Raw genomic sequence first — 288,358 nt, 5'->3', positions numbered from 1 at the left:
ATTTGGTAATGAGGATGCCAAAGGCAATTGCAACAAAAGCAAAAACTGACAAATGGGATCTAATTAAACTAAAGAGCTCTGCACAGCAAAAGAAACTATTAACAGAATAAAGAGACAACCTACAGAATGGAAGAAAATTTTTGCAAATATGCATCCAACAAAGGTCTAATACCCAGCATGTACAGGGAACTTAAACAAAATTACAAGAAAAAAAAAACATTCAAAACTAAGCAAAGGACAAGAATAGGCACTTTTCAAAAGAATACATACATGTGGCCAACAGGCAAATGAAAAAAAAGCTCAATATCACTGACAATTAGAGAAATGCAAATCAAAACCACAATGAGATACAATCTCGCACCAGGCAGAATGGCTATTACTGAAAAATAACTGGTGTGGGAGGAGTTGCAGAGAAAAAGGAATGTTTATACACTGTTGGTGGGAATAAAAATTAGTTCAGCCGTTGTGGAAAGCAGTATGGCGATTCCTCAATGACCTAAATACAGAAATAACATTTGGCCCAGCAATCCCCTTACGGCAAATAAACCCAGAAGAATATAAATTGCTCTATCATAAAGACGCATATACATGTGTTTATTGAAGCACTATTCACAATAGCAAAGACACTGAATCAACCTAAATGCTCATCAATAGTAGACTGGATAAAGAAAATGTGGTAGATATATACCATGGGATACTATGCAGCCATAAAAAAGAACAACATCATGTCCTTTGCAGGAACATGGATGAAGCTGGAAGACATTTTCTTTAACAAACTAATGCAGGAAGAGAAACCCAAATACCGCATGTTCTCACTTATAAATGGGAGTTAAATGATGAGAACACGTGGACACATAAAAAGGAACAACAAACACTAGGGCCTATTGGAGGGTGGAAGGTGGAAAGAGGGAGAAGATCAGAAAAAAATAACTAATGGATACCAGGCTTAATACCTGGGTGATGAAGTAATCTGTACAATAAACCCCTATGACACAAGTTTACCTATATAACACAACTGCACATGTACCCCTAAACTTAAAATAAAATTTTTTTAAAAAAAGAAACATGACAGTAGTCACTAAGTAGTATAAAAGTTAAGTAAATAAGTAAATAGAAACATGACAAGCTGAGTGCAATGGCTCATGCCTGTAATCCCGACACTATGAGAGGCCCAGGTGGGAGGATTACTTGAGGCCAGGAATTTGAGATGAGCCTGTGCAACACAGCAAGACCCCATCTGTAAAGAATAAAGAAAGAACGTAACATACATAGCACAACAATTGCAGTCAATACCCTCAATGTAAAATATGAGAGTGGAGAAGAAAAACATGACAAAATTTTTCTGAAGTTTCTCTGAAAAAACAAATAGAAGATAATGGCTTAAAAATGAAAAAGAGAAAAAAATCTTATGTGTGAAAGCTAGCCTTGTCAGATATTAAAATTTAATGCAACCTACAATGATTAAATTAAAATAACATTGGTACCAGATCAATGGAACAGAACAGACAGTGAAGAAACAGACCTTAGTATAACACTTTAATAGATGGCAAAGAGAGTATAATGCAACAATTGTGAAAGTAAAGATATTTAATAAATAATGCTGGAACAACTGATTGGCTATTTCATAAACAATCCTCTCACATCATATAAAATAAATTCCAGCTGGATAAAAAGTAGTTAAATTTTCTTAATACAAAAAAATCAAATTATAAAAATGTAAAATAGTAGAAAAGAAAAGTTGATTATGCAATAAATTTCAGGATGAGGGGTCACTTTCTAAGTTTAGGAACAATGGGAAATAAATTATAAAATAAAACAATAGATAGGATAGAATTTTATAAACGTCATCATTAAAAACAGCATAAATCAAATTTAAAAAAACAAAATTAGAAAACTTACCTGCAACAAATATTACAGAAATTAATATTTGTTGGTTATAGTCTTAATATGTAAGTAGTTCATACAAATTGATAAGAAAAATACAAAAACTCCAGTATATAAATGAATAAGTAATTAGATGATTCACAGGAGATACAATATAAATGGCTAATGAACAAGTAACATGTTTAATTTCACTAAATCAAAGAATTTCAACTAAAAATAGACAGTAATGATTTTATCTAATCTATTAGAAACATATATATGATGGTTTTGTGATAAAGCACTTTCACACACTACTGGAAGAAATAATAAAATTAGTGGGATGTGGTGGCATACCTTACAAGGTAGTTCCAGCTACTTGAGCAGGAGGATTACTTGGGCCCAGGAGTTCAGGGCTGCAGTATGCTATGATCTTGTCTGTGAATAGCCACTCCACTCCAGCCTGGGTAACATAGTGAGATCTTGTCTCTGAAAAAAATTAGTGGGAGTATAAATTAGTATATTTCTGAAAAGTAATTTGGTATTATTTTTGGAGAGTTTTTTAAAATGTTCATATTAGGCCAGGCACGGTGGCTCACACCTGTAATCCCAGCACTTTGGGAGGCCAAGGTGGTGAATCAATTGAGGTCAGGAGTTCAAGACCAGCATGCCCAACATGGAGAAATCCCATCTCTACTAAAAAATACAAAAACTAGCCAGGCGTGGTGGCGCACCTGTAGTCTCAGCTTCTTGGGAGGCTGAGACAGGAGAATCACTTGAACCTGGAAGGCAGAGGTTGCAGAGAGCCGATCACATCTCTACTCCAGTCTGGGCAACAGAGCAAGACTCCATCTCAAAAAAAAAAAAAAGTTCATATTATTTAACCCAGTAATTAATTTAAGTTTTATGAATCTATCATAAGGACTTAATCCAAAATACAGACAAAGATTAATGCATGATTATGTCTAATAGTGCTTTAGTTATGATAACAAAGGGAAATAAACCAACATAGAATATTAAGCTAAAGTAATTATAGTATGTCCAAACAATGTAATTCTTCACAGCTATTAAAAAAATAATGAATAGTTTTTAATGACATAAGAAAACATTTATGCCATACTGTCAAATGGAACAAGAGCAGAAATCAGATACTTTTGGAAACAAATAAGGCATAATGTCAGGTTGGAAAGAAATGTGACAAAATACTAAGAGTGGTTCTTTCTGAGTGGTGCGATTTTTCTGTTTTTGTGATAGTGTTGAAATACTTTTTTTTTATTATACTTTAAGTTTTAGGGTACATGTGCACAACGTGCAGGTTTGTTACATATGTATACATGTGCCATGTTGGTGTGCTGCACCCATTAACTCATCATTTAACATTAGATATATCTCCTAATGCTATCCCTCCCCCCTCCCCCCACCCCACAACAGGCCCCAGTGTGTGATGTTCCCCTTCCTGTGTCCATGTGTTCTCATTGTTCAATTCCCACCTATGAGTGAGATCATGCGGTGTAACTTATTTTTATATTAAAAGGACAAACATGCTTACTGTTAAAAATATATTTAAAAGTACAGAATATTAAAATTGAAAAGAAAAACTTTTCTTTCCTCATCCCTACTATATCTTAAATATTCTTACTGTATAGCTACCTGTGCATGCTTTCAAGCATTTTAAATATACTGACAAAACTGTATTATTTTATACTAATAAAAATTTTACAAAACACAGGAGTTCTTACACAAATATGTGTCCCTAAAATGGCTGATAAAATATTACCTTACCATAAACAAAATAATACTATTTTTGAGAAAAACTTGTAATGACAATACTGTCTTCATGAAATATTGTGCACCTATGAGCTATTCTACATGCTTAAAATATTACCATATAGAACAGATTATTATTGGTCATTGTTGTTCAGAAGTTTATAATCTATATTTCTATAGCTTCAGAGTACAGTATTTAATTATTTTAGAGCAAGATCTAAAAAATCAGTAATTACTGACAAAAGTAAAAAAGTATTCATTGAATTAATTTGCATAGCCAAGACACCTGGTTTGTCTAGGTTCTGCCACTGTTAATAATTACATGTATGATTTTGAGCACTTAAGAATTTTGACCTCATCTTCATCTGTAAAATGTGAGGGGTTTTGACTAGATCTTTTTTTTTATTTGTTTGTTGTTTGCTTGTTTGAGACAGTCTCACTCTGTCACCAAGGCAGGAGTGCAATGGTGTAATCTCGGCTCACTGCAACCTCCAACTCCTGGGTTCAGGTGATTCTCCTGCCTCAGCCTCCTGAGTAGCTGGGACTACAGGCATGTGCCACCATGCTGGGCTAATTTTTGTACTTTTAGTAGAGATGGGGTTTCGCCATGTTGGCCAGGTTGGTCTCAAACTCCTGACTTCAAATAGTCCACCCGCCCCGGCCTCCCAAAGTGCTAGGATTACAGATGTGAGCCACCGCACCCCTCCAATTAGATCATTTCTAGAATCACACCTAGCTTTACATTTTCTACATTTTATGAATCACACAGCTGAATTCTACCAGAGGTACAAAGAATAGCTGGTACCATTTCTACTGAAACTATTCAAACCATTGAAAAGGAGGGACTCCTCCCTAACTCATTCTATGAGATCAGCATCATCCTGATACCAAAAACTGGCAGAGACACAACAACAAGAAAACTTCAGGCCAATATCCTTGATGAACATTGATGCAAAAACTGTCAATAAAATACTGGCAAATCAAATCCAGCAGCACATCAAAAAGTTTATCGACCACAATAAAGTTGGTTTCATCCCTGGGATACAAGGTTGGTACAACATATGCAAATCAATAAATGTGATTCATCACATAAACAGAACTGAAGACAAAAACCACATGATTATCTCAATAGATGCAGAAAAGGACTTCAATAAAATTCAACATCCCTTCATGTTAAAACCTCTCAATAAACCACATATTGAAGGAACATACCTAAAAATAATAAGAGTTATATATGGCAAATCTACAGTCAGTATCATACTGAATAGGCAAAAGCTAAAAGCACTCCCTTTGAAAACTGGCACAAGACAAGAATGTCCTCTCTCACTACTCCTATTCAACGTAGTATTGGGAGTTCTGGCCAAGGCAATCAGTCAAGAGAAAGAAATAAAGTGTATTCAAATAGGAAAAGAGGAATCCAAACTATCTTTGCATGCAGATGCTATGATTCTATATCTAGAAAACAACATTGTCTCAGCCCACAAGCTTCTTAAGCTGATAAGCAACTTCAGCAAAGTTTCAGGTTACAAAATCATTGTTAAATATTTACTGTCATTCCTATATACTAACAATAGGCAAGCAGAGAGCCAAATCATGAATGAACTTCCATTCATAATTGTTAAAAAAAATAATAAAATACCTAGGAATACAGCTAACAAGGAAAGTAAAGGACCTCTTCAAGGAGAAACAAAAGCTACTGCTCAAAAAAATTAGAGAGGACACAAACAAATGGAAATACATTTCATGCTCATGGATAAGAAGAATCAATATCGTGAAAATGGTAAGACTGCCCAAAGCAATTTATAGATTCAACGTTATTAATTGAATAGTTCCATTAAACTACCATTGACATTCTTCACAAAATTAGAAAAAAAACTACTTTAAAATTCCTATTGAACCAAGAAAAGCCCAAATAGTCAAGACGATCCTAAGCAAAAAAAAAACAACAAAAAAAAACAAACAAACAAAAAAAAAAAAGCTGAAGGAATCACACTACCTGACTTAAAACTATACTACAAGGCTACAGTAACCAAAACAGCATGGTACTAGTACAGGAACAGACACATATACCAATGGTAAAGAATAGAGAACTTAGAAATAATACCACACACCTACAACCATCTGATCCTTCACAAACCTTACATAAAAAAGCAATGGGGAAAGGACTCCTTATTTAATAAATGATGCTGGAAGAACTGGCTAGCCATATGCAGAAAATTGAAACTGGACCCCTTTCTTACACCTTATACAAAAATTAACTGAAGATAGATTAAAGACTTAAACGTAAAACGCAAAACTATAAAAGCCCTAGAAGAAAATCTAGGCAATGCCATTCAGGATATAGGCACGAGCAAAGATTTTAAAAGAAAAATGCCAGAAGCAATTGCAACAAGAGCAAAAATTGACAAATGGGATCTAATTAAACTGAACATCTCTTGCACAGTAAAAGAAACTATCATCAGAGTCAACAGACAACCTAAAAATTGGAGAAAATGTTTGCAATCTATCCATCTGACAAAGGTCTACAAAGAGCATAAACAAATTTACAAGAAAGAAAACAACCCCATTAAAAAGTGGGCAAAGGAAATGAATGGATGCTTCTCAAAAGCAGACATTTATGTGGCCAACAGGCATATGATAAAAAACTCAACATCACTGATCATTAGAGAAATGCAAATCAACTACAATGAGATACCATCTCATGTCAGTTGGAAGACAGTGTGGCAATTCCTCAGAGACCTAGAGGCAGAAATACCATTTGTCCCAGCAATCTCATTACTGAGTATATACACAAAGGAATATAAATAATTGTATTATAAAGATACATGTGCACATATGTTCATTGCAGCACTATTCACAACAGCAAAGACATGGAATCAACTTAAATGCCCATCAATTATAGACTAGATAAAGAAAATGTGGTACATATACACTGTGAAATAGTTCTATAAAAAGAAATGAGATCATGTCATTTGCAGCAACATGGATGCAGTTGGAAGCCATTATCCTCAACAAACTAACGCAGGAACAGATAACCAAACACACATGACAACACTGTAACTGTGGTATGTAAACCACTCTTACCCTAACTAGAAAGACTAAACAATAAACAAGTAAAAAAATAATAACTACAACTTTTGAAACCATAGACATTACAATAAGATATAAATAGAAACAACAAAAAAGTTAAAAAGCAGGGGACAAAGTTAAGGAGAGTTTTTATTAATTTGTTTTTTGCTTGTTTGTTTGTTTATATAAATAGTGTCAAGTTGCTATCAGGTTAAAATAATGAGTAGCAAGATAGTACTTGCAAGACTCATCAGAAGCCCAAACCAAGAAACACAAAAAAAAACACAAAAAATTAAAAGCAAGAAACTAAATAATATCACCAGAGAAAATCACCTTCACTAAATGAAGATAGGAAGAAAAAAAATGAGACTACAAAACAACCAGAGAACAAATAACAAAACGACAGGAGTAAGTTCTTACTTACTAATAACAACACTGAATGTAAACAAACTAAACTCACCAATCAAAAGACACACACTGACTGAACGGATAAAAAAACAAAACCCACTTACCTGTTTCCTGCAAGAAACACACTTTACCTAAAAACATGTACATAGACTGAAAATAAACGGGTGGAAAAAGATATCATATGCGAAGGGAAATTTTAAAAAAAGCAGGAGTATCTACACTTATATCAGATAAAATAGATTTCCAGACAAAAACTATAAGAAGAGACAAAGGCAGTCACTATATAATGATAAAGGGGTCAATTCATCAAGTTCATTAAACAATTTTAAATATATATGCACCCAACACTGGATCTCCCAAATATATAAAGCAAGTATTAATATTATTAGAGCCAAAGAGGGAGATAAGCCCCAGTACAATAATAGCAGCAGACAGCACTGGACAGATCTTCCAAAAAATAAACAAAGAAACATCAGCCTCAGTGTGCAATATAGACCAAGTGCCTCCAATAGATATTTACAGAACATTTCATCCAATGACTGCAGAATACACAATTTTTTTCTCAGTACATGGATCATTCTCAAGGATAGACCATATGTTAAGTCACAAAACAAATATAAAAATATTCAAAAACGGAAATAATATCAAGCATCTCCTCTGTCCACAATGGAATAAAGCTAGAAATGAATAACAAGAAAAATTTTGGAAACTATACAAATACATTGAAGTTAAACAACATGCTCCTCAATGACCAGTGGGTCAATGAAAAATTAATGAAGAAAATTGAAAAAATTTTTGAAACTAATAATAATGGAAACAATACAAAACCAAATTTATGAGATACAGCAAAAGCAATACTCAGAGGGAAGTTTATAGCTAAAAGTGCCTATATAAAAAAAAACTTCAAATAAACTATCTAACAATTCACTTTAAAGAGCTAGAAAAGCTAGAAAAAAAATCAAAACCCAAAGTTAGTAGAAGAAAAGAAATAATAAAGATCATAGCAGAAATAAATGAAATGGAAATGGAGAAACAATACAGAAGATAAATAAAACACAAGGTTGATTTTTTTGAAAAGTTAAACAAAATTGACAAGCCTTTAGTCAGAATATGAAGAACAGAAGTTTCAAATAAATAAAATCAGAAATGAAAAAGGAGACATTACAACTGACACTGCAGCTATTAAAAAGATCATTAGTGGCTATTATAAACAACTATATTTCAATAAATTGGAAAATCTAGAAGACATAGACAAATTCCCAGACACATACAACCTACCAAGAATAAAACAGGGAGAAATCCAAGACTTGGAAAGACCAATAACAGGTAACAAGATTGAAGCCATCATAGTAAGTCTCTCATTAAAGAAAAGCTCAGGAGCCAATGGCTTTGTGCTGAATTCTGCCAAACTTCTAAAGAACTAATACCAATCCTACTCAAACCAGTTTTTAAAAAATAGAGTACAAGGGAATACTTCCAAATTCATTCTGCAAGGCCAGTAGTACCCTGATACCAAAACCAAAGATGCATCATAAAAAGGAAACTACAGGCTAATATCTCTGATGAATATGAATGCAAAAATCCTCAACAAAATGCTAACAAACTGAATTCAACAATAAATTAGAAAGATAATTTATCATGAGCAGTATGATTTATTCCTAGGATGCAAGGAGAGTTTAATATATGCAAATCAATCAGTGTGATACATCACATCAACAGAATGAAGGATAAAAACAATCTGATCGTTTTAATTGATGCTGAAAAACATTTGATAAAATTCAACATCCCTTCATGATAAAAACCCTCAAAAAACTGGGAATAGAAGAAATAAATGTCAACATAATAAAAGCCATATATGACAGACACACAGCTAGTATCCTACTGAATAGAGAAAAACTGAAAGGATTTTCTCTAAGATCTAAACATGACAATAATGCCCATTTTCACCACTGTTATTCAACATAGCACTGGAACTCCTAGTAAGAACAATCAAACAAGAGAAAGATATAAAAGGCATCTAAATTGGAAAGGAAGAAGGTAGGTCACTTGAGCACAGGAGTTTGAGACCAGCCTGGGCAACATAGTGGAACCCCTCTCTACAAAAAATACAAAAATTAGCCAGGCATGGTGGCACGCATATGTAGTCCCAGCTACTCAGGAGGCTGAGGCAGGAGAATTGCTTGAGCCTGGGAGGTGGAGGTTTCAGTGAGCCAAGATTATGCTATTGCACTCCAGCATGGGAGACAGTAGTAGAATTCTGTCTCAAAAAAAAAGGACAAAAGATTTGAATAGACATTTATCAAAGAAAACATACAAATGGCAAACAGACATGAAAATGTGCTCAACATCATGGATCATCAGAAAAATGCAAATCAAAACTACAATGAGATATCATCTTACCCCAGATAAAATGGCTTTTATCCAAAAGTCAGGCAATAGAAAATGCTCACGAGGATGTGGAGAAAAGGGAACCCTTGTACACAATTGGTGGGAATGTAAATGTACAACCACTATGAAGAACAGTTTGGAGATTCCTCAAAACTAAAACTTGAGGTACCATATGATCCAACATCCCCACTGCTGGGTATATACCCCTGCCCCAAAAATAAATATATATATTGAAGAGACATCTGCATTCTTACGTTTGTTGCAGCACTTTTTTAAATAGCTAAGATTTCGAAGCAACCTAAGTGTCCACCAATAGATGAATGGATAAAGAAAATGTGATACATATACACAATGGAGTACTATTCAACCATAAAAAATGAGATCCTGTCAATGTGGGCTCTTTTTTGGTTCCATATGAACTTTAAAGTAGTTTTTTCCAATTCTGTGAAGAAAGTCATTGGTAGCTTGATGGGGATGGCATTGAATCTATAAATTACCTTGGACAGTATGGCCATTTTCACAATATTGATTCTTCCTATCCATGAGCATGGAATGTTCTTCCATTTGTTTGTGTCCTCTTTCATTTCATTGAACAGTGGTTTGTAGTTCTCCTTGAAGAGATCCTTCAAATCCCTTGTAACTTGGATTCCTAGGTATTTTATTCTCTTTGAAGCAATTGTGAATGGGAGTTCACTCATGATTTGGCTCTCTGTTTGTCTGTTATTGGTGTATAAGAGTGTCTGTGATTTCTGCACATTGATTTTGTATCCTGAGGCTTTGCTGAAATTGCTTATCAGCTTAAGGAGATTTTAGGCTGAGATGATGGGGTTTTCTAAATATACAATCATGTCATCTGCAAACAGGGACAATTTGACTTCCTCTTTTCCTAATTGAATACTCTTTATTTCTTTTTCCTGCCTGATTGCCCTGGCCAGACCTTCCAACACTGTGTTGAATAAGAGTGGTGAGAGAGGGCATCCCTGTCAATGAAGCCAAAAGAACAAAGCTGGAGGCATCACACTACCTGACTTCAAACTATACTACAAGGCTACAGTAACCAAAACAGCATGGTACTGGTACCAAAACAGAGATATAGACCAATGGAACAGAACAGAGCCCTCAGAAATACTACCACACATCTACAACCATCTGATCTTTGACAAACCTGACAAAAACAAGAAATGGGGAAAGGATTCCCTATTAATAAATGGTGCTGGGAAAACTGGCTAGCCATATGTAGAAAGCTGAAACTGGGTCCCTTCCTTACACCTTATACAAAAATTAATTGAAGATGCATTAAAGACTTACATGTTAGACCTAAAACCATAAAAACCCTAGAAGAAAACCTAGGCAATACCATTCAGAACATAGGCATGGGCAAGGACTTCATGACTAAAACACCAAAAGCAATGGCAACAAAAGCCAAAATTGACAAATGGGATCTAATTAAACTAAAGAGCTTCTGCACAGCAAAAGAAACTACCATCAGAGTGAACAGGCAACCTACAGAATAGGAGAAAATTTTTGCAATCTACTCATCTGACAAAGGGCTAATATCCAGAATCTACAAAGAACTCAAACAAATTTACAAGAAAAAAAACAAAAAACTCCATCAAAAAGTGGGTGAAGGATACGAACAGACACTTCTCAAAAGAAGACATTTATGCAGCCAAGAGACACATGAAAAACTGCTCATCATCACTGGCCATCAGAGAAATGCAAATCAAAACCACAATGAGATACCATCTCACACCAGTTAGAATGGCGATCATTAAAAAGTCAGGAAACAACAGGTGCTGGAGAGGATATGGAGAAATAGGAACACTTTTACACTGTTGGTGGGAATGTAAACTAGTTCAACCATTGTGGAAGACAGTGTGGTGATTCCTCAAGGATCTAGAACTAGAATGACCATTTGACCCAGCCATCCCATTACTGGGTATATACCCAAAGGACTATAAATCATGCTGCTATAAAGACACATGCACATGTATGTTTATTGTGGCAGTATTCACAATAGCAAACACTTGGAACCAACCCAAATGTCCATCAGTGATAGAGTGGATTAAGAAAATGTGGCACATATACACCATGGAATACTATGCAGCCATAAAAAAGGATGAGTTCATGTCCTTTGTAGGGACATGGATGAAGCTAGAAGCCATCATTCTCAGCAACCTATCACAAGGACAAAAAAAACCAAACACCACATGTTCTCACTCATAGATGGGAATTGAACTATAAGAATGCTTGGACACAGGAAGGGGAACATCACACACCGGGGCCTGTCGTGGGGTGGGGGGAGGGGGGAAGGATAGCATTAGGAGATACACCTAATGTTAAATGACGAGTGAATGGGTACAGCCAACCAACATGGCACATGTATACATATGTAACAAACCTGCATGTTGTGCACATGTACCCTAGAACTTAAAGTATAATAAAAAAAAAAAGAGATCCTGTCATTTGTAACAGCATGGATGAAACTGAATATGATTATGTTAATGAAATAAGCCAGGTGCATAAAGACAAACTTCACATGTTCTTACTTATTTGTGGGATCTAAAAGTTAAAAAAAATAGATTTCATGGACATACAGAGTAGAAGAATGGTTACCAGAGGCTGGGAAGTGTAGTGGGGGGCTAGCAGGGGGTGAGAATTGTTAATGAGTACCAAAAGATAAACATAAAAGAATGGTCTCTCTGTCTGGGTAGGTCCAGCAGTGTTGGCCACACACATCCCACTAGTGGTTGGGGTCACTGGCATTGGTTGAATATCACCCCTGGCTTTGGCCATGGCCATGGGAGAGATTTGGCACCCAGAGCCTCCAGGGGCCTCAGCTCAATGTGCACTGCCCCATGTGCAGCTGTGAAACCCAGGCCCTGATGGGCACTGTGGCCTCTGCCCCATTGTGGCCACTCACATGGTCTAGCCCCTGGGTCTGGCCTCCAACCCCTAACTGTCTTCTCTCTGCAGGAAACTGGTCCTCCCACACCTGAGCCCAACACTGCCAGGTCTGTGGAAAGGGGGAGACTCAGCTGTTTCTGTTTTTCAAATAAAACTGTTTGTCTAAAAGAAAAAATAGAAAAAAATGGATAAAACCTACTATTTGATAACACAACAGGGTGACTATAGTCAATAATAAGTTAATTGTACAGTTTAAAGTAACTTAATGAATGTAATTGGATTGTTTATAACTCAAAAGATAAGTGCTTGAGAAAATGGATGCCCCATTCTTCATGCTGTGCTTATTTTACATTTAATGCCTATATGAAAACATCTCATGTACCCCATAAATATATATGTATACCTACTATGTACTCAAACAAATTAAAAAATAAAATAAAAAGCGTAAACCAAAAATAAAGTTCTAAGCCCCCCAACTATCTAAACAGACCCCTCTTCTTGGTTGAAGGCATTCCAAAATTAACCTGATAAACTGGTTTTGGTCATGATGGGAAGTGAGGGAGGTGTGTAAGACATGCCTCACAGCTGACCAGCGTGCACATCAACAAAAGACCTTAAGAATGATAGAACAGACTCTTTAAGTCTAATCAAACAAATTTACTATCTATTTTCCATGAAGTGTGCTACCTGGGGGCTTCATCTACATGATAAAACCTTGGTCTCCACAACCCCTTATTATAATGCAGACACTCCTTTCTGTTGATTCCAGGTGTTTATATAATAACTCTTTCAACCAATTGCCAATCAGACAATCTTTTAATCCACCTGTCACCTGAAAGCCCAGACTTCCAGTTGTCCCACGTTTCCAGACAAAACCAATGTACATTTTACATGTATTGATTGATGTTTTATGTCTCCCTAGATTGTGTAAAACCAGTTGTAGCCCAACCACCTTGTGCACATGTCGTCAGGACCTCCTGAGGCTGTATCATGAGCATGTCCTTAACTTTGGCAAAATAAACTTCTAAATTGATGGAGACTTGTCTCAGATACTCTTAATTTAACAATTGGTAACCATGAAGGAACTCTGAGTAGAGGTTCCCCTGACCTTTGTCAAATCTATCCGTGCTTGGTAACAGTTTGAGCTATCATTATTGCTCAAACCAATAGAAAAATCTACTGGCCTTGGAGGCCCTCCTACAGAGAATCTCTGGTCTCCCAAAATTTTGTTAAAATCTGAGACTTTGTATGACTCCTTTTCTGGAGTTGTACTTTTTTCCAACAAGGAAGGTGAGTTTTCCTGATTCCATAACAATGGAAAGCAGGCAACTCCCTCTGGAGTTTCAGCTTGCCTCCAACAGGGAAGATGAGTTTGAGGTTTTTTCTGCTTCTAAAATAGTAGAGAGCAGTCTTATGCATGGGCCCCATTCCTAGATAAGTAGCTTAGTTCAGTTTTTCTGTCTTGAAAGTTCTCCTTAATGACTAAATGTTAAAAGTGACAACCAACTGGTTTTAACTTCTTACCATTAGAGTACTCAGTAATCACATTGTTTGTTTTGGTTATTCTCCCATTGGATTTGGTCAACTCTACCCATCTTGGTCAAATCTAAATGAGAATTCCAAATTATGGGGAATAAGTCTTCTGAACTGGCTAAAATTCCTCACAGCTGTAGGATAAAAACAAAAACAAAACATGTACTTGGTTTCTCCATTCACTTCCTTTCTTAAAAAAAATTGTTCTTTCAAGTACTTTTCTTCCACCCTATTCCTCCCTCCAATTTTGCCATCTTCAGGACAAAGTGAAAAATTTAGAGAGGGCTTCTAATGACTCAGACACCTTAAAAAACTCAGAATAAAGGTGCCATTCATGCCCCTTTTGTGGTGTTCAGCTTTCTTTGTGGAGTTGCAAGAGTCATGAGTAGATTCTTAAGTCTTGTATTGCATTAACTGACCTCTTTGTGTTTGGGGGGTATCAGAGATTATCTTGTACTACGAGAGAATTTGACCTTGGTGTGTGTAATGGCAGGTGAGAGCTACAAAGTTAGGGGATGGCTGAAGGTGGTTTTCAGGAAGGGGTCTGTGCTGAGTATTTTCCCCTGGTAAGTTGTTGTTTAGCATCCTAATTCTAGTTTGAAGGTGCATTCTAAAAGGTCTTCTCCATTGCCTTTTTCTAAAGACAAAGAGAGTCATCCCCCTTTTGGGTATCCCATTTGGTTTCTAGTTCAGAGGTGCATTTCAAAGAGTCTTCTCCATTGTTTTTTCCTCCCAAAATTAAGGTCAGTTGGTTTGTCTGCACATTTGCATGAGGAACTGAACTGTAATTTGCATAGACAAATGGGAGACTGAGCTACTTGGCTTCAAAAAGAAAGGGGATTTAGCCCCTCCCAGCCAAAAGGCACCCCTGGGTGACTGGGGGCTGAGTGGGAGTGTCTGAGGGTTGACCCCCCAACGATGTGAAGTGACCCTACAAGGAACCAACAAAATTGGTTTGAAAAGGCCTTGTCCAGAAAATGCATATAAGAGCTGATCACTAGGCATTTTGAGCACTCTTGGAGGTGGTAGAACTCTGGTGAGAGAAACTGAGTCATGTAAGAGGGCAGAAATGACTCAGTGGTGAAACACTGTGGAGTCCCACTCACAATCAGAACACATTAATACACACAAACACACACAGACACACACACACACACACACCCTTAGGCCACAGCTCAGGTCCTCTTTTTTAGAAAAAGAGGTGAGAAACAATCTAAGAATGAAGAAAGAGGCTGGGCATGGTGGCTCACACCTGTAATCCCAACACTTTGGAAGGCTGAGGCAGGCGGATCACTTGAGGTCAGGAGTTCGAGACAATCCTGGCCAACATGGTGAAACCCCATTTCTACTAAATATACAAAAATTAGCCGGGCGTGGTGGTGCATGCTTGGAGTCCCAGCTACTCAGGAGGCTGAGGAAGGAGAATCACTTGAGCCCAAAAGGCAGAGGCTGCAGTGAGCCCAGATCATGCCACTGCACTCCAGCCTGGGTGACAGAGCAAGACTCCACCTCAAAATTAATACATACATAAATACATAAAAATGAAGAAAGAGAAGGAGAATGATCCTCTTTTTGATAACCCATTGGTTTTATGGTGCCTCTACTTGCAAGTGTGTGGGTAAAATGGAAAAGTTTGAGGGCATTCCAGGTTTTTTAGTACTCCACTTGGTTACATATTATGGTCTGCTGTACACATTTTAAACTGATGAGCAAATTACATCCAGGAAAAATTCAAAGCCCAAAGGTCAACCTGCAACTATAGAGTTCCTAAGTTCTCTATTTCTCTGTTTTTTTTTTTTTTCTGCCTGCTATAAATCTGTTGTTAGTTTTCTACTGAGGTAAAAACCACTGTTTGGATCCAACTGTTTTCTTTTTGTTTATTTTTTGTTTTTGCAAAGCAATGAGTTTGTATTAACATATAATGGCTATAGTTCTGAAGTAAAATCTATGAGATCCTTGTATGAGTGTGTATGTGTGTGTTTATGTATACATGCATGTATTTTGTTATGTGTTGTGGCCACAAGGTACCAAATTGGATTAAAGTTAAGGAGTATTCATAAATTAAGTAAGTAGTAATCCCAAATGCTTTTCAAGTTCATGTGACTTAAGTAAAATTTTCTATAAATAAGCCAAATATAATATTATTGGTAAAGTAATATTAGAAATGTCTTAAGAATTGTCAACATTTTTGGCTGTATTTATTGATGAAGCAGTTTCATACTTATGCTTGCCAAATACTATTCAGTATCAAAATTTGGCATAAGGGTTATAAAACCATAAACATACCCCAAACAGAATGATATTTGCTTGTGTGCCGGGATTACGTGTGAGCCCACACCTGGCCTGACTTAATTTTAATGAAAGATGTTTTTAATTTCAAAATTCTTTAATTTGTTATTTTTCTAAATTCTTTAGATTGATATCTTAGAAGTTCAACTTCTGCTGTACCTTGCTGCTTCAGCTCTCCCTTTTGAGAAGGCCTGGGATGGTAAATCACTCCTTCAACTTCTATTGGCTCCTGTAATGCTTTTTTTTTTTTTAATTAATAGTCTAAAGTAAGGGAGGGAATTTTTGAAAACAGGGATATAAAAAATGTTATAAGATCTGCCTTTGTCTATACGTCTGTTATGTCTGTATGTTTTATATGTATCATGTGAAAGTGATATTTCACTACCAAACCATATGAAAGAGCTTTAATCAATTGGCTTAAAGAAAAGTAAGTGCTTATCAGACTAATAAAAACTAGCCCTGATGCCTTTTAGTTCACATGACTTTAGTAATATTTGGTAAGATTAATTTGGTAAATTTAATCTTAAAATTCTCTCCAGTAGTTTAAAATCTTTAAGTCATGTTATGTTAAATTAAGTAATCCTCAATTTTTTGCACTGGGAATCTGGTTTACTAAGAGATAAAATAGGAGAGTAAAAAGTAATTTTGGTGAAGTTTATAAAACACAAGAATGTGGTTTTTGCTAGTTTAGAGGCTAGGGTTTATTTTTCTAGTTTAGAGGCGATTCTAAACTTCTAAAAATATACAGACAGCTGGGCGCTGTGGCTCACACTTGTAATCCCAGCACTTTGGGAGGCCAAGGCGGGCGTATCACCTGAGGTCAGAAGTTCAAGACCAGCCTGCCCAACATGGCGAAAGCCCGTCTCTACTAAAAATACAAAAATTAACCGGGTTTGGTGGCATGCATCTGTAATCCCAGCTAGTTGTAAGGCTGAGGTAAGAGAATCGCTTGAATCCGGGATATGGAGGTTGCAGTGAGCCAAGATCGTGCCACTGCACTCCAGCCTGGGAGACAGAGTGACACTCCATCTCAAAATAAATAAACAAATAAATAAATAAATACACATACATATATATACATACATATACACATACATATATATACATACATATACACACTTATATATACATATATATACACACACATATGTATACATATATATACACTCATACAGACAAAACTAAATGAATAAAGAGAAAATTAAAAGGTGGGAAATTAGAAACCTTTGATTCCTCGGTTATTGTTACCTGTACAACGTAAAATGAAATTAAAGAATAATGCTGAGGCTAGGTGGAGTGGCTCATGCCTGTAATCCCAGCACTTTGGGAGGCTGAGGTGGGCGGATCACCTGAGGTCAGGAGTTTGAGACCAGCCTGACCAACATGGAGAAACGCCGTCTCTACAAAAAATACAAAACTAGCCGGGCGTAGTGGTGCATGCCTGTAACCCCAGCTACTTGGGAGGCTGAGGAAGGAGAATCGCTTGAACCCAGGGGGCTGAGGTTGCAGAAAGCTGAGATTGCACCACTGCACTCCAGCCTGGGCAACAAGAGCGAAACTCTGTCTTAAAAAAAAAAAAAAAGAATAGTGCTGAGTTGGACCTTGATGCTAGACAGAGCTCAGATTTAAGTCAATCTGAGTTTATGCCACCAGCCTGAAAGCTGCACCCCAAGGGCAGAATTACGCAGGGCAACAGAAACTAACTCTAAAATCTGTGGTTACCAAGAAGATAGTCAATGTGAGGGAAGGGCAAAACCAACCATAGAGTATAATGTAAAGAAATTGTTCCATTTTGTAGATTTGTGTCATCCACTTCCTGAGAACCCTTTACTATAACAGAATGTAAAAATAACTACTTTAAGGGCAGTATCTTATATTTTAAATGCTACAGAATGAAAGAGCATGTTTGGGTTGTTACAGAACCCATAGCTTACTATTAGACAATCACTGATGGTTATATGTGATCCAGATGAAGAGCAGTTTATTTGTGAGAGAACAAGCAGCCCAGTGGAATGGATGAATGCCACTGTAAGGTCTCTTTACCCTGAGAAGGGGATTTCCCAACTCTCTCTATAAAATACCAAGTGGAGCATCCCAGATGAAGCAGCTGATATTCCTTATGTGCAAGCCATGTAGGACTGGCTTTATGATAACCAAGATATGTCTCCACTGTATATGCCTATTATCCAGGTCATGGTAAAAGTTGTGGTTAAGGGGGCCCCTTCTATATGGGCACCCTGGATGACATTACTCCTGCAGAATCAAACAACTGTTTGAGAAGCCCTATCAAATTTGCTGTCCTTCACGGGTCTTACAGATGCTAATAGAACATTACAGTAATTAACAACAACAAAAAAGGGAAAGGCAAAAGGGAGTCAAAGGACTCATCCCAGAATGGTGAAAATCATTAAATGTTTATTAAGAAATGAAATGAAATGAAAATTGATGGAGTTAAAGCAAACGTCTTTACAACACTATCAAAGGTTGGGTGAAACGAAGCCCCTGCTGGGTCCCCCTACATTAAAAGTTCCCACATCACTTTCCTACGGTTGTCCCAGGTTGGAGGAATTTAAGAAAACAAAAGGGAAAAGGTATAATGAGCAAGCTAACATTACCTGGGGCAATGTCGAGGTGTGTTAAGGTAAAGATTGACAAAACGGCTTGAGTATCTTGGCTCAACTCCATTCTGGGAACCCAAATCCTTTTCCACCAGAAATGGTAAAATGGTCTGGTAGTAGAGAAGAAAAGTTCCTGGGACCAGAACATAAAAATGTAAAGATTGATAGGATTATGAAATCTGAGATGTTTAAACAGGCTTTCTGTAAGGTAGTTGTGACTCCTTTACCTAAATTTCCTATGAAAATGGGAATTGTATCTCACTAGGGGATGTTTTCCCTATCTAGTACTATAAAACTGAAGGCATGTAAATCTGACCTTTGAGAAATGTTCATTGGACACACTAAATGGGAACTAGTAAGATTGCCTGAGCCTACAGAATATAGGGTGGAAGCTAGAGTGCTGGTCAGGACAAATCCTTCATTTGATAGCTCTCTGTGGAGTGTTTATTGGGGCTTATGGCAAATGCCTGTGAGCACTTTCCAGTGACAACTACTGGAAGTTTGGACTAGAGAATTTCCACTTAAGGTACATTTACTGCCTTGCTATGGAATGCTAACTAAAGCTACCCCTATGCTAATGAAAACAATAGTGCCCCAAAGATTTCCATGATAAAATGAATGTGGTTTTTATAGGATCATGCTATCTGGGGATGCAAGGAGGAGATATTCATTAGCAGGGAACCTCTTTTTCCCTTAGGACTGGCTCTAACAGTGTGAAGAGCTGCTAGATTTTTCAGTGCCAGATAAACAGCTCTCATCTGACAAGAGCTGCTTGGCTTGTGAATGGCAGTTCCAAGGTGAACAAACAACATTTTGTTTGAAAGCCTGCTGATTTGGTTAAAGAGAGTCATGAAAATAGTTTTATTTATTTATTTATGTATTTATTAGTTATTTATAGTTTAGAGCAATTGGGTAAAGTATGTTTTTGTGAGCAAATTTACCTTTCTCTCTATCTGAGGTCTCCAAAATTTGGAAACTGTTCATGCATAGTCTGATTTTATAACAATATAGTTATTTGCATAAGTTTACTAAGAGTCTTTAAAAAAAAAATAAGGCAGTTGGAGACACTGGTTATTTTTCCAAGGCTTTGACTAGAATAACATATTTTTAGGTAAAGTTCAGCAAAGCCAACTTGAAAAGAGCCTATATGGTCAAACAATTCTTGCTGCCCTTTATGTAAATAATCAGGCCAAGTATAATAAGCCTAAAACTTACTTCACACACAAATTGGTCTTACTGTAATTTCTCCTTAGTAGAAAAGGAGTACTAGAGGAGAGAAATTGTTTGAAAGGAAAACTATAACACCTTTTACTTGACTACAGCCTTGACTTATGTTTTTTAGTGAAAATTGAATCATGAATTATTTCTGGGCTACAATAATATTCTAAAGAGTATCAGGTTATAATTTTCTTCATGTCTTTAGTTGGCACCCTAATGGAATAGGTTCCTTTTTCTGTTCTGACACGCACATTCTCTTTCTATTGTCAAACTGTTGTTATTTATCTCTTGTAGTTTTACTTATTCTGAGAAAATCAGAATCATGTATTCAGAAGACTAGAGATGATTTGAAAAAGCCTGCAAATCTTTGTCATTTTGAATCCCACTGGGTCCAGTCAGTTTTTCGTTGCAAATGTCCTGCTGCTAAACCTATACAAGCAACTTTCCTCTAGGCCCAGGGACTATCACAGAAGAAGTGGGTGTATGAGATTATAAGGGCCAGTTTTGAGGAATAGAATTAGTTCAGACCCTGCAAATCAAGGATGGGTATATGGATGCCTAAACAGCTGGCAAAATAAGGGACTTTTCCTTCTGGATAATTACATGCATGGTACCATTTCATCCATCACAACCATAAAGAATTTTCTGCTTTCTGTAGAATTAAAAGAAAATTATTACTGAGAGGATATAAAGATATCCGTCATGAAGCCTCCTGGGTATAATAGTTCCAGTTATGATATTTATGCAGATAGATATATACTTAAAAATTTATCAGCACCTTAGGACAAATTGCTAAAAGAGGGCAAAAAGCATTATGGCACAACTAGTCTCTAAACTCCTTAGCCGAAAAGGTTTTAACAAGGCTTATGTATTGTATAGCTAATTGTTATATGCCTGTAACTAAAACGAAGATCACAGTAGCTCGCCATATAGAAGTTAAAAGTAGGTAAGTCAGTTTTGTAACCTCACCTTTGGCTTTTTGTTTGGTGACTTTTATATTATATACAAAATTTTAAGGGTTAATAAATGCCTGTTGATGTCCATTCCTGTTTGGCCTAGAACATTTAAATTGGCTGTAAATATTTTGGCTCTAAGTGCCTTGGCCCTAGGGGTCCCACTGAGGGAGAAGATGGACCTGGGCCAGGCAGCCATGCCACCTTAGTAATACTATGGAACAAAATAGAGGTTTGGTGGCCATCAGTGTCGCTTCTGGCAAATCTTGGCCAGAAGGGGGAGAATATCAACCAAAAATAAAATTCTAAGCCCCTCAACCATCTGAACAGAACCACTTCTTGGTTAAGAGCATTCCAAAGTTAACCTGAAAAACTAGTTTCAGCCATAATGAAAAGTGAGGGAGAAGTGTCAGACATGCCTCACAGCTGATCAGCATTCACATCAACACAGACACTTTAAACTGATAGAACAAGGCTGAGTGCAGTGGCTCATGCCTGTAATCCCAGCACTTTGGGAGGCCAAGGTGGGTGGATCACCTGAGGTCAGGAGTTCAAGACCAGCCTGGCCAACATGGTGAAACCCTGTCACTACTAAAAATACAAAAATTAGCTGGGCATGGTGGCATGTGCCTATTGTAATCCCAGCTACTTGGGAGGCTGAGGCAGGAGAATTGCTTCAACCTGGGAGGCACAGGTTGCAGTGAGCTGAGACCATGCCATTGCACTCCCACCTGGGCAATAAGAGCGAAACTCAGTCTCAAAAAAAAAAAAAAAATACTGATAGAACAGCCTCTTTAAGTCTAATAAGAAACATTTACTATCTATTTTCTCTGAAGCCTGCTACCTGGGGGCTTAATCTACATGATAAAACCTTGGTCTCCACAACCCCTTATTATAACCCAGATTCCTTTCTATTTATTCCAGGTCTTTAGGTAATAACTCTTTCAACCAATTGCCAATCAGAAAATCTTTGAATCTGTCTATGACCTGGAAGCCCCCACTTTTAGTTGTCCTGCCTTTTCAGAAAGAACCAATGCACAGGTTATGTGTATTGATGTTTTATGTCTCCCTAAAATGTATAAAACCAGTTGTAGCTCAACCACCTTGTGCCCATATTTTCAGGACCTCCTGAGGCTTTGTCACGGGCGTGTCCTTAATTTTGGCAAAATAAACTTCTAAAATGATTGAGACTTGTCTCAGATACTCTTTTGTTTACAAAGAGAATACTAATTTTTAGGCTTTGTACAATAACTTACACTATTACTGAAGATAAAAAATTATGCTTCCTCAGTGACAACAAAGATAAACTAAGTCAGCTAACAAATATAATATAGGCTTTTATTCAGATTACTTCACTTTACATCATTCCCCACCTAACAATTCATTACATTTTTCCTGCTGTCAATGTGTTGAATCCCTGTAATTTGTACTGAATCCCCTCACATGTACTCGAAATCTTCAGAAATCCATCACAAATATCTTCATAAGTTTATTAGGAAACCAGGACTGAGGAGCAAACACAGGTTCCATACAAACTGATAAAATCTTGGGCCTTTAAATTAGAGATTTAGGGTTCTCAAAACAGTCACTACAGACAGGGTTAGCTATAAACGGTGTTAATAACTGTTTCACATAAGCAAATATTGAAGAGATAACTATAATACTTTTCCCCTTGAGAAAGCTCTGGTATATGACTAGGATTATAAAATACTGCAATGACTACTTTACTCAAGACTTACATTATAATTTTACAGAATTAAGATAGTCGTTATTAAGATAGAAAAAGCAATGTGCTAGTTAATTCACCATTTTTAATAATAAAATAAATATTCTATCATACAATGCAGCGTCTGAGAAGAGGTACAAAAATTAAAATGCAGAAATTTGATTTGTAAAAGAACATCAGAATCAGATACATCCCCTCTCCATAGAGGGCTCTGCAGTGAGGCCACGGGTAGGGCAACACTCTCCTGGCATAAACAACTTGCTGGCAGCGTCTCTCAGGACTGTTGTCTGGCCTCTCCCAGGGCACAGGGAGAGATAAATTGCCCTGAAAAAAGAGAGGTCAGCTTGCCAGAATCAGAGTTGCTTTGGGTTGGGTGGTGGTGAAGGCAGATATCAGGCAGAAGTTTTGCAGGGATGGCAGGACACAAACTGCAGCCCAGAGCAGCTGGACGTCCTCAACCATGCAGAGAAATAGACAAGCTTACCATTTTAAGTGATTTCTCCTTACTTAAAACACTTTCATCTAGTTTCCGGGAAAACATAACGAAGGGCTTATAAATTGCTCTCACTTGATGCATAAGACTCAATGTTCTGGGGAGTTAAAAGGAATGTGGTTAACATTGTCCAATGCCTTGAGGAGGCATAATAAATAGGGGAGATGAGGCACAGATAAATGCAATTGACTCTTAAATAACAGTCTACTTTCAAAAAGTAAAATAGCAACTGAGAAATGTTCAGATGATGAAGGCATCTTCAGATGGCTTCCTTTGTCATTCCCTGTTTTGGTTTGCACTTATTTTTCCTTTTGGTATTTTTCAAATTTTTTGTTTCTGTCTTTACAATTGTGAAGATATCTGGAGCCTCCAGTGAACTGAGGACTCTCGGCTATTTAGGCTTTTGTGTGTCTGTTTTTCACCTCAGCAGTCTTCATTCTACTTGACTGCTATCCTCAAGATAAAGCAACAGGTAATTATTAAACATCTCCAGGACCAAACAAGTATTAGTAATAGCTGAGAGGCCGCTAAATACCAGGTACTTGGAGAAGTATATAGAATTCAGTCAAAAAAATCCAATCTCTTCATCAAGGAACTGGCATTCCAGGGTACAATGCTCCTGTAGAAAAATGATGTCAAAAATCAAGCTTTAAATTATGTATATGTCATTACCTTTCGAAGTAGCAATGAAAGACATGTAAAGGAGAAGATTGCAGGCCCATGTAAAAAACCCAGAATACTAAGTATCCTTCCAATCCCACTGTCTTATAGATGAAGACAATTGGCATAAATAGCATTACTTTAATCTATTTATCTAAAACTTTCATATTTAGAGAAGGTAAACATGAGAGCATACCTCACTGAGTATTCCAGCTTTGAAACTGACTGGTTTTCATAATTGTAAAGTTAATTAGGTAGACACAATCTCTTAGTACACCAGTCTTCTGGTGTACAAAAGGAATTAAGTAAAAGGTAAACATGGCAAAGTCATTTGGGGACAGAACACTCTCTGAGTGAAATTAACCCAGTGTATATCACTGGAGGGTGATCAGTTGGTGGATTATGTTTAAGAAAGTCACTATGGCTTACTTCTGCCAGAGAGGGCAGGGAGAGGAAAGGTCCACTTCATATTTAGGTTTACTTTAGTTATCTGAAGGATCCTGATGGAACTGAAGCCTCTGTCTTACTTATTGAATAAATATGGGAACATAAACATAAATAAAAGGGGGTCCCATAATCTCAAAAGCATAAAGGTTTGGAACGGCTGAAAAAAGAGAATGAGTTTGTAAACTAAACCACAAAGCATACAAATTTTCCATAGACTTTTGCCATGATTGCAGCCTTGCTCCCTATGTTTTACTATGCCTGTAGAAATATCCTGGAGGCTTTGGGTGGAAGCAGAGCCATTTCAGGAACATAACCTAGCTATGGATAATCGCTCTACACTGGTGCTACTCTATGCCCATATGGCATTTGAGTGTCCTCAATCTTTTAATTTGTTAGATAGGGTAGTAGTAATGCCAATGTCTACAAAGCAGTTTATTGGTTTTAAAAGATTCTGCTTTATTTATTGTTAGGTTTAATAAATATAACCACAGGTAGTAAATGCTAGAGGGTAACTAAATATGGTGAATCTAGAGAAAGAAGGGTTATACTACAAAAAGTAGTTAAAATATTATTTTAAAAAAAAACTTCAGGCAGAGAGCGGTGGCTCACGCTTATAATCCCTAGCACTTTGGGAGGCCGAGGTGAGTGGATCACCTAAGGTCAAGAGTTCAACACCAGCCTTGCCAACATGGCGAAACTCCATCTCTATTAAAAAATATAAAATTAGCCGGACATGGTGGCAGGCACCTGTAATCCCAGCTACTCAGGAGGCTGAGGCAGGAGAATCGCTTGAACCCGGGAGGCGGAGGTTGCAGTGAGCCAAGATCGTGCCAGGGCACTCCAGCCTGGGCGACAGAGAGAGACTCCGTCTCTTAGTACACTTTGTTATAAGTCACTACAGCAATAAAAGACTGAAGTAGAATCTCCTTTCAGTAGGGCTAATTAACAAACATGCCCCAAAATGAAACTGTTTTCTTTGGAGAGAGGAGAGTTGTAATGATTCGTCTTTGCAGCATATATTCTACAATTGTGACCACATATGTCTGGTCGCATATATTTATACTGTTGGAACAAACTAGAAAAGAACTACAAGAAGATAGGTTCTAGAGAATGGAAAATGACAGGGTAATATTAACACCTTTAATTATTAAACTTAATTTTGCCAATACTTTAAAGAGAGTATGTTTAGTTTCCAAAGCTACTCATTATTTAGTGTGTTAAAGCTAGTAAAAGGCCAAGTGCAGTGGCTCACGCCTGTAATCCCAGCACTTTGGCAGGCCGAGGCAGGTGGATTACTTGAGGTCAGGAGTTCAAGACTAGCCTGAACACAGTGAAACCCCGTCTCTACTAAAAATACAAAAAGTACCCAGGCGTGGTGGCATGCTCCTGTAATCCCAGCTGCTCAGGAGGATGAGGCAGGAGAATCACTTGAACCTGGGAGGTGGAGCCGAGATTGTGCCACTGCACTCCAGCTGTGCGACAGAGCGAGACTCCATTTAAAAAAAAAGCTAGGCCGGGCGCGGTGGCTCACGCCTGTAATCCCAGCACTTTGGGAGGCCGAGACGGGCGGATCACGAGGTCAGGAGATCGAGACCATCCTGGCTAACACAGTGAAACCCCATCTCTACTAAAAATGCAAAAAAATTAGCCGGGCGTAGTGGCGGGTGCCTGCAGTCCCAGCTACTCGGGAGGCTGAGGCAGGAGAATGGCGTGAACCTGGGAGGTGGAGCTTGCAGTGAGCCGAGATTGTGCCACTGCACTCCAGCCTGGGCGACTGAGTGAGACTCCGTCTCAAAAAAAAAAAAAAAAAGTTAGTAAAAATATCCTCCCCTTCAAAGGTTTTGCTATATTCTGTTTCCATCACTTCCGCTCATATACTTCAGCAAATATATTCCTTATATAAATATTTAGCTATTTACTAGTTTTTGAATTTTTATTGAGATATAATTCAGTATCATATACTTAACTTTTTTATTTTTTATTTTATTTACTTATTTATTTATTTATTTTTGAGACGGAGTCTCGCTCCGTCGCCCAGGCCGGAGTCCAGTGGCACGATCTCGGCTCACTGCAAGCTCCGCCTCCTGGGTTCACGCCATTTTCCAGCGTCAGCCTCCCGAATAGCTAGGAATACAGGCGCCCACCACCACGCCCGGCTAATTTTTTGTGTTTTTAGTAGAGACAGGGTTTCACGGTGTTAGCCAGGATGGTCTCGATCTCCTGACCTCGTGATCTGCCCGCCTCGGCCTTCCAAAGTGCTGGGATTACAGGCGTGAGCCACCGCGCCCGGACTTTATTTTTATTTTTTAGACAGGGTCTCACTTTGTCACCCAGGCTGGAGTACGGTGGCATGATCTGGTCTCACTGCAGCCTCAACTTCCTGTGCTAAAGCAACCCTCCTAACTCAGCCTCCCAAGTAGCTGGGACCACAGGCATTCACCACCAAGCCCAGTTATTTTTTTTTTAATTTTTAATTTTTTTATTTTTTGTAGAGACAGGGTTTCACCATGCTACCCAGGCTGGTCTTGAACTCCTGAGTTCAAGTGATCTGCCTGCCTCAGCCTCCCAAAGTGCTGGGATGACAGGTGTGAGCCACTGCACCTGGCCCCTATTTCACTTATTTAAAATACACAACTCGATAGATTTTAGTACATTCACAGAGTTATGCAATCATAACCACAATGTATTTTAATTTTTCATTATATATCTAATTGACATAAAATTTTACATATTTATCATCTATGACATGATATTTTGAAGTCCATATACATCTGTTACCTCACATAGCATTTGTGTGGTGAGAACACTTAACACTCACTCTTTGCATTTTTTAAGAATACAGTATATCTTCATTAACTATAGCAATCATGCTACAAATAGATCTCTTAAACTTATTCCCCCTAATTGTAATTATGTATTCTTTGACCAATATCCTCCCATCCCCTCTCCCGCTTAATCACTCCAGCCTCTAGGAACCACCATTCTACTCACCACATATATGAGTGAAAGCATGTGGTATTTGTCTTCCTGTGCCTGGCTTGTTTCACTTAATATCCTCCAGGTTCATCCATGTTGATGCAAATGGCAGGATTTCCTTCTTTTCAATGAATGAATAGTATTCCACTGTGTATATACCATATTTTCCTTATTCATTTATCTGTTGATGGACAGTTGGGTTGATTCCATATCTTGGCTACTGTAAATAATGCTGCAATAAACATGGGAGTGAAAATACCTTTTGTACATACTGATTTCATTTTGTTTTGATATATAACCAGTAGTAACATCATATAGTAGCTCTTTTTTTAACATTTTTAGGAACCTCCATAAAATTTTCCATAATGGTTGTACTAATTTATATTTCCACTAACAGTGTGCAAGAGTTTCTTTTTCCTTACATGCTTGCCAACACTTGTTATCTTTTGTCTTTTTGACAATAGCTTGTCTTCATTTGCTTGATGTTGCTATAACTAAATATTTGAGAAAAGAAATTTATAAAAAATAAAGGTTTCTTTACCTCATGATTCTGGAGGCTGGGAAGTCCAAGATTGACAGGCTGCATCTGGTGAGAACATTCTTGCCAGGGGGAACTCTGCAGAGTCCCTGATGGTGCAGGAAATCATATGACAAGAGGGCTAACCATGCTAGCTCAGGTGTCACTTTCTCCACTTATAAACCCACTAATGCTCCACCCAAACACCATAGTCAGATTTCCCACCCTCTTAATACTGTTAAAATTAGTGTGAAATTTCAATACGAATTTCAGAAGGCGCAAACAGCCAAAATGTGGCATAGCCATTCTAATGGGAGTGAGGTGACATCTTATTGTGGTTTTGATTTGCATTTTACTGATGATTAGTTTTCTTGAGTATTTTTTCATATACTTGTTGGACATTTGTATGTCTTCTGTTGAGAAATGTCTATTCAGTCCTTCTATTTGTTAATCAGGTTTTCTTGTTACTGAGTTGTTTGAGTTCCTTATATATTTTAAATATTAATCCCTTATATGTATAGATTGCAAATATTTTCTCCTATTCTGTAGGTTGTCTCTTCACTCTGTTGATTGTTTCCTTTGCTGTGCTGGAGCTTTTTAGTTTGATGCAATTCCATTTGACTGTTTTTGTTTTTGCTATCTGTGCTTTTGAGATTTTATCTAAAAAATCATTCTCCAGACCAATGTCATGGAGATTTTTCTCAATGTTAAATTCTAGAAGATTCATGGTTTCAGTTAGTAGTTTTGGGTCTTACATTTAAGTGTTTAATCCATCTTGAGATGCTTTCTGTATATGGTGAGAGATAAGAATCTAATTTTGCAGGTGGATATCTGGTTTTTATGTCACTATACATTAAAAAGCCCCCTTTCCCCATTTTGTGTTTCTGGCACCTTTGTGAAAAATTTGTTTGCTCTAAATGCACAAATTTATTTCTGTGAAGAATGTCATAATTGTCTTGATAGAAATTGCATTAAATCTAGATATTACTTTGTGTAGTATGGACATTTTAACAGTATTAATTCTTCTACTTTATGAACACAGGATAGCTTTCCATTTATTTGTGTCTTCTTTGATTACTTTTCAAAATTTATTATTATTATTTCACTAGTTTTGAGGAACAGGTGGTATTTAGTTACATGGATAAGTTATTTAGGTGAGGTTTCTGATATTTTGGTGCACCCATCACCTGATTAGTGTACATTGCACCCAATGTGTAGTATTTTATTCCTCACTCCCTCCAACCCTTCACCCCAAGTCTCCAGAGTCCATTATGTCATTCTTATGTCTTTGCATCCTCATAGCTTAACTCCCACATACAAGTGAGAAGATATGATGTTTATTTTTCCATTCATAAGTTACTTCACTTAGAATAATGATCTCCAATTCCATCAGGTTGCTGTGAATGCCATCATTTTATTCCTTTGTATGGCTGAGTAGTATTCCATAGTATAACACATTTAGGCCAAGCACAGTAGCTCATGCTTGCAATCCCAGCACTTTGGGAGGCCAAGGCAGGTGGATTGCTTGAAGTCAGGAGTTAGAGACCACCCTGGGCAACATGGAGAAACCCTGTCTCTACTAAAAAATACAAACATTAGCTGGGCATGGTGGCATGCACCTGTAATCCTAGCAACTTGAGTGGCTGAGGCACAAGAATCACTTGAAATAAGGAAGTGGAGGTTTCAGGGAGTCAAGATCACACAACTGCACTCCAGCCTGGGTGACAGAGTGAGACTCTCTCTATCTATATATCTATATCTTTATATATCTATATCTATATAGATATATATGACAGAATGAGACTCTATATATCTATATAGATATAGATACACACACACACACACACACACACACACACACACATATATATATATATAAAATCTTGCATATCACATTACTTTATCCACTCATTGGTTGATGGGCATTTAGGCTGGTTTTATATTTTTGCAATTGCAAATTGTACTGCTTTAAACATTTGTGTGCAAGTGTCTTTTTCATATAATGACTTATTTTTCTCTGGGTAGATACCCAGTAGTGAGATTGCTGGATCAAATGGTAGTTCTACTTTTAGTTCTTTAAGGAATTTCCATACTGTTTTCCATAGTGGTTGTACTAGTTTACATTCTCACAAGCAGTTCCCTTTCCACCATATCCACACCAATATCTAAATTTTTTTTTTATTTTTTACTTACAGTCATTCTTGCACAAGTACAGTGGTATTGCATTGTGGTTTGGATTTGCATTTCCCAGATAATTAGTAATGTTGAGCATTTTTTATATGTTTTTTGGCCACTTGTATATCTTCTTTTGATAATTGTCTATTCATGTCCTTAGCCAACTTTTTTATGGAATTAATTAGGGTTTTTTTTTTTTTTCTTTACTGACTTGTTTGAGTTCCTTGTAGATTCTGGGTATTAGTCCTTTGTCAGATGCATAGTTTGCAAATATTTTCTCCCACTCTGTGGGTTGTCTGTTTATTCTGCTAATTATTTCTTTTGCTGTGCAGAAGCTCTTTAGTTTAATTAGGTCCTATCTATTTATTTTTGTTTTTGTTGCATTTGCTTTTGGGTTTTTGGTCATGAACTCTTTGCCTAGGCCAATGACTAGCATTATTTTTACAATGTTATCTTCTAGAATTTTTATGGTTTGAGGTCTTAGATTTAAGTCTTTGATCCATCTTGATTTGTTTTTTGTATAAGGTGAGAGATGAGCCTACAGTTTCATTCTTCTCCATGTGGCTTGCCAGTTATCCCAGCACCATTTGTTGAATAGGATATCTTTTCCCCACTTTACGTTTTGTTTGCTTTGTCAAAGATCAGTTGGCTGTAAATATTTGGCTTTATTTTCGGATTCACTGTTCTATTGGTCTGCATGCCGGTTTTTATACCACTATCATACTACATTACAAGGTAACTATAGCCTCATAACGTAGTTTGAACTTGGTTAATGTGATGTCTTCAGATTTGTTCTTTTTGCTTAGTCTTGCTTTGGCTATGTGGGCTCTTTTCTGGTTCCATATACATTTTAGGATTTTTTTTCTAGTACTATGAAGAATTATGATGGTATTTTGATGGGGATTGCATTGAATTTATAGATTTCTTTTGGCAGTATGGTCGTTTTAACAATATCGATTCTACCCATCCATGAGCATGGGATGTGTTTCCATTTGTTTCTGTCATCTATGATTTCTTTCAGCATTCTTTTGTAGTTTTCCTTATAGAGACCTTTCACCTCTTTGGTAGGTATGTTCCTAAGTTTTAATTTTTCTAACAGCTGTTATAAAAGGGTTTGAGTTCTCGATTTGACACTCAGCTTGGTCACTATTAGTATATAGCAATGCTACTGATTTGTGTACATTGATTTTGTATCCTGAAACTTTGCTGAATTCATTTATCAGATCTAAGAACTTTTTGGATGAGTCTTTAGGGTTTTCTATTTATATGATCATATCATTGGCAAACAGTGACAGCTTGATGTCCTCATTACCAATTTGGATGCCTTTTATTTCTTTCTCTTTTCAGATTGCTCTGGCTAGGAATTCTAGTACTATGTTGAATAGAAGTGATGTAAGTGGGCATCCTTGTCTTATTCCAGGTCTCAGGGGAATGTTTTCAACTTTTATCTCTTCAGTATAATATTGGCTGTGTGTTTTCCGTAGATCACTTTTATTACCTTAAGGTATGTCCCCTCTATACCATTTTTGCTGAGAGTTTTAATCATAAACGAATGCTGGATTTTGTTAAATGCTTTTTTCTGCATCTATTGAGATGATCATGATTTTTGTTTTTACTTCTATTTATGTGGTGTATCACATGTATTGACTTGCATATGTTACACTCACTCTGCATCCCTGGCATAAAACCCACTTGATCATGGTGTATTATCTCTTTGATATGCATTGAATTCGGTTAGCTAATATTTTGTTGAGAATTTTTGCATCTCTGTTCATCAGGGACATTTGTTCTGTAGTTTTCCTTTTTGTTATGTCCTTTCCTGGTTTTTGTATTAGGGTAATGACTGGCTTCATAGAATGTTTTAAGTAGGATTTCCTCTATCTTTTGAAATAGTTTCTGTAGGATTGGTAGTAATTCTTATTTGAATATCTGATAGAATTCAGCTGTGAATCCATCTGGTCCTGGACTTTTTTTGTTGGCAATTTTTATTACTGTTTCAATGTCGTGAATTGTTATTGGTCTGTTCAGAGTTTCTATTTCTTCCTGGCTTTATTTAGGAGGGTTGTATATTTTCAAGAATGTATCCATCTCCTCTAGGTTTTCAAGTTTGTGCATATAAAGGTGTTCATAGTAGTCTTGAATAATATTTCATATTTCTGTGGTATCAGTTGTAATATCTCCCATTCGTTCCTAATTAAGGTTATTTAGACCTTCTCGCTTCTTTTCTTGGTTAATCTCACTAATTGTCTATCAATTTTGCTTATCATTTCAAAAAACCAGCTTTTTTATCTTTTGTATAATTATATTTCAATTTAATTTAGTTCTGTTCTTATCTTTATTATTTTTTTTTCTTCTGCTAGGTTTGGCTTTGGTTTGTTCTTGTTCCTCTAGTTCTTTGAGGTGTTAGCTTAGACTGTCTGTTTGTACCCTTTCAGACTTTTTGATGTAGGCACTTAATGCTATGAGCATTTCTCTTATCATCACTTTTGCTGTATCCCAGAGGTTTTAACAGGTTTTGTCACTATTATCATTCAGTTCAAATAATTTTTTAATTCCCATTTTGATAACATAGTTGACCCAAGAATTATTTAGGAGCAGATTATTTAATTTCCACGTATTTGTATAGTTCTGAGGGTTCCTTTTGGAGTTTATTTTCAATTTTATTCCACCATGGTCTAAGAAGATACTTAATATAATTTCAATTTTCTGGCTGGGCGTGGTGGCTCACACCTGTAATCCCAGCATTTTGGGAGGTTGAAGCAGGTGGATCACCTGAGGTCACGAATTTGAGACCAGCCTGGCCAACATGGTGAAACCCCATCTCTACTAAAAATACAAAAATTAGCTGGGTGTGGTGGCACACACCTGTAATCCCAGCTACTCAGGAGGTTAAGCCAGGAGAATTGCTTGAACTCAGGAAGTGGAGGTTGTGGTGAGCCGAGATTGTGCCACTGCACTTCAGCCTGGGCAACAGAGGGAGATTTTGTCTCAATAAAAAGAAATAAAATAAAATAAAATAAAATAAAATAAAATAAAACAAATAATTTAGATTTTTAACAATGTACTGAGTCTTAGTGGCCTATCATATGGTCTATCTTGGAGAAAGTTTCATGTGCTGTTGTAAAGAGTGTATACTTTTCAGTTCTTTGGTAGAATGTTTTGTAAATATCTGTTAAGTTCATTTGTTCTAGGGTATAGTTTAAGTCCATTGTTTCTTTGTTCACTTTCTGTCTTGATGACCTGTCTAGTGCTTTCAGTGGAATATTAAAGTCCTCCACTATTTTTGTGTTGCTGTATATCTCATTAATTTGTCTACTAGTAATTGTTATATAAATTTGGGAGCTCCCACGTTAGGTGCATATATATTCAGGATTGTGATATTTTCCTGTTGTACTGATCCTTTTATCATGATATAGTGTCCCTCATTGTCTTTTTTAACTGTTGTTGCTTTAAACTCTGTTTTTTCTAATATAAGAACAGCTATTCCTTCTCAATTTTCTTCATTTGCATGGAATATCTTTTTCCACTCCTTTACCTTAGGTTTATGTGAGTCCTTATGTGTCAGGCGAGTCTCTTAAAGATAGCAGACACTTGATTGGTGAATTTTTATTCATTCTGCCATTCTGTATCTTTTAAGTGAAGCATTTAGATAATTTACATTCAATGTTAGTATTCAGATATAAGATACTGTTTTATTCATCATGCTAGTTGTTGCCTGAATATCTTGTTTTTTTTTCCACTGTGTTATTGTTTTATATGTTCTGTGAGATTTATGCTTTAAGGGGGTTCTATTTTGATGGATTTTGAGGTTTTTTTCAAGATTTAGGATTCCTTTTAGCATTTCTTTTAGTACTGGCTTGGTAATGGCCAGTTCTCTCAGCATTTGTTTGTCTGAAAAAGACTTCATCTCTCCTTCATTTATGAAGCTTAGTTTTGATGGATACAAAACTTGAGGCTGATCATTATTTTAAGGAGGCTAAAGATAGGACCCCAAACTTTTCTGGCTTAAAGAGTTTCTGCTGAGAAATCTGCTCTTAATCTGAGAAGTTTTCCTTCATAAGTTACCTGATGCTATTGCATCACAGCTCTTAAGATTCTTTCCTTCACCTTGACTTTAGATAATATGATGACTATGTGCATAGGTGATGATCTTTTTGCAATGAGTTTCCTGGGTGTTCTTTGAGCTTCTTGTATTTGGATGTCTAGATTTCTAGCAACACTAGGGAAGTTTTCCTCAATTATTCCCTCAAATATGTTTTCCTAACTTTTAGATTTATTCTCTTCTTCAAGAACACCAGTTATTCTTATGTTTGGTCATTTAACATAATACCAAATGTCTTGGAGGCTTTGCTTATTTTTTTAGTCTTCTTTTTTTGTTCTGTTTTGTTGGATTTGGTTAATTTAAAAACCTTGTCTTTGAGCTCTGAAGTTCTTTTTTTCTACTTGTTTGATTCTATTGTTGAAATTTTTCAGTGTATTTCACATTTTTCTCAGTGTGTCTTTTATTTCCAGAAGTTGTGATTGTCTTTTCTTTATGAGATCTATTTCTCTGGAGACTTTTTCATCCATATTCTTTGTTATTTTTAAAATTTCATTAAATTGGTTTTCATCCTTCTCTGGTGCCTCCTTGAGTATCCTGATAATCCATCTTTTGAATTCTTTATCTGGCAATTCAGAGATTTCTTCTTGGTTTGAATCCACTGCAGGAGAGCTAATGTGATCTTTTGGGGGTGTTATAGAACCTTGTTTGGTCATTACTTTTCTGGTTCCTTCTCATTTGGGCAGACTGTTTCAGTGGAAATATCTGGAACTCAAGGGCTGCTGTTCAGATTCTTTTGTCCCATGAGGTGATCCCTCTATGTGGTACTCTCCCCATTCCTTTATGGATAGAACTTCCTGAGAGCCAGACTGCCATGAGTGTTATTGCTCTTCTGGATCTAGCCACCTAGTGGGGCTACCAGTCTCCAGACTGTTGCTGGGGAATGTTTGCAAAGAGACCTGTGATGTGATCCATCTTTAGGTCTCCTAGCCATGGATACCAGCACTTGTTCCAGTGAACGTGGCAGTGGAGTTAAGTCAATTCTGTGGGAGTCCTTGGTTGTAGTTTTGTTTAGTGTCTGGTTTTCTCAAATGCTGGTTATGTTAGCAGTGAAGTTGTCATGTGCAACACTCTGTCTACCCAGGGTGTTGCAGGTGGTGGAATTAGTTGTTTTATCCTTCTTTGGAGCAGGTTTCTTCTGTTATGAGTTGTTGTAATGGCTTGAGTTGTTTGGCTTTTAGCCAGGAGGTGGTGCTTTCAAGGGAGTATTAGCTGCAGGAGTAGAAGAGGAATATAATCTTGTCCTACACTGGCCTGAATGAATACTTGGGTTTCTCAGGTGATGGGCAGGGCCATAGCACTCCCAAGAGAGTATGTTTTTGTCTTCAGGGGTTTTGTCTGTCTTGCAACATTCACAGCGGAAAGCCTCTTCTTTCAAAGGGTCTGTGAATTTTTTTTTTTTTTTGTTATGCTTCTGCAGTGGTTCTTAGAGCAAAAGTTCACAGTGTGAGTGTCCAGATGCTGTTCTGTCCATCTAAGCAGGAGCTGCATGTTAGCCCTGTCTCCCATCTGCCATTTTTTTCTCCTCTCCTCAATTACTTTTATCAGTGTGTTATAGTTTTCAGCATAGAGATCTTTTACCTCCTCGGTTAACTTTATTCCTACGGATTTTTATTTGTGGCTATTATAAATGAGATTGTTTTATTTCTTTTTCAGATAGTTCACTGTCTTATTTCTTTCTCTTTCATAATTGACCTGGATAGGACTTAGGACTATGTTAAATTGAAGTGGCAAAGGTAGGTATTCTTGTCTTGTTCCAGATATCAGAGAAAAAAGCTTTCAGTTTTTCCCTGTGGAATATGAGGTTAGCAGTAGATTTGTCATAGGTGGCATCTATTTTGTTAAGATACATATTTTCTTTTTTATTTTATTTTTTTCATTGAGACAGGGTCTCACTCTGTCATCCAGGCTGGAGTGCAGTGGCACGATCTTGGCTCACTACAAACTCCACCTCCTGGGTGCAAGCAATTCTCCTGTCTCAGACTCCCAAGTAGTTGGGATTACAGGTGTGCACCATCACACCCGGCTATTTTTTGTATTTTTAGTACAGACGGGGTTTCACCATGTTGGCCAGGTTGGTCTAGAACTCCTGACCTCAAGTGATCTGCCTGCCTCAGCCACCCAAAGTGCTGGAATTACAGGTGTGAGCCACCATGCCTGGCTAAGATACATATTTTCTATGCCTAATTTGTTGAGAGTTTTTATCATGAAAAGATGTTGGATTTTTTTCAAATTTTTTTTGCATGTATTGAAATGATCATAACATTTTTACACTTTATTCTGTTACTATGATATATTATGTATATTGATTTGCATATGTTGACCCCACCCTGCATCCCTGGGATGAAATCTCATTTGATCATGATGAATGATTTTTGTAATATGTTACTGAATTCAGTTTGCTCATAATTTTTTGAAAATTTCTACATCTATGTTCATGAATGATACTGACCTACAGTTTTCCTTTTTTGTCTGGTTTTGATATTATGGTAAGGCTGGCTTCATAGAATGAGTTTGGAAGTATTTCCTCCTCTTCAATTTTTTGGAAGAGTTTGAAAAGTATTGGTACTAGTTCTTTAAATCTTTGGTAGAATTCAACAGTGAAGCCATCAGCCCTGTGCTTTCCTTTAATGAGAGATTTTTCATTACTGATTCAATCTTCTTACTTATTATTGCTCTGTTTAGGTTTTCTATTTTTCATAATTCAGTCTTGGTAGGATATGTGTCAAATAAATTATTCATTTATTCTAAGTTATCAAATGTTGGCATGTTATTGTTCATACTAGTCTCTTACAACCCTTTGCATTTCTGTGATATCAGCTTTAATATCTCTTTGTTCATCTCTTATTTTATTTATTTGAGCCTCCTCTCTTTTTTTCTTAGTATGGTTAAAGGTTTGTTGATTTTGTCTATCTTTTCAAAAAAACCAACTCTTCATTTTATTGATCTTTCATATTGTTTTTACAGATTCTGTTTTATTTATCTCTGCTTCAATCTTTATTATTTCTTTTTTCCTACTAATTTTAGGTTTAGTTTGTTCTTGTTTTTCTTATTCCCTGTGATGCAACATTAGGTTGTTTATTTGAGATTCTTCTTCTTCTTCTTTTTTGATATAGGTGTGTATTGCTATTAACTTCCTTCTTAGAATTGCTTTTGCTGTATCTCATAGGTTTTAGTACATTGTGTTTCCATTTTCATGGAATAATGACCTTAAGGGGTAATGCAGGTAATATCTGAAAAATAATTTTAATTTCCCTTTAAACTTCTTTATTGATCCATTGGTTATTCAGGAGCATGTTTTTTAATATACATGTATTTATGTATTTTCTGCAGTTCCTTCTGTTATTGAATCTAGTTTTATACTATTTTTGTCAAAAAGATATTTGAGGCCAGGGAGTGTAGCTCATGCCCGTAATGCCAGCACTTTGGGAGGCTGAGGTGGGAGGGCTGATTGAGCTTAGGAGGTCAAGATCAGCCAGGACAACATAGTGAGATCTTGTCTCCACAAAAAAAAAAAAAAAAAATTAAAAAGTTAGGCAGGCATGGTGGTATATACCTGTAGTCCCAGCAGAGGTGGGAGGATCACTTAAGCCTAGGAGGTGGAGTGTGCAGTAAGACATAATCACAATACTGCACTCCAACCTTGGCAACAGAGTGAGATCCTGTCTCAAAAAAATAAAACAAATACATGATATGATTTCAATTTTCTTAAATTTGTTAAGACTTGTTTTGTGGACTAAAATATATATTTTTTCCCAGAGTGTTCCATGTGCAGTTGAGAAGAATGTGTATTCTACAGCTGTTGCATGGAATATTCTATGAATGTCTGTTAGGTACATTTGTTCTAGAGTACAGTTTAAATCTGATGTTTCTTTGTTGACTTTCTGTCTGGATGATCTTTCCACTGTTGAAAGTGATGAGTTGCAGTCCCATAATATTATTATATTGCAGTCTATCTCTCCCTTCAGATTGATTAATATTTGCACATGTGTGCAGATGCTTCAATGCTGAGTGCATATATATTTACAGTAGTTATATCCTCTTGCTAAATCAACCATTTTATCATTATATAATATTTTTTGTCTCTTTTTACAGTTGTAGTTGGCCATCAGTGATGCAGGCTAAAAGTTGAGTTCATTTTGCAGGGGCTAAGTGTTTTCCTCTGGCAACAAGGCAGGTTTGTAGCCTCAGTCTAAGGCACCAGTCTGGAGTCAGGTACCATGGGGTGTGCCCAGTGCTGGGTTCTACTGTGGCAGGCCCGGTATTGGGATCTAAGGCAAAGTTTCTCTCTTTTCCCAAAAAGGATGGTATGTGTCCCCACTCTGTGTTGCATGAAGTTGTGGGAGAGGTAATGCAGGTAATGTCACACTGTTCTTTCTACCCTCTCCAATGCGTCTTTTTTTTATTATGCTATAACCAACTACTGTGATCTCTCATCTGGTTCTCTTAGATTTTGTGAAGGTATTTTCATGTATGGAGAATTGTTCAAATTATTGTTTCTGCAGGGAGATGACTGCTGAAGAGTCCTATCCCACCATCTTGCTCCAGTTTCTCTATGTCTTACCACAGTCAATTTTAGAACATTTCATCACATCCCCCCCAAAACCCACATCAATTGGCAATCACCCCCATTTTATCCCAAGCCTTTCAGTCCTAGGCAACCAATAATCTACTTTCTATCTTAATAATTATTCTAATCTGGACATGTCATATGTGGTGTTTTGTGAATGAATTCTTTTAGTATAGTATTTTCAAAGTTCATTCATGTTTATACTATGTATCAGTACTTCTTCTCTTTAAATTCTGGAATAATATTTTATTGTGTGGATATGCTATATTTTGTTTACCTATTCATCAGTCGATGGACATTTAAGTTGTCTCCACTTTCTTGCTATTATGAAAATTCATGTACAATTTTTGAGATGGATATGTGTTTTTAATTCTCCTCAGTATATATCCAGAAGTGGAATTGTTGGGTAACTCTGTTTAGATAATTGAGGAACTGCCAAATAATGTTCCAAAGCAGTATATGAAGGTTCCAAATTACATTCCTATCGGTAGCATATGAAGGTTCCAATTTTGCCACATCTGTGTCAACATTCGTTATCTATTTGATAACAGTCATTATACTGTGTATGAAGTAATTTTGATGTGTATTTCTCTTTTGGCTAAAGAGGCTGAGGATCTTTTCATGTAATTATTCAATTTTTTTTGTCTATTTTCTAGTTGGGTTATTTACCTTTTTATTTTTAATTTCTAAGAGATTTTTACATATTGAAGCTCCTTATGTCAGATACATAATTAGCAAATAATTTTCCCATTATGTAGATTTTCTTTCTGTTTTCTTGATAGTGCCTTTTGAGGCACAAAAGTATTTTATTTTGATGAAGTCCAATTTATATACATATATATATATATATATATATATACACATTTTTTTAACTTGAGCTTTTGGCATCATACTTAAGAAACCATTTTCAATTCCGAGATTATGAAGATGTATGTCTATGCTTTCTTCTAATGGTTTCATAGTTTTAGCTCTTACGTTTATGTCTTTGATCCAGTTTGAGTTCATTTTGTATATGGTGTGAAGTAGAGCTCCAAATTCATACTTTTTCATGTGGATATCCAGTTGTTTTAGCACCATTTGTTGAAGAGACTATTCCTTATTCCTTCCCCCATTAAATTCTTTTGACATTCTTGTCAAAAGTCAATTTACTAGAAATGCGAAGGTGTACTTCTATACCCCCAATTATTTTCTATTGATCTATGTCTATCCTTATGCCAATACTTCACTGTCTTAAATACTAAAACATTGTAGTAAGTTTTGATATCAAGAAGTGAGTCCTCCAACTTTGTTCTTTTTCAAGTCTCTTTTGACTATTCTGGTACTTTTCATTTCCAAAATAGTTTTAGGATCAGTTTGCCAGTTTCTGGGGGGGGAAAAACCACCTGGAATTTTTACACACATTGTATCATTAATACGTCTGTAAATTAATGCAATGCCTGTGAAAGTATTGCAGTATTAACAATAGTGAGTCTTCTGATACATAAACATAGGCTCCCTTTCCATTTGTTTAGGTCTTCTTTAACTGCTTTTAACAGGTTTTTGTGGTTTTTAGTGTAGACGCCTTGAATGGCCTTGGTTAAATTTATTCTCAACTATTTGATTCTGTTTGGTGCTACTGTGAATGGAATTGCTTTCTTAATTTTAGTTTCAGAGTGTTCACTGAAAGTATATAAAAATACAACTGATTTTGTACATTGATTTTTTTTATCCTGAAGATTTACATAACTCATTTATTCGTTATAATAGATTTTAATGGATCATTTAGGATGTTCTACATAAAAAATCATGGCATCTATAAATAGAGTTTTTATCTTCCCTTTCTAAACAGGATGTCTTTCATTTCATTTTTCTTGCCTAATTGCCCTTGCTGGAACCTGCCATAAAATGTTGAACAGAAGTGATGAAAAGAGACATCCTTTTTGAGCTTAATCCCTAAGATCAGTTAAGAATAAGCTCAGTCTTTACCCCATGAAGTATTATGTTAGCTGTGGGGTATTTTATAGATGCCTTTTGTCAAGTTGAAGTAGTTCCCTTTTATTCCTAGTTTATTCAGTGTGTGTGTGTGTGTGTGTGTGTATGTGTGTGTGTGTTTATCATGAAGGAGTGTTGGGTTTTGTCAGATGCTTTTTCTGCAACTTTAAGATGGTCAAGGGGTCAAGATGGCCAAATAGGAACAGCTTCGGTCTGCAGCTCCCAGCAAGACCAACACAGAAGGCGAGTGTTTCTGCATTTCCAACTGAGGTACCCATTTCATCTCATTGGGACTGGTTAGGTAGTGGGTCCAACTCATGGAGGGCAAGCAGAAACAGGGTGGGGCATCGCTTCACCCAGGAAGTGCAACGAGCCAGGGACCTCCCTCTCCCCACCCGAGGGAAGCCACGAGGAACTGTGCTACCCAGCCCAGATACTATGCTTTTTTCACAGTTTTTGCAATCTGCAGATCAGGAGATTCCCCTGTGGGCCTAACCACCAGGGCCCTAGGTTTCAAGCAAAAAACTGGGCGGCTGTTTGGGCAGACACCAAGCTAGCTGCAGGAGTTTTTTTGTTTTTTGTACGCTAGTGGCGCCTGGAACCCCAGTGACACAGAAACACTTACTCCCCTGGAAATGGGGCTGAAGCCAGGGAGCCAAGTGGTCTCGCTCAGTGGGTCCTACTTTCCCAGAACCCAGCAAGCTAAGAACCACTGGCTTGAAATTCTCACTCCCAGCACAGCAGTCTGAAGTCTGAGATGATCAAGGTTGGTGGTGGGGTCGGAGGGGGGGGTGGTAGGGTCTGTGTCAGCCATTACTTAGGCTTTAGTAGGCAGTTTTTCCCTGACAGTGCTAAGGAGGCTGGGAGGTCTGGGCTGGGTGCAGCAAAGCGGCTGTGGCCAGACTGCTTCTCTAGATTCCTCCTCACTGGACAGGTCATCTCTGAAGAAAAGGTAACACCCCCAGTCAGAGGCTTACAAACAAAACCCCCATCTCCCTGGGACAGAGCACCTGTGGGAAGGGGTGGCCGTGGGCGCAGCTTCAGTGGATTTTATCATGCCCGCCAGCTGGCTCTTAAGAGAGCAGCTGATCCTGACAAGAGGATTCTCCCAGCACAGCGCACCAGCTCTGATAAGGGACAGATTGCCTCCTCAAGTGGTTCCCTGACCCCCATGCCTCCTAAGTGGGAGACACCTCCCAGCAAGAGCCAACAGACACCTCATACAGGAGAGCTCCAGCTGGCATCCGGTGGGTGCCCCTCTGGGAGGAATCTTCCAGAGGAAGAAACAGGCAGCGATCTTTGCTGTTCTGCAGCCTCTGCTGGTGATACCCAGGCAAACAGGGTCTGGAGTGGACCTCCAGCAAACTCCAGCAGACCTGCAGAAGAGGGGCCTGACTGTTAGAAGACAAACTAACAAACAGAAAGCAACAACATCAATATCAACATCAAGGACCCCCCACCAAAACCCCATCCAAAGGTCATCAGCCTTAAAGATCAAAAGTAGATAAATCCACAAAGATGAGGAAAAACCAGCACAAAAATACTGAAAATTCCGAAAACCAGAATGGCTCTTCTCCTCCAAATTATCATACTCCTCTCCAGCAAGGGCACAAACTGGATGAAGAATGAGACTGGTGAATTGACAGAGTAAGCTTCAGAAGGTGGATAATAACAAACTCCTCTGAGCTACAGGAGCATGTTCTAACCCAATACAAGGAAGTTAAGAACATTGATAAAAGGATATGGGAACTACTAACTACTATAACTACTTTAGAGAGGAACATAAACCTGATGGAGCTGAAAAACACAGCACGAGAACTTCATGAAGCATACACAAGTATCAATAGTTGAATCGATCAAGTGGAAGAAAGGCTATCAGAGACTGAAGATCAACTTACTGAAATAAGGCATGAAGATAAGATTAGAGAAAAAGGAATGAAAAGTGCAAACAAAGCCTCCAAGAAATACGGAACTATGTGAAAAGACCAAACCTACGATTGATTGGGGTCCCAGAAAGTGACGGGGAGAATGGAACCAAGTTGGGAAACACACTTCAGGATATTATCCCAGAGAACTTCCCCACCCTAGCAAGACAGGCCAACATTCAAATTCAGGAAATACAGAGAACACCAATAAGATACTCCTCGAGAAGAACAACCCCAAGACACATAATCATCAGATTCTCCAAGATTGAAACAAAGGAGAAAATGTTAAGGGCAGCCAGAAAGAAAGGTCAGGTTACCTACAAAGGGAAGCCCATCAGACTAAAAGCAGATCTCTCTGCAGAAACCCTACATCCAGAAGGGGGGGGTGCAATATTCAACATCCTTAAAGAAAAGAATTTTCAACCCAGAATTTCATATCCAGCAAAATTAAGCTTCATAGGCGAAGGGGAAATAAAATCCTTCCCAGGCAAGCAAATGCTGAGGGATTTTATCACCTCCAGGCCGGCCTTACAAGAACTCCTGAAGGAAGCACTAAACATGGAAAGGAAAAACCAGTAACAGCCACTGCAAAAACAGGGCAAATTATAATGACCAATGACACTATGAAGAAACTGCATCAACTAATGTGCAAAATAACCAGCTAACATCATGATGACAGCATCAAATTCACACATAACAATATTAACCTTAAATGTAAATGGCTAAATGCCCTAATTAAAAGACACAGACTGGCAAATTGGATAAAGAGTCAAGATCCATCAGTGTGCTGTATTCAGTAGACGCATCTTACGTGAAAAGACACACATAGGATCAAAATAAAAGGATGAAGGAATATTTACCAAGCAAATGGAAAACAAAAAAAGCAGGGGTTGCAATCCTAGTCTCGGATAAAACAGACTTTAAACCAACAAAGATCAAAAAAGACGAAGGGCATTACATAATGGTAAAGGGATCAATGCAAAGAGAAAAGCTAACTATCCTAAATAAATATGCACCCAATACAGGAGCACCCAAATTCATAAAGCAAGTTATTAGAGACCTACAGAGACTGAGACTCCCACACAATAATAGTGGGAGGCTTTAACACCACACTGTCATTATTAGACAGATCAACAAGACAGAAAATTAACAAGGATATTCAGGACTTGAACTCAGCTCTGGACAAAGCAGACATAATAGACATCTACAGAACTCTCCACCCCAAATCAACAGAATATACATTCTTCTCAGTGCCACATAGCACGTATTCTAAAATTGGCCACATAATTGGAAGAAAAACACTCCTCAGCAAACAGAAAAGAACTGAAATCATAACAAACAGTCTCTCAGACTACAGTGCAAGCAAATTAGAACTCGGGATTAAGAAACTCACTCAAAACCACACAACTACATGGAAATTGAACAATTTGCTTCTGAATGATTACTAGGTAAATAACAAAATTAACACAGAAATAAGTAAGTTCTTTGAAACCAACAAGTACAAAGAGACAACGTACCAGAATCTCTGGGATAAAGCTAAAGCAGTGTTAAGAGGGAAATTTATAGCACTAAACGTCCACAACAGAAAGTAGGAAAGATCTAAAATTGACACCCTAACAGCACAATTAAAAGAACTAGAGAAGCAAAAGCAAACAAATTCAAAAGCTAGCAAGAGACAAGAAATAACTAAGATGAGAGCAGAACTGAAGGAGATAGAGACACAAAAAACCCTTCAAAAAATCAATGAATCCAGGGGCTGGTTTTTTGAAAAGATTAACAAAATAGATGGACTACTAGCTAGACAAATAAGGAAGAAAAAAGAGAAGAATCAAATAGATATAATAAAAAATGAAAAAGGGGATATCACAGAAATACAAACTACCATCAGAGAATACTACAAAACCTCTACACAAATAAACTAGAAAATCTAGAAGAAATGGGCAAATTCCTGGATACATACACCCTCCCAAGACTAAACCAGAAATAAGTTGAATCCCTGAATAGACCGATAACAAGTTCTGAAATTGGGGCAGTAATTAATAGTCTACCAACCAAGAAAACCCAGGACAAGACAGATTCACAGCTGAATTCTACCAGAGGTACAAAGAGGAGCTGGTACCATTCCTTCTGAAACTATTCCAAACAATAGAAAAAGAGGGTCTCCTCCCTAACTCATTTTATGAGGCCAGCTGATACCAAAACCTGGCAGAGACACAACAATAAGAGAACATCTCAGGCCAATATCCCTGATGATTGATGCAAAAATCCTCAATAAAATACTGGCAAACCGAATCCAGCAGCACATCAAAAAGTTTATTCACTACAATCAAGTTGGCTTCATCTCTGGGATGCAAGGCTGGTTCAACATATACAAATCAATAAACATAACCCATCACATAAAGAGAACCAATGACAAAAACCAGGATCATCTCAATAGATGCAGAAAAGGCCTTTGATGAAATTCAACATCCCTTCATGCTAAAAACTCTCAATAAACTAGGTATTGACGGAATGTATCTAAAAATAATAAGAGCTATTTATGACAAATCCAAAGCCACTATCATACCAAATGGGCAAAAGCTGGAAACATTCCCTTTGAAAACTGGCACAAGACAAGGATGCCCTCTCTCACCACTCCTATTCAACATAGTTCTGGCCAGGGCAATAAGGCAAGAGAAAGAAACAAAGAGTATTCAAATAAGAAGAGAGGAATTCAAATTTTCTCTGTTTGCAGATGACATGATTGTGTACTTAGAAAACCCCATCATCTCAATCCACAAACTCCTTAAGCTTATAATCGACTTCAGCACAGTCTCAGGATATAAAATCAATGTGTAACAATCACAAGCACTTCTATACACCAACAATAGACAAGCAGAGAGCCAAATCATGAGCAAACCCCCATTCACAACTGCTACAAAGAGAATAAAATAACTAGGAATACAACTTACAAGGGATGTGAAGGAACACTTCAAGAACTACAAACCACTGCTCAATGAGATAAAGTAGGACACAAACAAATGGAAAAGCATTCCATGCTCATGGATAAGAAGAATCAATATAATGAAAATAGCCATAGTGCGCAATGTAATTTATAGATTCAATGCTATTCCCATCAACCTACCATTGACTTTCTTCACAGAATTAAAAACAACTACTTTAAATTTCATATGGAACCAAAAAAGAGCCTGTAAAGCCAAGGCAATCCTAAGGAAAAACAACAAAGCTGGAGGCATCCTGCTACGTGACTTCAAACTATACTACAAGTCTACAGTAACCAAAACAGCATGGTACTGGTACCAAAACAGATATACAGACCAATGGAACAGAACAGAGACCTCAGAAATAACACCACACATCTACAACCATCTGATCTTCCACAAACCTGACAAAAACAAGCAATGGGGAAAGGATTCCCTATTCAGTAAATTGTGCTGGGAAAATTGGCTAGCCATATGCAGAAAACAGAATCCAGACCCCTTCCTTACACCTTATACAAAAATTAACTCAAGATGGGTTAAAGACTTAAATGTAAAACCCCAAACCATAAAAACCCTAGAAGAAAACCTAGGCAATACCCTTCAGGACATAGGCATGGGCAAAGACTTCATTACTGAAACAACAAAAGCAATGGCAACAAAAGCCAAAATTGACAAATGGGATCTAATTAAACCAAAGAGCTTCTGCACAGCAAAAGAAACTATCATCAGAGTGAACAGACAACCTATAGAATGGGAGAAAATTTTTGCAAGCTACCCATCTGACAATGGTCTAATATCCAGAATCTTCAAGGAACTTAAACAAATTTACAAGAAAAAAAAAACCCATCAAAAAGTGGGTGAAGGATATGAACAGACACTTCTCAAAAGAAGACATTTAGGCAGCCAAGAAACATATGAAAAAAGGCTCATCATCACTGATCATTAGAGAAATGCAAATCAAAACCACAATGAGATACCATCTTACACCAGTTACAATGGTGATTATTAAAAAGTCAGGAAAGAACAGATGCTGGTGAGGCTGTGGAGAAATAGGAATGCTTTTACACTGTTGGTGGGAGTGCTAATTAGTTCAACCATTGTGGAAGACAGTGTGGCTATTCTTCAAGGATCTAGAACCAGAAATACCATTTGACCCAGCAATCCCATTACTGAGTATATACCCAAAGGATTATAAATCATTCTACCATAAAGACACATGCACAAGTATGTTTATTCCACCACTATTTACAATAGCAAAGACTTGGAATCAACCCAAATGTCCATCAATGATAGACTGGATAAAGAAAATGTTCCACATATTCACTATGGAATACTATGCAGCCATGAAAAAGAATGAGTGTATGTCCTTTTCAGGGACAAGGATGATGCTAAAAGCCATCATTCTTAGCAAACTAAAACAGGAACAGAAAATCAAACACTGCATGTTCTCATTCATAAGTGGGAGTTAAACAATGAGAACACATGGACACAGGAGTGGAACATCACACATTGGGGCCTGTCAGGGGGTGGGGTGCAAGGGGAGGAAAAGCATTAGGACAAATACTTAATGCATGCAGGTCTTTAAACCTAGATGATGGGTTGACAGTTGCAGAAACCACCATGGCACCTGTATACCTATGTAACAAACTTGCATGTTCTGCCCATGTATTCCAGAACTTAAAGCAAAATTAAAAAGAAAAAAAAGATGGTCATGTGGGTTTTGTCTTGTATTCTATAAATATTGTATATTACATTAATTGTTTTTCACACATTTTACTTACCTTGCATTCCTTAGATAAATCCCATTTGATAATAGTTTATAATCTTTTTTATATGTTTGAATTTATATTACTGGTATTTTGTCAGATTTCTGCATCTATATTCATAAGAGATAAAAATCTACAGGTTTTTTTTTGGCTGGGAGCGGTGGCTCACGCCTGTAATCATAGCACTTTGTAATCACAGCACAGGCTGAGGCTGGCAGATCATGAGGTCAAGAGTTCAAGACCATCCTGGCCAATCTGATGAAACCCCGTCTCTACTAAAAATACAAAAATTAGCCGGGCGTGGTGGCACACACCTGTAGTCCCAGCTACTTGGGAGGCTGAGGCAGGAGAATCGCTTGAACCCGGGAGGCGGAGGTTGTAGTGAGCCGAGATCGTGTCACTGCACTCCAGCCTGGTGACAGAGTGAGACTCCGTCTAAAAAAAAAAAAGACCTACAGGTTTTTTTTTCTTATGATATTTTTGTTTGCTTTTGATATCAGGGTAATATTGGCCTTATAGAATGAGTTGGGAAATGTTCACTTCTCTTTCATGTTTTTGAAGAATTTTAAAGAATTGCCATTAATTCTTATTTATCTATTTATTTATTTATTTATTTATTTATTTATTTAGAGACAGAATCTCACTTTGTCACCCAGGCTGGAGTGCAGTGGTGTGGTCATGGCTCACTGCAGCCTTGATCTCTTGGGCTCAAGCGTTCCTTCCACCTCAGCCTCCCTAGTAGCTGGGACTACAGGCATGTACTACCACACCTAGCTAATTTTTGTATTTTGTCTGTGGACATGAGGTTTCACCATGTTGCCCAGGCTGGCCTCGAACTCCTGGGATGAAGCAATACACCCATGTTGGCCTCTCAAAGTGCTGAGATTACAGGCGTGAGCCACTATGCCCAGCCTATTAATTCTCCTTTAAATATTTGCTATAATTCACCAGTGAAGCCATATATGTGTAGGCTTTATGTGTTGAAAGGGTTATTTTTTTTAAAAATTATTAGCTCAATATTTGTATTATAAATATATTTAGAATTTCTATTTTTTCCTTGAGTCCATTTTGATAGATTATGTATTTCCAATAATTTGTCCATTTCATTTAGGTTATCTAATTGGTTGGCATACAATTCTTCTCAATATTATGTTATAACCCTCTCTCGTTTCTGTGAGTTTGGCAGTAACATCTCTTTTATTCCTGATTTCAGTAATTTGAGCCTTCTCTCTTTTTTTTCCCCTTGGTCAGCCTTTATTGTATTCATCTCAAAGTAATTTTCTAATTTCTCTTTTGATTCCTCTTTGACTGATTATTTAGGAATGTGCTATTTAATTTTCTTTTCTTTTTTTTTTTTTTTTTTTTGTGAGACGGAGTCTCACTGTTGCCCAGGCTGAAGTGCAGTGGCATGATCTCAGCTCACTGCAACCTCCGCCCCCTAGGTGCAAGTGATTCTCCTGCCTCAGCCTCCAAGTAGCTGGGATTACAGGCGCCTGCCACTGCACCAAGCTCATTGTTGTATTTTTAGTAGCGACAGGGTTTCACCATCTTGGCCAGTCTGGTCTTGAACTCCTGACCTCCTGATCCACCTGCCTCGGCCTCCCAAAGTGTTGGGATTACAGGCGTGAGCCACTGTTCCCGGACTTCTGTTTTTTTTTTTTTTTTTTTTGGAGATGGAGTCTCACTCTGTCAGCCAGGCTGGAGTGCAGTGGCGCGATCTTGGCTGACTGCAACCTCCGCCTCCCAGGTTCAAGTGATTCTCCGGCCTCAGCCTCCTGAGTAGCTGGGATTACAGGTACGTGCCACCATGCCGGCTAATTTTTGTATTCTTAGTAGAGACGGGGTTTCACCATGTTGGTAAAGCTGGGCTTGAACTCCTGACCTTGCGACCCACCTGCCTTGGCCTCCCAAAGTGCTGGGATTACAGGCGTGAGCCACCCGCGCCTGGCCTGCTATTTAATTTTCATATATTTGTGAGTTTTTTCAATTTTCTTTCTGTTATTGATGTTTAATTTCTTTCCATTATAGACAGAGAACATATTTTGGATTATTTCTTTTTTCTTTTTCTTTTTTTTTTTTTTTTTTTTTTTTTTGTGAGACGGAGTCTCACTCCCTCTCCAGGCCAAAGTGCAGTGGCGTGATCTCGGCTCACTGCAACCTCTGCCTCCTGGGTTCAAGTGATTCTCCTGCCTCAGCCTCCTGAGTACAGGATGCTGGGACTACAGGCATGCACCACCATGCCCAGCTAATTTTTGTATTTTTAGTAGAGACAGGGTTTCACCATGTTGGCCAGGATGATCTCGAGCTCTTGACCTCATGATCCGCCCACTTTGGCCTCCCAAAGTGGTAGGATTACAGGCATGAGCCACTGCACCCAGCCTCTTTTCTTTTATACATAGAGATAGGGTCTCACTCTGCCCAGCTTGAAGTGCAGTGGCATGATCACAGCTCACTGTAGCCTCAAACTCCTGAGCTTGAACTGTCCTCCCATTTCAGCCTCACAAGTAGCTAGAATTGCAGGCATGCACCACCACAAACAACTTGTATTATTTCTTTTTTTTTTTAAACTGTTTTGTTTTTCTAGAGATGGAATCTTGCTACGTTGCCCAGGCTGGTCTTGAACTCCTGGGCTCAAGTGTTTCTCCCACTTCAGCCTCCTTGGCTTAATAATTTTTTGTATTACTTTTGTTTTTTTAAAATTATTAAGGTTTGTTTTATGGCCTCGCATATGGTATATCCTGGAGAATGTTCCATATGTACTTGAGAAGAACGTATACTCCGTTCTCATTGAGTGGAGTGTCTCTTGATGTCTATTAGGTCCAGTTGTCTCATAGTATGTTCAAGTGTTCTATTTCCTTGTTGATATTTTGCCTAATTGTTCCATTTATTATTGGAAATAAAGTATTGAAACCCTCAACTATTATTGCTGATTTGTCTATTTAAATCTTCCTTTCTATCAGTTTTTGCTTTATGTATTTTAGTACTGTGCTGTTAGGTGTATGTATGTTTATAATCATTATATTGTCCTGGTGTATTGATCCTTCTATCATAATAAAATGTCCCTCTTTATTTTTAATAACTTTTTATTTTAAATTTTATTTTTTCTGATACCAGTATAGCCACTCCAGCTTTCTTGTGCTTGCTGTTTGCATGTTATTAGTTTTTCCATCATTTTAATTTTAACCTATTTGTATCTTTGAATAAAAAGTGTTTCTTCTGGGCCAGACATGGTGGCTTACATCTGTAATCCCAGCACTTTGGGAGGCCAAGATGGGAGGATCACTTGAGGCCAGGAGTTTGAGACCTGTCTGGTCAACATAGCAAGACCCCATCTCTATTAAAAAATAAAGTGTCTCTTCTGTAGATTGCATATAGTTGAATTATGTTGTTGCTGTTTTTTAACCCAGACTGACAATCTGCCTTTTGATTGGATTGTTTAATTCATTTTTTTTTTCTAGAACCAGAGTCTCACTCTGTTGCCCAGGCTGGAGTGGAGTACGGTGCACTATCATAGCTCACTGTAACCTCAAATTCCTGGGCTCAAGCTGTTCTCCCACCTTAGCCTCCCTAAGTGCTAGGATTACAGGCATGAGCCACCACACCCAGCATAATTCATTGATACTTAATGGTATTATTAATATATTTGAATTTATATCTGCCATGTCACTTTTTGTTTTCTTTATGCGTGGTGCTCTGTTTGTTTCTCTATTCCTTCTATACCACCTTCTTTCGGATTAAGTGAATCTTTTCTAATGCAGAATTTTAATTTCTTTAATGATTTTTTACAATACATTTTTGTTATCTCCTTAGCTATTGATCTAGAATTTACCTTATACATCAGAATCAGCTTCCAATTTATACTAATTTAATTCTGTTGGGAGACAAAAATGTTATTTCTGTATTGCTTTACTTTACTTCCTTCCTTTTTGTTTTGTTATTGTTATACAGGTTACATCTATAAATGTTACAAACCAAACAATACATTGTTATAATTATTTATATATATGTATACTTTTAAAGAAGGTAAGAAAAGCTAGTATATATTTATAGCTTTTGTTAAATTATTAATTTTCTTTTTTTTTTTTTTTTTTTAAGACAGAGTCTCACTGTGTCACCCAGGCTGGAGTGCAGTGGCACAATGTGATCTTGGCTCACTGCAACCTCCGCCTCCTGGCTTCAACCCATTCTTCTGCCTCAGCCTCCCGAGTAGCTGGGACTACAGGTGTGTGCCACCATGCCTGGCTAATTTTTTTATTTTTATTTTTAGTAGAGGCAGGGTTTCACCATGTTGGCCAGGCTGTTGTCGAACTCTTGACCTCAGATGAGCTGCCCACTTTGGCCTCCCAAAGTGCTGGGATTACAGGTGTGAGCCACCACACCCAGCCTTGTTATATTAATCCTATTTATCATTTCTTGTTCTCTGCATCTGTTCCTGTGGATTTAAGGTGCCATCTGGAATTACTTCCATACCCCAATACGGCTTTGTTCCAATCCATCTTCTTTTTGCTGTTATTGGCAGATACATAATATTTCTATACGTTATAGGGTGAACTATGCATTACATACACATTGTTTCATAAAATTGTTTTCTAAATAATTTAAGAAAGGAGAATAAATATGCATTTATATTGCTTTTTATAATTACATAACTATCTTTACCATTGCTTTTTGTTTCTCGTGTGGATTTGAATTACTTTCTGGATTCAGTTGCTTTCAGCTTAAATAACTCTCTTTGGTATTTCTTGTAGTGTAGGTCTGCTAGAAACAAATTTTTCTCACTTTATCTGGAAAAGTTTATTTTACCTTCAATTTTAAAGTTAGCTTTGCTGAATATATGACTTTTGTTTAATGAATGGTTTCATTGGGCACATTGAGTATGTTATCACACTGCCTTCTGGCCTCCATTGTTTCTGGTGAGAAGTCAGCTTTTAATCTTCCTTTGTAAGTTTGTAAGTGATGAGTCATTTTTCTCTTGCTGCTTTCAAGATTTTCTCTTTGTCTTCTAGCATTTTTATTATAATATGTCAGCTTGCGGATCTCTGCACTTATCTTACTTGCAGTTCATTGAGCTTTCTGCATGTGTTGATTAATGTTTTTCAATAAATTGGGAAGTTTTTAGCCATTATTTCTTTTTTTTTTCTGCTTCCTTCTCATTCTTTCCTTCTAATAGTCCCCTTACACATATGTTGGTGCATATAATATCCCATAATTCTCTGAGGCCATCTTCATTTTTCTTCATTCTTGTTTTCTCTGCTCTTTAGAGTTAATATGCTCTATTAATCTGTTATCAAGTGTGTTAATTCTTTATTCTCCCAGTTCGAATGGACTCTTTTTCCCTCTAGTGAGTTTTTCATTTCAATTATTGTTCTTTTGAACACCAGAATCTCTATTTCATTTTTAAAAATATTTCCTTTTTATTTATATTCTGTTTGATTTGACATTGACATCGTACCTTCTTTCATTTCTTTAATAATAGTTTCCTTTAGTCCTTCAAATATATTTATCATGGTTACTTTGAAGACTTTGTCTACTAAATCTGACATCTGGTAATTTTCATAGGCAGTTTCTGTTGCCTGCTCTTTTGGTATTGGTGTATAGTGTATAGTTTATACTTTCCTGTTTATTTGCATGCCTCATAATTTTTTGTTAGAAACTAGGTTATTTTAGATAATATATTGTACCAACCCTGGGTACTTGTTCTTCCCACTCCAGGTCTTATTATTTTTGTGTGCTTGTTAACTTCATTGTGTGAAACTGCTGATGTTGTTACTCAGGGGGTACAGCCTTGGGTAGGCACATAATCACCCTGGGATAACACTGATTTTGGCAGGGCTCCCTTTAACTGCCTCTTTCCCTGACCACAGCCAGCTCTTAAATCACGCTAATTACCGGCTGATTGCTCTTTTGTTTTCGACAACACCCTGGGGCACAAATTGCTTCACAGACTGATCCAATCAAATTTGGGCACCTTAGTAGGAATATTTTCTTAGGTTAGTGTTTAAGACTTGCTCTGACTCTTGGAGGACTTTTTTGCTGCCCTTTCTCTCTGTTTTCTCTCCAGCAAACTGGTTGGCCTACAGTTTAGCCTATAATTTTAATAAATTTACCAATTTCCCCCAATTTTCTTTTACCATAACCTTCTTTGTTCTTGAGAGCACCCTTAGGCTTGAATTTTTCCACACTCAGTTGCAAATAAAGTCAGTTATTTTAGGGAGAGATTCAGAGCTCTCTCTTCTAAGACCTACCTTTCCCTTAGGGCAGAATCTCTGAGCCACAATTCTGGTCCTGGAGACTGGAACAATGGCATAATTCTCTCTGATATCTCTGCTTGAGAACATGAGTGCTTGGTGGAGGAAGGAGACAATAGCCCTTAATCTTTTTAGCTTGCCTCTCTTAGAATGCATCTACTGCTCCTCACTCAATCCAGGGTCAGGGAGATCGATGCCCCAGTATGCTCAGTAGCACCAATGCCCAAGATTTAGCTTTGTCCTATGGTTAGGGGCTGGGTGGAAAAAAGGAGCCACCACCTCTTGGCCACACTAAACCAGAACTTAGCCTCAGCAACAGGTAATTGGGGGAAGCATGAGAAATGGTTATGTCCTGCTCCTCCTAGGAAGATAGCCCTCTAACTGAGATCTAGGAGGAATAAGGAGTCTTGTATTTTTGGATGTTTCAGTCTAGAGTAGAGCTCACCTCTTCACTGGGCTTGGAGGCAGGGTTGGAAGAGTGGGTTTTGGTTCATTTACCACAAACTTTCACTGTCCTTAAAATTTTAGTAGCTTTTTCTTGAATAAATGATTTTTCATTTGTTTTATGTCATCAGAAACATTTCCAGAGACTTTAGATGGTTGTTTATATAATTTTCACCAGTTTCACTGTGAGCTGGTTCACAAAGTTCCTCATGCTGTCATGACAGAAGTGGCATATATCCATTTACATGTAATGTTAGTATTGATGTAGGTGGAATTATATCTATATTAATTTGGTTTTGATATCTCATGTCTTTTTTGTTCTATTCCTCCTTTCCTGCTTTCTTTTGTACTAAGTAAATATATCCTAGTAAAATTTTTGATGATTTTTTTCACATTTTAAAAATTTTCTTAGTGGTTGCTCTATGGTTTGCCATATACTTCTTAGCTTATCAGAATATACTTCAATTTTTAAAATTTAATTTAATTTTTTTTAGAGACAAGGTCTTGCTCTTTTTCCCAGAGGTGGAGTGCAGTGGTGCAATCACAGCTCACTGCAACCTCAAAGTCCTGGGCACAAGTGATCTTCCCACCTCGGCCTCCTGAGTAGCTGGACCTACTGGCGTATGCCACCACACCTCACCGTTTTGTTTTTCTTTGCAGAGACAGGGTTCTCACTATGCTGCTTAGGCGGGTCTCAAACTTATAGCCTCAAGCGATCCTCCCACCTTGGCCTCCCAAAGCACTGGGATTACAGGTATGAGGCACCATGCTCAGCCTTATACTTCATGTTTATATCATCTCTTTTGAGGTATACAAATGCTACGCTTTTATAGCTCTATCGTGTCTCTTTTTTCCCATTATTATTATTCATATTACATCCATGCAATATGTTAAAATATGTTAATATATTATGATGTATGTAATATATTAAACATAAGAATACATTATTTTAATTATTACTCTATACAATTTTTTAAAGAAGCTGAAATAATAAAAGGAAGCAACTATTTACTTAGTTTGTTATATTAATCTTATTAACACTTCTGCTCTTCCGTCTCAGTATTTCCTACCATTTTTCTTTTCTTCTGCCTTCCTAGGGAGAACCATTAAGTTTTTAACATTTATATTCCATTGCAATGTGATTTTTTTCTTTTTTTAATTTGAGACAGAGTCTCACTCTGTTGCCCAGGCTGGAGTGTAGGGGTGCGATCTTGGCTCACTGCAACCTCCACTTCTTGGGTTGAAGCAATTCTTCATTCTCTTTTTTTCTTTCTTTCTTTTTTTTTTTTTTTTGAGACGGAGTCTCGCACTCTTGCCCAGGCTGGAGTGCAGTGGTGCCATCTCGTCTCACTGCAAGCTCCGCCTCCCGGGTTCACGCCATTCTCCTGCCTCAGCCTCCCTAGTAGCTGGGACTACAGGCACCCGCCACCACGCCTGGCTAATCTTTTGTATTTTTAGTCGAGATGGGGTTTCATCGTGTTAGCCAGGATGGTCTCGATCTCCTGACCTTGTGATCTGCCCGCCTCGGCCTCCCAAAGTGCTGGGATTACAGGCGTGAGCCAGCGCGCCCGGCATGCCTCAGCCTCACTAGTAGCTGGGATTACAGGAGTGCACTACCATATCCGGCTTTTTTTTTTTTTTTTTTCTGAGATGGAGTCTTGCTCTGTCGCCCAGGCTGGAGTGCAGTGGCGCGATCTCGGCTCACTGCAAGCTCCGCCTCCCGGGTTCATGCCATTCTCCTGCCTCAGCCTCCTGAGTAGCTGGGACTACAGGCGCCCGCCACCACGCCGGGCTAATTTTTTTTTATTTTTAGTAGAGACGGGGTTTCACCGTGTTAGCCAGGATGTTCTCGGTCTCCTGACCTCGTGATCCGCCCGTCTCAGCCTCCCAAAGTGCTGGGATTATAGGCGTGAGTCACCGCGCACGGCCCTAATTTTGGTATTTTTAGTAGAGATAGGGTTTTGCTATGTTGACCAGGCTGGTCGTGAACTCCTGGCCTCAAGTGATCTGCTCGCCTTGGCCTCCCAAAGTGCTGGGATTACATGCATGAGCCACTGAACTCGGCTTATTCTTTTTAAAGACCAAAGTAAAATAAAAATGTGTTGGTGGATTGAATTGTGTCCTCCAAAAAGATGTCCATGTCCTAACCCCAGTACTCGTGAATATGATCTTACTTAGAAATAGGGTCTTTGTGGATGTAATTAAGTTAGGGTTCTGGAGATGAGATCATCCCGGCTTAAGGGTGAGCCTGAAATCCAATGACTGGTGTCCTTATAAGAAAAAGGAGAGGAAGATTTGACATGTCATATGAAAGAAGGCCATATGAAGGTAGAAGCGGACATTAGAATTATGCTCTCACAAACCAAGTAATGCCAGGAGCCACCAGAAGCTGGAAGAAGCAAAGGATTCTCCCCTAGAGCATGGCTTTGGCAAACACCTTGATTTTGGATTTCTGGCCTTTAGAACTGTGAGAGAACAAATTTCTGTTGTTTTAAGCCACCCAGTTTGTAATAACTTGTTATGGCAGCCCTAGGAAACTAGTATACCTACCAAGTAAATACTCCAGATTTATTTTCTATGTAGATCAATTTTTGCTTCAGTTTATAAACATTTTCCTCCCTGTCCATTTAAGACTTTGGCCACAGGGTTAAGAGTGGTGATTCTAATTGTTCCAAAATACTTCAGAACATTAGTCCCCATTTATTAGTATTGATCTTGAACAACAAATAAACACATTTCATGGGAACACATACATTTCAATAACTTTCCTATTCCCTATCTAGGCATTACAATCAAGAAAGTAGCAGGGAAGTTGTGCCAGTTCATCAATTTGTTGCTTATCATCTCCAAATTCACCATTATTGACTGCTCTGTGAAAATGGATCTGATCCATTTAAGTATTTTTCCTTTTGTCAGCTGGCAATGAAGCTTTTCCAGTAGAGGAAACTGGAAAGATGTTGCAGAGAGAAAAGGTTTTGCTCCCTCCTTCTGGCCGGCTTACTGGGTAGGGTGTTCCTGCAGCTTGTGCAGCTCTCTCCAGTGGCTGGCTTCTGTGTTGCAGTTTCAATAGCACCAGGCCACTTCCCCTGGCACCCTCCCTCTTGTGGTTTTTGTAGTAGAGTTCCTCTGCTGAAACATTTCCCTATGAACATCCTTCTCAGGCACTCTAGCAGGCCAATTCCAGAGGGTGGGTTTCCAGCAAGTTCTAGAATGCAGGGTTCCAGTAATTTCCAGAGGTTGGAGTTTCAGCAAGTTCTGCCTGTAAGGCAATACAGAATATTTCCTGCCATAGAGTGACTCTCCACTGGCTGTGTTCTCTCTAAGAAGGTCTGGATCTCAGCTAAGGGAAGAGAATGCTTTATCTCAGTTCCAGGGGTAGTGGCTATCATATCTACTATTATATACCTGCTACATCTGTAGTATTTAGAGTTCTCTTTACTTCTTGCTAGCTAAGCCCTCATTATTCCAATTTCCTGTTATCATTAATAATTGAACTGACTGATACAGAGGTGATCATGGAATAACTGCCACATAAATTTTGAAAGAGTACACAAATACATTTTCACACGAATTTTATAACAATTCCTTGAAGTAGACATGGCAAATACTATTTATTATTCACATTTTACAGGTGAGGAATGAGGTTCACAGGCTGTGAGTGGACCAAATTCATAGTCATTTTTATCATTTGTAAAATGAGAATAACAATTGAACCTATCTCCTAGGGTCATTGTAAAGATTAAATGAGGTAAGCACGTAAAAGTGCTGAGGACATGATAATGGCTTGTTAAGTGTTAACTGTTACATACAGGTCAAACATCCCTAATCTAAAAATCCAAAATTCAAAATGCTCCAAAATCCAAAATTTTTGAGTGTCAACATGATGCCACAAATGGAAAATTCCACATCTGACCTCAAGTGGAGGATCACAGTCAAAAGGCAGTCAAGACTTTGTTTCGTGCACAAAGTTATTGAAAATATTATATAAAATTATCTTCAGTCTATGTGTATAAGGTATAAATGGAACAAATGAAATTCAAATTTAGACTTGGGTCCTATAGCTGAAATATCTCATTATGTATATGCAAATATTCCAAAATCTGAAAAAGTCCAAAATCCAAAACATTTCTGGTCCCAAGCACTTTGGATAAAGAATACTCAACCTGTACATTATACTTCAACTATAAAATTATTCAGTCTGGTATTTTGCTAAACTACTTGCAATGAGTTGTCTAGGTCTCATGTATCTTTTTATATCATTTTGTTGTATCAATTATTCATATTTGTTTTGTCAAGTTCCATGGCAATAACAACCAAAGATAAGCCTATCACTTCACAATTACCTCCTGTGGTTATTGCTTTCTGAGGAAAAAAAAAAATTACAAGTGAGAGCTAATCAACCTAGGCTAAGTTTATGTCAACTTAGAAATTCAAGGCCCACTGTGGTCAGTGGCAGAGCTGAGTGAGGAAACCCAATTCCCAAGAATATAGCCTTAAATTTAGATGAACCTTCAAATTGTAATATTTCAATGTAAATAATACATGCAACTTAAAATGCATTTCTGGTCTCATCAGGTTTAGGTGAGGGAGTGGGGTGGGGACAGGATGTTACGGGAAAGTAGGGAAGAAAAGGACCCGGTTTACTAATCTGTGTCAATTATCATACCAACCCCTTTCATCATTGAAGATTTCAGCAACCAAATACTGAAGGTCAGTGCGGTACCAAGGGTTGGGGTTATATATTAAACAGTGTAGTCCCGAACCTGTAGAAAACTATTGATACCTTGCATAGAGATAGGCAATAATACATAAAGATTATTGAAAACTCTTGGTTAAAGTACTTTAGTAGTATTTGAAAACACAATAGGAAATTACCCTGTAGGAATGGGATGTGTTAGATCCCAGCCGTAGATACGGCACGTGTTAAACTTTCAGAAGGGGAAACATGCTTCACGGCTGATTGCAAATTTCTCATGCAATATTTGTCAGAATCCAGGAGCATTTTAAGTGGTCTTCTAACAATATAAGCCCCGCACTTTGGACTGGTAAGTACAACATTTTCATTTGGTAAATAATAATAATTTTAAACAGAAACAAGTCACGACCAAATAGCGACTCATCCTCCCCCAGGCATAAAACCCTTTAGCCAGCTAGCCGCCTTTCCACGGGGTAGAGTATAAACAGCAAACAAAACCGCTTTGGTACCGGGAGGAAAAAGGGGAAAGGAGTCGAGTCAAAACACCGTCTCTTAAGTTCCTCAAGATCAACCCAGGGGGAAGGGTCCTCCACCGGAAAGGGCCGGATTGCCTTCACAGGAAGGGAAAGTCACTCCGGAGCTCGCAGACGCGAATGCCACCACAGAGTTCCAAGGCGGCTGCCAGAGCGTCGGCCGTCAGTTAGCACCTCCCCCTCCTTCCCAGAGCTGTAGCTAAGCAACCATCGGGCTCCGGGAGAGTCTAGGCTCAGCTGCTGTATTAGTGCCTCTAGCGGGGAACTATGAGCGCTGCAAAACCCTATCACCATTTTTACCCTCCCCTCTCTCCACCCCCTTTGCCCCCGCCCACCTCTTCGCCACTTCGGCTCCTCCCTCTTCTCGCTCCGTCTATCTCTCTCTCTCTCTCTCTCTCCGCCCCCCCACCCCCCGCGTCTCTCTCTCTCTCTCTCTCTCTCTCTCTCTCTCTCTCTCTCTCTTTTTCCTCTCTCTCTCTCTCTCTTCTCTCTCTCTCTCTCACTCACTCACTCTCTCTCTCCCTCTCCCTCTCCTCTCCTTCCTCCTCCGCCTCCTCAGCTCTTGGGCTAGAATATCTATGGGTCGAAACGTGATGCGATGAATTCGAGAGAGAGCGAAACTAGGACGAGGAGTGCGGCGGAAGCGGCGGGACTCCCGGGCATGGGGGCTTCACCACAATAGAGGCAGCGCCCCCACCCGCCCCCGCCAGCCCCTCCGGAGCGAAGCCCCCAAACCCCCTCGGGAAAAGGATGGCGGCAGCACCTACCCAGATCGAAGCCGGTGGGTAGCTGTGTCGGGGGGTGGGGGGGTGCTAAGGGAATGGGGGCTTAGCGCGAAGGCTGTCAGTTTCTTTTGAAAAAGCTTCTATTTCTCTTCTCTACCTCCCTCTGAACCTCTTTTCCCCCCTCTTCCCCAGAGCTGTATTACCTGATCGCTAGGTTCTTGCAGTCTGGACCCTGCAACAAATCCGCTCAGGTAAGGGGAAGAAAGAGATCTGGGAGTCGTGGTGAATGGTCCCAGTGGGGAAATCGAGGCAGCGGGACGAGCAGTTCCGTTGAGGGTGAGGGAAAGGCCGGCCTTGACTAGTCAAACGGTCAGCGGCTGGGCTTTAAGTGTGGAGGGAGGAATGGGTTGATGGCCCGAGCTGCTCCTCATATCTGTGTTTCCCTTTTGCTCAGGTGCTAGTGCAGGAGCTCGAGGAGCATCAGGTACGGAGCCCCTTCGGGAAGGGTGGGGAGGGTTGAGGTGAGACTGGAGGAAGGGGAGGGCAAGTCAGGGGCGGAAGACGGGCTGGGATAGAGGCTTCGATCTGGGTACCCGTAGCTGTTGTCACCGGGGTGAATTGGCTTCTTCCCTCAAAAGGGGCAGACAACGCTGGGGTCTTAACTCGTCCCCGCTTTATGCTTGTGGGAGGCAGTTTTTCAGGATTTCCTTCTCGACCCCCCTTCCCCCCCCCCCCCATATACTTGTCTAGCTCTGAGCCAATAGCTATCAGGCCGAGAGAAATAAAGACGGTAAAGTGTTGAGGACTGGGACACAGGTTGGGTCCAGTTGATGGGGAGCGGAGGCTTTTCCTTCATCATTTGCCTCCGCTTCCCCCTTTCTTTTCGTCCGGCCCCCAGCTGATTCCGCGCCGCTTAGATTGGGAGGGGAAAGAGCACCGAAGAAGCTTCGAGGATCTGGTGAGTAAAGTTTTCATTTCAACTTAACCTAACTCTTTCACCACTCCCTCCCCACCTTGTACCCCCAACCCGCCCCCCACCTCTCAGCCGACGAGGTTCTAGAGCTCGGTGCAGAGCCAAAGAACGACTGCCCCTTCCCCCATCCCTGCTAGTCGGAAAAAGGGTACCTTGCCCTCCCCTTGGCCCTGCTTGTTTCCACCCGAAAACTTTGAAGAATGTGAGTTGATTATCAGAGGTGCCGTGTTGTGGATTATGAATATGTTACAAACATTGGGGAAGGCCCATTGTAGGCGGAAAAGGGAGAGAAACCAAGGGGTTATCTTGGGGCACGTACTAAGGTCTGACGCTGGCCAATGACAGCGTTGGTAACAGCCCGGAGTTCCGGATTAGTGGAAGAAAACTGGTTTCTGGTTGGTCCTGGCCTGAAATACGGGAACTAAGGCCAGGCTTGGTCTTTTTTGGGGGGGGCGGGGGGGCAGGGGGGAGGCGTGGGAGGAAGGGGCTCTGGAGGGGAATTGACGGACCAGGGATTAGGAAAAACGACATAATTAAAAATAATAAGGAGCGTCAAGCCAATTTCAAATTTTGCCGGTTAGGTAATGGTCTACTGAGTAAAAGCATAATCGTTACGTATCTCCGATTTTATAAGCTCATTCAATTATCAGTTAAGTCGCATTTGCATAGACCCGTTTTCACTAAATAGAAACTGAGTTATCACTTTTTGAGAATTGGTGAAACACGATTTTGGGTTTACAAGGAGACAACAATGGACATATTTAAAAATGGAATATACTTTAGTGAAGGACCAAAGGCATTGGTCTATGTTGTTTCTCCTGCAAATATAATTCATAGTATAAATGTACCTTGTGTTCAGCATTGACACACAAAAACAGGTGATCCTTTTTATTTTGCGGGGGAGGTTCCCTTGTGTTAGCTGCTGCCACAGTGCATTGGAGGGTAGTGAAAGGAGAAAGGAATGATGTTACTAAAATCTAAATTCAGCTATCTTTCCTTCAAGTAAGATCCAAGTGGAGGAAAATCGGACAAAGTTAAAGAAAGTTGGCGGTGTATGATAGACTCTAAATATAAATGATTTAAAATTTGCTTGCAATAAGACTATATTTAAATTGCTTCAATGTTCATTTTGTTATTTTTGTTTGTGTTATCTTACAACAGTGAGGCCACATTATTATTATCAAGTCTACCGACTGTATAGTTTTCTTATATTTTGCAAATCACAGAAAATGGTATAATTGTGATAAGGGTAAACTCGACCATCTGTATTATTAATAGTAACAATTTCTCAGATGGAGAAAAATTAGTTTTGAAAAACTTCATGTACTGCCAGGTTAATTTGTAGTCAGTCTTTCTGTTGGACTTAAGTCTTTCCCTCCCCCTAAAAGAGGCAAAAACAACAGTGCCTACTAATATGTTTTAACACTTAATGACTGATACAGGTTTTTATATATAGTTTTAATACTGAGGTGTATTGAAAATGTTTTCCTTTACATTTGTCCTTCTCACAGCCTATATGTGTTATTTTAAGCAAGTGGCAAAGGAGATTAAAAGGAAAAAGCTTTTTTGAAACTAACTTGACAGTGATAAAAAGGAAATGAAAATCAAAGTAATTAAAAAATAGTCTCCTCACCAAAAAAACCCCAACAACCCAGTTTACTAGACTTTTCCTCATATTGTAAAGACATTTTTACATAATTGTGATCAGTGTCCATTTTATGCTTCATATTTTTCTTAACATTTAAAAATGTACTTGTGTATTTGAATAGTCATCATTATTTTAATGGTAAGAAAAAATTCAGTTGTATTTAAGGTACGATATGATTTGAACCAAGCTTCCAGTTGAGCATTTGAGCTACTTCCAGATTTTTACTAATAACTTTGCATAGTTAGGTGGTCTTTTTCTGCTTTTTACTTTCTCCCCTATCCCTTCTGCCCCCAGTTATTTTCCTGGACTTTATTCCCTAAAGTGGAGTTACCAGGTCAAAGGGTCTCATGAGTTTTATAGCTCTTGTCATATATTGTTTGCTCTCCAGAAGATTGTACTAATTTATAATGTCATCATCTAGGTATTTAGAGTGAGTTTTTTAATAGCTTTAAATCATTCAGTTTCTTTAATATTTAATAGATGGCAATAGCTCCTGGTTGACTTAAGTAGCTCTTTTTTTTTCATTACTAGTGAGGCTTAACCTTTAAGGAATTAAATAAAATTGTTAATTCTTACATATACTCAATTTTAACGTATCTTTTAAATATTCTTTTCTGTTTTTATATTTTCTATTTTTTTTACGTACACAGAGTTTGTTCTGTTGTTTGAACATTATAGTTTAGATACCATGGTTTTCTTTTACATGTCTGTTCTCTACCTATGGACTTCTTTGTAAGAGAAGATGGGCAGGGTTGAGTGATAATTTGAACAGAAGTGTAGTGGCTGAGAAGTGAATGTGCAGTGTTGGTTTGATTGCTAAGTTTGTCAGTAATATTTTTGATTAAAATTATTTCACATATGACCTGATTTTGAGTGGCTGCATTGTAGAAGAGATGGGATACTTTTTCTTGGGGTAGGTGTTTTTGTTTTTTTCTTTTTTTTGAGAGGGAGTCTCGCTCTATTGCCAGGCTGGAGTGCAGTGGCGGGATCTCGGCTCACTGCAACCTCCGCCTCCCAGGTTCAAGCGATTCTCCTGCTTCAGCCTCCCAAGTAGCTGGGACTACAGGCACGCGCCACCACGCCCAGCTAATTTTTGTATTTTTTAGTAGAGACGGGGTTTCGCCATGTTGGCCAGGATGGTCTCGATTTCTTGACCTCGTGATTCGTAAACCTCAGCCTCCCAAAGTGCTGGGATTACAGGCATGAGCCACCGCGCCCGGCCTGGGGTAGGTATTTTTTAAATTGTTATTGGAATGATAGATTTATAAAGTGTGGTCTTTGATTTAGCTGCATGTTTTGGATTGAAATTTAGGGCAAAGTATTAATAGTATCATCTTGATTTACCTGGAATATTACATTATATAGCAGCATTACAAACTTAAGGTGTATTGGGGTATGAAAAGGAAAGAGTACAAATGTACAATGAAGTGTTAACTAGGATATCAACATAGTAAATAGGGGTTGCATGGCCACGTATACTGCATATATGAGACAAAAATCCTGCCTTTTTGTTCATATGTATACTTTCATTTGAACTGATTGTCATTAATGCTTAATTTATCAGAATAATATTAAGGTAATGATAAATTGAATTTCTTCAACATTTCATTACTACTGTTAGTAGTAGTAATGAAATCCTTACCTTCTGTTTTCTGAAACAATCATCTGATTCAGTGTTTATACTAAATTACATATTCTAGAAATCCTTGCCTTCTGTTTTCTGAAACGGTCATCTGATTTAGTGTTTAGTGTTTTACTTGTAATTTTGAACACAAGGGAAGGTGCTTTTTTATTAAAGCTGCTTGCAGTTAAGTATTGACGTATCCTGATCTGAAATGTCATTTAAAAAAGAATCTGTACATGATGAAGCATTTTGGTCAGTTTATGTTGAACTGTAAGATTTTTGAATATGGCATTTAAAATATAACACTCTAAATTTTCCAGAATTTTAAGTAATGATAGAGGGAAAATTTTGAAGTTGTGATTGTTTCTGAATTTTCATCTGGGCACTTTATTTTCTGCTTCCTAGTTGGCTGTTACTGACCACATAATAGAATAAGATTTGCTTCTTGCAATTCATCTTAAGGTAGATAATTTAAATAATACAGATGTCCTTTCATTTGTGGTGACCCTATTGAGTTGTTGGCTAATTTATTGCTTCCTCCTTGGAGCTTTACTGGGGACAACAGAGTAATCAAGGTTGTGTGTGTTTAAATGAACAGTTCTTGTTAATCTATAAGTTTTATATATTGAAATGGTGATTTGGAAACTTTTTAAAAACCACATTTTAAGATTTTTAAATCATTTTTAGGAGTCTCGTATCATAAGACTGAACCAGGGCCTGGTGTGGTGGCTCATGCCTGTAATCCCAGCACTTTGAGAGACTGAGGCAGGCGGATCACTTGAGGTCAGGAGTTCAAGACCAGCCTGGCCAACATGGCAAAAGCCCTTTTCTACTAAAAATACAAACATTAGCCGGGTGTGGTAGCTCATGCCTGTAATTCCAGCTACTCAGGAGGCTGAGGCATGAGAATTGCTTGAGCCCTGGAAGCAGAGGTTGCAGTGAGCTGGAATCGCACCACTGCACTTCAGCCTGGGTGACTGAGACTCTGTCTCAAAAAAAAAAAAAAAGACTGAACCAAAGTTATAAATGTGTTTAGGTGTGGTATATAGTTTTACATTTATTTCGCATTTTCATCTCTAAAACTGAAAGCACCAGTTAGCGCTTACATTTGGAATGACATAGATTGTATTACCCTCATTTTATATGCAAAATACTAGAAGTAATTTTATGTTTTTTATGAAAAACTTTTATAAAGATTGTTTGTTATTGTCCTTAAAAAATATACATACATCTATGATTATATGTTGTTATAAGAAGTTGCATCTGCATATAACACATTCAAGTTTAAAAGTGTTTTCACATTATCTCATTTGATCCTCACCAAGTACTTTAAAACACTGTATTTAAATTCCAGACATACCTGTATTCTTTTCTTAACCAGCTGTTGTTCTCCAATTACTAATAATAGCTTAAATTGTCAATTAGAATAGCAGAATGATCTTTGAGTGCTGGTAGCATAGTTATTGCATCTCTAAGTGTGGAAGCAGTTTAAGCATGTTTGATTTATTAACTGCCATGTGGACATAGCCATAGTTAGGAAGAACAGGATGCATCATGGGATATCAAAAAGCATGCTCTGCTCAACCCCAGTGCAGTGTATTGTGCATATAATGCTAACTGATAGGTATTATGACAGAGAGAGGTCAATATCTGGAAATCGGTATTCCTGACTACTCCTGACTACTGACTTGCTTGAGCCACCACGCGCTCTCTGAAATATATTGGCTTTAGCGATTTGTCTAGATTGATCCTTGGCATTTTTTTTTCCACAGATGGGCTCTAAGGAACGTACTTTCAATGATTTAAAATCCTTTTGGAGATTTATCATTAATCTTAGGATAACTGGTATCTCAGTACAAATGAGATACTGTGAAAGTGAAGAGAGCTGGTGTTAGGGACTAATACTTTGGATTCAGTGAACTTGCCTTAATGAAATTTTGTCCTGAGCATCTTTGTCACATTTGAATATTAGTTTTAGTTCCTGTGTTTTAGTTTTTGTTTTACTACTGATGTTGATTACTGATTGATTAATAAACACTTTCCTTTTGGTAGGCAGCAAAATGGTATTCTAAAAAGGTAGTTTAGTGTTTGTGTCATAATTTAGAGATGCCCTTGCTTGACATTTCTTTTTTTTTTTTTTTTTTTTTTTTGAGATGGAGTCTTGCGCTGTCGCCCAGGCTGGAAGGCAGTGGCGCAATCTCGGCTCACTGCAAGCTCCGCCTCCCGGGTTCACGCCATTCTCCTGCCTCAGCCTCCTGAGTAGCTGGGACTACAGGCGCCCGCTACGCCCGGCTAATTTTTTGTATTTTTAGCAGAGACGGGGTTTCTCCGTGTTAGCCAGGATGGTCTCGATCTCCTGACCTCGTGATCTGCCTGCCTCGGCCTCCCAAAGTGCTGAGATTACAGGCGTGAGCCACCGCACCTGGCCTGCTTGACATTTCTTACATGGGATTTTGTGAGTAGTAGAAAAGACCCTAATATTTAGTATGGAATATAGCCTTTACTTGTTGAGTGACCCTAGGGAAATTACTTAAGCTCTCAGAGATTGACTTTCCTCAATTATAAAATGAAAATTTCCCATTTATTGTGGGGAACAAGTGAGTTAAATGTGAAAGAATGCATTTTGTTAATTGTAAAATGCTGTGCAAATGAATTGTTCGCTACATTTTAAAATTAGGATAGAGAGACCGAATAGCCAGCATGGAAATCTGGAGAACTATGACCCCAGATGTTATATTTTCTTAGTCGATGAGATATCATCCCCTAATTTTCTTAATTTTTAATTTTTTTTTTTTTTTTTTTTTTTTTTAAGATGAGAGTCTTGCTCTGTCGCCCAGGCTGGAGTGCAGTGGTGCGATCTTGGCTCACTGCAACCTCCGCCTCCCAGGTACAAGTGATTCTCCTTCCTCAGCCTCCCAAGTAGCTGGGATTATAGGCGTGCGCCACCAGACCTGGGTAATTTTTGTATTTTCAGTAGAGGTGGAGTTTCACCGTGTTGGCCAAGGCTAGTCTTGAACTCCTGACCTCCAGTGATCCGCCCACCTCAACCTCCTAAAGTGTTGGGATTACAGGCGTGAGCCACCATTCCTGGCCCTTAATATTTTTATAAAGTAAGGGGCATATAAAACAGTACTATAAAAAAAGAATATTTAAAATGTTAGTGTCAGAATTGAACTCAGAATGAGTGAGCTGTTTCTGTGTTAACACAAACATGAATGTATGTCAAAAGATATTTAGTGTAATATGCATTTTTTATGAATGCCAGTGTAACACTGGTGTAGTATTCACTTTTTTTTTTAAACAAATGGGAATTTTATTGTGAGTCTTTCATATGTCTTATTGCAGGGATTCTCAACCCTTCTGATTGTATCCTGAATTTATTTTCTATATATTATTGAGATTTATTTACTTATTTATTTGAGACAGAGTTTTGCTCTGTGACCCAGGCTGGAGTGAAGTGGCACTCACTGCAACCTCCACTTCCCGGGCTCAAGCCATTCTCCTGCCCTAGCTTCCAGAGTAGCTGGGATTACAGGCATGCACCACCATGCCCACGTAATTTTTTGTATTTTTAGTAGACGTGGGGTTTCACCATGTTGGTCAGGCTGGTCTTGAATTCCTGACCTCAAGTGATCAGCCCACCTACGCCTCCCAAAATGTTGGGATTACAGGTGTGAGCCACCACACCTGGCCTAATTTCTCGTATTTTAAGTTACCCTGTTTAAAATGTTTTCTCGTCCGGGCGCGGTTGCTCACGCCTGTAATCCCAGCACTTTGGGAGGCCTAGGTGGGTGGATCATGAGGTCAGGAGTTCAAGACCAGCCTGGCCAAGATGGTGAAACCCTGTCTCTACTAAAAATACAAAAAATTAGGCGCGGTGGCAGGCGCCTGTAATCCCAGCTACTCCAGAGGCTGAGGCAGGAGAATCCATTGAATTTGGAGGGCGGAGGTTGCAGTGAGCCCAGATCTCGCCCACTGCCCTCCAGCCTGGGTGACAGAGTGAGACTCCATCTCAAAAAAAAAAAAAAAAAAAAAAAGATGTTTTCTCATGCCCCTTAGTATCCGCCATTGTGTCTTATAGTTAGCTGGGTCTCAATTATTTGTGGTTTTCTTAACTTTTTTTAGAAGCATGATATATATAGATATATATATTTGGTTTATTTTATCTGCTAGTTGGTACTGGGTTCTTTTGTTGGACTTTTCTCTACTGAGCACCTACTAGAATGTGGGTGGGTCCCCTGTCCTTGTCTTAATTTCATCTGCCCTCAGGTTATAGTGCTTTTCAGTGCTTTCTTGAGGCAGTGTAAGCCAGAGAATACTTGACCCTAGGAGGGTCGCTTCTGGTGGTCTCTTTCTTGAGGAAATCTTAAAACTAATAAAAAGAAAAAGAAATGCTATGCATAATGATTAGCATTTTCAAAGGTGAGTGATAGGAAGTTTTAACATTTTGTAAGAGCAACTAGGGAAAGGCCTGCCTGCTGTCTTTTTTTTCTTTTTTTTCCCCTGCCCGGTTTTTCACTTCTCTTTCAAATTCAGCAACCATTAAAACACAGCATTTGATTTAGGTTATTGTAGACATCAAAAAGAGAAAACCCAGTTAATTTTTTATGTTTTCTTTTATGTTCAAAGAGAAAAACCAGTTAATTTATGTTTTCTTCCAGTCTTGTTTTTTTTTTTGTACAAGTATTTGTATTTGTATTTTTTTTTTTTTTGAGACAGCATCTCACTCTGTTACCCAGGCTGGAGTGCAGTGGCTCGATCATGGCTCACTGCAGCCTCCACCTCCCGGGCTCAATCAATCCTCCCACCTCAGCCTCTGATAGCTGGGACTACAGGCATGCACCGTCATGTCTGGCTAATAATTTTACTTTTTATAGAGATGGGATCTCACTTTTTTTTGCCCAGGCTGGTCTTGATTTCTTGGGCTCAAGCGATCCTCCTAGGATTACAGACCTAAGCCACTGTACCCTGGGGTTTTTCATTAAAAAAAAAAAAAAAAGAAGCCCTTCTTAATAAGGAGATATTATGCACTAGTTACCATGCAGAATTGTATTGGGTTGGGGTGCCTTTCTCTTTGCTTGGAATGCCCTTCTTTCCCTTTCTGTCTTGTGAACTTTTCTTATATTTTTCAAGGGTGAAACTGGACATGAACCCTTAAACCTCTAGGCAAAATTAGGTGTACCTTACTTCTTTGCTTCCTTAGTTCTCTACTGACCTCTGGGCACTTGCAGCTTAATTTGTTTCTATTTACTATTTTGTTTGCTCCTCTAAGACTATGGGTTCCCTTAGGGCAGCAATTTAATCTTCTTTCCATTGCTTTCCTATACTTTAAATGGCTGAATGAATGCATGAGTGGATGACTGTCTTTGTCCTAACCGAACTTTAGTAGATAGTTATCATTACTGTTTTACAGATGAGGAAGTTCAGGCTCAGAGAGGCTAAGAAACTTTGCCTAAGGTCATATAAGTAGTAACTGGGATGCTGCAAAGATTCAAATCAGTCTCTCTACTGGATCATACTGCCAAAAAAGAGTAACAGCTAGTAAATTTTAGTTCCAGGCTCTCAGACTTCAAAGTACCCTGTTATCTCTGTAGTACACTTACATTGATATAAAGCTTTGCTGTATTTTTCAAAATCCATTTTGTTTTCTGTCCCTAAAGAGCAAAAGATTACATGACTAACTTTTGTATATGCCTGTTCTGTCCTCTAAATCAATCAACCAATCAGACCCAGGCAAAATGTTACATTTTACTTTTTGAGCATGCAATCTCAGTTTGCTTCTTCATTTAACTTCTGTAGCCATGGTCTTGGAAAACAAATAGCGTATTCTCTGCTATATTTGTTTTTTAGAGTTACTTGTCTGATACTATTATTTTTAAAAGCCAGGGTAAACAAATATTTTTGGTGTTTGAAAGTTAGTATTTAGAATGTAGCTCCTGGTGCAGTCCTGGCCTCCTGAGATTTGCTACCTTTTACATTTTATTCAGTGCCCAGCTGGATTTCTTTTAACTAATTATGATGAATAGTATCATCTCCGTGAGTTTTCTGATTTTCTCAGTTGTCATAATGATTCTGAAGTATGGTAATTCAGTTATTAGATTTGCTCTTCAGGTCAGCCAGTCTAACTATCAAGAAGGTTTATAATCTAGGGTTAATTTAATGTCTTTCAGTTTATTCAGATTTACAGTTTTCATTGCTTTGCAGCTTTGTGTTAATGATTGCTATCATTATAATTTTTCAGCTGCCTTAAGAGGACAGTAGTAGAAAGAGGAGTGGGCAGAGAAACCCAGATTCCTGTATTGTTTCATTGTAACAATTGGACAAGGCACTTCTGGATCTGTTTTCTCTTCTGTAAGGTGTGGGGTTAGGTTGATTATACATAGGGATCCTTACATTTCAGAGATTCTATAATTTAACTTTTAGAGCTGTTTTATAGAATAATATAGAAGTTTGAATTATACTCTTAACAAAAACCTTTTTTGGTAGAGATGGAGGTCTCACTATGTTGCCCAGGATGGTCTTGAACTCTTGGCCTCAAGTGATCCTCCCATCTCTGTCTCTCAAGTGCTGAGATTACAGGCGTGAGCCACCACACCTGGCCTTATATTATACTCTTTTTTTTTTTTCCCCGTATTATACACTTAAACTTTGTTTATAGAGAATGTTTTTCTTCTGCAGGCCTCAGAGCACTTAACTGTTCCGAGTCAGCCATTATATTCCAGAGAGATAAATGTAGTTAAATGACTGAAATTAGAATGTTTGAGCTTTAAACAAAAAGAGTGGTTTATAATATTAAGACATGAATTTTATAGGCTATGATATAACAATATAGATTTATTTAAAAATGTAAAAAAAAAACTATTCGGGGTAAGAGTTCTTATTTTGAAAAGATCACCTTTAAAAATTTCCAGCTTTAATGAAAAGCAAACAGATTCAAGTAAGCAGTTAACTACCCTTATAAGACCTAAAGTTTGATTTAGAAGAAACATTTTAAGAACTACATCGATATAGTTTGGAAGCCTGCTAATGTGGTTTGAAGGAGAAACTAGCATGTTTAAACTCAAAAGATTGTTATTGCCATTATTTTGATCAAATCTGTTTCTCTAGTGTTACAATCATATTTTATTTATTTATTTATTTATTTAATTTATGTTTTTGAGGTGGAGTCTCGCTCTGTCGCCTAGTCTGGAGTGCAGTGGCGTGATCTCGGCTCACTGCAACCTCTGCCTCCCGGGTTCAAGTGATTCTCCTGCCTCAGCCTCCCGAGGAGCTGGGACTACAGGCGCTTACAACCAGACCCAGCTAATTTTTTGTATTTTTAGTAGAGACGGGGTTTCACTGTGTTAGCCAGGATGGTCTCCATCTTCTGACCCTGTGATCCATCCGCCTCGGCCTCCCAAAGTGCTGAGATGACAGGCATGAGCCACTGCACCCGGCCATATAATCAAATTTTTATTGATTTTAGAGCAAAGGACTTTTTCAATGTAACTGCTTAGAAATCGAGCAATTTTCTATTGTATAGAGTGAAAGTCAAACTTGTTTATTGTACAAGTCTTTAAAGGGATAGTTAGGAGTAAGTTGTATTTGCTGAATATATAGACCTCATTTGTAACCATTAATGATTCTGTATTTTTGAATTATTACTGAGTGATTGATAAAACTTTTTATATAATTAGCTGAAAATCAAACATCATTGTTTCTATAAAATGCAATAGCCAGGGAGCTTAAGATATCAGTTTAAGATGTAACTCCAACAAATTTTCTTTCTATAGGAGGGTAACTCTAAAAATTCTAATTATAGAACTCCCATTTTCTGGATTGTATATGCTAAATGTGTTGTATTTCTAGGGTAGTTAAGTGAAGTTTTTATGTAACAACTGAATATCTTGAGTTGGTCCAGAGGATTAAAAAAAATAATTACCAGTAAAAATGTCAACTACTACTCTATGTAAAAGCCCTCTTACAGCATTTACTTGATGAAAAAATAATGGCTGATAACAGAAGCCCAGTTTATCTAAGACAGTTTTGGGAAAAAAGGAATAAGCTGTTACAGTTGTTAATATGCAGCACCTTAAGACTTTTTTTCCAGATACATATTTTAAGGGTACTAATTATATTTGCATGTAGTCATATTTAGGAAATGCCTGAATGTGCAGGGTATGAATTATAAACTAGGATTTTAGGATATCACTCTGTAGATGATAGGAAATGATTTATTCTTATTTTTATTTTTATTTTTTGTAGAGATGAGGGTGGTGCTATGTTTACCAGGCGAGTCTCGAACTCCTAGCTTCAAGCAACCCTCCCTCCTCGGCCTCCCAAAGTACTGGGATTACAGGCATGAGCCACCGTTCCCAGCCATGAAGTATTTTTTAGATTGAATCATCAGCTGCATTGACTTTAATATTACCTCTATATTTTTCTGAAACATAGCTCTGTATAGTTGTTTGCTTGGAAGAAAAACTAAAGATGTGAGAATTAATGGAAAGAATTTACTTAATCCTCTGTCCTGATGCTAAACCCTGGAGATGCAAATCTGAAATAATCTGATTACCATTCTTCCGGAGCATCATGACAGTTGCACAGGCTTCAATTATTTTGGTAGATTCAAATTGTTTTTTTTTGAAGGAACTTACCAAAGATATATAGCAGGATATAATTTAAAACAAAAATAATCACAGGTGATTCACTCATGTTACCAGAATTCTGAATACATGTTGGACTGTGGTTCTTTGACCTGTGTTTCCTAGGAAAACAAAAAAGGCATCCTGATACGAGAATTTGAGATTTTTTCTCCAGGAATTCTTACAATAACATTGATTAGGTTGGGCACGGTGGCTCATGCCTGTAATCCCAGCACTTTGGGAGGCTGAGGCGGGTGGATCACGAGGTCAGGAGTTCGAGACCAGCCTGGCCAACATGGTGAAACCCCGTCTCTACTAAAAATACAGAAATTAGCTGGACATGGTGGCTTGTGCCTCTAATCCCAGCTACTCGTGAGGCTGAGGCAGGAGAATCACTTGAACCCAGGAGGCGGAGGTTGCAGTGAGCCAAGATCGCACCACTGCATTATAGTCTGGGTGACAGAGCGAGACTCCGACTCAAAAAAAAAAAAAAACAAAAACATTGATTATAGTTAGACTTTACTTTGATTTTTATTCATTTATTCAACAAATATTTATTTAGTCCTGCTTTATGCCCAACACTTTTTTGGGTGCAAGGAATACATCATTGAAAAAAAAACACACAAAATATCTTCTCTCATGGTGATCACCAGAGATGCGTTAGAAAATTATTCTTTTGTGTTTTATTGTTGTTCTTTGTTTTTGGAGACAGGGTCACCCACGGGCTGGAGTGCAGTGACATGAACACAGTTCACTGCAGCCTTGACCTCGTGGGCTCAAGCAATCCTCCCACTGCAGTCTCCCGAGTAGCTGGGACTACAGGCGTGCCACCATGCCTGGCTAATTTTTGTTGTTGTTGTTCTTTTTTTTTCACTTATTTTCATTCAGAGCCATAATTTTTACATTTTTTGTAGGGATGAGATCTCGCTATGTTGCCCAGGCTGGTCTCAAACTGCAGGGCTCAAGTGATTCTCCTACCTTTGCCTCCCAAAGTGCTGGGATTACAGGCATGAGCCACCGTTCCCAGCCTATTGTTCTTGATTGACCTGGTGGTAATAGTATTGATGTGTGTCCTATTCAATGGCATATATATACACACATATATGTATATGTATACATACATATACATATATACACATACATGTATAGATATACATAGGTATCTATACATATACACATACATATACGTGTATATATACATATGTGTATATACCACTGAATATACACACATATATGTATATATGTGTGTATATATACACATGTGTGTGTGTGTGTATATATATACACAATTATAGCACTTATAAAAATTGACATTGTAGCCAGAAGTAGATTTTAGGACCTGTTTCAAGATGAGAATGTAGACGTTCACTTTATCTAAAGGTTTTTAATATTCTGGTTTTTCTTTTTATTGTTTTAACAATTAAGTATTTATGAAACACCTCAGGGATTTGTACATTAGCTTAGATTAAAAATGCAACACGATTTTTGTTGTTTTATAGTTTCATTCTTATCTATATATGGTATCTAATGTCCAGAATTGTACTTGTTTTTTTAAAAACAAGTTTTTGTTTCAAGGAATTTTGGCTACATAGCTGAGTTATTTAAAGCATAGTATTTATAACATTGTTAGTTTTATACCCTTTTGGAAACAAGTTAACTTTAATAGGAAAAACAGTTTTGCTTTATTGGTTGTGGGTTTGGTGCAAGTAATACCTTTCACTTGTATTCTTATCATTTGTATAGAATCTAGGTCTTCTGATTTTGGATCAGTTCGTCACTACTGAATGAATCAAGTAATAGAGAGTTTACTCATCACCTGTGTGCTTTTTTGATTTTGGGATGTTAGTTGCTTTGTAACACTTATTTCATAAGATTAACAGCTAAGCAAATGACTTGATTAAGACATTTAAATGTATATTAGAGTGCCATGCCATGTAAATGTTGTCATATCATTTAAATGTGCTGATTTTGTGACTGTTTCTTAAATTTGGTCAATTATTAAATATTTAAAAATTCTCTTCCTGATTCCATATGTATATGGAATATATATATATGGAAAATATATATCTATACACATACATATAGAGATATATATATATTTTTTTATTTATTTTTATTTTTTTGAGTCGAGGTCTCTCTCATTCTCCCAGGCTGGAGTGTGGTGGTGCAATCTCAGCTCACTGCAACCTCTGCCTCTGGGGCTCAAGTGATCCTTTCACCTCAGCCTCCCGAATAGCTGAGATTAGAGGTGCAGCCACCATACCCAGCTAATTTTTGTATTTTTTGTAGAGATGGGGTTTTGTTGTGTGGCCCAGGCTGTTATCAAACTCCTGGGCTCAAGCCATCCACCTGCCTCGGCCTCTAAAAGTGCTGGGATTATCTGCCTGAGCTACTGCACCCGGCTCTGATTCCATATTTTATTTATTTTTATTTTTTTTATTTCTTTTTTTGAGTCAGAGTCTCGCTGTGTTGCCCAGACGGGAGTACAGTGGCACAATCTTGGCTCACTGCAACCTCCACCTCCTGGGTTCAAGTGATTCTCCTGCCTCAGCCTCCTGAGTAACGGGGATTACAGGCGTGCAGCACCACGCCTGGCTAATTTTGTATTTTTAGTGGAGATGGGGTTTCACCATGTTGGCCACGCTGGTCTCGAATTTCTGACCTCAAGTGATGTACCTGCCTCAGCCTCCCAAAGTTTTGGGATTACAGGCGTGAGCCATCGCGCCCAGGCCTGATTCCATATTTTAAAACTGTACTTTGCTCTATAATGAATGGAACAATTTAGTAGTGGAATAGATTTATATTTTTAAACCAAATAAATGTGTTTTTCCTGTGTTTTATTTATACTTTTTTAGGTGGCAGCAAATGCACACATTCCTCCAGACTACCTCCTTAAAATTTGTGAGAGAATTGGTCCTTTACTAGATAAAGAGATCCCTCAGAGTGTTCCTGGGGTACAGACATTATTAGGTGTTGGTCGGCAGTCTCTGCTACGGGATGCCAAAGGTGAGATTTTCAGAATTTAGGACTGTGATATCAGAGGAAGGAGTGGAGAGTAGCTTATTTTTAGATTGAGTAAATGTTCCCATGCTTTTCTAAATACTAGTTTTTCTTATCTTGCCAATGTTGTTTTTGTTTTCTTAGTGTACAAGTAAATTTTTAGAGACCTAAAAAGGAGTCCTTTTGTGTAAAAGTGAATATATATAGGTAAAGAATATAAAATACCTTTGTAATCATGGAATAGAGATCTCAAAGATTCCTGCTTTGATTAATACAGTATAAATACTTACAATATTCTTTCATTATAATGTTCTTACTCTTTATTAGTTTTGATAATGTCATCCTAATGATATTGTACTTTTCGTAACAGGTAAATCAAAATTATATGTACAATTTTAATATTTGAACATATTTAAGCAAAAATATCAACCTATCAGTAATTTTTTTTTTTTTTTTTTTTTTTTTTTGAGACAGAGTCTTGCTCTGTCACCAGGCTGGAGTGCAGTGGCGCGATCTCGGCTCACCACAACCTCCGCCTCCCAGGTTCAAGCAATTCTCCTGCCTTAGCCTCCTGAGTAGCTGGGACTACAGGCGCGTGCCACCTCGCCCAGCTAATTTTTGTATTTTTAGTACAGACAGGGTTTCACCATGTTGGCCAGGATGGTCTTGATCTCTTGACCTCGTGATCCGCCTGCCTCAGCCTCCCAAAGTGCTGGGATTACAGGCGTAAACCACTGCGCCGGGCCTCAGTAATTGTTAAATAAGCTTTTCTACTCAGCTGATTTTCAGTGTTTTACAGATTTTTCCCAAGTTTTACCTGGAACCTCAATATGTCAAACATAAAGTGGTATTTGATAAACATAAAAATGTAAAATTAGGCATTAAAGATGCCTATTGGAGTAATAAATACTTAAGGTATAGCAGCCCATTTATTTCTATGTTTTGTTTAATTAGCATACTATTTTAAAAAATCCTAATTCTCCAAGGTAAATAGTTGTGTAATGATACCAGATTTTAAGCATCTCATTTTATAATTTAAGGAAATTCTTAATTGAGTTTATTTGGAAACTTTCAAGAGAGCTTTTGGGTTTTTGTTTTAAAGCCAAGTTATTAGTAATATTTAATATTTCCTTACATTTTTTGACTTAAACATGAAAGAGAAAAAAACACAGCTATTTATAACCAGTTACCATCTGATATGCAGTGCTGTTATCTGTTATGACACAACTGGCAAGTATTTCATAATACGAACATGTACCCAAGTATAAATATGCCTGAATTTTCCCTGGCATACTTGTGCTATAGTTATATCCTTGCTTATACGGTTTTATATGAATAGACGTGTAAGCCTAAAGATCAAGAAGAACTGATGTAAACTTTAAAGCTTATTAATCTGTGACATATTTATTTAAGATTCAAATATGTGCATAAAAAAAGCTTTAGTTCAAGACTAGCTTAGAAATAAAATATCCAGATGATATGTTAAGGTGTTGGGTGGTTACCAGTTATAAATTTAGTTTATAACATGTTCAAATATATGCCTATTATTTTCATTTTGGTTTAATAATTAAAAATGTATTCCAACAAATTAAATTAAAATCAGACATTTGCTTCTGAGACATGGTTAAAAAAAAAACTGCTCTATTCCTTAGCAACCTTTGTTCTTTTTATATAGACTGTAAGAGTACACTATGGAATGGGTCTGCTTTTGCGGCTCTGCATAGAGGCAGACCTCCAGAACTACCTGTAAATTATGTGAAACCTCCAAATGTGGGTGAGTAATATACCTGTGTGTTATAAACAGATTGTTGATTCTTTCCTTCCTGAACTCATTAGGAAGACAAAAATAGGTACCAAAATTAAATTGGAAGCATAAACAAACTGTTTACATTCCTGAGGAGTTTCATGGCTAGTCCAGATTTTTAAAACATTTTTACTTAAAGCAAATACAATGTTTTATAAAAGGTGATCTTTGTTTTCTTTATTTCATTTCATTTCACTTCTTTCTTAGCAGAAACTTCTTTTTTAATATAGTATAGACGTTTTTAGCCATATGGTTGTCTATTTACATGTCTATGTGCTGAGTTTCCCAAACAAAAGTACATTATTTATATGTGTTGTTTTCCAAAATTATAATGATGTTATACATTTTTATATGTCTGTATTAAGACAAAAAGTCACCTTTCTTGGTTCCAGTTTAATGAAATTCACGTCTCATTCAAATTATTCTTGGGACATCTCTGGCCAGACCATTATGAAGAAATACTAGTAGTGGTTCCCAAAGAGATCTAGATACAAAACTATTTATATTAAAGTTCGCCCTCACAAAGTATGTGCAAAACCAAGGTGCTGGGTGAGTAATTGCTCCTCTGCTCCATTACTTTCTCGCTCTTCTAAAAAATTACGTTATTTTATATATAGTGCCTACAGAATATGCCTATAATTTGAAAGGGATGAATTTCAGATAGAAAAATATGAATACTTTTTTAAAAGGAATACTTCTTATACATTAAGCTTATGTAGTTTAGCCTCAGAGGTTAAGTAAATTGAAGCTAGAAATATTTCTTAAGATATATTTAGACAAAATCATTGATTAGACATACATAGGACTTATTCAGGGAAATTGGATACTCTGAAGTATATTGCTAAAAATACTTTTCCATAGCTTGGATGTTACTTGGAAAAGTTGAGTCTCATTGAACATGGTATTGCTAACTTTTTTTTTTCCAAGAGTTGTTTGTTTATCCACCAGAATTTTCCAGTGTTCACTTTGCCTTAAAGCTTTAGTCATAATTAATATATTGAATTGAGATAACTTTTGTTATTCATGCATTTACTTATTTTCAAAATACAGTATTTTTAGCTATACTGTCAACATTATTTTGTAGTGTGTTATGCTTCATGGGTCACATGTGAAATGCTGAAGAGCAACCATTACAATATTAGGTTTACAGGCTTTCTTTATCCCTTCTTCCCTTCTCTCGCTTTTTTTTTCTTTTAACTAAGCATATACTTTCAAACTTCTGCTGGTTTTGTAAAATAAACTCTTTACACTGATTTGAATCCGTTTGTTATTCTTTTAGTAATTGCTTAGGAATTGTCATGGCCCTGGCACTGATGTTTTTAAATTCATTTTAAATCTGGCATGTTATTTGGGGAGGAGCTTTTAGAACAGAGGCAATTCGATCATGATGTATTTTCATGTAGTAACTGGTACTCAAGATGCTTAAGTTTAAGTTATTTAGAATTCAAAGCCTGACAAAAACTCACTAAGATGGATATGAAATCTTTCCAGTTTGTGATTTGAGGCAGTTTTCTCTTTGTGGGTCATAGTTCTCTATAGCTACTTTCAAACCAATCAGTTTTATAGGTTGCCAATCTAAACAAAATTTAATCATGAAGGTATATCTTTTTTTTTTTTTTTTTTTTTTTTTGAGACAGAGTCTCACTGTTGTCTCTTGTCACTCAGGCTAGAGTGCATCGGCACAATCTCTGCTCACTGCAACCTCCCCACTCCCTCGTTCAAGCGATTCTTCTGCCTCAGCCCCTGAGTAGCTGGGATTACAGGCATGCACCACCACATCCGACTAATTTTTGTATTTTGTATTTTTAGTAGAGATGGGGCTTCATCATGATGGCCAGGCTGGTCTTGAACTCCTGGCCTCAAGTGATCCACCCGCCTTGGTCTCCCAGAGTGCTGGGATTATGGGTGTGAGCCACCACGCCTGCCTGGTATATCCTCTTGAAAGTTCTGTTGAATCTTAGAACTATAAAGAATTGACAGTTTTTCGGAAAAAAAAAAAAAAGGAGTTCCATGGTCAAGTAAATGTGGCAAACAGCTTTTTAAAAATGGGGAAAAGTTAAATGAATGGTGTACTTTTCGTAGCTTTTCATATGTTAAAATGCATTGCTCACCTTATAGGGAGCATTTCCCAAGTAATTTAAGCATGGAGGCCAGGCGGGGTGGCTCACGCCTGTAATCCCAGCACTTTGGGAGGCCGAGGTGGGTGGATCACGAGGTCAGGAGATCGAGACCATCCTGGCTAACATGGTGAAACCCCGTCTCTACTAAAAAATACGAAAAATTAGCTGGGCGTGGTGGCACGCGCCTGTAGTCCCAGCTACTGGGGAGGCTGAGGCAGGAGAATGGCGTGAACCCGGGAGGCGGAGCTTGCAGTGAACCGAGATCGCGCCACTGCACTCCAGCCTGGGCGACAGAGCGAGACTCCGTCTCAAAAAAAAGAAAAAAAAAATTTAAGCATGGAAACTCTTTCCAGAATATCTATTAAGATCCTGGAAACAGATCCAAAGATCCTGTAAGTTCCTGGGAACAGATTTGGGGAACTTGGTTATAAACCCTTCTGTTTGCAGCAGAGAAACCCAAAGCTCAGAGAAGTTATTTGATTGGCCTAAGTTATATTGCTTGTCTTCTAAATAGACTATCTGTCATATTCATGGTCAGATGTCACCATATTTTCTTGGTATGACAGATTTATACCTAGAGAGCTCCAAAGATAGAGTATTAGCCATGGTACTTTTTTTAAGTCAACTGTATTAGGATATTATTGACATAAAAGGCTGTCTTTTTAAGTGTGCAGTTCAATAAGTTTTGACAAATTGTATACATTTTTGTGTAACCACCACTACAATAAAATATGGAACATTTTTATCAGCCTCAGTATCGTTTGCTCAACCCCTGGAAACCACTAATCTTTCTGTGACTGACTATACTTCATGTTATTTAAAATGTCATCTAAATTAAATCAGGTAGTAAGTAGCCTTTTATGTCTGTCTGATTTCACTTAGACCAGTGCTTTTGAAATTCATGCGTGTCATTTCATGTGTCAGTAGTTCATTTCTTTTTATTACCAAGTAGCATTCCATTCTATGAATTTACCATAATCTGTTCAATAATTTTGCCTATTATGGATAAAGCTATTATAAATATTCATGTACAGGTCTTTGCATGAATATCTTTCTTCATTTCTTTGGGTAAATAGGTAGTACAGTTGTTGGATCATATGTTAAATACAACTTTAACTTTATAAGAAACTGCCGAACTGTTGTGAAAGTAGCTATTATATGTTGTATTCCCATCAGCAATATATGAGATTTCTAGTTGTCCCACATTCTCACCATCTTCTGATACTGTCGGTTGGTATCTTTTCATGTGCATATTTGCCAGTCTGTAGATCTTTAGTGAAGTATTCACCCATTTTTTAAATTGAGTTGTTTGCGTTTTTTTATTATTGAGTTTTGAGAGTTCTTTATATATTTTGGGTACAAATCCTTTGTATTTTGCAAATATTTTCTCTCAATGTGCAGTTGTCTCCTCCCCTCCCTGCCCCCATCTTTTTAAATTGAGATGGGGTCTAGCTTTGTTGCCCAGGCTGGTCTCAAACTCCTGGGCTGAAGCAATCACCTGCCTCGGCCTCCCCCTGGGATTACAAGCATGAGCTACTGTCCCTGGCCCTATTTTATTACCAGTGTCTTTATTTATTTATTTATTTATTTATTTATTTATTTATTTATTTATTTATTTTTGAGACAGAGTCTCGCTCTGTCACCCAGGCTGGAGTGCAGTGGCGCAGTCTCGGCTCACTGCAAGCTCCGCCTCCTGTGTTCACGCCATTCTCCTGCCTCAGCCTCCCGAGTAGCTGGGACTACAAGCGCCCGCCACCACGCCCAGCTAATTTTTTGTATTTTTAGTAGAGACAGGGTTTCACCGTGTTAGTCAGGATGGTCTCGATCTCCTGACCTCATGATCCGCCTGCCTCGGCCTCCCAAAGTGCTGGGATTACAGGCGTGAGCCACCACGCCCGGCCTACCAGTGTCTTTCAAAGAACAGAAATTTTTGCTGAAGTCTAATTTATCAATTTTGTCTTTAAGACTGTACTTTTTGTGTTTGAATAAATCTTTGCCTAACTCATGCTCACAGAGATTTTCTCTTATATTCTAGAAGTTTTATAGTTTTGTTGTATATTTAGACTTTTGATCATTTTAATTTTTATATCAGGTGTGTGGTTTAGATTGAATTCATTTTTTTTTTTTTTTTGCATATGGGTGTCTAATTCCAGTATCATTTGTTGAAAAGGCCATCCTTTTCCCCATTGGATTATCGTGGCACATTTGTCAAAAAGCATTTAACCATGTATGTATGAGTCTTTCTGGACTCTGCTGTCTGAGTCTTCCAACTTTGCTCTCATTTTCAAAAAATTGTTTTGGTTTTTCTGTTCCTTAGCATTTCCACCTAAATTTTAGAATCAGCTTCTCAATTTCCCCAAAAAGAAGGTACTGAGTTTTTGCTTGGGATTGCACTGAATGTATAGAGACATTTTAGAATAACTGATATCTTGACAGCATTGAGCCTTCTAATCCAGGAACGTAGTATAGCTCTTTATTTTTGTAAATCTTTAATTTCTCATAGCAGCGTTTTGTAGTTTTCAGTGTTCAGGTCTTAACACATCTATTGTGGAAATTTTCCCTAAGGATTTTATGGTTTTTATATAGTTTTAATTTGTATTTTTAAGATTTTTGATTTTCAGTTTGTTGCTAGTAGATAGAAATGTTTTTTTTTTCTTTTTGTTTTGTTTTGTTTTTCTGTATATTGACCTCAGTACATTTACTTACTAGGTTTAATGACTTTTTTCCCTTGAGATTCTTTGGGATTCTTTATATAGATAACCCTGTTGTCTGCAAATAAAGACAGATTTACTTTTTCCTTTCTGATTTTGTGTGCCTTCTATTTCTTTTTCTTAAATTATTGAGCTGCTAGTGCCTTTACTACAATGGTGGATTAGGCCGGGCACGGTGGATTAGGCTGGGCGCTGTGGCTTACGCCTGTAATTCCAGCACTTTGGGAGGCCGAGACGGGCACATCAGGTCAGGAGTTTGAGACCAGGTTGGCTAACATGGTGAAACCCCCTCTCTACTAAAAATATAAAAATTAGCTTGGCTTGGTGGTGCATGCCTGTAATCCTAGCTACTTGGGAGGCTGAGGCAGGAGAATCACTTGAACCTCGGAGGTGGAGGTGGCTGTGAGCCAAAATTGCACGACTGACTGCATTCCAGCCTGGGCGACAGAGCAAGACTCCATATATATATATATATAGGCAAATTAAAAGGGTGAGAGTGTACAGGTTTGCCTTGTACCTGATCATAGGGTGAAAACAGATCATCTTTCACCATTAAGTATAATGATAAATGCCCTTTTTTCAGTTTGAGGATGTTCCCTTCTCTTGCCACTATGCATAGAATTTGTATAATAAATGGACATGTCCCTCTTTTCATTCTTCCCATTATATTTGGAATTATATCAGTAATTTTTCAGGGCATATTTTAACTGGTATTTTATATAAAACAGTGCTACCCAGTAGAACCTTCTGTGACAATGGAGATGATTGCAACTGAGAAATTAAATATTTATTTTATTTAATTTTAAGTAATTTGACATTCAGCAACCACATGTGGCTAGTGGCCACTATATTGGATAGTGTGGATCTAGAGTAATATGGGAACAGGTAAGCTACTCTGGATAGGTGCATAATTTGATAGTTAATTTACTTATTTTACAAATTTGATTTTCTTTTTTCTTCTTTTGAGACAGAGTCTTGCACTGTTGCACAGGCTGGAGTGCAGTGGCACTATCTTGGCTCACTGCAACCCCCGCTTCTGGGTTCAAGTGATTCTCCTGCGTCAACCTCCCAAGTAACTGGGATTACAGGCTCCTGCCACCATGCCTGGCTAACTTTTTTGTGTTTTTAGTAGAGACAGGGTTTTGCCATGTTGGCTAGGCTGGTCTCAAACTCCAGATCCCAGGTCATCTGCCTGCCTTGGCCTCCCAAAGTGCTAGGATTATAGGTGTGAACTACTGCGCCTGGCCTGATTTTTAAGTTTCCTATTTTTATCCTTAGAAACTACTTTTAGCTGTTCATATCTTGATTTTAGCGACTCACTTTAAAGATTGAATTGTGCCAGTTCTTTTCTATGAAAGTTTTACAACAGACTTTGGCCAAAAACAATAAAATTCTGACCTTATCTGGACTTTGCACTATGTTGGAGTATTTATTCAAATGTTTCCGTCGTTCGTATAGTTAATCAAAAAAGTTATTTAGTAGTTTAATGAAATGAAGGTAAGGGAGCATAAGGAAGGAATTTGAGAGTTAATTCCCAGATTCTATTCTCCACACTAACTACTGTAACACTTTAAAATACATGTGTACTTACATTTACCAAGGGTGAATTTCTAGATTTCTTATGGCAAGAGCAAAAATATCTGTGATATTTACATTATTTTAGTTCTAAGTGCCAGTCATGCCATTTCATTAGCTGTATGCTTGACTAATCAAATTGGTTTTGTATTGTACCAAAATTAAATCAGAAGAAGAAAATTGAGCTAAATTCAAAATAGTGTTAATACTTAATGCCACTCAAGGAAATTCTGAGGCATATGTAATTAATATTTGTGGTATTGTTTGAGGTCTTACACTATCACCTATTACTATTTCTTCGTCATTTTAAAGATTAATATTCATTTTAGAAACTTTGCCATAGTTACACTAGAATTTGAAGTTAAAATTTCACACAGACAGTTCTGCTGCTGAGCTGGCTTGTGAGTACAGAAGTAGTTTTAAAAGTATGTTTTAGTTCAACCATGGTGGAAGACTGTGATGATTCCTCAAGGTTCTAGAACCAGAAATACCATTTGACCCAGCAATCCCATTTCTGGGTATATACCCAAAGGAATACAAATCATTCTATTTTAAAAATACAGGCACACATATGTTTATTGCAGCACTATTCACAATAGCAAAGACATGGAACCAACCCAAATGCCCATCAATGATAGGCAGGATAAAGAAAAGGTACATATACACCATGGAATACTATGCAGCCATATAAAAGGAATGGGATCACGTCCTTTGCAGGGACATGGATGAAGCTGGAAGCTATCATCCTCAGCAAACTAACACAGGAACAGAAAACCAAACACTGCATGTTCTCACTCATAAGTGGGAGCTGAACAATGAGAACATATGGACACAGGGCGGGGGAACAACACACACCAGGGCCTCTTGTGGGGGTGAGGGAAGGGAAAGCATCAGGAGAAATAGCTAATGCATGTGGGACTCAATACCTAGGTGACGGGTTAAGTGCAGCAAACCACCATGGTACATATTTACCTATGTAACAAACCTGCACGTTCTGCACATGTATCCCAGAACTTAAAATAAAAAAAAGTGTGTTTAATGTTTATTTGAAGAACTAGTATTGTTGATACTATCCATCATGGTAACAATTTTAGGAATTTTCCTAATTATCATAATCTAAACAGTTTTTATAAAATTACCTAGAAATGGTAGCAGGATGGCTCATTCATTTGAGACTGATAATCAATTTCTGGTTTTTATAGGTACATAGTAGATGTGTATATTTGTTGGGTATGTGAGATATTTTGTACAGGGATACAATGTGTAATAATCACCTGAAGGTAAATGAGGTGCCCATCACCTCAAGCATTTAGCCTTTCTTTGTGTTATACAGACATTCCAATTATATTTTTAGTTATTTAAAAATGTACAATAAATTATTCTTGACTCTAATCACCCTGTTGTACTATCAAATACTAGATCTTACTCATTGTATCTAACTATATTTTTTTACGCATTAACCATCCCCACTTCCCCGCTCTTTCCCACTATCCTTCCCAGCCTCTGGTAACCATCATTCTGCTATTTCCATGAGTTTAATTGTTTTAATTTTTAGCTCCTACAAATGAGTGAGAAGATGTAAAGTTTGTCTTTCTGTGCTTGGCTTATTTCACTTAATATAACGTTCTCCAGTACTAGCCATGTTGTTATAAATGACAGGATCTCATTTTTTTTTATGTCTGAATAGTATTCCATTGCGTATAAATACCACATTTTCTTTGTCTAGTTGTCTGGTGTTGGATACTTAGGTTACTTCAAAATCTTGGCTACTGTGAATAGTACTGCAATAGACATGGGAGTGCAGATATCTCTTCAATATACTGTTTTGCTTTCTTTTGGGTATATACCTAGCAGTAGGATCACTGAATTATATGGTAGTCCTATTTTTAGTTCTTTGAGGAGCTTCCATACTGTTAACCATAGTGGCTATACTGATGTACATTTCCACCAAGAGTGTACAAGGGTTCCCTTTTCTCCAAAACCTCACCAGCATTTATTATTGCATGTCTTTTGGATTTTTTTTTTTTTTTTTTAGACAGGGTCTCACTCTGTCACCCAGGCTGGAGTGCAGTGGTGCGATCTCATCTCACTGCAACCTCTGCCTCCCGGGTTCAAGTGTTTCTTTCACCTCAGCCTCCTAGTAGCTGGGACTACAGGTGTGCACTACTATGCCTGGCTAATTTTTGTATTTTTTGGTAGAGATGGGGTTTCACCACGTTGGCCAGGCTGGTCTTAGATTCCTGACCTCAGGTGATTTGCCTGCCTCTGCCTCCCAAAGTGCTGGAATTACAGGCATGAGCCACTGCACCCGCCCCTCATAGTTTTGATTTGCATTTCTCTGATGATCCATGATGTTGAGCACCTTTTCATATGCCTGTTTGCCATTTGTATATTTTCTTTTGAGAAATGTCTATTCAGATCTTTTGCCCATTTTTAAATTGGATTATTAGATTTTTTTTTTCTATTGAGTTGTTTGAGCTCCTTTTACATTCTGGTTATTTTTATTTATTTATTTTTAAATAGGGTCTTGCCTTATTCTGTCATCGAGGCTGGAGTGCACTGGTTCAACCATAGCTCACTGCAGCCACGAACTCCTAGTGAGCTTCCTGCCTCGGCTTCCTGATTAGCTGGAACTATAAGCATGCACCACCACTTCTGGATAATTAAAATATATATATTTTTGTAGAGATAGGGTCTCACTGTGTTAACCAGTCTGGTTTCAAACTCCTGGCCTCAAGTGATCCTCCCACCTCTGCCTCCCAAAAGTATTGGAATTACAGGCGTGAGTCACTGTGCCTGGCTATATTCTGGTTATTGATCCTTTGTCAGATGGATACTTTGTAAATATTTTTTCTCATTATTTGGGTTGTCTTTTCATTTTGTTGATTGTTTCCTTTGTTGTGCACAAACTTTTTTTGCTGTGGTTGCCTGTGCTTTTGGGGTATTAGTCAACAAATCAGAAATCCTTACCCAGTCCAATGTCCTGGAGAGTTTCACCGATGTTTTCTTTTAGTGGTTTCATAGGTTGAGGTCTTAAATTTAAGTCTTCAACCCATTTTGATTTGATTCTTGTATATGGCGAGAGATAGGGGGTCTCGTTTCATTCTTCTGCATATGGGTATCCAATTTTCCTAGCACCATTTATTGAAGAGATTGTCCTTTTTCCAATATGTGTTCTTGGGACCTTTGTTGAAAATCAGTTCACTTAAGACATATGGATTTATTTCTCAGTTCTCTAATCTGTTCCATTGGCCTATGTTTCTGTTTTTATGCCAGTACCATACTGTTTTTGGATACAATAGCCCTGTAGTGTAATTTGAAATCAGGTAAGTGATTTCTCCAGTTTTATTATTTTTGCTCAGGATGGTGTCATCTATTCTGGGTCTTTTGTGGTTCCATATACATTTTAGGATTATTTCTTCTATTTCTGTGAAGAATGTCATTGGTATTTTGATCGGGATTGCGTTGAATCTGTAGATTACTTTGAGTAGAATGGACATTTTAACAATAATGATTCTTATAATTCATGAATATGGAATATCTTTCCTTTTTTTGTATCTTCAATTTCTTTCATCAGTGTTTTATAGTTTTCATTGTAGAGATCTTTCTCTTCTTTGGTTAGGTTTATTCCTAGGTATTTTATTTTATTTATAGCTATACTAAATGGGATTACTTTCTTGATTTCCTTTTCATATTGTGCTCTGTTGGCATATAGAAATGCTACTGATTTTTGTATGCATGCTTATATTTCTAAACTGAGGCAAGGGTATGATGCAATAAGACTGTATTTTTAAACATTTTTTTCCCGAGGAAATCTCAACTGCACGACCCCTACTATGCCCCAGTTCAGCAGGAAGCAGTTAGAGCAGTCATCGGCCAACCTCCCCAACAGCACTTGGGTTTTCTTGTTGAGAGGGGGGACTGAGAGACAGGACTAGCTGGATTTCCCAGGCCGACTAAGAATCCCTAAGCCTAGCTGGGAAGGTGACCACATCCACCTTTAAACAAGGGGCTTGCAACTTAGCTCACACGTGACCAATCAGGTAGTAAAAATAGCTCACTCAAATCCTAATTAGGCAAAAACAGAAGATAAAGAAATAGCCACTCATCTATCGCCTGAGAGCACACGGGGAGGGACAATGATCGGGATATACCCAGGCATTCGAGCCAGCAACGGCAACCCCCTTTGGGTCCCCTCCCATTTTATGGGAGCTCTGTTTTCACTCTATTAAATCTTGCAACTTCAAAAAAAAAGAATTTTGTTTTTTATCTTTAGTACAATTGGCATATAGCAATATCCTGTAATTTACATAGTAAGCTTGTAATTTACACTGTATACAGCTCAGGACCCTTGCATTAATTCTAAAGCCAAATTAATATTTACGTGTTGCTCTAAGCTTTTATTTAGCATTGATTGACTCTTGACTTATTGGCCATTGTGTCGTTATATGTCACTCTTCATGCCAGAATTCACTTGGAGGTGAGGAATCTATCTCTTGTTTATATGTAAATGTAAATGGAAAGAAAGTAGTCTAATTTAAACTGTTTATCTGGCTGAGGTGACTGGGTTTCTGCCAGGAATATTTGTCACCCTCTCTAATTTTATGTAGTTCCTATATCTTGCCTATGTATCATACTTTTGCTAGGTTTTGCTTTTTGTGGCCTGCCTCACTCTACTTACCACCTTCCTCCTCTTTGTACTCTCATAATTGTGCCTGAAGTGAGTTGCTTCTGAAGCCATTACTTTTATATACCTGGAGAAGATCAAGAGATTCTTGTCACACCTGCAAGTAATTAAACTGGAATATAAACTCCATCTTTTGTATTTTCCACATTGTAAGTGCTCACTAAATATTAAATAGATGGAAGTGCTATGATTGTTGCCACATGGAAACTGAAGTATCCTTTTAAGATGTGTTTATGGTTTTATATAGCCTATATGTGTTTCTAGCCCCTTATATCCATTTCTGAAATCAGTATTGTAGTAATATTAGGATTAATAATTTAGTATCTTTTTAAAAAATGAAACAGATTTTATTATATGAGGGCTTATTTTATTATATAAAATATAATGAAAAAAGTATTTTCTCCATTTAATCCTAGTATGAACATGTTTTTTCTTTCCTCATTATTATTCCTTTAGATTTTTCTTTCAGTATACACCAAAGTATTAATCTTTTGATATTTGTTCTATATGTTTAACTCAGTACTTTATAGAGATAGAACTTTATGCTTCACAAAGGGAAGAGGTAAAACAGTGCCAGGTTTGTTTAGTTGGAGGAAAAGGCAGTCTGAAACTTCTGTGTATATTAACCAAATTAAGTTAAAAAGTTTAGGAGAGGATTTAAAAAAAATAAAGATTTGGGATGTTTATCATTCCAAATTATATAAGTGAACTTTGCAGAAAGCCTGAAAGGAATTGTAAATAATATTTCTTTGCCATATTTCACTTAATATTACCCTAGCAAAAAGATGTTCAATGGCCATGAATATGAATATCAATAGCCTGTAGAACTTATTAGTGTTATTTAAGTTTTACTGTGGATTGGTGTTATGAGATGTGATTGGCATCAACTTTGGAGACTGTATACTTTTACTATTGCTGGTTAAGGTTTTAGAGACATAATTTGATCCATAGAATCAAATCCATGAAAGAAGTAATTCTATACCTTTGTAATTTTACTAGAATTATCACATTTTATTCATATTCATTTTTGTCGCTTTCGTGGCTTCTTTCAAGATTTTAGTCTATATTAATCTGTTTAGTTGTTGGAGTTATTTTAGGAAACCCCCAACGAAGCTTCACCAAAAACTAGCTGGGACTACAGGCATGTACTGCCATGCCTGGCTAATTTTTTTATTTTTTTTGTAGAGACAGGGTTGCCCAGGCTGGTCTTGAACTTCTGACCTCAAGCGATCTGCTTTGCTTCCCAAAGTGTTGGGATTACAGGCATGAACCGCTCCACCTGGCCACTTTCCAGTGTTTTTGGCAGTATTTTCTTAGTCTATTATTGTCCTCTCTACTTAATAGAAACTAATATGCTTACTACACTTTAACCAATCAGAGGATTGCATACATTCTATTTTCTTACTTTTTTTTTTGAGACAGAATTTCTCCCTTGTTGCCCAGGCTGGAGTGCAGTGGCACAATCTCGACTCACTGCAACCTTCACCTCCTGGGTTCAAGCGATTCTCCTGCCTTAGCCTCCTGAGTAGCTGGGATTGCAGGCATGCGCCACCACGCCCAGCTAATTTTTTGTATTTTTAGTAGAGATGGGGTTTCACCATGTTGACCAAGCTGGTCTTGAACTCCTGACCTAAGTTGATTCACCTGCCTCGGCCTCCCAAAGTGCTGGGATTACAGGCATGAGCCACCATGCCCGACCACGTTCTGTTTTCTAATTAAATTGTTTGTTTTTGAGATGGAGTCTTGCTCTATTGCCCTGGCTGGAGTGCAATGGCACCATCTTGGCTGACTGCAAACTCCACCTCCCAGGTTCAAGCAATTCTCATGCCTCAACCTGCCAAGTAGCTGGGATTACAGGTGTGCACCACCACGCTCAGCTAATTTTTGTGTTTTTAGTAGAGACAGGGTGTCACCATGTTGGCTGGGCTGGTCTCAAACTCCTGACCTCAAGTGATCCACCTGCCTTGGCCTCTCAAAGTGCTGGAATGACAGGTGTGAGCCACCGTGCCTGGCCAAATTTTTTAAAAATAAAACTAATGTTGACCAGGTTATTTTTTTGTAAAAGAGAAAATACGAATCCAAGGTTATTTTAGCTCTGCTTAATTACGTACAGCTTGTTTTCTGAAAAACTCTTTGTATTTGAAGATGAGGATATTGATGATGATAGGTATGGTACAAGAAGCCTGATCTATGAACAGTAGTCCTTTCTGCCCTATGTCTGTACAGCTTTAAGACTATATTTGGTCAGTAGTTATTGGCTGAGCCTTGTACTATTTTTGATTCAGTCTTAATCTTTTGCTGAAGGCACTCCTCTCCTTGCTTCATCCCCCACTGCACCTCCATATTCTTGACTTAAAATTGAGGTAGATGTGCAGCTACTGTTTCTTAGAAGTTTAAAACTTTGTCTTGAAGTTGGTTACAGGATTTTCTTAATCTTGTAAGCATCATATTTGAACATTATTTTGGTAATAATGTTTTTGTCCTAGCCCCCAAAATTCTGGCCTACTAAAGTTGGATTGAGATTATTATTCTTTAAAATAGCTAGATTTTCTATTTTCCAAAGACTTGGTAACAAGGCACTTTTCAACTCTTGAGTTTTTTAAAGCTTAAAACACAATAGGATCTTATTTCTTACCTTGTAGTAGCTGAAATGTGGCTACTATGTTTATGAAGTTAGCTTGACCTATGGCCAAAATAATTTGGTTTCTCTTTCAATGCCATTTATTGAAAAATTGGAAACAATCTATTTTTATATAATTTATATTAAAATTTAAAACTTAGGCTGTGTGTGATGGCTGAAGCCTGTCATCTAGCACTTTGGGAGGCCTAGGATGGAGGACCCATTTAGCCCAGGAATTTAAGACCAGCCTGGGCAACAAAGTGGGATCCCACCTCTAACCAAAAAATTAAAAACTAAAAAAATTAGAAAATTACATAAGGATTTCATATATACTATGGATAACTTTAATGATTGCAGGTAACAGATAAAATTGCCCAAGAGTTATGTTATTCATTTGTATTAAAAAAATCAGAGGCCGGCCATGGTGGCTCGTGCCTGTAATCCCAACAGTTTGGGAGCCAGTGCTGGAGGATCACTTGAGCCCAGGAGTTCGAGACTAGCCTGGGCAGCGTGGTGAGACCCTGTCTCTACAAAAATTAAACAATAAAAAATTAGCCAGGTGTGGTGCTGTGTGCCTATAGTCCCAGCTACTTAGGAGTCTGAGGCAGTAGGATCACTTGAGCCAAGGAGGTTGAGGCTGCAGTGAGCTGTGTTCAGGCCATTGCACTACAGTCAGGGTGACAGAGTGAGACCCTGTCTCAAAAAGAAAAAATAATAATAATACCACTAATTTGTATACTTCTAGTTTTATCTGAACTTGGTGCCAATTTGATGATAAACTCTTTCCCAGCAGATATGATAGTTACCTGGCTTTGGTTAAGTCCTATGTCTCTTAGCATTATTGATCAGAATATTTCCTGTGATAATAAACAGAATTCAGTGAGTTACTCATCTTTCTTGGGAGTAAAATTCTGTCGTGGTTAGTGATTTTCTGGTTTAGGCTCAGGAGGTTTTTCGTGGGGGGGGGTCTTAAGAGTGCTTTTCTTGATAGGAAACTGCTGAATCTGTAGGATAATTCAAAATGCATTTTTTTTTTTTGTTTAAGCATAATCAACTAAGGACCACTAAGAATTAGCCTGTAGTCTGAGAAAATCAGATGTATTTATGTATAGTGAGCGAGTAAACTCCCAAGTAACAATGAAAGGCCTCTGGATAAGAGGGATGAGGGAAGTACTTTTTGTAAAGTTTGTTTTACATTAAAGTATTCTGAGGAGGGTCTGATGGAAGCCAGGATCAGTTCTAGATTGGTGGCTGTTAACTGAGGCAAATTGGAACAAGTGGGAATTAACTACGGATCGGGTACCATCATGAAGCAAGGACAGTTTAGGAACTGGGTATCTCCCTCTGGTAATAAGTGAAAATAGCAAAGCGGGTCCGGGGACATTGTTGGTAAGAAAGCAGTAATCACTCGAGAGGGAGTCTTCATGATATTTTACAACTGCCACATGACCTTAGGAAAAACAATGTTTCCTGTTAATTTTGCAGCTGGTTTTATCTATGTCTGTCCTCCCAAGCCTGATTAATTGCATGGTTGCTTTTTTCTTTTTTCAGTCCTAGCTGATATTCACTCTTTCAGTCCTGGATAGATTTTGACTCTTTAACATGTAGTCTTATAAATGTTTCAAAAGCAGTGGTCAATATATAACATTTTGTTATTAATTTTACTTAAGGACTTTCCTGAATGTTCTTAGTCTGTTGAGTTGAAAATCCTTTATTTTAGCCTAGAAACATTTTTCTGACATCGGTTTGAAGTTTCATGCCTGTGTGAAATAGTTGTAATACAAACATATTTTTTTTCTAATGTAAATAATGACTGGACTAGTTAGTGGTCTAACAACTCTGATGTGACCATCTTGGAATACTCTTTGGATCTTGATGAGCTTTTCAGTAGAACCAAATTTAGTTGAAGCCAGAGCCTTTGCTAATGGTGTTGTCTCTCAGGTGGAGGTAAGATCGAGGGATATTATGTATAATTTTTGCTGTTAAATTATTTCTTATTGCAGGCTCACAGCAGATTACATTTTGTAAAATGTCATTAAATAGACAACATTGAAAAGTGGGAAGACTATTAAACTAGAATCAGGAGACCTAGATTGAGCCTCTGCTATTTTTTGACTCTGTGATGTTAGGCAGCACACTTAGTTTCTTTGGGCCTTAATTTCTTTATTTACAAAGGGAAGAAACTTGCCTTCAAATCTCACAAGACTACTGTGAACTCAAATGAGATGTCTGTGAATACTTTATAAGCTTTAAAATGTTATGAAAATATAATTTGTAATTATGGTATTGGATCACAGATGCTGATAATATTGGTAATGATAATAGTGACTCAGATTAAAAATTCAGTGTTTGTGTTATCTTTATGAAAAGACTATGTAGCTCATATGCAACAATACTGGGACTCTAATATCCAAACTTAAGTATTAGACCTAAGTGCTTTGACTTCAAATCTAGTGCTCTTTGCACAAAAGTATCCTGCCAAAGTAAAAGGTGTTTTTTAGTTGTCATGATAGAACCTCTTGTCAGCTATTTTAAGTGTTCTGCAATCTTTACAATACACATATTTGCTGTCACTTGCCCAAGTAGTTTCCATCCTCTGATTTCTGTTTACAATCATAGGTTTGTATGTGTTTTAAATAAGACATGAGATAATATGATAGGAATTGGTAAAAAGCCATAATTTTATTCAATATACTCTGGGCCCCAATTGTGTCAAGTAAAGCCCCTTGAAAAATAAGTAGTGGTTTTATTAAGAGGAGAATACCCTGTTTGACATAACAAAGGCTTAGAGTTTGTGATGGGAGTTGAGACTGGAAAGGGAGGTAGGGGCCCAATTATTCTACATCCTCTATGCCAGGAGTCTGCAAATTTTTTGTGTAAAGGGCCAGATAGTAAATGTTTTTGGCTTTCTGGAACATTTGGTCTCAGTTGCAATTACTCAACTCTGTTGCTGTGAAAACAGCCATAGATAATATGTAAATGAATGAGCATGGCTGTTTTCCAATAAAATTGCATGTACAAAAAGATGGTGGGTTACATTTGGTCCATGGTCCTTAGTTTGCCAGCCCCTGGTCTACATGAATAATGAGTTTAGATTTTATCCTATTGATAATTGAGGAATCATTGGATGTTTTTGAATAGGAAAATCATATGATGAGAATTTTATTTTGAAAAGGTAACACATAAAGTAGAGTATATGATAAACTGGAGAGGAGAGAAACTGGAGAGGCAGGTAGGGAAACCAGAGGCAAGACTGTTACTATAGATATAGACAGAAAATGAATGTGGAGATGGTAGTGATAGAAATGGAGGTAATTGGATTGATTCAAGCAAGATTTTGGAGGTGGGATTAATAATACAGTTTGGTTGGATACAGGACATAAAAGAGGAAGAATAAAAAATAATCTGTTAGTCCCAAAGTTGAGGAAAGGGAGATTATAGAAAACTTGTGATTGAAGGCTAATAAACTTGATTTGGGAAATCTTCCTTTATGATACATCCAGGTAAGACGGGATGGTTGTCCATTAGGTAGTTGAAAATGTAGGCCTGGAGCTAAGGTTGAAAATAGAGGTTACAGATAAAGATTGGCAGTAATTAGTATGTGAGTAGGTAAGATCACTCAGGAACTGTGTGAGGATGGAGAAGAGAGACCTGGATAGAATCTGAAGGAACCTGGAAGAAAATTAGCTGGGCATGGTGGCACACACCTGTAGTCCCAGAAACTTGGGAAGCTGAGGTAAGATCTCTGGAGCTCAAGAGGTTGAGGCTGCAGTGAGCCGATGTGCCAGTACACTGCAGCCTGGGTGACAGAGCAAGACCCTGTCTCAAAAAAAATAAAAAATAAAAAAATAAAAAAATAAAAAAAATCTGAAGGAACCATCAGCATTTCAATAAAGGTGGGTCAGGATAGAACAAAAATATATATGCGAAACTAAGAAGCAAGGTATAGAGAGGCAGGGGGAATCAGAAATGATATCTTGTAAGTCATAAGAGAATTACAGAGTTGATTAACATTTCCTATAGAACTTACTCTATGGCATTTATATTTATCAATGGTGTTATAAGGTTGAATGATAATATTACTTAACTTTCTAGAAGTAAGTTTTATTCAATTCAGCAAATACGTGAACACCAAATATATGTAAAGCATTTTCCAAAGTGTTCAGGGCAGTTGTTGCTGTGAAGGAATTTACTCTTTGGAGAAGGTTAGGCAGATGCCAGAATGTGATTGTAGTACAGGACTTAAACTAAGTGATTTAAGGAAAGTACAAAGTGTAATGGGCATTGCAAGAAGGAGAGATGAAACGGATTAAGAAAAACATGGGAAGACTTCAAGGAATAAATGACCTTTGAGATAACTTTGAAGGGTTCATTGTAACTTGAGAAATGGAGCATTCCAGGTGAGAAGATACCTGCATAGGATAGAGGAGGAGACCGTCTATTTCAAGTGGAGAATTTATGCCCTGGAAGAGTAGGAATTATGGTTGGATGTTAATACCTGAGTGCCTATCCAAGGGACTGAGCTAGCTTAGTTAGCTTAGTGCTGATAGTTACACATTAATCCTTATTTTCAAATGCTTAAAATCTTAAATCAGAAATATGTAACTAATATAAGATATACCATAGTAAGGGCTAGAACTGAAGCAGGAGAGTTCATGTTTAGCTGACGTGATTGAGAAAGATTTCATGAAAAAGCATGCAATTTTAGCCTATGCCTCCAAGAATAAAAAGGATATTGATAGGTTGAAATGACAGAGGTGGGCATAAGGCTAAAGGAATAGCAGAAACAAAGGTGCTGAGGTTGCCCACCGGGAGATGTTTGGCTTAAGACTCAGGAAATTGCTTGTGGTCATATCAGATGTCCTCAGTTTTACTTGTACTCATTTATGTATATATCTATGTTGCATGCTAAGTTCTGTACACTTTTAGTACTTGCGTATCCACTAACACAGTCAAGATAAAGAAGTTTTAAGTCCACGAGGATTCATCATGTTACTCTTTTATAACCACATCGGCTTCCCTCCTGCGTGACTCCCCTACCCCATCTTGTCAATCACTAATCTGTGTTACATTTCTATAGTTCTGTCATTTCAAGAAAAGTTCTATCAATGGAATTATACACTATGTAACTTTCTCTTGCTCAGCATAATTTCCTGATCATTCATCTTATTTGTTGCAAGTGTCAGTATTCATTCCTTTTCATTGCTGAGTGATATTCTGTGGTATGGATGTCCCACAGTTTGTTTGGTCATTCACCAATTGAAGGACATCTGGGATGATTCCAGTTTTTGGCTATTATAAATAAAGCTGCTATGAACATTTATGTAAGGGTTATTTGTGAACGCAAACTTTCATTTTTCTGGGATAAATGCCCAAGTTTGTAATTGGGGATCATATGGTAATTGAATGTTTTGTGGCTTTTTTTGTTTCTTAGAGTTTTATTATTAATTTCTGTTCTTAATTACTTTCTTCAGGATCATTTATTTTTTTTTAAATTATACTTTAAGTTCTAGGGTACATGTGCACAATGTGCAGGTTTGTTACATACGTATACATGGGCCATGTTGGTTTGCTGCACCCATAAACTCGTCATTTACATTAGGTATTTCTCCTAATGCTATCCCTCCCCTGGCCTCCACCCGACGACAGGCCCCAGGGTGTGATGTTCCCCGCCCTGTGTCCAGGTGTTCTCATTGTTCAATTCCCACCTATGAGTGAGAACATGCGGTGTTCGGTTTTCTGTCCTTATGATAGTTTGCTCAGAATGATGGTTTCCAACTGTATCCATGTCCCTGCAAAAGACATGAACTCATACTTTTTTATGGCTGCATAGTATTCTATGGTATATATGTGCCACATTTTCTTAATCTGGTCTATCATTGATGGACATTTGGGTTGGTTCCAAGTCTTTGCTATTGTGAATAGTGCCGCAATAAACATACGTGTGCGTGTGTCTTTATAGTAGCATGATTTATAATCCTTTGCGTATATACCCAGTAATGGGATTGCTGGGTTAAATGGTATTTCTAGTTCCAGATCGTTTAGGAATCGCCACACTGTCTTCCAGAATGGTTGAACTAGTTTACACTCCCACCAACAGTGTAAAAGCGTTCCTATTTTTCCACATCCTCTCCAGCATCTGTTGTTTCCTGACTTATTAATGATCGCCATTCTAACTGGTGTGAGATGGTATCTCACTGTGGTTTTGATTTGCATTTCTCTGATGGCCAGCGATGATGAGCATTTTTTCATGTGTCTCTTGGCTGCATAAATGTCTTCTTTTGAGAAGTGTCTGTTCATATCCTTTGCCCGCTTTTTGATAGGGTTGTTTGTTTTTCTCTTGTAAATTTGTTTGAGTTCTTTGTTGATTCTGGATATTAGCCCTTTGTCAGATGGGTAGGTTGCAAAAATTTTCTCCTATTCTGTAGGTTGCCTGTTCACTCTGATGGTAGTTTCTTTTGTTGTGCAGAAGCTCTTTAGTTTAATTAGATCCCATTTGTCAATTTTGGCTTTTGTTACCATTGCTTTTGGTGTTTTAGTCATGAAGTTTCAGCTTTCTACATATGGCTAGCCAGTTTTCCCAGCACCATTTATTAAACAGGGAATCCTTTCCCCATCTCATGTTTTTGTCAGATTTGTCAAAGATCAGATGGTTGTAGATGTGTGGTGTTATTTCTGAGGGCTCTGTTCTGTTCCATTGGTCTATATATCTGTTTTGGTACCAGTACTATGCTGTTCTGGTTATTGTAGCCTTGTAGTATAGTTTGAAGCCAGGTAGTGTGATGCCTCCAGCTTTGTTCTTTTTGCTTAGGATTGTCTTGGCATTGCGGGCTCTTTTTTGGTTCCGTATGAACTTTAAAGTAGTTTTTTCCAATTCTGTGAAGAAAGTTATTGGTAGGTTGATGGGGATGGCATTGAATCTATAAATTACCTTGGGCAGTAGGGCCATTTTCACGATACTGATTCTTCGTATTCATGAGCATGGAATGTTCTTTCATTTGTTTGTGTCCTACTTTATTTCGCTGAGCAGGTTTGTAGTTCTCCTAGAAGAGGTCCTTCACATCCCTTATAAGTTGGATTCCTAGGTATTTTATTCTCTTTGTAGCAATTGTAAATGGGAGTTCACTCATGATTTGGCTCTCTGTTTGTCTGTTATTGGTGTATAGGGATGCTTGTGATTTTTGCACATTGATTTTGTATCCTGAGACTTTGCTGAAGTTGCTTATCAGCTTCAGGAGATTTTGGGCTGAGACAGTGGGGTTTTCTAAATACACAGTCATGTCATCTGCAGACAGGGACAATTTGACTTCCTCTTTTCCTAATCGAATACCCTTTATTTCTTTCTCTTGCCTGATTGCCCTGGCCAGAACTTCCAACACTATGGTGAATAGGAGTGGTGAGAGAGGGCATCCCTGTCTTGTCCCAGTTTTCAAAGGGAGTGCCTCCAGTTTTTGCCCATTCAGTATGATATTGGCTGTGGATTTGTCATAAGTAGCTTGTATTGTTTTGAAATACGTTCGATCAGTACCTAGTTTATTGAGAGTTTTTAGCATGAAGCGTTGTTGAATTTTGTCAAAGGCCTTTTCTGCATCTATTGAGATAATCATGTGGTTTTTGTCTTTGGTTCTGTTTATATGCTGGATTATGTTTATTGATTTGCGTATGCTGAACCAGCCTTGCGTCCTAGGGATAAAGCCAACTTTATTGTGGTGTATAAGCTTTTTGAAGTGCTGCTGGATTCGGTTTGCCAGTATTTTATTGAGGATTTTCACTTCGATGTTCATCAGGGATATTGGTCTAAAATTCTCTTTTTTTGTTGTGTCTCTGCCAGGCTTTGGTATCAAGCTGATGTTGGCCTCATAAAATGAGTTGGGGAGGTTTCCCTCTTTTTCTATTGATTGGACTAGTTTCAGAAGGAATGGTACCAGCTCCTCTTAGTACCTCTGGTAGAATTTGGCTGTGAATCTATCTGGTCCTGGACTTTTTTTGGTTGGTAGGCTATTAATTATTGCCTCAATTTTAGAGCCTGTTAGTGGTCTATTCAGGGATTCAAGTTCTTCCTGGTTTAGTCTTGGGAGGGTGTATGTGTCGAGGAATTTATCCATTTCTTCTAGATTTTTCTAGTTTATTTGCATAGAGGTGTTTACTGTATTCTCTGATAGTAGTTTGTATTTCTGTGGGATCAGTGGTGATATCCCCTTTATCATTTTTTATTGCATCTATTTGATTCTTCTCTCTTTTCTTCTTTATTAGTCTTACTAGTGGTCTATCGGTTTTGTTGATCTTGTCAAAAAACCAGCTCCTGGATTCATTGATTTTTTTTTTTTGAAGGTTTTTTTCTCTCTCTATCTCCTTCAGTTCTGCTCTGATCTTAGTTATTTCTTGCCTTCTGCTAACTTTTGAATTTGTTTGCTCTTGGCTTCTCTAGTTCTTTTAATTGTGGTGTTAGGGTGTCAGTTTTAGATCTTTCCTGCTTTCTGTTAGGGGCATTTAGTGCTGTAAGTTTCCCTCTACACACTGCTTTAAATGTGTCCCAGAGATTCTGGTACATTGTATCTTTGTTCTCATTGGTTTCAAAGATCATCTTTTTTTCTGCCTTCATTTCATTATTTACCCAGTAGTCATTGAGCAGCAGGTTGTTCAGTTTCCATGTAGTTTTGTGGTTTTGAGTGAGTTTCTTAATCCTGAGTTGTAGTTTGATTGCACTGTGGTCTGAGAGACAGTTTGTTATAATTTGTGTTCTTTTACATTTGCTGAGGAGTGCTTTACTTCCAACTATGTGGTCAATTTTGGAATAGGTGTGTTGTGGTGCTGAGAAGAATGTATATTCTGTTGATTTGGGGTGGAGAGTTCTGTAGATGTCTATTAGGTCTGCTTGTTGCAGAGCTGAGTTCAGTTCCTGGATATCCTTGTTAACCTTCTGTCTCATTGATCTGTCTAATGTTGACAGTGGGGTGTTAAAGTCTGCCATTCTTATTGCATGGGAGTGTAAGTCTCTTTGTAGGTCTCTAAGGACTTGCTTTATGAATCTGGGTGCTCCTGTATTGGGTGCATATATATTTAGGATAGTTAGATCTTCTTGCTGAATTGATCCCTTTACCATTATGTAATGTCCTTCTTTGTTTCTTTTGATCTTTGTTGATTTAAAGTCTGTTTTATCAGAGACTAGGACTGCAACCCCTGCTTTTTTTTTTCTTTTTTTTGCTTTCCATTTGCTTGGTAGATCTTCCTCCTTCCCTTTATTTTGAGCCTATGTGTGTCTCTGCACCTGAGTTGGGTCTCCTGAATACATCACACTGATTGGTCTTGACTCTTTATACAATTTGCCAGTCTGTGTCTTTCAATTAGGGCATTTAGCCCATTTACATTTAAGGTTAATATTGTTATATGTGAATTTGATCCTGTCATTATGATGTTAGCTGGTTATTTTGCCCTTTAGTTGATGCAGTTTCTTCCTAGCATTGATGGTCTTTACAATTTGGTATGTTTTTGCAGTGGCTGGTACCGGTTGTTTCTTTCCATGTTTAGTGCTTCCTTCAGGAGCTCTTGTAAGGCAGGACTGGTGGTGACAAAATCTCTCAGCGTTTGCTTGTCTGTAAAGTATTTTATTTCTCCTTCACTTATGAAGCTTAGTTTGGCTGGATATGAAATTCTGGGTTGAAAATTCTTTTCTTTAAGAATGTTGAATATTGGCCCCCAATCTCTTCTGGCTTGTAGAGTTTTTGCTGAGAGATCCGCTGTTAATCTGATGGGCTTCTCTTTGTGGGTAACTCGACCTTTCTCTCTCTCTGCCCTTAACATTTTTTCCTTCCTTTCAACCTTGGGGAATCTGACAATTATGTGTCTTGGGGTTGATTTTCTCAAGGAGTATCTTTGTGGTGGTCTCTCTATTTCCTGAATTTGAATGCTCTCCTGCCTTGCTAGGTTGGGGAAGTTCTCCTGGAAAATATCCTGAAGAGTGTTTTCCAACTTGATTCCATTCTCCCTGTCACTTTCAGGTACACTAATCAGACGTAGATTTGGTCTTTTCACATAGTTCCATATTTCTTGGAGTCTTTGTTCATTTCTTTTTACTCTTTTTTTCTCTAAACTTTTCGCTTTATTTCATTAATTTGATCTTCAGTCACTGATAACCACCCTTCCTTCCAATTGATCGAATCGGCTATTGAAGCTTCTGCATGCGTCACGTAGTTCTCATGCCATGGTTTTCAGCTCCATCAGGTCATTTAAGTTTTTCTCTACACTGTTTATTCCAGTTAGCCATTCGTTTAATCTTTTTTCAAAGTTTTTAGCTTCCTTGCAATGGGTTCGAACATCCTCCTTTAGCTCAGAGAAGTTTGTTATTACTGACCTTCTGAAGCCTACTTCTGTCAGCTTGTCAAAGTCATTCTTCATCCAGCTTTGTTCTGTTGCTGGCGAGGAGCTGCAATCCTTTGGAGGAGAAGAGGCTCTCTGGTTTTTATAATTTTCTCTCTGGTTTTTAGAATTTTCAGCTTTTCTGCTCTGGTTTTTCCAAATCTTGGTGGTTTTATCTACCTTTGATGTTTGATGTTGGTGACCTACAGATGGGGTTTTGGTGTGGATGTCCTTTTTGTTGATGTTGATGCTATTCCTTGTTGTTTGTTAGTTTTCCTTCTAACAGTTAGGTCCTCAGCTGCAGGTCTGTTGGTGTTTGCTGGAGGTCCACTCCAGACCCTGTTTGCCTGGGTATCACCAGTGGAGGCTGCAGAACAGCAAAATATTGCTGCCTGATACTTCTTCTAGAAGCTTTGTCCCAGAGGGGCACCGGGCTGTATGAGGTGTTGTTGGCCCCTAATGGGAAGTGTCTCCCAGTTAGGCTACACAGGGGTCAGGGAACCTCTTGAGGAGGCAGTTTGTCGGTTCTTTGTGCTCAAACGCCGTGCTGGGAGAACCACTGCTCTCTTCAGAGCTGTCAGACAGGGAGGTTTACCTGTGCAGAAGTTTCTTGCTGAGCTGAGGTGGGCTCCGCCCAGTTCAAGCTTCCTGTGGCTTTGTTTACCTACTTAAGCCTCAACAATGGTGGATGCCTCTCCCCCTGCCAGGCCACTGCCTTGCAGGTCGATCTCAGACTGCTGAGCTACCAGTAAGCAAGGCTTGGTGGGCTTGGGATTCGCAGAGACAGGTGCGGGCTATAATCTCCTAGTGTGCCATTTGCTAAGACCGTTGGGAAAGCACAGTATTTGGGTGCGAATGTCCCAGTTTTCCAGGTGCTGTCTCTCAAGGCTTCCGTTGGCTAGGAAAGGGAAATCCCCTGACCCCTTGCACTTCCGGCGTGAGGCAGTGCCCCACCCTGCTTCCACTCGCCCTCCGAGGGCTGCACCCACTGTCCAACCAGTGCCAAAGAAATGAACCAGCTACCTCTGTTGGAAATGCAGAAATCACCCATCTTCTGCATCGATCACGCTGGGAGCTGCAGACCGGAGCTGTTCCTATTTGGCCATCTTGGAACAGAATCCACATGTTTTGTGTTTTAAGAGTGGCTGTAGCATTTGATGTTCCCACTAGCCATGCATTAGTGATCTAGTTTCTCTGCATCCTTGCCTGCATTTGGTGTTGTCAAAGTTTTTTATTTTAGCTTTTCTTGTGCATATGTAGTGAAATATCTCATTGTGGTTTTGATTTGCATTTCCTTGCTGGCTCCTGTATAGTCAGGGTACGTCAGAGAAACAGAATCAGTAGGATTGATAGATGTATTTATTATAAGGAAGTCGTTTATGTGATTATGGAGGCTGAGAAGTCCTATGATCTTCCATCTGCAAGCTGAAGACCCAGGAAAGCTGGTGGTATAAGATCCTGTCCAAGTCCAAAAGCCTGAGAATCATTAAAGCTGATGGTGTAAGTTCCAGTCCAGGTGCAGAAGAGAGAGATGTCTCAGCTTGAAAATAGACAGAGAGAGGGAATCCTCCCTTAACCTGCCTTTTGTTCTATTCAGACCTCCAAGGTATTGAATAAAGCCCACCGGATTCATTGGGGAGGGCAATCTGCTTTACTCTGTCTACCAATTCAAATGTTAATCACATCCAAACACCCAGAATAATGGTTAGCCAAATGTTTGGGCATTCTGTGACCCAGTCTAGTTGACACATTAAAACTATCACAAATTCACCCTTTGTCAACTTGGCATCTATACACATTTCCTTAAATTATCTGTATTTGGAGGAATAAGTATTTAATACTTAAATAAATAAATAATCCTCCAAATAAAGATAATTGCAAGGTCATAATTTCACTTGCCATGATATATCTGTTTGCATACAACTGAAATACATTAGACCTCTTCCCCAGGAGAGAAAAGAAAGTCCTTGAGTGGTGTTTACTTTTCTCTGTAGCTTGTAACATAAATACAATGAGGTAAAATTAACATCAATTCATATTATTACATAATATTTAGTTAACATTAAATATAAGTTAGTACATCTTATTTTACATGATAAAGGAAAGCAAAGAAACTGTTTTATACACACACAGACACCTCATTACAAAATAAGGAGGAATAATATTTCATAACACTTACAGTACTCAGTTCTATAACTGGTCACATGGTTGTAGTTGGTATGTATAACTACCCTCTTTTACTACCCAGAATAGTAAAGTAAAGTAAAGTGACCCAAACCTTCATTCCTGAAATGTCTGGGCCATTAGTAGTTCTGCCTGGATTGTATTGTTGTTAATCACCAGCCTTGTATTGACCTTAATCACAGGGCATGGTAATACTATGAGATGCTCTAAAGGAGCTCTTGTATTTCAGACATTCTCTTTCTTACCTCTATTGTGGAGTAGCAGTCCTGTTTCCTCTCAGTAGTCAGTGTCAATCAATATGGTAACTGCCTTCTTTGCCTGTTGACTCAGAGGCATTGGATACTTGCTTTAAGTGATTGGCTGGGCAACAGTCTTAACTTTCAGTTTAATAGAATTATTGTTGTGTCTCCTGGTGGAAGCATTCCTCCTTTTGGAACTAAGACCTCTAGGCCAGCAGAGCAGAAGGTTATTGGAAAAGGAAGCAAAAATTTTGCTAGTGGGGCAACTAAGTAATAGTGGGTGATGTCACTCTGTTTTTACCACTTAATTCCTAGACCCTTGAATCCTGGCTGTGGGAAAAATAGCACCATATATTGTATGCTGATGGCCCAAATTGATATATAAAATTAGCTATCACAGCTACTAATGTTGAACATCTTTTTGTATGCTTATTTACCATATGTATATCCTTTTTGGTGAAGTGTCTATGCCTTTTGCCCATTTTTAATTAGATTATTTTTAATTTCATTGTTGAACTTTAAGAGTTTTTCATGTATTCTAGATACCAGTTTTTTGTCAGATATATTCTCTGCAAATATTTTCTCCTAGTCTGTCTTTTCATTCTTTTCACATGGGCTTTCAAAGTCTGAAATTTAAAAAATTTGATGACACCCTGTTTACCAATTTTCCCTTTTATGGATCTTGCTTTTGTTGTCAAGTTTAAGAATTCTTTGCCTAAGGCTGGGCGCGGTGGCTCACACCTGTAATCCCAGCACTTTGGGAGGCCGAGGCAGGCAGATCACGAGGTCAGGAGATCGAGACCATCCTGGCTAACATGGTGAAACACCGTCTATACTAAAAATACAAAAAAAAAAAAAATTATCCAGGCGTGGTGGCAGGTGCCTGTAGTCCCAGCTACTGGGGAGGCAGAGGCAGGAGAATCACTTGAACCCAGGTGGCGGAGCTTGCAGTGAGCCAAGGTTGCGCCACTGCACTCTAGCCTGGGCAACAGAGCGAGACTCCGTCTCTAAAAAAAAAATTCTTTGCCTAGCCCCATATTCTGAAGATTTTCTCCCATGTCTTTTTTTCTAAACGTTTGATAGTTTAATGCCTTAATTTAATTCTATGATTAATTTTGAGTTTAATTCTGTAAGGTGTAAGGTTTAGGTCAACGTTCATTATTCTTTCACTTCTGTATGTCAAATTGCTTCAGCACCATTTGTTGAAAAGGCTGTTCTTCCTCCACTGAAATTGAGCTGCACCTTTGTTAAAAATCAGTTAAGAAAATTTATGCAAATTTTTTTGGCCCTTTATTCTGTTCCATTGATTTGTGTGTTTATCTCCTCACCAATAGCATGCTGTTTTGATTTCTGTAGCTATGTAGTAAGCCTTAACATTGGGAAGAAGACTCCCTCTCACTTTAGTTTTGTAAAGATTGTTTTCTATATTCTAGGGTCTTTCCCTGTGAATTTTAGAATAAGCTCCTTGATGTCTACAAAAGCCTTTTGAAAGGAATTGTGTTAAACCTGTAAATCATTTGGGGAGAATTGACATGTTACTCTGTCAAACTTTCCAATCCATGAACATAGTATAGTATGTCTCTCCATTTATTGTGGTCTTTGATTTTTTTTCTTCACCATTTTGTAATTTCCAGGATAGAGATACTGTGCATATTCTGTTAAATGTATATTTAAGTTATCATTTTCTTTGGCGTGATCGTAAATAGATTTTGTTTTTAATTTTGGTTTCTAAATGTTCATTTTTAGTATATAGAAATGCAATTGAGTTTTGTGTATTGCTCTTGTTTCTTGTGATCTTGCTGGAACTAATCTCTTATTTCTAGTAGTTTTTAAACATCTTCTTAGGGCCTATTCTATCCCACTTTTGTTGCTTTGGCAGATTTATGTTCTAGGTAGGTTTGAGCTAGAATTTAAGATATGGGATGAAATCTGTTGTAGTCACTGAAACATAGTTAGCTATTGGGGTATATGATGATTTTTTTCATTTTTCTCTCATTTTAAGAAAAGCTGCTATAAAAGCAGCCATAGCAAAGAGATCAGCCTTTGAAACAAGATTGCCTGGGTTTGAATCTTGACTACCACTTAATAGCTAAGGATCTTAGGAAAGTGAGTTAACCCTTCTATGCTTCAATTTCTACATATTTAAAAAGGAGATAATAATAGTACTCACTTCATAGGGTTAAATAAGGTAAACATGTAATGTGCTTAGAATAGTGCCTGGCATATAAAAATCATTAAATATTAACTTTAATTTAAAAGGGGATTTAAAAAATATATCATAGACTCTGGGCAGCAAAGTATAGGTAAAATTTTTGCATTTATTTTATTTTCTTTATAGTAGCGATCACTATTCCTTAGAGTCGCCAGGCTAATACCAAACTTTTGCGTGGTATTCCTAACCTACCCCATTCTGAAATGTGAGACTACTGAGACCCCAGAGAGGAAAGGAAAGGGGAAAGGAACTAAGCTTTAATGAATAAATGCCTACTGTGCTAGACATTCTACAAAATTCACCTCATTTAATTCTTAGATAGGGAATATAACCTGTTTTGTAGATTTTATAGATAAGGAAGAAGCTTTGGCCACTTGTTCTTTTTTCAATACTGTATTGCCTTTTTAGTACATCATTCTACCAAGGTAAGGAGAATTGGTAAAGCCAGAGGCGACTCTGCCAGTGCTTAATTGAGCTATTCATCTGGCCTTTTGATTTTCCCACAAAATTGCTTTGTATTATGGCCTTTATCCCTCTCCTTTCCCCACCCCCCCAACACATACCCTTTTGGTTTATCTCCTGCTATTAAGTAGGCACTTGGCACCCAGAAAAATGAGGAGGAGTTCACCGCTTTAGATCCATTAATATCTTTTATTTGGTGGGAGATAAACATTGCTGATATATTTAAACATGAAGCACTCAGCAGCAGCTGTGGCATATGAAAAAGAACATTTGACCCAAGTTCGTGCCCCTTCTCTGTCACTTATCGCTTTTAGGACTTAGGAAAACTTGCTTCATCAACATGGTCCTTAGTTTTGTTATATGTAAAATGAGAAGTTGCATTAAGAATTTATCTTTAACGTCCATTCAAGGTTTAGCACAATTCTGTAAGAGATTCTAGTTCAAAGAGAGAAAGGCAAAACATGTTTGCTTGTAAACTACTTCCGAGAGCCTCAGAAATGGTGATTATCCCCTCAATCTTAACTATAAAGTTGGTTTGTATCTTTGAGGTTTGCATCTTTTTATTGCCAAAGTCAGCTGTATTTTTTTGTCTCTTGCATTTTTTTATCTTGAGAATTAAAGGACACAAAGCTCAGTTACATTTTAAATGTAAATTCTGATGAAAATTTCATTAGGATATAGTAAATGAGTAGAAATATTGTTTCTAATTGTACCTGTGGGCAAATGTGTCTTCATGTGGTTGAGTCAAATGCTTATGATTTCTACAAAAATGGGCCTTTCTAATGCACTTTAAATTTGGATTCTGCTATTGATATCTGTGTCCCAATAAGAAATGATGTGATGTGGAGTATAGATTTCATAAAAAATACTGATTTTATCTCAGTATGGAACCGTTTTTTGACAGATTGACAAATAGACAAGGAAGACTCTTAAATACCTAAGAAATCTAATTCAAATTTATTCTAATTAAATATGTAAAATATTAAACCTTAAGTTTAGTATAAAATGATAACTGCTTTACACCTGATTATCACTTTTTGTCTTTCCTCAGTACCTAACAATTTTTGGCATCTTTGCCTGCTAATTCAAATTTTTTCTGATTAAATATGTAAAATATTAAACCTTAAGTTTAGTATAAAATGACAGTTGCTTTACACCTGATTACCACTTTTTGCCTTTCCTCAGTATTTAACAATTTTTGACTTCTTTGCCTGTCATATAATTGCTTCAGTGTGTTTCAGCATAGGCTTCTTGTGGGTCTTTTTATTTTGGTCTAATAATCTATTTTTCATGCATGAAGATAATAGAAGGTAATGTGCTTTGAGGTATTTTATGCAGAAGCTATGCATTTGCAGTGATCCTTTTATTTCTTATTACTGACCTTGATGACAATATGATTGACTGGATTTAGGAGAACAAACTGATCTTGAACTGTTACAGGAAGGAATAGGTTGATGCACTAATAAAGTATCGTTAGTATAACCACTCTGTAATAATTTCTTGATTTGGATTCATTGTTATTAAGCATCTTTGTTATTGAGTCTTTTTTTTCTTTGGTTTATCACCAGTTAATATTGAGGGTCTAATACTAAGCTAACCAATAGGTTTTAAGAGATAGAGTCTCACTCTGTCACCCAAGCTGGAGTTCACTGACAAGATCATAGTTCACTGCAACTTTCAACTCCTGGGCTCAAGGGATCCTCCCACCTCAGCCTCCCTAGTAGCTGAGATTATAGGTAGGAATTACCACACTCTGGTACTAAGCTTTTAAGTCAGGATAGTAAATTAGTACATCTTGTATCACACTGGCCAAAACACTTTTTTTCTAATACTAATATTTTAGCAGATTACTGGTAATTTTTTTCTAAAATAATGGGTTGCATTGCTAATGGGTAGGACAATGAAGAAAGAAAGTAAGAAAAGAATCACATCTTTATAATAGATTCAAGATGTCACAGAGTAAGGAAAGCAAATCTATTATTGAAGACTATATGAAGAAAACCACAGTCTGGTTTGAACTTTGTTAATTTGGGTTACAATATTTCATATAATAATTTTGAAGCAAAGCAATTTAAATATGTGAATAATATTCCAGTGCACATTAGACTATCATACACTTCAAATGGCATTTTCCTGTGCCTTTTTTCAAAGTCCATTCAGTGTTCTTAATTTCTAAAGGTAATTCATTAGCATTTAAAGATATTAGTAGAAAAAATTGACCAATTTCAGGAGAACCTTTATTTGAATTGTATTCAGTTTTAATTAATTCTTTGCTATGTTCGTGATATAATTGGAGGCTTTTATGGGATAACTTTATCCCTGTTACTGTTCATTAGCACTTATAATTGATGTTGAGAAAACACAGAAAATTAAGCCCAGATAAGTTTATTTTGCTGTTTATTATGGTCAATGGTAAAATACCCAGTTTAAAAAAATATGATGGATAGCAGGTGTAATAGAAAAGAAATCCACAAAGAAGGAGGTGGTCAGTAATTCACAAGAGAAAACATTAAGGGTTCAGCAGAATACTTACAAATATTAGGTATGAAGTAACAAAGTAAACTAGAAGCTTTAACATGAAGAGTTATAGAAACTTGATGCAGGATTAGTGTTTAATATATAGTAAGAGTGGCTATTCTTGGTCTTAAACAAATAGATTTAATTGGAAGGTGAGGATTAGCAGTGCATGTTAAGTGCATTTAGGAATCTATAGACCAAAATGTGGCTGTGAAATGTGAAAAACACTGGATGGGGTTAAAAGGAGTGAGAAATCTATATGGGATTATACTACAGACTAGACAGTATGGATGATGATTTCCTAATAGGTAAAAAAGCAGGATACCCAGATCAAACTAATGCTCGACACTGCCCTTCCCCTCCACACTCCAATTATAGCTATCATGTTGAGCCATATGAAATCACTGCTTTTGTATGTAGAAAACAATTATTAGCCATTTCATATTGTTTGACCCATATAGAAATGCCCGAAAGGACCATTAAAGTTCTAATTAGCATATGGGGAAAGAACCCATAGATTTTATTTTATGGGAATAATGGTATCACATTCATAGCTAAAACGTAAGAGCTGGAGAGAATAATATTTTGCTTTAATTTTCTCTATCAAGGACACTGATAAATAAACTGCAAAGGGTAGAGCAAGCATAGTTAGAGAAAAGAAAATGCAAGGTAGATTAGTACCTACTTGCTTTAAGAGGCCCAAATTAATTAAAGCCTGTTATACTGAAATAATTTTCACTGGAAGATATTCTTTGTGAAACCAGAGTAGACAGGAGAAACAGAAATGGCCCAGTAGGCAAATATATACAAAAAGGAAAAAAGAATAGATTCTAGAAACTATAGATGGTGAACTCAGCTTTAACCCCAGACAAAATTTTAGACAGGTTTATTCAACAGGTGTTTGTGCACTTTCAGAAGATAGTCAAATTAACTTTATTTTCTCTTTCTTCTGAGCACTAGATACTATAAGGCAGCATTTTAAGAAACCTAATGTAGTCTTTGCAATCTTAACCTTCATTCGTAGAAGTGTAGTTTCCTGATGAAGGAAAATAATACACTGTACTCTGTGCTGATAAGACCACTGGAACATTGTGCTCTTACTATTTTAAAAGGCTCAGACATTGATAAACTAGAGACCTCCCAGAAGAAAGTAACCACAATAATATTTATGGTGAAGGAGTGTTTTTCTTGAGGGGATATTAGGAAAGAGAAGTATCTATAAATTACAGCTGTGAGTAATGTAGAAGGACTTAACATGTCAAAAGAAAACTTAAGGTACAAATGATAGCTATCTTTATTTCATGGATTACCATGTAATAAAGGGAATTGACTTTTTTCTTTTTAGTTTATTTTTTAAAGATGGGATCTCGCTATATTGCCCAGGATGGAGTGCAGTGGCTATTCCCACACAGATCATAGCACATCCTTCTGCCTCAGCCTCTGAGTAGCTGAGACTACAGGCACCACCATATTATATTCTTTTTTTAATGTCGTTCCCAAGGGTAGAACCTGGATAACTCTCTGGAAATTACACAGAGAGAGATAAAGTTCAATTAAAGGTAGAGTCTCCCCTAATTAGAGCAGCTGTACATATGAATTGGCCATTCCTGGAAAAGAAAAACCTTATCTTTACTAGTGTTTAGGCAGAGGTCGGAATGGCCATCTGCCATTTAGGTTATAGAAAGGATAATTTTGTGAGGAGGTAGTTTGGACTAGAATTGATGGCTCCCAAACTTGGCAGAGTATCACCATCACTGCAGAGCTTGTTAGAAAAACATTTTAAGAGTTGTATATATTTTTGTAGATCACTTTTTCCCCAGTGAAGTATTTTACTCATTCCTGAAATTGGATAAGTGATACAAGCTTTGCAGAGTAGAATGTAAATTCCACGAGGACAGAGACCTCGTTTGACTTTTTTATTTTTTATTTTTTATTTTTTTTGAGATGGAGTTTCGCTCTTGTTGCCCTGACTGGAGTGCAATGGCGCGATCTTGGCTCACCACAACCTCCGCCTCCCAGGTTCAAGCAATTCTCCTGCCTCAGCCTCCCGAGTAACTGGGATTACAGTCATGCGCCATCACGCCTGGCTAACTTTGTATTTTTAGTAGAGACGGGGTTTCACCGTGTTGGTCAGGCTGGTCTCGAACTCCCTACCTCAGGTGATCCACTCCCTTGGCCTCCCAAAGTGCTGGGATTACAGGCGTGAGCCACCGCGCCCAGCCTATTTGACTTGTTTATAATCAGTATCTCCAGGATCTATCACAGTGCTTTAGCTTCTAGTAAGAGGTAAACCAATGTTATGCTTTAAAGAAAGCAGCTAAGTCCATTGATGGCTGTTTATTGATCTTATGACTTTATAAATTTGTAAAATATATACAGTAAATCTATTATCCTGTCATTATTTGAATATTTAAGAAGTACGGTCTATCATTGAGTTAGTTCATTTTGTCTTTTGTTAGAGAACAATTTAGAAGCTTATAGTATGGAATTTTAAATACAAATATCTAAGAGACAATGGATTCTGAATAGAATATTTTGTATTCAAATACATTGTATTCAAATCTATATTTGACTAATTTATCTACTAGTGAATTATTCAACATTGCTAAAGAATTGTTTTTCTCAAAAGGAAAGTTCTTCAAATATTTTAAGACAATTTACATGTTTATGTTACCATTCAAGAAAAAACTATAGTTAGTTGATGGTTGGAAACTGACTGTAATCTCAGCTTTCAAAATATAAAGGAGTCATAAGTATTGTTTTTTATAAGTTGCAAATTCTTAACAACAGTGGGTGAAGAAGCACACATTGTTTTCCTGGCTAAAATTATGTTGATTGATTGCCCTGTTTTAATGAGTTTTTAGAAGTGTATTGCCATTTTACTTTTGTGACATAGTGGAGTTAAATTTTTTAGTAAATAGAGCCTGGGATAATGTTACTTAACTTTTAGGGTGCTTTTGAAATAATTAAGTTACTAATCAAAGTAACTAATTATATATACTAAAACTTATTACATAACCTTGAAGTATAGATTTTGAAGTTTAACAGTGAGAATGTAATGATGCCATTATAGTGAATACATCAGGCTAGGAGTATGGGGTTTTTTGATCATTTATTTGTAGTTGTTTCTTACATTTAATACTTCATTCTACTTACAGGGGAAGTTAAATTGCTCATCTCTAGACTTGCATCATGCTTATAATAAAAGTAAAAAGAAACCAGTTCACTCAGTGGCATTTGATAGAGACATTTAGATAGAACACAGTGATAGCCTTGTGCATGTTTGTGTATGTGTGCAAGTGTGTATGTGTGTGTTCATTTTTTAAACTGTTACTTTAGAGAAAAGGAAAAATGGTTTGGAGCATTCTCCTCCCCCCAAGGAAGTGTGTGATATTCATGCTAGAAGAATGAGATCCAGTTCTTCCCAGTAAAATACTCATGAATTGGTCAGAAGTGAACACTTTTCAATTGTATCTGTATAATCAATTATCAACCATTAACATTTGGGGAACATGTTCCTAATAAAGGCTACTGTAGTAAGTAAAGCAAGAATCAGTACTAAAAAATAATGGCTAAATGGAGAATACATGCAAAAGAGAGTGTTGACATTGTTTCTTTTTTTTTTTTTTTTTTTTTTTGAGACAGAGTTTCGCTCTTGTTGCCCAGGCTGGCGTACAATGGTGCGATCTCGGCTCACTGCTACCTCCACCTCCCGGGTTCAAGCAATTCTCCTGCCTCAGCCTCCAGAGTAGCTGGGATTACAGGCATGCACCACCAGGCCCAGCTAATTTTTGTATTTTTAGTAGAGACGGGGTTTCTCCATGTTGATCAGGCTGGTCTTGAACTCCTGACCTCAGGTGATCTGCCCACCTCACCCTCCCAAAGTGCTGGGATTACAGGCATGAGCCGACGTTATTTCTTAATGTATAGAGACTAAGACTTGTTTATATTAACAATCACTGAGAAAAAATATATAGATATCATTTCCAGTGCCAGATGAATAAATAAATAAACCGCTGAACTGGGAGAAGGAACATTTAATGATATATGTCATACCTTATGTTAGATTTTTCTTGAATAGGTATTAGTGACTATTGGGAAGAACCTAATAGAAAATGTATGTTTAAGATAAAAATGTATTTTGAAAAGTATTAAGTGAAATTTTAAAAATTTCCTCATTCTTTTAACACAAAGCAGTTGGCTTCATTTCTCTTGTTTCTTTATGGTCCTTATCCATACATTTGTGCATAAATTTACATAGTTGATAGTGTACACATAATTTTGTATTTTACATTTTTGCTGTGTAACCCCTAATTTTTTTCACATTGCTTTTTATATTATTGATTGCTATGTAATAGTCTATCAAATATTCCATAATTTAATACGTAACCATTCCCTTGATACTGGACTTGTAGGTTGTTTTTAATTCACTGGCTTTATAAATAGTACTACTTTAAATATTTTATATATGTAACTGTTTTTTGCTAATCAGTTATGTCCCCAGGATAGATGCCCAGAGGTGGAGTAATAGATGTGCATGTTTTCATGGCTCTTCAAGTATATTGCCAAGTTATTTTCCTAAGGGATCATCTCACTGTATGGTGCTTTTAGAAATAGAGGTGTATATCAGTTTCAAGTAGTAATAGCTAACATTAGGTTTTTGAATTTTTAGAAATGCTAATTTATTAGGTGTAAATTTATGCCTCATTTTCATTTAAATTTCTTTGATAACTGGCAAAATAGTTGTATCTTTTCTGTGAGTCAGCATATTATTTATATTTCCTATATTGCACCTTATCTGTTAACTTTTTTTTACCAAATCATCTTTTGGGTGTTGATGGTGTTCTTATAGCTCATTAGTTTTATATGTATTTTAAAATATTAAGATTTTTCCATCTTGTAAATATTTTCACTTTTTTCAATTTTTACTTTTTTTTTGTAAAGCGGTTTTTAAAAGTAAACTAACAGCACAGCTAAAAGATAATATACCAGAGATGCAAAGATGGTTCAACATTTACAAATCTGTAAATGAAATACATCACATAAACAGAATCAAGGAAGAAACCATAATCATCTCAGTAGATGGCAGAAAAAGCATTTCTTAAAATTCAGTATTCCTTTTTTTTTTAATTTGAGACGGAGTTTCGCTCTGTTGCCCAGGCTGGAGTCCAGTGGCGCCATCTCGGCTTACTGCAACCTCCGCCTTCTGGGTTCAAGAGATTCTCTGGCCTCAGCCTCCTGAGTAGCTGGGATTACAGGTGCATACCACCACATCTGGCTAATTTTTTGTTATTTTAGTAGAGATGGGGTTTCACCATGTTGGCCAGGCTGGTCTCAAACTCCTGACCTCAAGTGATCTGCCTGCCTCAGCCTCTCAAAGTGCTGGGATAATAGGCGTGAGCCACCATGCCCGGCTTCAGCATTCCTTTTTGGTAAAAATCCTCAACAAATTGGGCATAGAAGGAACATATCTCAAAATAATAAAGGGCATGTATGATAAACCTACAGCTAGTGTCATATTGAATGAGGGAAAGCTGAAAACATTTCTTCTAAGAACTGGAGCAAGACAAGAGAGTGCCTGCTTTCACTCCTATTCAACATAGTAATGGAAATCCTAGCGAGAGTGGTCAGATGAGAGAAGAAATAAAAGGCATCCAAATTGGAAAAGAGGAAGTCAAATTATCTCTGTTTGCTGATGATATGGTCTTATACCTAGAAAATTCTAAAGACTCCTCCAAAGGACTCCTAGATTTTTGATAAATGAATTCAGTAAAGTTTCAGGTTACAAAATCAAAGTACAAAAATTAGTAGCATTTCTGTACACCAAAAGTGAGCAAGCTAAGATAAAATCAAGAAGCCAATAATAGCTACAAAAAAACCCCCAAAATCTAGGAATATATTTAACCAAGGAGGTGAAAGATCTCTACATAGAAAACTACAGAACACTTAGGAAATTGTAGATGACACAAACAAGTAGAAAAATAGCCTGTGCTCATGGACTGTAAAAAACAATATTGTTAAAATGATCATACTGCTGAAAGCAACCTACAGATTCAGTGTAATCTCCATGAAAATACCAATATCATTTTCACAGAAATAAAAAATAATCCTAAAATTCATATGGAACCAAAAAGAGTGCAGATAGCCACAGTAGTCCTGAGCAAAAAGAACAAAGCTGGAGACATCATGTTACCTGATGTAAATTACATTGCAAGGTTCTAGTAACCAAAACAGCATTGTACGGGTATAAAAATAGACAAACAGACCAAAGGAACAGAATAGAAAACCCAGAAATAAATCTACATATTTATAGCCAACTGATCTTTGACAAAGCTGACAAGAACATGCATTGGGAAAAGGACACCCTCTACTATAAACAGTGCTGGGATAAATGAATGTTCATATGCAGCAGAATAAAACTGGACCCGTATCTCTAACCATATAAAAAATCAACTCAAGATGAATTAAAAACTTAAATGTAATACCCACAACTATAAAAATAATAGGGGAAAACAGCAAAAACTCTTTTGGACATTGGTCTAGGCAAAAAATTTATGAGTAAGACCTCAAGGCTGGGTGTGGTGGCTCATGTCTGTTATCCCAGCACTTTGGGAGGTTGAGGTGGGCAGATCACCTGAGGTCAGGAGTTCAAGACCAGCCTGCCCAACATGGCAAAAGCCTGTCTCTACTTAAAATACAAAAAATTAGCTAGACGTGGTGGCAGCCGCCTGTAATCCCAGCTACTCAGGAGGCTGAGGCAGGAGGATTGCTTGAACCTGGGAGGTAGAGGTTGCAGTGAGCCGAGATCACACCACTGCACTCCAGCCTGGGTGACGAGTGAAACTCCATCTAAAAAAAAAAAAAAAAACTGAAAAGCACAGGCAACAATAACAAAAATAGACAAATGGGACTTACTGAAGTCCTAAAGTACTAAAAAGCTTATGCACAACAAAAGAAGCACCAGCAGAGTGAAGAGACAATCTGTAGAATGTGTAGAATTGGAGAAAATAATTGCAAATTATCCATCTGATAGGGGACTAATAACCAAAATATACAAGGAACTCAACTCAACAACAAAACTCAGAAACAATCCCATTAACAAGTGGTTAAAGACATAAATAGGTATTTTTCAAAAGAAGACGTGCAAATGGCCAACAGGTATACAAAAAAATGATCGGCCAGGCGTGGTGGTTCACGCCTATAGTCCCAGCACTTTGGGAGGCTGAGGCTGGTGGATCACCTGAGGTCAGGAGTTTGAGACCAGCCTGGCCAATATGACAAAACCCTGTCTCTACTAAAAATACAAAAATTAGCTGGGTGTGGTGGCGGGCACCTGTAATCCCAGCTACTCAGGAGGCTAAGGCAGGAGCCTGAACCTGGGAGGTGGAGGTTGCAGTGAGCTGATATGGTGCCACTGCACTTCAGCCTGGGTGACAGAGCAAGACTTCATCTCAAGAAAGAAAGAAAAAGAAAAAATGCTCAACATCACTAATTATCACAGAAATTTAAATTAAAACCACAATGAAATATCTTACCTCTGTCAGATTGGCTATTAATAAAAATATATATTTTAAAAAAACATTTTGGTGAGGCTGTGCAGAAAAGAACTCTTAACACACTGTTGGTAGGATTATAAATAAGTACAGCCTCTGTGGTAAATAGTATGGAGATTTCTCAAAGAACTAAAAATAGAATGTCCATTCAATCCAGCAAACCCATTACTGGGTATATACCCCAGAGGAAAATAAATCATTATATCAAAAAGATACTTGCACTAGTATGTTTATAATGGCACTATTCACAATAGCAAAGATATGAAATCAACTTAAGTGTCCATCAGTGGATGAATGGATAAAGAAAATGCTTTGGAAGGCCAACGTGAAAGGATCACTTGAGCCCAGGAATTCAAGACCAGCCTGGGCAACATAGAGAGACCCCATCTCTAAAACAACAGCAAAAGATTAGCTGGGCATGGTGGCACACACCTGTGGTCCCAGCAACTCAGGAGGCTGAGGTGGGAGGATCAGTTGAGCCCAGGAGGTCTTGGCTGCAGTGAGCTGTGATAGTGCCACTGCATTCCAGCCTGGGCGACAAAGCAAGATCGTGTTTAAAATAATAATAATAATAATAATAATAATAATAATAATAATAATAATAATGAAATATGAATAAATTGAAAAAATAAAGGAAAATGTGCTATATATACATAATCAAGTACTATTCAGCCATAAAAAAAATGAAGTCATGTTATTTGCAGCAATACGGATGGAACTGGAGGTCATTATCTTAAGTAAAACAAGCCAGGTACAGAAAGTCAAATATCACATTTTCTCATGAACTCATAAGTGGGTGCTACAAAATGTGGACATCTGGATGTAGAGAGTGGAATGGTAGACAGTGGAGACTCAGAAGGGTGAGGCTGTGGGAGGGGAATGGATGTTGAGAAATTACTTAATGAGTACAGTGTATCATATTTGGGTGTTGTATGCCCTGAAAACCCTGCCTTGACCACTATGCAATCTTTGCATGTAACAAAATTGCACACATAGCCCATGAATTTGTATGAGTAACAAAATAGTTTTAAAAAAATGTATTTTGCTTATGTACTTAGCTGTGTTTCTTTGGCCATTAAGGAACTCAAATATTTGTTAGATGAATGAGTGGATTTTCTTTCTGGTAGTTATTTATTTTCCCCTCTCTTTCTCTGGCTCTTGCTGTCCTTCTCTTTTTGTTTGTTTCATTCATTTATTCATTTTTATTGGCAAATAATTTTGTATATTCAAGGCGTACAATGTCATGTTTTGATCTATGTATACATTACAGAAAGATTAAACCAAACTAATTAGCATATCCATCACCTCACCAACATTTTCTTGTGGTGAGAACATTACAAATCTATTCTTTTAGCAATTTTGAAATACACATTTTATTATTATTAACTGTGGTCACCATGTAGTACAGTAAATCTCAAAACTTGTTGCTCCAGTCTAACTGAAACTTTGTGCCCTTTGATCAGCATCTCCCCTTTCCTCACCCCTCTCCTTTCCTTGTATCCTGTGGTAACTACCTTTCTACTCTGTTTTTATGAAATCAACTTTTTTAGCTTCTACATAAATGATATCAACCAGTATTTGTTTTTCTGTGCTTGGCTTATTTCACTTAGCATAATGTCTTCTAATTTCATCCAAGTTGTTGTGAATGGCATAATTTCCAATTTCTTTCCTTTATAAGACTTAATGATTTTTGCGTGTGTGTGTGTGTGTGTGTGTGTGTGTGTGTGTGTATAAAACACATTGATTCATTCATCTGATGGACACTTAGATTGCAATCATATCTTGGCTATTGTGACTAATGCTGCAACGAACATGAGAGTGCAGACATCTCTTTGACATTGATTTCAATCCCTTTGGATATATATCCAGAAGTAGGATTACTGGATCATATGGTATTTCCATTTTCAATTTCTTGAGGAACCTCCATACTATTTTCCAAAATGTTTCAATTTACATTGCTGCCAACAGTATGCAAGACTTTTCCTTTTCTCTATGTCCTTACCAACACAGATTAGTATTTGTCTTTTTTATAATACCCATTCTAACAGGTGTGAAGTGATATATCATTGTTCCTTTAATTTGCATGTCCCTGATGACTGGAGATGTTGAGCATTTTTTCGTATATCCATTGGCCATTTGTATGTCGTCTTTTGAGAAATGTTTGTTCAGACCTTTTGCCCATTTTTAATTACATTTTTTTTTTGCTATTGAGTTTCTTATATATTTTAGATATTAACCCCTTATCAGATAGATGGTATGCAGGTATTTTCTCCCAATCTGTGAGTTGTATCATCTGTCTGCTAATCATTTCCTTTGCTGTACAGAAGCTTTTTAGTTTGATACTATCCCATTTGTCTATTTGTGATTTTGTTGCCTGTGTTTGGAGTCCTACCCAAGAAATCATTGGCTAGAACAATGTTCTGAAGCTTTTCCCTTATGTTTTCTTCTAGGAACCTTACTGTTTGATATCTTCTGTTTAAATCTTTGATTCATTTTGAGTTGGTTTTTGTACATGTTAGGAGAATAGGGTTCAATTTCATTCTTTTGCATGTAGATATCCAGTTTCCCAGCACCACTTATTGAAGAAACTGTCCTTTCCCCATTGTGTGTTCTTGGAATCTATGTTGAATATTGTTTTATTTTAAATGCTTGGGTGAATTTCTGGACTTTATATCCTGTTCCCTTGGTTGATGTGTCTGTTTCTACGTCAGTATCATGCTGTTTCTATTAAATAAGCTTTATCATACATTTTAAAATCAGGGAGCATGATGCCTCTAGCTTCATTGTTTTTGCATAAGAGTGTTTTAGCTGTTTGGGGTCTTTTCTGGTTTCACTTGAATTTTAGGATTTTTTTTCTATTTATGTGAAAAATGTCATTGAAATTTTCATAGAGATTGCATTAGATCTGTAAATGTTGTTGGGTAGAATGGACATTTTTGACATTGAGCTGCTGAATGGATGAAAAACCATGACCCAATAATATGCTGCCTACAGGAGACTCATCATCTCTAAGGACACCCATAGACTGAAAATGGAGAGATGGAAAATATGTTCCATACAAATGGAATCCAAAAGAGAACAGGAGTAGTTTTCTTTATATCAGATATAAGAGAATTTAAAAAGTGAATAGTGACAAAAAACGTCATATGTAATGATAGAGATGTTAGTTCATCAAGAAGTTTGGCAGTTGTAAATATATATGCACCCAACATTGGAGCACCTAAATATACAAGGCATATATAATAAAAACTGAAGGGAGGGAGGGAGGAAGAGAGAGAGAGACACTGCAACTGCAATACAATAATAGGAGACATCAATACCTCACTTTCAACATCGGACAGATTATGTAGACAGAAAATCAATAAGGAAACATTGTACTTAAACCACATTTCAGACTAATTGGTCCTAATAGACATTTATAGAACATTTCAGCTCAAGTACATGTGGAGTATTCTCCAGGATAGATCGTATTTTAGGACACAAAGCAAGTCTTAACAAATTTAAGAAGATTGAAATAATATTAAGCATCTTTTCTAATTACAATGGCATGAGACTAAAAATAACAGGAGTAATCTTGGAAGGCTCACAGATGTATGCAAATTAAGCAACATACTTTTGAAAAACCATGAGTCAAAGAATAAATTAAAAGGGAAACTGAGGCAAATGAAAATGGAAACACAACCTACCAAAACTTATGGGATGCAGCAAAAACAGCCCGGAGAGGTAAGTTTATAGCAATAAACATTAAAAAAGAGAAAATATTAACATTGAACCTCAAGGAACTAGAAAAAGATGAACAAAGTATGCCCAACCTTAGCAGAAGGAAGGAATAAGGAAGATTGGAGCAGAAATAGACAAGATAGAGACTTGAAAAACAGCAGAAAAGATTAACAAATCTTAAAGTTGGTTTGTTAAAAAGGTAAACAATATTGACAAATTTTTAGGTAGACTTAGGAAAAAAAACAAAAGAAAAGACTCAGAATCAGAGATGAAAGTGGAAACTGAACAGACAAATAACAAGTAATGAGATTGAGTCGGTAATAAAAAGTCTTCCATCAAATAAAAGCTTAGGACCAAATGGCTTTTCTGTTGAATTCTACCAAACATTTAAAGCAGAACTTACACTAATGTTTTTCAAACTCTTCCAAAAAATTGAAGAGGAGAGAATACTTTCAAATTCATTTTATGAGGTGAGCATTACCCTGATACCAAATTCAGGCAGTGTTAATACAGGGAAACTAAAGGCCAATATCCCTTTTGAGAATAGATGCAAAAGGCTGGGTGCAGTGGCTCATGCCTGTAATCCCAGCACTTTGGGAGGCCGAGGTGGGCAGATCACCAAACCTGTGTGATCATTTCAATAGATGCAGAAATAGTATTTGACAAAATTCAACATGTATTCATGATAAAATCTCAACATAAGAGGTATAGAAGGAATGTATCTCGGCTGGGCATGGTGGCTCATGCCTGTAACACCAGCACTTTGGGAGGCTGAGGTGGGCGAATCATCTGAGGTCAGGAGTTCAAGACCAGCGTGACTAACATGTTGAAACTCCATCTCTAATAAAAAGATGCCCATTCTCGCCACTTATATTCAATGTAGCACAGGAAGTCTGAGCCAGTGCATTTAGGCCAGAAAATGAAAGAAACAAATGAAAATGAAAGAAACAAAATGCATCCATATAGTAAAAGAAGGAGTGAAATTTTCTGTTTTCTGATGACATGATCTTATATGTAGAAAACCCTAAAAATCCACCAAAAGAACCCTCTTATAACTGATATACAAATTGAGTAATGTTGCAGATTACAAAATGAACTTGACAATCTACATTGTTTCTATACTCTAACAATGAACTATCCAAAGAACTCAGTGAAACAATTCCATTTACGATAGAATCTAAGAAAGTACTTTGGAGTAAATTTAAGTATAGGTGAAAGAGCTGTATAGTGAAAACTATAAAACATTGATGAAAGAAATTGAAGATTCAAATAAATGGAAAGATATCCCATGTTCATGGATTTGCTTTCTATCTCCTGCAGCTCCCCTTCTCAAAATTGCTTTTCTGTTTTGTTTTTTTTTTCCCCTTCTATTGGTAATGATGTTTTTTGCTTTTATACTGCAAGCAGTGATTTTAATCTGGGGCAGTTTCTTACCCTAGACAACATCTAGAGATATTTTTGTTTGTCACGACTTAGTGTGGGGGGGATCCTACTAGCATGTAGTGGGGACAGGTGAGGGATGCTGCAAAACACCCTGCAATGGAAAGTCCCCACAGCAAAGAATCATTCAACGGAGAATATCAATAGTTTAAAGGTTGAGAAGCCCTGCCTTAAAGTAACCTTTCTCCCCTGCATCTACCTGCAAAGTATGAAGAGACAAAAGCCAAGCAGAAGTAATGGTTGATTGTTTTAAGGAACTCAGAGCAGTAAGAAATGTTTCACTGGAGAAGGAAGATTTCTGAAGTCCCAAATTAGGGTACCAGTCCTTCCTATCTTGGAGTCATGGGATTTTCTTGTGGTTGAGATGGGAACACCTGCCAAAAAGAAATCCTCTTGCCTGATACTGATGCTTATGCAGTTCCTCCCATTATTTACTCAGCATCTTGCAGTATTACATAACTACTCAGGTCTCTTATGTGTTCTAATTGTTTATATTCAACATGTCACTGATTTTGCTATTCATTATTCATTTTTTGTCATTTTGTCAGTTAAAATGGCCAGTGGATCTGCCTTTGCCTGAAAGAAAGACTTCATTGCTCTTAAAATTGTGAGATGTTGAAAGATTTCATATTTTTGATTGTGGCATGGTTCTAATCATACTAATCTAGCTAGAACTCAGTTCTTGCTTTAATCTTGCCCTGCTTGAACATGAAGCTATTTTCATTTTGTACTATATTATTTATGCAGTATGGTAAAATGTCACTTTGCCTCAAGGTGACCTTTGAAGTTATAGGGAGCCTATGTTTTGATTAAAATACATTGTGTGGGGTGTTAAGCACTTTTAGTGTATAAGGGAAGATGAAGGATTTCACAGGGCAAGTGGGTGGCTGTAAATTTTTACATAGAGATCAAGATTTGTTTTTTAGCATGAGCAGAATCCACGTGGTATTTGGAGAAGAATTGTGTAGACTTATGCTATGTTATGGCTTTTTTTTTAAGAAAATGCAGAACAAGGCAAAGCGAACAAGAAAAAAAAATGAGATAGGACTTAAAATGACTTCATAGGAGATGAAGCCTTTAAAGTTCATTGTTAACTACAGGGAGAGCCTCTAAATTCAGAAACCAAAAGGAAAGAACCCATAGACAAACCTAGGTTGTTTGTAACATAAAATATTTGTAACATCATAGATTTCCTTATCTTTTCACTGTATAGTTTTTTTTTACTTGTATTACTCTTGAATTTTTAGGGGCAGTCATACATATGGTGGATAGGTGTGAGGAGGTAGGACAATAATTTATGAAATTCCTGTATAATTTTTTAGAGGAATATACTTAACCAAGTACAGTTTTATTCTAAAATTTCTTCATGTTATAGAAAGATTTACCTATATATTTAAAATGACAGTCTCTTTGACTATAGCGTACCAAGAAAGGCAAAAGGAGAATGTGCTTGAGAAACCACAGTAAGCCAAGCAGAATATCAGTCCCTTGGGATTTAATGGAAGAGTATTCTTGGTGCTTTCTTGTAGTAAACTGGAGTTCATAAAATCATGAACTATGTAAGGGAATTTAGACTTCTCACAGGGCAGAATTGCTATAATATATGTACTCTGTTTTGTCTCATCTTAATATTTATGACTTAATTTCATGAAATCAGTTTCACTTTTAAGTTTTAAGTTAATTTCGTATTTTTTTCAGTGAATATCACCTCTGCCAGGCAATTAACCGGCTGTAGTCGCTTTGGTCATATTTTCCCTTCATCTGCTTACCAGCACATTAAGATGCATAAGAGAATTCTGGGGCACTTGTCATCTGTCTACTGTGTAGCATTTGACCGAAGCGGGAGAAGAATTTTTACAGTGAGTGTAAAATTTATAATATGGTAACATATATAGAATTACAACAATTGAAGCCAGACTGCATGGCATTGCATTGTGCTTTGTAAGCAGTTCACTTTTTTTGGATATATGGGTGCAGAAAAAGATGAGTGGAAATTGAAAAAAGTTTCTCATTTTATATAAGTAAACGAATGAACAAAAATGTTTACTATCTTCTTGGAAGTTTAATTTTAAAAAGTTAAATCTTCAGAAGACCTTATATTCTAGAAGTGGTTAATTTATGTGAAACAAGTGTACTCAATTTCATTTCATTCAGTTTTAACAAACATTTATTAAATGTTTGTTAATGTGTCACTCAGTGTAATTGCTGCCAGTTTTCCCTAAATAATGATTTCATCACTTTTTTTGATTAGATAGTTGAACTACACTGTGATGAAGATTATAGCTATTTTTTATATCTTTTTTTTGGTTTCAGTACTGGTTATTTTTTAAGCTGAATTTTTATTAAGCAGATAATACTGTATGCTTTTGAGTACAAAATTGTAGTACACCAGTATTTCCAAAAGAAAGCTTAATCTCATTGCTTTAGTATTAACATAGAAGTGTGGATAATAGCATAATTTTATTTTTATATTTGTATGCTACAACGAATGAAGTGGAAGTTATTCGGGAAGTTATTACACCTTAGAGTTTATTTTGGACTCTTCCATTAATGACTTAATGGCTCTAAATGCGTCACATAAGTATTTGGATGTTAGTGATCATGATGAGGATGATGAATGCTATGTTTTAATAAATAGATAATTGTTAAGTAACTTTTCTACCATAGTAGAGTAGAATTGCTTTTTACTGTTCACTCTTCTGAAATTCTCAAAAGGAAGTTTAATATATTTTTACCAGAAATTATCATTAACGGGTAGCCTCATGTTTACTGAGAAATGCATGTAGACTTTAGGTTAAATTCTGAATAATTTGTGGAAAAAATATTTAAATAATTTAGAAAAAAGGCTGTCAAGCCTAAAGAAAGAAATGATGGTAAAAATACTTAATGCCAAATCACTAAAAAGTGAGTTTAAAATATTTTGCATTGTCAGTATTGGTGGTAATTTTGAAAAGTTCTTCACAAATGCCATTGTCACTTTGGACAATGCTTTGTTATTGCTATCATTTGGACATCATTTATACTTGCTACTGGATCCCTATTATATGTAGAGAGGAGACTAGAAAGTAAAGGCTTAGAAGTAATTTAATAAAATCTTCTTTTTGGCTATTTTTTGGGTGGGGGTATTGTGAATTTCTGCTTCATTATAAACCTATTGTCCTTTTGTTACTATAGGGTTCAGATGACTGTTTAGTAAAAATTTGGGCTACAGATGATGGACGCCTTCTTGCTACACTTCGTGGACACTCTGCTGAAATTTCTGACATGGCTGTTAACTATGAAAACACTCTTATTGCTGCAGGCAGCTGTGATAAGGTAGTAAGAGTATGGTGTCTTCGAACTTGTGCACCCGTTGCAGTCCTTCAGGGCCATTCAGCTTCTATTACTTCCATACAGGTAAGAAAAGTGATAAAATTTAGCTTGAACATATGTAAAAAAGGTGAGAATTCTCTGATTTCATGTTACATTGTATAGATAATAGCCCAAAGAATAACAAGAGAAAAATGCTCTCTTCTGGACTTTGCTCCTACCCTGCAGCAAGATATTTTTTTAAGTTCCTTTTTCATATGATTATCTTTTTTAATAAATAACTAAAAAGATGATTTAAAAAGTTCTATAAATAGAGTGAGATATCTTATTTGTATTTGTTAAGAAGGGAGAAAACCTGTAAATGCCTTAAGAGCACACTCTTTCCTATTAGGATATAAATGAGTTCTACCATCAGAGAATACCTTAAACACCTCTATGCAAATAAACTAGAAAATCTAGAAGAAATGGATAAATTCCTCGACACATACACCCTCCCAAGACAAAACCAGGAAGAACTTGAATCTCTGAATAGACCAATAACAGGCTCGGAAATTGAGGCAATAATTAATAGCTTACCAACCAAAAAAAGTCCAGGACCAGATGGATTCACAGCCGAATTCTACCAGAGGTGCAAGGAGGAGCTGGTACCATTCCTTCTGAAACTATTCCAATCAATAGAAAAAGAGGGAATCCTCCCTAACTCATTTTATGAGGCCAGCATCATCCTGATATCAAAGCCTGTCAGAGACATAACAAAAAAAGAGAATTTTAGACCAATATCCTTGATGAACATCGATGCAAAAATCCTCAATAAAATACTGGCAAACCAAATCCAGCAGCACATCAAAAAGCTTATCCACCATGATCAAGTGGACTTCATCCCTGGGATGCACGGCTGGTTCAACATATGCAAATCAATAAACATAATCCCGCATATAAACAGAACCAAAGACAAGAACCATATGATTATCTCAATAGATGCAGAAAAGGCCTTTGACAAAATTCAACAACGCTTCATGCTAAAAACTCTCAATAAATTAGGTATTCATGGGATGTATCTCAAAATAATAAGAGCTATCTGTGACAAACCCACAGCCAATATCACACTGAATGGACAAAAACTGGAAGCATTCCCTTTGAAAACTGGCACAAGACAGGGATACCCTCTCTCACCACTCCTATTCAACATAGTGCTGGAAGTTCTGGCCAGGGCAATCAGGCAGGAGAAGGAAATAAAGGGTATTCAATTAGGAAAAGAGGAAGTCAAATTGTCCCTGTTTGCAGATGACATGATTGTATATTTAGAAAACTCCATCGTCTCAGCCCAAAATCTCCTTAAGCTGATAAGCAACTTCAGCAAAGTCTCAGGATACAAAATCAATGTGCAGAAATCAAGCATTCCTATACACCAATAACAGACAAACAGAGAGCCAAATCATGAGTAAACTCCCATTCACAATTGCTTCAAAGAGAATAAAATACCTAGGAATCCAACTTACAAGGGATGTGAAGGACCTCTTCAAGGAGAACTGCAAACCACTGCTCAATGAAATAAAAGAGGATACAAACAAATGGAAGAACATTCCATGCTCATGGGTAGGAAGAATCAGTATCGTGAAAATGGCCATACTGTCCAAGGTAATTTATAGATTCAATGCCATCCCCATCAAGCTACCAATAACTTTCTTCACAGAATTGGAAAAAACTACAGAACCAAAAAAGAGCCCACATTGCCAAGTCAATCCTAAGCCAAAAGAACAAAGCCAGAGGCATCACACTACCTGACTTCAAACTATACTACAAGGCTACAGTAACCAAAACAGCATGGTACTGGTACTAAAACAGAAATATAGACCAATGGAACAGAACAGAGCACTCAGACATAATGCCACATATCTACAACCATCTGATCTTTGGCAAACCTGAGAAAAACAAGCAATGGGGAAAGGATTCCCTATTTAATAAATGGTGCTGGGAAAACTGGCTAGCCATATGTAGAAAGCTGAAGCTGGATCCCTTCCTTATACCTTATACAAAAATTAATTCAAGATGGATTAAAGACTTAAATGTTAGACCTGAAACCATAAAAACCCTAGAAGAAAACCTAGGCAATACCATTCAGGACATAGGCATGGGCAAGGACTTCATGTCTAAAACACCAAAAGCAATGGCAACAAAAGCCAGAATTGACAAATGCGATCTAATTAAACTAAAGAGCTTCTGCACAGCAAAAGAAACCACCATCAGAGTGAACAGGCAACCTACAGAATGGGAGAAAGTTTTTGCAACCTGCTCATCTGACAAAGGGCTAATATCCAGAATCTACAATGAACTCAAACAAATTTACAAGAAAAAAACAAACAACCCCGTCAAAAAGTAGGCGAAGGATATGAAGAGACACTTCTCAAAAGAAGACATTTATGCAGCCAAGAGACACATGAGAAACTGCTCATCATCACTGGCCATCAGAGAAATGCAAATCAAAACCACAGTGAGATACCATCTCACACCAGTTAGAATGGCAATCATTAAAAAGTCAGGAAACAACAGGTGCTGGAGAGGATATGGAGAAATAGGAACACTTTTACACTGTTGGTGGGACTGTAAACTAGTTCAACCATTGTGGAAGTCAGTGTGGCCATTCCTCATGCATTTGGAACTAGAAATACCATTTGACCCAGCCATCCCATTACTGGGTATATACCCAAAGGATTATAAATCATGCTGCTCTAAAGACACACGCACACAGATGTTTATTGCAGTACTATTCACAATAGCAAAGACTTGGAACCAACCCAAATGTCCAACAATGATAGACTGGATTAAGAAAATGTGGCACATATACACCATGGAATACTATGCAGCCATACAAAGTGATGAGTTCATGTCCTTTGCAGGGACATGGATGAAGCTGGAAACCATCATTCTCTGCAAACTATCGCAAGGACAAAAAACCGAACACCGCATGTTCTCACTCATAGGTGGGAATTGAACAATGAGAACACCTGGACACAGGAAGGGGAACATCACACACCAGGGCCTGTTGTGGGGTGGGGGAGGGGGGATGGATAGCAGTAGGAGATATACCTAATGTTAAATGATGAGTTAATGGGTGCAGCACACCAACATGGCACATGTATACGTATGTAACAAACCTGCATGTTGTGCACATGTACTCTAAAACTTAAAGTATAATTTAAAAAAAGAATATAAACAGGTTCTAACTTGAATATTGGCATACCTTGTATTAATATTTAATGCAAGATGTTTGCCAGTCAGAGTTAGTATGTGTGTGTCTGTGTTTAGGTTAATGTGAGGGACATTTTTATTCTTAGTTTCAGTGATTTTTTATTTCAATTTGATGTGTTTTGTTTTGTTTTGTTTTGTTGTCACCCATGCTGGAGTGCAGTGGTGGGATCTCGGCTCACTGCAGCCTCCACCTCCCAGGTTCAAGTGATCTTCCCACCTCCACCTCCTGAGTAGCTGGTACTACCGGCATGCGCCACCACATCCGGCTATATTTTGTATTTTTTTTGTAGAGACAGGGATTCGACATGTTGCCTAGGCTGGTCTCAAAGTCCTGGACTCAAGTGCGATCCTCTGGCTTTGGCTTCCCAAATTGCTGGGATTACAGGCACGTGAGCCACTGCACTCAGCCTCAATTTGATTTTTAATGTGGAATACGTTGGCTTCTTTTAATAATTGTCCACATAGTGGTTTTACCAGATGTTGGTAGTGAAAGTCATGGATAACTTAAAATATTTTTTATTTAATGAAACTAATGAAGATGAGCTTTTGTCCTCTTCTTTCTGTTGAGAGCAAAACAGAGAAATATTAAAATTTTTACACTTTGGAGAAAGAGACCACTTTTGGAGGAGATAATTATACCCATTTACTTTTGTTTATTCTTTAGGAAATAATAAGTATGCCATTTTTTGTGTTATTTAAATAATATATCATCTTTTTATGGGGAGCTAGCAAGAATTGGGTTCAGTGTGTGTTGAATTTGAAAAAAATTCATGTCAACATTTTGATTATTTGAAATTATTTCATGCATTTTGATTTGGGAGATTATCAGTTACTTGTGATCTCACTATCATATCTGACTGATTATTTCTGGAATTGGGACATACTGTCATATGCCATTGAAAAAAATCATTTGATTATCGTAGTCCCCCTTATCTGCGGTTTGGCTTTCCAAGGTTTCAGTTACCCACCATCAGCCATGGTTTGAAAATAGGTGAATGCAGTGCAATGACATACTTTGGGAAAGAGACCACATTCATATAACTTTTATTATAGTATATTGTTATAATTTTATAACATTATTATTAGGTATTATTTGTTAATTTCCTACTGTGCCTAATTTATAAATTAAGCTTATAGGTGTGTAGGCATAGGAAAAAACTTAGGGCTTGGTACTATTCAAGGTTTCAGGCATCCACTGGAGGTCTTGATATGTGTCCTCTGCAGATAAGGAGGGTCTACTAAATAATGAAAAATATTTATGATACTGTTGTTTTTTTCATAGTTTCATTTGCTTGTTTATTTTCTCATTTCTTTTACATATTGTAGTGCCTTAGAGATCTGTAGACCTCTCTATCATACTCTTTCTCTTAGTCATCTCATGGTTTTGAATTTAATCTGTAAACTGATGATTCTCAAACTTCCATCTCCATTTAGGATCTTTTAGCTCCATACTTGTTTATGCAACTATCTTCTTGGCATCATCACATGGATGTCTACTAGGTATTTCAAACTCATTATATTCATTATTGAACTATTTTTTCTTCCTTAGATCTTCTCCCCAAGCCTTTTCATCCAAACAAATGGCAATACCATGCTTTCAACTGCTCAGAGTAGATCATCCCTTTTATCTTTCTCTTATACTTTGTGTCTAACTTGTCAGCAAATCATGTTGGTTCTACCATCAAAGTGTATCTAGAATCTGGCAAATTCTCATGACCTCTGTTATTGCTGTCCTGTTTTAAGGCACTATCACCTGTGGTCTAGATTATTGAAATAGACTTCTAACCGATCTGCCTGCATCTTCCATTCCCTTTCCCCTGCACCCAGTTTAGTCTCTCAGTTTAACAGACAAAGTTATTTTAAAATGGCAGTTAAATTGTGTCACTGGTGCTCAGGACCATCAGTAGCTTCCAATCTCAGAGTTAAAGCTGAAGTCTTCACAGTGACTCACAGTGCTCTGTATTCTCAGCCTCCTTGGCGCTCTTCAATCTCATCTACTGCGTGTTTGTTTGCCTTTTTCACTCTGCTTACTGCTGGCCACTTTGCTTTTCTTGAACATTCTAGGTACATGGCTGCCTTTGCTCTTAACTGTTTCCTGTCTCTGGAGTGGTCTTCCCTGGATATTCACATAGTTTGTTTTCTCAGTTTCTATGTGCTTTGTGCACATGTCACCCTCTCAGGGAGACCTTCTCTGACTACCTTATTGCTCTGATTAAAATTGTAAACCACTGCCCCCCCCACCCCCTCCACTGTGTGCACAGCAACTCTGTATCTTCCCTTCTGTTTCATTTTTTTGTCTGTAGTAATAGTCATCTTTTGGTATTCTTTACATGTTCTTTATTATTTGTGTATTGGCTGTGTTTATTAACATCAGTGATATATTATTCTCCCACGTTTTGTATTTTTTTTAACAAAATATAGTTAAAGTGGTATGATGCTAATAGTGGTTACCACTGAATGGCAGAATTACGTGTTACTTTTTTTCTGTTTTTCCACATTTCCTAAGTTTTGTACAATAGGTATGTATTAAACAGTCCATAACATGTTTTCTCATTTAAAACAATTCTATTAAACAATCCGTAACCTGATTTTATTAAACAATCCATAACACGATTTTTTATTAAACAATCCATAACATGATTTCTCATTAAAACAATTCTATTAAGGCACATTAATGGGCCAGGTCCCCCTTTGTGATAGATGAAGCAATTTAAATGCAATGGAGATAAAGGTTTCAATATTTCTTCACTTTATAAAATTATACTATTTCATATTTAATTGTCTAATTCCTGTAGATCTGAGATCAGCAAATATACAGGCCAGATAGTAAATATTTAGGCTTAGCATGTCATACAATCTCTGTCACAACTGCTCAGCTCTGTTCCCATAGTGCAAAAGCAGCCATAGACAGTGTAAGGCGACTGTGTTCCAATAACACTATATTTACAGAAGCAGGCAATAAGCTGAATTTGGTGTGTTGGCCATAATTTGTGGATTACTGCTGTAGATTTTAGAGTAAGCTTTTGATGTTGTTGTTGAGACAGTCTTGCTGTGTAGCCCAGGCTGGAGTGCGGTGGTACGGTCTCAGCTAACTGCAACCTCTGCCTTCTGGCTTCAAGCAATTCTCATGCCTCAGCATCCTGAGTAGCTGGGATTACAGGCATGTGCCACCATGCCCAGCTAATTTTTTTATTTTTAATAGAGACGGGGTTTTGCCATATCGGCCAGTCTCGTTTCGAACTCCCGACCTCAGGTGATCTGCCTGCCTCGGCCTCCCAAAGTGCTGAGATTACAGGTGTGAGCCACTGCGCCCAGCCAGATTAAGCTTTTTAATGCAAATTTCTCAATCTCAGAAATGAAAATACAGTTTACCCTTTGTATCCGTAGATTCTGCATCTGTGGCTTCAACCAGCTGAGGAACAAAAGTCATTTGAAAAAAATTAACATTCGTACTGAACATGTACAGATTTTTTTCTTGTCATTATCCCTTAAGTAATATAGTATAACAACAAATTACTACAGCATTTACATTGTATTAGGTATTATCAGTAATCTAGAGATGATTTAATTTAAAGTATACAGGAGGATGTACATATGTTATCTGCAAATACCATACCATTTTATATCAGGGACTTGAGCATCTACTGATTTTAGTATCCATGGGAGGTCCTGGAAGCAATGTCTCAATGATACCAACGGAGGACTATATAGGCATGAGTCCTGGTTTCTTTACTGCACATCAGTTGTTAATGAATAATATTAATGAGTAATTTTTGTTTGAATTCATCTCTGTTGTCTTTAGAAGTTCTGTGCTTCCAAAGAAGCTAAGTAAATTACTTCAAATTTCTATAATGATAATTTTCTTTTGATTTGCATTCAAAATGTATTCAAACCCTATATATCTTAATCCTTAGTCATCATCTCAATGGAAATGTTTAATTATCTTCATTTGGGATTTTAAAAACTCACTGACATGCCAGAAACTCTTGTCCAATTTTCAGCTTTTTCCTGTGTCCCAGACATCAGGAGCTCAGTTGTTCTTTTCCCTTTTCTGTGATTCTTTTCTGAGGATATGTAAAATACTGAGAGTAAGAGCCTGAGAAGCCCACATGATAAAGGCCTTGATCCTTCTGACATAGTAGTAGTCCTCTGTATTGACAACTTTTTTTTTTTAACTTGATCTCCGTTTTCCCACAATGATATGATACGAATAACGATTTGAACTATTTTACATTATTTATGGAAACAAATGGCTTACATCTAAAAAAGACAAAATTATATACTTCAATTGAATGGAACTGGATTTTAAAGTGAAATAAATAATAAAACCAAATACTTGGATATTAACTTCCCAAGTGTTTTTAGATTTACTTCTAATCCTCTGCCCATCTGAACTATAAAAATTCCACAGTTGTTTCTATAAGTGTATATATAGCACATTTGTAAAGGTTTAAGTAGTAATGTGCTTGTGAGTTTATTCTCCACCGAAAGTGATTAAAAATCTTAAAGTGTAATGTTAAATAATTTAAAAGTAATTTTTTTATAACTAAAACATTTTACCCTAAGTTCAGTTACTTTTCCTATAGTTTTTTTGATATTTTAAATTTTTTATAAGGTATTTATTAATCTAGGAAAGTTAAATAGTCCCTTGAAACAAAAATTTTTAGCTGAATTTATTGAAATTATATTTGTTAAATGATTACAATTTGAAAATACTCCGTGTTTGATGTTAGGCTGAACATGAAAACTTTTTATTTGAATCAGATTTTTTTTTTTTTAAGTTTTGTCCATCAACTAAAGGCACAAACAGATACCTCACTTCTACTGGTGCTGATGGAACAATCTGTTTCTGGCAATGGCATGTAAAAACAATGAAGTTTAGGTAAGTTTAGAAATTTTGTGAAAAATTAAGCATGTTAATTTTTTATCTATTGCCTTGATTCTTAATAGTCCATGTATTTAAATATATATATTTACATATGTGTATGTGTATTTGTGTATACATATCCATACCTACTTCAATAGGTTGTTAAGAGATTTTAGGATAATTTTTTTTTTTTTTTTTTGAGACAGAGTCTCGCTCTGTTGCCCAGGCTGGAGTGCAGTGGTGTGATCTTGGCTCACTGCAAGCTCCGCCTTCCGGGTTCATGCCATTCTCCTGCCTCAGCCTCCCAAGCAGCTGGGACTACAGGCACCCGCCACTATGCCTGGCTAATTTTTTGTATTTTTAGTAGAGACAGGGTTTCACCGTGTTAGCCAGGATGGTCTCGATCTCCTGACCTTGTCCTTCCCAAGTGCTGGGATTACAGGCGTGAGCCACTGTGCCCAGCCAAAATTTTTTTGATATTAATGTTGAAGAGACAATTTATATAGAAAATCTTGGTAGGATTTTATTTGTTTCATTTCTTACTTTGGTAAGAAGATTTCTCATAATGGTAGTAGTAAGTAATATGGTTAATAAAACTATAGTAATAATACTGATATCATAAAGTATATTTGCAAGGTTAAATGCATTTTTAACCTAATTGATGAGAATAGTACTTATTGACCACGTTCCTTTTGTTTTTTCTATAATATTGATGCTAAATTGATCAGTATCCAGTAGTGCGCTAACATTCTGGCCCATTAGCCAAACATGATGAAACACAAAAACACCTTATTTTTATCTTTAGAGATCGCCCGGTGAAATTTACTGAGAGATCCAGACCTGGAGTCCAGATATCTTGTTCATCTTTCAGTTCTGGTATGTGTAAAACTGGAATGTTTTGAGCATCTAGAATATTTAACGATCCAGTTGTGAAAGTGATTTATGAAGAAAAAAGATACACATTTGAGTGTTAATTGAAGGATATCAAAAATCTGAACCATGTGTTATGATAGATAAACTCTTTTGGACTCTAAGTAATGTGTAAGGTTGATTTTTTTTTCCTTATTCATAATTTAATACATTTTTATATAATGGTGATTTTGCTTGGTAAAAAACAGACCCCCTACTCTAAATACCCACTAACAAAAAAGTTTACTGCCCCGCAATCAACACAAAAATTCTGCCCAGAGTTGACAAAAAAACATGTACTGTTGCTCCATATTGAAAACACTTTTACAGTGCTTTCTCTACTGCTAAGAATCCTACATTAGTTAACCTTTTTTTTTTTCCTTTTTTTGATTGTGGTGAAATATACAGAACCTAAAATTTTATCATTTTAGCCATTCTTAAGTGTACAGTATATTCACATTGGTCTGCATCTGTCACACCATCCATCTCTAAAACTTTTTCATCATCCCAAAAGCAGTTGACTTTTTACACTCAACCACTATAACCACAGTAAAGAGAATTGTAGATAAGTTGTCTTATAAATAATTTTGGAACATTGCATTTCTAAATAAAGAAATGCATTCCTCAGGATGTGTTCTTTAATGTTTATGATCATAGGCGGCCTGTATTCAGTGTATAGTTTGTAGATTTTGTTGGATGAATGATACAGTTTTACATTTTCTCTAAATCGCTAGTATGTCTCCAATAATTAGAAGACAACCTTGTGTTTCTTTAAGCCTTTTTACTAATGCAAGGTAGCATACAACTAAGGAAGTAATGAGAGGGTTTTTAAGGTTCCTTGGTACTATGTTTTGTTTTGTTTTTTAATCTTCTAGGTGGTATGTTCATTACAACTGGTAGTACTGACCATGTGATTAGAATATATTATTTGGGTTCTGAGGTTCCTGAGAAAATTGCTGAATTAGAGTCACATACGGTAAGAGAAAATCAGAAACGGTTGCTTTATTTTTGAACATCCTTGGAAAGCTTATTTCATTTCTTTTCTGATCTGTACCATAGTAACATATACAAATCACAAATTTTGGCTTACACTTTACTCTTGTCATTACTACTATACATACTATACTTGTAAAAGTATGGGTTAATTATTCTAAAAGAAGATTACCTATAGATTGTCAGATGATTCCATTGGAAAATAATTAAATAAATGATGTGGGAAACAGGAAATGATTGATTTATTTTCAAACATTAATAAAATTATGTGTAAAATTTAATGCAACTACTATTAAATTAACTATTTTAAGGTATTCTCTTATATTAGTGTGCTGTCTTATTATGGAGGACATAATAAACTAATATCTATTCAGAACTATTTGTCTCTTGAAATATGGTTTGTGAGGTTTCCCTATGTCTGGTTTGTTTCCTGTTACTGCCAATAGGTATTCCTCAATAGTTAGTACATTGTTTTGGGCTTCATTGAAATTAAAAAAAAAAAAAACTACTTCATGATGTTTTTGCCTATGAATTTGAGAGAAAGAGCACTTAATTCATTTTACAAATAAGTCCATTTTAACGAAAAATCTGTTTCATGTCTTAGGATAAAGTTGTTGCTGTTCAGTTCTGTAACAATGGAGACAGGTAATTATGTAATACATATTTGTGTAAACAAATGTTTGATATATTTTACTACCATTCCCTCAGATGCAGCTACTTCTATGATAGATACCTTATTTCTGTCCAGTTATTTAGGTTCAAAGCCCTTGTTTGTCTTTGATGACATCCTTAGCCATCACTTCCACAATCTCATCCAAGTAGTAACCATAGCCTATCAGGTCGTCCTTTCTGAGTGCTTTCTTCTTTGTTTATTTTGCTCTATTTCTGTTAGCACCCACGTCAGTCAAGTGTTCCATTATTTGACCTGTCCATCTCTGCCAGTGTAACATTGTTCTTTTTTTTTTTTTTTTGAGACGGTGTCTTGCTCTGTTGCCGAGGCTGGAGTGCGGTGGTGCGATCTTGGCTCACTGCAACCTCCATCTCCTGGGTTCAAGCGATTCTCCTGCCTCAGCCTCCCGAATAGCTGGGATTACAGGTGCATGCCACCACACCTGGCTAAGTTTTTGTATTTTTAGTAGAGACGGTGTTTCACCAGGATGGTCTTGATCTCCTGACCTTGTCATCTGCCCGCCTTGGCCTCCCAAAGTGCTGGGATTACAGGCGTGAGCCACCATGCCCGGCCAACATTGTTCTTTATAGAAATCTTTAGTGTTTCCTCTTCTCTGTCTATGGAATATAATTCAAATGTCTTAGCCTGGCATTCACAGCTTTTTACCACATGACTTAGAGCTACATTCTTTGCTACTATTCTCTATATGAATCCTTAGATCCAGCCTAATTGATGTACCCTGCTTCTGTTCACATCTCATCCATTCCTTTGCTTATACTTTTCCTCACATCATTTCTACCAAGAAATGCCACTTCCTACCTTCCCCTAACCTCTTTCTCTCTCTCTCCTACTTTCTTTCTCCTTTATTCTCTTCTCCCTGTCCTTTCTTTTTTTCCCCCTCTTCTTAACTAGGTCTTATCTTCCTTTTACGGTTCATGCCCTACCTGAAACCTTTCCTGAATGTTCCAGCTTTTAGTTGTCTTGACTTTCTCTGAATATCTGCATCACTCATTACTCCTGTATCCCTAAAGTCAGAAATTATATGCAGATATCCTTGCACTCTCTAAAATGTCTAATCCCAAAAAGATGGTGGCCAAAAAGGCTCTAGCCTAAAAGTTTACCTAGCATAATAGATTTAAAATTTTAAGCACCTAGCATAAATTTGTTTCAAATACAGGTTATTTCCTATCCAAAATGCTTGGTATACCGGAAGTGGATATTTTTACAGATTTTGGAATATTTGCATATGTATACTGAGATATGCTGGGAGATGGAACCCAAGTCTAAACACAGTTCATTTATGTTTCATATATACCTTATACACGTAGCCTGAAAGTAATTTTATACAATATTTTAAATAATTTTGTGCATGAAACAAAGTTTTGACTATTGGTGACCCATCACAAGAGGCCAGGTGTGGAATTTTTGACTTGTGTCATGTTGACACTCAAAACACTTTCAGATTTTAGAATTTTGGATTCAGCTAGCTCAACTTGTATGTCTATAAGGACTTTTTTTTTTTTTTTTTTTTTTTTTGAGACAGAGTCTCGCTCTGTCACCCAGGCTGGAGTGCAGTGGTGTGATCTCGGCTCACTGCAAGCTCCGCCTCCCGGGTTCACGCCATTCTCCTGCCTCAGCCTCCCAAGTAGCTGGGACTACAGGCCTCCGCCACCACGCCTGGCTAATTTTTTTGTATTTTTAGTAGAGACGGGGTTTCACCGTGTTAGCCAGGATGGTCTCAATCTCCTGACCTTGTGATCTGCCCGCCTCGGCCTCCCAAAGTGCTAGGATTACAGGCGTGAGCCACTGCGCCCGGCCTATAAGGACTTTATAGGATGATCATGTTTTATTTTTAAATAATTTTTTGACAGCAAATAATTACAGTGATAGAGTTGTTCATTTTTGTCCAATTTGAGAGTAAATAATGATAGTCTACAAACAGTGATGTCTGTATTAGGAATGAAAAAACCACCAAATAAATTTTAAGGTTGACTTGACTGCATTATACTGAGTTAGATGCTTGAACATTAGTATAGCTACTGTTCTTTCATGATGGAAGAACCTAAATTTTTAACTCCCTGTCTTTTTCCATTAAGGAGAAAATACATTATTGTGGTCTTAATTATTCGTGTGGCCAATAAACACATGAGGAGATGTCCAACTTTACTAATAATCAAAGAAATATTAATTAAAATAACAGTCACTTTTTTTTCTTTCAGAATGACAAGATAATGAAAAATGATAATCCCAATATTGCCAAGGGTTTTGGGAAAATGGACACTTCTACAACTTGTGATGAGATTATAAATTATTAAAAAAACTTTTCAGGGAAACAATTTGGCAGTATGTATCAAAAGCTTTAAAAATACACCTACTCTGACTCAGCAAAGATATGTATGAGGTTGTACAAAGATTATATAGAGATGTTCATCACAGCATTATTTATAATGGTGAAGATTGGAAACAACAGTTGATCATTAAGGGATTAATTGAAAAAATTTTGGTACATTCATATAGTTGAACACTTATTAAAAGTGATAGTAGTTTTGTACTTGTAAACATAGAAATAGATCTACGAAATACAGTTAAGCTAGGGAAAAACATATGTAGTTCAATTCAATTTTTTGTAGTAGAAAATATTGAAGTGTGTATGTCTGTATTTTATAAATTCTGAAAATAGAAACTGAAGTGTTAACAGTGACAGAAGTATGGGTGAATATGTATTCTTTTTAAATGACATCTTTATTGAGATATAATTTACATGACATAAAATTCATTGGTTTTTAGTATATTCATAGGGTTGTGCAACCATCACCACAGTCAATTTTAGAACATTTTCATTGGCCCTGAAAGAAAGCTCATACCCTTTAACTGTCAACCTCCAATTCTCCTATCCCTTCACTCCCAGCTCTTGGTAACCATTAATCTACTTTTTGTCTTTATAGGTTTGCCTATTCAAGATTCATCTGTGTTAACTGTGTCTTTCTTTCTTTCTTTCTTTCTTTCTTTCTTTCTTTCTTTCTTTCTTTCTTTCTTTCTTTTGCTAAATAATATTTCATTGTATGAATATGCTACATTTTGTTTATCCATTTATCCCGTTGATGGACATTTGGGTTGTTTCCACTTTTTGACTTATTATGAATAATGCTGCCATGAATATTCATGTACACATTTTTATGTGGACTTATGTTTTCATTACTCTTGGATATATACCCAGGAGTAGAATTTCTGGGTCATATGATAACTCTATGTTTAACATTTTGAAGAACTGCCAAGCTGTTTTCCAAAGTGACTGTACCATTTTACATTCCCCTCAGTAGTATGTGAGGGCTAATGTGTTACTTATATTATCAAAAAAAAGTGATTTACATTTTTGAGAAAATTAATAAAGTTATTTTAACTCTTTCTAGTTTAAGATTTGTTAGTGGAAGTCGAGATGGAACGGCAAGAATTTGGCAGTATCAGCAACAAGAATGGAAGAGTATAGTGCTAGACATGGCTACTAAAATGACTGGGTAAGAATATATGTTAGATGTTTATGTGGTTCTCATGATATATTTTACATTGAGTTTAATAGTGAATATAAAATATCTTTTTACATTAATAAATAGTTTGAAGTTAATTGTAGACATGAAGTTTGCATCTGTACAGCCTCTAAGCAAATCTTCGTTACTGTTGATTGACAGAGTGGATGACAGGAACATTGCTGATTCATTTGATATTCTGGTCTTTTGTGACTCAAAGATCTCTGTGTTCTACTGATGCCTACAGAGCCATTCTCTGCCTTAGTTTTTTATAGGTCATTAAAAAATATATCTATTTTACTTTCTACCTTGAGAGTTGTCCCTATTAAATGTCATCATATGTTTAACTTTTTCTCTAATTTTCTAAGGACACTTTTATAATATTTTTCCTACTCAGTAATAAATATCCACTTAATCAGCATTTAGTTTTGTCATCTTCACTGTTGATTGGAAGATACATAATTACCTCTTTGGGACACTACAGCTTCTTTAGGGTATGGTCCTGAAATCAACTATCTTTCCATTAGTTGCAATATAGAAATGACTTTTTCATCATAGTCGCCCATTGATAATGTCATATTTAATTACATAAAAATGGTACTAAATCTGCTTTTTTATAAGACCTATGGGTTTTTAAAAACATTCATATTTAAGATAATAAATTGGCCATTATGTTTTCATATTTTCTGACAACCAATATAAGTATGAATTTTATTTTTCAAGGTATTTATAGATTTCTTAGTAGTTTTTGGTTCTCAAGGAACTATTTACCAAATTTTTGTCATTTTAGGGTCTTTTTTTCTCCCTGAAATAAGCTAATGGGTATTGCCCTATGCAGATATATTTATTTTTTTCTTTCATGAATACTTAACGGTATAGTTTAGGATTTTTAAATCTAAACAGTTGTATACTCCTGGAGAAATTTTGTCATAATTTGCTATTTAACATGCACCTTTGTCAAAAATTTATAAGATATGAATACTGCAAATTGTTTTGTTTAGCAATAATTTGCCATCTGGAGAAGACAAGATCACTAAACTTAAGGTGACTATGGTGGCCTGGGATCGCTATGATACCACAGTTATTACTGCAGTGAACAATTTTCTTTTGAAAGTGTGGAATTCTATCACAGGACAGCTTCTTCATACATTATCTGTAAGTATTTTATTTTTAGAGTAATTAAAATGGTCAAAAAGCACATTATTTTAAGACACAGGAAATTTAAGTTCCAGGTTCCTTTCTATGATATACTATACTAGTCCTTGGAAAAATGATTTTCTGAGAGGGCTCTGTTGACATATCTGTAAAATAGGGATGACACGCGCTATACCTGCTAAAAGCAAGTATGAAATCTTTTCAAGATCTTTTCTAAGTCTGGTAGTTACTCATCTACTATGTTATTGTATACAATGAGGACATATAAGTTATTTTGTTTTTAGCAGGGGTTGGCATTTTTTCATTGTTACCGTTATAGGGGTAGAGCGTACCTTATTTCAACAAGGGTATCCTACATAGTTTTTTCAAGGAATAGGGGTAAGAGGAAGAAGTAGGAAAAGAAAGGTCTTTTTTCCTCTTTCAGAAAGTGTATTTGTCATTGTAAGAGGCTGTAGTATTTGTTATGTAAAAAGTTGAAAGGATTAATAGCAGAAATCACATGGGTAGTGTTGATGTTTTTCAGTTTATCATAATACTGGTTGACTTCAGATTAAGCTTAATTTAAAAACCTTATTTTTTGTCTGTTTCAACTATCAATTCATAAGCATTTTAAGGAGAGAATGCCAAATGGTTGCCATGTGATTACACGATAGTAAGTGATAAGAATAGAAACCAATTCTTCTGACTCAACTCAGTTGTCTTTATACTATATCATGGTGTTTATGTATCAGAGGGATGTAAAGTTCTTCTATTTTGCAAATGCTGTTTGAGTATCAGCTATGTGCCAGAAGTGGCTTAGGTGTTAGATATAAATGGTAAATTAGACAGAGTCCTGTCATGCTAGAGTTTATAGCCTATTATGAGAAATACCTTTAATCAGATAAGTGCTAAGAAAGAAAAATGCAAGATAGAATGCAAACTTCTAACAGGGTAACCAAATTTGATATGGGAGGCTCAGAGAAAACTTCCTGAGGAAGTGTAGTTTGGGTTAAGTTTTGAAAGATAAGTAGGAATTACCCAATCTCAACTTGTCAACTCCTTGATTAGGCCTTCCCTGATCAAACAATCCAAGGTAGCCTCCTAGTCTTTGTCTTATTATGTCACCTTGCTTTACTTTTATTAGGTTTATCACTATCTGATATTTTATTGTTATGTTTTCTTGTTTATTCCCTGCCTCTACATGGTAGGAAATCAATAAATATTTGGTAAATCAAATATGTGAGGAGGCTGGGGCATGTTTCTAGAAAGAGGGAACGGCATGTGCAAAGGTCCTGAGGTAGATAGGAGCTGAAAGAAAGCCAATTTAGCTATATCACAGAGAGCAGAAACAGATTCTCCCCAGATACAATTGGAAAAGTGGACAGGGGCCAGACTAGGATTTTGTAGGCTCTATTGTAACACCAATAGGAAATCATTAAAGGGTTTAAAGCAAAGGAATGACATGAGAGTTTTGCTTTTGAAAAATACCTTTTAATTCTGGTCACAGAAGAGGGAATAGATTGGAATGGGCTAAGAGTGACTGCAGATAGATTATAGGAGTCTGATAGTAGCCAGAATGAGCCAGGATGATAATTTAGATTTGTGTGGTGGTGGTGGAAATAAAAGTGTGCTTACTAAATACAAATATGGCAGATGATAAATTTTAAGACATTACTGATTCTGACTAGATCTTGTTCCCCATGATCTAGTAACTATGTACTCTCCTAAGGCATGTGACCCAAAAAAAATGAAAATCCCCAGCTTCAAAGTTTTTTTTTTTCCCTAATGTACATTGAAGTAGTCATGTCATTATCATTAGAGTTTAACAAACTAACTTTATGTTTTGCTGGTTAGGAACCTCAGAAAATATTGGCTATATCAGATTGATTCTTTTAGCAAGGGATTTTGTTATAACAAAGAAATAACTTTTTCTGTAGTCACGGGGAAGAATTTTGGTAAACTTTGAGTTGTGATGGTACTTATCATAAGGGGATTTTTCCTACTAATCTTAACACTACATTTTGAGCCAGTCTAAAGTTATATTTTCTTTCAGCAAGGTGTATTTTTGTCCATAATCGTAATATGGTAGGATACTCTATTCTATTTTTTTTAATAGCATGATTTGGGATAAAATGCACTTTTGAGATTTGCAGGATATGATCATTTTTTTAGACGCTCCTGATGTATAATGTGATGGTGTGTTCCTAAGATAAGTGCAGCTTCAGGATGTTCTCTATGCTTTTCTAAGGCTTGGAGCCTGTTCTTAATCATATACTCTCTAGTCAGGAGTTAAGTCCAAAGAAAATCAACAGTGATCTTAAAGCAGATGTTTGTAAACTTTTCCTTTATGAGGCATATAAACATATAACATATGTAAACATGTTATGTTATACAGATATAACATGTAAACATGTTATATGTTATACAGACATAACATGTAAACATGTTATATGTTATACAGACATAACATGTAAACGTGTTATATGTTATACAGACATAACATGTAAACGTGTTATATGTTATACAGACATATAACATGTAAACGTGTTATATGTTATACAGACATATAACATGTAAACGTGTTATATGTTATACAGACATATAACATGTAAACGTGTTATATGTTATACAGACATATGTAAACGTGTTATATGTTATACAGACACATAACATGTAAACATGTTGTTATACAGACAACATGTAAACATGTTGTGTTATATAGACATAACATGTAAACATGTTATATGTTATATAGACATATAACATGTAAACATGTTATGTTATATAGACATATAACATGTAAACATGTTATGTGTTATATAGACATGTAACATGTAAACAAGTTATGTCATATAGGCATGTAACATATGTAAACATGTTATATAGGCATGTAACACATGTAAACATGTTATGTTATATAGGCATGTAACACATGTAAACATGTTATGTTATATAGGCATGTAACACATGTAAACATGTTATACGTTATATAGGCATGTAACACATGTAAACATGTTATATGTTATATAGGCATGTAACACATGTAAACATGTTATATGTTATATAGGCATGTAACACATGTAAACATGTTATATGTTATATAGGCATGTAACACATGTAAACATGTTATATGTTATATAGACATATAACATAAAGCATTGGTTTTCAAACTTAATTTCTTTTTAGCAGGAAATGTATTTTCCAGATAACATCTTAAATGGAACTCCCAAATGTAAAGTAGATATAGAGCAGAGCCACTGTGCTTTATCCTTTGAATGTATCATGGGACCTACTAAAATACAATTTGAATACCAGTAATAGAGAATAGAGTGCTGGATTGTATTTATCACTGTGTCAGAATTGGGTGTTATTGAAAGATTCTGTTTGTCATATTCTGTGGCCTTTTAAATAGCCCAGTCCTAAATTCCACTTCAGAGGCCTGGTTAATGAGCTGTAACTGTTTAGACTATCTTTATTTTAAAAACATTTCTGGGTCTTCTGTTTATTGAATACTTGATAAAATCAGCAGTTTATAAGGAACTCTCACTGACCTATATTGTTCATGTAGTATCCATGTCATAAATGCTGTTAAATTATTCTGCATAAATTCATTTGAACCTAACTGATAGCACACTGAAGACCTTTTTACCAAATGAACCAAACATTTCGTGTTGCTTTCATTGTTAATACTGATTTTTATTATAGGGACATGATGATGAAGTATTCGTTCTAGAAGCCCATCCATTTGATCAAAGGATCATACTTTCAGCAGGTCATGATGGGAACATTTTTATTTGGGACCTTGACCGGGGGACCAAAATTCGGAATTACTTTAACATGGTAAGAGACACCTACCTGTATCTAGTTCACATTAAAACCAACTTCTCTCATATAATAACTTGGTTAATTAAAGTATACCTAGTGCAGAGGAACCTCTTGTCATATGTGTTTAAATTGGTTAAATATTTCAGAGAATAACTCAAGAATTGAGAATAAGGCCAGTTGAGCCTTTCAAGATGACTATTCTTAGGTGTTAGCATTTTCCAAATTCTGTTCCCCAGTCCCAAACTACAGATACTCAAATGTATTAAGCTTTGGAGTTAACACCTAACCAAAATCACAAAAAGATTGATGTTTAAAATGTAATTCTGATTTATGAATTGTAACAGTGACTGTAATACTTGTATCTGCCTCTGGTAAACCTCATATGATTTAGTAATCAGAAAGTTGTTTGGCAAACATGGACTTGGAGATACGGATGTTCTTTAAGATATGTCTCATACAAGCCATGGAAAAATCTGGTGAGCTATCTCTTCTCTCAGAACACCCTTCTATGGTGATGGGACTACTCATATCCACCATTCTATGATGATGGAAATACTAATATCCTCTTAAGAATAATTCTCATTAAACGTTTCTAAATTGTTGGTTGCTCTTTGAGTTTACTTTTATATGCTTTATATAGACCCAAAGCAAAGACAGATCCTCTGTCTTTTATTGGTAAAATTGATTGTGTGCTTTAATTTTAGGATGGTTATTTTAAGACTTCATTGCATTACAACTTAAGATGTGAAGATAGTATCTTGACTTTGCTTAGGTAGTACCTTTGTCATTTTGATTGCATTTAGTTCTTTTTTAATCTTCACAGTCACTCATTTAGTATTTCATGAGGTATGTCCTTGCTAGCAATGATTGATTTCATCCATTGCAATTTGCCTCTCCCTAATTTCTTTCAGGGATTTACTGTATCAGTAGGGTTCTGGCTGCAGAAGCCAGAGAGAGTACTTTGGAATGTTTGTGTATCACAGAGTCCATGGTATTAACAAGGAGAAGTTACCGCCTATCTATTATTTGAAAATTACTCTTAAGATGACTTGAGACTCCTCTGAATTTCAGATTGAAGGCCAAGGCCATGGTGCGGTGTTTGATTGTAAATTTTCACCAGATGGAAACCATTTTGCCTGCACAGATTCTCATGGACATTTGCTGCTTTTTGGTTTTGGATGCAGTAAATACTACGAAAAGGTTAGCATATTTAAATTTTGCTGTAGAGTATAATTTAGGATTGTGTCATTCACAAATTTTGTTTAAAGCCCTCCAGTTAATAAGGGCTGTTATGTGTCAATAGATACAAAATAAAAGAAAGTTGTCTTTCTTAGTAAAGGTTCTCAATTGTGATCTGCACTGCCAGAACCTTAGGTTTGGCTGTGCAGATCACAATAGAGATAAGTTATAGGGTGATGAAGATATAAACATTCCTTAGGAAATCCTTTTGCGTATATTATACCTGCCTTCCAGGTATAATAGGAGAGTAATTCTAACACATCACATCTTCTACTTCTCATGAATTGGGAATAAACCGCTGGTGACTGAATATTTTTATTTTCTTAGGTGGCTGTTTTACTATTTTACTTATTATTGATCCTGTTGAAATACTTTGGGAGCTAACTTAATTGGTCTTTATGTTTTATTAGCTGTGAATTTGAGAAAGATTATAGAATCTTAGAGTTGAAAGAGAACTCAAGCATTGAGGTCAGCTCAATAATTGCATTAATATCAGGTTTGAGTGCCTTTGATGTGATTGATATTTACCTGTTTTACCATATGTATTATACTTCATCTATCTTCATTTGAATAAAAATAAGCAAGAAAAATGTAATTACATAGGTTTGTGTAATTTTTACAACTTCAATACAAACGCCCAACTATATCTACTGGGTTGTTGCTTTAGTTCTTCTTATCATAATAGAAGAAATATGATATGTCTAAAAATTAATACAGATTATAGGATTTTGTGGAGAAAAGAGAATTACCATTTAGGTAATTCAATTCTCTTCTACCTAAAGGGAATACAGGGCAACAAAGGACTAGAAGAGTATGCAAAAGATTCTCTGATTTAAAAAATGAGTGTGCTCAAGGAATGAAAACAAGTATTTACTTATAAATTCCCTGTGTATGTTAACCCACTAAAAATCTGTCATAAAGATTCCAGATCAGATGTTCTTCCACACGGATTATCGTCCTCTTATTCGTGATGCCAATAACTATGTATTGGATGAACAAACCCAACAAGCTCCTCACCTCATGCCTCCTCCATTTTTGGTGGATGTTGATGGAAATCCTCATCCCACAAAATTCCAACGGTTGGTACCAGGACGGGAAAATTGTAAAGATGAACAGCTTATACCACAGCTGGGATATGTGGCTAATGGTATGTTTTCTCTAAAAGTAAATTTAAAACATTTTGCCCAATGTTATACATTACTGCTGTTCTCTCTATGATGTATGCCTCCTGCTAAACTCTGGAGTAGGTTATAATATGTTTCATCTTCTGTTACTGTTTATTTTCAGTTGTTTTTACCTTAGCATAGTACTTTTTCATCGTTTATCTCACCTGGACACAGATAAGTGGGTTAGGACAAACATAAGCATCAAGCAGATAATGTATTGACCTGTTTCTTTAGAAAACCTTATATATGTATGAAGCTGTTGTTTTCTATAGTATGGAGTTGTAGTAAAAGCTTTTATAACTGATGGAATTCCACTGCTTATCGTATTGGTATTTTGGTTTGAGAGTTCATAGTTAATTAAGCTAAGAAGAGGAAACTTTGAAAAACCACAGACTGGCCAGGCGCGGTGGCTCACGCCTGTAATCCCAGCACTTTTGGAGGCCAAGGCGGGTGGATTACTTGAGGTTAGGCATTCAAGACCAGCCTGGCCAACATGGTGAAACCCTGTCTCTACTAAAAAATGCAAAAATTAGCTGGGGGTGTTGGTGCACGGCTGTAATCCCAACTACTTGGGTGGATGAGGCACAAGAACCGCTTGAACCCAGGAGGCAGAGGTTGCGGTGAGCCAAGATTGCGCCACTGCACTCCAGACTGGGCGACAGAGTGAGACTCTTGTCTCAATAAAAAGAAAACAACCCCTACCCCGCAGCTGGAGGTAGCTATTTACCTATCCTCGTGTTTGAAATGCAAAGAGTTATTGGGTGTAGGGTAAGAGGATGTGACTATTTAAATAACACTCAGTCTTGGGAGATATTGGAAAAGCAGAGATGAATGTGATATATGATAGGAAGATAGTAGAATAAAACATTGGAATAAGCTATTTTCTATCAAAGCAATTTATTCTCTTCTGGTTAGCATATTTCCATTATTTATACTGCCCTGTACCCCCACTTAAAATGCCTTCATATCTTACTTTGGTACTTGTAGGTTGTCTTCAGGTATGAGCTAGTAAGTTACTGATTTGCAAGTAGAATTTCATATCATTGCTAGGGAATTAAGGCTTGAATGGAGTGAAATGCTGCACGTCCTTTTATGTTCTTGCTCATAAAGGTTGTAGAGCAGGGAAATGGTATTACACATGTGCTTGTAGTTACTGTGATGATGTCATATTTATTAGCCAAGGAGAAAAGGTGTGAATATTAATTAAATGGGAGATAAACTTGAAAAGAAATGAATAAGAAAGTCTAATTTATCAGACTTTATTTCTTGTACATTTCTTGTAAGATCTGATCACTTGGTTACTCTGTCAAATCTGACTAGAGGACAAGATGAAAACCAGGGCTATGATATACTTAAGAAAGAAAAAGATTTAACATTTTCATTCAGAAATAATCATTAAGTTTCAGTGTATATAAAAATTTTGTACTCATTAAAACACTAAAATGTTATCAAAAGACAGTAATAGTTGAAAGATCATCATTTCGACTTCTTTCAAAAAGGAAATTTTCACAAAAGAAGGAAGCAAAGCATTTTAGGTATCTGTGGTTAAACTTGTTCAAACCTTACTCAAAACTCTTATATGGCATAGCTAGTTGTTCTTAGGCAGCAAACCTGTACAGCATGTAACTGCACTGAATACCATAGACAGTTATACATACAATGGTACATATTTGTATATCTAAGCATATCTAGACAGAAAAGGTACAGAAAAATATGGTATAAAAGATTAAGAATGGTATGACTGTATAAAGCACTTACCATGGAATGGAGCTTAAAGGACTGGAAATTGCTATGGGTGATTCAGTGAGTGAGTGGTTGAATGTGAAGGCCTAGAACATTACTATACAATACTGTACACTTTATCAACACTGTACACTTAGGCTACACTAAATGTATATAAACAATATTTTTCTTTCTTCAGTAACAAATTAACCTTAGCTTACTGGAAACACTTTTTAGGTTTTTTGGTTTTTTGTTTGTTTGTTTGTTTTTTAACTTTTCGACTCTTTTGTAGTAATACTTAGCTTAAAACACAAATACATTGTACAGCTGTATAAAATATTTTTATATCCTTATGCTATAAGGTTTTTCTATTTTTAAAATTTTTATTGTTTTACTTTTTAAACTTTTTAAAAGTTAAGACACAAACATACATTAGCCTAGGTCTACACAGAGTCAAGATTATCAATATCCCTGTCTTCTACCTCCACATCTTGCTTGTCCCACTGGAAGGTCTTCCGGGGCAATATGGAGCTGTTATCTCTTAGGTTAACAATGCCTTTTTCTGGAATACCTCCAGGAGGACCTTCTTGAGGCTGTTTTACAGTGCAATTTTTTTTAATAATTAAAAGGAGTACATTTCAAAATGATACGAAGTATGGTATAGTGCATACATAAAACAGTAATATAGTCATTTATTACCAAATATTATGTACTGTGCATAATTATATGTGCTATGCTTTTATATAACTAGCAGTGCAGTAGGTTTGTTTATGCCAATAACACCACAAACGTGAGTACTGCATTGCACTGTGAAGGCTATGATGTCACTAAACAATAAGAGTTTTTCAGCTTCATTATGATCTTATGAGACTACCGTCGTATATGTGGTTTATCTTTGACTGAAATGTCGTTATGCAGCACTTGATTGTATTTTTAAAGATGAGAAGGCTCTCATAATAATGTCTAATTTGGGAGCATTGGTTAAGTCAGACACATAAGCTAGTACATCAAAAATATTTACAAATGTTTCATTTGATATATACTTTATTTTACGTTTAATGCTGTTTTTAATCATTTGTGTAGAAATTTATAGGTTGTTTTTACTATGTTTAAGGTATACTAAAATGTAAGTAATTTTGTGGCTTTGTATCTGGTCTTATTAAGGTGATGGTGAGGTAGTAGAACAGGTAATTGGGCAGCAAACCAATGACCAAGATGAGAGCATTCTTGATGGAATAATCAGGGAGCTGCAGAGAGAACAAGACCTGAGACTAATTAATGAAGGAGATGTTCCACATTTACCAGTTAATAGAGCATACTCTGTTAATGGTGGTAAGTATTTTTATACTTGTAAAGGGTGTAGTTTATGTACTGTAATTATTTTACTTTTACCAAATAATTACATGGAAAATATTTTACGTTTATAAATAAAAACTTTTTTATTAATTTACAATTTTGATATCAGATATATTGAAGTCTCATAATCTCATCATTTGTGGATAAAATGACTTAAGGTCTCCTGAGAAATACAGGTGATGCATTTTAATACACTGTCTTCTTTTTACTCAGTAATTTATCTGTAATCTTTACATTTGTTTTAAGAAGTGAAGTGCTACGGTAAGTCTAGCCCTTTTGTAGAGGAAACAACCTATATAGTTTTCAAAATTAAAACTACCTTAAGTTTAGAAATTACTACCAATTCCTCTTTTGTGGAGAGGAAAGCAGAATACCATGCTCTTCTCTTGAATAAAAAAAAAAAATACACTGAAGACAAGAAGCACTCTTAGGGAATACAGATACAGCTTCTGAATTAACTTTTATAATAGTTTGATCTTAATACCAGTAGAAGTTATTGTATAATTAATTATCTTAAAATGAATATTCTATCCTTAAATGATATTAAAATGATATTCTATCCTATCTTTTACATTAAACGTGCCAGGGCATCTGAGTTTTATATAAGTTTTAGCTTGTATCAAGAGCTATCAGTTTTATTTTCAAATGTAGTCATCTTATGAGATTTTTCAGATTTATTTCTTTTCATATATTTGTAACTAGAGTCATTTATCTGTGTAACATTGCATTTTAGATTCCATGGAAATGAATAAGGTGATTTAAATTTGTGGTGATTCACAGGGTATTTTACTCATTTCCTGATGTCTTCAATATCTCATAAAATTAAAATAGTTCATTTAGGTTACTTGAACACCTAACTCAGATAAGCTTTTCTGAACCTAGAACAAGATGACAAGTGGGCTGATAATCCTATCTATCCAGGCCCTTTATTCCTGAGACATAAAACTTTCTCAGAACCCTGATTTAAATATCCATTAATGAAATCTGTATTCTGTTGTACCGTCAATACTAGGTTTCTGTGGACAGATTAGAAATGGCATTAGTCAAGAGACCCCACTGACTTCTATTTGTAATATTGATTTGTTTTGAAATTTTTCTGACATTTAACAGTTGGATGTTTCAGTTTCCATTTGTGTTTTATTTGTAAATATAAGAAAAATAACATGAACCTTTCTGGAGTATTAAAAAGTAAAACTTCTGTTACTTTGTTTTCTTTCTTTCGTTGCTCATCAATCTTGAAAATGAAATTTTGATTTAAAAAAATATTTATTTACACTTTGAATCTTAACATTTTTGAAAGTTTTATTGATGTTTTATCTAGAAACACTGTAATGGAGAGAACAAAGATAGAATTTAGATCAAAAAGCTCCTTCCTGAACTAGTACTAATAAACATTTGTAAATCTCCAAATCATGTTGAATACATTTTTTTATATTCATTGAGCATTTAGTAGATGTCAGATGTGAAACTACTTTGAAAAAAATTAAAATAATTATAGAAATTTTAAACATTTCTCAATAAGAGTGCCTGCTTTATTTATAACAATATGAAAAACACAAAGGAGGGTACAGAAAATATAGAACAAAGGGATAGCAATTCTTACAGCAGTACTATATTTGAATCTACTGTTTTATTTAGAGCTCTGTTCTGGAAAACTATGGTGCCTTTGCTCACAAAGTGATAATTTTCCTTGTTTTTGTTTTAGCTCTGAGAAGTCCAAACATGGACATATCTTCTTCCCCAAACATCAGGCTTCGAAGACATAGTAGTCAAATTGAAGGTGTTAGACAAATGCATAACAATGCTCCTCGGAGCCAGATGGCCACTGAAAGAGATCTCATGGCGTGGAGCAGAAGAGTGGTGGTCAATGAACTAAATAATGGGGTTAGTAGGTGAGTCAATAAGGTAACATTTAGAAAAAAATTTAAAGCTTTATTCTTAGGAAGTGAATTGAAATGTACTATGTTAGCCTAGTAAATGAGGAATTTTAAAATATAGTTTAGTCATGCATTAGTTTTTCCATATTATTCCAGTGAGTTCACTTCGTAACAAATAATGATCATCTTCAGCTTTGTGCTGAATGCTTTGGGGAATATTGAAAATGCAAAACATTATCTCTGTTCTGAGTTTATAGCCTAGATTAGAAGAAAAGAATACAAGTAGTATTAAGAACTCATGAGGTCTTACATAATTAAATATGTGAGTGATATATGGACCCTAACATTGGAGCAGCCTGGGAGTACAATTATTTGTTAGATGCTAGTGCTTAGAGTATCTTTAGAAATGTCATTTAGGTAGGCTTCATTGGGTGAAAGAATTTCATTAGGATTAATTTCAAACTTATAATCCCTATTCATATTTGTAAACCCTGACATTTGCTGTAATAATAACTTTCAGATACTCCACAGCAACTGGAAATAGATTTAGAAAAGAGAAAGGACATTTACAGAGAATATGTACAATTCATTTTAATCAAGTATCTTCCTAACCAAGCCTTTTACCAGATCAACCAACAAATAGCAAAATTAATTTGGTTTCTCCTTTTCTTCTGCTTTCTGCTATAAGAAGGCAGCAGTGATAAGAAAAAAAAAAAGACATAATTAATGTCTTTGGAGTAAATGATTATTTACTCAAAACATAGAAAGCAGAATTGAAAGCAGGGACTCAAAGATATTTGTATACCACTGTTAAATGTGGCATTATTCACAATAACCAAATGGTGGAAACAACTCAATTGTCCACCAACAGATGAATAGATAAACAAATTGTGGTATATGTACAAAATGGCATATCATTCAGCTACAGAAAAGAATGATGTTCTGATACCTGCTACAACGTGGATAAACATGCTAAGCAAAAGAAGCCAGAGACAAAAGGACAAATATTATATGATTCCACTTATATGAAATATCTGGACTAGGCAAATTCATAGAGACATACAATAGATTAGAGGTTTTCAGGGGCTAGGAAGAAGGAGAAAATGGGGAGTTATTGCTTAATGGTCACAGAGTTTATCTTTGAAGTGATGAAAAAGTTTTGGAAATGCTGGTAATGGTTGCACAACTTTCTGAATGTAATTGATGCCACTGAATTATATGCTTAAAAATAGTTCAAGTGGCAAATTATATGTTTAAAAGTATTTTTATTATCTGATTCTTAAATGATTGGTTTTCTTCTTGATTTTCTGTTACTTTGACCTTTGACTTGTTATTAGGGTACAGGAAGAATGTCGAACTGCAAAAGGTGACATAGAAATCAGTCTTTATACAGTTGAAAAGAAGAAAAAGCCATCTTACACTACTCAAAGGGTAAGTATAGTTTTACAATACTTTGGGATACACTATTTGCAGATATTTGTAGATAATAGGCTTTTGAGAGGCAGCAGTTGTGTGTTAAGAGACTATTTTAATAGGTATCTGCATATAGGGAACCTACTTTTTGAGCCACAAATTGAGATATATGATTATTATTAATAAGAACAAAGTCACAAGTCGAGTGTCCCCCCAAATCTAGGACATGTGGTCATTGTAGGTGTAAGATATTTGTATTAAAATAACCATTTTTATATGATCAAAGTAGAACCTTAACTATATTACCAGATCACTAATTAGAATGTAAAACAAATGATCCAGATATCCTAGGCCAGAGATTGGCAAACTATAGCCCATGGGCCAAATCAGTTCTGCTACCTATTTCTGTTAATCTTTATTGGAACACAGCCACGTTCACTTATTTATGTCTTGTATGTGGTTGCTTTCAGGCTGTAAGACAGAATTGAATAGTTGTAACAGAGATTGTATGACTTGCAAAGCCAAAAAATGTTTACACTTTGGTCCTTTGCAGAAAAAGTTTGCTGATCCCTACCCTAGACCCATTCCTGGCTTACCAAATCATTTAGGAGCAAAATATGATCTGTATATTGTGATGTACTATAGAAAGAAACTGCTAAGCAGAATACTCTCAGGTACACCAAATGTATAGTTTTGTTCCCAAATTTAACCATAATTTCTGTAGAGTGTGGTAATTTGAAGAGTCTAGGATGATTTTGATGTTGTTAAACAAATCTAGGTAATGGACCCTGAATTTGCATTTTTTTCCATAATTGATAAACAGAAATTTAGGTAAATATCAAATGGATATCTGCAAATATTAGATCATTTTGATGTTTGCTTTCTTAACTTTTATTGTTAAGAAATTAACTTTATTGTTTTGTTAGTTTATTTGCTGTTCTCTGGTAAGTTTTTTTTTTTTTAAGAGATTTTGAATGACTCAGAACACTGATTTTTATTCATGTTTCTTACTAAGCTGATTTTATCAAACATCAGACTTGGCTGAGACTAATGGACAGGGTACTTAGGTCTGTAGATATTTTTACTTAGGTTGAAAATGTGAAACATTTACATACACTTTTAAACTTGTTGGCTCCTGATTACATTCTAGGATTGCAGCTTAGCTAAATGGAATATCAATAGTAATGTTTTATATTTGTAAAGGTTAGAATAAAATAGTTTTCACTTCAAATTTTAATCATTAAAAATTAAATCTCTATTTTGACCTGTTTACTAAATGAACATACTGCCAATTCTTGTTACAACTACAGGTAAGTTATCCATAGTTACTCAATTTCTCTTCTTCTATATTGTCCGCAAATAGTAGAAATAATCCTCAATGGGATATAAGGGATTAAACATGGCATGAATTTGTGTGCGTCTATGTGCCTTTGACGAAGAATCAAATTTTAAAATATTTGAAGAGATTTATTCTGAGCCAAAAATGAGTGACCAATGGTCCGTGGCACAGCCCTCAGGAGATCCTGAGACTCTGTGCCTGAGATGGTCGGGCTACAACTTGGTTTTATACATTTTAGGGATACATAAGACATCAATCAATAGATGTAAAATGTACACTGGTTTGGTGCAGAAAAGCAGGACAACTGGAAGGTGGGTGGTGGGCTTCCAGGTCAGTTTCCAATCCAAGATTTTCTGACTGGAAATTGGTTGAAAGAGTTTTTATCTAAAGACCTGGAATGAAGAGAAAGGAATGTCTGGATTAAGATAAGGGTTTGGGTAGCCAGGTGTGGTGGTGCATGTCTGTAATCCCAGCTACTCGGGAGGCTGAGGCAGGCAGGAGAATCACTTGAACCTTGGAGGCCAAGGTTGCAGTGAGCCCATATCACGCCATTGCATTCTAGCCTGCGCAACTAGAGTGAAACTCCGTCTCAAAAAAAAAAAAAAAAAAAAAAAAAGATGAAGGTTTGTGAAGACCAAGATTCTTATTATGCAGATGAAGCCTCCAGGTAGCAAACTTCAGAGAAAATAGGTTGTAAATGTTTGTTATCGGACTTAAAAAGATGCCAGACTCTTAGTTGATTCTCCCTTGAAGGGGGTCCTCTGCACAATGTAGGTTTTCCCCCACAAGAGACAACTTTGCAGGGCTATTTCAAGATATGGCAAAGAAACATTTGGGTTTAAAATATTCTGATTCCCCTCTTTATCTGTCATGTGATGCTATGCCAAAGTCAGGTTGGAAAAGTAAAGCCATGTTACATAGAGTTAAATAAAACCGCTCTGATGGGACTCTATGGTTTGTAAGGCATGACTCTCCAGACCCTTGAGATAGGAATTTGAGCAAGAGAATAACAAAAGAGCAGAGTTTAGATTTCAGTTCCAAAAATTAAATTGTTACTTTTTGTATGTAGATTGTTTTGAGTCCTTTCCCTTCTGTTGTTAGAAGTAATCTAAGATTTATTATTTGTTTTTTTTATTTTTTATTTTTTTATTGATCATTCTTGGGTGTCTCTCGCAGAGGGGGATTTGGCAGGGTCATAGGACAATAGTGGAGGGAAGGTCAGCAGATAAACAAGTGAACAAAGGTCTCTGGTTTTCCTAGGCAGAGGACCCTGCGGCCTTCCGCAGTGTTTGTGTCCCTGGGTACTTGAGATTAGGGAGTGGTGATGACTCTTAAGGAGCATGCTGCCTTCAAGCATCTGTTTAACAAAGCACATCTTGCACCGCCCTTAATCCATTTAACTCTGAGTGGACACAGCACATGTTTCAGAGAGCACAGGGTTGGGGTTAAGGTCATAGATCAACAGGATCCCAAGGCAGAAGAATTTTTCTTAGTACAGAACAAAACGAAAAGTCTCCCATGTCTACTTCTTTCTACACAGACACAGCAACCATCCGATTTCTCAATCTTTTCCCCACCTTTCCCCCTTTTCTATTCCACAAAACCGCCATTGTCATCATGGCCCGTTCTCAATGAGCTGTTGGGTACACCTCCCAGACGGGGTGGTGGCCGGGCAGAGGGGCTCCTCACTTCCCAGTAGGGGCGGCCGGGCAGAGGTGCCCCTCACCTCCCGGACGGGGCGGCTGGCCGGGCAGGGGGCTGACCCCCCCAACTCCCTCCCAGACGGGGCAGCTGGCCGGGCGGGGGGCTGGCCCCCCCACCTCCCTCCCGGACGGGGTGGCTGCCGGGCGGAGACGCTCCTCACTTCCCAGACGGGGTGGGTGCCGGGCGGAGGAGCTCCTCACTTCTCAGACGGGGCGGCTGCCGGGCGGAGGGGCTCCTCACTTCTCAGACGGGGCAGTTGCCAGGCGGAGGGTCTCCTCACTTCTCAGACGGGGCGGCTGGGCAGAGACGCTCCTCACCTCCCAGACGGGGTCGCGGCCGGGCAGAGATGCTCCTCACATCCCAGACGGGGCGGCAGGGCAGAGGCGCTCCCCACATCTCAGACGATGGGCGGCCGGGAAGAGGCGCTCCTCACTTCCTAGATGGGATGGCGGCTGGGCAGAGACGCTCCTCACTTTCCAGACTGGGCAGCCAGGCAGAGGGGCTCCTCACATCCCAGACGATGGGCAGCCAGGCAGAGACGCTCCTCACTTCCCAGACAGGGTGGCGGCCGGGCAGAGGCTGCAATCTCGGCACTTTGGGAGGCCAAGGCAGGCGGCTGGGAGGTGGAGGTTGTAGCGAGCCGAGATCACGCCACTGCACTCCAGCCTGGGCACCATTGAGCACTGAGTGAACGAGACTCCGTCTGCAATCCCGGCACCTCGGGAGGCCGAGGCTTGCGGATCACTCGCGATTAGGAGCTGGAGACCAGCCCGGCCAACACAGCGAAACCCCGTCTCCACCAAAAAAATACGAAAACCAGTCAGGTGTGGCGGCGCGTGCCTGCAATCACAGGCACTCGGCAGGCTGAGGCAGGAGAATCAGGCAGGGAGGTTGCAGTGAGCCGAGATGGCAGCAGTACAGTCCAGCTTCGGCTCGGCATCAGAGGGATACCGTGGGGAGAGGGGAGAGGGGAGAGCATTTCATTTTTATTTTAAACAACTCTCTCCTGGACCTAGTTTTGTATTTCAGAGGTGGGGGGTTGGAGATTGGACTAAATTTATTCTAAAGATACTTTTTACCTCTTAAGAATCTTAAGAATGCTGTTGATGAAAGAGTCAAACTCTATAAAATATTTGAAGAGATTTATTCTGAGCCATACATGAGTGACCAGTGACTGGATGCACAGTCTCAAGAAGTAGTCCCGAGAACATATGCCTAAGATGGCCAGGCTACTGGTTGGATTTATACAATTTAGAGAGACAAGACATCAATCAGTACATGTAAGACAGTACATTGGTTTAGTACAGAAAGGCAGGACAACTCATGGGGGTGTGACGGAGGAGGTTCCAGGTCATAGGTGGATTCAAAAATTTTCTAATTAGCAATTAGTTGAAAGAGTTATTGTCTAAAGACCTAGAATCAATGGAAGGAAATGTCTGGGTTTAGATAAGGAATTTTAGAGACCGAGATTCTCATTACGCAGAAGAAGCCTCTAGGTAGCTTTTTTCACAGAGAGTAGGTTGCAAATGTTTCTTTTCAGACTTAAATAAAAGTGCCAGACTTTTGGTTGATTCTCTCCTGGATCAGGAAAAAGGCCTGGAAAGAGAAAGGGATTCTCTACAGAATGTTGATTTTAAGACAGCTTTACAGGGCTATTTCAAGATATGACAGAAACATATTTGCGGTTAAAATATTTTGATTTCCTTCTTTCTCTGTTGTATGATGTTATGCCAGAGTCATATTGGAAAGTTAAAACACGTTATATAGGGTTAAGTAAAACCCCTCTGATGAGACTTTGTCGTTTGTGAGGCATGGAACCTCCCCTCCCATGCCCACCTCTGCAGAAGGCCTCTTAGATAGAAATTTGGGCAAGAGAAATAAAAGATCAGAGTTTAGCCCTCAATGTTAATCTAGAATGAACAAAAGTATAGATTATTAAATCCACTTATATATCTTAGCACTTTAAAAAAGTTTTCTAGATTTTTGAGCAGAACTAAATAAACACACATTATATATACACATATGACTGAAATGTCTTGCTTCATCCTATAATAATTCTGAATAATGTGGCATACGTAAATTATGAATGGGCAAATTCTTGCAACCCAGACATTTCTTTTTTTTTTCAGGAGGTGAAACAATTTTATTTTACAGTTGGCTTTAAAATCACAAAGACACTTACTTTTTTCATATAAAAACATTAGTACAGATACCTGTACTTTCTAGAAAGTGATTATATAGACATCTCAAAGAAAAATGTACCCCATTATATGGTTTTAGTGAGGTTGCTTAGAAAAAACTCACATCTGGACTGATTCCTAAAACATACCATTCCACCACCATTCTACTGATGATTAGTATCATCAGTATGTCTTCCAGCATTATTACATATTTGATAATACATACATAGGCTGGCTTATCACTTAATGTTCCATTGGTTCATCAGCCTTTTCTGCTGGTTAATCAGCAGGTTGAGCAGGCTTTGCCTTTCTCTGTGGCCTTTCTTCAAGACCTTCCAGGATTGGAGACACATCATCATCATCATGATAGATTGTAAACTCCAAATTATTACCAGCAATTCCAATGGAAACATTTTTGTAGTTATGTCCTGTTCTGCAGGAATTGTCTCTCTTCAGGCATGCAGACCATGTTTAACCAGTTCATTTAAATTGTATTCCATAAATTTAGACATATGTCTCTCCAAGTAAGTACGAGCTGACTGAGAATGGGCCCCAGTGGACGTAGCTCTGTAGTCAAAATAGTCAGCAGATGACCAGGTTTGGAAAATGTGAGGCCCATATCATTATAACCAGCAGTAAGTAGCCTAACACCATATGGTCTCCAGCCATATTGTTGTGTTGATATTTGGGTCTTGCTTCCAATTAGAGATACAAGAGAAGACACAGGAAGTGGTCTATCAGATACAAATCTGGAATCGAAACACTCCTGGCACATAAAATTACGTAACAGTTTACCATCATCAGTAAGCCCTGCAATTGAGATACCAATATGTTTGTCAATATGGAGAATTTTTTTCTGATGAGCTGCAAGCTCCGATGGTGCCCTTTTCAATGCAACCAATACTGCATGGGTTTTTGATTTCAGACCAACTGTGGCTGAACCTTGTTTAACAGCTTCCATTGCATATTCAGTTTGATGAATCCTGCTCCAGACAATGATATCATTGTCATACTGGTTTCTAAATGTGGTTCCAGCACAGGTCTGGTTGCAGCCTCTGGCAAAACTGAGGATCAAGAAGTTGCTGCCTAAACTATTACTCTGCGTTGTACAGAGAAGTCTGTGGGACTTTGCAACCCAGACTTTTCAGCACTGTCTTTAATTTGATCACAAGGTTTACAAAATAGGAGAGTGATCAATATTAGTGGAAAGTGGATTAAATATGTATAAATATAGTTCTATGTTGACTTTATTTTGGGGAATTTATTCTCATCTCCTACTCACCCCTACCCCCCACCTAATTTGCTTTATATATGTTCCTTGTGTGTTTACTGAGCTTTTCCTTTTTTAAAATTTATTATTCTTCTCTTTTACAGAATGATTATGAGCCTAGCTGTGGGCGTTCTTTACGCAGGACACAGCGCAAACGTCAGCATACTTACCAAACACGGTCCAACATAGAGCATAATTCACAGGCATCATGTCAAAATTCAGGTGTACAGGAAGACTCAGACAGTTCTTCAGAGGTTATATATATACTATTATTTATTTGATGTAGTTTTTTGTTTCCCAGTTTGTATCATCCATTTGGGTTTAAGGGTCACTTCTTTAATAGAAAATTATTTTAATTATATTCTTATAAGAGATTTGTTCATTAATAATACATTTAGTAGGTATATTTGGGCATATTTAATTCATTTAGATGTCTTGGATTTGTACCTCAGATGCTGTCTTGGTGAGGGTATCAAATATGCCAGCAAGAGTTTGACGTTGAGACAGTGAAAAAAAGAGTAAGAGGAAATCAGCCTATAAATGGAAAGGAGCGAAATATAAAGAGCATTAATAAGTTACACAGTTTCAGAACTGGTTGGCTATCTAATCAACATAATGTACACATGTTTTGTTATTATTGACTTCACCCCTCATAGAGATCATTGAATGTTGATTTTTCTCAGACCTACCTTTTTCATGGTAATGAATAAAGAGCATAGCTTCTTTTCATCTTGTTCTTCTGTTCTCCAGTCTTTTTGTTCTCTTAACAGCTTTCATTGTTAAATGCATAATGAAGGTTTAATCATGCATTGACAATATATGGTACTCTCATTCTTGTGCCATTCCCAATTCTTTTTTTTTTTTTTTGAGATGGAGTCTCACTCTGTCCCCAGGCTGGAGTGCAGTGACACGTACTTGGCTCACTGCAACCTCTGCCTCCTGGGTTCAAGAGATTCTCCTGCCTTGGCCTCCCCAGGAGCTGGGATTACAGGCATGCGCCACCATGCATGGCTAATTTTTGTATTTTTAGTAGAGCCAGGGTTTCACCCTGTTGGCCAGGCTGATCTTGAACTCTTGACCTCAGGTGATCTGCCCACCTTGGCCTCCCAAAGTGCTAGGATTACAGGCGTGAGCCACTGCACCTGGCCCCATTCACAGTTCTTAAACTATTATCAAAGATGTCCTACATTCATGCCCCACCCCCACCCATATGAAATCTTGATCTTAAAAGAATTATCACTATTCAGGAACTGATGCTTCCCCCACCCTTTAAAAAAAAAAAAAAAAGACAAGAGTCTTGTTCTGTTGTCCAGGCTGGAGTACAGTGGCTCAATCTCAGCTGTCTACAGCCTCCACCTCCCAAGTTCAAGCAATTCTCCTGTCTCATCCTCCCAAGTAGCTAGGACTACAGGTGCATGCCACCATGCCCTGCTAATTTTTGTGTTTTTAGTAGAGACAGGGTTTCACCATATTGGTCAGGCTGGTCTCGAACTCCTGACCTCAGGTGATCTGCCTGCCTTGGCCTTCCAAAGTGCTGGGATTACAGGGTTGAGCCACTGCACCTGACCTGATGCTCCCTTTTAAATGTAATGTGATAACAGCATTGCGGTTGTACTTTTAAAACAAATCCTAATCTTAGTAAATATTTATGGTTAAAATGGTTTTTTTGGTCATATTGTGCATCAAACTAATGCTAGAGTATAAGGCAGTGGGTGAGGGTATAGATAAAATAGGAAGTGAGTTATTACCTAAACTGGAGATTGTGTACACGGGTTATCTATTCTCTACTGTATTTAAAATTTTACATAAAAAAGATAATTAAAATTTTTAATGGAGAGTAATTATATTAACTCGACAGAGACATATAGGCATTTTGAAAACAATGTTTCTAATGTATTTAAGAGGGTTATATTTGGACTCAAGAAATCTATTGAGTCTTTGAAATCACAAAAAGATGTTTTATATCAATAAGATAATGATGCTAGAAATTTAGAAATACCTAGTAGACTTAGTTGTGAGTTACAGATATACTTAGAACAATAATTATGTGCGTTTTAAGAAGAACATTTTTTGAGGGCAGAATTCAAAAAAATGCTATAAAACAGGTAGTGGTTTTTTAATTAGAAATACATTAGCTGGTAATATCCATATATCTTAATTGCTGGCTCTTTGTTGTAGGAAGATGAAACTGTTGGCACAAGTGACGCTTCGGTAGAGGATCCTGTTGTTGAATGGCAAAGTGAAAGTTCTTCCAGGTAGTTTTAATGGTTTTAATTTGGTCAAAATTATTGAACAGTTTTAATACGAAATTATGTTCTCGTAGGAAATTGGTAAAACCAGAATTAAAATAGTGTTTTATAGTAGAAAAGGTATTGGCTGGAAGCCGAGAGACCTGATGTGATCCTGGCTCTCCCAATACCTTTCTGACGTCACTGTGGGCCTTTTAGTTTCTTCATCTATAAAATAAGATTCTTTTTAAATCCAAGATTCTACATCTTGGCAATTATATTCACCCTCTGCATAATGATGTTTCAGTCAATGATCGAGTGCATATGACTATGGTCCAATAATGAAGCTGAAAAATTCCTGTCACCTAGTGACATCATAGCCATTGTAACACTGTAGCACAAAGTGTTATTCATGTGTTTGTGAGGATGCTGGTGTAAATTAACTTGCTGAACTGTCAGTCATACAAAAGTTTAGCATATACAATTATGTACAGTATATAGTACTTAATAAACAACTATGTTACTGGTTTATTTACTATGCTATACTTTTATATTATTACGGTTTCTTCATTTCATTTTCTATTCTTTTAGAGATGGTGTCTTGCTATGTTGCCCAGGCATGCCTTGAACTCCTGGGCTCAAGCAGTCGTCCCACCTCAGCCTCCTGCGTAGCAGGGTGTACAGGTGCACACCAGTTTGCTCAGTTTATGCTATACTTTTTATTGTTATTTTAGAGTGTACTTGTCCTACTTGTAATAAATTATTAACTGTAAAATAGCCTCTGTCAGGTCCTCAAAGAGATATTCCAGAAGAAGGCATTATTATCATTGGAGATAAAAGCTCCATGTGTTTTTGTCTCTGAATACCTTCCGTTGAACAGGAAAAGATGTGGAGATGGAAGACGGTGATATTGATGATCCTGACCCTCTGTAGGCTTAGGCTAATGTTTGTGTCTTAGTTTTTAAACAAAATTTTAAAATAAAAAAAAATTTTAAACCTTAAAAATAGAAAAAACCTTATAGAGTAAGGATATAAAGAAAAAATTTGCCGAACGTGGTGGCTCACTTCTGTAATCTCAGCACTTTTGGAGGCCGAGGTGGAAGGATCACCTGAGGTCAGGAGTTCGAGACCAGCCTGGCCAACATGGTAAAACCCTGTCTCTACTAAAAATACAAAAATTACCCGGATGTGGTGGCAGAGGCCTGTAATCCCAGCTACTTGGGAGGCTGAGACAGGAGAATTTCTTGAACCCAGAAGGCAGAGATTGCAGTGAGCTGAGATTGCGCCATTGCACTCCAGCCTGTGCGACAAGAGTGAAACTCTGTCTCAAGGAAAAAAAAAAATACGGCTGTACAATGTGTTTGTGTTTTAAGCTAAGTGTTATTACAAAAAAGTCAAAAAGTTAAAAAACACTAAAAAGTATAAAGTAAAAATGTTACAGCAAGCTGATTAATTTCTTGTTGAAGAAAGAAAAATATTTTTTATAAATTCAGTGTAACCTAAGCGTAGTGTTTGTAAAGTCTTCAGTAGTGTACGGTAATGTTCTAGGTCTTCACATTCACTCACCATCACTCACTGACTCACCCACGGCAACTTTCAGTTCTATAAACTCCATTCATGTTAAGTGCCCTGTGTATGTATACATTTTTAAAAATCTTTTACGTCATATTTTTACTGTACCTTTTCTATGTGTAGATATACACTTAGCATTGTGTAGATATATACTTAGCATTGTGTTAAAATTGTTGACAGTATTCAGTACAGTCACATGCTGTACAAATTTGTAGCCTTGGAGCATTAGGTTCTACCTATATAGAATAGCTGTGTAGTAGGCTATACTGTCTAGGTTTGTGTAAGTATACTCTGTATGATATTCACACAATGACAAAATCACCTAATGATGCATTTCTCTGAAAGTATCCCCTTTGTTAACTGACTCATGACTGTATATGACTGTATATGTATTTATTTCAGTTTTAAAACAATCCCACTTCAGCATTTCCAAGAATAAGATGCTTTTTTATTTTAAAGAAGCATTTGTGATTTTGGACAGGGATTTTAATTCCTGTTACAGGAAACTAAGCATTATAATTATAATCCTTGGATAAAGTATACTTCATCCAAGAAGCATTTCATTAAAATTACTTAGATAATGGTCGAAATTCTATATTGATTTTTTTTTTTTTTTGAGATGGAGTCTCACTCTGTCACCCAGGCTGGAGCACAGTGGTACACTCTCGGCTCACTGCAACCTCTGCCTCTTGGATTCAAGTGATTCTTCCCTCTCAGCTTCCTGAGTAGCTGGGACTACAGGCGTGTGCCATCACACCCGGCTAATTTTTGTATTTTTAGTAGAGACGGGGTTTTGCCATGTTGGCCAGGCTGGTCTCGAATTCCTGATCTTGTGATCTGCCCATCTTGGCCTCCCAGAGTGCTGGGATTACAGGTGTGAGCCACCGTGCCTGGATGATATTTTTTCTCTTAAGTTAGAAAAAAATCCAGCCATGTCATTTATAATGCTGTTTGCTTACAGAATGATCTTTCAATTATTAAGTAAAACTACTCCTTTTCTATACTTAGGTATCCATAATTTTGATTTATTTACAGTGACTCATCAAGTGAATATTCTGATTGGACAGCAGATGCTGGAATAAATTTACAACCCCCAAAAAGACAAACCAGACAGACAACACGTAAAATATGCAGCAGCTCTGATGAGGAAAATTTGAAGTCCCTAGAAGAAAGGCAGAAGAAACCTAAGCAGACTAGAAAGAAGGTTTGTAACTTTATAAGTTATTTTGTTTTTGTTATTTTTTGTTTTTTGCCTTTGATAACTTAAATATTTAATTGTAACATTGACTTTTCTCTAAAAATAACATTTCATCTGAGAAAGTAAGTAAAAGTAGTTTGACTTCAAAATGTAAAGAATTTTTGAAATTTTTCTGTTATCAAAGGTAGAGGCTAGAATGTTTCATTATAATTTGTTATTCAAACATATTCACAATCATTTGTTAAAACGTAGCAATGTCCTAAAATAAACTACTGTCTTAGCAAAATTATTATTCTTGTCAGTTTTATCTGACAACATTATTATTCTTGTCATGTGGTATTTTGAGTCCTCATTTTTAACATTTTTAACTTGTAACATGGAAGAGTATGATAAATTGTATAGGACTCTCCCTCCATTCCACTATGTTTTTTGGTGTTTTTTTTAAAGAGATGGGGTCTTATGTTGCCCAGAGTGGAGTGCAGTGGCTATTCACAGGCATGATCATAGCACACTGCAGACTCGAACTGCTAGGCTCAAGCAATACTCCCACCTCAGCCTCCTGGTTGGCTGGGACTACTGGTGTGTACCACTGTGCCTGGCTTACCTTTATGTTTTTATTTCATCCCAATGACAGTTTCTTTTCCCCACTATAGATTCATTTAAATGATTTAAAGACTTGGTGTATGTAGTTATTTTAATTTTAACTTCAAAATTGATTATAGACACATTCTATAGTCTTTTGCTTTAGTAGACAATTATTTTCTTGATTATCACTATTTTATTGGCAAAAACTTATTCTTGCATTTGAATTCACGTGGTAGTCAAGGGACGTATGTAAAAGTTATGGTTTTCAGGTAGTCTATAGTGTCAAGTTATTACTTGTCAGTTAAAATTTAGTAAAGTGATTTTTTATTGGCAGAAAAATTGTATATAATAAAGCAAAATCATTCAAATTTATATACTTTAGGTTTCATTGTAACCTGAAATTTTTAATCTTCTCTACCTACTATTTTTCATACTATTGTTTATGTGTTTTATGTATTGGAGAACTGTGTTTTATACATATACTTTTCGTGTATTTATGTTTTAGAAAGGAGGACTGGTTTCTATAGCAGGTGAGCCTAATGAAGAATGGTTTGCCCCTCAGTGGATCTTGGATACTATACCCCGACGTTCCCCATTTGTCCCACAAATGGGAGATGAGGTAATTATTACCTGTTATAACCTTTTTCTGTGGAGCCTCAAGAGCACTAACTTTAATCAGTCTGAATATATTTATATTCCTAATTCCATTATAATAATATATACAGTGTCTTATCTGCTCTGCTCAATTATATATTTCTTGTGGAAGGGGACTGAACAGTATTAATCTTTGTATCCTTTGTAGGTCCTGGCACAGTAGCTTCAGTCTATTAGATGCTCATTGAATATTGAGATAAATTAATCAGCTTGTGAAGTCATAAAAATAATTGGCTTTATTTTAATCTGAATTGCCACTTAGTAGAATTGAGTGGTATTTTGAGTCCTCATTCATGTTCCAATATTTATTAAAAAAAAACAAAACACGTTCAACCTGATAGAAAGTATACAAGAAGGTATTTACTCCTTTAAATGAGCAGGGGAATGTAGTTTTGCAAACAGGTCTTTCTTTCTGAGTCTGTGATTGATGAGTGTAGCCATATTTATTATTGGCCAGTCAAAAATTAATCAAAATTCTACCTGGTAAAAAACTTTCAGTTTATTATGAAAATTATCGTAACATTGGAACATTAGAACTCTTTTTGGCTTGGATATTGTCTGATATACTAATTTTTTTAATCAATTAAATGTTTTTACACAGTTTTTAATTTAAGAGTGTTAGTAGAAATGTAATATTGTCATTGCAACAGCAGAAGGAACAAAACCTTGCAAGTAGGCTCTAAACATTTTGGGAACAATAAAAGTTTTACCAAACTTTTCTGTAATTGCCTGTTATAGAGATCTTATATCAGAGTAGCTATCAAATAGCCTTACAAATAAATTATTACCTGCTGATTATCTTTAGATATTTTAAGATGTTTCTTTTGATATTTTCATATAGGTATTGGACTTCTGAGTAATGCTTGTTTGCATAGTTATGTTAATAAATATTTTCTGATGAATGCTATACTTAAAAACAGAGAACTTGTAAAATTTTATTGGCATATATCAAATCACTATTTCTTGTAGTTGTTGCCTGTTTTTATTTTCTGGAGGCAGAAGAGGAGTAATGTTTAATTATGTTAGAAAACTTTATAGAACAATATAAGGATCTGTACACTCTAAGACCTAATGAGACTCCTGTCTAAGGACTATTTTTCTCCATTCTTTGGTGGAATTCCTCTTCCTCTATGTTGTTAAACTTACTACATCCTTATATGCTTCAAGACTAATGTGTATGAGGTGAAGACAGTTCTTCAGGTAATGAGGAAGATGTATGTAAACCAGACAATGAATATGTAGAGAATGTTTTTAAAGAAATTATAAAGGCAAACATACACTTTTTATATAATTGATTTCTTAATGGCAACATTACTTTTTACTTCATCTTAATATTAAGCCTTCATTGTCTTGCCTAGATATCCCTACATACAGATCATTGCTTCTTAAAATTATCATTTTCAAGGTCTAATTCAAATACTAACTTTTCCAGGATGTTATCCTTGTTTTTCATTGGCCAGTCCCTCTGTGCTCATGGCTTTTCTACCTAAATTATTTTTCTCTTCTGATATATAATATATTCTACCTTGCATTATAGTTATATATCTACATGAGTTTCCATATCCTAGAGGAAATGGTTTTATGCCTTATCACAGCATCTAGTGCCTACACATAGATGTTCAATGATCAGTATTTGTGGAATTCAGGAATGAATATATAATAAAGGATATCTTAATGACGTGTATTATTGGTTTTTAACCCTTACAATTATTTTATTTACTAATTTTAAACCTTTTTTATTTTCTGCTCAAATTTTTAGCTATTAGAAATTCTGACCTAGTATTGATTGGTAGAGTATGTTAATGTATTTTAGAAATCTCATAATATGGTATTTTTTGTTACTTTCTTCTATTTACTTATCTCTATCACTACTTTTTTTTTTTTTTTTTTTTTTTTTTTGACGAGTCTCGCTCTGTTGCCCAGGCTAGAGTGCAGTGGGGCTATCTCGGCTCACTGCAACCTCTACCTCCTGGGTTCAAAGCGATCCTCCTGCCTCAGTCTCTGGAGTAGCTGGGATTACAGGCGTGCACCACCACGCCCGGTGAATTTTTGTATTTTTAGTAGAGACGGGGTTTCACCATGTTGGCCAGGCTGGTCTCGAACTCCTGACCTCAGGTGATCCACCAATCTCGGCCTCCCAAAGTACTAGGATTACAGGTGTGAGCCACTGTGCCTAGCCTCTATCACTGCTTTTAAACTTGAGGAAAAGAAACTTTTTGTAATAAATATAGAAAATGATAGTAAATGGTGACTTAAAGAGCTGAAGAATTAAGTAATTGAATTCATTTTCCTTCCATAATATGCCAGTTCTGACATGAACTCTTGTAACAGGCAACTTTTAATTTGTCTTGAAATTACTCCATTTAGTAACCTGTGATTTATACTGTTTATATGGAATGTGTAGACTGAATATTAGAATTTTGATAGTTAGAGTGTCAGTTATAATTTGAAGTATAGTACAGTTGTCCTTCGGTATCCACACAGAATTGGCTCTAGGACCCCTTGCAAATAACAGAATCTACAAGGACATTATATAAAAGGCATAGTATTTGCATATAACCTATGTACATCCTCCTATATACTTTAAATTATCTCTATATTACTTATGATACCTAATACAATGTAAATGCTATATTAATTGTTGTTATATGATATTGGTTTTTTATCTGTATTATCATTTATTTATTTATTTATTTATTTATTTTTTGACAGGGAGTTTTGCTCTTATTGCCCAGGCTGGAGTGCAATGTTGCGATCTCGGCTCACTGCAACCTCCGCTTCCCGGGTTCAAGTGATTCTCCTGCGTCAGCCTCCCTAGTAGCTGGGATTACAGGCATGTGTCACCATGCCCAGCTAATTTTTGTATTTTTATTAGAGATGGGGTTTTGCCACATTGGTCAGGCTGGTCTCAAACTCCTGACCTCAGGTGATCCACCTGCCTCAACCTCCCAAAGTGCTGGGATTAAAGGCGTGAGCCACCATGCCCGGCCTAATTGTATTGTTATATATATCAAATATTTTCAATCTGCAGTTGATTGGATTTGTTGATGCAGAAGCTGTGGATATGGAGGGGCACATATACTTTAAAATATGACCAGTTTTGTGTACATTTTCCATGAATCTGCTTCTTCAGCACACTTATGAAGCTGATTGAAGGGAAAGGACTGTGTTTACTGTGTTTATATGATGTGGTACTGAGCACAGGGCTACGTAGGCATGAATACTGAATTAACATCATTTGAAACCTTTATTGTATAAAGTCTTTCAATATTATAATTATTTCTTTCTGCAAACAGAAGAGGATGTTTGTAGGAATGTATATTGGACATACAGAGTTATATAGGATGCTGCTGTTTAATACCTTATGTTTTCTGTTTTAGCTTATCTATTTTAGGCAAGGACATGAAGCTTATGTTCGGGCTGTAAGGAAATCGAAAATATACAGTGTTAATTTACAAAAACAGCCATGGAACAAAATGGATCTCAGGGTAAGTTTGCCAAATTCATAAGCTATGCAATGGAAGTAGCTTTGGAATTAAATTGCTTACCCATGGTTTTTTCCCCTCAGTTTTATGCATATTTCACTGTTGATTGTGTATCCAAGATAAGATGATGATCTATACTCTTGTAGAACTGAATATTATGGATCACATTTTATACGTTTCTCAAAATTTGTATGCTATTTTCTATTGTCTAGTCTATACTAGTCCATAATTAGAGCAAAGCAGGAGTTCCCCTTTGTGGATATTTTCCGTAATCAGCAACTTTTTACCTTCTGGAGCCTCCATAAGCTGAGTGTGTAGACTATAAACACTCTCAAGGTTCTGACAGCTTTGGTATATTTTAAATATGATAAATCACAAGAAGCCCAGAAACTTTTGGTGTTTTGTAAAATAGCTGTTTTGATATATTACCCTTGTAGCTACATATATAATACCCATGTGGCTCCATATTTTATGGAGAATGATTTTGTCAATAAATATTTCATTCATTTGTACCTATATATGTGTATATATATATGCACACATGCACATACAGACAGACATAGGTATACATACACCACCATTTCTACCTAGGTTTATGTGTGTTTCATTTTGGTTTTCTGAATAAGAGACTAAAGGGCCATTTTATGATAGTTTTCCAGGTAAATGAAGAGTTGTGTGATGATTCTTGACAGGAAGGATATAAGAGAGAATATGTATATTTATTTATTTATTTTTTATTTATTTTGCAACGGAGTCTCGCTCTGTTGCCCAGGCTGGAGTGCAGTGGCCCTATCTCGGCTCACTGCAACCTCTGCCTCCTGGGTTCAAGTGATTCTTCTGCCTCAGCCTCCTGAGTAGCTGGGATCGCAGGTACACGCCACCATGCCTAGCTAATTTTTCGTATTTTTATTGGAGACAGGATTTTGCCACATTGACCAGGCTAGTCTCGAAGTCCTGACCTCAGGGTGATCCACCCACCTCGGCCTCCCAAAGTGCTGGGATACAGGCATGAGCCACCGTGCCCAGCTGAGAATATGTATATTTATTAAGATAAAGATTTGATTTAGATGTTTGTAAAACTTTTTATTAATGTCATCAGGTGCTAAAGTAGCTTATCAAGTGAGCTTTACATAATTATCTTCTGGAAGATAGGGACAGCTCCCATCTATTCGTCATCAAGTAAAAGTTGAATCTTTTTTAGAATCAGAGGATTCAATAAAACATGTGATTTCTTACTCTTTTTTTTTTTTTAAGACAGAGTCTCGCTCTGTCACCCAGGCTGGAGTGCAGTAGAGCGATCTCGGCTCACTGCAACCTCCGCCTCCCAGGTTCAAGAAATTCTCCTGCCTCAGCCTCTCGAGTAACTGGGATTACATGCACCCACCACCACGCCTGGCTAATTTTTGCCTTTTTAGTAGAGATGGGGTTTCACCATGTTGGCCAGGCTGGTCTCGAACTCCTGACCTCAGGTGATCCACCCGACTTGGCCTCCAAAAGTGCTGGGATTACAGGAATGAGCTACCTCACCCGGCCAAGTTCTTACTTTTTATCCTAACCTTGTTGTCCTAGGAAATTGTAGGAGCAGCTTATATGTGGTAAAAGAGCTTGGGCTTTGGAATAAGACCTGGATTTCAATTCTAGCTTTGCTATATGCTAATATATAACTTTAAGCAGGACCCTATACCTATGAAGATCAGTTTTGCCATCTGTTAAATGTGATTAATAATCAGTAAATGTGTATGATTATTGTAAGATCATATCCAGAATCTATAAGGAACTTCAATCAACAAGCAAAAAAACAAACAATCTCATTTAAAAATGGCAAAGGACATGAACAGACACTTCTTAAAAGAAAATGTATAAGCGACCAACAAACATATGAAAAAATGCTAAAACATCACTAATCATTAGGGAAATGCAAATCAAAGCCACAAGATACCATCTCACACCAGTCAGAATGGGTATTATTAAAAATTCAAAACAAACAAACAGATGCTTGTGAGGTTGTGGAGAAAGGAGAATGCTTATATACTACTGGTGGGAATGTGAATTAGTTCAGCCACTGCGGAAAGCAATCTGGAGATTTCTCAGGAGACTTAAAGTAGAACTACCCAAATTCCATTACTGGGTATATACCCAAAGGAATATAAATTGTTCTACCATGAAGACACATGCACATGCATGTTCGTCACATCACTATTCACAATAGCAAAGACATGGAATCAATCTAGATGCCCGTCAGTGGTGGACTGGATAAAGAAAATGTACATAGACATCATGGAATACTGTGTACCTATAAAAATTGAGGTCATGGCCTTTACAACAGCATAGATGGAGCTGGAGGCCATTATCGTAAGTAAAACAGCTGAAAAACAGAAAGTCAAATACCACACGCCCTCTCTTACAAATGGGTACTAAACAGTTGGTACAACTGGACATGTAGATGGAAATGATAGACATTGGGGACTCCAAAGGAAGGGAGATTAGGAGGGGGATAGGGGTTAAAAACTTAGCTATTTGTTACAGTGGTTACTATTTGGAGGATGGGTACACTAGAAACTCAAACCCCACCATTATGCAATATATCTCTGTAACAAACCTGCACGTGTACCCCATGAATCTGAAGTAAAACAAAAACAACAAAAAAGATAATGTTGTAGACATTAAAATATATAAGTCTTCACCCCAAACATGTACACGTACATATATACCTGGATGCTTACATACTGTATTTTTGCTAGGGGAGTGATTTTTAACCAGAGCATCATACTGCACTAGGGAGTTTTTCCAAAATAGATATATTACCGAGCTATACCCCAAACAGAATTTGATTCTATAGGTGTAGGATTTCGGATCATTAAATTTGAAGCATTTCCCCAGGTGATGTGGCTGCTCATCCTTGGTTTAGAGCCTTGCACTAAACTACAACCTGCTATTAGGAGTTAAGAGCCATATCTTATTACCTTTAACACTTAGTGTAGTGCCTGGCATTTAGAGAATTTTCAGATAATAAATTGTTCAAGTAATAATGAAATATTATACAAATGTTAAGTAATTATATTGAAAGTAATAATTTATTGGTATTCTCATGAATAGGAGCAAGAGTTTGTTAAGATTGTAGGAATCAAATATGAGGTTGGCCCACCCACACTGTGCTGCTTGAAGCTTGCATTTCTGGACCCAATTTCAGGCAAAATGACTGGAGAATCTTTTTCCATTAAGTGAGTAGTTATCTCTGAGTCTCTGTTTGAGTGTGTGTATTTTAATACCTATTGTATATTTTAGAGTACAGTGCTCAATGGGAGAGAAAACACTATAGCATTCTTTACTACAGGGTTTAGAATTATAAAGACCAGAGTTTAATTCCTAGTTTATTTCTCCGTTTTATTTATATTTGTGTGTGTGTGTGTGTGTGTGTGTGTGTGTGTGTGTGTGTGTGTATTTATGTTATGGATAGTTACATAGATAGGTTCATAAGCAAGTTACTTAACCTCTCTGAATTTATGTCTTCATTTGTAAAATGGAAATGCTAATCTCTTCCTAAAGATTGTTGTGAGGAATCAAAGACAAACCTTTATAATTCCCTAATTGAATGTTTGAAACATGGTGGTTGCTTTTATTTCTGTTAATAATAATAGGAATAATAAGTCAGAGGCTCTTTATGTGAAGTTGAGTTTAAAACGTAAGGAGATTAAAGAACATTAATTCATACTCCTTAATATAAAATACCTCATATTAAGGTTTATAAACCTGTATTGGCATCTTTATATTTTTAAAGTAATATGGCAGTAGGCAGGGCACTCCCAAACAGGTCAGAGAAGGTGATGTTTAAGTAAAGGCATTTCTAGGGACTGTGAGGTTTGCAAACTTTTCTCAATGGGTCTACAATAAACATATATCCTTGGACATTTAGTAACATATATTGTTATATCTCTATATTGATTCATATGTGCTTTATTTTCTGTATAGGTATCATGACATGCCGGATGTCATTGACTTCCTTGTGCTACATCAGTTTTATAATGAAGCCAAAGAAAGGAACTGGCAGATTGGTAAATATAGAATTGTTGTTTAATAACTATTAAGCTTATGTACAGTAAGTAACTTTTTAACTGTGATTTAACAGAAAGAAAGTAGCTTATCATTTAGCTGAAAAAAGCTACCAGAGAAACTAGAAAACTTAAGTTAAAATTTCCTTTTAGTTATTTCTTATGCACATTGTGTGTGGCTTATAATCTCTAAACCTTCTGCAAATACCTACTCTATTAGTATACAAACAGGAATATAAAGAAAATTCTCAAATGTCTGTTGCCCTAAAATAGAGCACTTTACACTTAGGTTCTAAAACACATGATTACTGATTGTGATTTGTTTCCTTTTTTCCTTCCTCCATCCTTGTTTCCCTCCCTGTCACCTTCCCACCCTCTTTTGCTCTTTTACCCTTCTTTCTTTACTTTTTTGATTATAAAAAGCAGTATAGCAATAATGTAAAGGAAAATATTTTATAATTTAAATAAATTTGCTTATAGCTCTATTGTATAACAATACAATACAGAACATAAGGATTTTTAAACTATCAACTTTTTTGCACACTTAATTACTTAGGCCTGAATTTTAAAAATCTAATTGTAGCCATATGTATTAGTTCATTTTCACACTGCTGTAAAGATACTACCTGAGACTGGGTAATTTATAAAGAAAAAATCATTTAATTGATTTCACATTTCCACATGGCTCGGGAGGCCTTAGGACATTTACAATCATGGCAGAAGGCAAAAGGGAAGCAAGACCTTCTTCATATGGCTGCAGGAGACAGAGAGTTAGAAGTGGAAGTGCCACACCTTTAAACCATCAGATCTTGTGAAAACTCACCATCACAAGAACAACATGTGGGAAACTGCCCCCATAATCCAATCAGCTCCCACCAGGTCCCTCCCTGGATGTGAAGGGATTAGACTTCAAGATGAGATTATGGTGGGGACACAGAGCCTAGCCATATCATTCAGCCCCTGGCACCTCCCAAATCTCATGTTCTCATTTCAAAACCAATCAACAGTCCCCCAAAGTCTTAACTCATTCCAGCATTAACTCAAAAGTCCATGTCCAAAGTATCATCTGAGACAAGGCAAGTCACTTCTGCCTATGAACCTGTAAAATCACAAGCAGATTCGTTACTTGCTAGATACAGTGGGGGTACAGGTATTGGATAAATACTCCCATTCCAAATGGGAGAAATTGGCCAAAACAAAGGGACTGAAGGCTCCATGCAAGTCTAAAATCCAGCGGGGCAGTCAAATTTTAAAGCTCCCAAATGATCTCCTTTGACTCCATGTCTCATATCCAGGTCACGCTGATGCAAGAGGTGAGTTCCCATGCTCTTGGGCAGCTCCATCCCTGTGGCTTCGCAGGGTATGTCCCCTTTCCCAGCTGCTTTCACAGGCTGGCGTTGAGTGTCCGCAGCTTTTCCAGGCACACGGCGCACGTTGTCGGTGGATCTGCCATTCTGGGGTCTGGAGGACGGTGACTCTCTTCTCACAACTCTACTAGGCAGTACCCCAGTGGGGGCTCTGTATGGGGGCTCCAACCCCAAATTTCCCTTCTGCACTGCCCTAGCAGAGATTCTCCATGAGGGCTCTGCCCCGGCAGCAGACTTTTGCCTGGATATCCAGGCATTTCCATACATCCTCTGCAATCTAGGTAGAGGTTCCCAAACCTCAATTCTTGACTTCTATGCATCTGTAGGCCCAACACCACATGGAAGCCATCAAGGTTTGGGGCTTACACCCTTTGAAACAACAGCCTGAGCAGTACCTTGGCCCCTTTTAGTCATGGCTGGAGCTGGAGCAGCTGGCAAACAGAACACCAAGTTCCAAGTGTGCGCAGAGCAGGGAGGCAGCCCCAAGAAACCATTTTTTCCTTCTAGGCCCTGGGTCTTGTGATGGGAGGGGCTGCCTTGAAGAGCTCTGACATGCCCTGGAAGACATTTTCCCCCATTTTCTTGGTGACTAACATTTGGCTCCTAGTTACTTATGCAAATTTCTGCAGCTGGCTTGAATTTCTCCTCAGAAAATGGGTTTTTCTTTTTTATCCTATCAGTTATCAGGCTGCAAAAGTTCTGAACTTTAATGCTCTGCTTCACTTTTAAAGATAAGTTCCATTTCCAGACCACATCTTTGTGAATACATAAAACTGAATGCTCTTAACAGCAGCCAAGTCACCCCTTGAATCCTTTGCTGCTTAGAAATGTCTTCTGCCAGATACCCTAAATCATCTCTCTCAAGTTCAAGTTTCCACAGATCTTAGGGCATGGGCAAAATGCTGCCAGTGTCTTTATTATAGCATAGCATGAGTGACCTTTACTCTAGTTCCCAATAAGTTCCTGATCTCTATCTGAGACCACCTCAGCCTAGACTTCATTGTTCATATGGCTATTAGCATTTTGGTCAAAACCATTAAACAAGTCTCTAGGAAGTTCCAGACTTTCCTACATCTTCCTTGATTTACAGCCTGCCTTGAAGATCTGTAATATAAATACTAGTATGAAGAGATTTTTAAAGAAAGCTAAAAGCAAGATAGAAGAATCAACTGCATTTATGTACATATGTAATACAATAAGAAGTGTGCCTAATGATGATGCTAATTAATTGAAAAAAGTTAAATTATGCTTGGTAGTATTTATTTAAGATGTGGTCATATGTAATTTATTTCAGAAAGATTTCTACCACTTGGAAATCAAAATACATAAAGAGGTTAAAATGTAAAATAATCACTTATCCCGAAAACCTAGATGGAAGCTTCTTATAATGCTAGATACAGTACTTCTGTTGTCAACAAAAAGTAGTAATTTAGAGTGGGAACAGAGCTAATATTCTCAAGAGCATCCTTTTAAGAATTTTAAAACATTATAGGTGATAGATTCCGCAGTATAATAGATGACGCCTGGTGGTTTGGGACTGTGGAGAGTCAGCAGCCTTTTCAACCAGAGTATCCTGATAGTTCTTTCCAGTGTTACAGTGTTCAGTAAGTATGTTTATGATCTTTTATGCCTAATATGACATTGTAGTAGTATGTGGACTTTTAATAGCCTCCATCAGGAGTAATGCCCTTTTATCTGACTTATCTAGTCTCACAATACCTGTACCTGTAAAGAAGAAATTTGATGGTAAAATGCTCAGTTCTTCCCTTGTTTTAGTCAAAGCAAAGTTCTTTGTTTTCTTTGACTAAAACAAAGGAATAACTAAACACTTTATTGCTACCTCTTTTGTTGTTTGCATTTTCTATTAACTATTTCTACTTTAGACAAGAATTGCAACTATTTTTTAATGGGAAATATGGAAACTAATTTACTACTTAAAGTAATTGTTATTGCTGGAATATAGCTATGAATATTAGTACTTAGTCTTTTGTTTAGTCGTATGAATTCTAGGCAGAGGTGGTTGCATCATGTTTGGAAGTACTATTTGTTTTCAACATCTACTTTAATTATTCTTGAAAATCCAGAGTTGTAAGATTGCTAATGAATGAATCCTCTCAAGAATGATAGACGAAATGTTTATTCTCTGAGGACTGACTTTTAGTCTCCATATTGACAAAAAGTAGGCTTTCTGCCCTCTAAGTTTCATAGCGATGGACCATGTTTTCTCTATTAGAAGTTTATTGTTATCTGTATGTAACCGGAGTTGTACTTTCAAGACAACTGTATTGCCCTTTTTCAAATTTCACCCCCAAGAAGTCATGTAAAATTGTGGTAGTATATGAAAGGAAGTACTATATGATTAATTTGATTTGCATCTTCTTATTTTTTAATAGCTGGGACAATAATGAGAGAGAAAAGATGAGCCCATGGGATATGGAGCCAATTCCAGAAGGAAGTAAATATGCTTTTAAAAAATGAATTATAATTCTTTTAAAAGTAAAATGGTAATCACATGATATTGGAAAATAATTTTTTCTAATTTTTTTTTTTTTATCTTATACCTAGCTGCCTTTCCAGATGAAGTTGGTGCTGGTGTTCCTGTCTCCCAGGAAGAATTGACTGCTTTGCTATACAAACCCCAGGAAGGAGAGTGGGGGGCTCATTCCAGAGACGAAGAATGTGAACGGGTTATTCAGGGCATCAACCACCTTCTTTCCCTGGGTATGATGAATGTGAAAAAATTTTAGGAGCATGCAAGAGAGCTAGGAAAATCAGCAGAAGTTTTAAGTTCTACAGAAGGATATGCAGTTTCTCACTGTACACTTCAGTTTTAACTCAAGAAGCACAGTGATTCTAGTTTTAATATTAGCAGTTTTATATGCTTGGCCAAAGTAATAACTGATAATTTTTTGTTTAGCAATCTGGGGGATAATAGTGAAGGTAACTGTGTAAGTGTCTTTTTCCTTTTTGAATCACTTTGATTCTCTAGCTATTCCTGAGCCTGACTTTGGATGGGTTTCTTGGTAAGGACAGTGGATGAGTAATGTATTTTACCCACATGAGTAGTTAAATTTGCTAAAACATGTCACTTGAGAAGTTTGGCATTTATCTAGGAAAGACAGAAATCTGAAGTTAAACCCAGTGCTCCTCTAATTTTGTTTTACCTGATTTGAACCAGTGTATCATGCATGATTCATAGATATGATGTCCAAATATAAAGAATAACGTTCTGTTTGTATAATGGAATCCTCATGGTTTTAGAAAAGTAGTATATCACCCTCCCTTCTTGTTTATATATGAATAAATGTTTGTTACCATGAGATGTTAATGTCCTTTATAGCTACCTTATTTGATTTTCATAATTTTGTAGATTTTGCCAGCCCTTTTGCTGTTCCAGTGGATCTCAGTGCCTACCCCTTGTATTGTACTGTAGTTGCTTATCCAACTGACCTCAATACCATCAGGCGGAGACTTGAAAATCGCTTTTACAGGTCTGTTTTTTTTTAATCACTTATTATAAAATTTATAGCTTTATGGCTTTTGCTTTCCTTTTTGAGATCTGCATTTCCATAGTATAACATGATCATCCAAAAGACCCACACCAAAATTTCCTTTAAAAATTTAGAACATTAATTTCCCTTTATTTAGTAGATTCTCACTCTTGGGGATAGAGAAGAAAGGCTGAGAGGAATATATGGGTAGTACAAATGGTGTGTAAAACAAAAACTACATTTAACTTTAGTTTATTAAGGGCAATTTAAGTGGTTTGTGGATTCATCGTTATTAAGGTGCTACAAATTTGGAGCATGTTTAAATCCTCTGTTGGAGAATTTGGTCAGAGTTAATTAGATTTAGTTACCAGCACTGAAATATATACAGGAAAGGAGCCAAGTAATTTTTTTGTTTTGGTTGGGATGAGAGATGATTATGGGAAGGTTGTAGAGGGCATATCTTGGTCCCTCTGTCATCCAAGTCTCCTACTGACGACAGTATTCCATGACTGGTTAATCTGCCTTTGCAATTGAGAACTGGTTGTATTTTTATAATATATTATTTTGATTTAATATTTATATCATAAAAGTAATTAGATAAAAATCTGTCATTTTTTATAATCTGTTTTTTTTTCTTGCTCTTCTTGGCTCTTCCCCTGAAAACTAAACTAAACATTCTTTTGACCTTGTCAAATGACTCTTTACCTATAATGTCCTAGGTCAGTTCTATTTGAAGTTTTGTATATACATTCCAGTGGTTCAGAATCCCTGCTTGTGCTTTAAATACTGTAACTATATCATCTCTTTTTAGTGCTCATCAGTCAAATATATTGAGTTATATGCATATTGGAACACCTTTGACACACTGTGTTTAAGTACATATTTGTTCCATATTGTATATTCCTAAAATATACTTTAAATATATTAGCCAAGGCTAACAGAGTATTTTTTCTTTCACAGGAGAATATCAGCATTAATGTGGGAGGTACGCTATATTGAACATAATGCCAGGACTTTCAATGAGCCAGACAGTCCTATAGTTAAAGCAGCTAAAATTGTAACTGATGTCTTACTTCGATTTATTGGGTAAGAAGCAGTTTTAGCTTCCAGAGAGTCTAACTTAAGGTTTTTAAAAAATTAATTTTAAAAAAATTAATTGAAAAATTGTAAAAATTACTGAAGCTTTTGAAATGACTTGTTTCTTAGGGATCAGAGCTGTACTGATATACTGGATACTTATAATAAAATTAAAGCAGAAGAACGAAACAGTACTGATGCAGAGGAGGTAAGAATCACAGCATGATTAGTAGGAATGAGTTACTTTTCTCTTATTTGAAGTACAGTATTATGTGTAAATGTTGTAATTGGCCATGAACAGCAAAACAGATTTTTGAAATCTGGCTGAATACCAGCGTCTTTTAAAGTGTACTTAGATGGCATATACCAAAAATAAAATAGAGCTACAGGGTTTATTCAGAGACAGGTGGCCAGTCATCATATTTGACACAGTGGATGTAAGTGACGAGAAATCAACACTTTATTTTCCAACATTTAGAAACAAGACAAGTGCTCAATATTTTAAAAGAATGCTTAGTTGATGGAAATTTCAGTAAGGATTTTATTTTCTATATGCTGTATAGAAAATATTAAAGTATTTTAAAGTTTCAGGCTTGAAAGTCTAAATTTTTGGTAGTTTCATGAAATTATTACTCGATTTCCTTTCTGAAAATTTATAAAGATAAATCAGTCTCTTCTGAATGAAATGGAAGTAGTACTCAGCAGACCCTCGTATTCCTGATTTTCCCCACTCATCTATGTTTCTAATTTACACAAAGCCGTATTTGACTGGAGGTTATGATAGAAACAAAAACCAAAATAGAGGTTGGAACAATATTGGAAAGTGATAATTCACAAATCTTTACTGGAAAACAATTCATCCCAGGGATGAGTGACTCACATATGCTAGATTGTGTTGCAGTGGCATGAGATATTTTGCATGTTTATATTATTTATACCGTTAATCTCCAGAATGGTAAATCTCCAATGCTGTTTTTTTTTATTTTTTTCATGAAAATGTGTCTGACTATGAAATATATTATTGCAGTTAAATGTTACTTACATAATAAAGAAAACATGATATACCAATTAGATATTATTATAGTTTCTTAAAACCTAAGAAAAATGTATCACTAATTTTTTTTATATTTTCTTATATATTCCTTATATTTTCTCTGACCTTTCACATAAATATATTTTAGTTTGAAATTTGATGTAGCAGGAATTTCACCTCAGAGTAGCACTATTTGGGTTAAAATAGAAAACTTAAGTAAAAATGTAACTCAACAGCTTTATTTTATTAGAAAGGAGTACCAATATCTCATGAGCTACTTTTTATTTTCTACTACATATTACCCAGTGTTTCACCAGCACTAGTGGTGCTTGGGTCTTGACTCTTCATATTAAAAAATTATCCCTTAGAGAGATACTTAACTGAAATAGATCTCTTTTCTATAGGAAAATATAAATGCATATTATATGAGACCTATTTCTTGAAATGTCAATGGAGTAATCATGAATAATTAATAATTTTATATTAAATAAGCATGTCATATAGAATAAGGTTTTTAAAAAATACTAACACTTAGATACAATTTTAGCAAATACCAACCACTACACTGTTCCCCTCCTTTCCGATTCTTGTTTAAAGAGAAACCTTGTTTAATTCTTCTTCCAGTATATTTTCCAGCTTGTACACTGCATATTGGGAAAGTTTGGTGTGAGTCTCCCTCTATCTTTTGTTCTACTTGCTGCTCCAGTGGGGAAAGTTAACTGTGATTTTATTTCCCGTTTATTTGTAAATGTCCATCTAATTTATATGACTTTGAATGTAACTTAACGTCTTTTCCCACTCTTCCTTTTTAATTAAGGATACAGAAATTGTTGATTTAGATTCAGACGGTCCTGGTACTTCATCTGGAAGAAAGGTGAGTAAATAAGTGAACTGCTGAGGAGATATGTTTTCAGGTTTCCTGTGTCAGTGATCCCTAAGACCAACCCCATATTTGGAGAATTGCTAGAAGGATTCTTGCAACTAAGTATATTAGGTATGCTCATTGATAATATTTATTAGAGTGATGCAGTAAGGGTACCCAGTTGAGTCATGGGTGAAAAGACACAGGCAGAGTCTGGAGAAAATTATGTACAGGCTTCCTTATGCTATTATTATCTTTCCCCTGTGAGGGGTCACATATTACACTCTTTTTCCAGCATGTGTGTGATTAGAGACTCAGTCCCCAAAGATTTTACTAGGGGCTGGTTATGTAGGTACCCTCTGACTAGCACGTACTAAGATTCCAGATTCCCAGAAGGAAATCAGGTATTCAGCACAAATCACATTGTTTATACTGTCTAGGTGCAGTAAACTGTCTTAATAATTTAGGAAGCCATTCAAATGCCAAGTTCCCAAATGCCAGCCAAGGGCCAACCTTGCAAGCAAATCCTGGCCTGCTATGTTAACTCTTTTGTGCAGACTTCTGCTCTATAATAATTAGACATGTAGTTATTTTATATAAGGGACAATATATTTTGAAATACTGAAAGAGATCGTAACAAAATCAAATGGTACACAACAGAATTTATCATGACCACAAAGGATTTCTGGGAAAAAAAATCATTCAAGTGTTCTTTTGAGAAAAATATGATGCCATTGTCAAGTATACTTAACTACCGGCAAATATTAAGGCTCTATAACTTGATGTTGTAGAGGAAAGAAGCATTTGTTCCTCTGTACATTATTTGAAGTTCAGATTTGAGTACTAGAATTCTTGCCATTTCCATGAATATAATGTCTAGGTTTTTTTGCTCACTAATTATTTTTGCCAGGGAAAATACTGTCTAATTTAAACTAAGAAACTAAAATAGCAGCTGCCATATATATATATATATATATATACACACATACAGATAGGTATATTAACATTAGGGACTTATGAGAAAATCAACTGAGTTAAGGAAAGATCTTTTAGATATAACTCTATTAAAATCTGTAGGTCAAATGCCGAGGCAGAAGACAGTCTTTAAAGTGTAATCCTGATGCTTGGAAAAAACAATGCAAGGAACTATTGAGCCTCATTTATGAACGTGAAGACTCGGAGCCATTTCGACAGCCAGCTGATCTTCTTTCTTACCCAGTAAGCATACAGTTGTTTAAATAATTGTCAGTATGATAATTTCCCATAAATGTCCATGCTAAAATCTAGATAAGAGCAATTTTCTCACCTCTCCTTTCCTTTCTTTTTTTCCAGTCTTTTGATTGTGAAAGTAGTAGTGTGATTAGTGTGATTTTTAAAAAAATGTAATTGTGTCTTCAGTGTGTAAATTATACAGTTGTAAAACAAAAATTTAAATCAGAATTCATTTGCTGTTCTTTCCGACTTTTATTTCAGACGTTTATTTAATACATTTTACTAACCTCGAATACACCTCTGTACACTGTAGATGTTTGGTGACATGTCAATCCTGTGTAATTTATACTGAATGTGTTATCAATATGGCCACTTAGAGTAACCAGTATACCAGTATGACTTTTCTTTTCTTTACTTTTTTTTAATTTATATATATATATATATTTTATTATACTTTAAGTTCTAGGGTACATGTGCACAACGTGCAGGTTTGTTACATACGTATACATATGCCATGTTGGTGTGTTGGTGTGCTGCACCCATTAACTCGTCATTTACATTAGGTATATCTCCTAATGCTATCCCTCCCCCCTCCCCCAACCCCCAACAGGCTCCGGTGTGTGATGTTCCCCTTCCTGTGTTCAAGTGTTCTCATTGTTCAATTCCCACCTATGCGTGAGAACATGCGGTGTTTGGTTTTTTGTCCTTGAGATAGTTTGCTGAGAATGATGGTTTCCAGCTTCATCCATGTCCCAACCCAAATGTCCAACAATGATAGACTGGATTAAGAAAATGTGGCACATATACACCATGGAATACTATGCAGCCATAAAAAATTATGAGTTCATGTCCTTTGTAGGGACTTTTCTTTTCAATAAAGGTAAAAGGATGAGAACTTTGATTGTAGGATTTCTTTCCTGGGAGTGTATCTATTCATTGAAGTAGTATAGATAGCAAATCTATTTTAACTTTCTCAGAGAAGAGGTACAGCACTATTTTAGAAATACATCAGACCGTCCTATGAGCTTACTACACATTGGTCTTCTCTGTATACTGTAGGTCTCAGTTGGGAAAAAATATCATTCAAGTAAGGAACGAGATTGTGTTCAACAGAACTTGTTTGCTTGTAGGGAATTTGGGTAAAATAAATTAGTCTTGTGTTTTTCATAGCAAAGGAGAATGACGAATGTACAATTCCTTCACCTTAAAGTACAGCCGATAAAACATGATTCCAGTGTATGGATCTTTGAGACTTAAGTCATAATTGTATTACACGTCTTGATATTTTGTTATAGTTGTCTGGAAACCAGTATATGTTCTTCACCCTAATAGGGTCATCAGGAGCAAGAGGGAGAATCCTCAGAGTCTGTTGTTCCAGAAAGACAACAAGATTCATCTCTTTCTGAGGTAGGCCTGGTAGTCTCTTAAAAGACATATTGATTGTTTTTACTTTCTAAACTCTCCATACTGTACATGAATCTTATAGTTTGTAAGGACTGCCTTCTAACTCTGCTCCCCTTTTTACCTTTGTTTGATTTTTTGGTCATTTATTTTTTTGTTCCTCTTTCTGAATCAACATGTGTTCTCAAGACTGTTCTTTGTATCCTCCTTGTAAATGTTTACTTTTTTATGTAGATCTGAAGCTACTGCAGCAGAGTAGAAAACATCAATTACACAATATAATTGTGTCTGTATTGCAGCTGATTATTCCCACTGGGACTTCATTCAGCAAGCAGTCTGAGTCTTTTAAATTTTGGTCATCATACTACACAAGTTCTAACATAAGCCATACTGTGTTAGAATATACTTCTGTTTTTTTATGATTTAAGAAAATAAGATATATTTAGAACGTTTGTCATTTCTTCTCATACTTTGAAAAATATTTTCTCTCTTTTTATAATACCATTTATCTGCCCCTTCTGGCTTTTTGGCTTTTTCCTAGGAGGGAAATGTGGAGATTTTACTTCTTGATGATTCTAAATACAATAAGGGATCTAATACTGAGTATGGTTTTCACTCTGAAACTTGTTTTTGAGGCTTGTAGCATATATAGGAATTAAATATCAGATGTAACTCCATCTGATAACCCTAGGAAAATCTTTACTGGATTTAGGTTAAAATGAAATCTTTCCTCTTCCCTAATCAAAATCAAATGAATTATGGACCTATAAGATGGAAGACCTTCGATGAAGCAAAGGTATCACATTGATTTAAAATCAAGAAGGAGAAAGGCACAAACATGACCAATTTGACCCTGACCCTTAACTAATGACACTTAAGTAGAATGTTCTCATAGCAAGGAATCGTGGAAATATGTGCCTAATTTGTAGAGTGGAACAATTTAATCATATGTGAATAATCCCATCTTTTATCATTAAACAGTGTGCTGGGGTTTTGGAGGTTGTATCAGCCTTTAAGCAAGACATGGAAGCTGTAGAGATGAAGCCAACGGCTATGGATTTTCTATTCTTTACCTTCATAGTTATTTACGGTTATTACTGTGGTGTGAGGGCTAAGGCTTTCCCACAGACTTATGCTGTTTTTATGAGCCACCAAAAGATGTTTTGGGGTTGTGGGGAGGTAGTTGGCACATTGAAAAGCAATGTGTTTATTTCATGGTGGATCGTAGTAGGTGATACCAATTTTAGTCCCATTGTATTCCTTAATATTGCTATACAGTATTTAATAACACATTCTTCTTTGTAGGATTATCAAGATGTTATAGATACTCCTGTGGACTTCAGCACTGTGAAAGAAACTTTGGAAGCAGGAAACTATGGTAGTCCTCTGGAATTTTATAAGGATGTTCGCCAAATATTCAACAACTCCAAAGCTTATACCTCTAATAAAAAGTCAAGGGTATGATTATTAGTTGGGTTAATTATCAGGCAGTTTTCTTTAACCAGTTACTGAAAATTGGTCCTCAGTATCTTTTTTGAAACATGGATTGCTTGTTAGGCATGCATAAAGATACATTTAGCAGTCATTCTGAAATTAACCACCTTTTCCTTTCTCTTATTTGTCTCTTTACTCTTTAGTAATAAATATTTATAGGTACCAGAGAAAAAACAAGGAGAGGAGAGGTAGTAATTTAAGTACACTTTAATATAATAAGTGACTTAATAAATAGAAAGGTGATTGACAGTGTTGATTTATGTGAAATATTTTTATTAGCTCTGAACATGTATGTTCCATTTATTCTAACAAATAATGAACCATCTTGGGAAGTTGTAACTGCTTATTTATACTCACATTTAATATCTTCCCTATTTTTGTCAGAACTTAAAGTATATTGAGAATAGAAAAATAGTAATCAAGTTTTTCTTTTGAAATCACTGGTATCTGATTAGCTTTTAATCAGTTGCACAGTAAATATATATTTGCCTACTTCCACTTTATGGAAAATGCATTTCCACTAATTTCTGCAAACATAATTTGTTTACACTTGCTTCCCCCTCCCCCTTGATCCTGATTGCTAGAGTAACATTTTCTATAGAAAGTTTGGGAAACACAGAAGTATAAAGAAGAAAACAAAAATCACCTGTGAAACCTATCACCTATTTTTACTTACAGTTACTGTTTACTTCCAGGATTTTCTACATTAACACATATATCTACATATGCTTATAAATTCTTTAAAATAGTGGATTTCGTATTTTGAAGCATTTTTTGTTACTTAAGTGTTATGAATGTTTTCCTGTATCTCATGACTCTTTGAAAACAAGGTTTTTAATGGTATTCTGTTGTGTGGTTGTTTTATGTTATACTAACCAGTGTTCTTTGGCTAGGGATTTAGGTTGTTTCCAGTTATCCATTTTACATGAATAATGCTATAGGTAATATCTTTAACATTATTGAATATATTTTTTATGTATATAATTCTGTGATATTTCCTTAGGACAAATTCCCAGAAGTAAAATTACTAGCCAAAGGATGTGTGTATCTTTAAGGTTTTTTTGTACAGACTGCATATTGTCCTTTAGAATGCTGTTTCAGTTTACATTCTCTCTTGCATTGTATCAGAGTCTTTTTTTCCCTACCTTTTAGAACATTGAATACTATATTTGAAAAACATTTATTTTAGGTGAAAATGGTATCTTACTTTAGTTATTTGAGAAGAATTTTTCAAGTGAACAGATATTTTGTCTGTAATGATGATGCTTAATATTGGTCTAGGCATGTTTATACCTTTTTTTAAAATATAAAACTAGTTAAGACTATATAATTTCTGCCTTCTCAGATCTATAGCATGATGCTGCGATTATCTGCCTTATTTGAAAGTCATATCAAAAATATCATCTCTGAATATAAGTCAGCAATCCAGAGTCAGAAGAGGAGAAGGCCACGGTACAGAAAACGTCTAAGAAGCAGCAGCAGTTCATTATCTAGTAGTGGAGCACCTAGGTATCATTACATTGATGCAACATTTTTTGTTCTCAAAGCATTTTGTATGTATTACCTAATTTGTGAAAGTTTATGAATAATTTGGGGAGATCCCAAGAGGTCTTTTTTTGTTTGTTTCCTAAACTCTTATGCCTATGTAGAGTTAGTAATCAAAAGTACTATTTATGTGGGTTTTACTATCCCAGAAACTTTTTTTAAATTTTAATGATTGAAGTTTCACTGTCAAATTATCTATTTCATGAATTTTAGGGCATTTCTTCTTTGGCCAGCTAATACCTGACCTTGATACCTCTTTGTATCATACTGTCTATCATAATATGTTGCTAACAGAAAAAAAAAAATGCTCGTTGTTACATATTTTTACTTCTAGTCCAAAAGGGAAGCAGAAACAAATGAAGTTGCAGCCTAAAAATGACCAGAATACCTCAGTATCTCATGCCAGGACTAGCTCTCCTTTCTCATCTCCTGGTAAATATGTCTTTTGTTTTTGGTGTTCTGCATCTCGGTTTAATTCTGATATTAAGGATATAGAAGAGGCAGCATGGTTTATAGTGCAAAGAACAATGGATTTAGATTTTTAAAAGTTGTGCTTTATTCCCAATTCTACTTGCTAGTTTTGTGTCCCTGAGTATGACATTAGGCCATATGATTCCTTTTCTTTATTAGACTACATGAAAAGTCTCTTAGTTTTAAAATTTTATGATTAAATGATGCCTATAATATCTCAGAGCACTTATCTACAATATATTTACCAACATAATATTTGAAAATTTATGATGAGCAATTGGACAAGTTTTTCTGACATTCAACCCTTTGTTCTCAAAATATTCATATCATTTTCTTAGAGAAACTTATAATTTTGGTGTTAGAATAAAATAACAGAGATATGGTTTCAAAAAGTAGCCTGTTTAACTTTCCTGAAAACATGATAATTATGTTAGTATTAAAATCTTTTAAAATGTAAGTTTCAGATGCTGCTGAAGGGCTTTCACTATATCTACTTGATGATGAGCCAGATGGGCCATTTTCTTCATCGAGCTTCGGTGGATATAGCCGAAGTGGAAATAGCCATGACCCAGGGAAAGCCAAATCATTTCGGAATAGAGTTTTGCCAGTTAAACAAGGTAGGAAATAAATACAGGACAAGACATTTATTATTTATTTCTTTATGATAGCAGATAAATCATTTAAAAGCTGACATGTTGACATACTAAAAACTAGTATATCCTTATAGTTAATGAGAATTCTGTCACATATGAGTCAGATGGCATTTCATATTCATAACTGGGAACAGGCCATTAGCAGATTTCCAATAGCTATTTTCAAATGTATTTTAGTCTTAAAACGTAAAATGGGGCCAGGCGTGGTGGCTCACACCTGTAATCCCAGCACTTTAGGAAGCTGAGGTGGGAGGATCACTTGAGGCCAGGAGATCGAGATCAACCTGGACAACAAAGCAAGACCTAATCTCTACAAAAAAAAAAAAAAAAAAAAAGTAGCCACATGTGGTGGCATACAACTCATACCTACTCGGGAAGCTGAGGTGGGAGGAGCGCTTTAGCCAGGAGTAGGAGACTACAGTGAGCTGTGATTGTGCCACTGCACTCCAGCCCGTGTGACAGAGTGAGACTCTGTCTCAAAAATAAATAAATAAAATAAAAGGAATTGGGAGAAAAAAACTAAATGAAGAGTTCTTTCCCCAAGCACATGAAGACACATTTAGGATTTTTCATATTTTTCATATTAATAAGAAAGGAGAGTTTCCAAAGTCATCTTTAAATAGGTCTCATATTTTTGTGGCCCACTGCAGTAAAAATATGAGTCTGGGCTGAGAAATGAGCCTTCTTTCAGTCAATAACCGCTTCTACCACCTTCCTTAAGGTTTTCCAGTTATGTAAGTCAGATATCCTCTTCCTTAGGGGCCTGCTATATCACAAAGTCAGTGGTTTTCAGACTGTGCCCTGCCCATTTCTGGGGCATCCACAAAAGTACTTCAGGCATTCTCAGAAGAACCTTCTGCATTTAACCAGACAGTTCTGTTTGTTATTTCATATAAGGAGATGCTATTTTACTTTTTATTAGGAGAAAAATGTTCACTGCTTAAAAAGAAACACTGACCTAATTCATTATGTGCGTCTATCTTGGACCATACAAGGGACATCAATTATCATAAATATTTGAAGTTTATTGTTACTCAAACTTTCTTCTTATACTTAGGCCTATATTAGGGACCTTGAATGTATTTAGAGAAAGTTCTAACATGTTCAGCTATTTGAAGTTTGTGAAGAATAGTTAATATGCTTTTACAAATAATTTTATTAGAATATAGATTTTATTTTATATACATTTTAATGCAAGATTAAGTAGCTTATCCATTGTTATTTAACCATCAAATAACTTAAAAATAGGCTTTTCTGAAGATATTTTATAGTGGCTATGTAAGAAATGTTGAAACATATTTGATTACTTGAAAATAATTAGTGCCTTTGTTTTTCCCAGTTTACATCTTTAGTGTCTCCTCTGATCTTGCATACTTATGCCATTGCCTTTTTTCATTTTACCCTTCCTTCCACTGCCAAGATTAACCCATGCTTCCTTCATCTATTTTGTTTTTCCCATCCACAGAGTCGTTTATCCTTTATAGTACGGTGTCTGTCCCGACCACCCTTCAAAAGCTGTTCTCACATTCATCAGTACTCTTCAGTGGCCAACTAGCGTCTTTTTTTAGTTTCAATCTCTATATCATTGCATGTTGTTGACTACCTTCTCTATGAACTCTACTTGTAAGCTTCTATACTCTATTGATTAGCTTATATCTCTTATTTCTGTTTCTTCTCTTTGACTCTACTGCTCTGTATTTGCAGTTTGCCACTGTTTTTTGCTTGTTTTTGTCTTCCACAAATAAAGGATTCTAATGACTGCATCCGTCATCTTGATGTGATGACTCTCCAAATGCATATGCAGAGCTTAAATATCTCTTTATTCTATTAGAATAATTTCCAAGTGCTTCCTTAAAAAATAAAAAAATAAAAATATTCGGTTGCTTATCTTCGCATCTCAAACTTGCTTCTTTTTCTGTGCTCACTATTTTAGTTAATGGCATAACCATCTTTCTTGCCACCCAGCTTAAAATCTCACAGTGTTTTTTGACTCTTCATTTATCCCTCATACCTAGTCAGTTGCCAAGTTTTGTGGATTCCACAACTCTTTAATACCACTTAAATCTTCTATATAGTTTCTACTGCTATCACCTTAGTCTCCAGCCTGAAGTATTAGTCAGCTTGGGTTTCCATAACAAGATACCACAGACTGGGTGGCTTAAACAGCAGACATTCATCTTCTCACAGAGCTGGAGGCTCAGTCCATTGTGAAAGTGCCATATGGGTGGGTATCTGATAAGGGCTTTTTCCCTGGCTTCTATATGTCCACCTTCTTGCTTTGTCCTCACGTGGCCTTGCCTCTACAGAGAGACAGAGGGAAATACCTCTAGTATCTCTTCCTTTTCCTTTAAGAACATCAGTCCTGTTGAGTTATAGTCCCACCCATATAACCTCATTTAACCTTAATTACCTCCCTAAATGCCCTAATCTCCAACTGCAGTCACTTCGGGGATTAGGGCTTCCACATATGAATTTTGAAGGGACACAATTCAGTCCATAACACCCAGACTTATTAGGTTAATCTTGTAATTATCTACAGCCCTAGTCTTCTTTTCAATTCTTCCAGTCTGCTCTCTTGTTTCCTACCGACCCCACTGGCTGGTCCTCCATTTTCTTTGTTGGTTCTTCTTTATCTTTAAATGTTTGAACATCTCAAGTCTCAGTCTTCAGCCACGTTGTCTCTCTTTACTTACTCACTCAGTGAGCTCTCCTAGTTCTCATTACCCTAAATATTATCTCTTTACTGAAAATTTCCGCAATTATATCTCCAGCTCTACCCTCTCCCCTGAGCTCCAGACTGGTATATCTACCTGCTCTTTATTTCTTTTTTTTAAAAAAATGTCTTGTCTTGGATCTCTGTCAACATCTAAAATGGAATCTTGAGCCCTGCTCAAACCTGTTGCTCCTTCAGTGTTCTCTACCTTGGCAAAATATCTCTACCATTCACCCAGTTGCTTTGGCCATAAAACCTAGGAGTCAGTCTTCATTCTGTGCTTGACACTTGACATATAGTCTGTCAGCAAGTCCCATCAGTTCAACCTTTGAAATTAAAGGTTTCTCTAGAAGGAAATATTCCAAATATAATCACTTATCATCACATCTATTGACATATCCTTTGTCATGTCTTACCTAGAATACTGCAGTGGATGCCCAACTGGTCTCTCCTTCCACTTTCAGTCTTGCCTCCCCTGTGATCTTTTTTATATACAGCAACCATACTATTTTAAAAGTGTAAATCAGATTCTTTCTCCAGCTTAAAACTCTCCACTGGCACTCATCTCCTACTACTCACTGTTTTTCTATTCCACTCTGGTTATACTGGCTTGCTTTCTGTTCCCTCCTCTGGAATGTTCTTTCCCTACATCTGACTTCATTCAGTTATTTCTTCTAATACTACCTCTGTAGAGAAGTCTTCCCTATCTAAAATACATTCCCTTCTACACATATACACTCTTTTTTTAATCCTCTTTATAACATGTCTGTGTGAAATTTTATTATTAATTTATTCACTTTGTTATCTTTCAAGGTATTCCCACTAAAATATAAATTCCAACAGCAAGGACTGTCCCTTTCATTGCCGTATTCAAAGCTTCTAGCAATGCCTTGCTAATAGTAGATAATGAATAAGAATTTATCAACCGAATGAATGAAACTATACTAATTAGTGTTCTCAGGTAATTCTTCCTGAAGTAGGCCCTTAAAACTTCTGCCTAAACCTCATGGCCATCATTCCACCCCCATATTCTCCTCCCTCTCCCAAAAAAGCAGACAAAAATAAACACTTTAATATCTTCTATTTTGAAGAAATTTAAGTTCTTAGTCTGACACCCTCCATGATTGTATTCCACATATTTTTGGGAACTGTAGACTGTTTTTGAACCTAAATAACCATTTTGTCAATGTCAAAGCTTAACTATTAAAAATCATTCATTTTAATTTAGATCACTCCCTTGATGGACCCCTTACAAATGGTGATGGCAGAGAGCCCCGGACAGGAATCAAGAGAAAACTACTTAGTGCATCAGAAGAAGATGAAAACATGGGAGGAGAAGATAAAGAGAAAAAAGAAACAAAAGAGAAATCTCATTTATCCACCTCAGAGAGTGGAGAGTTAGGATCCAGTTTAAGTTCTGAAAGTACCTGTGGTTCTGACTCTGACTCTGAATCAACTTCCAGAACAGATCAAGATTACGTAGATGGAGACCATGATTATAGCAAATTCATACAAACCAGACCTAAAAGAAAACTCAGAAAGCAACATGGCAATGGAAAAAGAAATTGGAAGACCAGAGGCACAGGAGGAAGAGGCAGATGGGGAAGATGGGGTAGATGGAGTAGAGGAGGCAGAGGAAGAGGAGGCAGGGGACGAGGGAGTCGAGGAAGAGGTGGAGGTGGCACTAGGGGGAGGGGAAGAGGGAGAGGAGGAAGAGGTGCTTCTAGAGGAGCTACCAGAGCCAAACGAGCACGTATTGCAGATGATGAATTTGATACCATGTTTTCAGGACGTTTCAGTAGACTGCCTCGAATTAAAACAAGAAACCAAGGCAGGAGGACTGTTTTATATAATGATGATTCTGATAATGACAATTTTGTGTCCACTGAGGATCCTCTGAATCTTGGTACATCCAGATCAGGCAGAGTGCGTAAAATGACAGAAAAAGCCAGGGTTAGCCATCTCATGGGATGGAATTATTAACAGTTAATAAATTTAGAATAACTTAAAAAATTCAATGGCCTTCTACTGCAGGGAATTTACCAGGAAATCTACAAAGCAAGTTGTGTGGGGACTTCTGCTTCCTTTCACATTGGTGCTTTTCCATTTATGCCAGTATACATTTGTTTCAAGACTTTTGATCTCCACACTTCATTTGTTCAAATAAGCCTTACTCATTAGGCCTTAAATTAAAAGAAATTCTGCCCACACACACACAAACACATACACACACATACACACACACAGACACACACACACGAAACACAACACAGACACTACAGATTTACTACATTAAAGGAGCATTCAGCTTCTTAAGAGTAGCATGACATTTTTATCTCAATAGAATAGCCCTCTTTTGCTTTTGTATCACAGAAGTATAGCACCTTCTTACAGAGTTTTATATAGTTTGTTTTTGCCATTTTGATTCCTATACCCAGTAATAATAACTTTTGCACAATACACCAATCCTAAAGGCAGCTATTAAATGTTTACAGTTTCTATATTGTAAGAGCGATCTGGATTATTTTACTCTTCCCAGGCCAAACTTTCATGACTTGTACTGAACTGAAGTATATATTTATACTACAGTTTTTTGGGGGGTGGGGGGATCTTGATATGCTTTTCATTGATTTGCATAATTCACGTTAAAGGTGAGAAAGGGTTGGTGCCTTGTAAATATGTAGCAGATCTTCGTGGTGTGTTCTGATGTGTGCATTAACTTTATTAAAAAAGAATACTTGAGGTATCAATCTAGACAAGGTGCCAAATGCAAAAGTTTCCCGCATCAATTTTTTTCCTATCACATTTTATTGCATTAATAGAATTTGTGTAGCTTAAATAACTTAAACATTTGAAAAATCCTCATCCACAAAGAACAACTTCTTTGAACAGTAGCTCAGCTACCTCTTAACTACAACTACTGGAAACATTAAGGAAAATAGATGCTGTTATTCCTTACTGACTAAGGAGAAATAGAACAAGCTTAGTAGGAATGAATACCCCATAAGTTATAAGCTGAGAGGTTGTTAATAATTGTATTGGCTCTCAAATTAATAATTGTAATTAACAAAGTTTCATAAATATAGTATGCTCTACCACCTTAGGCTTTCTTAGAACATATTTGTGTAAGTAGACTTGGGCTACTGCTTATATATTTCTGCTCCACTTACCATTTAACAGCTGTGAGTTGCTGGTTTTCATTTGAATCTTAAAATTTAACAAAGCACCTGGTTTGATTTGGAATGTTTTGGCTAGCTAGTATTATGAATCAACTTATAGATTCTGCTCATATCATTCCAAAGGGTTCTTCTGTTCTAGTCTTTCAGGAAAGAACCTTATTGCACTGCACACTCATGTTGTGAATCATTATTTTATAGATAAAAAACATCTTTAAAAACCCTTATTGTCTTGTTTACAGCAGTAGAGTGCACATGGTTCCATAAGTGAGCTTGAGTTCCAAGGTCAGTTTTACTCCCCAAATTTAATATTACAGATTTGTTCATTTGTTAGATACTTACATTTCTGAGGTAAGAGGGATAATAGCAATTTCTGTTTCTGTAACAGCAAATTTGTTGCACTTAGATCAGGCTCATGGGATAAAACAGACTTCTTAGTATATACCTAGCTATCCCAGGATATTTCTTAAGCTAATGTGTTTGTCTCATGCTTTCAATCATTTCATGCATCTGAAAACCCTTAAGTGCAGAGGAAGGCGTACACACATAAAACTTTGCTTTTTTGGTAGGGTCGGCAGTAGGGTTATTCTTGGACTAACATCTTTAAGCAGTTTTCACTTGCAGTGGAAATGATGTTCAGGCTTTAAGAGAAAGTATTGTGAATTGTTAATGGCACTAACTTCTGTTACTAGACAGCAGACCAAGCTATTTTTTTGTTGTAGTCTTTTTTTCACTAAACCAAAACTACTTCTGGTTGTAACTCAGCTGCCACTTTAAACCATAGTAGAGATTCAAAACGTTCCTATTTGAAACTACATTTGATTTTTGCTAAAATGTGCTGTTTCGGTTATTTATCTCTTGGGCATTTAGACTAAATTGTGCCTGTATTCCTGAAATCAATAATACTTTGGCTTATCCTGATCTAAGTAACATAGTTACTTAAATTCCTGGATATACCCAAATATGGATCACATGTATCATTTTAGTTTGAAATTTTTTGTTGACATTCTTCTATGAAGAGCTGACCTCTTGAAATGTAGAAGAATTGACATTTGTGTGATTTTGGCTATCTGGAGCTTTATTTATAATTTATTTTGAAAAATAAAAATGCCACATTTATTTCCCAAATGTCAAGATTTTCTAGAATTAGATAATTAGAATAATAAGGCTGAAGACATTTTAAAGCATATTTTATATGTAGTGAAATACTGTGAAAATATTAGTGAACAGCATTTTGCTGTAATGTTTATTTCAGTTATTAAGATTTAAAGAGTTAGTCATCAGGGTATGTTAGATAAACATAGTTATCATTTATTAAACAAACAGATAATTTTCTGTTTGCATGCAAATTATTTTAATAAGTGTGAAAATAAAAGTTTGGAAGATAGTATTTTTACTTTTATATCTGGACTTTTTTTTCCCCCAATTTACACTTTGCTTTCTTGTAATACCACCTCCTGTGAATGTGTTGTAATTAGTATCACATTGATTACTTTATCATTTTAATTTCTTTGAGGCCCTTTAAACCTACGTAAAATCTGGGTCCAGCCATAGCAAAGCAAGTACAAAATGAACAAAGAATTTTGAAGAAAAGCCTAAATCTTAAATTGCTAAGAAAAAACACTGTTATATTTAGGCCCGTGAGAGCATATACATGTATAAACCTAATCCTATGCTAGATATGAATAGTCAGTGAGCTGTAATATTTCTCATAAATGCTAATAATGTTTAAATTCCCAGCTTTAAGATCTTAGTGTGTGTATATATTTATAAAATCTGAATTGTGTGTTTCTTCTATGGCTTACTGTGTGTTTCTCTTTCAGCAATAGGATGCTCTCTAAAACATTCACTAGCCTACTAGCCTACTTACTAAATTTTTGTATATGTGTGTTTGTGCACTTGTATGTGTGTAAAGTTTTTTCCCCAACTTGACACACCTTATCTCAGACATTCAAAAAAAGAGAACATTTTGTATGGAGGACAGTCTGCCAACTTTTTGCCTCTCTACAGCTCTTAGCCTGTATATTTACTGCTTGATCATTCATTATGCCTTCTAGATAACCAGTCCAGGTTTTGTCATATACCTGTGTCCCTCTATTCTTTTTATTTCCCTTTTTAATTTTTTTTCTTTTTTTTCCCTCCCCAGAAATCAGGCTTGTGTTGGAATTCTTCTCTATAATACTTTGTTTCCCGCAGATGCAAAGTAACAAAGTAACTGAGTAAAATTAGAAATCTCATTCTGCACAACTGTGCGCTCAGATATTTAACTCAGCCTTCTAATACTTTTAAGTACGTTTCTGTTATTTATCTTTTTGTTGTTTTTGTTTTAATCCCATAGATTGTCATCAGACAATAATAGAGTGATTGAGAGAGAAAGATATAAATGCCACTTCTAACTTTTTGATAAAACTTTTTTGAGCATTTTTCAAAAATTTGTATGTTTGTGGTAATGGGGAATTAAACACCTTTTACAGCTGATGTATGTTGGAAATCATTTTATGTACATTTACCAACTGGTACTTATCTTCAAGTTGGAATTTTCACATCCATAAAAGGGAGACTTGCATCATATATAATTTTCAGTATACTTTGCTGTCCAGCCTTTTAAACAATTACAGTAACATTTTGAGTTCTGTGATGAATAGTTCTAGGGGAAGGGATGGAACTTTCGACATGTAAAGTCCATTGTTTTAAATGCTAACCCCATCCCCAATATTTTTGTGGAACGTGAGGCTTTATGAAAGGTTTATCAGAAATAGAATATTCTAAAGTCACTTTTATGGCTTATTTCAAAAACTAGTGTGAAAGTATTTTCATGCTTTTTTGTTTCTCATCTTTTAGCAAAGCTTCTTTACCAAGTTTTGATTAAATTGCAATATAAAATTAAGTTTTTTCACGGTGCTATATTTTGTGGAATATGGGTAGCACTCAGGTTTCTTTCTTTTTTCTTTTCTCCTTCCTTCTTCCTTCATTCCTTCATTCCTCCCTCCCCCCTCCCTCCCTCCCTCTCTTCCTTCCCTCCTTCCTTCCTTCCTCACCTCGGCCTCCCAAAGTGCTGGGATTACAGGCATGAGCCACCGTGCCCGGCCTATATACCCTTATTCTTGATTATTTCTTTTTTCATCTTTTCAATCCTGCTTACTTTTATCCTCACTTTTCTTTCTGCCATGAAAACTGCACCTAATTTACCACACTTAAGATTGGCAATTTTTGATTCATTGATGGGAGAAGTACAGTAGAAAGGCCCTGCAGTTTAGAATTAAGTTGTGTTTGTTTATTTACATGTATGCCCATTTCTTCTAAATTAAATCTAGAATGTGAGACTTTGACATATAAAAGCATGATAAGTATTTTCTTAAAAAATAAGACTATTGATACATAATGAAACCACCATTGGTAATTGAATTTTAAAATGATATGCAAAAATATTTAGAAATCCAGTTGGGAAATGTGTTTTTGCATATGTCACCAGATACACATTAGGCAGTACTACAAATGTTAATTCTTAAACAATACTGTGGTGATGGCAATCAGTAATTTATTTCTTTGTCCTGTAACTTATCATTCTTGTCTTTTGTAATGTCTTACACAGTATTAACATAACTGTACCTTTTTTTTGTTCTTGGTATCCATACATTTTAAGATGGAAAATCAGTTCATAGTTGATATGATATTGTATATGGGCAAAATGTCCGTTAAACTAAAATTCAGTAAAAAAGGTAATATAAACTGGCTTGATTTATAAAAGATGTTTTGTTTGGCAGTTATCAGTCATTATAAGCAATTATCTTCAAAGACAAAAAAACTGGACTAATTTGTTGCCATTCTTTATGGGATGTTTACAATAAAATTCCAAGTTGTTTGGAATCAATTGCACTCTTGCTGCTTTATGCCTTAATTTATGTACCAGAGAAAAATTAACCAGAAGAAAGAAATATGGAGTTACCTATTCAGCTTTAGAGATTGTAACATGTAACTCTTAGGTCTTTCTTGTTTCTTTGTCATAGAATATTTTATTACTATTACTTTTTAATCTGAGAAACTAGGATGCTTCTTCCTATCAAAGAAAAGGTTTTGTTTTTTGTTTTCATCTTAGACATTGCAAATATTCTTTGGGTCACTTTTAGGATAATAAATATGATGTTTACACTTTAAATGTGGGCTGCTTGGTGCATTCAATAACAGCCTGCAAAGCATTTGTCAACATTTTGTTTTGCAGAGCTTTTCAAAATGAATAGATCTCTAACATATTTATGACTTACAACTTTTAACAGCTGAGTTATATGTACCTGACATTTTAAAATGTATAGTAAGATTACCTACATTGTAAATGGTGCTTTAATTCAGTGTAAGTGTAGGAGAGAGAGAAGTGAGGTGAGATGATCTGAATGCTCTAACAGGAACATTCATAACTATATAGTTACCCAGAATTTGTCTCCCAGTGGCAAACATTCCACTAGGTTCAAGATAAATAAGCTGGCCAAAGACTGGACTGTATCTTTGATATATATATACTGTGTATTTTGTGTATTTAGAATAAAAAAAATGCATTTAGGAAAAAAGTAGACTGATTTTTTACAATATTCAGAGATTGAAGTGGAGATAAGTTGTTTGGTATTTTTGTTTAGTTGCTTAATTGGTTAGAGATAGCCCTCTTTAAGGATATAAAAATCTTACATTAAAAATTTTTGGTTAAGGCCAGGCACAGTGACTCACGTTTATAATCTCAGCATTTTGGGAAGCCATGGTGGGAGGATTATTTGAGCCCAGGAGTTCAAGACCAGCCTGGGCAGCATAGTGAGACACCGTATCTACAAAACAATTTTTTTTTTAATTAGCTGGGCATGGTTGTGTGTGCCTGTAAGTCCCAGGTACTTGGGAGACAGGTGGGAGGATCACTCGAGCCTGGGAGGTCAAGGCTGCAGTGAGCTGTGATCATGCCACTGCACTCCAGCCTGGGGATCCATTTTTTTTCCAAGTTGAGAAGGTCAAGAAAAAGGTGCTCTCCATCCTCTCTCAATTATATGTTCTTGACAATTTAAAGCTACTTTACCAAAATGTGCAAAATAAAACCAATATATTGAGCCTGTGAGTTGATCTTTTGAATGAGATTTTTGGTGGGATAGTTAAGCCTATACGCTTACAGTTGCTTTCTCAGGTCATTTATATAAATACTTAAGGGCTTTTTAATGCTACAAAACACAGGTAGATCAAACAATAATATTAAATGAAGTAAACTTTTTACGGTATCGATTTTTCCCCCAAAGTTCTAGGGAAACATTTTCCTTTCCTTTCTATGTAACTTTAATAGATTTTTCTTTGCCATCTGTGACAATTGCCTTAATGAAGTTCTTATCTACAGATTATAAACATCTAATTATAATTATAAAATCTTATAATTTTAATTATTCTAGACATCTAGTTTTAACAGTTATTAATTAACAAATTGATATTTAATTTGATGTTGGAGACCTAAAAGTCTTTCTGAATCTAGTATTAATTTTGAATTGCCACCTTGCCTGGTCAGCATCTTTGCAGTTCTCTTCAATTTTATAAGTTTTGTAAGTAAATATATGAAGAAATAAAAACATTTTAAATTCTTTAATTTAGGTGACTAATATTAATTGATGGAGCTTATTCATTTTTAAGGATTTTTGTGGTTGATTTTTGTCATGTTGCAATTCTAGTTAGAATTTGTATAACAACATGTTAATTTGTATTGGCAATTTTGTATAGTCTGTTAAGTAATTTAAGTCAAGGAAACTGCTAACGTGTTCCCTCCTCCCTTGGCTTTTAAAAAAAAGCTTACAATATGTTTAAATGAAATTTGCATAACAAATTGTGTAATAGATCATTTGAAAAGTACTGTTTTGTTACCCTTGAGTATTATTCATCTAAAATATTAATAATGAAGTGCTGGTAGTTCTGAATTATTTCCGTACGTTTAATTTATAAATTAGATTCAGTATTGTTTATAAAACAAGTGTTTTTGTCTAGTCTGACCCTATAGAGCAAAAAATATGCCCATGATATCCTCATAGTCATGAAATTACCAAGTAATCCTTTTACTTTTGTAGATTTGTGTTCATTTTTATTCTAAATGTGGTTAGTCGTTTTCATAAGAAAAAGAAGTTACTAAAACAAAACAGTAGTTGAAGGTTGTGGTACATACATTTTTGCTTTCCGTTTTTTTCAAAAATTTAAGACTGCTGAACACAACGACAAGTTTTTAACACTAAAAATACCTTTTATAAGTTTGCTTGTAAGTATTCAAGCAGAAATTCTCAGAGAATTATCTGAGATAATGAGCCACATTCTTTCTCTAAACATGTGTTGGTATCTCCTTCAAAAAAGATGTTTACCAGTGGGCAGTTGTAGCCTGTTCTCTTCATATTAGTGATAAGAAATGACTTAAAAAAAAAAAAAGACTAGACTGTTGCTACCTAGATTTGTTCACTTTTTTATTCATTCATTCAGCATTTACTGAGTGTCTTCTATGTGCCAAGCACTATAATTTTATAAAGAGCTTTACAGTTCACAAAGTCCATAATCTCAGTCATCAGAATGACATCAGTTAATTTCATTTTTCAGATCAGAAAGATGAGTTTTAGTGAAATCAAGTAATTTGCCTAAGCCTACATGGCTGGTAACTAGAAAAGCCTTGATTCATCCGGCATATCTGCTTCCAGGTTTCTCGTCTTAACTTTTATATCTTATTAATAAGATGTTTTGTTCTTTCTTTCTTCCCAATCTCTATGAAATGGAGACTTCTAAATCATGCCTGTGTATCTTGAAAATAACATTTCTTTTTGCTTCTGGCTCAGATCTTTAATAAAGAGGACCTTGAGATATGGATCTTCAAACATCTTAGTGCTTTGGAATTTTTAAAACTACCAGGTTTGGAAGTAGAAAAATGATTGAAGCTCAAATGATTGAATTGTATATCTTACACACTCTTACAAAAAGGCAAATGCCCAAGAAAAGTGTAGAGAATTTACTCCTATCTTATTTTGAAGATTAACTGTGCTAATATACACAAATGTGCTTTGCAATGTGTGACTTTGAAGAATGATCTGTTATTGCAGTCTTCCCTACTCTATGCTTCCTTGCCAGTGCAAAACCTTGAACTTTGAGTTCAAACGGGTTTCAGGTACAGTTCTCAGAGAACGCAACAGGGTTCCTGACTTAATCCCTAAGTTTAATTTAGGGTTTTTGTTTTGGGGTGTTTTTACTTTACATCCTTTGAACTGTCTCTCAGTTTTACTCATTATTTAATGTGTCACTCCTCTTCTCTTTTTGAGACGGAGTTTCGCTCTTGTCACCCAGGCTGGAGTGCAATGACGTGATCTCGGCTCACTGCAACCTCCGCCTCCTGTGTTCAAGCGATTCTTCTGCCTTCAGCCTCCTAAGTAGTTGGGATTACAAGTGTGTGCCACCACACCCAGCTAATTTTTGTATTTTTAGTAGAGATGGGGTTTCACCACGTTGGCCAGGCTGGTCTCAAACTCCTGACCTCAGGTGATCTGCCCTCCTCGGCCTCCCAAAGTGTGAAATTTCAGGTGTGAGCCACCGTGACAGTCCAGTGTCACTCTTTCTTTACACCAATACATATACCAGTCCTTTGGAAACAATTATTTGTGGCTTTTTTTTTTCTAATTAAGACTTTGGGGCAGGAGTGTTGGTCGGCAGAGGTTGAGTGGCCCTATAAATACAGTAAAGTGAACTTGAACCACTGCTGATTTAAATTTTTTTATAACTATTCTGTCACAGTGTATGTGGTTATTAGGAGTTTTTAGGGGGAAATGTTTCAAGTAATTTAACTCAAAGACTCGTGCATTTGCTCTCTTTATTCTCAAGAAATGGGGTTTTGCAGTGGTCCTTGAGAAGACATTAGACCTGCTCAAGTTGCCTTTGGTTCATAGCATTTATGTTAGTCTCATTCATATTTCACAATGCCATCTTTTCTCCTCTCCTAAACAACTTCCACTTGGTCTGATCGTCATCCAAGGAAAAGTGTTGGCTTTCAGCAGATAGACTATTGAATTACGTCAACAAAGATCTCTGTAAAAATCAAACAGGGAATAGAAAATAAAGTATATTAATTGGATTTGGTTTTCTAGCTAGATAAAGCACAGCAGGTTTGACTAGCTGATTATACCTACACTAATCTTTGCTTGTATTAGGAGAACATAAGCTAGAAATCTAGGTCAGAGCTTTGTTTTGTGGTTAGATACTGTCATGTAGCCTTGCTTATATTCCTCACAATGTGTGTTTCAGTGGAAGTAGCCTGACCTGGAGTCAGGTGCTGTGGTTATTATGAGAGTTAAGGGGATAAGGGAAGCCTTTGAGATCTTTCTAGGAACCATGTTAACTAGAGGAGAGAAGAGAATAGGGTTTGAAGGATTAATGAGGAATGAAATTCCTTAGTGTTCAGGGTTTGGATGTCAGTCCCTTCAATGAGCACAGCAGCCTCAGATCACTGGAAACAGGTTTGAGGAAGGCCTCACATAAGTTTTGGGGTTTTTTATTGTATTTTTTGTTTTGTTTGTTTTGTTTTGTGTTGTTTTTTGGTAGAGGTGCAGGTGCGTGAAGGGGGAATTTGCAGAAGGATTCTTGGTGGGGATAGGGACATGTTAATGTTATAATTATTGCATTAATAATAATAGTTATGTTTCTTGAGGTCTCAAACCTATTAGGTATTATTGTTAACACTTTTTTACAGACGAGGAAACTGAGGTTTAGAAAGGCAACGGAATTGACCAGAGATCACATTGCTGTTAAATGGCAGGATTTATACTCAGATATGTTTCCAAAACCTGTTTGCTTAACTGTTATACATGCCACTTCTCATCGGGCTAGTTTTAGTACTAGCTGTTGGAGACTTGCTGAGTGGCTTTAGCCAAGTTCCTTGTTCTCCTTGGTTTCAGTTATCTTTAGTCGTATAAGGCTGAAGTTGATCACTAAATGATTTCCAAAATCTTTGTTTCTATTCTTTAAAATTTCTAGCTTATCCTTTCTTTATGCACCTTCCTAGTCTAACATACTTCCATTGGAGGTTCGATTTTCTTATAATCTTTAAAAGCTCTGTATCCTACTTGTTAAAGTTATTTATTTGAAGGCAAATATCCCATAGAACTGCTTTAGGTTTCTGCTTTCATAAGAAAGCCTTATCAAATTCAATTTAGGAAGTGTAAAAGTCATTGGAAAGATTGACTTCTGTCATGACCGTGAAGAATTCCAATGACTCACTCCTCAGTGAAACTTGTGGAAACTATGTTTTAAAAAACACAAGCCTCTGGAGATGGTCTACAAGGCAAGCAACAAGAGAATCTGTGAAAATTTAGTAAGAAAGGTGAGAATCTGTGGTATTTGAACCAAGACTACTCTCTATTTTCATCGCATCACAGACTTCACTCTAAACTGCTTCAGCCAAGAACACAAGGCATACTCTGTCCCCGGAAGCTTGCCATTGCCCCCATAACCAGCTCCAGAACCCTGGCTCAGACATTTTGTCTGGGGGGAGAAGCAGACCATAAAACATACAGCTTCTAATCTCTTTCCAAAGGAATTGACTTTAGTCACAACAGGACTTAAGAGCACTCTTTAAGAGCAATGGTAATTGTGGAGAAAGGCGAGTGAAGAGATTCAACCTACAGACTATGTAGACAAGCTAGTTTGCCGGAAAGAACCAAGGAATAAGACAGTTGGGAGGAGTCCTCCTAGGGTCAGAACAATATCAAACACTGACCAAAAACTATTCCTTCAAAAGAACAAGCATTTAATTGGATTTGTTTAGAGCATTTTATGCCACAGGGCATTATTGAAAACAGTTAAGTAATCAGTTTGTAACTAGTGGATTCTAACATCTGGGTGTGGGCATGGAAAGAGAGGAAGAGACCCCTACCCAAGCCACTGTCATCCCAGTTGGGCATACCGGAAGATGAGCCTCCCTGAGGAGCAACATTAGACTCTTAACACATGGGAGGATGAAGAGACTTCAATAAAATAATCCAGCCTTTTACTAAACACATAAGCAAATAACAATACCAAGCATGGAGGGTTAGGGGTGTCAGTACCAAGAGTTACTAAAATACATTATCTAAAAATCTAGTTTCCAACAAAATAGTCATAAGATGTAGAAAATGAAAAGTGAAAATGGCAGAAGTAAATCCAGCTATATGAATAATGAAATGTGAATGGATTAAATGATCTAGCCAAAAGGCAGATTTTAATAAAATTTTTTTTAAAAAAACTCATTTACAGGAGACATTTTAGATTTAAATATACAAATAAGTGGAAAGTAAAAGAATGGCAAAGAAACATACAATGCAAGCAGCAATCACAAGAAAGGTAGAATATGGTAAATACAAGCAGTAGACTTTGAAACAAAAACTTAGAGATAAAGAGTTCCATTTATAATAAAAAGTTCAGTCCCTCAGGGAGAAAAAAAAAATTATGAATATATGCATCTAACAGTAGAGCTCCCAAAAAGTGGACAGAATTGAAGGAGAAATAGATAGTTCAGCAATAATATCTGGGGACTCAATACCCCACTTTTAATAATGTATAGAATAGGAAGAAAATTAACAAGGATATAAAAGGCTTTAACGACACTATAATCCAACTAGACCTAACAGGCATAGAACACTCCACCCATTCAGAATACACATTCTGAAGTGCATGTGGTATATTCTCTGGAATATACTATAGGCAAGACCATAAAAGAAGCTTTGATAGATTTAAAAGGATCAGAATTATACGAAGTATATTCTTCTACCACAGTGCAATAAAATTAGAAACTAATAACAGTAGGAACTCGGGAAATTTAAAAATAATGTGGAAGTTAAACAACACACTCCTAAATAACCAATAGATCAAAGAAAAACCATAAGGGAAATCAGAAAATACCGTAGTCCACCCTTATCTGTGATTTTGCTTTCCTCAGTTAGCCATAGTCAACTGTGATCTGAAAATATTAAATGGAAGGTTCCAGAAATAATTCATAAGTTTTACATTGCATGCCCTTCTGAGTAGTGTGACAAAATCTTACACATCCCACTCTGTCCTGCCCAGGATGCGAATCATTTATTTGTTCAGCATATCCATGTTGTATATGATACCCACCCATAGTCACTTAGTAGCTGTTATCAGATGCGACATATATAAATATGGTTTGGTACTATCTGGTTTCAGGCATCCACTTGGGGTTCTGGAATGTATCTCCTGTGAATAAGAGGATCACTGTACATTGAGAGAAACAAAAATACATATACCAAGACTTATGGGATCAGCAAGAACAGGGCTGAGAGGGAAATTTATAGTAGCAAGTATCTATATATAAAAGGAAGAAAGTTCTCAAATCAATAATCTACCTTTCCAGCTTAGAAAATTAGAAAAAAATGGAGAAAACTAAACCCAAAGCAAGCAGAAAGAAGGAAATAATAAGAGCAGAAATAAAAGAATGAAATAGAGAACAGAAAGCAGTAAGGAATGTTATACAGAGAGACTCAAGTTATTAAAATCGGAAATGTAAGAACATCACTACTTACCTCACAGAAATTAAAAGGCTTATTAGAGAATACTGAGAACAATGGTATATTAGTCCTGTAGGGCTGACATAACAAGATACTATAGACCAGGTGGCTTAAACAGCAGACATTTATTTTGTCACATTCTGGAGGCTTGAAGTCCAAGATCAAAGTGATGACAGGGTTGGTTTCTCCTGAGGCCTCTCCCCATGACATGTAGATAGCCACTTTCTTACTGTATTCTTACATGACATTTTCTCTGTGTGCATGTGCACACACACACACAAGTCGGGTGTCTCTTCCTCCTCTTATAAAGACACTAGTCATTGGGGTAGGGCCACAGCCTTATGACCTCATTTAACCTTAATTACCTCATAAAAGGTTTTATCTTCAAACACAGTCATATTGGGGGTTAGGACTTCAACATGTGAATTTATGTAGAACACAATTCAGTCTATAACAGCATGCCAACAAATTCAATAACGGAAAAAAATAGATAAATTCCTAGAAAGAAACAAACTGTTAAAACTGACTAAAAATAAAATAGAAAGTCTGAATAGACCTATACCAAGTAAAGACATTGAATTAATCATTTTAAAACTCCCCAAAAAAACCCAGTCCTAGATGGCTTTGCTGGCTAATTCTACCAAGTGTTTTTTTTTTTCTTTTTTAAACACCAATTCTTCACAACTATTGCAGAAAATACAAGAGAAAGGAATATTTTCCAACTTAATTACATGACACCAGTAGTATGCTGATACCCAATCTAACAAAGACATTACAAGAAAATTACAGGCCAATAGTCTTTGAATATAGACACAAAAGTCATCAAAAATACTAGCAAACAAAATCCAGTAACATATAAAAAGTATGTATACTATGACCAAGTGGGATTATACTAGAAAGACAGGTTGGTTTAAAATATGGAAATCAATCAATGTAATATACCATACTAAAATAAAATCAAATTCACATAATCATATCATTAGAATCAAAAAAGCACTTGATAAAGTTCAACAGTGTTCATGATAAACGCTTGCAGCAAACTAGGAATAGAAGGAAACTTCCTTAAAAGATAAAGAGCAACTATGAAAAATTCATAGCAAGTAACATACTTAATAGTAAAATGCTGAATACTTTCCTTTTAAGATCAAGGGATCTCCTTAAGACAGGATTTCTGGTCTCACTACTTCTATTCAATAGTGTCTGAGGTTCTAACATCAGCAATTAAAAAAAGAAATAGTAGGCGGAATGGAAAGGAAGTAAAACTATTTGCAGGTGACATGATCTTATATAGCGGAAAATCTTAAAGAATGCATGAAAAATGTTTTAGAACAAATGAACAAGTACGCCAAGCTTGCATGATACATGAGCAAGATGCAAAAATCAGTTATTTATTTACTTTAGCAGTGAAGAATCCAAAAATGAAATCAAGAAAGCCATTCCCTTTACAATAGCATCAAAAAGGGTACAATACTTAGAAATAAGCTTAGCAAAATAAGTGCAAGACCTGTAGCCTGAGAATTACAAAACATTGTTGAATGAAATTAAAGAATACCTAAATAAATGGAAAGTCATTCCATGTTTATGGTTTGGAAGACATGATATTGTTAAGATGGTGATGTCCCACATTGACCTACAGATTCAACACAATCTCTAGCCAAATTCTAGCTGGCTGTTTTTGCAAAACCTGCAGAAATTGATATGGAAATGCAAGGAACTCAGAATAGCCAAAACAATCCTGAAAAGAAAAACAGAGTTGGAAGACACACTCCCCAAGTTCAATCCTTACTAAAATCTACTATAAGGAGCACTATGTGGTACTGAAATAAAGATGGACATATAGATCAATGGAACAAAACTGAGAATCAGAAAATAGCCCATACATCTATGATTAATTGATTTTTGACAGTGGCACTGACAATTCAACGGGGGAAATGAATAGTCCTTTCAACAAATTTTGTTGTGACAACTGGATAACCAGATGCAAAATAATAATAATAATAATAAGTTGGACCACTACATCACACCACATATAAAAATTAACTCAAAATAGATCAAAGACCTAAAGGTAAGAGCTAAAACTATAAAACGCTTTGAAGAAAACCCTGGTATAAATACTTGTTATCTTAGATTAGGCAATGGTTTCTTAGGTGTGACACCTAAGACACAACCAAAGGAAAAAAATATAAATTGGACTCCATCAAAATTAACGACTTTTGTGCATCAAAGAACACTATCAGGAAAGTGAAAACCCAAAAATGGGAGAAAATGTTTGCAAATCATATATCTGATAAGGGTCTAGTTTCCAGAATATAGGTGAAGAACTTAAATCTCAACCACAAAAAGATAACCCAATTTACAAATGGGCAAATAATTTGAATAAACATTTTTCCAAAGAATATAAGCAAATGGCCAATAGTTACATGAAAAGTTGCTTAGCATTATTAATCATTAGGAAAATGCAAATCAAAACCACAATGAGATACCACTTTTTATCCAGTAGGATGGCTACAGTAAAAAAGACAATGACAAATATTGATGAGGATATGGAGTAGTTGGGAACCTCATACCTTGCAGATGAGAAGGTAAAATTGTGCAGCCACTTTGGAAAATAGTTTGGCAGCTCCTGAAAAAGTTAAACTGAGTTACCATATACCCAAGAGAACTATAAACATAAGTCCGCACAAAAAGTTGTACACAAGATGGGCATTGTGGCGCATGCCTGTAGTCCCAGTTACTTGGGAGGCTGAGGTGGAAGGATCGCTTAAGCCCGGGAGATTGAGGCTGCAGTGAGCCATAATCGCGCCACTGCATTCCAGCCCGAGCAACAGAGCAGGACCCTATCACACACACATACACACACACACAGCTGTACACAAGAGTTCACAGCAATATTATTCATAATAACCAAAAAATACAAACAACTCAATGTCCATGAACTGGTGAGTAAACAAAATGTGGTATACTCATACAAGGGAATATTATTTATCCTAAAAAAGATTGAAGTACTGATACATGCTACAACATGGATGAACCTTGAAACTATTATGCTAAGTGAAATAAGCCAGTCACAAAAGGCCACATATTGTATGATTTCACTTACAGTTGTCCCTTGGTATACATGGGGGATTGGTTCCAGGACTGCCTGAGTATAGCCAAATCCGCACATAATCATGTCCCAGAGTTGGCCCTCAGGAAGCTGGATATATGAAAAGTTGACCCTCTATATATGTGGGTTTTGCATCCTGTGAATACTGTATTTTTGATCCATGTTTGGTTAAAAAAAAATCCGCATATAAGTGGACCACAGCAGTTCAAACCCTTGTAATTCAAGGGTCAACTGTATAGTAAATGTACAGAATAGACAAATGTATATAGAGAGTAAGTAGATTAGTGGTTGCCAAGAGCTGGGGTGGAGGGGGTGGGGATGTGCTAATAGGCTTTGTATTTCTTTTGGGGGTCATTAAAATGTTCTATAATTAGATTATGGTAATGGTTGCACAACTGTAAATATAATGAAAATCATTGAATTGTACATATTAAAGCAATTAACTTTATGTTATATAAGTTATATCTCAATAAAGATGTTAAAAATGTAAAGAGCCTCGAATAATGACAGACTAATCAGATTTCCTTTAAAATTAAATAAAAAGATTTTTGATTAAGTTTGAATCATGATTCTGGCATCTTTTAAAATATTTTTCCTCTCCCACATGTAATTGAAATACTCAAAATAAAAGTGACAGCTTAGAGGAATGCCCTTGTCTGCTGATAATTTGTCACCATCACCCCTCTTCTACACCTTCCACCTGATGTGAGTCAACCACCAACATAGTGTGAAAGAAATAGGAATGGTATTTTGAAATAGGTGTGTGGAAAAGAGTAATAGGTATTTGGCTACTGCAAATAATTTAGTGAAAGATACTTACCGCCACATATTCCAATTATTTGGTTGCAAGATGGAGGCTATCCTAGTCTGTTTTCTGTTGCTCATAACAGAATACCTGAAGCTAAGTAATCTATAAAGAAAAGGAATTTATGTTTCACAGTCAGAGGCTGAGAAATCTAAAGTCGAGGAGTTACATCTGATGAAAGCCTTCTTGCTGATAGGGACTCTGAAGAGTCCCAAGATGGCATAGAACATCACTTGGTGAGGGGGCTGCTAATGTGCTACCTAAAGTTTCTCTTCCTCTTCTTAAAAAGCCACCAGTTCGCCTGCCATGATAACCCATTAATCCATTAACCCATTAATCCATGAATGGAACCCTCATGACCCAATCACCTCTTAAAGGCCCTACCTCTCAATACTGCCATATCGAGAATTCAGTTTCAACTTGAGTTTTGGGGCTGACAAAAGAAACCATAGATAACAGAGGTCTAGTCCCATGACTGGAAGGTTACCCAGAGCTGTGGCAAGAGCTGAGCGATTTTCATCTCTAGCTTCCTGGGGAGTACAGCAGGGTAGTCACCAGCAGTAATACCAAGGCCCTTTTAGATGAGTTACTCCCACAGCCCAAACTTCAAAAATATTGGGGAAAAGGGTGTTCCTTATTCATTATGTAATATGGTGATGTGAGATTGGTAATGAGCTTTATCAAAGAGATGAAATGGCAGTTTTTCAAGTTCTGCACACCTCCATTATTCCTCTATTAGACATTAGAAACTAACCCTTTTTTTAAATTATACTTTAAGTTCTAGGGTACATGTGCACAACGTGCAGATTTGTTACGTATGTATACATATGCCATGTTGGTGTGCTGCACCCATTAACTTGTCATTTACATTAGGTATATCTCTTAATGCTATCCCTCCCCCCTACCCCCTCCCCCCACCCCACAACAGGCCCCGGTGTGTGATGTTCCCCACCCTGTGTCCAAGTGTTCTCATTGTTCAATTCCCACCTATGAGTGAGAACATGCAGTGTTTGGTTTTCTGTCCTTGCGATAGTTTGCTGAGAATGATGGTTTCCAGCTTCATCCATGTCCCTACAAAGGACATGAACTCATCCTTTTTTATGGCTGCATAGTATTCCATGGTGTATATGTGCCACATTAGAAACTAGCCCTTTTCTAAGGTCATGTTCCGCTCTCACAACACTCATTGTTCCTTCCTCCTAAAGCAGAATAGAAAGGAGACTCGGGTAGAGGAGTGAGGAAGTGGCTATACAAATGATGAGACCCCAATGGCTATATAAATTCCTTTCTCTGACTCCAAATTTTATTTGTTTCAAAGAATTAGAATCAACTGGAATATGGTGAGGCCTGTAGGCTTTGTATTGCAATTCATAAATGGCTTACTACCTTGGCCTGGCTCAAAGTTTCTAAGGCTTTACCACTAAATCCATAAAACTGTGTGGTTTTAATTATTTTTAAATCAAATTCCGTTTTCTCCTATTGTAATACATTTCATTTGGAAGGATTAGAAACCAGTTTTTCTCCTTTACATCAATAGTGTCTGAGGTTATTACTCCAACCACATGTTTGTACAAAAAAAAGATGCAGAGATATGATCACTTAATTGACTGTAATAAGACTTACTTCCAGTTGCTTGTTCTTCATCACAGGAGTGAGGAAATTGTCACTTAATTCTGTAAACTTCTGAACTGAAATGTAGAATCATTCATAGTTTAACTGTATTGATATAAAGTGAACTAAGGATAATCATCTAAACTTTTTTTTTTTTTTTGAGACAGAGTTTCACTCTTATTGCCCAGGCTGGAGTGCAATGGCGCTATCTCGGCTCACCACAACCTCCGCTTCCCGGGTTCAAGCGATTCTCCTGCCTCAGCCTCTCGAGTAGCTGGGATTACAGGCATGCACCACCATGTCCGGCTAATTTTTGTATTTTTAGTAGAGATGGGGTTTCTCCATGTTGGTCAGGCTGGTCTCGAACTCCCAACCTCAGGTGATCTGCCCGCCTCGGCCTCTCAAAGTGCTGAGATTACAGGCGTGAGCCACTGCGCCCAGCCAATAATCTAAACTTTTTACCATGAGTCACAAGACCCTAGATGATTTGGGATCTCCCTGCCTTTGCTGTTTTGCTTCATTGCCTTTGGACTTGCTGTCCTTCTGTCTGGATTGTATTTTGCGTGGCTGCTTCCTACTTCTTATTTAGGTTTCAACTCAAATATCATATCTTTAGAAAGGTCTTCTCTGGCAATCCTATCTAATAAAACAGCCCTCCCCACCTTGTTCTCATCATTATTCGAAATTATCTTTGCTTATTTGTGTATTGTCTGTCTCAATGCATTAGACTTGAAGCTCCATGAGGATGGAGACCTTGTTTCTCTTGTTAATCTAAAAGATTAGTTGACACAAAGTAGGTTTGCAAAAAAAAAAAATTGGTTAATTAATTTCTTGAAATTGTTAGTATATTGGTAGCGTTGTCTTTTAGAAACCAGTACATCCAAGGATACTTTCTTCAAGCAAAATTATTTTTGTCATACTCACTGATATCAGCAATAATAGAAGAATTGTAGAAATGTTTTGATATCATATTATGCATCTGCTTGATGGATCCTTTTCATATTCTTGCTTGAGGTGATAATAAAGGCGACATTTAATCTGTACCACAGAGGCACATCAGGTAAAAGACACAATGTGATATGATAGTGTAAGTTGGTAATTTGGTTTAATTTATTAATACATCAAGTGAAAAATTTTAGATGTTGAAAATCATGCTTCAGGGAACTTGAGAACTTAACACTGAGGCGGGGCATTTAATTTTTCAAAAGTAACTCCAAGAAAATGGTGCGATAAACAAATTTTATTCTTTCACCTTTTGGAGGCAAATTTGCTTAAATAAATGCCAGGAGTGCTATTAGATTAAAGTCTTGTCAAAATAAGTTGCAGAAGGTAGACAAAAAGGAAAAGATTCCCAAGAACTGTGCCTTCATAGTCAAAACGGGACTTCTAGATCTCAGCATCAACTGTCGCCAAAAATTTCAATGCCTTGTAACTTTATATGTAGAGCAAAATAATCTTCAGTATAAGCAGGGTAAAACATCATAAGGTGTTCTTGATTAAAGACAACAAAGTTCTGTGAAAAAAAACATTTTAATGTAGATGGAAAATATTTTTGGTAGTGGTAAATGCATTATATGCAAATATATTGTACAAATTTATAATGCAATCCTTTTAAAAAGACTTCTTTTATATATATATTTTTTATTATACTTTAAGTTCTAGGGTACATGTGCACAACGTGCAGGTTTGTTACATATGTATACATGTGCCATGTTGGTGTGCTGCACCCATTATCTCGTCATTTACATTAGGTATATCTCCTAATGCTATCCCTCCCCGCTCCCACCACCCCAAAACAGGCCCCGGTGTGTGATGTTCCCCTTCCTGTGTCCATGTGTTCTCATAGTTCAATTCCCACCTATGACTGAGAACATGCGGTGTTTTATTTTTCTGTCCTTGCCATAGTTTGCCGAGAATGATGGTTTCCAGCTTCATCCATGTCCCTACAAAGGACATGAACTCATCAATTTTTATGACTGCATAGTATTCCATGGTGTATATGTGCCACATTTTCTTAATCCAGTCTATCATTGATGGACATTTGGGTTGGTTCCAAGTCTTTGCTATTGTGAATAGTGCTGCAATAAACATATGTGTGCATGTGTCTTTATAGCAGCATGATTTATAATCCTTTGGGTATGTACCCAGTAATGGGATGGCTGGGTCAAACGGTATTTCTAGTTCTAGATCCCTGAGGAATCACCACACCTTCTTCCACAATGGTTGAACTAGTTTACAGTCCCACCAACAGTGTAAAAGTGTTCCTATTTCTCCACATCCTCTCCAGCACCTGCTGTTTCCTGACTTTTTAATGATCGCCATTCTAACTGGTGGAGATGATATCTCATTGTGGTTTTGATTTGCATTTCTCTGATGGCCAGTGATGATGAACATTTTTTCATGTGTCTTTTGGCTGCATAAATGTCTTCTTTTGAGAAGTGTCTGCTCATATCCTTCGCCCACTTGTTGATGGGGTTGTTTTTTTTTTTCTTGTAAATTTGTTTGAGTTCTTTGTAGATTCTGGATATTAGCCCTTTGTCAGATGAGTAGATTGCAAAAATTTTCTCCCATTCTGTAGGTTGCCTGTTCACTCTGATGGTAGTTTCTTTTGCTGTGCAGAAGCTCTTTAGTTTAATTAGATCCCATTTGTCAATTTTGTCTTTTGTTGCCATTGTTTTGGTGTTTTAGACATGAAGTCCTTGCCCATGCCTATGTCCTGAATGGTATTGCCTAGGTTTTCTTCTAGGGTTTTTATGGTTTTAGGTCAAACATTTAAGTCTTTAATCCATCTTGAATTAATTTTTGTATAAGGTGTAAGGAAGGGATCCAGTTCCAGCTTTCTACATATGGCTAGCCAGTTTTCCCAGCACCATTTATTAAATAGGGAATCCTTTCCCCATTGCTTGTTTTGTCAGGTTTGTCAAAGATCAGATAGTTGTAGATATGTCACATTATTTCTGAGGGCTCTGTTCTGTTCCACTGGTCTATATCTCTGTTTTGGTACCAGTACCATGCTGTTTTGTTTACTGTAGCCTTGTAGTATAGTTTGAAGTCACGTAGCATGATGCCTCCTTCTTTGTTCTTTTGGCTTAGGATTGACTTGGCAATGCAGGCTCTTTTTTGGTTCCATATGAACTTTAAAGTACTTTTTTCCAGTTCTTTGAAGAAAGTCATTGGTAACTTGATGGAGATGGCATTGAATCTATAAATTACCTTGGGCAGTATGGCCATTTTCACGATATTGATTCTTCCTATCCATGAGCATGGAATGTTCTTCCATTTGTTTGTGTCCTCTTTTATTTCGTTGAGCAGTGGTTTGTAGTTCTCCTTGAAGAGATCCTTCGCATCCCTTGTAAGTTGGATTCCTAGGTATTTTATTCTCTTTGTAGCAATTGTGAATGGGAGTTCATTCATGATTTGGCTCTCTGTTTGTCTGTTATTGGTGTATACGAACGCTTGTGATTTTTGCACATTGATTGATTTTGTATCCTGAGACTTTGCTGAAGTTGCTTATCAGCTTAAGGAGATTTTGGGCTGAGATGATGGAGTTTTCTAAATATACAATCATGTCATCTGCAAACAGGGACAATTTGACTTCCTCTTTTCCTAATTGAATACCCTTTATTTCTTTCTCCTGCCTGATTGCCCTGGCCAGAAATTCCAACACTATGTTGAGTAGGAGTGGTGAGAGAGGGCATCCCTGTCTTGTGCCAGTTTTCAAAGGGAATGCTTCCAGTTTTTGCCCATTCAGTATGATATTGGCTGTGGGATTGTCATAAATAGCTCTTCTTATTTTGACATACGTCCCATCAATACCTAATTTATTGAGAGTTTTTAGCATGAAGGGCTGTTGAATTTTGTCAAAGGCCTTTTCTGCATCTATTGAAATAATCATGTGGTTTTTGTCTTTGGTTCTGTTTATATGCTGGATTATGTTTATTGATTTGCATATGTTGAACCAGCCTTGCATCCCAGGGATGAAGCCCACTTGATCATGGTGGATAAGCTTTTTGATGTGCTGCTGGATTCGGTTTGCCAGTATTTTATTGAGGATTTTTGCATCGATGTTCATCAGGGATATTGGTCTAATATTCTCTTTTTTTGTTGTGTCTCTGTCAGGCTTTGGTATCAGGATGATGCTGGCCTCATAAAATGAGTTAGGGAGGATTCCCTCTTTTTCTATTGACTGGACTAGTTTCAGAAGGAATGGTACCAGCTCCTCTTTGTACCTCTGGTAGAATTCAGCTGTAAATCCATCTGGTTCTGGACTTTTTTTGGTTGGTAAGCTATTAATTATTGCCTCAATTTCAGAGCCTGTTATTGGTCTATTCAGAGATTCAAGTTCTTCCTGGTTTAGTTTTGGGAGGGTGTATGTGTCGAGGAATTTATCCATTTCTGCTAGATTTTCTAGTTTATTTGTGTAGAGGTATTTATAGTATTCTCTGATGGTAGTTTGTATTTCTGTGGCATCGGTGGTGATATCCCCTTTGTCAGTTTTTATTTGCGTCTATTTGATTCTTCTCTCTTTTCGTCTTTATTAGTCTTGCTAGCGGTCTATCAATTTTGTTGATCTTTTCAAAAAGCCAGCTCCTGGATTCATTGATTTTTTGGAGGGTTTTTTGTGTCTCTATCTCCTTCAGTTCTGCTCTGATCTTAGTTATTTCTTGCCTTCTGCTATCTTTTGAATGTGTTTGCTGTTGCTTCTCTAGTTCTTTTAATTGTGATGTTAGGGTGTCAATTTTAGATCTTTCCTGCTTTCTCTTGTGGGCATTTAGTGCTATAAATTTCCCTCTACACACTGCTTTAAATGTGTCCTAGAGATTCTGGTATATTGTATCTGTTCTTGTTGGTTTCAAAGAACATCTTTATTTCTGCCTTCATTTTGTTATGTACCCAGTAGTCATTCAGGAGCAGGTTGTTCAGTTTCCATGTAGTTGAGTAGTTTTGAGTGAGATTCTTAATCCTGAGTTGTAGTTTGATTGCACTGTGGTCTGACAGACAGTTTGTTATAATTTCTTTTCTTTTACATTTGCTGAGGAGTGCTTTACTTCCAACTATGTGGTCAGTTTTGGAATAGGTGTGGTGTGGTGCTGAGAAGAATGTATATTCTGTTGATTTGGGGTGGAGAGTTCTGTAGATGTCTATTAGGTCTGCTTGGTGCAGAGCTGAGTTCAATTCCTGGATATCCTTGTGAAATTTCCATCTCGTTGATCTGTCTAATGTTGACAGTGGGGTGTTAAAGTCTCCCATTATTATTGTGTGGGAGTCTAAGTCTCTTTGTTGGTCTCTAAGGACTTGCTTTATGAATCTGGCTGCTCCTGTATTGGGTGCATATATATTTAGGATAGTTAGCTCTTCTTGTTGAATTGATCCCTTTACCATTATGTAATGGCCTTCTTTGTCTCTTTTGATCTTTGTTGGTTTAAAGTCTGTTTTATCCGAGACTAGGATTGCAACCCCTGCCTTTTTTTGTTTTCCATTTGCTTGTTAGATCTTCCTCCATCCCTTTATTTTGAGCCTATGTGTGTCTCTGCCCATGAGATGGGTTTCCTGAATACATCACACTGATGGGTCTTGACTCTTTATCCAATTTGCCAGTCTGTGTCTTTTAATTGGAGCATTTAGCCCATTTACACTTAAGGTTAATATTGTTATGTGTGAATTTGATCTTGTCTTTATGATGTTAGCTGGTTATTTTGCTCGTTAGTTGGTGCAATTTCTTCCTAGCCTTGATGGTCTTTACAATTTGGCATGCTTTTGCAGTGGCTGGTACCGGTTTTTCCTTTCCATGTTTAGTACTTCCTTCAGAAGCTCTTGTAGAGCAGGCCTGGTGGTGACAAAATCTCTCAGCATTTGTTTGTCTGTAAAGGATTTCATTTCTCCTTCACTTACGAAGCTTAGTTTGGCTGGATATGAAATTCTGGGTCGAAAATTGTTTTCTTTAAGAATGTCGAATATTGGCCCCTACTCTCTTCTGGCTTGTAGAGTTTCTGCCGAGACATCAGCTGTTCGTCTGATGGGCTTCCCTGTGTGGGTAACCTAACCTTTCTCTCTGGCTGCCCTTAACATTTTTTCCTTCATTTCAACTTTGGTGAATCTGACAATTATGTGTCTTGGAGTTGCTCTTCTCGAGGAATATCTTTGTGGCGTTCTCTGTATTTCGTTAATTTGAATGTTGGCCTGCCTTGCTAGATTGGGGAAGTTCTCCTGGATAATATCCTGCAGAGTGTTTTCCATCTTTGTTCCATTCTGCCCCTCACTTTCAGGTACACCAATCAGACGTAGATTTGGTCTTTTCACATAGTCCCATATTTCTTGGAGGCTTTGTTCATTTTTCTTTTCTTTTTTCTGTAAACTTCTCTTCTTGCTTCATTTGATTCATTTGATCTTCAATCACTGATACCCTTTCTTCCAGTTGATCAAATCAGCTACTGAAGCTTGTGCATTCATCACGTATTTCTCGTGCCATGATTTTCAGCTCCATCAGGTCCTTTAAGGACTTCTCTGCATTGGTTATTCTAGTTAGCCATTCGTCTAATCTTTTTTCCAGGCTTTTAACTCCTTTGCAATGGGTTCGAACTTCCTCCTTTAGCTCAGTGTAGTTTGATCATCTGAAGCCTTCTTCTCTCAACTCATCAAAGTCGTTCTCTGTCCAGCTTTGTTCCATTGCTGGTGAGGAGCTGCGTTCCTTTGGAGGAGGAGAGGTGCTCTGATTTTTAGATTTTTCAGTTTTTCTGTTCTGTTTTTTCCCCATCTTTGTGGTTTTATCTACCTTTGGTCTTGGATGATGGTGACATACAGATGGGGTTTTGGTGTGGATGTCCTTTCTGTTTGTTAGTTTTCCTTCTAAGAGTCAGAACCCTCAGCTGCAGGTCTGTTGGAGTTTGCTGGACGTCCACTCCAGACCTTGTTTGCCTGGGTATCAGCAGTGGAGGCTTCAGAACAGTGAATATTGCCGAACAGCCAAAGTTGCTGTCTGATCGTTCCTCTGGAGGTTTCATCTCAGATGGGTACCTGGCCGTGTGAGGTGTCAGTCTGCCTCTACTGGGGGGTGCCTCCCAGTTAGGCTACTCAGGGATCAGGGACCCACTTGAGGAGGCACTCTGTCTGTTCTCAGATCTCAAACTCTATGCTGGGAGAACCACTATTCACTTCAAAGCTGTCAGACAGGGACATTTAAGTCTTCAGAGGCTTCTGCTTCCTTTTGTTTGGCTATGCCCTGCCCGCAGAGGTGGAGTCTACAGAGGTGGGCAGACCTCCTTGGGCTGTGGTGGGCTCCACCCAGTTCGAGCTTCCTGGCCACTTTGTTTACCTACTCAAGCCTCAGCAATGATGGGCACCCCTCCCCCAGCCTCGCTGCCACTTTACTGTTTTATCTCAGACTGCTGTGTTAGCAGTGAGCAAGGCTCCTTGGGCATGGGTCCCTCCGAGCCAGGCACAGGATATAATCTCCTGGTGTGCCGTTTGCTAAGACCATCGGAAAAGCGCAATATTAGGGTGGGAGTGACCCAATTTTCCAGGTGCCGTCTGTCACAGCTTTGCTTGGCTAGCAAAGGGAATTTCCTGACCACTTGTGCTTCCTGGGTGAGGTGATGCCTCAACCTGCTTCAGCTCACACTCGGTGCGCTGCACCCACTGTCCTGCACCCACTGTCCGACAAGCCCCAGTGAGATGAACCTGGTACTTCAGTTGGAAATCACCCGTCTTCTGTGTTGCTCACGCTGGGAGCTGTAGACTGGAGCTGTTCCTATTCGGCCATTTTGGAACCGGACTCGTTTGTCTTAAAAAGTCTTCTTCATTATAGAAAGCAGTTTGATAGTTTCTCAAAAAGTTAAATATAAAAATATCATGTGATCCATCAATTCCATTCTGAGGTATAAAAGAATTGAAAGCAGGGACTCAAATGAATATTTGTACACCAACTTTCACAGCAGAATTATTCATGATAAGCAAAAGGTGTAACAACCTAAATGTCCATGAATGGATAAACAATACATGGTATATGTTCCATACAATGGAATATTATTCAGCCTTAAAAGGGAAGGAAATTCTGATGCATGTTACAACATGGATGAACCTCAAAGACATTATTTTCGTGAAATAAACTAGTCACAAAAGGCCAAATATTTTATGATTCCACTTATATGAGGTAACTAGAGAATTCAGATTCATAGAGAGTATTTGGTGTTTGTCAGGGCATAGTAGAGGGGAGAATTGGGAATTATTTTTAATTATTATTTTTCAACAGTTTTTTGGGGTACAGGTTGTTTTTGGTTACATGGATGAGTTAAGTGGTAAATTCTGAATGTTTAGTGTGCCTATCACCTGAGCGGTGTGCATTGTACCCTATACATAGTCTTTTATCCCTCACTTACTTCCCATCCTTTCCCCTACATGAGTTCCCAAAGTCCATTATATCACTGTATACTTCTTTGTGTCCTCATAGTTTAGCTCCCACTTATAAGTGAGAACATACAATATTTGGTTTTCCATTCCTGAGTTACTTCAATTAGAATAATGGCCTCCAACTCCATCCAAGTTGCTGCAAAAGACATTATTTGGTTCCTTTTTATGGCTGGGTAGTATTCCCTGGTATATATATACCATATTTTGTTTATCCACTCATTGGCCGATGGGCACTTAAGTTTGTTTCATATCTTTGCAATTGCAAATTGTGCTGCTATAATCATGTGTGTGCATGTGTCTTTTTCATATAATGACTTCTTTTCCTCTGAGTGTAGTTGCTGGATCGAAGAGTAAATTTACTTTTAGTTCTTTAAGGAATCTCCATATTGTTTTCCATAGTGGTTATACTAATTTACATTCCCTCTAGCAATGTAGAAGTGTTTCCTTTTAAGCACATTCTCACCAACATCTATTGTTTTTTGACTTGTATTATGGCCAAAAAGAATTATTGTTTAATGGGTATGTAGTTTCTGTTTAAGATAATGAAAAAGTTCTGGAAATAGATAGTGGTGATGCTTACACAACATTGTAAATGTACTTAATGACACTAAGTTGTATACTTTGAATGGTTAAAATGGTAAAATTAATGTTATGTATATTTTACCACAATTTTTAAAAAGACCTTTGTTTTCTTGCCTGACTATTTATTTGTTTTAACTATCTGGATTTAATGTCTTTCATTATAACCAACTTCATTGTCTGAGAAGCCAGCTTGAGCCTTGGAATCAGGCAGACCTGGGTTCCAGTCCTTACTCTGCTACTTGATAACTGTGTGACCTTTTACTCATGACATAACCTTTCTGAACTTCAATTTTCTCAGCTGTAAAATGGATTTTCAACTTTTAAGGAGTGAAATCTTGGATCTGGACAAAACTATATGCAGGAAAAAAAATTATATAGAACCCAAAAAGATAGAACATATAAAAGTAGTAAAACAATGCTCTTAGATACAGGAGGTGTGTGTCTATTTTGAGGTGGGGACAGGGGGTACTGATGAAGAACTATCATTAGCATTATCTCTCCCTACAAGTCACCTCCCTGGAATCCTCCAGGATAGAAAGTAGCATGGTTTAAAGATGAATTCCCATCTAAGTCTACTTGCTAGGAAGGGCAATTAACATTTCTGAAATACTGATACATTTACTTAAATATTTTCAAAGACTGTTAACATGTATACTTGAGAACAAGATTGAGCAAAAACTTATTGACAAAGCAGAGTGTTTATTGAAGGGAAATGTTTTTATTGACTTAAGGTTTTAATTCATGTTTATCATATGGGATTAATTTACCCAACAACTTTAATAGGTATTAGCTATATATACACACACACACTAAATAAAAAAATAAAAACCACTTGGCTAGCTGTGCTCTAATAGCTTTTCCACCTCTGACATGCTATGATTATTTTCCTTAGAAAATTTGTAGTTGTTGGATCATTGAAAAGCCACTGTTAGAAACAATCTTCTGAGATTATAAGAGTGTAAAAGCACTTTGTAAACTGCAAAGACCTTCACAGCTTGGAGCTACAGTTGTTATTACTATGGCATATTTGATCCTAAGTGTCATGAAATAGAAAGAACATTGAACAGAAAAATCAGAATATCCAGATCCCTTCCTGAAGTGGCATTTAGGAATACAGAGTTAATGCTAAAAAGCAAATGCAGACAGCACAGACAGAACACTAGATGGCAGCAGCAGAAATAGGTTAAAAAGTAGAAACAAGAACATTAGATGCTTCGGTCCACCCTTCCTCTCCTTCCTTAAGATACAAATTCTCATCTTGTTTTCATTAAAAAAAACAAAAAACAAAAAACAAAACTCATTATTGAAAATTCATTAGGTTAACTTTTAGATCTAAAAATGTTAATATTTAAGTAACACTAATCTAACAACCCATCTTCATTTTGTAATCAGAAGAAACAAATAAAAGTAGAAACTTAAAGATAGGTCCAGAACTCCTTAAGTAAATAGTTGCTAAGATTCTCCTACTTCTATTGCTGATAAAGGCTTAATAAAGTATGGTCCATATCTGATATGGACCGTATCAGTGCTGATAAAGGCTTGATAAAGGTATGGTCCATACACCATACCTTTAGTATTCTTGGCACTAGAGTATGAAGTTAATTGAACTCTCTGTAACTAATTGAAGAGCAGCAATGGGCTGAGATTAGCATATACTACACTCATACATGCATTAAGGTTAGATGTGGAATTGATAGTTGGCCAGAGGGCTTAAAGCACTTGCACATTCATTTTGCTCTTTCTCAGTACAGTTTGCAACAGTATGTTACAAATAAAGCTAAGCTAGCAGGCTAGTTTTCTTCCATTTTCTTGTTGCAAACATTTGTTGAATGCCTTGTATGTTTAGGTGTTGTGATAAATGAGGCATAGACCATCCTTAAGACACAGTCTAATGAAGAAGACAGAAGGTATTTACAGTGCAATAAGACAAACACAAACTAAAGGTAAATTCAGGATATTAAGAGAACACCTCACACAACTATTAAAGACAACAAGTAAGGGGATTAGAGAGAGAGGGAGGAGTAAGAACAGAGGCACTTCTGTTTGAGAAAACATATTTGGGAAACTGGAAGTAACTCAATATTCCTTCAAGTATTGTGACAGCCATGGAAGGGGAATGTAGTATGACAGAGACGTGAAGCTGGATGATAGACAGAGGCCAGATCTCAAAGGATCTTGGGAAAAGAATTTGAATTTTATCCTGTAATCAATCACTAGTTGTTCTTTTAAGCAAAATAGTAACAGGATTATATTTTAGAAAACTTATTCACTATAGTATGGAGACAGTATTGGGTGGTGGGAAGGAGAGGGTTCAAGAGGACAGGCAGAGAAACCAGTTAAGAGGCTGTCACTATACTCCAAGCAAGAGATGAAAGTGACTTATCTTTACCAGGGCAATGGCACTGAAGCTGGAGAAAAGTAGATGGCTCCAGAGATGTAGAATAGTCAGACTTGGTGGTTTATTGAATGTGAAAACCTTAAGAGAAGAAAACATTATGAATAATGGACTGTTTTCTGGCTTGTGCAGTATGAATAGAGAACACAGGAGAAAGAAGGAGTTGGGAGTATGACAGCAAGATGATAAATTTAGTTTTGAACATGTTGAATATAAAGGAACTATGGAACATTCAAGTACTGCAGGCAGTTGAATAGACCGGTTTGTTTGGGATGAAGACAGTGTTGGGAGTTATCAATATATAGATGGTAGCCAGAGCAAGAAGAATAAATCAGATTGATCATAGAAAGTGTGTGGGTTTAAAAGGAAAGGGTTAAGATTAAAATCCCAAAGAACAGAAACATTTAAGGGATGGATGATATTACAATTTACAAAGGAAACTGAGATAGTCAAGGGCAGATAGGTCAAGTGCTGACAAGGACAGAAACTTCTATTAGATTTAGTACTGTGAAGCTCTTAGGTGATCTTTTAATGACAGTTTCTGATAAAAGGTGAGAGAAAAAAATCCAGATGCCAGTTCATTGAAGCAAGAGTGGGAAGAGAATGTCTGGTTGTATAGTGGACTAGATATGTTGAGGAACTTTCTCACAATGCATCAAATACATTCTCAATAAAACAGATGTTTAATGTATTGCTGGGCTCAAAAAGTAACAGAAAGTTTCTAGGCACATTCTCTGCTAGCCAAAAAGTGGGTAATCTGAAACAGTGCAGCTAGCAACAAGTAAGCAGAAAGATGGCTTAGATATGAGGATAAATATTATTATTAGCGCTGACATGGATAAGGACACAAATATTGAACTGGCAGAAATCAAGGGAGCTGAATTTGAGCCTGTGGGCACTAGGCCAAGATCCACCCCTGCAAAAGAGCTACAGTGATCTCAGGTTTGTAATGTACCCTGGCAACGCAGAAGCAAAAGCAGATCTTCTCTGGAGGAAAACATCTTGAATCTAAATCCCTTGCAGTCTCACAGATAAATATTAATTAACTATGATCTCACTATAAAATATTACCAAACACACAAGGACAAAACCATTATGAGTGAATGCAAACAAATAAAAAACAAACAATAGGCTTACATTCCAACAGACTTCCTTTAGTTATTTGAATAATCACCTACAGATTATAAAACAACTGTGCATGAACTGCGCTATAGTTTGGATATGGTTTGTTTGTCCCCATGAAAACTCACATTGAAATTTGATTCCCAAAGGTACAGTGCTGAGAGGTAGAACCTAGAGAGAAGTGTTTGAGTCATGGGAGCAGGTCCCTCATGAATGGCTTCATGCTGTTCTTGAGTAGTGAGTGTGTTTTAACTCTTGCAAGACTATATTGGCTCTCATGGGAATGAATTAGTTCTTTCAAGAGTCGGTTGTTATAAACTCAAGATGTCCCTCAGGTTTTTCCCTTATTGGATGGTTCTGGTTTTCCTTTGATCTTCTCCACCATGTTGTAACATGGCATGAATGTCATTGCCAGAAGCCAGAGCCATGTCCTTCATTTTCCAGCCTATAGGAATATGAGTTAAAATAATCCTATTTTCTTTGTAAACTACCAACTTTCACTTATTCATTTATAGCAACACAAAACAGACTAAGACAAACTATTTTTTGAAATGCACGCCAACATCTAAAAATAAGTAGCCAACAAAACATATATATATATAACATACATATATATATAACATATACATATATATATCCAAATGAAACTTAAAACACTGAAAACAGTCATTAAAAAATCAACATATGTGCTAAACAGCATATTAGACAGTGTTAAGAAAATATTAGCAAACTGGAAGATACATCTGAGGAAACTATACATAATGCAACAGAGAAGGAAAAATGGAAACTATGAAGGAGAAGTTTATGAGGCAGAGGATGAGAAATTTTAATATATGTCACATAAAACAATAAGGAGAATGGAAAAAAATGTAATATTTGAAAATATAATGACTAAGAATTTTCCAAACCTCATAAAAGACATGTATCCACAGATATTGGAAGCAAAAAATATACAAAGCAGGATAAATAAAAACAAATTCTTGTCCAGACATTTGGTGACATACCCCAAACACAGAGAAACTTTTAAAAGAAGCTAGAGGGAAAAATAGATGATGTACAATGGAAAGCAATTAAACTAACAGCCAACATCTTAAAGCAAAAATGAAAGACAGAAGATAAATTATGTATTCAAGGTGCTGAAAGAATATAAATTTCAACGTAGAATTATGTAGTCAACAAATTATCTTTTAAGAACAAGTGTGAAAGGGAGGAGGTAGAGCGAGATGGCAGAATGGAAGCCTCCAGATAATGTCCCATCCCACAGGAACACCAACTTGAACAACTATCCACACAAAAATGCACCTTCATAAGAGCCAAAAATCAGATGAGTGTTCACAGTACCTGGTTTTAACTTCATATTACTGAAAGAGGGCCTGAAGAGAGTAGGAAATAAAGTCTTTAATTGTTGACCCCAGCCCACCCCCGTACCCCCAGCAGGGGCTGCATGGCATAGAGAGAGAATCTATGCACTTGGGGGAAGGAGAGCTCAGTGATTGTGAGACTTTGCATTGGAACGCAGTGCTGCCCTGTCAGAAGGCAACACTGGACAGAACTCAGATGGTGTCCATGGAGGGAGCATCTAGATCAGTCCTAGCCAGAGGGGAATCGTCCATCCCAGTGGTCAGAACCTGAGTTCCAACAAGCCTTGCCACTATGGACTAAAGGGCTCTGGGGTACTAAATAAACTTGAAAGGCTCTCAAAGCCACAAGTACTGCAATTCTTGGGAAAGTCCTGCTGCCATGCTGGGCTCAGAGCCAGTGGACTTGGGATAACATGACTCAGTGAGACATCAGCTGGGTCATCGAAAAGAGTGCTTGTGCCACCCCTTCCCCAACCCTAGGTAGCACCGCTCCAAGAGAGATTCTTTCTTTCTACTTGAGAAGAGGAGAGGAAAGGTTAAAGAGGACTTTGTTTTTTGGTTTTTAATTTTTAATTTTTTTATTTCAATAGATTTTTGGGGAACAGGTGGTGTTTCGTTACATGAATAAGTTCTTCAGAGGTGATTTCTGAGATTTTGGTGCACCCATCATCCAAGCAGTGTACACTGTACCTAATGAGTGGTCTTTTATCCCTCACCACCACCCTCCATTTTCCCTGAGTCCCCGTAGTCCAATGTATCATTCTTATGCCTTTCCATCCTCATAGCTTAGCTCCCACATATGCATGAGAACATACGACCTTTGTTTTTTCCATTCGTGAGTTACTTCACTTAGAATGATTGTCTCTAATTCCATCCAGGTTACTGCAAATGCCATTATTTCATTCCTTTTTATGGCTGAGTAGTATTCCTATATATATACACACACACATATATACATATGTATATATGCATACATACATATGCATACATACACGTATACATATATATGCATACGTGTATGTATACATATATATGCATACATGTATGTGTATATATGTATATATATGTATATGTATATATGTATATATGTATATATATACACACACATACATACACACACACACACATATATATATGGCACATTTTCTTTATCCACTTGTTGACTAATGGGCATTTGAGCTGGTTCCATATGTTTGCAATTGCAAATTGTGTTGCTATAAACGTGTGTGCAAGTATCTTTTTCATATAATGACTTCTTTTCCTTTGGGTAGATACCTAGTAATGGGATTGCTGGATTAAATGGTGTATCTACTTTTAGTTCTTTAAGGAATTCCAACAGTGTTTTCCACAGTGGTTGTATTAGTTTACATTCCCACCAACAGTGTAAGTGTTCCGTTTTCACTGCATCCATGCCAACATCGATTATTTTTTGATTTTCTGATTATGGCTATACATGCAGGAGTGAGGTGGTATTGCATTTTGGTTTTGATTTTCATTTCCCTGATATTTAGTGATGTTTGGCATTTTTACATATGCTTGTTGGCCATTTGTATATCTTATTTTGAGAATTGTCTATTCATATCCTTAGCCCACTTTTTGATGGGATTGTTTGTTCTTTTCTTGCTTTGTTTGGGTTCTTTGTAGATTCTGGATATTAGGCCTTTGTTGGATGTATAGATTATGAAGATTTTCTCCCACTCTGTGGGTTTTCTGTTAATTCTGCCAATTATTTCTTTTGCCGTGCAGAAGCTTTTTAGTTTAATTAAGTCCCATTTATTTATCTTTTTTTTTTTTTTTTTTTTTTTTTGCATTTGCTTTTGGGTCCCTGGTAATGAAATCTTAGCCTAAGCCAATGACCAGAAGTATTTTTCCAATGTTATCTTCTAGAATCTTTATGGTTTCAGGTCTTAGATTTAAGTCTGACTCATCTTGAGATGACTTTTATATAAGGTGAGAGATGACGATCCAGTTTCATTCTCCTACATGTGGCTTGCCAATTATTTCAGCACCATTTGTTGAATAGGATGTCCTTTCCCCACTTTATGTTTTTATTTGCATTGTTGAAGATCATCGGCTGTAACTATTTGGCTTTGTTTCTGGGTTCTCTATTCTGTTCCATTGGTCTACATGCCTGTTTTTATACCAGTACCATGCTGTTTTCGTGACTATGGCCTTATAGTATAATTTGAAGTCAGGTAATGCAATATCACCAGATTTATTTTTATAGCTTAGACTTGCTTTGGCTATGCAGGCTCTTTTTTGGTTCCATATAAATTTTAGGATAATTTTTTCTAGTTCTGTGAAGAATGATGGTGGTATTTTGATGGGAATTGCATTGAATTTATAGATTGCTTTTGGCAGTATGGTCATTTTCACAATATTTATTCTACCCATCCATGAGCATTGGATTTGTTTCCCTTTGTTTGTGTTATCTATTACTTCTTTCAGCAGTGTTTTGTCGTTTGCCTTGTAGAGGCCTTTCATATCCTTGGTTAGGTATATTCCTAAGTATTTTATGTTTTTTGCAGCTATTGTGAAAGAAGTTGAGTTCTTGATTTGGTTCTCAGCTTAGTTGCTGTTTGTGGATAGCAGAGCTACTGATTTGTGTACATTAATTTTGTATCCTAAGTTTGCTGAATTTATCTATCAGTTCTAGGAGCTTTTTGAATGAGTCTCAGGGTTTTCTAGGTATACAATCATATCATCAGTGAATGTGACAGTCTGACTTCCTCTTTATCTATTAGGATGCCCTTTATTTCTTTCTCTTGTTTGATTGCTCTGTCTGGGACTTCCAGTACAATGTTGAATAGAAGTGGTAAAAGTGGACATCCTTGTCTTGTTCTAGTTCTCAGTGGGAATGCTTCCAACTTTTCCCCTTTTATTAGAATGTTGGCTGTGCGTTTGTAATGGATGGCTTTTACTACCTTAAAGTATGTCCCTTCCATGCCAAATTTGCTGAAGGTTTTAGCCATAAAGAGATGTTGCATTTTGCCAAATGCTTTTTCTGAGTCTATTGAGATGGTCACATGATTTTTGTTTTAAATTTTGTTGAAGATTTTTGCATCTATGTTAATTAGGGATATTGGTCTGTAGTTTTTTGTTGTTGTTATGTCATTCCACGGTTTTGATATTAGCGTGATACTGGCTTCATAGAATGATTTAAGAAGGACTCCCTTTTTCTCTATCTTTTGGAATAGTGTCAACAGAATTGGTACCAATTCTTCTTTGAATATCTGATAGAATTGAGCTGCAACTTGGTCTGGTCCTGAACGTTTTTTTGTTGGCAATTTTTACTATTTCAGTCTCACTGCTTGTTATTGGTCTGTTCAGAGATTCTATATCTTCCTGGTTTAATCTAGAAGGGTTATATATTTCCAGAAATTTATCTATCTCCTCTAGGTTTTCTAGTGTTTATAGTAGCCTTGAAAAATCTTTTGTATTTCTGTGGTATCATTTGTAATATCTCTCGTTTCATTTCTAATTGAGCTTATTTGAATCTTCTTTTCTTGGTTAATCTTGCTAATGGTCTATCAATTTTATTTATTTTTTCAAAGAACCAGCTTTTTGATTCATTTGTCTTTTGTATTGTTTTTGTTTGTATGTTTCAATTTCATTTAGTTCTTCTCTGATCTTTGTTACTTATTTTTTTCTGCTAGGTTTGGGTTTGGATTGTTCTTGCTTTATTCAGTTCTGTGAGGTGTGACCTTAAATTGTCTATTTGTGCTCTTTCAGACTTTTTGATATGGACATTTAATGCTACGAACTTTCTTCTTAGCACCACTTTGCTGCATCCCAGAGGTTTTGATAGCTTGTGTCACTATTATTGTTCAGTTCAAATAATTTTTAAATTTCCATCTTGATTTCATTGTTGACCCAATGATCATTCAGGAACAGGTGATTTAATTTTCATGTATTTGAATGGTTTTGAGGGTTCCTTTTGGAGTTTTTTTCCAATTTTATTCCACTGTAGTCTGAGAGAGTACTTGATACAATTTTGGCTTTGTTAAATTTACTAAGACTTTTTTAGTGGCCTACTATATGGTCTATCTTGGAGAATGTTTCATATGCTGATGAATAGAATGTATATTCTGCAATTGTTGGGTAGAATGTTCTGTAAATATATGTTAAGTCCATTTGTTGTAGGGTATAGTTAAATTCCATTGTTTTTTCTTTGACTTCTTGTCTTGATGGACTGTCTAGTGCTTTTGGTGGAGTATTGAAGTCCCCCACTATTATCGTGTTGCCATCTATCTCATTTCTTAGGTCTAGTAGTAATTGTTTTACAAATTTGCGAGTGCCAGTATTAGGTGCATATATATTTATAACTCTGATAATTATCTATTTGACTAGTCCTCTTATCATTATATAATGTCCCTTTTTGTCTTTTTAACTGCTGTTGCTTTAGTTTGTTCTGTCTAAGAATAGCTACTCCTGCTTGCTTTTGGTGTCCATTTGCATGGAATGTCTTCTTCCACCACTTTACCTTAAGTTTGTGTAAGTCCTTATGCATTAGGTGAGACTCTTGAAGACAGCAGAAACTTGGTTGGAGAATACGTATCCATTCTGCCATTCTGTATCTTTTCAGTGGAGCATTTAGGCCATTTACATTCAATGTTAATATTGAGATGTGAGGTACTATTATACTCATCATGCTATTTGTTGCCTGAACACCTTGTTTTTTTTTCATTGTGTTATTGTTATATAGGTCCTGTGAGATTTATGCTTTAAAGAGGTTCTATTTTGGTGTATTTTGAGGACATGTTTCAAGACTTAGAGCTCCTTTTAACAGTTATTGTAGTGCTAGCTTGGTAGTGATAAATTCTGTCTGCATTTGTTTGTCTGGAAAAGAATGTATCTTTCCTTCATTTATGAAGCTTAGTTTGGCTGGACACACAATTCTTGGATGATAATTGCTTTGTTTAAGGAGGCTAAAAATAGGACCCCAATCCTTTCTAGCTTGTAAGGTTTCTGCTGAGAAATCTGCTGTTAATCTTATAGGTTCTCCTTTATAGGTTACATGATCCTTTCACCTCACAGCTCTTAAGATTCTTTTCATCTGGACATGATGGATTAAGCCTGTGCACGATGGATTATGCCTGGGCATGATGGATAATGCCAGCACTTTGGGAGGCCAAGGCAGGTGGATCACTTTAGGTAACAAATTCAAGATCAGCCCAGCCAACATGGTGAAACCCTGTCTCTACTAAAAACACAAAAATTAGCCAGACATGGTGGCGTGCACCTGTAATTTCAGCTACTTGAGAGGCTGAAGCATAAGAATCACTTGAACTTGGGAGGCAAAGGTTGCAGTGAGCTGAAATTGTGTCATTGCACTCCAGTCTGGTTGGTTGATGGAGTAAGACTCTGTCAACAACAACAAAAAAAAGCAAAGATATTTTCCTTTCCTTCATCTTGACTCTAGATAACCTGATGACTATGTACCTAGGCAATGACCTTTTTGTGATGAACTTCCTTTCAAAGGTGTTCCTTGAAACTTCTTGTATTTGGATGTCTAAATCTCTAGCAAGGCCAGGGAAGTTTTCCTTGATTATCCCCTCAAAAATGTTTTCAAAACTTTTGGATTGCTCTTTTTCTCTGGGAACAGCAATTATTCTTAAGTTTGGACATTTAACATAGTCCCAAACTTCTTGGAGGCTTTGTTCATTTTTAAAAAATTCTTTGTCTTTGACAAATAGGGTTAATTTGAAAGCCTTGCCTTTCAGCTCTGAACTTCTTACTTCTGCTTGTTCTCTTCTATTACTGAAACTTTCCAGTGGATTTTGCATTTCTCTAAGTGTGTCCTTGATTTCCAGAAGTTGTGATTGTTTTGTATTTCTATTATCTGTTTCACTGAAGAATTTTCCTTTCATATCCTGTATCATGTTTTTATTCCTTTAAGTTGGACTTCACCTTTCTCTGGTACCTCCTTGATTAGCTTAATTGACTTTCTGAATTCTTTTTCTGGCATTTCAGAGATTTTGTCTTGGTTTGGATCTACTGCTCATGAGCTAGTATGATCTTTTGGGGGTGTTAAAGAACCTAGTTTTGTCATATTACCAGAATTGTTTCTCTGGTTCCTTCTCATTTGGGTAGACTATGTCAGAGTGAAGATCTGGGACTCAAGTGCTGCTGTTCAGATTCTTTTGTCCCACAGCATGCTCCCTCAATATGTTGTTCTCCCCCTTCCCCTAGGAATGGGGCTCCCTGAGAGCCAAACTGTAGTGATTGTTATTCCTCTTCTGGGTCTAGCCACCCAGCAGAGCTACTGGGCTCTGGGCTGGTACTGGGGAGTGTCTGCAAAGAGTCCTGTGATGTGATCCATCTTCAGGTCTTGCAGCCATGGATACCAGCACTTGCTCTAGTGGAGGTAGCAGGAGAGTGAAGTGGATTTTTTGAGGGTCTTTGGTTGTGTTTTTGTTTAGTGCACTGGTTTTGTGTTGGTTGGCCTCCAGCCAGGAGGTGGCACTTTCAAGAGTGTATCAGCTGTGGTCAGTTTTTCGGCATCTCAGGGAGCCTGCAGCAGTGATCCAGTTCCTTCAAAGGGTCTGTGGATTCTCTTGGCTTTTCTGGTATTTTCCTGCAGTAGTTCTTGAAGCAAAAGTTCATGATGTGAATCTCCACATGCTGCTCTGTGCATTCGAGTGGGAGTTGCAAGCTAGTCCTGACTCCTGTTCGTCATCTTCCACCGTAAAGAGGACTTTGTTTTGCAACTCGGATACCAGCTCATCCACAGTAGGATAAGGTACCAGGCAGAGCCCTGAGACTCACATTCTAGGCTCTAGCTCCCAGATGACATTTACGGACACATCCTGGGCCAGAAGAGAACCTGCTGCCTTGAAAGAATTACTCAGTCCTGGCACAATTCATTACCTGCTGACTAAAGAGGCCTTGGGCCCTAAATAATTAGCAGTGGTACCCAGGCAGTACTTACTGTGGGCTTTGAGTGAGACTCAGAGACATGCTGGCTCCAGATGTGACCTAGCACATTCCCAGCTCTAGTGGCTGTGGCAGCAGGGATGATTTCTGCTTGAGAAATGAACAAGGATGAGTAAAAAGGGACTTTGTCTTGTAGCTTAGGTACCAGTTCAGCCACAGTGGGGTAGAGTACCAAGCAAGCATTTGGAGTCCCCAGTTCCAGGTGTTGGCTCTTGGACAGCATTTCTGGAGCTTCCCTGGGCCAGAAGGGAGCCCAGGCTTGGCAGCATTCACCATAAGCTGACTGAAGAGACCTTAGTTCTTGAATGAACATCAGTGGTACCCAGGCAGTATTTGCCATGGGCCTGGGTTGGTGGTGGCCATGGGGAGAGACATTTCTGCTTATGGAAAGGACCAGAAAGAGAGCAAAGGTCCTTGTCTTGTGGCTTGGGTGCCAGCTCAGCCATAGTAGAATGCAACACCAGGTAGATTCCAAAGTTTTTAAACTCTAGGCCCTGGGTCCTGGACAGCCTCTCTGGACTCACCCGAGACCATGGGGGACTCACCACCCTGAAGGGAAAGACACAAGCCTGGTTGGCTTTGCCACTTGCTGACTGTAGAGCCATAGGGCCTTGAGCAAACATTTGCTGTAGCCAGGCAGGGGTTATGATAGAATTTGTGCAAGACACAGTGCTCTGCTAGATTCATGTCTGAGTCAGCACTGTCTCAGTGGTGGACACAAGAGTGCTTGTGTCACTTCTACCCCAGCTCCAGACAGCGTAGCACAGAAAGAGGGACTCTGATCATTTGAGAGAAAGTAAAGGAAGAGAACAAGAGACTCTTCCTGGTAATGCAGAGAATTCTTTTGGATCTTATTCAAGATCACCAAGGTTGTACCTCTATGAGTCTATAAGCCACAGTGTTACTGAGCTTGGGATTCCTCTTAATGGGGATATGGCTGCAGTGACCAAAAATTTAGATCACCACACTCAACCCTCAACCCCTATTTTGAGACAGGGTCTCCCTCTGTCACCCAGGCTGGAGTGCAGTGGTGTGATCTCAGCTCACTGTAACCTCCACCTCCTGAGCTCAAGTGATCCTCCCAACTCAGTCTCCCAAGTAGCTGGGGCTACAGGCATGCACCACTATGCCTGTCTACTTTTTTTGTATTTTGTAAATACAGGGTTTCACCATGTTGTCTATGCTAGTCTCAATCTACTGGATTCAAGAAATCCACCCACTTCTGCCTCCTAAAGTGCTGGGATTACAGGTGTGAACCACCACTCATGGCCTCAAGGCCCTTAGAATATCTGGAAAGCCTTCCCAAAAAGATAGGTACAAACAAGCTTAAACTGTGAAAACTAGAATAAATACCTAATTATTTAATGTCTAGATACCAGTGAACATTAACAAGCATCAAGACCATTCAGGAAAACATGCCCTCACTAAATGAACTAAATATGGCACCAGGGATAAATCCTGGGGAGACAAAGATGTGTGACATTTCAGACAGATAATTCAAAATAGCTGTATTGAGGTAATTCAAATAAATTCAAGATAACACAGAGGAGGAATTCAGAATTCTATCTGATACATTTAACAAAAAGATTATAGTAATTAAAAAGAATCAAGAATAAATTATGGAGCTGAAAATGCAATTGGCATACTGAAGAATGCATTAGAGTCTTTTAATAGCAGGCTTGATCAAGCAGAAGAAAGAATTAGTGAGCTTAAAGACAGACTATTTGAAAATACACAGAGGAGACAAGAGAAAAAGAATAAAAAGCAATGAAGCATGCCTACTGGATCTAAAAAATAGCCTCAAAAAGGCAAATCTAAGAATTATTGGCCTTTAAGAGGAGGTAGAGAAAGAGGTAGGTGTAGCAAGTTTATTCAAAGGGATAGTAATAGAGAACTTCTCAAATCTAGAGAAAGCTATCAATATCCAAGTACAAGAAGTCTATGAAACACCAAGCGGACTTAACGCAAAAAAGACTACCTCAAGGCATTTAATATTCAAACTTCCAAAGGTCAAAGATAAAGAAAGAATCCTAAAAGCAGCAAAAGAAAAGAAACAGCATGCAAATAAACTCCAATTAAGTCTGGCATCAGACTTCTCAATGCAAACTTTATAGGCCAGAAAGAGGGGCATGACATTATTTAAGTGCTGAAAGAAAAAAACTTTTAGTCTAGAATAGTAAATCCAACAAAATTATTCTTCAGACATAAAGGAGAAATATTTTCCCAGACAAAAGCTGAAGAATTTCAACACCAGACCTGTGCCACAAGCAATGCTAAAGAAAGTTCTTCAATCTGAAAGAAAATAATGTTAATGAGCAAAAAGAAATCAGCTGAAATTACAAAACTCACTGTTAATAGTAAATACACAGAAAAACACAGAATATTATAACACTGTAATTGTGTTGTATAAACTATTCATATGTTGAGTAGGAAGACTAAAAAATGAACTTACTAAATATAAAAACTACAATATCATTTAAAGTCATAGACAGTACGATAAGATAGAAACAACAAAAAGTTAAAAGTGTGAGTACTAAGATAAAGTGTAGAGTTTTTATTAGTTTTCTCTTTGCTTGTTTGTTTATGCAAACAAGCATAACAAAACTGTGTTTTCATTAGTTTAAAATAATCATTATATTTCCAAGACTCACGGTAACCTCAAATCAAAAAACATACAACAGATACACAAAAAATAAAAAGTAAGAAATTAAAGGATACCATCAAAGAAAATTACCTCCACTAAAAAGCAAGTCAAGAAGGAAAAGAAGAAAGAGAAGACCACAAAACAACCACTAAACAAATAACAAAATGGCAGGAATAAGTACTTACTATTAATAATAACATTGAATGTAAATGGGCTAAATTATCCAATCAAAAGATACAGCATGGCTCAATAAATTTTTTAAAAAAGACCTAATGATCTTTTGCCTACAAGAAACATATGTCACCTATAAAGAAACACATGCTGAAAAATAAGGGATGGAAAAAGACATTCTATGCAAATGGAAACCAAAAAAGAGCAGGTGTCAGTATACTTAGACAAAATAGATTTTAAAACTAAAACTATAAAAAGAGACAAAGGAGGTCATAATATAATAATAAGGTGGTCAATCCATCAAGAAGATATCATAATTGTAAATATATATACACCCAATATTGGAGCACTCAAATACATAAAGCAAATATTATTTGACCTATAGAGACAGATCCTAATACAATAATAGCTGGAGACTTCAACACCCCACTTCCAGCATTAGACAGATCAACCAGACAGAAAGTCAATAAAGAATTATCAGACTTAATCTGCATTATAGACCAAAGAGACCTAATAGATATTTAAATAATATTTAATCCAATGGCTGCAAAATACACATTATTCTCCTCAGCACATGGATTATTCTCAAGGATAGACCACCTTTTAGGCCAGAAAACAAGTCTTAAAATATTCAAGAGAATTGAAATTATATCAATCATCTTTTCTGACCACAATGAAATACAACTAAAAATCAGTAATAAGAGGAATATTGGAAACTATACAAATACATGCAAATTAAACAATGTGCTCTGAATGGCTAGTGAGTCAATGAAGTAATTAAGAATGAAATTAAAACATTTCTTAAAACAAATGATAATAGAAACACAACATACCAAAGGCTATGGAATACACCAAAAGCAGTACTAAGAGGAAAGTGTATAGCTATAAGTGCCTACATAAAATATAGGAAAACGTAAAATAAATATAATGATGCATCTTAAAGAACTAGAAAAGCAAGAGCAAAACAAGCCTAGTATTAGAAGAAAAGAAATAATACAGATCAGAGCAGAAATGAATGAAATTGAAATGAAGAATACAATATTAAATATCAACAAAATGAAAAGTTGGCTTTTTCAAAAGATAAATAAAATTGACTAAGACAAAAAGAGAGGACCCACAAAAAGAAAATCAGAGATGAAAAAGGAGACATTACAACTGATATTACAGAAAGTCAAAAGATAATTAAAAGCTTTGGTGAGCAACTATATGCCAATAAATTGGAAATCCTAGAAAAACTGATAGACCCCTAGACACACACAAGCTACCAATATTTAACCATAAAGAAATCCAAAAGCTGAGTAGACGAATAACAACAAATGATTTCAAAGACATAATACAAAGTCTTGAAGAAAACAAAATGTGGGGATCTGATGGCTTCACTGCTGAAGTTTTTCAAACATTTTAAGAAATAAAAAGATGCCAATCCTACTCAAATTATTCTAAAAAGCAGAGGAAGAGGGAATACTTCCAAACTCATTCTATGAGGCCAGCATTACCCTGATACCAAAACAAGACAAAAACACCTCAAAAAAAAGAGAAAAACTACAGACCAACATCTTCGATGAACATCAACGCAAAAATCCTCAGCAAAATACTAGCCAACTGAATTCCACAATATATTAAAAATATGATTAAATATGACCAAGTGGGATTTATCCCAGAGATAAATGGATGGTTCAAGATATGCAAGTCAAGCAGTGTGATACATCATATCAACAGAATGAAGGACAAAAACCATATTACCATTTCAATTAATGCTGAAAAAGCATGTGATAAAATTCAGCATCCTTTCGTAATAAAATACCTCAAAAAACTTGGTATAGAAGGAACAGCCTCAACATAATAAAAGTACGACAAACCACAGCTAGTATTATAATGAACGGGGAAAACTGAAAGCCCTTCCTCTAAGGTATGCAACAAGAAAAGTATATCCACTTTCACCAGTTATTCAATATAGAACTGAAAGTTATAGATACAGCAGTCAAATGAGAGAAAGAAATAAAGGGCATCCAAATTCAAAAAGAAGCAGCCAAATCATCCTTGTTTGCAGATATAATCTTTTATTTGGAAAAACCTAAAGACTCAAACAAAAAACTATTTAGAGCAGATAAACAAGTTTAGTAAATTTGCAGGGTACAATATGAACATATAAAATCAGCATTTCTGTATGCCGACAGCGAACAACCTAAAAAAGAAAATCAAGATATTAATCCCATATACAATAGCTACAAATAAAATATATGAGAATTAACCAAAGATGTGAAAGATCTCTACAATAAAAACTATAAAATACTGATGCAAGAAATTGAAGAGGGTCCAAGAAAATGAAAATATATTTCATGTTCATGTATTGGAAGAATCAACACTGTTAAAATGTCTTAATACCCAAAGCAAGGTACATATTCAATGTAAGCCCTATCAAAATGCCAATTAAATTCTTTACAGAAATAGAAAAAATAATCCAAAAAGTATACGGAACCACAAAAGACCCACAATAGCAAAAGCTATCCTGAGCAAAAAGAACAAAACTAGAGAAATCACATTACCTGACTTCAAATTATACTACAGAGCTATAGTAACCAAAACAGCAGGGTACTCGCATAAAAACAGGCACATAGTGAATGAAATAGAATAGAGAACCCAGAAACAAATGTATATATTTACAGTGAACTCATTTTTGACAAAAGTGCCAAGAATACATTGGGGAAAGGACAGTCTTTTCAATAAAGAGTGCTGGGAAAACTGGTTATTTATATGTAGAAAAGTGAAACTAGACCTCTATATTTTTCCATACACTGGAATCAAATAAAAGTGAATTAAATACTTAAATCTAAGACCTCTAACTATGAAACCACTTAAAGAAAACACTGGGGAAACTTTCCAGGACATTGGACTCTGTTTTTTGAGTAATACTCTACAAACACAGCCAACCAAAGCAAAAATGGACAAATTGGATCACATCAAGTTAAAAAGCTTCTGCAAAATAGAAGAAACAATCAACAAAGTGAACAGACAACCCACAGAATGGAAGAAAATATTTGCAAATTATCAATCTGACAACTCTATAGGAAAAAATATTTAATCAGATCAAAAAATGGACAAAATATTTGAATAAGCATTTCTCAACAGAAGATATACAAATGTTAAACAGGCATATGAAAAGGTGCTCAGTATCATTGATCATCAGAAATGCAAATAAAAACTACAATAAAATATTATCTCCCTCTGGTAAAAATGCCTTTTTTTCAATAAGACAGGCAATAACAAATGCTGGCAAGGATATAGGAAAAAGGTGGGAATGTAAATTAATACAACCACTATGGAGAACAGTTTGGAGGCTCTGCAAAAAACTAAAAATAGGACTACCACATGATCCAGAAATCCCACTGCTAGGTATATGCCCAAAAAGAAAGAAATTAGTATATTGAAGAAATATCTGCACTCACTTGTTTATTGCAGCACTATTCACAATAGCCAATATTTGGAAGCAATCTAAATGTTCATCAACAGAAGTATTAAGAAAGAAAATTTGGTAATATACACAATGGAGTACTATTCAGCCATAAAAAGAATGAGATCTTGTCATTTGTAACAACATGGATTGAATTGGCAGTCGTTATGTTAAGTGAAATATGCCAGACAGAGAAAGACGAACTTCACATGTTCTCACTTATTTGTAGAAATTAAAAATTCAAACCATGGAACACATAGAGATAGAGAGTAGAATGATGGTTACCAGAGGCTGGGAAGTGTAGTGGGGTGGGAGGGAATGAGGATGGTTAATTGGTACAAAATATTATATAGTTAGATAGAATAAATGAGATATAGTAGTTGATAGTACAACAGAGTTACTACAGTCAACAATAATTTATTGTACATTAAAAATAACAAAAAGAGTATAATTGCATTATTTGTAACACAAAGAAAAGATAAGTTCTTGAGGTGATTGACACCCCATTTACCCTGATATGATTATTACACATTATATGACTATGAAAATATCTCATGTACTCCATAAACATATACACATACTATATACCTACAAAAATAAAAATTAAAAACTGGGAAAAACAAGTGTGAAATAAACACCTCTGAATAATTTACCCCAATAGACCTTCACTAAAGGAACTTCTAAAGAATATAGTCCAGTATATCCTTTAGAATGAAAGTAATCCCAGAAGGAAAGTCAGTGATGCAAGAAGGAATGACGATCAAGAAATTTGGTAAATAATTAGATAAGTATAAATAAGCAGTTTGCAAAATTAAAAATAATGTCTAATTTGTGGCATTTTAAAATGACAGAAAATCAATAATTTAGAAAGCATGCAATTAGAGTAAACATATTTTAAAGTTTATTTCTTATTCAAGTAGGCAGTTAAAATATTTTTTACTATATTTTCTTTATCTAATTCACCAATAACTGCCATTTTTAGAACGTAATGACTACTTTGGAACATCTGGATAGCAATTTATGGCTTGATTCCACTTGCCTACAAAGAGCTGAGTAAATAGAATGTTTGGACCACTGTGTCCTCCTACACAGAGTTAAGCTGCAGGTGGAATAAGATTGCAGAGTTCTGCAGACCACCTTCGCATCAATGCACTAAATCCCCTAACTGGAGAGGGATATGCTTACATTCTAAGCATTCTCTGAGATTCACCTAGCTTTCTTTGTGGTCCCATTTGAAGCAATGATTCTCAAATCTGACCGTACTTTAATCACCTGAAAAATGTTGAAAACTACAGGTGACTGGGCCCTTCTCCAGATCAATTAAATCAGAATCTAATGGTGGAGCAGGAAGCGGTTGTTATCCTCAGACTTAACCTTTGAAAAGATTGTGAAATTGTCTATCTCCCCTTTCCATCTCCTTCTTGAGGAGTCAAGGCTCCATTATCTACCTGGGACTGCCTTTCTTCCATAGCTGCTACTATCTGAACCTGTCACTGTCCCATCAAAGCCTACCTATCTGTCATCCTATTCCCTCAATTCTAACAAATAATTAATTTTTTTTTTTTTGACAGAGTCTCACTCTGTGGCCCAGGCCGGAGTACAGTGGTGCCATCTCGATCTTGGCTCACTGCAACAAGCGATTCTCGATTCTCGTGCCTCAGCCACCCGAGTAGCTGGGATTACAGGTAGGCGCCACCATGCCAGCCTAATTTTTGTATTTTTAGTAGAGAAAGGGTTTCGTCATGATGGCCAGGCTGGTCTCTAACTCCTGGCCTCAAGTGATCTGTCCGCCTCGGCCTCCCAAAGTGCTGGGATTACAGGTATGAGCCACCGCGCCGGGCCCATAACTGACTAATCTGAAGTACTGTGTCACAACAAGGTATTAGTGGCTGGAAATGCCTTAGCAGTTACTTTGAAGAGAGAAGAGGAAGTTGTAGTTTAACAGGGAATATTCAATAACAGAGAATTTAAACTCAATGGAGTGAATCTGTAAGAGAGAAATTTTAGGCATTTTGTCAAGAGATGCATGAGAGATAACTGAGTTAGGAACACTAGCAAGAACATCTTTGCTAGTATGGGGCCCATCAGCAACCATTCATTATCTTTCACTTTTTTTCATCTTCCTTCTCTCACTCATTCCATTCTGTTAAATAACTGCATTGCTATATTTTCAAGTGAAGAAGGTCATAGTCACAGCTTAAATTATACACAAGCAGAAAAGGTAACTTCCTCCAGGTAAGTGAGGGACTTTGGTCAATAACAGAAAATTTAAACTCAAAGGAGTGAATCTTTAAGGGAGTAATTTCAGGCATTTTGTCAAGAGATGTATAAGAGATAACTGAGTACAAAATTAATACCAAAACCCCTCAACATATGATTTTTTTTTCTTATTAAGTAGAGAACTTTCATTTTTTCAGTTAAAGGAAACATTTTGAGGCTTCTCTTTGTCATATTCAAATAGCCAGCATCGCTACTCTTGCAACTTGTGGCCATTATTTAGTAAAACTTGGGTTACTTGAACATAAGCACTGTGATATTTAGACAGTTAATCCAATAACTGACAGGGCTACTAAGTAACTAATAAGTGGGTAGGATATAAAGTGTGGATTTTTGTCATGCTAACTGGATCCCGACCTATGACTACAGACAAAAATAAACTCAAAGTGGATTATAGGCTTAAATGTATGATTCAAAACTGTGAAGCTACTAGCAGAAATCATAGGGAAAATACTTCATGACACTGGACTGGACAATGATACTTTGGGTAAGACCTCAAAAGCACAGGCAACAGAAGCAAAAATAGACAGATGGGATTATATAAAACTTGAAAGCTTCTACACCACAGAGGAAACAATCAGCAAGGTGAAAACAACCTACCACATGGGGGAAAATATTTGCAAACTATACATCTGAAAAAAAGGTTAATATCCAGAATATATAAGGAACTCAAACAACTCAATAGCAAACAAACAAAAAATCCCTAAATAATTGGATTTAAAAATAGGCAAAAGGCCTTAATAAACATTTTTCAAATTAAGACATAAAAATGGCCAAGAGGTATGCCTTAGTCCATTTTGTGTTGCTGTAACACAATGCCTGAGATTGGGTAAATATATATAAGGAAAAGAGGTTTATTCAGCTCACAGTTCTGCATGCTGGGAAGTTCAAGGTCATGGTCCCGCCTTTTGGTGAGAGCCTTCATGCTGTGTCATAACATGGCAAAGATGGTTTAAGGGAAAGTGGACACATGCAAAGAATCAAAATTCAAGGAGTGTCCTGGCTTTAAAGCAACCCACTCTTGTGGGAACATTCCTGTAAAAACCAATCCAGTCTCAAGAGAGCAAGAACTCATTAGTATGAAAACAGCAGCAAGACATTCATGAGAAATCCACCCTCATGACCCAAACATTCCTATTAGGCACTACCTCCAAACACTGCCACACTGGGGATCAAATTTTATTATGAGTTTTGGTGGGGACAAACTCAAACCATAGTAAAGTATATAAAAATTCTCAACATCACTAATCATCAGAGAATTACAAATTAAAACCACAATGTCATATCACCTCATTCCAATTAGAACTGCTAATATAAAAAAGACAACAGATAACAAGTGTTGGCAAGCATATGAAGAAATGGGAACTATTACACACTTCTTTGGAAATGTAAATTAGTACAGCCATTCGAGGAACACTATGGAAGTTCCTCAAAAAACTAAAAATAGAACTATCGTATGATCCAATAATCTCACTACTGGGTATATATCCAAAGGAAATGCAATCAGTATGTTGAAGAGATATCTGCCCTGCCATATTTACTGCAGTACTATTCACAATAGCCACAATACGGAATCAAGCTAAGTGCTCAACAATGAATGAATGGATAAGAAAATGTGGTATATATAAACAATGGAATACTATTTAGCCATAAAGAAGAATAAAATTCTGTCATTTGTGGCAACATGGATGAGCTTGGAGGACATTACATTAAACAAAATAAACCAGACACAGAAAGACAAATATCACATATTTTCAATCATAGGAATAATGTTTAAAAGTTGATTTCATAGAAGTAGTAAATAGAATAGTAGCTACTAGAAACTGGGGAAGAGAAGGGAGATGAGGAGAGTAACTCCTTTGGGTACAAAGTTGCAATTAGAAAGGAAAAAGAATTTCTGGTGTCTTATTGCATAGTGGGGTGACTATGGTCAATAATATGGTATTGTATACCTCCAAATAGATAGATGAGAGGAATTTTTATGTTCCCACCACAAAGAAATGATAAATGTTTGAGGTGATGGATATACTAATTACTCAATTTAATAATTACACAATGTATACATATATTGAAACATCACATTGTACCTCATAAATATGTAAAATTATTATGTGTCAATTTAAAACATTAAATAAAAATAAAATTGTAACTTAAAAACTTATGGATTACTTATTTCTGAAATATTCCATTTAATATTTTCAGACAGTGGTTGGTCTTGGGTAACTGAAACCATGAAAAGTGTAACCATGGATGAAGGGGGACTACTGTACTTGAAAACCACAGTTGATTCACAATTTTTCTCCAATTGAACCTTTGTTTCAGAGTGGTTAAGATTAAAAGGTATCTTTTCCTGGTGTTTTGCTTACTCTTACTGACCTGCCAGGTTTTGATAGAGGCTTATCAGGCAGCTGCCCAAAGTTAGGTAACAACAGGCTGAAGAATGACTGGAAGGCTCAAGTCTTTCTGAGATGGACTTCATAATGAAAACCTTAACTAAAACATCTTTGCTAAAGTTTGAAGCCAAAAGAAAGAATAAAGGGCAAATCTATTCCCAAACAATCAAAGTTATTGTTGTCATGCACTGTTTAAGAAGTGTGGAATATCACACCTCTAATTTACTGAAAGAGCTTTTGAGTTGAGTCATGGCTAGTGTCAGCTTGGAAGTTAAGCAAGGGCTGATTGTGAATATGACATACTCTTTATTTTTTGCCCACTGACATGAAGAGAACTCCAAAATTGTTTTTGTGTCATTAACACTTTTGGACGCCTCTTTTATGGGTTCATGAACAAATGCAACCTAGGGCTTCCACTGCGCTAGTTTATTTGTCTTATTTCTGAAAGATCTGACTGATTCAACTCACACCTTAGGTGAAAGATTAATGGCTTAGTTTGATAAAATAAGAAGAGTAGTTCTTTGGAATTCCTAGGTTAGAGTCAATCTTATTTATATATTGTTTTGATTCAATTACATTGCAAGAGTAGTGGGAAGGTGGAGTTTGAAGGAATTTTCTGGATTCATAGATAAGAAAAAATGTGCATAACTTGGTTGAAACACAAATTTTAAAGATAACAAGAACTATTAATCTGAGCAGCTTTTTGGAGTATCTGTGTCTATAACTTGGTTATGTTTTGTTTTACTTTAATCATGTGGCAGAATTTTTTCTTTTTTTGCAGGACTTGTGAACACGAATTAGCAACAACATGAACATATGTATGTATTATTAAGACTGTGAAAGAATACATAATAATAAAAGTCAAAAGTTGTTTCAAAAATGTATATTTCAGTAAAATAATAAACATAAACATTAAAAAACATCATTATAAAAAAGAAGGAAAGACAATGTGAAGAATAAAAAAGGAAGAAATGAGCAGAATGTAAGTTATTTCATTCCAGTGGGACTTCAGAATATAAAATAATGATAGCTATCATTTATCGACTTTTTAAAAATGTTCTGGGTACAGTTCTAAGTAATTTAAATATGCTAGTTCACATAATCTTCAAAGAGGTAAGTATGATTATTATCCCCACTATATAGGTGAGGAGTAAGCAAAATGAGACACAGGAATGTTAGGTAAATTTGCCAAGATCACACAACCAGGATGTTGAAAAGTTTAGAATCTAACGTAAGCAATCTGACTCCAGAGCTCAAGTTCTTAATGACTGCAATATAATGTGAGAAACCAACTTCCTACTCATACTACTAAGAGCCTCTTTTAGTACCTACTTTTAAAGTTATGCTAGTAACACTTGAGAAAAAAAAAAGATGAATATTTTTGGTAAACCATTTTTTAAAAACTCTGACCAAGCTACTATTTGGCTCAAATAATAGGCAAGTGATCTTACTTGTACCCTTGCGTAGAGACATAAATATGAAATGCAAGATAGTAAGGTGCAATGGTTATTTACTAATGTTATATGTCCAGATGTAGACATTTTGATTTAGCCACTATCACAGTCACTTCTTGGACTTTGTTATCATCTGGATAGTTAAATGTAACTTATATAGAGGAAAAGTTGAATTAAAATAGCAGAAGTAAGAATCAGTAGAAGCCAAGGACCTCCACCTCTGGCTATAATGACGCAATTTCTATCATATTAACTTTCTCACTGAAAACACTTGTAAACACTGGATGAAAACGAACCAGTCCAAACCAAACCAAAATTCTTACTTGCGTGAAGGCATCAGAGAGCAATCAGGCATCTAGGACGTGGGAGACTGAAATCCCAGAGAGAGGGGAAACACTGAGGTGAGCCAAACCATACCTGATGCTGTTGTTATTTGGGGGTATTTGCTCATACTTACGTGGGACATGTAAGTTAAAAATAAATTCATATTATAAAGTGTTCAGCAGTCTTAACAAAAACCAGACTTAATATCTTAAGATATTAAGAGAGACAAAAACCAGAATTAATATATTAAGAATAAAAGTGAACTACAGAGAAGGAGGCAGAACTAATAGTACTGTCGAAAAACAAAATAAATAACAATTAAAATTTAGGGCTTGCCAAGGAAGAGGAGCCCAGGAAAATCCTCAGGATTTTAGTTGAGATAATTAAAGGGCAAACCAGAAATAGACCAGCTGTCAAAATGCCTGATGACAAGCCTAAAACCATCTCAGTTCCTAATTGAATCAAGGTGTTTTGTCCTTCTAACTATAGGAGGGCAAATTCTACCTAGAATAAGATAGCATCCAGATTATCACCAAGTTTTTATATACACTATCCAGCATGCAATCTAAAATTAGTCATCTTTGAACAATGTAGGACCAAATGAGATAAAACCATGAGATAAAACTACACAATAGAAGCACACCAAGTGATTTATATATTTGAATTTCCAGACACTTTAAAATAACTTTGATTATGCCTGCCCCATGAGCCTATGTATTTACTCAAAATAAATCAGTGTATATATAACAAAATACATAAATAACAAAGTTCATTGCAGCTTGATTCATAACTAAAAGTAGAAACAAACCATATATCCATAAACAGTTGGGATTAGTGTACTTTGTATATTTAATATATGAATGTTACATTTTAATAAAAAAGCAAGGCTAATAAAATAATTATGATTAATGTATTCAAAATATGAAAAGAAAACAAAAAAATGTAGTAGAAAACTGGAATCTATATTACAAATTAAGATTAAAGCACCAAACAATAAAATATTTGAAAGGGGATTGGGGCCAAGATGGCCAACTAGAAGCAGCGGCAGTTAGAGGCTCCCACTGAGAAGAACCAAAATGCATGTAAATCCTGCACCGGCAACTGAAGTACGCAGGTTCTATCATCAGGACTGACTAGATGGTTGGTGTGACTCTCAAAGAGCAAGGAAAACAGTGTGGTGTGTTGGCCCACCTGAGAGCCACATGAGGCAGGGGAGCCCCCACTCCCTAGCCAAAACAGGCGGTGAGTGAGCATGCTACTCAGCCTGGGGAACCATGCATTTTCTATGGAACTGTGCAACCCAAAGATCCGAAGATCCTAGTTGTGAGCCCATGCCACCAGAGCCTTGGGCCCCAACCACAGGGCCATGAAAATTCTCAACAGCCACTCAGCTGAAATCTGCCTAAGATCACCGAGATCCAGGGGTAGAAGCAGCTGCTACCTGCTGCTTAAGATGTCTGAGCTCCCTGGGCAGGGGGGGTGACAGTCATCACTGTGGCTGCTCCTTAAAATGCTGAACTCCTTGTCGGGGAAGAGTGGCAGTCAGCACTGTAGCTCCAGGCTGAATTTTTCCCCTGCTGGAGCTGGGGAGACTGGATGGCTTGGTTCCAAGAGGTACTCCCCACAGTGCAGCAAACTGGCTGTGGCAGAGAGTGGCCAGACTGCCTCTTTAGGCCAGACTCTGACCCATCCCTTCTCACTTGGTTGGGCCTCCAGGCAGGAACTCCAGCAACTCCAGCCAGGGTCCCAGGGACGGAACTCTGACCTCCCTTGGCCTGAGACCCTAGGGAGAGGGTTGGCCATAGTCTCCTCAGACCAGCAGGTTTAGTCTTTCCCCCGCTAGTTCTGAGGAATCCAGGCAGCTGAGACAAGTGGGTTTCCCCTCAGCACAGCACAAATCCTCCACAAAAAAACAGTCAAAGTGCTTGTTAAATGGGTTCTGGTTCCCCTGCTCCCCAACTAGGTGAGGCCTCCCCACAGAGGGGTCACCAGAAACCTTATACAGGAGCATTCTTATTGGCATTAGGTCAGTGCCCCTCAAGGTCAGCAATCCCAGAGGAAGTAGCAGGCACAAATCTTTGCTGTTCTTCAGCCTCCTCAGGTGACATCTCTAGGTACAGGAGCACCCCAGATGAATAGGGCCTGAAGTGAACTCCCAGCAAACTGCAGCAGCCCTGTAGAACAGGGACCTGACTATTGAAAGAAAAACAAACAGCAACAACAACAGAATCAACAAAAAAGTCCCCACAAAAGCCTCCTCCGAGGGTCAGCAGCCTCAAAGATCAAAACTAGATGAACTCATGAAGATGATGAAGAATCAATAAAAAAAACTCTGAAAACTCAAAAGGCCAGAGTGTCTTTTCTCCTCCAAATGATCACAAGACATCTCCAGCAAAGGCACAGAACTGGAAGGAGGATGAGATGGACAAACTGAAAGAAGTAGGCTTTAGAAGGTGGCTAATAACAAACTTCACTGAAGTAAAGAAGCATGTTCTTACCCAATGCAAAGAAGCTAAGAACCATGATAAAAGGTTACAGGAGCTGCTAACTAGAATAACCAGTTTAAAGAGGAATATAAGTGACCTGATAGAGCTGAAAAACAGCATGAGAACTTATGATACATATACAAGTATCAGTAGCTGAATCAATCAAACAGAAGAAAGAATATCAGAGGTTGAAGACTATCTCACTGAAATAAGGCAGGCAGACAAGATTAGAGAATATAAAAATAAAAAGGAATGAACAAAACATCCAACAACTATGGGACTATGTAAAAAGACCAAAACTATGACTGTTTGGAGTACCTGAAAGAGACAGAGAGAATGGAACCAAGTTGGAAAACACATTTCAGGATATCATCCAGGAGAACTTCCCCAGCCTAGCAAGACAGGCCAACATTCAAATTCAGGAAATACAGAGAACCCTAGTAAGATACACGAGAAGATCAACTACAAGACACATAATTATCAGATTCTCCAAGGTTGAAATGAAGGAAAAAATGTTGAGGGCAGCCAGCGAGAAAGGCCAGGTCACCTACAAAGGGAAGCCCATCAGACTAACAACAGACATCTTGGCAGAAACCCTACAAGCCACAAGAGAGTAGGGTTCAATATTCAACATTTTTTAAAACAAGAATTTTCAACCCAGAATTTCATTTCTGGCCAAAATAAGCTTCATAAGCAAAGCAGCAATAAAATCTTTTTTAGACAAGCAAATGCTGAGAGAATTTGTCACCACCAGGCCTGCCTTGCAAGAGCTCCTGAAGGAAGCACTAAATATGGAAACAAAAAACCAGTACCAGCCTTTGCAGAAATGCACTGAAATGCAAAGACCAATGACACAATGAAGAAACTGCATCAACCGGCATGCAAAATAACCAGCTGGCATCATGATGACAGGATCAAATTCACACACAACAATATTAACCTTAAATGTAACTGGGCTAAATGCCCCAATTAAAAGACAAAATTGGTTAGAGTCAAGACCCATCAGTGTGCTGTATTCAAGATACCCATCTCATGTGCAAAGACACACATATCCACAAAATAAAAGGATGGAAGAAAATTTACCAAGCAAATGGAAAGCAGAAAAAAAGCAGGGATTGCAATTCTAGTTTCTGACAAAATAGACTTTAAACCAACAAAGATAAAAAAAGACAAAGAAGGGCATTACATAATGCCCAAAATTCAACAAAAAGATCTGACTATCCTACATGTATATGCACCCAATACAGGAGCACCCAGATTCATAAAACAAGTTCTTAGAGACCTACAAAGAGACTTAGACTCCCAGACAATAATAGTGGGAGACTTTAACACCCCACTGTCAATATTAGACAGATCATCAAGACAGAAAATTAACAAGGATATTCAGGACTTTAACTGAGCTCTGGATCAAGTGGACCTGATAGGTATCTACAGAACTCTGCACCCCAAAGCAAAAGGATATATATTCTTCTCAGTGCCACAGGGCACTTACTTTAGAATCGATCAAATAATTGGAAGTAAAACACTCCTCAGCAAATGCAAAACATTGAAATAATAACAAACAGTCTCTCAGACCACAGTGCAATTAAATTACAACTGAAGATTAAGAAACTCCCTCAAAACCACACAACTACATGGAAATAGAACAACCTGCTCCTGAATGACTTCTGGGTAAACAATGAAATTAAGGAAGAAATCAAAAAGTTATTTGAAACCAATGAGAACAAAGAGACAACATACCAGAATCTCTGGGACACAGCTAAAGCAGTGTTAAGAGGGGAATTTATAGCCCTAAATGACCACATCAGAAAGGTAAAAAAATCTCAAATCAATACCTTAACATCACAACTAAAAGAACTAGAGAAGCAACAACAAACAAACCCAAAAGCTAGCAGAAGACAAGAAATATCTAAGATCAGAGTGGAACTGAAAGAGATAGAGACACAAAAAATCTTTCAAACAATCAATGGCTTCAGGAGCTGACTTTTTGAAAAAAAATAAAATAAAATAGACAGACTGGCCAAGGAGGGTGGATCACTTGAGGTTAGGAGTTCGTGACCAGCCTGGCCAACATGGTGAAACCCCATCTCTACTAAAAATATAAAAGTTAGCCAGGTCTGGCAATGCATGGCTGTAATCCCAGCTACTCGGGAAGCTGAGGCAGGAGAGTTGCTTGAATGTGGGAGGTGGAGGTCACAGTGAGCTGAGATTGTGCCGCTGCACTCCAGCCTGGGCAACAGAGGGAGAGTCCATTTCAAAAAAAAAAAAAAAAAAAAAAAAAACAGCTACCTAGATGAATAAAGAAGAAAAGACAGAAGAATCAAATAGACACAATAAAAAACGATAAAAACTGTTATCACCACTGACCCAAAAGAAATACAAACTACCATCAGAGAATACTATAAGCACCTCTATGTGAATAAACTAGAAAATCTAGAAGAAATGGATAAATTCCTGGACACATACACCCTCCCAGGACGAAATCAGGAAAAAGTCAAATCCTTGAATAGACCAATAAAAACTTCGGAAATTGAGGCACCAATTAATAACCTACCAACCAAAAAATCTCAGGACAAGACTAATTCGCAGGTAAATTATACCGGAGGTACAAAGAGGAGCTGGTACCATTCCTTTTGAAACTGTTCCAAACAAAAGAAAAGGAGGAACTTCTCCCTAAATCATTTTATGAGGCCAGCATCATACTGATACCAAAACCTGGCAGAGACACAACCAAAAAAGGAAACTTCAGGCCAATATCTCTGATGAACATCGATGCAAAAATCCTCAATTAAATATTGGCAAACCAAATCCAGCATTACATCAAAAAGCTTATACACCACAACCAATTCAGCTTCATCCCTGGGATGCAAGGCTGGTTCAACACACCAAATCAATAAACATAATTAATCACATAAACAGAACCAATGACAAAAACAACATGATTATCTTGATAGATGCAGAAAAGCTCTTCAATAAAAATTCACATCCCTTTATGTTAAAAACTCTCAATAAACTAGGTATTGATGGAACATATGTCAAAATAATAAGAGCCATTTATGACAAACCCACAGCCAATATCATATTGAATTGGCAAAAGCTGGAAGCATTCTCTTTGAAAACCAGTACAAGACAAGGATGCCCCTGTCACCATTCCTATTCAACATAGTACTGGAAGTTTTGGCCAGGACAATCAGGCAAGAGAAAGAAATAAAGCGTATTCAGATAGAAAGAGAGGAAGTCAAATTGTCTTTGTTTGCAGGTGACTTGATTCTATATCTATTAAACCCCATTGTCTAAGCCCAAAAGCTTCTTAAGCTAATAAGCAACTTTAGCAAAGTCTTGAGATACAAAATCAATGTGCAAAAATCACAAGCATTCCTATACACCAACAATAGACAAGCAGAGAGCCAAATCATGAATAAACTTCCATTCACAATTGCTACAAGGAGAATAAAATACCTAGGAATACATCTAACAAGGGATGTGAAAGATCTTTTCAAGGAAAACTAAAAATCACTGCTCAAGGAAATCAGAGAGGACAAAAACAAATAGAAAAACATTCCATCCTCGTGAATAGAAAGAAAATGGCCATACTGCCAAAAGTAATTTATAGATTTGATGCTATTCTCATCAAACTGCCATTGACATTCATTGCAGAATCAGAAAAATACTACCTTAAAATGTATATGGAACCAAAAAAGAGCCCATATAGCCAAGACAATCTTAAGCAAAAAGAACAAAGCTGGAGGCATTACGTTACCTGACTTCAAAGTATACTACAAGTCTACAGTAACCAAAACAGCATGGTAGTGGTACAAGAACAGACACATAGACCAATGGAACAGAATAAAGATCTCAGAAATAACACCTCACATCTACAACCATCTGATCTTCGACAAACCTGACAAAACAAGCAATAGAGAAAGGATTCTCTTTTTAATAAACCGTGCTGGAAAAACTGCCTAGCCATATGAAGAAAACTGAAACTGGACCATTTCCTTACACCTTATACAAAAATTAACTCAAGATGGATTAAAGACTTACATGTGAAATCTCAAAATACAAAAACCCTAGAAAAAAATGTAGGCAATATGATTCAGGAAATATGCATGAGCAAAGATTTTATGATGAAATCCCCAAAAGCAATTGCAAAAAAAGCTAAAATTGACAAATGGCATTTAATTAAACTAAAGAGCTTCTGCACAGCAAAAGAAACTATCTTCAGAGTGAACAGACAACCTACAGAATGAGAGAAAATTTTTGCAATCTACCCATCTGACAAAAGTCTAATACCCAGACTTTACAAAGAACTTAAACAAATGTACAAGAAAAAAACAAATAACCTCATTAAAAAGTGGGCAAAGGACATGAACAGATGCTTTTCAAAAGAAGACACTTATGTAGCCAACAAACATGAAAAAAAGCTAAACATCCTGATTATTAGTGAAATGCAAATCAAAACCACAATAAGATACCATCTCATGTCCGTCAGAATGACGATTATTAAAAAGTCAAGAAACAACAGATGCTGGCGAGGCTGCAGGTAAATAGAAATGCTTTTACACTGTTGGTGGTAATGTAAATTAGCTCAACCACTGTGGAAGACAGTGTGGTGATTCCTCAAGGATCTAGAACCAGAAATACCATTTGACCCAGCAATCCTATTACTGGGTATATACCCAAAGGAATACAAATCATTTTATTATAAAGATACATGCACATATATGTTTATTGCAGTACTATTCACAATAGCAAAGACTTGGAACTAACCCAAATGCCCAACAATGATAGACTGGATAAAGAAAATGTGGTACATATACGCCATAGAATACTATGCATCAATAAAAAGGAACAAGATTATGTCCTTTGCAGGAACAGGGATAAAGCTAGAAGCCATTATCCTCAGCGAACTAACACAAGAACAGAATACCAAACTGTATGTTCTCACTCATAAGTGAGAGCTGAACAATGAAAACACATGGACACAGGGAGGAAAACAACACATACCATGGCCTGTCAGGGGGACAGAGGGAGGGAGAACATCAGGACAAATAGCTAATGCATGCAGGGCTTAGTACCTAGGTGATGGGTTGACAGGTACAGCAAACCACCATGGCACATGTTTACTTATGTAACAAACCTGCATGTTCTGCATATGTATCCTGTAACCTAAAATAAAATAAAATTAACAAAAAATATTTGAAATCAATATCTCAATCAGATGGTTTTAAAAGCACATTAGACACAACAGAAGAGAAGATTAGTAAAGCAGAAGATAGGTCCATTAAATGAGAAAATGGAGGGAAAATAGGATGGATATATATATAAAAGAGCATGGAACTTGTGGTATAGTAAAACGATCTAGCATGTGTGTAATTGGAATCTGACAAGGAGGAGAAAGAGAACAGGACAGAAAAAATGTTTTAAGAGATCTGGCTACCTTTTTCCAGAACTGATGAAAGTCAGGAAGTTCCAGAATCATGAAACTCTATGAATGCCAAGCAGGGCAAATTCAAAGAATGCCACCTAGAAATATTCTAGTAAAACAAATAAAAATGAAAGACAAAGAGATACATTTTTAAAGCAGCAAGAAAGAAGACACATTAACAATTAACCTACAAAATAGCAACAACATGCCTCACAATTTAATGACATATTTGAAGTGTTAAAACAAGTACCAAACTAGAATTTGTTCCCCCAAAAATGAAGGTTACTCTTACTTCTGCTTCTATTCATGAGTGTAATTTCTTCTGTCAACGAGGTAGTAAGTCCAGAATAACTTTTTTTCACTGTAAAAAACTAGAAAACTGGAGAAAATATAGAAAATAACTATTTTCCACCCAAATAGAGCACAAACAAATAATCACTTAGAAAACAGAAACATAAGATGTGAACCCTAAAGTCACCTAAGCTTGCTACTGGGAAGTAACCCCAAGATTACTACATAAGGAGGGACAATGAAAACAAAACTTTGGGATCTCTTTGAGTTGAGGAGACAAAAAAAAAAAAAATGACAGTTCAGGGAGGCAATAAATTTCAGGGTAGAGTGCTTGAGAGAAGGGAACTACATGGAGAAAAAGTTCCATAAATCAGGATAGGCATTTCCTTGAGCCTTTGGCTGAATACCAATCTCTGTATGCATATGAAAAAAACCAACATGCCCAGAAAAATCAATTTCTAAAGAAAATCAATTTTCAAGGAACTGTCAGCCAAAAATCTTACAGTTCTCAGAAGGCTGAGAATTATTCAACTTACCTCCTGCCAAAGGGCAAAGACCTAAAGGGCTAAATCTAAAAAATGAAAAAAATATTGGCCCCAGAATAAAGACAACTCTATGACTGATGTAAATAATTTACAAATAAACACTAAAATTATCAAGTTAATTTCCAAATTACTTAACTGCCTGCCAAAAAAGTACAACAGGCTTAGAAAGAAGACAACAAAATCCAGAATTCAACAACATAAAATTTACAATGATTAGCATCCAATCAAGATTTTCTAGCTATATAAGGAAACAAGAAAAATATGGCCCATAACCAGGGATAAACCCATCAGTAGAAACAGACTCAGACATGACAGAGAAGATGAAATTACAATAAGAATACTAAAACAGCTATTATAAATATGCTCTGATGAAATGTGAAATACACTGAATGAGAGTCACAGCAGATTAGACATTTTAGAAAAAATTGTGAACTTGAAGAAGTAGCAGAAGTAATGCAAAATGGGGCATAGAAGTAAGAAAGACGGAAACACACAGGGAGGAGAACAACACACACTGGGGCCTGTCAGGGGGACAGAGGGAGGGAGAACAACAGAACAAATAGCTAAAGCATGCAGGGCTTAATACATAGGTAATGGGTTGATAGGTACAGCAAACCACCATGGTACACATTTACCTATTTAAAAAGCCTGCACATTCTGCATTTGTATCCTGGAACCTAAAATAAAATAAAATAAACATAAAAATATTTGAAATCATTATCTCAATCAGATAGTTTTAAAAGCACATTAGATATAACAGAAGAGAAGATTAGTAAAGCAGAAGATAGGTCAGTTGAATAAGAAAATGGAGGGAAAATAGGATGGATATATAATATATATATATGAGCATAGGACATGTGTTACAGTAAAAAGATCTAGCATGTGCGTAATTGTTATCTGAAAGGGGAGAGAAAGAAAACAGGAGAGAAAAAATGTCCTGAAAAAAGATTGAGAAAGCAAACAGAACATTAGTGAACTGTGGGACAATATCAAACTATTCAATATATATGTAATTGGAGTCCCAGAAGGAGTATTTGATGAAAAATTAATATGAATAAATAATGACCAATCTTTTTCCCCAAATTTGGAGAAAACTATAAGCCCAAAAATGAAAAAAACTAAACAAAGATTTAGCTTTAGACAAAAGAAACATTAAGAAAACCGTAAAAAAGCACGATAAATAAAAGCAATTAAGGACTTCTTAAATATATTCCAAAGTTTTTATTTTAAAGTAGTTTCAAATTTACAGAAAAGTAGCAAGAAAAATTCAAAGAATTCTTATGTACCTTTCACAAAGATTTGTCATTTTTTAACAGTTTACCATATTGCTTTATTGTTCTCTCCCTCTCTCAGATATATATTATGATTTGTTTTTTTCCGAAGCCTTTGAAAATAGGTTGCATGCATCATACCAACATATCTTTGAATACTTCCATATATATTTTCTAAGAAGAAAAATATTCACCTAACATAACCATAATACAGTTATCAAGTTCAGAACTTTAACATTAAAAGAATAGTTTTATAAAATATATGGACTACATTATAATATAGATATATATATGATATATTTTCTCATAATATCTCATATAACATTTTCCCTTCCTGTACAAGGTAATCAAGGATCGTGTGTTGCAGGAACTTGTCATGTTTCTGTATTCTCCTATCATCTGGAGCAGTTTCTTGGCCAATGACATATATATATATATATATATACACATATATAATTTGCTTTCCAACATTTATTGTCCCCCAGGTAAGGAGCATAATGCCTAACAGGCAGATTTTTATTCTACATCTTCCTCCCAACCTCACCCTCAAGTAGACCCTGGTGTCTCTAGTTCTCTCTTTGTGTCCTTGTGTAGTCAATATTTAGCTCCCACTTATAAGTGAGAACATGCAATATCTGGTTTGCTGTTCATGTATTAATTCACTTAGGATAATGGCCTCCAGCTCCAAAATATTGCTGCAAAGGACATAATTTTTTTTATGACTGCATATTATTTCATGTTGTATATGTACCATATTGTATTTATCCAGCTCACCATTGATGGGTACCTGGGTTGATCCCATGTCTTTGCTATTGTGAATAGCACAGCAATGAATATGCCTATGCATGTGTCTGTATGGCAGAATAATTTCTATTCCTTTGGGTATATATCCAGTAATGGGATTGCTGGGTTGAGTGGTGTAAGTTCTTTGAGAAACCTCCAAACTGCATTCCACAGTGTTTGTTCATGTCCTTTGTTCATTTTTTAATGGGGTTGTTTGTTTTTGCTTGTTGATTTAAGTTTTTTTTAAAGATTCAGGATATTAGACCTTTACTGGATGCATAATTTGCAAATATTTCCTCTCATTCTGGAGGTTGTCTGTTTACTCTGTTGATAGTTTCTTTTGCTGTTCAGAAGCTCTTTAGTTTAATTAGGTCCCACCTTTTTATTTTTGTTTTTGTTGCAATTGCTTTTGGGGTCTTTGTCATAAAATCTTTGCCAGGGCTGATGTTCGGAATGGTATTTCTTAGGTCTTTGCCTGAGGTAATTATAGTTTTCAGTTTTATATTTATACTACGTTTAGTTAATTGTTGTATATAGTAAAAGGAAGAGTCCAGTTTCAATCTTCTGCATATAGCTAGTCAGTCACCCTAGCACCATTTATTGAATAGGGAGTCATTTCCCCATTGCTTGTCATTATTGACTTTGTTGAAGATCAGATGGTTGTAGGTGTGTGAATTTATTTCTGGGCTTGTAACATGTTCCATCGGTTTATATTTCTGTTTTTATACTGAAATTATGCTGTTTTGGTTACTGTAGCCTTGTAGTATAGCTTGAAGTAGGTAGTGTAATGCCTCCAGCCTCATTGTTTTTGCTTAGGATCATTTTGGCTATTCAGACTTTTTTGTTCTATATAAATTTTAGAATAATTCCTTCTAATTCTGTGAACAATGTCATTGATAGTTTGATAAGAATAGCACTGAATCTATGCTTTGAGCAGTATGGCCATTTTAACAATATTGATTTTTTTTCTATCCATGAGCATGGAATGTTTTTCCATTTGTGTGTGTTGTCTCTGATTTCTTTCTTCAATGTTTTGCAATTCTCATTGTAGGGTTCTTTCACCTCCCTGGTTAGCTGTATTCCTACGTATTTTACTCTTTCTGTGGCTATTGTGAATTGGATTGTGTTCTTGACTTGGCTTTTATGGACATCATTGGTATACAGAAATGCTACTGATTTTTCTACATTAATTTTGTATCCTGAAACTCTACTAAAGTTGTTTATCAGGATCTAGGAGTCTTTGGACAGAGACTATAGAGTTTTCTAGGTATAAAATTATATAATCTGTAAAGAGACAGTGTTTGATTTTCTCTCATCCTGTTTAGATGCATTTTCTTTCGTTCTATTGCCTGATTGCTCTGTCTAGGACTTCCAGTACTATGGACTGAGGGTAGTGAGTTTGAGCCCTGTTGTCTTGTTTTGCTTCTCAAGAGGAATGCTTCCAGCATTTGCCCATTTGGTATAATGTTGGCTGTGGGTTTGTCATAGAATCCTCTTATTATTTTGTGGTATGTTCCTTCGATGCCTAGTTTCCTGAGGGTTTTTAACATAAAGCAATGTTAAATTTTATTGAAAGCCTTTTGGGCATCTATTGAGATGATCACATGGTTTTGTGTTTAGTTCTTTTTATGTAATGAATGACATGTATTGATTTGTGTGCATTGAACCAACTTTGCATCCCAAGAATAAAGCCTATTTGATTTTGTTGTATTAGTTTTTTAATGTGCTGCTAGATTGGTTTGCTAGTAGTTTGTTAATAATTTTTGCATCTATTTTTATTAAGTACATTGGCCTAGAGTTTTCTTTTTGTTATATCTCTGGCAGGTTTTGATGTCAGAATGAGTTAAAGAGGAGTCCCTCCTTTTCAAATTTTTGGAATAGTTTCAGTAAGATTGGCACCTACTGTTTTTTATTTTTTATTTTTTGAGGCAAGGTCTTGCTTTGTTTCCCAGGTCGAAGTGTTGTGGCACAAACACAGCTCATTGCAGCCTCGACCTCCTGGGCTCAAGCAATCCTTCTGCCTCAGCCCCATGAGTAGTTTGGACTACAGGCACTTGCCATCACACCTGGGTAATTTTTGTATTTTTTGTAGAGATGGGGTTTTGCCATGTTGTTTGGGCTGGTCTCAAACAACTGAACTCAAGTGATCTACCTGCCTTGGCCTCCCAAAGTCCAACTTTTCTTTATACATCTTGGCTGTCAATCTATGTTGTCCAGGGTTTGTTTTGGGTTTTTTTTTTTTTTGAAGGTTTTTATTATTGATTCAATTTCAGAACTTGTTCTGTTGAGGATTTCAATTTCTTTCTGGTTCAGTCTTGAGAGGTTGTATGTTTCTAGAAATTTATCCACTTTTTGTAGATTTTACCATTTGTATGAATAGAAGTGTTTATAATTGTCTCTGGCATTATTTTATATTTCTGTTGGGTTGGCAGTAATGTCCCCTTTGTCATTTATGATTGTGTTTATTTTGATCTTCTCTCTTTTTTTTCTTTATTACTTTAGCTAGTGATATATCGGCCTTATTTATTCTTTCAAAGAACAAGCTTTTGGTTTTGTTAATCTTCTGTATGGTTTTTCTCATCTCCACATTAATTATTTTAGCTCGGATTTTTGTTATTTTCATCTTCTAGATTTCAGGTTGGTTTGTTCTTGTTTTTCCAGTTCCTCTAAGTATGATGCTAGTTTGTTAATTTGAGATCATTATTACTTTTCTTGATGTGGGAATTTAGTGCTATTAACTTTCCTCTTAACACTGCTGTAGCTGTGTCCCAGAGATTCTGGTACATTGTATCTTTGTTTTTATTAGTTTCAAATAATTTCTTGATTTCTGCCTTAATTTCATTTTTTTTTACCCAAAAGTCATTCAGGAGCAGGTTGTTTAATTTCCATGTAATTGTATGGTTTTGAGAGATCTTCTTGGTATTAATTTCTATTTTTATTGCACTGTGGTTGAGAATGTAGTTTGTATAATTTTGTTTTTTTTAAAAAATGTTGAAAATTGAGTTGTGGCAGAGTGTGTTGTTGATTTTAGACTATGTATCATGTGAAGATAAGAAGAATGTATATTTTGTTTTTGCTGGGTGGAGTATTCTGTGGGTGTCTCAGGTCCATTTAGTCAAGTGTACAGTTTAGTTCTCATATATTTTTGTTAGTTTTCTGCCTCAGTGATCTGTCTAATGCTGTTAGTGAAGTATTGAAGTTAGTCATTCTTATTGTGTGGTTATTTAAGCCTCTCAACAATCTCTAGGAACTTGTTCTGTGAATCTGGATGCTCCAGTGTTGGGTGCATATATATTTAGGATAGTTAAGTCTTCTTGTTGCATTTAACCTTTTATTATAATGTAATGCCCTTTTTCCTATTCAATCACTGTTGACATAAAGTCTGTTTTGTCTAAAATAAGAATAGCAGTCCCTGCTTTTTTTTCTTGTTGTTTTCCATTTGCTTGATAGCAAATTCCTATACTTTGAGTCCATGGGTGTCCTTGGTCTCTTGAAGACAGCATATAGGTGAATCTTAATTATTTATCCAACTACCCATTGTGTGCCTTTTATGTGGGGCATTTAACCTATTTATGTTCAATGTTATAATGATGTGTGCAGATTTGATCTTGTTATTGTGTTGTTAATTGGTTGTTATGTAGGCTTGATTGTGTAGTTTTTTTTTTTAATAGTGTCTATGTACTTAAGTGTGTGTTTTTTTTTTGGTGGCCAATAATAATTTTTGGTTTTCATGTTTAGCACTCCCTTAAAAACCTCTTATAGGGATAAGGAAGGTGGGTGGTAACATATTCCCTTAACACTTGGTTGTCTGGAAAGAATTTTATTTCCTCTTTGCTTATGAAGCTTAGTTTGCCTGGATATAAAATTCTTGGTTGGAATTTCTTTTCTTTAAGAGTGCTGAATATAGGCCCTAAATATTTTCTGACTTGTAAGGTTTCTGCTGTTAGCCTGATGGGGGTCCCTTTGTTTGTGACCTTCCCCTTCTCTACAGCTGTCTTGAATTTTTTTTCACTTTGACTTTGGAGAATCTGATGAATATGTGTCTTGGGGATAGTCATCTTATATAGTATCTTGCAGGGGTTCTCTGAATTTCCTGAATTTGCATGTGAACCTTTCTATTGAGGTTGCAGAAATTTTCATTGACAATAGCCTCAAATATGTTTTCCAAGTTGCTTGCTTTCTCTCCTCTTTTAGGAACACAGATGAGTCATGGGATTGGTCTCTTTATACAATCTCATATTTCTTGAAGGTTTTGTTTATTTAAAATTTTTATTTTTTATTTTTGTCTGATTGAGTTTATTTGAAGAACTGGTCTTCAAGCACTGAGATTCTTTCCTCAACCTGGTCTATTCTGTTGTAAATAATTGCAATTCTATTATGAAATTCTTGTAGTGAGTTTTTCAGCTCTATCAGGTCAGTGTGTTTCTTTCTTAAAATGGCTATTTTATCTTTCATGTCTTCAATTATTTTACTGGATTCCGTATATTCCTTGAATTGGGTTTCAACTTTTCCCTGAATTACAATAATCTTTGTTGCCATCCAGATTCTGAGTTCTATATCTGTAATTTCAGCCATTGTATTCTGGTTAAAAACCATTGCTGGGGAACTAGTGTGTTTCTTTAGAGATAATAAGACACCCTAGCTTTGAGAGTTGCTAGAGTGCTTGCATTGCTTCTTTCTCATCTGTGTGGGTTGATTTTTTTCAACTGTGGTGTAATTTCAATATAGTCAGTTGGCTTCATTTTTGGATGTTTTCAGAGGGCTTGGTCTCTGTTCAGGTTCTTTGTGGATAAATTCTTGCCCTTGGTTTCACAGTAGGGTATATTAGCAAAGTATGTTTGGTGTTTCAGTTTGGGCTGTAATCCAGTAGATGGTGCTTAAATGTAATGGCTGATAGATAAGTCCTTACTCAGCTGCTCAGCATCTCTGTATTTTCTTGAGTTTGCAGTCATGCTCCCTCTCACTGTTCTGAAAGTGTAGACTCCTTTCCCATTCAAATGCTGTCTACAGATTTTGGCTTGGCATTCCCAGGCGAGTTCAGACTTTTTGTTTTCTCCCCAGCTTTGGAGGAGCATGGGTGGAAACCTTGGCAGTAGCAATGGCAGAGAGACCATCACCTTTCTCTGGGAGCTCCATCCTTTCTCTTCTTCTCTGTAGGGTACCTGTGGTGTGGTAGATATGCAAGTAACACACTCAGGCTGTTTTTTAATTCCCTAGCTGATGTCAGCAAGGCCAGGTACCCGTAAAGTGGCAGTGGCAGAGAGGCTGTCAGTTGTCTCTAAGAACTTCATGTCAGAGAAACACAAAGCTGCTGCCAATGGGAATGTTTAGCTGGAGGCAGGGTGTCTGTACTGCAGGCCCAAGCTGGCAGCCTTGCCTGGTGAAAAGCAGGGGGTCAGGAGCTCACAGGGAAGAGAGACTTGTCTCTTTGATGGTGGCTGTGGTGTGCTGGAGTTGTGAGCAAAGTAATCAAGGTCTTTATTCATTCCCCAGCTCAAAGGCAGCAAGGACAAGTACCACTTCAAGTACCACTTAACAGAGAGCCTATTGGTTGTCTCTGAGAATTTCACCCCATATAAATACAAAGCTGCTACTGACTGAAGTGGGTAGTGTGGCTCCGCTGGGAGTTCAGGCCAGGAGGCCTTGCCCAGTGAGAAGTAGAAGGGGCAGGGACCCACATGGAAAGCAGCCTAGTTGCTTTTCTTTATGGAAGCTTCAGTGTGCTGGAGGCCCATGACAGTTCTTGGGCTCTTTGCTCTCTCCCCAACAAGGGGAGTAGGAGTGGAGGTTGCAGCAGTGGCAAAGGCTATGGGCCTATCAAGTACCCCTGGGGGCTCTATCCCAGAGAAATGCAGAGCTGTGACTGGCCCAAGTGCTCAAACAGAGGTAGGGTGGCTGTGCTGGAGTCCTTGGCCAGTGCTTTTTGCCTGGTGAGGTGCAATGGAGGTGAGACCTGCAGTCCATCCATTCCTTAGCATCATGGATGTATCCCCTATTCTGGTAGTGTGTAAGAGAACCTGGTTTCCTTAGCAGTCTCAATTACATGTTACAATGTTAATTCTTAGCAACTTTTAATTTTGGTGAAAACCTTGCTAAGTTCAGAATTTTAATTATGTACTAGGTGTGGAGCCTAGGACCCAGACAAAAGTGCAGATATGGTTTGACTCTTTCCAGCATCTAACTCCATGTGGCCCAGGCCTTACCTATCTGTAAAGCAGGCAAGTTGTACAGTTAAGAGTCATAGTGGCATTTTATGAAGCATTTAGGAGGCCTAATTATCTTTAAATTGTACAACATTTCTTGCATAAATTCTCTTTCACAAATTATTTCATGACTTACACAGACCATATATAACACGTTTGGATATTCTGACTTTTCCAAAACATCCCTCTTTCAAACAACCAGTTGTTTTACTTCAGGACAAAAATTTACCATACTAGATCCTTTCTTATATAAAATGTCTTTTCTTTAAAACCTTCTTTGCATAGCTAGAAGGCATGGCTAATTTCGCATGTCCCCAGGCCTTATTTAGAATCTAATGCTCCAAAATAAATTGACCAATTTTTAAAAGCCAAAGAAGCAGTTTATGACCTAAAGCATTTAGCAGACCTAATATCTGACCTGCATAATTTAAACCAAATGTTTACATTTTAAGATATTTTTAAGTCACATGAACTAAATAAAAGACATTATACTTTTTACTTTTCAGACAAAATATTTGATAAGCTATTATTATTAAAATAAGCTCTTATTAAACCAATTAAATAAAGCTTTTAAAAATATTATATGTACAATACAAAGGACTCATTCCTTAAGCCAGGAATTGAACCCTAAACCTGGGCTGCCATTGTGAAAAGAGAAAGCACAAGCACATGGTTACAAACTCAAGCTATCAAGGACATGACTGACCGGTTTGCTGGGCCATCTTAAATAGAGAACCTGTGGGGGTCCTAGGCATGCATTTTATCCTAACGTACCCCTCTTTGTGACCAAACAATACAGATAGACACACAAGGCACACTAGATTGACTACAGCTTAAGACCAGCCTCAGAATTCTTTTTTTGTATTAATCAAAACTTCACAGAGGAGATAAACAGTGACTTTTACCATTCATTTAACCAGTTTGCAAAGAGAAAGAGAGGTCAAAGTGTGACTGGTAAGAAATTGTTACCCTTTTCCTGGTGTTCCAGGTTTCTTGTTTGTATTTCCCTGAGTGACCCTAGCAATCCTGCTCAACTGTATGCAAATACATTCCCATGAATTTACAATATTTACAGATAGTTCATAGATTTTTGAAAAATTAGGCAGAAAGAGAAATATGACTCAAATTCTGTTTATGAAATTATACTCAACACACTTAAAGTATCAGGAAGCCTAAAATCCAAAAAGTTAAAGTTTAAAAAGCTGCTGTGCTCCATTAATTCCTGCAGGTCTGACAAAGGTAGCCCAGAAATTCCAGATAAATGGAACAAATGATTACTTACTAAAAATGCATAGGAAACAAAATAACTATTCACATAACCAAATAAAATCCTTCCCCTAAAAACTAAAAAAATCACGATTTTATTTATATGCATACATAAGCAAGGCCTAGAGGAGGATACACAGCAATGAATAAAAATTGGAAGCCAAAACAAACAGAAAATCAACCCTAAATTTTGAGGCTACAGTGCTACCCAGAGCCTCCCAAAACCCACATAATTAATATTTTATTCCTGGTACACAGTTCAATATCCTTAGGTCCACCAATATCACTATACATTCTATGCGATCAAGAAATTCACTCTAGGCACATGACCAATAAGTACTCTAGGGCCAGCACTGCCCATGTAAAACAGTAAACATAGTGTCAAGCAATGCAAGCATGTATGTGAAATTTAGCTCCACACTAAATCTGGCTTCATGCCTAACTATATTAAAAAATAATAATTGCCAAACTGTCAATGCATTTCTTTACAATATTTTTTATTCAACTTTAATCAAGACTAAGAGCTTTAACTATGAAAATGTTAATTAGCCAAATGTCTCCAATTCTCTATCAGGTTATAAAGAGTATTTTATTATGTAAACTTTTTTCACTTCTTTCTCCCCTACTTACTGGTCCTTACTACATTGTTTCATAAATAACCTTTTCAAATCTGTAATTTGAACTAACTTTTAGATAACTTCCAAATTAGATGAGATTATTGTTTTTCTCACTAATAACAGAACCATTTCTGGTACATTTTGTATACAGAATTATGTGTTAACTAGAACTCTTATCCTTAGTAACCTAAAACTTAAGCGAAATCCTAAAAAGCAAGAAATCCTGAACCATCAGATATGAGCATTTATAGATAAGTATAATTCTACAATTTTTAGAAACACATTTCCCCATATCACAAACTTTTTAAATTGGAAATGACTCAGATATTCAATGAGCATCAAAAATAATTTTAATATTTTAATTTACACAAAAAGTTTACCTAAAACATTTATCTCATTCACTGTACTTTTTTTTTTTTTTTTTTTTTTCTTGAGATGAAGTCTCACTTTGTCACTCAGGCTGGAATGCAGTGGTGTGATCTTGGCTCACTGCAACCTCCACCTCCCAGGTTCAAGTGATTCTGCTGCCTCAGCCTCCTGAGTAGCTGGGATTACAGGCACACACCACCATGCCTGGCTAATTTTTGTCTTTTTAGTAGAGACGAGGATTCACCATGCTGTCCAGGCTGGTCAACAACTCCTGACCTCAAGTAATCTTCCCACCTCAGCCTCCCATAGTGCTGGGATTACAGGCATGAGCCACCATGATAGACCAATTCTTTCACTTTTAACAGTGTATCTAGACTACTTCTGTTTAAAGTTAGTTATTTCCTTGTTAACCATGTTTTTAATAGCCACTGAACATCAGGTGTTCACCTAAACCTAAGTAAGAGCCTCAAATTTAAATGCGTAGGTATTTTGGCCAATAACTCAGAAAATTAAGCTAACATTAAATTATTCTCATTTGTCAAGAAAAAAGGCAGACAAACCGAGATCATTTTGTTTTGTCTGGGTTCATCATTTCTATGCCAAGCACTGACATCTCAGAATATCTAGCAAAGACAAACATAAAATCCAGACAAATATATGCTGACAATTCTGAAGGCATTTCTATTTTTATTTTACCAATAATTTTAAAGCCAGCTTGTTTAGTAAAGTTATACTTAAGTCACGTGAACTTGAAAATTGCGTAAACTTATTTACTTAATTTATGAGCGCTCTTTTACTTATGAAAATGTGCATAGAGCTTGGAGGTATGACTGACAATTTACCAAGTGAAAATGTATTCACTTTTCTTGGGGGTGAATCACATTTTTATGGTGTTATTGTCACACGCGTTCGTGTGAAGAGAGTCCACCAAACAGGCTTTGCGTGAGCAACAAGGCAGTTTATTTCACCTGGGTGCAGGCAGGCTGAGTCCAAAAAAGGAGCCAGCAAAGGGTGGTGGGATTATCATTAGTATAGGTTTGGGATAGGAGTACACAATACATTCTTAAGGGCAGGGGAGAATATTACAAAGTACCTTCTTAAGGGCGGGGGAGAATATATCATATCAGTTAGGGTGGGGCAGGAACAAATCACAGTGGTGGAATGTCATCAGTTAAGGCTATTTTCACTTCCTTTGTGGATCTTCAGTTGCTTCCGGCCATCTGGATGTGTAAGTGCAGGTCACAGGGGATATGATGGCTTAGCTTGGGCTCAGAGGCCTGACAGTTATGAGGTATTGGCTGTTTCACAGAACATAGTTTAATAGTTTTAATTGAGAGAAATATAATGATAGATTTCATGTGCTTGCTTGGAGGACATAGAGTTACTAGTAGATTCCCTAGAAAATGAGGAGGCGCTAGTGAGTAAATAACTGTCAAGTTTCATTTTTGATTATGTTTACTTCTACTCCAAGTTATTAGGTAATTCTGGAAGTTTGTGGATAAAGAAATATTAATAACAAATTTTGAACAATTGGACTAGCTCTATTTCTTTCTCTGACACTGCTGGGTGTCCAAGAAGTTTGTCTTTGCATCTCTTTTTTTTAATGCACTGTTAGATTGAGCTTTCCTTCCCCCGCCACCACCAACCTGAAAAGGAGAAAGATGGTGTGTCATGTGACAATTTAGAACTTTATTTGAGCCTTGTGCTCCTGGAAAGCAGGGACAGTTGAAAATCCCTCACCCCCAAATACCCTTTTGTGTTCTGAACAGCTAACCACAAAGGACCACCTTGCCATGGTGTATTCTGAGAACTAACTGCTTCTGTCCTTCAGATAAGACTCACTGTGCACCTTTTCTCATGGCAGATAAATGGATAAACAAAATGTGGTATATATGCAATGGACTATTATTCAGAATTAAGAAGGAATAAAATTCTGATACATGCTACAACAGGGATAAGCCTTGAAAACATTATGCTAAGTGAAGTCTTACACAAAAGGATGAATATTATATGATTCCACTTGTATAAAGTACCAAGGATAAGCTAATTCTTAGAGATGAAAAGAAGAATAGAGGTTACCAGGAGCTGAAGGGGATAGAATGGGGAGTTCTTGTTTAATAGGTACAGGGGTTCTATTTGGGATGATGAAAATGGATAGTGGCAATGATTGCACAATGTTGTGAATGTCACTTAATTGTAGGCTTAATATTATTAAAATGGTAGATTTCATGTTATGTATATTTTATCACAATAAAAAATTAAAAGTTTAATATGAGATTCTTTATAAACATTTCCAGCAAAGCAAACTTTTAAAAAGCCTATATGATAAATTGCCATTCTTTTTGCATCTATCTAAATAGTCAAATTTAATGATACCAGCCTTATTTCATGGTCAAAAATAATTTTTCTTTGAGATTCACATTGACCAAAAACGGGGCGACTACAGAGATAAATTTTGTGTTTCAATAGAAAACTAAGCATAATCTATAGCACACCATTTGGAGTTATCAATTCTAGCGTTGTTATTTTATCTTTGAGTTATTTGTTACTAATGGGTATGCAAACTCTGACTTGCCTGGTAAAGATTTAATTGAATTGCTTAAAACCTCCTTTTTAGCCACCCCCCGCCCAAATATAGTTTTGGTACCTAACAGTAAATTGGACTAGATTTTAGGTATCCCTTTTTTAAAGATGCCTAGGCGTTAGGACCCTAAAAAACTGACCTTTGCCACATCCTTTCAATAGATGATTCAACCAGTTTTCCAGGAAGAATGCCAACAAAAGTCATTGAGAGACTATTTCATGGACCCTGGTAAAGCGGGCTTTAAATTACTTCTGAGTTGTTCAGTGACAAACTTAATTTGTCTCCAACAAAAGGGAAATTGACAATGTTAAACTTTATCTGAGCCCTGTGTTCTGGGAAATCAATTCAAAACTTTTCTCAAACTGTTTTTTTCCTTTGCTTGTGTATTTTGAGAACTGACTGAGGCAGAAGAATGTGGAGAATGACGCAGGAGAATAGCAAGGGAATTAAAAGTTGGATAAGGGGTGGAATGAGTAAAAGTATTGAGCAGAAGCCAGGTGAAGGGGTGGGTAATCAAGAAGCAAGATAGGAGGTAGAAATTAAGTAGCCAAAACAAAAAAATAAGATAAAGAAGCAAGCAAGGACCCAAAGCAGGCAGAATCCGGACCAGACTAGTAAGGGGCAACTCTTCAGGGATAGGCATGCGCATTAAAGAGAAGAAGTATCCTTAAAATGAATCTGTATGATAATCAGCTCATTTAAGCTCATGCATATGGACTGCATATCTTTCATGTAGTTAAAATTATGGGATAGAGGCACGTGAAAGCACACACCCGCCAAAGTAACTAAGCAACACACCTATCAGTCAAAAGGCAGACACTGGCTAGAGATTAAGCAGCCTTGGGAAGAGAAGGAAAAAAAACACACAAAAGACACAAAGTACACCAAAGTAATGCTGATCACATCTTGCAGAGGTCAGTTCGTTCTCCTTCTCTGAGAGTGTAATACTGTGCTTAATAAACTTTTGCTGCTTGCTTTGCTATCTGTGTGTGTCTCATTCAATTCTTTGTTCGGGACATCAAGTGCCTAGAGCTGCACGGTGGCATCCAGTAACAACCACCTCCACCCTTTAAATAAGACTTATCTACCCTTCCTCAAGACTCCTCTGTCTAACCATCTTTATAAAACTTCAGGCCCCTTTCTTTTTCTTAATTAATAAGTTGATTCTTTGTTGATAAACTTTATATGTATGGCAATAGCCTGAATAAAATAATCTCCTTCAATTGTCTGCTGCATTTTTGACTTTTATACAAGAGAATAAGAACAACCCCTGGGAAAATGTGCAGGTTGTGAAGTTTGTTTTTGGGCCTCACACCTTCCCTTTCAGAACTCAATTAAAGTGGACTCAATAATGCTTACTGAAATGTACTAGTATGTGTACTGATGAATGTATGAATTTTTCTTCCTCTCCTAAATTTACTCTTCTTTTTCTAATCCTTAGCATCTACTTTTTAACCTCAATTTTTGGTAATTTTTGCTACAAATAGACTGACAAGGAATTTCTTCTGCTCTGAGTCACACTTTCATTTTGATAGATTTGGCAAAAGATAAATCTGAGATCCAAAGAATGAAATAGAAGGTCTTTGGCCGTAGTAATGGTGAAGAGAGAGGTTTGGTAGCTGGGTATTCTGTTCCTTAAAGCCTCAAATTCCTCCACAGAGGAGGCTTTTTATTCCACTTATCCTTGAAAATATATCTATATGTAGAAATAATGGCTAGAGAAAGAAAGGGAGTTTGAGTGGAAATGTATGATTCCTATTCATCAGGGTGACTCCAGGACAATTGCCTCTCCAGCCCCAGGACATGTATCTTCATTAGGTGCTCTCCATGATAAAACAATAGAATTATTCAAAGCCTTAGGATGGCCATTTTTAAGCATTTTTGCATGACAATCTTTTTATTTTATTTTATTTTATTTTATTTTATTTTATTTTATTTTATTTTATTTTATTTTATTTTACTTTAAGTTCTGGGATACATGTGGAGAACATGCAGGTTTGTTACATAGGTATACATGCGCCATGGTGGTTTGCTGCACCTATCAACAAGTCATCTAGGTTTTAAGCCCTGCATGCATTAGGTATTTGTCCCAATGCTCTCCCTCCCCTTGCCTCACACCCCCTGAAACATCCTAGTGTGTCATGTTGCCCTCCCTGTGTCCATGTGTTCTCATTGTCTAACTCCCTCTTATGAGTGAGAACATGCAGTGTTTGGTTTTCTGACAATCTTATAAAATAATTTTGATAAACTTTTCTCTCCATTACATATTTTTAGTTTGATATCAAACATTCATTATAAGTTTAAATAGTTGTAGGGGATGCAATTTCTAGTGTATTACAAATATTGAGATTTCTAATAAAAGTTTTACATCATAAATGTAACAAGTGATATCTAACTACCATAGTAATTGGATACACACCATCATCAACTTAGAAAATAAATAAATGAGCTCTTCCTTAACAGTCGGAAAGTTTTTATTGTTCATTTTTCTCTTTGAATTGTATATTTGTTCTATTTTCCCCACATAACTTTAGGCTAATTTAATATATTTATATGCTTGAAGATCTGTTATTTATAATAGCTATTGATATGCAATAAATTAAAATATAACTATGTTATAAAACTTTTAAAACTTATATTTTAATTTCAGGTGTACATATACAGGTTGGTTATATAGGTAAACTCATGCTATGGGAGTTCATTGTACAGATTATTTCATGGCCCATGTATTAATCCTGGTACCCATTAGTTATTCTTCCTGATCCTCTCCTTCCTCCCACACTCCTCCCTCTGATAGGACCAAGTGTGTGTTGTTCCTCTCTATGTATCCATGTGTTCTCATTTAGATTCCACTCTTACAAGTGAGAAAATTCTGTATTTGTTTCACTGTTTCTGCATAAGTTTGCTAAGAATAATGGCCTCCAGCTTCATCCATGTTCCAGCAAAGGACATGATATCATTCTTTCTGTGGCTTTGTAGTATTCTATGGTGTATATACACCATATTTAATGTATCCAGTCTACCACTGATGGGTATTTAGGTTGATTCCATGTCTTTACAATTGTGAATACTGCTACAATGTACATATATGTGCATGTGTCTTTATGATAGAATAATTTATATTACTTTGAGATGGGACTTGAAAAAAAATGGCGGGAGGACTCTAGCCAAGAGGGCCGAATAGGAACACCTCCAGTCTACAGCTCCCAGTGTGAGTGACACAGAGACAAATGATTTCTGCATTTCCAACTGAGGTACTGGGTTCATCTCACTGGGGATTGTTGGACAGTGGGTGCAGCACACCAAGAGTGAGCCGAAGCAGGGTGAGGCATCGCCTCACCTGGGAAGAACAAGGGGTCAGGGAATTCCCTTTCATAGCCAAGGAAAGGGGTGACAGACAGCACCAGGAAAGTTGGGTCACTCCCACCCTAATACTGTGCTTTTCTGATGGTCTTAGCAAACGGCACACCGGGAGATTATATCCCACACCTGGCTCGGAGGGTCCTAAGCCCATGGTGTCTCACTCATTGCTAGCACAGCAGCCTGAGATCAAACTGCAAGGTGGCAGTGAGGCTGGGGGAGGGGTGCCCGCCATTGCTGAGGCTTGAGTAGGTAAACAAAGCAGCTGGGGAGCTCAAACTGGGTGGAGCCCACTGCAGCTCAAGGAAGCCTGCCTGCCTCTTGTAGACTCCACCTCTGGGGGCAGGGCATAGCCAAGCAAAAGGCAGCAGAAGCCTCTGAAGACTTAAATGTCCCTGTCTGACAGCTTTGAAGAGAGTAGTGGTTCTCTCAGCACACAGCTTGAGATCTGAGAATGGACAGAGTGCCTCCTCAAGTGGGTCCTTGACCTCTGAGAAGCCTAACTGGGAGGCACCCCCAGTAGGGGCAGACTGACACCTCACACGGCCAGGTACTCCTCTGAGTCAAAACTTCCAGAGGAAAGATCAGGCAGCTACATTTGCTGTTCACCAATATTCGCTGTTCTGCAGCCTCTGCTGCTGATATCCAGGCCAACAGGGTCTGGAGTGGACCTCCAGCAAACTCCAACAGACCTGCAGCTGAGGGTCCTGACTGTTAGAAGGAAAACTAACAAACAGAAAGGACATCCACACCAAAACCCCATCTGTTCGTCACCATCATCAAAGACCAAAGGTAGATAAAACCACAAAGATAGGGAAAAAACAGAGCAGAAAAACTGAAAATTCTAAAAATCAGAGCGCCTTTCCTCCTCCAAACAAATGCAGCTCCTCACCAGCAATGGAACAAAGATGGATGGAGAATGACTTTGATGGGTTGAGAGAAGAAGGATGATCAAACTACTCTGAGCTAAAGGAGGAAGTTCGAACCCTTCGCAAAGAAGTTAAAAACCTTGAAAAAAGATTAGACGAATGGCTAACTATCTACCAGAGGTACAAGGAGGAGCTGGCTGGTACCATTCCTTCTGAAACTATTCCAATCAATAGAAAAAGATGGAATCCTCCCCAACTCATTTTATGAGGCCAGCATCATCCTGATCCCAAAGCCTGGCAGAGACACAACAAAGAAGAGAGAATTTTAGACCAATATCCCTGATGAACATCGGTGCAAAAATCCTCAATAAAATACTGGCAAACCGAATCCAGCAGCACATCAAAAAGCTTATCCACCAAGATCAAGTGGGCTTCATCCCTGGGATGCAAGGCTGGTTCAACATATGCAAATCAATAAATGTAATCCAGCATATAAACAGAACCAAAGACAAAAACCACATGATTATCTCAATAGATGCAGAAAAGGCCTTTGACAAAATTCAACAGCCCTTCATGCTAAAAACTCTCAATAAATTAGGTATTGATGGGACATAGCTCAAAATAAGAAGAGCTATTTATGACAGACCGACAGCCAATATCATACTGAGTGGGCAAAAACTGGAAGCATTCCCTTTGAAAACTGGCACAAGACAGGGATGCCCTCTCTCACTACTCCTATTCAACATAGTGTTGGAATTTCTGGCCAGGGCAATGAGGCAGGAGAAAGAAATACAGGGTATGCAATTAGGAAAAGAGGGAGTCAAATTGTCCCTGTTTGCAGATGACATGATTGTATATCTAGAAAACCCCATCATCTCAGCCGAAAATCTCCTTAAGCTGATAAACAACTTCAGCAAAGTCTCAGGATACAAAATCAATGTGCAAAAATCACAAGCATTCTTATACACCAATAACAGACAAACAGAAAGTCAAATCATGAGCGAACTCCCATTCACAGTTGCTTCAAAGAGAATAAAATACCTAGGAATCCATCTTACGAGGGATGTGAAAGTCCTTTTCAAGGAGAACTACAAACCACTGCTCAATGAAATAAATTAGGATACAAACAAATGGAAGAACATTCCATGCTCATGGGTAGGAAGAATCAATATCGTGAAAATGGTCATACTGCCCAAGGTAATTTATAGATTCAATGCCATCCCCATCAAGCTACCAATGACTTTCTTCACAGAATTGGAAAAAACTACTTTAAAGTTCATATGGAACCAAAAAAGAGCCCGCAATGCCAAGTCAATCCTAAGCCAAGAGAACAAAGCTGGAGGCATCACGCTACGTGACTTCAAACTATACTACAAGCCTACAGTAACCAAAACAGCATGGTAGTGGTACCAAAACAGAGATATAGACCAATGGAACAGAACAGAGCCCTCAGAAATACTACCACACATCTACAACCATCTGATCTTTGACAAACCTGACAAAAACAAGAAATGGGAAATGGATTCCTTATTTAATATTTAAATTAAATGGTGCCGGGAAAACTGGCTAGCCATATGTAGAAAGCTGAAACTGGATCCCTTCCTTACACCTTATGCAAAAATTAATTCAAGATGGATTAAAGACTTACATGATATATCTAAAACCATAAAAACCATAGAAGAAAACCTAGGCAATACCATTCAGGGCATAGGCATGGGCAAGGACTTCATGTCTAAAACACCAAAAGCAATGGCAACAAAAGCCAAAATTGACAAATGGGCTCTAATTAAACTAAAGAGTTTCTGCACAGCAAAAGAAACTTCTATCAGAGTGATCAGGCAACCTACAGAATGGGAGAAAATTTTTGCAATCTACTTATCTGACAAAGAGCTAATATCCAGAATCTACAAAGAACTCAAACAAATTTACAAGAAAAAAACAAACAACCCCATCAACAAGTGGGTGAAGGATATGGACAGACACTTCTCAAAAGAAGACATTTATGCAGCCAAAAGACACATGAAAAAACGCTCATCATCACTGGCCATCAGAGAAATGCAAATCAAAACCACAATGAGATACCATCTCACACCAGTTAGAAAGGCGATCATTAAAAAGTCAGGAAACAACAGGTGCTGGAGAGGATGTGGAGAAACAGGAACACTTTTACACTGTTGGTGGGACTGTAAACTAGTTCTTTTTTAAAAAATTTTATTTTATTATTATTATACTTTAAGTTTTAGGGTTCATGTGCACAACGTGCAGGTTTGTTACATATGTATACACGTGCCATGTTGGTGTGCTGCACCCATCAACTCGTCATTTAGCATTAGGTATATCTCCTAATGCTATCCCTCCCCCCTCCCCCCACCCCACAACCGTCCCCAGTGTGTAATGTTCCCCTTCCTGTGTCCATGTGTTCTCATTGTTCAATTCCCACCCATGAGTGAGAACATGTGTTGTTTGGTTTATTGTCCTTGTGATAGTTTGCTGAGAATGATGGTTTCCAGCTTCATCCACGTCCCTACAAATGACATGAACTCACTATTTTTTATAGCTGCATAGTATTCCATGGTGTATATGTGCCACATTTTCTTATTCCAGTCTATCATTGTTCATCATTTGGGTTGGTTCCAAGTCTTTGCTATTGTGAATAGTGCTGCAATAAACATATGTGTGCATGTGCCTTTATAGCAGCATGATTTATCATCCTTTGGGTATATACCCAGTAATGAGATGGCTGGGTCCAATGGTATTTCTAGTTCTAGATCCCTGATGAATCACCACACTGACTTCCACAATGGTTGAACTAGTTTACAGTCCCACCAACAGTGTAAAAGTGTTCCTATTTCTCCACATCCTCTCCAGCACCTGTTGTTTCCTGACTTTTTAATGATCACCATTCTAACTGGTGTGAGATGGTATCTCATTGTGGTTTTGATTTGCATTTCTCTGATGGCCAGTGATGATGAGCAATTTTTCATGTGTTTTTCCCTGCATAAATGTCTTCTTTTGAGAAGTGTCTGTTCATATCCTTCGCCCACTTGCTGATGGGGTTGTTTTTTTCTTGTAAATTTGTTTGCATTCATTGTAGATTCTGGATATTAGCCCTTTGTCAGATGAGTAGGTTGCAAAAATTTTCTCCCATTCTGTAGATTGCCTGTTCACTCTGATGGTAGTTTCTTTTGCTGTGCAGAAGCTCTTTAATTTAATTAGATCCCATTTGTCAATTTTGGCTTTTGTTGCCATTGCTTTTGGTGTTTTGGATATGAAGTGCTTGCCCATGCCTATGTCCTGAATGGTGTTGCCTAGGTTTTCTTCTATGTTTTTTATGGTTTTAGGTCAAACATTTAAGTCTTTAATCCATCTTGAATTAATTTTTGTATAAGGTACAAGGAAGGGATCCAGTTTCATCTTTCTACATATGGCTAGCCAGTTTTCCCAGCACCATTTATTAAATAGGGAATCCTTTCCCCATTTCTTGTTTTTGTCAGGTTTATCAAAGATCAGATAGTTGTAGATATGCAGCATTATTTCTGAGGGCTCTGTTCTGTTCCATTGGTCTATTTCTCTGTTTTGGTACCAGTACCATGCTGTTTTGGTTACTGTAGCCTTGTAGTATAATTTGAAGTCAGGTAGCATAATGCCTCCGGCTTTTTTCTTTTGGCTTAGGATTGACTTGGCAATGCAGGCTCTTTTTTTGTTCCATATGAACTTTAAAGTGATTTTTTCCAATTCTGTGAAGAAAGTCATTGGTAGCTTGATGGGGATAGCATTGAATCTATAAATTACCTTGGGCAGTATGACCATTTTCACAATATTGATTCTTCCTACCCATGAGCATGGAATGTTCTTCCGTTTTTTTGTATCCTAATTTATTTCATTGAGCAGTGGTTTGTAGTTCTCCTTGAAGAGATCCTTTATATCCCTTGTAAGTTGGATTCCTAGGTATTTTATTCTCTTTGAAGCAATTGTGAATGGGAGTTCACTCATGATTTGGCTCTCTGTTTGTCTGTTATTGGTGTATAAGAATGCTTGTGATTTTTGCACATTGATTTTGTATCCTGAGACTTTGCTGAAGTTGCTTATCAGCTTAAAGAGATTTTGTGCTGAGACGATGGGGTTTTCTAGATATACAATCATGTCATCTGCAAACAGGGACAATTTGACTTCCTCTTTTCCTAAATGAATGCCCTTTATTTCCTTCTCCTGCTTGATTGCCCTGGCCAGAACTTCCAACACTATGTTGAATAGGAGTAGTGAGAGAGAGCATCCCTGTCTTGTGCCAGTTTTCAAAGGGAATGCTTCCAGTTTTGCCCATTCAGTATGATATTGGCTGTGGGTTTGTCATAGATAGCTCTTATTATTTTGACATACGTCCCATCAATACCTAATTTATTGAGAGTTTTTCCATGAAAGGTTGTTGAATTTTGTCAAAGGCCTTTTCTGCATCTATTGAGATAATCATGTGGTTTTTGTCTTTGGTTCTGTTTATATGCTGTATTATGTTTCTTGATTTTCGTATGTTGAATCAGCCTTGCATCCCTGGGATGAACCCCACTTGGTCATGGTGGATAAGCTTTTTGATGTGTTGCTGGTTTCGGTTTACCAGTATTTTATTGTGGATTTTTGCATCAATGTTCATCAAGGATATTGGTCTGAAATTCTCTTTTTTTGTTGTGTCTCTGCCAGGCTTTGGTATCAGGATGATGCTGGCCTCATAAAATGAGTTAGGGAGGATTCCCTCTTTTTCTATTGATTAGAATAGTTTTGGAAAGAATGGTACCAGCTCCTCCTTGTACCTCTGGTAGAATTCGCCTGTGAATCCATCTGGTCCTGGACTTTTTTTGGTTAGTAAGCTATTAATTATTGCCTGAATTTCAGATCCTGTTATTGGTCTATTCAGAGATTCAAATTCTTCCTGGTTTAGTCTTTGGAGGCTGTATGTGTCGAGGAATTTATCCATTTCTTCTAGATTTTCTAGTTTATTTGCATAGAGGTATTTAGAGTATTCTCTGATGGTAGTTTGTATTTCTGTGGGATGGGTGGTGATATCCCCTTTGTCAGTTTTTATTGCGTCTATTTGATTCTTCTCTCTTTTCTTCTTTATTAGTCTTGCTAGAGGTCTATCAATTTTGTTGATCTTTTCAAAAAACCAGCTACTGGATTCATTGGTTTTTTGAAAGGTTTTTTGTGTCTCTATCTCCTTCAGTTCTGCTCTGATCTTAGTTATTTCTTGCCTTCATCTGAATTTTAAAATAGGTTTTTTTCTAGTTCTGTGAAGAATTTCATTGGCAGTTTGATAGGAATAGCATTAAATCTGTAAATTGCGTTGGGCAGTATAGCCATTTTAATAATATTGATTATTCCTTTCCATGTTCATGGGATGTTTTCCCCTGTGCTTTTTGTCTTTTCTGATTTCTTTGAGCAGCTTTTTGTAATTCTCATTGTAGAGATCTTTTGTCACCCTGGTTAGCTGTATCCTAGGTATTTTATTCCTAGGTGTTCCTAGGATTACCTTTCTGATTTGGTTCTCATCTTGGTTGTTGTTGATGTACAAAATTACTAGTGATTTTCATACATTGATTTTGTATCCTGAAACTTTGCTGAAGTTGTTTATGAGCTGAAGAACCTTCTGGGTCAAAACTTTTTTTTTAATGATATAGAATCATATCATCTACAAATTGAAATAGTTTGACTTTGCCTCTTTCTATTTGGATGCCATTTATTTCTTTCTCTTGCCTGATTGCTCTGGCTAGGACTTCCACTACTATGTGAAATAGGAGAGGTTAGAGAAAGCATCATTGTCTTGTGCTGGATTTCAAGGGGAATGCTTTCTGCTTTTGGCCACTCAGTATTATGTTTACTGTGGGTTTGAAATAATTGACTGTGGGTTTGCCATGGCTCATTATATTGAGGTATGTTTCTTCAATACTTAGTTTATTGAGAGTTTTTAACATGAAGAGGTGTTGAATTTTATTGAAAGCCTATTCTGCCTCTATTGAGATAATCATGTGGTTTTTTTGTTTAGTTGTGTTTATGTCATGAATCACATTTATTGGTTTGTGTCTGTTGAACCAACATTGCATCCCAGAGATGAAGCCTGCTTGTGATGGATTAGCGTCTTGGTGTGTTGCTGTATTTGATTTGCAAGTATTTTGTTGAAGATTTTTCATCTGTGTTAATCAAGAATATTGGCCTGAAGTTTTATTTTCTTATGTCTCTGCTAGGTTTTAGTATCAGGATGATACTGGCCTCATAAAATGAGTTGGGGAGGAGTCCCATCTCTTCAATTCTTTCGGAATAGTTTCGGTAAGAATGGTATTAGCTCTTTGTACATCTGGTAGAATTCGTCCTGAATCTATTGGTTCCTGGGCTTTTTTTTTTTTTTTTTTTTTTTTTTGCTGGTAGGTTATTTATTACTGATTCAATATTGGAGTTTGTTATTGGTCTGTTCATGGAATTAATTTATTCCTGGTTCAGTCTTTTTTTATTTTATTTTATTTTATTTATTTATTTATTTATTTTTATTGATCATTCTTGGGTGTTTCTCGCAGAGGGGTATTTGGCAGGGTCATAGGACAATAGTGGAGGGAAGGTCAGCAGATAAACAAGTGAACAAAGGTCTCTGGTTTTCCTAGGCAGAGGACCCTGCGGCCTTCCGCAGTGTTTGTGTCCCTGGGTACTTGAGATTAGGGAGTGGTGATGACTCTTAACGAGCGTGCTGCCTTCAAGCATCTGTTTAACAAAGCACATCTTGCACCGCCCTTAATCCATTTAACCCTGAGTGGACACAGCACATGTTTCAGAGGGCACAGCGTTGGGGGTAAGGTCACAGATCAACAGGATCACAAGGCAGAAGAATTTTTCTTAGTACAGAACAAAATGAAAAGTCTCCCATGTCTACCTCTTTCTACACAGACACGGCAACCATCCGATTTCTCAATCTTTTCCCCGCCTTTCCCCTCTTTCTATTCCACAAAACCACCATTGTCATCATGGCCCGTTCTCAATGAGCTGTTGGGTACACCTCCCAGACGGGGTGGTGGCCGGGCAGAGGGGCTCCTCCTTTCCCAGTAGGGGCGGCCGGGCAGAGGCGCCCCTCACCTCCCAGACAAGGCAGCTGGCCGGGTGGGGGGCTGACCCCTCCACCTCCCTCCCGGACGGGGTGGCTGGCCAGGCGGGGGGCTGACCCCCCCACCTCCCTCCTGGACGGGGCGGCTGGCCGGGCGGGGGTGCTGACCCCCCCACCTCCCTCCCAGAAGGGGCGGCTGGCCGGGCGGGGGGCTGACCCCCCCACCTCCCTCCCAGACGGGGCGGCTGGCCGGGCAGAGGGGCTCCTCACTTCCCAGTAGGGGCGGCCGGGCAGAGGCGCCCCTCACCTCCCGGACAGGGTGGCTGGCCGGGCGGGGGGCTGACGCCCCCACCTCCCTCCCGGACGGGGTGGCTGGCCGGGTGGGGGGCTGACCCCCCCACCTCCCTCCGGGATGGGGTGGCTGCTGGGTGGAGACACTCCTCACTTCCCAGACGGGGCAGCTGCCGGGCTGAGGGGCTCCTCACTTCTCAGACGGGGCGGCTGCCGGGTGGAGGGGCTCCTCACTTCTCAGATGGGGCGGTTGCCAGGCGGAGGGTCTCCTCGCTTCTCAGACGGGGCGGCCGGGCAGAGATGCTCCTCACCTCCCAGACGGGGTCGCGGCCGGTTAGAGGCGCTCCTCACATCCCAGACGGGGCGGCGGGGCAAAGGCGCTCCCCACATCTCAGATGATGGGCGGCCGGGCAGAGACGCTCCTCACTTCCTAGATGGGATGGCGGCTGGGAAGAGGCGCTCCTCACTTCCTAGATGGGATGGCAGTGGGGCAGAGATGCTCCTCACTTTCCAGACTGGGCAGCCAGGCAGAGGGGCTCCTCATGTCCCAGACAATGGGCGGCCAGGCAGAGACGCTCCTCACTTCCCAGATGGGGTGGCAGCCGGGCAGAGGCTGCAATCTCGGCACTTTGGGAGGCCAAGGCAGGCGGGTGGGAGGTGGAGGTTGTAGCCAGCCGAGATCACGCCACTGCGCTCCAGCCTGGGCACCATGGAGCACTGAGTGAACCAGACTCCGTCTGCAATCCCGGCAATTCGGGAGGCTGAGGCTGGCAGATCACTCGCTGTTAGGAGCTGGAGACCAGCCCGGCCAACACAGCGAAACCCCGTCTCCACCAAAAAAATACGAAAACCAGTCAGGCGTGGCGGCGCGCGCCTGCAATCACAGGCACTCGGCAGGCTGAGGCAGGAGAATCAGGCAGGGAGGTTGCAGTGAGCCGAGATGGCAGCAGTACAGTCCAGCTTTGGCTTGGCATCAGAGGGAGACCGTGGAAAGAGGGGAGAGGGAGAGGGAGAGGGAGAGGGAGCGGGAGCGATACAGAAGTTTTTCTCTCCTGGTTCAGTCTTGACAAAGTGTATGCTTCCAGGAATTTATCCTTCTCTTCTAGGGTTTCTAGTTTTTGTGCATAGAGGTTTCATAGTAGTTTCTGATGGTTATTTTTGTTTCTGTGGTGTCAGTGGCAATACTCCCTTTGTCATTTCTAATTGTGTTTATTTGGATCTTCTCTCTTTTATTCTTTATTAGCCTAGCTAGTGGCCTATTTGTCTTCCTGCCCCCCCCAAAAAAAACACCTCCTGAATTTGTGCAATTTTTGAATGTTTTTTCATGTCTTGATTTTCTTTAGTTCAGCTCTGAATTAAGTTATTTCTTGTCTTCTGCTATCTTTGGGGTTGATTTCTTCTTGCTTCTCTAATTCTTTCAGTTGTGACATTAGGTAGTTAATTTGAGATCTTTCTAACTTTTTTATGTGTGTATTTAGTGCTATGAAGTTTTCTTTTAACACTCCCTTAGCTGTGTCCTAAAGATTCTGGGATGTTGTATCTTTGTTCTTATTAGTTTCAAAGAACGTCTTAATTTCTGCCTTAATTTCATTATTTACCCAAAGATCATTCAGGAGTATGTTGTTTAATTTCCATACAATTACACAGATTGGAGAACTTTTCTTAATTTTTTAAAGTGGGCATCATTTATTTTATTTTATTTTAATTTCAACAGTTTTTGGGGAACAGGTCATTTTTGGTTACATGGATAAGTTCTTTAGTGGCAATTTCTGAGATTTTGGTGCACCCATCACCCAAGCAGTGTACCCTGTACCCAGTGTATAATCTTTTATCCTCACCTCCTTTTCACTTTTTTCTCCAAGTACTGAAAGTCCATTATATCATTTTTATGCCTTTACATCCTCATAGCTTAGCTGCTACTTATTTGTGAGAACACACAATATTTAGTTTTCCATTCCTGAGTTACTTCACTTAGAATAATGGTCTCCAACTTTATCCAACTTGCTATAAACGTCATTATTTTGTTTCTTTTTATGGCTAGGTAGTATCCTATGGTGTATATATACCAGATTTTCCTTATCCACTCGTTGGTTGATTGACATTTAAGATGGTTCTATATTTTTTACAATTGCAAATTGTGCTGCTATAAATGTGTGTGCAAGTGTATTTTTCATATAATGACTTCTTTTCCTCTGGGTAGATACCCAGAAGTGGGATTGCTAGATCAAATGGTAGTTCTACTTTTAGTATTTTAAGGAATTTTCATAATCTTTTTCATAGTGATTGTACTAGTTTACATTCCCACCAGCAGCGTACAGGTGTTCCCTTTTCAGCACATTCACACCAATATGTATTATGTTTTTTTTTTATTTATGGACATTCTTAGAGAAGTAAGATGATATTTCACTGTGGTTTTAATTTGCATTTACCTGACAATTAGTGACGTTAATCATTTGTATATATTTTTTGAGAATTGTCTATTCATGTCCTTTGCCCACTTTTTGATAGAGTTGTTTTTTTCTTGCTGGTTTGCTTGCATTCCTTGTAGATTCTGGCTATTAGTCTTTTGTCAAATGCATAGTTTGTAAATATTTTCTCCCATTTTATGGTTCGTCTGTTTACTCTGCTGATTATTTCTTTTGGTGTACAGAAGCTCTTTAGTTTAATTAGGTTCCATCTGTTTATATTTGTTCCTATTGCATTTGCTCTTGGGTTCCTGGTCATAAACTCTTGGCCTAAGCCAATGTCTAGAAGAGTTTTTCCAATGCTATCTTCTAAAATTTTTATAGTTTCAGGTCTTAGATGTAAGTCTTTGGATCATCTTGAGTTGATTTTTATACAAGGTGAGGGTGAGGATTCAGTTTTATTTTTTTACATGTGGCTTGCCAACTATCTAAGCAGCATTTGTTTAAGAGGATATCCTTTCCCCACTTTTTGTTTTTGTTTGCTTTGTTGAATTTGTGAACCTCCAAACTTTGAGACAGGTCTCAAATAATTTAGAAAGTTTATTTTGCAAAGGTTGAGAATGTGCCCATAACACAGCTTCGGGAAGTCCTGATGACATGTGCCCAAGGTGGTCAGGGCACAGATTGGTTTTATACATTTTAGGGAGACATGAGACATCCATCAATATGTAAGAAACACATTAGTTTCATCTAGAAACAAGCCTCCCACCAATTGGGTGTCTCCTGGTCATATGTAGGTGAAAGACAGATGGCTGCATTCTTTGAGTTTATGATAAGTCTTTCCAAAGGAGGCAATCAGAATCTGCATCTATCTCTGTGAGCAAAGGGTTAGGTTGAATAGGAGGCAGACTTGCCCTGAGTGGTTCCCAGCTTGAAGGGCCCAAGATATTTTTCTTTCACAATTCCCCCTTTTTCTTTTTAACAATTTTTTGGAGAAAGCATTTTACAAGAAAATGAGTCTCTGTCTCAGATTTCATCTGATCTGTCATGCATAAGATGGTTTATTTTTAGATGAATAGGTCCAGAAAGCTCATTTTTAGCAGGTGGTGGAGTCTCATGTCCTATGAAGAGAAAATAGGAGGAAGAAAAAGAGATAAAACAACAAGAAAAGAACAGTCTTGGACAAATCAATATAGGCCACATTACTCTGAAAGCCATACATTAGTAAGCAGGTATAAAAGTGGCTTATGTATATAAATAGATTATTGTTATTTTCTTCAGAAGTTTAAGTTGCCTGGCTTCGGTTCACAGGGTTTTAAAAAACCACGGCTTAGTTTTCAGTGACCCCAAATTATGAAAAATGAAAAAGATAAGAAAAAAATGGAAACATTTTGAACAGTTGTAGCCAAGAAAAATTAGAATTTGGTCCAAACTGTAGAAAATAATTAAAAAAATGAAAAAAAACCCTATTAGGCAAGACTAGAATCTAACAACAGGTGTACAATTGTTTTTAAACATAATTTATTCTCTCTCCAGTTTCCCATTTTACTAAAGACAAATAATGGTAGGACTGGTTTGCTTATTATATTTAGCCTAAATATTTGTATACAGTGCAGCAAGAATATTTTTTACATAGGCTTTTAAATTGGCTTTGATGGATTCCTGGGCAAGATGGCCAAATAGGAAATGCTCTGGTCTGCAGCTCCCAGTAAGATCAGTACAGAAGGTGGGTGATTTCTGCATTTCAAACTGAGGTACACTGTTCATCTCACTGGGACTGGTTAGACAGTGGTTGCAGCCCATGAAGGGCAAGCAGAAGTAGGGTGGGGTGTCGCCTCATCCAAGAAGTGCAAGGGGCTGGGGAACTCCCTCCCTTAACCAAGGGAAGTAGTGAGAGACTGTGCCATGAGGGACAGTGCTATCCAACTCAGATACTACGCTTTTCTCATGGTTTTTGCAACCCGCAGACCAGGAGATTCTCTCCTGTGTCTAGACCACCCAGGCCCTGGGTTTCAAGCACAAAACTGGATGGCTGTTTGGAGAGACACTGAGCTAGCTGCAGGAGTTTTTTTTTTGTCACACCTCAGTTGGGCCTGGAAACCCAGCGAGACAGAACCTTTCACTCCCCTGGAAAGGGAGCTGAAATCAGGGAGCCAAATGATCTCGTTGAGTGGGTCCCATTCCCATGGAGCCCAGCAAGCTAAGAACAACTGGATTGAAATTATTGCTGCCAGCACAGCGGTCTGAAGTCAACTTAGGACAATCGAGTTTGGTGGGGGGAGGGGCGTTCACCATTATTTAGGCTTGAGAAAGTGGTTTTCCTGTCACAGAATTAAGGGAGCCGCTGGAAAGTTCACACTGTGTGGAATTCACTGCAGCACAGCCAGTCAGCTGTGGCCAGACTGCCTCTCTAGATCCCTCCTCAATGGTCAGGGCATCTCTGAAAGAAAGGCAGCAGCCCCAGTCAGGGGCTTATACATAAAACTCCCATCTCCCTGGGACAGAGCACCTGGGGGAAGGGGCGGCTGTGGGCACAGCTTCAGCACACTTAAACATTCCTGCCTGCCAGCTCTGAAGAGGGCAGCAGATCTCCCAGCACAGCACTCAAGCTCTGCTAAGGGACAGACTTCCTCCTCAAGTGGGTCCCTGACCCCCATGCCTCCTGACTGGGAAACACGTCCCAGCAAAGGTCGACAGACACTTAATACAGGAGAACTCTGGCTGGCATCATGCAGGTGCCCCTCTGGGATGAAGCTTCCAGAGGAAGATGCAAGCAGCAATCTTTGCTGTTCTGCAGCCTCCACTGGTGATACCCAGGCAAATATGACCTGGAGTGGACCTCCAGCAAACTCCAGCAGACTTGCAGAAGACAGCCTGACTGTTAGAAGGAAAACCAACAAACAGAAAGCAATAACATTAACATCAACAAAAAGGATGCCCACACAAAAAACGCATCCAAAAGTAATCAACATCAAGATCAAAGGTAGATAAATCCATGAAGATGAGGAAAAACCAACACAAAATGGCTGAAAATTCCAAAAACCAGAATGCCTCTTCTCCTCTAAATGATCACATCTCTTCTCCAGCAAGGGCACAAGACTGAACGGAGAATGAGTTTGATGAACTGACAGAAATAGGCTTCAGAAATTGGGCAATAACAAACTCCTCTTAGCTAAAGGAGCATGTTCTAACCCAATGCAAGGAAGCTAAGAACCTTGATAAAAGGTTACAGGAACTGCTAACTACAATAACCAGTTTAGAAAAGAACATAAATGAACTGATGGAGCTGAGAAACACAGCATGAGAACTTTGAAGCATACTCAAGTATCAATAGCTGAATCAATCAAGCAGAAGAAAGAATATTAGAAATTGAAAATCAACTTAATGAAAAAAAATCATGAAGAGAATATTAGAGAAAAAAGAATGAAAAGGAGCAAACAAAGCCTCCAGGCAATATGGGACTATGTGAAAAGACCAAACTTACGTTTCATTGGTGTGCCTGAAAGTGATGAGGAGAATGGAACCAAGTTGGAAAACACACTTCAGGATATTATCCAGGAAAACTTCCCCAAACTAGCAATATGGCCTACATTCAAATTCAGGAAATAAAGAGAACACCACTAAGATACTCCTCGAGAAGAGCAACACGAAGACACATAGTTGTCAGATTCTCCAAAGTTGAAATGAAGAAGAAAATGTTAAGGTCAGCCAGAGATAAAAGTCAGGTTACCTACAAAGGGAAGCCCATCAGACTAACAGCAGATCTCTCTGCAGAAACCCTATAAGTCAGAAGAGAGTAGGGGCCAATATTCAACATTCATAAAGAATGTTTAACCCAGAATTCCATATCCAGCCAAACTAAGCTTCATAAGTGAAGGAGAAATAAAATGTTTTCCAAACAAGCAAATGCTGAGGGATCGTGTCACTCCCAGGCCTGCCTTACAAGAGTTCCTGCAGAAAGCACTAAATATGAAAAGGAAAAACCGGTACCAGCCACTGGAAAAACACACCAAAATATAAAGACCAATGACACTATGAAGAAACTGCATCAACTAATGTGCAAAATAACTAGCTAGCATCATGAGGACAGGATCAAATTGACACATAACAATATTAACCTTGAATGTAAATGGGCTAAATGCCCCAATTAAAAGACATAGACTGGAAAATTGGATAAAGAGACCCTTGATGTGCTGTATTCAGGAGACCCATCTCAGGTGCAAAGACACATATAGGCTCAAATTAAAAGGATGAAGGAATATTTACCAAGCAAATAGAAAGCAAAATAAAGCAGGGGTTCCAATCCTAGTCTCTGATAACACAGACTTTAAGCCAACAAAGATCAAAAAAGACAAAGAATAACATTACATAGCGGTAAAGGGATCAATGCAACTAGAAGAGCTAACTATCCTAAATATATATGCACCTAATACAGGAGCACCCAGATTCATAAAACAAGTTTGTAGAGGCCTACAAAGGGACTTAAACACCCACACAATAATAATGGGAGACTTTAACACCCCACTGTCAATATTAGACTGATCAACGAGACAGAAAATTAAGCAGGATATTGAGGACTTGAACTCAGCTCTGACCAAGAGGACCTAATGGACATCTACAGAGCTCTCCACCCCAAATCAACAGAATATACATTCTTCTCAGCACCATATATCACTTACTCTAAAATAGACCACATAATTGGAAGTGAAACACTCCTCAGGAAATTCAAAAAACGGAAATCCTAACAAACAGTCTCTCAGACTGCAGTGCAATCAAATTAGAACTCAGGATTAACAAACTCACTTAAAATCACAAAACTACATGGAAACTGAACAACCTGCTCCTGAACGACTACTGGGTAAATAACGAAATAAAGGCAGAAATAAATAAGTTCTTTGAAACCAATGAGGACAAAGAGGCAACGTACCAGAATCTCTGGGACACAGCTAAAGCAGTGTTTAGAGGGAAATTTATAGCACTAAATGCCCACATCAGAAAGCGAGAAAGATCTAAAATCAACACTCTAACAAACATCACAATTAAAAGAACTAGAGAAGAAAGAGCAAACAAATTCAAAAGGTAGCAGAAGAGAAGAAATAACTAAAATCAGAGCAGAACTGATGGAGATAGACCTGAAAAACCCATCAAAAAATCAATGAATCCAGGAGCTGTTTTTTCAAAAAAGATTAACAAAATAGATAGACTGCTAGCCAGACTAATAATGAAGAAAAGGGAGAAGAATCAAATAGACACAATAAAAAATGATAAAGGGGATATCACCACTGATCACACAGAAAGACAAACTACCATCGGAGAGTACTGTTAACACCTCTACGCAAATAAACTAGAAAATCAAAAAGAAATGGATAAATTCCTGGACACACACACACCCTCCCAAGACTAAACCAGGAGGAAGTCAAATCCCTGAATAGATCAATAACAAGTTCTGTAATTTAGGCAGTAATTAATAGCCTACCAACCAAAAAAAAAAAAAAAAAGCCCAGGACCAGACGGATTCACAGCTGAATTCCACCAGTGGTACAAAGAGAAGCTGGCACCATTCCTTCTGAAACTATTCCAAACAAAAAAGTGGGACTCCTCTGCAGCTCATTTTATGAGGCCAGCATCATCCAGTTACCAAAATTTGGCAGAGAAAGAACAAAAAAAGAAAATTTCAAGGCAATATCCCTGATGAACATCAATTCAACAATTCTCAATAAAATACTGGCAAACTGTATCCAGCAGCACATCAAAAAGCTTATCCACCACAATCAAGTTGGCTTCATTCCTTGGATGCAAGGCTGGTTCAACATACACAAATCAATAAATGTAATCCATCACATGAACAGAACCAATGACAAAAAACACATGATTATCTTAATAGATGCCGAAAAGGCCTTCAATAAAATTCAATACCCCTTCATGCTAAAAACTCTCAATAAACTAGGTATTGATGGAGCGGATTTCAAAATAATAAGAGTTATTTATGACAAACCCATAGCCAAAATCATACTGAATGGGCAAAAGCTAGAAACATTCCCTTTGAAAACTGGCACAAGACAAGGATGCTCTCTCTCTCCACTCCTATTCGACGTAGCATTGGAAGTTCTGGCTAGAGCAATCAAGCAAGAGCAAGAAATAAAGGGTATTCAAATAGAAAGAGAGAAAGTCAAATTGTCTCTGTTTTCAGATGACACGATTGTATATTTAGAAAACCCCATCATGTCAGCCCAAAAACTCCTTAAGCTGATAAGCAACTTCAGCATAGTCTCAGGATACAAAATCAATGTGCAAAAATCACAAGCATTCCTATACACCAATAATAGACAGACAGAGAGCCAAATCATGAGTGAGCTCCCATTCACAATTGCTACAAAGAAAATAAAATACCCAGGAATACAACTTAGAAGAGACTTGAAGGACCTCTTCAAGAAGAACTACAAACCACTGCTCAAGGAAATCAGAGAGGACACAAACAAATAGAAAAACATTCCATGCTCATGGATAGGAAGAATCAATATCGTGAAAATGGGCATACTGATGAAAGCAATGTATAGATTCAATGCTATTCCCATAAAGCTACCATTGACTTTCTTCACAAAACTAGAAAACACTACTTTAAGTTTCATATGGAACCAAAAAATAGCCCGTGTAGCCAAGACAATCCTAAGCAAAAAGGAAAAAGCTGGAGGCATCACACTACCCAACTTCAAGGTATACTACATGGCTACAGTAATCAAAACAGCATGGTACTGGTACCAAAACGGGTATATAGAACAGTGGAACAGAACAGAGGCCTCAGAAATAACACCTCACATCTACAACAATCTGATCTTCGAAAAACATGACAAAAACAAGCAATGAGAAAAGGATTCCCTATTTAATAAATGGTGCTGGGAAAACTGGCTAGCCATATGTAGAAAACAGAAACTGGACCCCTTCCTTATCTTTACACCTTATACAAAAATTAACTCAAGATGGATTAAAGACATAAATGTAAAACCTAAAACCATAAAAACCCTAGAAGAAAACCTAGGCAATACCATTCAGGACATACGTATGGGCAGAAACTATATGACTAAGACACCAAAAAGCAACTGCAACAAAGGCCTAAACTGACAAATGGGATCTAATTAAACTAAAGAGCTTCTGCTCAGCAAAAGAAATTATCATCAGAGTGAATAGGTAACCTAGAGAATGGGAGAAAATTTTTGCAATCTATCCATCTGACAAAATTCTAACATCTAGAATCTACAAGGAACTTTAACAAATGTACAAGAAAAAACAAACAACCCCATCAAAAAGTGGGTGAAGGATATGAACAGACACTTCTCAAAAGAATACATATATGCAGCCAACAAACATGAAAAAAAGCTCATCATCACTGGTCATTAGACAAATGCAAATCAAAACCACAATGAGATGCCATCTCATGCCAGTTAGAGTGGCAATCATTAAAAAGTCAGGAAACAACAGAGGCTGGAGAGGATATGGAGAAATAGGAATGCTTTTCACTGTTGGTGGAGTGTAAATTAGTTCAAGCATTGTAGAAGACAGTGTGGTGATTCCTCAAGGATCTAGAACCAAAAATACCATTTGACCCAGCAATCCCATTACTGGGCATATATCCAAAGTATTATATAGTAGGGGATACAATCATATCCCCTACTATAAAGACACATGCACGTGTATGTTTATTGCAGTGATATTTACAACAGCAAAGACTTGGAACCAACCCAAATGCCCACCAATGATAGACTGGATGAAGAAAATGTGGCACATATACACCATGTAATACTATGAAGCCATAAAAAAGAATTTCATGTCCTTTGCAGGAACATGTATGAACCTGGAAACCATCATCCTCAGCAAGTTAACACAGGAACAGAAAATCAAACAT

General features: G+C 36.9%; 1 protein-coding gene, 1 long non-coding RNA gene, 1 other non-coding gene and 1 pseudogene across 9 annotated transcripts, besides 3 other annotated features; 2 read left to right on the top strand and 2 right to left on the bottom strand.

The window, feature by feature from the left end:
* Nucleotides 1-12,256: 12,256 nt before the first annotated feature.
* On the top strand, nucleotides 12,257-12,383 carry LOC124900504 (small nucleolar RNA ACA64). Its single transcript, XR_007068446.1, has one exon. It is a non-coding gene; the product is annotated as a small nucleolar RNA ACA64 (small nucleolar RNA).
* Nucleotides 52,935-53,683: an enhancer, noted in NCBI's record as "OCT4-NANOG-H3K27ac hESC enhancer chrX:80071275-80072023 (GRCh37/hg19 assembly coordinates)". NCBI's record gives its function as "activates a minimal SCP1, AML or CMV promoter by ChIP-STARR-seq in primed H9 embryonic stem cells {active_cell/tissue: H9 hESC(primed)}" and the evidence as "EXISTENCE:reporter gene assay evidence [ECO:0000049][PMID:30033119]".
* On the bottom strand, nucleotides 56,689-60,651 carry LOC124905202 (uncharacterized). 3 transcript variants are annotated; one of them, XR_007068278.1, is made up of 2 exons: nucleotides 60,166-60,651; nucleotides 56,689-57,348 (listed from the first exon to the last, which is right to left on the bottom strand). It is a non-coding gene; the product is annotated as an uncharacterized LOC124905202 (long non-coding RNA). The 3 variants fall into 3 exon arrangements; XR_007068276.1 differs by lacking the exon at nucleotides 60,166-60,651 and adding an exon at nucleotides 58,884-59,306; XR_007068277.1 differs by lacking the exon at nucleotides 60,166-60,651 and adding an exon at nucleotides 59,214-59,306.
* Nucleotides 59,268-59,347: an enhancer, noted in NCBI's record as "active region_29790". NCBI's record gives its function as "activates an Ori minimal core promoter by ATAC-STARR-seq in GM12878 lymphoblastoid cells {active_cell/tissue: GM12878}" and the evidence as "EXISTENCE:reporter gene assay evidence [ECO:0000049][PMID:35858748]".
* BRWD3 (bromodomain and WD repeat domain containing 3) lies at nucleotides 59,582-199,956 on the top strand. Of its 5 annotated transcripts, NM_153252.5 has the most exons (41): nucleotides 59,582-60,018; nucleotides 60,155-60,213; nucleotides 60,417-60,446; nucleotides 60,861-60,920; nucleotides 75,687-75,837; nucleotides 77,507-77,605; nucleotides 123,730-123,890; nucleotides 125,206-125,427; nucleotides 133,371-133,471; nucleotides 134,262-134,332; nucleotides 135,241-135,341; nucleotides 135,963-136,003; nucleotides 139,439-139,543; nucleotides 140,554-140,707; nucleotides 144,392-144,526; nucleotides 145,583-145,711; nucleotides 146,672-146,897; nucleotides 149,803-149,970; nucleotides 151,700-151,886; nucleotides 153,209-153,302; nucleotides 159,882-160,031; nucleotides 161,956-162,032; nucleotides 164,613-164,781; nucleotides 165,866-165,979; nucleotides 169,395-169,502; nucleotides 172,596-172,720; nucleotides 173,469-173,551; nucleotides 176,408-176,519; nucleotides 177,309-177,370; nucleotides 177,481-177,636; nucleotides 178,286-178,406; nucleotides 179,367-179,492; nucleotides 179,613-179,691; nucleotides 181,334-181,390; nucleotides 182,456-182,596; nucleotides 183,923-183,997; nucleotides 185,297-185,449; nucleotides 186,831-186,994; nucleotides 187,365-187,462; nucleotides 187,960-188,118; nucleotides 192,096-199,956. In NM_153252.5, the coding sequence occupies exons 1-41, from the start codon at nucleotides 59,988-59,990 to the stop codon at nucleotides 192,848-192,850; spliced, it is 5,409 nt and encodes a 1,802-aa protein (NP_694984.5). In that variant the 5' UTR covers nucleotides 59,582-59,987; the 3' UTR covers nucleotides 192,851-199,956. The 5 variants fall into 5 exon arrangements, with proteins under 5 accessions (NP_694984.5, NP_001428268.1, XP_047297913.1 ...); NM_001441339.1 differs by lacking the exon at nucleotides 159,882-160,031; XM_047441957.1 differs by lacking the exons at nucleotides 187,365-187,462; nucleotides 187,960-188,118; nucleotides 192,096-199,956 and having other exon boundaries at nucleotides 185,297-185,369.
* PSMA1P1 (PSMA1 pseudogene 1) lies at nucleotides 158,480-159,621 on the bottom strand (annotated as a pseudogene).
* Nucleotides 278,094-279,047: an enhancer, noted in NCBI's record as "H3K27ac hESC enhancer chrX:79845911-79846864 (GRCh37/hg19 assembly coordinates)". NCBI's record gives its function as "activates a minimal SCP1, AML or CMV promoter by ChIP-STARR-seq in primed H9 embryonic stem cells {active_cell/tissue: H9 hESC(primed)}" and the evidence as "EXISTENCE:reporter gene assay evidence [ECO:0000049][PMID:30033119]".

Source organism: Homo sapiens, chromosome X (assembly GCF_000001405.40).
Source record: "Homo sapiens chromosome X, GRCh38.p14 Primary Assembly".
NCBI lineage: Eukaryota > Metazoa > Chordata > Mammalia > Primates > Hominidae > Homo > Homo sapiens.
The sequence above is the reverse complement of the archived record's forward strand: the minus strand, read 5'-3'. Positions and strand labels throughout refer to the sequence as shown.

Coding starts and splice junctions, on each gene's coding strand:
- BRWD3 (NM_153252.5), top strand. CDS start 59,988: ATGGCGGCAGCACCTACCCAGATCGAAGCCG. Junction 75,838..77,506: donor TCTGCTACGGGATGCCAAAG/GTGAGATTTTCA, acceptor CTTTTTATATAG/ACTGTAAGAGTACACTATGG. Junction 139,544..140,553: donor ATGGCTACTAAAATGACTGG/GTAAGAATATAT, acceptor TGTTTTGTTTAG/CAATAATTTGCCATCTGGAG.